At 43.4% G+C, this 288,358-nt stretch overlaps 3 protein-coding genes across 3 annotated transcripts; all 3 read left to right on the forward strand.

The window, feature by feature from the left end:
• Positions 1–14,148: 14,148 nt before the first annotated feature.
• On the forward strand, positions 14,149–41,186 carry MOGAT1 (monoacylglycerol O-acyltransferase 1). Its single transcript, XM_065410938.1, has 6 exons — positions 14,149–14,242; positions 29,434–29,612; positions 30,364–30,568; positions 35,353–35,527; positions 38,507–38,706; positions 41,032–41,186. Exons 1-6 carry the CDS (start codon positions 14,149–14,151, stop codon positions 41,184–41,186), a joined length of 1,008 nt encoding a protein of 335 aa, XP_065267010.1.
• Positions 41,187–97,232: 56,046 nt separating this feature from the next.
• On the forward strand, positions 97,233–206,874 carry ACSL3 (acyl-CoA synthetase long chain family member 3). Its single transcript, XM_065411367.1, has 16 exons — positions 97,233–97,317; positions 128,141–128,245; positions 141,952–142,377; positions 156,598–156,775; positions 165,162–165,271; positions 174,755–174,893; positions 180,281–180,431; positions 181,616–181,739; positions 182,039–182,110; positions 183,320–183,459; positions 187,036–187,208; positions 193,495–193,569; positions 195,067–195,258; positions 198,371–198,485; positions 203,168–203,325; positions 206,714–206,874. Exons 3-16 carry the CDS (start codon positions 142,027–142,029, stop codon positions 206,872–206,874), a joined length of 2,139 nt encoding a protein of 712 aa, XP_065267439.1. The 5' UTR covers positions 97,233–97,317; positions 128,141–128,245; positions 141,952–142,026.
• Positions 206,875–276,897: 70,023 nt separating this feature from the next.
• On the forward strand, positions 276,898–277,395 carry KCNE4 (potassium voltage-gated channel subfamily E regulatory subunit 4). The gene has a single exon (XM_065411318.1). It carries the CDS (start codon positions 276,898–276,900, stop codon positions 277,393–277,395), a length of 498 nt encoding a protein of 165 aa, XP_065267390.1.
• Positions 277,396–288,358: the final 10,963 nt, after the last annotated feature.

Consider the following 288,358-nt stretch of genomic DNA (forward strand, 5'->3'; position numbering starts at 1 on the left):
TTGAGGTAACAGCAAAGTGCAGTTTGCAGCATCTTTAGCTGGACATTTCAAGTGAGAAATAGTGGAAAACAGAAGATGCACGTGAGGAAGGTTGTTTCCTTGGAGCTCTGCAGGTTTTGTGTCAGGTTTGCATTTGGAGAGCTAAGGCTGCTTCTCCATATGTTTGGAGAACATAAGTCCAGGTATGTCTGGTGGGCATTGCTGAGTCACCAGGCAAGATAGAGCAATTCCCCTGGCAAGGTCATTGAATTGTATCTCCTTTGCTGGACAATGGCTGTTGATGGTTGTTCAACACCTCCACGGGCATTGATTAGCTCCCTTGTTGTAATCTCTGGGGAATCTAATAACTGGGCAATTCCCCACAGCATATTTTAGTGACAATCTATCTATCTCATAGAGCTGGAAGGGACCCTGAAAGATCATTGAGTCCAGCCCCCTGTCTTCACAAGCAGGACCAAGTACTGATTTTGCCCTAGATCCCTAAGTGGCCCCCTCAAGGGTTGAACTCACAACGCTGGGTTTAGCAAGCTAATGCTCAAACCACTGAGCTATCCACAATCTCATAACTTCATATGCACCAATAATATACATATCTAGATAGAACAATGGCTTTCAGCAGATCATAATCTTTCCCCTGATACCTCACATGGCATGCTTTATATGAAATATCTCAATTATATATAAATGATTAATATGGGGGTTACAGGGCACTCCCCCGAGGTACAGAGTGTCACAAAGGGGCAGTATGCACAATAAAACACTAATATTATTAATTAGTTTGCCACTTCATCAATGGAACGTGGACATGCACCAGCCTTTGGTAAATCTGCTCAGGCCACAAACACTTCAGGCAAACTCACTGGTAAAGATAAATAGTAAAACAAGTTTATTGATTACAATAGTTTTAAGAGATTATAAGTGGCAGGTAAAAAGTCAGAATTAGTTACAAAAGAAAACAAAATAAGCGCACTATCTAAATCCTAAACCTGTAAGGGTATGTCTACACTACGAGAGTAGTTCGATTTTACTTAAATCGAATATGTGGAATCGATATTACAAAGTCAAACGTGTGTGTCCACACTAAGGACAGTAATTTGACTTTGTGAGTCCACACTAACAGGGCAAGTGTCGACATTGGAAGCGGTGCACTGTGGGCAGCTATCCCACAGTTCCCGCAGTCCCCGCTGCCCATTGGAATTCTGGGTTGAGCCCCCAATGCCTTCTGGGGAAAAAAATGTGTCAAGGGTGGTTTTGGGTAACTGTAGTCATCCAACCGTCACTCCCGCCCTCCCTCCCTGAAAGCGCCGGCGGGAAATCAGTTCGGGCACTTTTCTGGTGAGTGACAGCGTGGACGCCACAGCACTGCGAGCATGGAGCCCGCTGCGACCATCGCTGCAGTTATGGCCGTTGTCAACACCTCGCACCTTATCATCCACCTTTCCCAGAGGCAGATGCTGAGAAATCGGGCAAGGAGGCTACGGCAGCGCGGTGAGGACCTGAAGTCTGAGAGTGGCACAGACCTGTCACAAAGCACGGGACCCCGCGCTGAGGACATCATGGTGGCAATGGGTCATGTTGATGTTGTGGAACGGTGATTCTGGGCCCGGGAAACAAGCACCGACTGGTGGGACCGCATAGTGCTGCAGGTCTGGGATGAATCACAGTGGCTGCGAAACTTTCGCATGCGGAAGGGGACTTTCCTGGAACTTTGTGAGTTGCTGTCCCCTGCCCTGAAGCGCAAGGACACCCGGATGCGAGCAGCCCTGAGTGTCCAGAAGCGAGTGGCCATAGCCCTCTGGAAGCTTGCAACGCCGGACAGCTACCGGTCAGTGGCGAACCACTTTGGCGTGGGCAAATCTACCGTGGGGGTTGTTGTGATGCAAGTAGCCAACGCAATCGTTGAGGTACTGCTGTCAAAGGTAGTGACCCTGGGAAACGTGGAGGTCATCATAGATGGCTTCGCCGCGCTGGGATTCCCAAACTGCGGTGGGGCTATAGATGGAACTCACATCCCTATCCTGGGACCGGACCACCAGGCCAGCCAGTACATTAACCGAAAGGGCTACTTTTCAATGGTGCTGCAAGCACTGGTGGACCATAGGGGACGTTTTACCAACATCAACGTCGGATGGCCGGGCAAGGTTCATGACGCTCGTGTTTTCAGGAACTCTGGTCTGTTTAGACGGCTGCAGGAAGGTATTTACTTCCCGGACCACAAAATAACTCTTGGGGATGTGGAGATGCCTATAGTCATCCTCGGGGACCCAGCCTACCCGCTAATGCCCTGGCTCATGAAGCCCTATACAGGCGCCCTGGACACTGAAAATGAACTCTTCAACTACCGGCTGAGCAAGTGCAGAATGGTGGTGGAGCGTGCTTGTGGACGTCTGAAGGGGAGATGGAGAAGCTTACTGACTCGCTCTGATCTCAGCGAAACCAATATCCCCATTGTTATTGCAGCTTGCTGTGTGCTCCACAATCTCTGTGAGAGCAAGGGGGAGACCTTTATGGCGGGGTGGGAGGTTGAGGCAAATAGCCTGGCTGCTGATTACGCCCAGCCAGACAGCCGGGCGATTAGAAGAGCCCAGCGGGACGCGCTGTGCATCCGGGAGGCTTTGAAAGCTAGGTTCCTGAGTGAGCAGGGTAATCTGTGACTATTAAGTTTGTTTACAGAGAAGCTGAACCTGCCCCCGTTTCTTTACCCAGTGAATGTTCACTATCCTCTCCAGTTACATACCCCGTTCACCCCCTTCCAACACACGTTTAAAAATAAAATCACTTGAAATTTGTTAATGAACACCGTTTTCTTTATTACTGTTTTCGCGATAAAGTGCTGAACCTGGGATGCAGACTGTGGTGGGGAGCGGGTGTAGTGTAGTGATGCAAAGGACGCTTCTAAACTCCAGGAATGACAGGCTCCGCACTGGTGGACTGGTTGTTTCAACGGAGCCTGCCACCCCTCCTGTTCGGGACTCTGTGTGTGGGGGCTATGTGACTTTGTGGCAGGGGGAGGACGGTTACAGATCCCCTGCTGCGTGGCTCTGTGATCCAGGATAAGGACCGCTGCATAAGATCTCTAACCGCCCTCTCCCGCCACAAAGTCACATAGCGCCCCCCCCCCCCCCCACACACACACACAGAACATGAAAACCACCTCCCAGACTGACCAGGGTAACTAGTGACTGCAATGTGTGTGTGACCTGCTGCTGAACCTGCCCCCGCATCTGTACCCTGGTAAAGGTGACTGTCCTGTCCAATTACCAACCCCCTTCCCCCCCTTCAAACAGACTCTCCTCTAAAAGAACATGATGGAAACAGTAATTAACAGAAACGTATTTTTTATTAGCAACTACACATGAAACTGGGGGATGAAACTGGGACGGGGGCTTGGGTGAGGCGGGAAGGAAAGGACTTATCAAATTTTGGGGAATGAGAGCCTTCTGGTACTTGAGCAGTCTGCAGGGGTGGAGTGAGAGTTTTCACGGACTCTGCCGCCCCTCCTTCTTGGGACTTTGGGTGAGGGGGGTATGGGACTTTGTGGCGGGGGAGGGCGGTTAGAGATAGACTGCAGCGGGGCTCTGTCCTCCTGCCTCCGGTCCTGCAGAACATCCACAAGGCGCCGGAGCGTGTCCGTTTGCTCCCTCATTAGTCCAAGCAGCGTTTGAGTCGCCTGCTGGTCTTCCTGCCGCCACCTCTCCTCCCGTTCCATGTGTGATCGGTGGATTTGGGACAAGTTCTCCCTCCACTGGGTCTGCTGGGCTGCCTGGGCTCGGGAGCAGCCCATAAGTTCCGAGAACATGTCCTCCCGTGTCCTCTTTTTCCTACGCCTAATCTGCGCTAGCCTCTGGGAGTGTGACGCCAGGGTAGGTCGGGAGACAGTCGCAGCTGTGGGATGGGAAAAAGGGAGTGAATTCCTCAGAAAGATAAATTTTTTTGTGAACAAAGAACATAGTCTTTCTCTGTGAACAAGATAATGCACAGCACCTATCACATGCGCACTCAGGACAAGGTCGAATTTTCGGCCTTCGCATTCAGTGCCTGGGGTCTTGCAGTGCAGATCAGACAAGCAGGACAGGACAGCGGAATTTGGGTAACAGGCTGACATGGTAAGCCGTAGACTTGTGGCTGCTTAAAACTTTAATAATAGCACTGGCCTCCTTTCACGTTCAAAGCAATGCCAGTCCCTGCTGCCAGCAATCCAGCAAGCATGAACTCTGCCCCTGTCCCACCCCCTCACGGCTGTCCCAGGGAAAGATCCCTGTATGCTGCTCCTCTCCCGCCTCCACCGCGTGGCTGTAAACCGCCAGTTACAGTTCTGTAAAGGAACAGGCAAGCAGTCCCAATACTAACATTCCCCTGCCTAATTCAAAGCAGGTCACCATGAGCGACATCACTCTGATGAGGATTTCAGAGACGGAGAAAGAAAGGATGCTTCGGGAAAGCCTGCAAAGACCAGGGCCGTATGCCTCCATGCTCTGCAAGGCAATGATCCCCGAGTACTTGATTGTCTCCTGGCGCGGAAACGTTTCCTACTACGGAGGACACAATAAGGCCGCTCTCCCAAGGAACCTCATGCAAAGGCTTTCCAATTACCTCCAGGAGAGCTTCGTGGAGATGTCCCAGGAGGATTTCTGCTCTATCCCCGGACATATAGACCGGATTTTACTGTAGCTGCACTGGCAGGGACTAAACAGTAGAGCGCCTAGGGCAAAACAATCATGCTAAACCGGACATTGTTAGATTTTTTTTCAGTAGTTGCACTGCCAAGGACTGAAATGTTAAGCGCCTAGGGCAAAGTAATCATGAAAAACCCATTGTTAATATTGTTAATATTCCTGTTCTGTTAAAAATAAATGTTTACATGTTTAAAACACTTACTGACTGATCCTTCCCCTGATTCTGTGTCCGGGTTAACGCCTGGGGACGGTTGGTAGGGGATCTCTGTAAGGGTGATGACGAGATCCTGGCTGTCGGGGAAATCAGCGTTGTAAGCGCTGTCGACTGCCTCGTCCTCCTCATCTCCTTCCTCATCTTCCCCGTCCGCTAACATGTCCGAGGAAGCGGCCGTCGACAATATCCCATCCTCAGAGTCCACGGTCAGTGGTGGGGTAGTGGTGGCGGCCGCACCTAGGATGGAATGCAGTGCCTCGTAGAAACGGGATGTCTGGGGCTGGGATCCGGAGCGTCCGTTTGCCTCTTTGGTCTTCTGGTAGCCTTGTCTCAGCTCCTTGATTTTCACGCGGCACTGCGTTGCATCCCGGCTGTATCCTCTCTCTGCCATGGCTTTAGAGATCTTCTCGTAGATCTTTGCATTCCGTCTTTTCGATCGCAGCTCGGAAAGCACGGACTCATCGCCCCACACAGCGATCAGATTGAAGACTTCCCGATCAGTCCATGCTGGGGCCCTCTTTCTATTCTGAGATTGCATGGCCATCTCTGCTGGAGAGCTCTGCATCGTTGCCAGTGCTGCTCAGCTCGCCACGATGTCGAAACAGGAAATGAGATTCAAACTGGCCAGACAGGAAAAGGAATTCAGATTTTCCCGGGGCTTTTCCTGTGTGGCTGGTCAGAGCATCCGAGCTCGGACTGCTGTCCAGAGCGTCAACAGAGTGGTGCACTGTGGGATAGCTCCCGGAGCTATTACCGTCGATTTCCATCCACACCTAGCCTAATTCGACATGGCCATGTCGAATTTAGCGCTACTCCCCTCGTTGGGGAGGAGTACAGAAGTCGAATTTAAGAGACCTCTATGTCGAACTAAATAGCTTCATGGTGTGGACGGGTGTAGAGTTAATTCGATGTAACGGTGCTAAATTCGACATAAACCCTTAGTGTAGACCAGGCCTAAGACACTAGGCAGTATTTAGATCAAGCAGTTTTCTCACTCCACTGGATGTTACATTTCATAATACACAGGTTGCTTTGTTTTTACTTCTCTTCCACTTTTCCTTAAACTTCATTTTAGTGCATATATCAATTAATTAATCTACTGTTTCATCCTATATTTATGTTCTGCTACATTTAGTGTGTATAAGAATATACAAAAATTGAATAAGAAGCCTAACATGTAACCACCTTTTTAAACACACTTCAATTAAATCAGATAAGTGACTAAAGCATTTCCATTCTGTCACGCTCAACTATTAGAAAAACTGTCTTCAGAATTGCCTTGTTATGAATGGATTATGCTATCATGGAGATATCTGTGACGCTCCTTATAATTGTTTTCTGAGAGGTGTTTTTTATTTTCGTATTTCAAGGTGTTTCACCCACATTTGTGTTCGTTCTTTTCTTTATCCTCCCACATCCTCAGATGCATAGGGTGTCCACCAGTTTCCACCATTTATTTTGGTCTTATGCTGGTCTTTTCAGGCTTCTGAGTGTCATGTTGATGGATTTGGCTTCCTTCTCTATTGTTCTACATAATGTTTTTCTAGATTGCCCTCTTTGTCCTCTTTCCAGGTGGTGCCCATATCATAGGTGCCGACTCTGTGGGTGCTCCAGGGCTGGAGCACCCACAGAAAAAAATTAATGTGTTCTTAGCACCCACTGGCAGCCAGCTTCCCCACTCTCCTCCAGCGTCTCCCGTCCACCAGTGGTTCCATCAATCAACTCCGCCCCCTCCCTCCAGCACCTCCAACCCGCCACAATCAGTTGTTCCGCAGTGTGCAGGAGGTGCTGGGGGGGGAGAGGGAGGAGCGGGAATGGGGTGCACTCAGGGGAGGGGGTGGAACGGGGTGGGAAGAGGCGGGGTGGGGGCTTAGGCTTGGGAGAAGGGGTCAGGTGGGGGCAGGGCCTGGGGCAGAGCAGGGAGTTGAACACCCCCGGGGCCTGGAGAAGCCGGTGTCTGTGGCCCATATTATAACTTGCTGTGGAAGTTATGTTGGGGCATCCTTAAAGCATGTCCTAAATATGTCCATTGTCGTCTGACCATATTTGATGCTGTAGATTGATTTGCTCTACTTAGAATTTCTGATGTTGCAAGAAACTCTTTCCAGTGGACTTTGAAGATCTTCCGCAGGCATTTATTTTGGAATTAATTGATCTTATCAATTTTTGTTGTAGATTTCCATGACCTTGCTCCATAGAGGAGGACAGACATCATACAGGTGTTAAAAATGTATATTTGGGTCAATGTCAATCATGCTACTTTTCCAAATCTTTTCATTTTGCTGCTTTTGATATTTGTTGTTTGACATCTAACATGGTCTCACCATCATTGCACATACCACTCCTTATATGGGTAAAATGAGTTCTAGTATTTCTTCATCTACTCTAATATTATAAGAATTTCTTCATCTACTCTAATGGTTAATAATAAGAATATAGCGGTAGGGATGTATTACTGACCAGGATGGTGATAGTGACTGTGAAATGCTCAGGGAGATTAGAGAGACTATTAAAATAAAAAACTCAATAATAATAATAATGGGGGATTACTGGGTACATGTCACCTCAGGACTGGATGCAGAGATAAAGTTTCTTGACACCTTAAATGACTGCTTCTTGGAGCAGCTGGTTCTGGAACCCACCAGAGGAGAGGCAATTCTTGATTTAGTCCTAAGTGGAGCACAGGATCTGGTCCAAGAGGTGAATATAGCTGGACCGCTTGGTAATAGTGACCATAATATAATTAAATTTAATATCCCTGTGGCAGGAAAAACACCGCAGCAGCCCAACACTGTAGCTTTTCATTTCAGAAAGGGGAACTACACAAAAATGAGGAGGTTAGTTAAACAGAAATTAAAGGGTACAGTGCCAAAAGTGAAATCTCTACAAGCTGCGTGGAAACTTTTTAAAGACACCATAACAGAGACTCAACTTAAATGTATACCCCAAATTAAAAAACATAGTAAGAACCAAAAAAGAGCCACCGTGGCTAAACAACAAAGTAAAAGAAACAGTGAGAGGCAAAAAGGCATTCTTTAAAAAGTGGAAGTTAAATCCTAGTGAGGAAAATAGAAAGGAGCATAAACACTGGCAAATGAAGTGTAAAGATACAATTAGGAAAGCCAAAAATAAATTTGAGGAACAGTTAGCCAAAGACTCAAAAAGTAATAGCAAATTTTTTTTTTAAGTACATCAGAAGCAGGAAGCCTGCTAAACAACCAGTGGGGCCACTGGACGATTGAGGTGCTAAAGGAGCACTCAAGGACGATAAGGCCATTGCGGAGAAACTAAATGAATTCTTTGCATTGGTCTTCATGGCTGAGAATGTGAGGGAGAATCCCAAACCTGAGCCATTCTTCTTAGGTGACAGATCTGAGGAACTGTCCCAGATTGAGGCATCGTTAGAGGAGGTTTTGGAACAAATTAAACAGCAATAAGTCACCAGGACCAGATGGTATTCACCCAAGAGTTCTGAAGGAACTCAAATGTGAAATTACAAAACTGCTAACTGTAGTCTGTAACCTATCATTTAAATCAGTTTCTGTACCAGATGACTGGAGGATAGCTAATGTGATGCCAATGTTTAAAAAGGACTCCAGAGGTGATCCCGGCAATTACATGCCTGTAAGCCTGACTTCAGTACCAGGCAAACTGGTTGAAACTATAATAAAGAACAATATTGTCAGACATATAGATGAACATAATTTGTTGAGGAAGAGTCAACATGGTTTTAGTAAAGGGAAATCATGCCTCACCAAACTACTAGAATTCTTTGAGGGGGTCAACAAGGGGATCCAGTGGATATAGTGTACTTAGATTTTCAGAAAGTCTTTGATAAGGTCCCTCACCAAAGGCTCTTAGGCAAAGTAAGCTGCCACGGGATAAGAGGGAAGGTGCTCTCATGGATTGGTAACTGGTTAAAAGATAGGAAACAAAGGGTAGGTATAAATGGTCAGTTTTCAGAATGGGGAAAGGTAAATAGTCGTGTCCCCCAGGGGTCTGTTCTGGGACCAGTCCTATTCAACATATTCATAAATGATCTGGAAAAAGGGGTAAACAGTGAGGTGGCAAAATTTGCAGATGATACAAAATTACTAAAGATAGTTAAGACCCAGGCAGACTGCGAAGAGCTACAAAAGGATCTCTCAAAACTGCGTGACTGGACAACAAAATGGCAGATGAAATTTAATGTTGATAAATGCAAAGTAATGCACATTGGAAAGCATAATTCCAACTATACATATAAAACAATGGGGTCTAAATTAGCTGTTACCACTCAAGAAAGAGATCTTGGAGTCATTGTGGATAGTTCTCTGAAAACATCCACTCAATGTGCAGCGGCAGTCAAAAAAGTGAACAGAAAGCTGGGGATAATTAAGAAAGAGATAGATAATAGGACAGAAAATATCATGTTGCCTCTCTATAAATCCATGGTATGCCCACATCTTGAATACTGTGTGCAGATGTGGTCGCCCCATCTCAAAAAAGATAAATTGGAAAAGGTTCAGAAAAGGGCAACAAAAATGATTAGGGGTATGGAATGGCTTCCGTATGAGGAGAGATTAATAAGACTGGGACTTTTCAGCTTGGAAAAGAGACGGCTAAAGGGAGATATGATTAAGGTCTATAAAATCATGACTGATGTAGAGAAAATAGATAAGGAAGTGTTGTTTACTACTTCTCATAACACAAGAACTAGGGGTCACCAAATGAAATTAATAGGCAGCAGGTTTGAAATAAATAAAAGGAAGTATTTCTTCACACAACGCACAGTCAACCTGTGGAACTCCTTGCCGAAGGATGTTGTGAAGGCCAAGACCATAACAGGATTCAAAAAAGAACTAGATAAATTCATGGAGGATAGGTCCATCAATGGCTATTAGCCAGGATGGGCAGGAATGGTGTCCCTAGCCTCTGCCAGAAGCTGGGAATGAGTGACAGGGGATGGATAACTTGATGATTATCTGTTCTGTTCATTCCCTCTGGGACACCTGGCACTGGCCACTCTCAGAAGACAGGATACTGGGCTAGATGGACCTTTGGTTTGACCCAGTAGGGCCATTCTTATGTTCTTATGTTACTTTCGCAACTCTGATAGCCTTATATTTTGTCTTCCCCTTGATGATGAACAGACCAATTTGTTTTATGTACCTGCCAAAAGCTGGGTCTCTTCTTCCTTTAAGTGACATGTTAAACTAAGAAGAACAATGTCATCAGCAAAAATTAGGTCCTCCAATTGTGGTTTATCATTTATCTATAAAAATGATATGCTGTTATCGATCCTTTATAAAAGCTATAGCTCTGTATAGAGGAGAACATAACAGCAATGTCTCTCCCACATAAGAAGTCACACAGAAATAATCCCCTCTCTTTCTTTGGGAATATATGGCAAGGTAAACTAGTTCTCTTCCTGTCTTGTAGCTAGCTGGAAGTCCAAATAATTATGCTGCTTCATTTAAAAATGCATTTTAGTGCAAAACATCTTGCACTATTTGTTTAAACAAGAATTATTTATAGCAGTTGACAACGCTAGTTTTAATAATATAACGTATGGAATTGACTTAACATTAAGATCGAAGTAGCCATTCACAAGGTTTGATTTCAAAAAGAAAAGAAAACAAAAAATGCTCTAATGAAAATAAAATCAGTGGATTCCCTTAGAAAAGGATAGGACAACTAATTTTTCTCTTCTTTATCAGTAGCAGCAGAACCTTGATAATTTATATTAATGACCCAGAGGCCCATTTCTGATGTAACTTTCCAAATTAGCAAACAAGCACAACTGTAAAAACAATCAAGGATATTGTATTTTTATTCAGTTATGCTGACAAGTGTAATTTAGTTTTAATTATTTATATTTCAGCATGTTACTAAATTTTCTGTCATTTATTTTTTTTAAATAATGAAATCTTAGTAACGTGAGGCCTCGCTGAATCTCTCTGTTGTTAAATCTGTTGAAAAGGGAGATGAGGTGCCAAATCCTTGCTGATATTAACTCTCAAGATTGGGCCCTTTTTTGTAAAAATTATCCAGAAGCCCTATGCCTGCTCCTATACGTCCTTCATGCACGGAACTATCATTGAAGTCATGATTTAAACCGGTTTGTGGAAATATAAATGTAATTGAGTAGGGAAACCCAAGAACAAGCAGGTAGTGTAACAGGTTTTCCTAAGGAGGTAACTTATTCACATGCACTCTAGAAGCATATTCCTGCATGGTGCCAAGCACCTCTTGAGAGGCCCTGAATGCCCCAATTCCCATTAACATCACTGTGAACCGAGGTCACTCTGAACCTTGTGGGATCAGGTGCATTCAAAGCAAGGGTAGGCTAGTATATGAAAATCTTAGCCCATACCCTTTGACTGTGCCAGGGGACTGGTGATGATGACTCAAAAGTCCCTTGCAACTCTATAATTTCTTACTCAAATTGGACTTTCACTGAGCTTTCCCACAGAAAATTCTTACAAAATCTGAGCTAAATAATGAGCTATGCAATGTTAGTCCTATGCAAATGTGACTCAGATTTTTGGTTTTTATTTCTGTTTTGGGTTGGGGAGATTTGACAGGGTTCTAGTGAGTCCTGTTACACTTAATACATAATCTTGGCAGAACTAAATTTTAAATTTTTATAATTTTGACAGTTAAGCATTTTGTAAATTTTTATTGCTTCAAATTTTCACAGTTGTGGGAAATTATGGGGTGGGTTCAGACAACAGGATGGGTTAGACAATAATTATTTACTGTCAGTGGACATTAATTTTAAAAAGTTAAACTTTATAACAATTAAAACACATTGTCAAAATATACAAAATAAATACCTTTAAATTAAACTCAAAGTTCTCAAGCAGCATTTTTCTTACTTTGCCCATCTGTAAATTTCTATTATTGTAAATAGAAATAGTTTTTTGTTGGCTTGTTCATATACGGTCAAATCAATTTGTACTGACATTTGCCGATTAAAAACCTAATCCTTCCAACCTTGCTCATGTAGTTCCAGCCAGCTGACCTTAGTGCACATTAGTTTATTGCTATAGCATTGTTCAGAACAGTAGACAGGTAGATGTGGGGTTGAGAGTACAAAGTTGATGAGGGAATGCATAATTAATAGCTGCACTGAGGAGCAGGCTGATGGGGAGTTGGTGGCATAACAAATTAATTAGAGTTTTGGTTTGGGGAACAAGCTTGAAGTTCTGCACCATCAGGCAGCCAGTGAAAGCTCTTGCAGTGGGGACCAAAATCACTTTATAAGGGCATGTCTACACAATGAGTTACTGTGTGGCAAGTCATAGTGTGAATCTACAGCACACCAGCTGAAAGTCCAAAAGCGCAGCAAGCAGCAGCACATAAAGGTCTTTCACTGCACTGTAACAGTGTCCACACTGCGAGTTAATGCACAGTCTATTTTGTCACCTAGGCAAGCTGGATTTACTGATAGTTGCTATACACCAAAAATAAAAAAATATTCAGGTTGTTTCCAGTCCTAAGAGACCAGTCACTTACCCAGTTCAATTTGTACTTTAGATCTCTCACCAAAGACAATACTTGTAGCCAGTCCTGTATTAAACTAACTAAAGATTTATTAACTAGGAAAAAGAAATGAGACAGTAACCACAAGGCTAAAGCAAGCAAATTTATATACACAAATGAGTTAGTCTATGGTTTTAAAAGGTGACAATGTTGTAGTAACTTGTCAGCTCTGAATGTATTTTAGGACTAACCCAGGTTGACCCTGGGGATCTCTGCTTCTGTTTTGTAGCTCTGGCCCGGTCAGAGACCAAACAGCAAAAGAGATGAAAAACTGAAAAAAAATTCCTGCCAGATATTTTTATTTCTTTCTTCCAGAATTCAAGCTGATGGGAGGAGCCCTTTTTCATTTAGCCTCTTCATGGGTGTTAAGAGGCAATTAAGAAAGTCGTTGTGTTGTGATGTCATGTCCCACAATGGCCCATTTAGTTGTGATAGCTTTCTTGATGAGCAGGAGACAATCTTTCCTGACATGTCCACAGTTCCAGAGCAAACATTTTTTTACAGTTATAAAGCAAAAACTTAAATATTACCTTATAGCAGGTGATAAAGATAGAAGTGAGATTAACACATGCAGCAATTTACAAGCATTTCATAAAGCCTAAAACACTAAACACAATGTTATGAGTTCAATACTCACCTTAGCCATATTAACACACAGGTGAAATAGACTGATTTCCAGCAATGAATTTGTCAGTGCTTGGCTAGGGCCTAAAGCCTTGGCAAGAGCTGGCCCCTCCTCTGCTGGCATTATATAGCCAAGCCGTAAATTAGGGAGAGTTGTTAATACTGTAAGGGACACACACACCCTGGGTTGGACATGCCTGCATCCACACACACCAGGGTGGGCAGAGGAAGTTCAAAAACTTAAAGACAGACCAAAATTACAGTGCAATTTTAAAACATCATATTTGGGCCAATCTCATGATTTTTTGGAGTTTGACTAGTGATTTTTGAACTTTTGGGGTTGGCAATACTGTTTAGTGACCATAGACATGTGGAGGCAGCTGCTTAACGCTATGGGGAAAGACTTACACCGTTTTGGGCTGTTTTTACTCTGCTCATATTTGTTGGCCCCAGGCCCCTAACGTGAGGCACCTTTTTCACAGTTAGGCGAATGGTGCGGGGTAGAGATTCACGTGGAAGGGATCACCTGATGGTTCCTATTGGTACTGACAAGCCAGGTCTTATTACAACCACCTCCTCTCCGATCTGCCCTAGTCACTGCCCCTCCCCGCCGGGCTCGCCTCTTGGCCTGAATTGCTCTCGTGTTGCACAGCAATCAGGTGTTCCCCCACCTCGCTGAGCTGCAGCCTAGCCCGTCCCAGCACAGTCGTTCCTGCTCTGCCGGCAGCCCTCTTGGCCCGGGACTGTCCGCTCTCCGCCTGCCTCTGCCGGGAGCGGGCAGCGAGTTCCCGTGAGGTAGGGTGCGTACGGGCTCTGGTCTGACTCTTGCGTCGCTTGGCTGAGTCACATGCAAGCCCCGAGGCTTTGGCTGCCCTCAGGGATCGCTTCCCCCTAAGGCAGCGGGCCGCCCCGGCGCCGGAGCTGAACCTTCACCCCCCGAACTTCAACTTGCGGGGAGCGATGGCCAGCCGGAGCACTGAGGACCTGTTTTAATCCTGGTGGGGGATCAGAGCTGGGAGTCGGTTGTTTGCTGTCCTCGTTCGGCTGCTATTCACCTCTCCGGGGAAGAGCGAAGGTTTTACCTCTGCAGGACAGGACAGACACAGCATGAAGGTCGAGTTTGCTCCCATCAACATTCCCCTGGCCAGGAGAATTCAGACAGCTGCAGTGATTCAGTGGCTCTTCTCCTTCCTCTTATTAGGTAACAGCCTTTTTCCTGCTTACGTCTTCGAGGAAAAATGATTAATCTCTATTTTTTGTAAAAAAGCAGCAACAGGCGGGATTCCTCCAGACTGAGTTGCCACGTGGTGAATTCCCACGGTGCTTTCTTATTATAGTAGGCTCTCTGTGAGCTGAGGGGTGAAAACATTTTTACTCTCAGTCAAATGGACAGGGCATTTCAGAGTAGAAGGATCACTTCTAGTTTTGTTGGCTCTGGGTTGTCTCAAAAGCTGTTGCTGTTTTTCTTCTGTCACTTGTGTTTTTGTTATGCATGGATATTTTTAAAAAAACAGCTGCAAATGAATTTCTCAATGACGGTATCTTCCCATTAAAACAAATTCCTCACTCCGAGCTAGATTTATGATGACTAATACCTACCCCCACAACAAAAAAAGAATTCGGAATGTCAGATGTAAAGATTTTTATGATTAATGTGGCTTTGGTTATTTTTGTAGGACAATTTTCTGTGGTGAATCTCAGTGCAAATCGAACTTAAATCATCAGTGATAAGGGACTACTCTATCATTAACCTCCTGCTTCAGGAGATGGGACTCTAAGTTTTTCATATGCTTGTTTATTTTTATCTAAAATTAACCTAGTTGTTGATGCTTAGTTATCTTACTAAATTAGTTCCACTGACTAACTTATCACTATATGGTGATTTCCCCCCTAATATTTCAGTTAGGAGTCCTGCCATTAAATGTTTAATCATAGGAGTAAATCTTACTCATGTGGGTAAACCTTGATTCTCAGATAGTATAAATTGGCATAGCTTTGTTGAAATCAATGGAGTACATTGATGCATCCACTGAGAAGGCTCACTATCAGGTGATTTCAGTATTCACATAGTTTGAGTTTTACAAAAACGTCTTCCTTACAAATCCTGCCAATATATTTTATTTCTTTAATTCCCAAAATTGTTTCTGGATCAGTATAGACATTTAGGTGTGGTCTAATTACTTACAAACAAAGGGATTGGGGAAAAGAATGTACATGTAACCCTTTTTCCAGGTGTGTGTAATTTTTTTTTAACCTTTACATATTTGCCTTTAGCCCCTTACATTTTTAATGTACTCTCCAGTTCACAAATAATTGTATTTGAGGTCTGAACAGTTTACACCTATAGTCGCATAATTGCCCATTGTCTGTGTATCTTTTTATAGTTTCAGAGTAGCAGCCGTGTTAGTCTGTATCCGCAAAAAGAACAGGAGTACTTGTGGCACCTTAGAGACTAACAAATTTATTAGAGCATAAGCTTTCATGGGCTACAACCCACTTCTTCGGATGCATATAGAGTGAAACATATATTGAGGAGATATATATACACACATACAGAGAGCATGAACAGGTGGGAGTTGTCTTACCAACTCTGAGAGGCCAATTAAGTAAGAGAAAAAAAACTTTTGAAGTGATAATCAAGATAGCTCAGTACAGACAGTTTGATAAGAAGCAAGTGTGAAAATACTTACAAGGGGAGATAGATTCAATGTTTGTAATGGCTCAGCCATTCCCAGTCTTTATTTAATCCTGAGTTGATTGTGTCTAGTTTGCATATCAATTCCAGCTCAGCAGTCTCTCGTTGGAGTCTGTTTTTGAAGTTTTTCTGTTTTAAGATAGCCACCCGCAGGTCTGTCATAGAATGGCCAGACAGGTTAAAGTGTTCTCCCACTGGTTTTTGAGTATTATGATTCCTGATGTCAGATTTGTGTCCATTAATTCTTTTGCGTAGAGACTGTCCGGTTTGGCCAATGTACATGGCAGAGGGGCATTGCTGGCACATGATGGCATATATCACATTGGTAGATGTGCAGGTGAACGAGCCCCTGATGGTATGGCTGATGTGATTAGGCCCTATGATGATGTCACTTGAATAGATATGTGGACAGAGTTGGCATCGGGCTTTGTTACAAGGATAGATTCCTGGGTCAGTGTTTTTGTTCAGTGATGTGTGGTTGCTGGTGAGTATTTGCTTTAGGTTGGGGGGTTGTCTGTAAGCGAGGACAGGTCTGTCTCCCAAGATCTGTGAGAGTAAAGGATCATCTTTCAGGATAGGTTGTAGATCTCTGATGATGTGCTGGAGAGGTTTTAGTTGGGGGCTGAAGGTGACAGCTAGTGGTGTTCTGTTATTTTCTTTGTTGGCTCTGTCTTGTAGGAGGTGACTTCTGGGTACTCGTCTGGCTCTGTCAATCTGTTTTTTCACTTCAGCAGGTGGGTATTGTAGTTTTAAGAATGCTTGATAGAGATCTTGTAGGTGCTTGTCTCTATCTGAGGGATTGGAGCAAATGCGGTTATATCTTAGAGCTTGGCTGTAGACAATGGATCGTGTGGTGTGTCCTGGATGGAAGCTGGAGGCATGTAGGTAAGTGTAGCGGTCAGTAGGTTTCCGGTATAGGGTAGGATTAAATAAAGACTGGGAATGGCTGAGCCATTACAAACATTGAATCTATCTCCCCTTGTAAGTATTTTCACACTTGCTTCTTATCAAACTGTCTGTACTGAGCTATCTTGATTATCACTTCAAAAGTTTTTTTTCTCTTACTTAATTGGCCTCTCAGAGTTGGTAAGACAACTCCCACCTGTTCATGCTCTCTGTATGTGTGTATATATATCTCCTCAATATATGTTTCACTGTATATGCATCCGAAGAAGTGGGTTGTAGCCCACGAAAGCTTATGCTCTAATAAATTTGTTAGTCTCTAAGGTGCCACAAGTACTCCTGTTCTTTTTATAGTGTTGGGCCAAATCCCTGAACCTTCATACAACCCAAATATAAATGTCATGTGCAGTGGAAATCTGCTGGAGTTGTAGGAGGAATCCACAATCCTTTCTTTGCCCAAGGCCATGGAATGAGGATCTGTCAGTCTCCAAGACAGATAAAGTAGATCACGTCCTTTTGGCATACTGGAAACATAGGCGCCGGCTCTGTGGGTGCTCTGGGACTGGAGCACCGATGGGGGGAAAAATTAGCAGGTGCTCCGCACCCACCTGCAGCCAAGCTCCCCCCTCCTCGCCTCCTTAACCCCCCCCCGAGCGCTCCGCGTCCCCACTCCTCCGCCTCCCAGTGCTTCCCACCCTCCACCCCCCAAAGTAACAGCTGTTTGGCAGCGCTTAAGACTTTCCTGGAGGGAGGGGGAGGAGCGGGGACGCAGCTCACGGGAGGAGGCGGAGAAGAGGCAGGGCAGGGGTGGGGACTTTGAGGAAGGAGTGGAATGGGGGTGGGGCGAGGGTGATGCAGGGGCAGGAAGACGCGGGGTTGGGGGGGGGGGGGGTCGAGCACCCACCAGGCAGAGGGGAAGCTGGCGCCTAAGACTGGAAACAAGTGTAGAGAGGCGTGAGCCAGAGTGACATCGTTCTCCCACTATGAGAAAGGGACCAAGTGACCTTCTCTGTTGGATCATATGAACTGGAACCATAAACTCCCTGAACATTAAATCTCACCAAATGAGGGTCAATCCATCCTCATCATCATATCCACTCACTATACTCCACACCCGAACATAGCCACTCTATGAACTTCATACCCTCCTATCTCAATGCCTGTACTTTGACCCATCAACCTTTTACCCCCAATCGGGGATATTGCAGATTATGTATTCCTTATGCCACCTGATCTTAAACCAAACTTTGCACCCTCGATAATCTGTACATTATTCCCTGATAACCAGAAACTTCTATGCTCAAACTCTGTTCACTTTTTTTTTTAACATCATCTTAATAAAATTTTTATGCAGAGGTACAACCAAATTCCTTGCTGCAATCCTACGAACAAGCAGGCAGCTGTGTTCTGCAACTGCTGCGCCCCATGGATCAATTTTAGGGGCAGTCCAGTTAGACGTCTATTTCAGTAGTCTAAATTGGATATAACAAATGCACACATCCCTGTGAAAAGGGCCATGCTAGCAAGAATCAGTCTGATATTCTGGATAAATTGGGGATGGCAATAATAGGAGTTCACCACTGGGTGCCATGCTGGGAGAGTGCTGAGGGAGCTGTCAAGGTAACCTCCACATTTTGTGTCCATACTCCCTGCATAATGGAAGCACAGGTTGTTAACTGTCCTCAAAATGTTTCATCTTACCCAGGAGCATCATATTGGTCTTATCTGAGTTGAATCTTAATCAAATGTCTCTAATCCATCTAAAAATGTTGGCGGGATAGTATGAGAGTGGAGAGACAGTTCATAATGGATTGGCCAACAATGAGGCATAAAGTTGAGTACTGTCCTCATTCTTTCCTGTCCTGAATGTCCAGTAGAGAATTTTTTTCTGAACAAATATAGATATCCCATGAGCTAATCATTCAAGAGCTCCTGAACTATATGTCTCAAAAATGCCTTCTTTAAATGAATCATCCTCCATGCTTAGAACAAGTGGGGTATTTCCCTTTATTGGTAGATTTAACTGGGTAACATGCTATTGGTCACATGATAGGTTTAGTCATCCCAGATATCCTGCAGTGACGGGACCTCTCCTGTGTAAAGCAGTTTGTCCATGCCCAACACTAGCTAATACCATATGGTTTAACCCAGGGTTTCTCAAATTGGGGCCTGTGGACCCCTGAGGATCTGTGAAGGTACTTCAGGGGGTCCGCAAGTCATGCCTGAGGCCGCCGGCCCCATTGATCAACTCCTCCCCCTCCCTCCCAGCGCCTCCTGCACACCACGGAACAGCTGTTCAGCAGTGTGCTGGAGATGCTGGGAGGGAGAGGGAGGAGAGAGGATGGGGCGTGCTCGGAGGAGGGTCAGAAAGAGGTGGGAAAGAGGAGGGGCAAGGGTGGAGTGGGGGTGGGAAGAGGTGGGGCAAGGTTGGGGCCAGGTTGGGGCCTCAGGCTGAGCAGAGGGTTTGGGGGATCTGCAAAAAAATTTAAATCAAAACGTGGGTCCTCAGGTTGCTGAAGTTTGAGAACCACTGGTTTAACCCATTTAATTAAGCCAGTGAAACCTCTTCAGAATTCTGGACCCAAGTTTCTTTGTCTCCCTTTTACTGTATTTTAAGCTGCCAAAATCTGTCCTAAAGCAGAAAAGACATTAAGAACATAAGAATGGCCATACTGGATCAGAACAATGGTCCATCTAGCCCAGTATCCTGTCTTCTGACAGTGGCCAATGCCAGATGCTTTAGAAGGAATGAGCAGAACAGGGCAATTTATCGAGTGATCTATATATACCCTGTCATCCAGACCCATCTTCTGGCTGTCAGAGGTTTAGGGACACCTAGAGCATGGGGTTGCATCCATGACGATCTTGGCTAATAGCCACAGATGGGCCTATCTTTCATGAATTTACCTAATTCCATGGGCGGCCGGTGATCCAGCTGTTAGGGGAGGCTAGCCCCCGGCCCCTCCCCTTGTGTCCAAGGCCCCACCCCTCCCCTTCTGCATCCCTTTTACCCTTCTGCCCCCCTTCCCCTCAGGAGCCGAGAGCACACTCACAGCGGCCCCCAGCGCAGGGCGGTGAGAGTCGGCTTCGGGCGGCCGGGTGGCATGGCCAGCCCCGGTTTGCCGGGTGGCAGCATCCCCAGCCCTAGTGCTCTGGGTGGCCAGGCAGTGCGGCTAGCCCCAGTGTGCCAGGCGGCAGCAATCCCGGCCCCGGGATTGCTGCCGCCTGGGCGTCGTGGCTGCAGCACCTCCAACCCCAGTGCTCTGGGCGGTATGGCCCCAGCACCAGCCACCCTGAGTCCCGGCGAGAGGCAGGCCAGCCAGCCCGAGCCAGCCAGGGCAGAGCACTGGGAACCACAGGAGGGGGCCTGGTCTGCGGGCGGAGCGTGGGTGGGGCCATACTAGGCTGTTTGGGGAGGAGGCACAGCTTCCCCCTGCCTATGATACCCGCTGCCCATGCCTAATTCTGTTGTAAACTTTTAGCCGTTGTTATCCTATTAATCATCCATAAAGGTCAGGGACATGGCATCAGTGATAAACGTGAACCTAAAAATATTGGGAGCGATGCCTAGAAATACATAGATCAGATAAGAGGAACCTCCTTCCAAATCTCTTCCTCTGAACCTGCTAAAACTACATCATATGTTTCACCTCAGTATGCATCATCATGAAAGCCAAGGTTTCTGTAAGTTTAAAAAAAAGTTTGGTAAAGTTCCTAATAGCTTACTTTTATTTTCAATTTTTCATTCTGTTTAAGTTGTGTTTTTAAAAAGATAATGTAAATTTGAAATCTAGTACTGTAATGTGATCATGTTTAAAATTTCTTTTGGATACTATGGTGATCCATGAGTGCTGTAGCCAATCTTTGTGGTTTTATAATCACATTTTACTATTTTAAAATATGGTTTTAAACCCATGTACCTGCATGAAAGACCTAAAGCAAATAACATGGGAATCTGACTGCACTGAAACAGTGAAACTAACCATACACCAAGTGCTGTCAAATCTACAACATTAAAACTGAAAAAAATACGCAAAATCCTTTTTCTCTTGGCTGTCTCTGTTGTAATATCCATCAATGCTACTTTTAACAACAGGTCAAAAAACTTCAGACAGAAATGTGACTTTTTTTTTAAATTGGTAGTGTTCCTGTGATAACTCATTACACGCAGTTTTGCAATATATTAACTATGTGAACTTTTGGGTATTAAAAAAAAAAAAAAAGTTTAAACAAACAATATTTTGATAAGAAACCTAACTTTATTTCCACAAACCACATACTAAAACAGCACCCATGTCTCAAAAGCAGCTGTTGAAAAGTGGAATCCGCAAACTTTCAAGAATCACACAGGTCGTGGGCGAGCAAGTAAGTGTTGGAGTCAGATTGTGTGTGTGTGTGTGTGTGTGTGTGTGTGTGTGTGTGTGATTTTTTTTCTCTTTAACCTTATAAAGAAATTAAATGACATTGTAATCCTTCCGAAAGCTGCTGGCCTGACAGCCCTGGAGACAAAAGCCCTGTCTTTGGACTTGGACACTTTGCCAAAACCTTTGTTGAAATGTGTTCAGCTATTGCTACGATCCCACATCCTCTTGATGGGAAACCCATTAGATGGTGACATACACAACTCCCCCTCCCCAATATATTGCTTATAGGTCCACTCCAGTACACATACAGTGCTTATCCCATGCACTTGAGGATCACAGATCTGCTGGGGTGAGTGATGTAATACTGCAGATCTATTAATGATAGCAAGTCAATTTGTATCAGTCTGCCAGGACACAGTCAATGTCTAGGAAGAAAGATTTAATTTCCCTTCTCCCTTGAAATGAAGATAATTTAATCACAGTGAATAACATATATCAGGTTTGGTTTTATGAGCTGTTCTGAAGATGCAATAGCTGTTATTTCCCTTCCTCTTTGATCCATATTTTGGAAGAATCAAGTTACAGAAGAACATTGAAAGAACTAAAGATCTTTTACAAGCTGGTGAGTTAGGTCAGCAATAACATTCTATATAATTGGTTGGGGTGTGTGTGTGTGTGCTGTAACATCAACCACTCAGTCAGTATTGCTTATAGAGGGAAGTACTGATAGTGTTAATAATATTACCTAGCTCTTACATAGTGCGGGTTTTTTTTTATCCATAGATCCCAAAGCACTTTATAAAGTTTTACAGATAGAGAAACTGAGGCACAGAGAGATTCAAGTGACTTGTCCAAGGCTACCTAGCAACTCATTGGTAGAGCAAGAAATAGAACTCAAGTGTCCTGAGTCCCAGTTGAGTACTGTCTCCACTAGGTAACACGTCCTCCCTTTTAACAAGCATTCCAATTCACCACATGAATAAAACCTTCCGAGTCCAAGGTCAAACAAACAGTTGCACCACTCTGTGAAGGCCAGCAAACTTGGACTCAAACATATCGAGATGGCAAGTCCTACAGCCAGCTGCCTTCCGCCAAGAATGTGCTTATGATATTGTCTAAGGTCATTGTCATTTGTTCACTGACTTCCTTCTAACTAATGCCCTTGGAGAAAAATGCCCTTTTTTTTGCTTAGAGACTTATTGGTTAGAATTCTTAGTCATTGTCGTTTACTCATTAACTTTGCTTTATAGACCATTAATGCATTTAAAGTAGCAGGTGTGATTTGATGGTATTGGTGTACTCTATCTCACTGTAAGTACAAGAGGCATTATAACAACACAGGGTGCAGCAAGAGAGGCGTTGACCAGGCACTCTCAACTCCCATTGGGCATGGCCCACTATTTAATGCTGTTGATAGGAGAAGAGGTGCTTAGTACCTTTAGAAGTGCTCGGCACCTTGCAGGATTGGACCCTGCTTTAGAAAATGCAAAGCAGTTAGCTTACTGATCTCTGTAGGGTGTGATCCTGTACATAGTGTTGAATAGTCTTACATGATATTATTCATAACTGCTCTGTCTAACTTTCATACAGTTGACATAGAGTACCTTGCCAAGGTGGTGAAAGGTTACCACGTCTATTAAACTTTAGGCTACTGCACTGAGTCATTACTGTGCCAAGAATCCTCTCAGGAACAACACTGGGAAATATTTCTGCTTATCACCCTTTGGATAAGACCTAAAGCTGGAATCCCATCCACTTGTGGTAATTAAAGACCCCATGACATTTTTGCAAAAGGAGCGATGTTGCTTGGCCAGATTCAAACTCTGATCACAGTACCTAGAAATTCCCCTGTCATTTCAGACGGCAAAGTTAAGAACATAAGAATGGCCCTACTGGGGTCAGACCAAAGGTCCATCTAGCCCAGTATCCTGTCTTCCGACAGTGGCCAGTGTCAGGTGCCGCAGAGGGAATGAACAGAACAGGTAATCATTAAGTGATCCATCCCCTGTCGCTCATTCCTAGCTTTTGGCAAACAGAGGCTAGGGACACCGTTCCTGCCCATCCTGGCTAATAGCCATTGATGGACCTATCCTCCATGAATTTATCTAGTTCTTTTTTTGAATCCTGTTATGGTCTTGGCCTTCACAACATCCTTCGGCAAGGAGTTCCACAGGTTGACTGTGCGTTGTGTGAAGAAATACTTCCTTTTATTTGTTTTAAACCTGCTGCCTATTAATTTTAATTTGGTGACCCCTCATTCTTGTGTTATGAGAAATAGTAAACAACACTTCCTTATCTATTTTCTTTACATCAGTCATGATTTTATAGACCTCAATCATATCTCTCCTTAGCCGTCTCTTTTCCAAGCTGAAAAGTCTCAGTCTTATTAATCTCTCCTCATATGGAAGCCATTCCGTACCCCTAATCATTTTTGTTGCCCTTTTCTGAATCTTTTCCAATTCCAATATATCTTTTTTGAGATGGAGCGACCACATCTGCACACAGTATTCAAGATGTGGGCATACCATGGATTTATAGAGAGGCAACATGATATTTTCTGTCCTATTATCTATCTCTTTCTTAATTATCCCCAGCTTTCTGTTCACTTTTTTGACTGCCGCTGCACATTGAGTGGATGTTTTCAGAGAACTATCCACAATGACTCCAAGATCTCTTTCTTGAGTGGTAACAGCTAATTTAGACCCCATCATTTTATATGTATAGTTGGGATTATGCTTTCCAATGTGCATTACTTTGCATTTATCAACATTAAATTTCATCTGCCATTTTGTTGCCCAGTCACGCAGTTTTGAGAGATCCTTTTGTAGCTCTTCGCAGTCTGCCTGGGTCTTAACTATCTTTAGTAATTTTGTATCATCTGCAAATTTTCCCACCTTACTGTTTACTCCTTTTTCCAAATCATTTATGAATATGTTGAATAGGACATGTTGTTCTTCACATCCTTTCCTAAAGCATCTAAATTCCTTGCTGCATAATGTTGCTGGTGCAGAATAGCCCCAGAATCCCACCTCAGAAGTTGCTGCCTTTCTTTCTAGATAGCAACTTTCATCCAGGACAATTCTAAAGCACTATCTGTGGGCTTGATTCAGAACCTACTAAAGTCAATGGGAGTGTGACATACTATACCTTGGGGGAGCGTCTTGTAACCCCCATATTCCTCATCTCTATATAATTGTGATATTGCATATAAAGCATGCCATGTGAGCTATCAGGGGAAAGGTTATGATTGGCTGAAAGTCACTGTTCTATCTAAATATGTACATCTTTAGTGCATATGAAGTTATGAGATTGTGTTGTATGGTTGTCACTAAAACATGCTGTACATTGGGGAATAAGCCAGATATTAGCCCCTCAGAGACAACAGCAAGGAAAGTAACCAACGCCTGGGTGGGGTGTCAAACAACCCATCAACAGCCATTGTCCAGCAAGGGAGCTACAATTCAATGACTCACCTGCATACGGCCACACCAGGGGAATTGCTCAACCTTGCCTGGGGAGTGGGGACTTAGCAATGCCCACCAGATGTGCCTGGACTTGTGTTCTCCAAGCACATGGACTAAGGGTATAAAACACAACACAGTAGCCAGATGCTGGGTCTTTTCTCCTTCTCCCACCTATGCTGCAAGCAATAAGGACACTCACAGAAGACTGAAGACTCCAGCAGAGGAGACTGGCCCAGGTTTAAGGGATAAACCTGTATATTAAGAACTGCAATATCCAGTGGGGTGAGAAAAACTGCTTAATCTAAGTGTTACCTAGTCTAATAGGGTTGAGAGTTTAGACTGCATGCTTATATTTTCTTTTGGTAACTAACTCTGACTTTTTGTCTATCGCTTATAATCACTTAAAATCTATCTTTGGAGTCAATACATTTGTTTTACTGTTTATCTTTACCAGTGAGTTTGCCTGAAGTGTGTGGTAAATCTGCTCCGGTTTGCAAAAGCTGATGTATATCCACTTTCCATTGATGAAGTGGTGAACCAATTAATAAATTTGCACTGCCCATCTTGAGCAGTGCAAGATGGTATATTCCTGAGCTGGGGGGATTCGGCTGGTGCTTTTCTCTGTGTGATTCATGAGTGGCTCTGGGAGCATTCATGCAATCTAGCTGGGTGCAGGGCTCCACATACTGGTTTGCTGAGTGATAACAGCACCTGGAGGGGTTTGCTGCTTGTCACTAGGAAACAGGGCCGCCCAGAGGATTCAGGGGGCCCTTGGGCAAAGCAATTTGGGGGGCCCCTTCCATTTAAAAAAAAGTTACAACACTATAGAATACTATATTCTCGTGGGGGCCTGGGGCAAATTGCCCCACTTGCCCCCCCCCTCCCGTCTGGGCGGCCCTGCTAGGAAAGCATTGTGAGAGACAGCCCGGACTGGGGAGTTTAGGGGGCACAGTGGTCCAACAGTCCCAGGCTGCACCCCAGGGATCCCGTCACAGGGAGTATTTCCATTGTCTTCAGTGTTGTTTTCCAGTGTTCTTACTGTAGCCATAGAGCTAGCTTAAAGGCATGTTACTTATAAGTAACACAAGAAACCTAGTATCAGAGGGGTAGCCGTGTTAGTCTGGATCTGTAAAAAGCAACAGAGTCCTGTGGCACCTTTAAGACTAACAGATGTATTGGAGCATAAGCTTTCGTGGGTATTCAATACATCTGTTAGTCTTAAAGGTGCCACAGGACTCTCTGTTGCTTTTTACAAGAAACCTAGAGATCTATATCATGTAAAGCATTAGCTTAAGCAGTTAGCATAAGGCTTTAAGGCTCAGAGCCTTAGCATAAGAAAGTGGCCCAACAGGAACGCTGAGTTTTGGGGAACAGGGAACGTTGTGCTTCGGGGGAGGGTTTGTACAAAACAATACCAGGTAACTGCAGGAGCACTGAACTGATACTAGGCTTGGATATTGTGATAAATGAAGTGGGGGGCGGGTAGTTCCCTTTTATGGACAGCCAGCCAGTTAGCTATAAAATCCCTTTTAGTAGTTGTTCTCTACTTGCTTTACCTGTAAAGGGTTAAAAAGTCTCCCTGCATAGGTAAAAGGAAGGGAGTGGGCCCCTGACCAAAGGAGCCAATGGGAGGGCTAGAACTTTTTAAAATTGGGGGGGAAAAAACTTTCCCTTTGTCCCTCTGTCGTTCTCCAGAGGGAGGGGACAGAGCAGAGACAGGGCTGGAACTATGCTATAAAAAGCTTTGGCCAGGTATGGAAAATCATCAGATCATACCTAGAAACTACTCATTTGAAACCCCAGATAAGTAAATAGATCAGGAAATGTCTAGGAAGATGCGATTAGGTTTATCTCTTATTTCTCTATGGCTTGTGGACTCCTCTGTGCTAACCCCAGGTGCTTTTGTTTTGCTTGTAACCTTTAAGCTGGACCTCAAGAAGCTATCTTGATGCTTAATCCTTGTAATTTTTTTTTTTTTTTGAAACCTAGCAAAAAGCCTAAGTTCCAGATGTATTTTCTTTTTTTGTTTTTAATAAAATTTACCCTTTTTAAGAACAGGATTGAATTTTTGTGTCCCTAAGAGGTTTGATTGCTGGTGGCAGCCAGGACTTTGGAGCGGAGCACGGAGCAGCTCCGGAGCAGTGGAGCTGCAGGTTTTTTGCTTGGAGCTGGAGCGGAGCCAGAACACCGCTCCAAAGCCCTGGTGGCAACAGCTGATTTCCTTTGTTTTTCTTTCTCGGCTCTTCCCCAGAGGGGGTGTGTGTGAAAGGGCTTGAGGGTACCCCACAGGAAGGAATTCCCAAGTGTGCCTTTCTGGGTTCTCCAAAGGGGGTTTTTGCACTTGGGTGGTGGCAGCATCTACCCGTCCAAGGTCCGAGAGAAGCTGTAACCTTGGGAGTTTAATACAAGCCTGGAGTGGCCAGTATTAATTTTTTTAGATCCTTGCGGGCCCCCACTTTCTTCACTCGAAGTGCCAGAGTGGGGAATCAGCCTTGAGAGATACTTTTAAGATAGAAATACTGGCAGATGCTTAACAACGAACTTGCCTTGGGGATGAATTAATGTATGTAAGTTAAAGTTAGTAACATACTAACCTGTAGGATAAAGACACCCCGACATTATTAGGGTGAGGAAGTTAGATATGGACAAAGGGGTGGCATTTGTATGAATAGTCATGATAACCACTAGGCCCTATAATAGGCCAGACCACCATGTAAGGGGGCGATCTGGGCTGTCAGACTTGTTTGGCATGCCAGGGTGTTGCCCAGTTCTTTAGTGGTTATTGATTATTACTTGTTTCCAGTTAATTACAAGTCTAAAGAAATGGGTATTGAGGGTTCTAGTCCCAGAATCAGGCACAACAGAATTCAGGTTAAATTCAGTATCTGGTTGGGAACCCCGAAGTGCACAATGATGATACTCACACTGAAGGCAAAGCCAAACTTTAAGCAATTTTTATTAGCACAATTAGTAAAGACGCAAATGCTCCAAACCACATAAAAAGGTTGCAGTAATATAATAAGCTAATATTTTGTACCATTCCTTACATATACTCACACCCTTTCTTGGGGATCAGGTGGTAAGAGACAGTCATCCATGGGGGGTCTTTCTCTGTCCATGGCATGCCAAACAAGTCTGCTGCTTAAGATAATGCCTTACAGGATAGAGGCCCATAGGTTTCTTGAACTTCTGCTAAATGAAATGCTAAGCTAGGTCTATGGGGTACAAGGGACAGGGTTGGAACCTCATGGATGACCACTTGTCTCTTACCACTAGATCTCCTTGAGAAGGTGTGAGTACATGTTTTGTATCATTCCTTACATTAGCTTAATTCTATATTACTGCACCCTTTTCATATTGTTTGGAGCATTTGTGACTTTACTAATTCTGCTTATAAAATTGTTAAAGCTTTGATTTGCTCGCAGTGTGAGTGTCATCATTGTGCACAGCGGGGTTCCCGACCAGACACTGAAATTGGTAACCTGAATTAGCTCAACGTGTCTCACTGTTATCTACTTTTCCCATTTACTCTAGAGTGATTCACCATCTGCCGTGAAATCCTCCCCTTCAAGGTGCCAGGCTGCAAACCAGGTTGATGTAGTTCCCACAAACTATTTTACTCTTGAAAGATGAAACATAAAAACTGGTTTGTAAAATATCCTTGTTCAGCCAAGGTAATGCTTATTTGCTTTTACACCACAGTAATGGTTAGAGGCTCCGGTCAGGATTGGGGCCTCGTTGTGCCAGGCACTATACAAACACATACAAAGACACAGTTCATGGCCAAGCAGTTTACAATCCAAGTTTAGCTTTCTACCCTCTGATATCTATAAGCAATGCCCTTTGTGCAAGTCTTGTTGGGTACTCTAAATTCCTCCCACAATTTGCTACTCTTTGTGCCATGTAGTAGAGGGTAGCGTGTGGCCCAGAATTTCCTTTTAACCAGCTTTGTACATCACAGCCAGAGTTATCCCAGAGCTTCTTAATACAGGGACAAATCCTGCAGGCCCTACACAGGAAATATTCCCATAGACATAACTGGGACTTTTTCCTGAGTAAAGATTGCAGGAGTTGGCCGAACGCTAACATATCCTGGCTAATACCGTATTATAAATCCACATGATTCAGAAAACTAAGGAAATGGTATCAATATGCTTCCTATCTACAGTAATTATATTAGGATATTACAATTGCTTTCTCATTAATTTGAGTGTCCGTTATTCTGAAAGAGGCTGGGTTTGGACAGCTGTCGTGATTCCATAGAAATGTTGGTTTGGTTTGTTTTTTTGCTTCTAGTGGCAAGACTGTAGACTCTTATTAAATTAGGTTCCCTTTCGGTAACAATACCTAGCTCTTTTCATCAGTAAATCTCAAAGCACTTTGCAAAGGTCACCCCACAGGTCCGTGGTAGAGACGGGAATAGAATTAAAGTCTCTAGAGTCCCAGCCCAGTGCTCTATCCACTCCCTCCTCATCATGCTGTCTCCCTCTGTCAGCCCTGTTCCGTCTCCTCACCAACCAGAATATATGAAGTCATTGCTCACTCTTGCTCCCTCCTTCCCCCTACCCTTAAGTGAATAAGATTCCTTTGACCTTAATTGCTGCTGTCTCCCTGCTGAGTGCTGGAATACTCAGACCTTTTCCCCAGCTCCTGTTTAGTCCTATTAGAGGTGAAGTGGTTCAGCACCTTACAAGATCCATCCCTCACACACACGTTGGGGTAAAAATAAACCCAAGTGAATACCTTCTTTGTCAGGCAGCATCTCTGCTCACTGATAGAAATTCAAATAATAGACAATAGGCCAACTTCAGTTTGAAGTTACACTGTTGGCTATCCAGAGTAACTTCTATGGAGTTCCTCTGGTTTTACACAGGTGTAAATGAAAACAAATCTGGGTCCAAGGACTCTTTCCTATAGTGAGATAGTAATGAATAATCTTCACTGTGGTTTTTTTTGTTTCTTGTAGCACAGTGTTGCTGGGGAGTCTTTATTATCTTGCTTTTGGGAAACTACTGGTTCCTACCTGTCCTCTATGCACTGTGGCTCTATCTTGATTGGGAGACCCCCCAAACTGGAGGGAGAAGATCAAAGTGGGTCAGAAACTGGACTGTTTGGAAGTACTTTACGGATTACTTTCCAATTCACGTGAGTAAAAAGTTTCACACTGAATTGTGAAAATGCAGATCAAGATGGCTTTTTATGACTAACGTTTTGGGCCACATTCATCCCAGCTCTGCTGAAGTCAGTGGAGTTATACCAGGAGTGAATTTGACCTCTCTTGTGTAAAACAAGCTTAGATGAAGAAAATCTGGAGTTAGTGACAGGAAAAATAATTGGGGACTGGTTCTTTTGATCTGAACCTTTCTAGCCACAAGATAGAAGATCAGATATTGTGGAGATTACAGAACTACTTAATCTGAGACAGAACTGAGCTCTTTATACTTACTTCGCTTGGGATCACCTAAGGGCAGGTCTACACTTACTTCCTGGTCCAGCCGTAAGCAATCTATCTTCTGGGATCGATTTATCGCGTCTAGACAAGACGCGATAAATCGATCCCGGAAGTGCTCGCCGTCGACACCGGTACTCCAGCTCGGTGAGAGGAGTACGCGGCATCGACGGGGGAGCCTGCCTGCCGCGTCTGGACCCGCGGTAAGTTCGAACTAAGGTACTTCGAATTCAGCTATGTTATTAACGTAGCTGAATTTGCGTACCTTAGTTCAAAGTGGGGGGTTAGTGTGGACCAGGCCTAAGATGCTCATAATAGGAAAATAAAGTATCCGTGATCTACACATTATTACGTGCAGCCTCCCTACTTTTAAAATTCTTCCTGTGTTTATGAACCACTGTGATGAAAATAGTGTTAAACTCAGACTCCATTTATATTATTTTTCAGCTCATAAAAACGTCAGATTTGGATCCAAGCCAAAACTATTTGTTTGGATTTCACCCTCATGGTATTCTTGTTGCTGGAGCCTTTGGAAACTTTTGCACAGAATATACAGGTTTTAAAGAATTATTCCCTGGTTTTACTCCATATCTTCACATCTTGCCCTTCTGGTTCGGATGCCCTTTCTTCAGAGATTATGCTTTGAGTACTGGTAGGTGGAGCCAAGATCTCTTAGCCACTGCTTCAGATATGGCATTTGTTTAAAATGAGTCGTATAAAGTGGGTTCAGATATAGGGCCTCATCCTGTATCTATTGAAGTCTATGAAAAGTTCTGCCATTTAACTTCAATAGGACCAGGACTGGCCCTGTAGAAAATCTGTTTACAGTGAATGATTGTTTCAAAAGCAATTCAGAAGGCTTTGTTGTACTTTTAATGAACTCTGATATAGTGAATCATCATTGAAAGTGACTTGTAATGACATTCCTGAATTATTTTAATACATAATAACGTGGAAATTGTAATTCCAGTTATGCAGCCCAATTCTGTACCAGTGAAGTCAATGAGAGCTTTGTCAAGGGAGCAGAATCAGGCCCACAGCAAGTCTATCATGCAGTGAGGTTGTTTGGTGAAAGGGTGACTATACTATATGAGGGAGCTAAGCTAGAAGACTTTTTGGTTGAGCAATGCATCTTTAATTTTTTAAAATATAATTTTAGTGAAAGCTGAGAAGTCATTACAGGTTGTGTAGGCACCGGTCATGATGGATAATATTAATATTTCTTTTCATATTATCATAGAATATCAGGGTTGGAAGGGACCTCAGGAGGTCATCTAGTCCAACCCCCACTCAAAGCAGGACCAATCCCCAGATCCCTAAATGGCCCCCTCAAGGATTGAATTTACAACCCTGGGTTTAGCTGGCCAATGCTCAAACCACTGAGCTATTTTTTAGTATTTTTGCATTGGCTGTAAGTAAAAAGACAAACTTAGATGCAAAATGTCATTCAAAATATAATGGCAGTAGATGCTGGTATTCAAAAATAAAATCATAATATATGAATACCATAATATTTCACATTATGTAGGAGCAGGACATTGACAATAAAAGAATTAACCGGTTGCCTACAGCTGCAAATTCAGATCAGTTGCAAGTGGGTGCAAGTCCATTTACTTTAATGAGTTGCACTGTCTTACACAAGGTTCAATTGGCTCATCCAGACCCTTACTAAATTGAGTATCTTTGCTCATGCAAAGTAATCCCCATTGTGGTCAATATGACTGCATGCATTAATAAGGTGTGTAGCAGGGTTGGGCACCTACCACACATATTGATAAGTTAGGCCTGTCTCACCTGCACAGGAAGAACTCACTGCCACACCTAGAGTCTTTTTCCAGGCCCAGTTTTATTCTCCAAACGTATGATTTAGGCAGTCATCAAACACAAGAGCTGTTCCTCAGCCCACTCTGGGCTACAGGTCCCAAGGGCTTTTCCCCTTTGCCTCTCTGTCCTTCCTGCTTCAGGGCCTACTGTAGCAGCCTGTCTCCCTCCTCCAGGCTATCTACCTGGGAGATACTCTTCCTCAGGGTCTACCAGAGGAGCCAGAAACCCTTCTGCAGCTTCTCCTATTATCTGAGCTCTCTCACTCTATAAAGGCATCCCTTGGCCCTCTTCCCCAGCTAGATCTAACTGAACAGCTATTTGATCCTTGGATGATCAGGATCAGCTGGGAGGGGAGGCGATCTGTTACAAGCGAGGCTGGGCCTGATTCCCCTTAAAGAGTCAGCCAGCCTGTTACAAGGCCACATTCTTGTAATCTGTTCTATGCAGGCAGACCTTTTTGCCAATTGAAATCAATGGAGCTCTGCCTGGGCACAGGAGTCCATCCACAAGGATCGGATTGCAGGATGGGAGTGTAAAGCTTTTATTTATGGTGGGATCAATTTTTGCATTGAAGGAGGAACTATCTATGTTAGGTACTTGTATGGCCTCCTTATTACTACAATATCTGAGTATCTCACAACTTTTGATGTATTTATCAGAGCTGTATTTATTAGGGAAAGATAACCTGCCTCACACAGAATTTTGCTATTTCTAAATTTGGGTTTGTTCCAATTCAGAATGGAAACCAAAAATTTCAAAACTTTCCTCAACAAGGGATGGAGCTCCAGGGCAGGCTGCCCCAGGGCCATAGACTCTGGAAATGTGGGTTTCCCAGCAGCCTGCCACATTGACTACTGAGGAGGTGGGTTGGCAGAATACAGACAGATTTCTGTCAGAACTCTGCCTGGTTTCCAGAGGAACTTCATCAAAATCAAACTGCCTCCACAGAATGTTTTCATCTCGATGAATTGACAAATTCTGACAAAAAAAACTTTTCATCAGAATTTTTCCAGTCAGCTCTAGTATTCTCCTCAAAGTCCTCCTGTGAGGTAGGGCAGTGTTGTTATCCCCATTTTACAGATGGGGAACTGAGGCACAAGAGGGGCTAAAGTGACTTGCCTGAGGTCAGACAGGATGTCTCTGATGGAGCAGGTACTTGAGCCCAAGTGCTAGGTTAGGTGCTAACTATTGGACCATCCTTCCTCTCTGACAATTACTGAGATTTCTCTATTATTTTCCCATGCCTACCCATGAGCTGTTTTACTCTAGTCCTTAGTTCCAGTTACATGGGAAGAATAGGGCAGGTGGAGTTAAGTACAGTATTGTTTATTAAGCAATGATACTATGTTCTGTGCTATTGAAGAACAAGGTTGGAGACGGTTCCTGTCCCAAGAACGTTATAGTCCTGCTCTGTACAAACATCATTCCAGTGAAGGACTTGATTACTTACCTGGGTCTGAAGGGCTTCACTTCCAGTTTTGTTTTATGTGTAATTACACCATAAACCCCAAGCTCTTTGGGGGAAGGAACTATCTTTTGTTCCATGTCTGCACAGCACCTAGCACAATGGGATCTTGGTCCATAACTAGAGCTCCTAGCTGTTACCACAATACAAATAGTAAATAATAGTAAAAGCGGGAGGAATGGAAGGAAGCATGAGCCTGCTTCTCCTCTCACCATGGTGTATATCAGGAGTTATTTTATTTAAGTTCATGAAGTTATAGCAGGAAGGCAAAATGGCCTAGTGGGCAGGGTGCTGTGCTAGTAGCCAGGAGACTTAGGTTCTATTCCTGGCTCTGATGTTAACTCACTGTGTGTGACTTAAGGCTGGTGGTTCAACCTTGCTATGCTTCCATTCACCCATTGCTAAAATGAGACTGTATGCTTTTTTGCTGAGATCTGCAGATGAAATGAACTAATTTATTTTATGTGAGAAGAGAAACGCCTAATATGTAGTACCACGTAATATGAATGTACTTCCAATTATAATCATATAACATCACAAAGGAATCGCCTTCCACCAAGATATAACTTTTCAGGGGATTTTTGTTACACTTGCACAGGTCAGGAATTGGTGGTAATGGAAACTGAGCATATCTGACCTGACAGAATGTTATCCACAATCTAAATATAGCTCAGTACAGAAGTGTTTCCACATGGCTTTGCCATTCTGACCCATAGGAACAATCCTTTTACTTTCTCGATGAGAAGTAATTTTGACATGCCCCAAAACTGCCAGTGTTGTAGACTAGTCTGAGTGATTTTATAGACACACAGGTTTTAGAGCCACAGGGGACCATTATGATCATCTCGTCTGATCCCCTGTATAATACAGGCCATAGAATTTCCCCCATTTCAAACAATGTAATGACTGCTGTGTACTCTGTACATTGAGCTCTCCTATCAGCGTTTGAAGCACATTTGTTTAGTTAACTTATTCCTGGTCATATCTGCAAGTCTCCCTAGAAAATTAGTTAAACTCAATTCGGTGTCTGTTAGCAAGATATTTCTCTTAGTATGTAGCTCCAAGAGTAGCAACAAAACTGCATTACTTTTCTCACATTAAAACTTCCCTAATAGCAGAAAAGATGGGAAACAGCAGCTCAAGTCTGGGCCATTTGTTTATTTGAATCCAAAAGAAAAGGCATTCAATGCCAGCTTTAAAGAAGCACAAGCTGGATTTGATCCCTAGACTGTTCTTTAAAAAATATTACTCTAAGATAGCGTGATTGCACAAAGCGCTAGTAAATATGCTGTGGGGAAGAATCCTGCAGGAGATGGGTTAGGCAAAGGTATGTTTTCCTTTTTAATGTCTATAATTCTCATGCTTCAAAGGGTCAGATTCAGTCCAAGTCTGTCACTGCTTCAGCTGATGTGAAGGGCCCATGCAACAGAAAGTCAGCCAGGGAAGAGGGGTTGGTTGTGTCAGCAGAGAAGAAGGCAAAGCCTCCTCTTTGCCCGGGAGGGGTTATATAGAGAGTTAGTGCAGCCCAAGTAGTGGGATGGGCAGCACAGGCTTGGGAGGTGGCATGGCCAGGGTGCCTCAAGGAAGAGCTAATGAAGTAGTTTAAGTGAGCTGATTCTGCTCCTTATTACACTGTCATTCCATTGACTTCAGTTCTGGCACTATGGGTCCTAGTTTAGATTGCAACATCCTATATCCCCCCTGCTCAAACTCCCAAACTCCCTTTTATTGTTTATATGTGCCTCCACCTGCCATGGCTTTAGCTTCAGCCTGTCGACTCTCTCCATTGTAAAGCTCTCCACATGATTCTGTAGTCTCGCATTTCTGAGAAGGAAATGTATTATTAGAATCATTGAGATGAGAAATGCCTGATTATTAACAATTTGTATTGACATTGTGTGGACTCCTCCCCTCTGAAGATCTCACAATGTTCCAGCATGGCAGGAAAATAGAATTTAGCACAAAGGGGAAAGAGGCACAGAGCACTTTGTCAAATACAAATCTGTTACAGAACCAGGATCAAATCCCGTGTCTCTTGACTCCATCCGGGCCTTAGCCATTCAAAATATTTTAAAACTATTTCTAGCTTCTCTTGGTATTCTACAAATGATTTACTGATCCCCTGTTACAAACGTTTGATCCTTAAGGAGTGGTGTCGGCCTCCAAGAAGAGTGTGTCTCATGTGCTGAACAATGACAGAGGTGGAAACGTTGCAGTGATTGTGATTGGAGGAGCAGAAGAGTCTTTGGATGCCCATCCTGGAAGTTTAACTCTGAGTATCCTCAAGAGGAGAGGTTTTATTAAAATGGCTTTGAAATATGGGTAGGTGTCCCATTAGCACTGTTGGCTGTGACTGCGACTGAACTTCTTGCAGTGTTCATACAGCATAGAAACTGTGAATCTGAGAAGGTTATTTCTGCATTGACATGGGATGCAGATGTCTAAAATAAGAGCCAGAACTGATGTATCTTGATTAAAACAGAATAAGAAATAATACAGGGGCAGTTGTGAAATCCCTTTTCTTATTATTTGCAGAAATAATCTAATGGTAGGTGGAGGTATTGGCACATCCTGATGATTTGACTGACTTGTTTTAAACCACAGCAGCAAACAAACTGTGAAATTCTATGTAGTAATATTTTCCAGTTTGTGTTGCTGAATCATTCAGACACTCTATTTACTGGCTGTCCCATAGCAGTTCTGCTGACCCTACCGTTCCTGTACTTCTGAACACTACTGATTTCAAAGAGTATTTTTTCTCTTTGACTTGATTTCCTCATGATTTTTAGGGGAAGAGACATGGTAACCCTTAGGCCCGGATTCAGCAAAGTGCAGAACTGTGTGCTTAAGTGTGTTGATGAATAGGGATGGATTTAAGCACTCGCTGAAGTGCTTTGGAGAAACAGAGCCATAATCCTGGGGAAAAAAGGGCATCTTTTTCCCTTAAAGATGACCCACAAAGTGGGGGAGGTAAAAGCCAAGCATACAGATGCATTTCAGGCCTCCTTCATAAGTCTGTATAGTAGTAATATTAATAACTTGTTTAACCAGAAGAAATCATCAAAAATAGAGTCCAAGGTCTATCCTCCTACTCCAGTGGTTTTCAAACTGTGGGTCGGGATCCCAAAGTGGGTCATGGGGTTGCCAGGGCTGGCTTAGATTTGCTGGGGCCCAGGGCTGAAACTGAAGCCCGAGCCCCAGGCTTCGGCCCTGGGTGTCGGGACTAAGGTTATGGGCCCCTGCCTGGGACTGAAGCCCTTGGGCTTTGTCTTTGGTCCCCCCTGCCTGCGGTCGTGGGGCTCGGGCTTTGCCCCACCCCCCATCACCCGAGGGTGGCAGGGCTTGGGCAGGCTCAGGCTTCGGTCCCCTCTCCTGGGGTCATGTAGTAATTTTTATTGTCAGAAAGGGGTCATGGTGCAATAAAGTTTGAGAACCCCTGTCCTACTCCTATATGAAGCTCCCATTTAAACCAACAGCAGCTCTGTGTGATACAGTGTGGCTCTGTGTTCTCATTCACAATGGTGAGTTGGCCAAAGCAGCTCACAAAATGTGCCACTATTTAACTGACACACAGGACTATAGATAAGGAGCCAAATCCTGCTCCCCTTGTCCAACTGCTATGGAGGTCAAAGGGAGTCTTTCCATTTATTTCAGTGGGAGATGGATCAAGTCCCTTAAGCACTTCAGTAGTTCCATTCCCTCCAATGGGTCTACTGGGAAGGACAGTTGATTCAAGATCATACAAACGTTGAATACAAAATAGAAAAATCATAGTGACAGCACAAGTAGAGAATAAACTAGTTTCTCCTGAGTTTCACAACCAAAACTCCATGTTACACTGAAATAAAGTATCAACCCCCTATAGGAAGTCTTTCAGATGAAAACGAAAGCTAGTATATTCACTGGGCATGTAGAGAAATGCCATTGCACCACAAGGTTTTCCTGTTCATCATCATTAATGGTCTAACAAAAACTTGGCAGCCTATAAATCCACTCTGTTTACAGAGTCTTCAGATGTTTCTTTCAGGGGCAGCTGTATGATGCAGAACTGTTATTGTTGAGAAACCTGCCTCACAATTTTAGGCCAGGCAGACACCATTCGAGGGGCAAGGGGAAGTGGGGTAGGGAATGGTATTTCTTATGAATCCCAGAGTCTAAGAAGCCACATAAATAGTTATCTTAGTTTCATGCAAGCAATTCATGACTATCCATTGTACATACCAGACAGCTGCATCCTTGCTTCAGGAGGATTAATTTCCATTACTCTTATTAGCATATCCAGCTGATGCATTCCAAGTACTCTTCACCTTGAGTAATCTTGCTGCAATACTACCATTTTAACAGCCATGCACCATAGAGAGAGATTGTCAAACATGGTGTAAGATGAAAATGCTTAGGAAATGTAGTGATTGCCTAGGATTTTAGTGCAAGAAAACTGGGAGCTGTTAAACTTCTGGAGAGAACACTTAAGAAAACTCTTTATTTAAATTTTCTACAATAGTATTGTATTGGTTCCCCATGCTTTCTAACAGCCACATAAGTTTACCAGACTGACACCTCAGCTGTAGTAGCCAGGGCTTTTAATAAAGGTTTCCCCTTTCACCCTGACAACAGCAGAACCATTGCAGTTCCGATGCTTAGAATGGGGTGGAATTTGGAGAGGTTTTACAGGTGCTATATAACCCCTTTCAAGCCACAGATCCCCACTGAGGAGAAGAACAAGAACTCCTTATGATGTGGAGAGGCTGAGTTCTAAACTGAAATAGACTACTAGAGCAACTCCTGCAAACAGGATTCAGCCGCTAATGTTAAAAGTTCAATACTGGGATTTTCACAGGCACTACATGGAGTTAGACACCCAACCCCCATTGAATGTCACCTATAAGATAGAAGGTACTATGGAACTACAGCAAACTCAGTGAAACTGTGATGGCCTAGACCCAACAGCTGTTTGTCATGAATAAGATTTTAGCAGTTACCATAAAATCAGAAAAAGGGGATTCCTCTGTCTTTACTGGAAACCTTCACTTAGGTTTGCTACTGTTTGAACACTGCGCAGAAGGCAGTAGATGGTTATGTTTTTTGTTTTTACTAAATATTGTGCCCCCTTCCAGCTGCACAAAGAAGCATTTCAGCTGCATTTCAGTGAAGAGTTGAATGCATAATGCAAATACTGATGAATTTTATAAGCATTGAGGAAATTACCTGCATTGATTAATGTGACTCATCATGCTGTAGACGTGAGTTGCAAGTCATGCTTCATTGAGTGCCCTGTGATTATTAATTCTGTTTACTTTGCAGGGCTCACTTGGTTCCAGTATTCTCTTTTGGCGAAAATGAACTGTTTAAGCAAGTTGCAAACCCCAAAGGATCGTGGCTCAGAACTTTACAGGAGAGCCTGAGGAAGATAGTGGGCTTTACTTTACCACTGTTTCATGCTAGAGGAATATTTCAGTACAGTTTTGGCTTGATGCCTTATAGGAAACCTATTCACACTGTTGGTAAGTCCCTTAGTGGTTTCTGTCATTCCTATGGGAATGTTTAAAATGTGTGATTTGTGGTTAAATTCAGTAACAGTGTTCCTTTACAAATCTGCTCTGCCAGACAGAACTGGCTGCTGTGCATCTAAACGCAAGCACATGAGGTTTGAAATAAATGTGTCTTTCCTAATGTCTTTATCCTGTTCTCTTCTGTTCTGTTGGCCGGGGGAGGAGCTAAAGGCAAAAGGCTTTATAAATAAGTTACGCCAACTGGGCCACAATATGTGATTACAGTAGATTGAAACAGGAGGGGGAACTTTGACTGCATCAACCACGGGGTGGGGTGGGGTGAAGGGGAGCACTGTTTACACAAGCCAAAATGGGGAAAGGGGGGCTTCCCTCTCCTGTTTGCGCTCCCCTTCACTTTAATCCCTGTCCAAATCCTTTCCTCAGCGCAGCCCACCTGAGACGGCTGAGTGCTCAGGAATTCCTATGGAAGTCAGGGAAATGTTCCAATCCCTTGAAGAGCAGTGGAGCATCTCCATAGCCATGCAGTTTCATCAGAAGATATTTAGCCCCTCATCCCTCTCCCTGGGCAAGTTTGGCAGCTAGATCCACAGGCCCCCATCCCATCCACAGTAAGACACAGAAACCAGCACACAACACAGCCCCAGGGCAGGGTACGTGCCTCCTCCAGCCCCTGTAATCTCTGTTCTGCACCCTTCAGGTTCTTCCACATTTGCAGGATGCATGTGGCATGCAGGATTTCTAGCTCCACAGAATCAATCTTTTTATTTTAAAAAGTTTTTTTTTAATGGACAGATCATTTAATGTTTAATTGAAACATATATAAGGTGCTGACAGATCAAATTTGGGGGGATTTTTTTCAAAATTGGCCCAACTCTTCTCTCATCAAAGACCGTGTTGAACTGCTATGAACTTCAATGGAGTTAAGCCAATGCTGAATGCTTTTGAAAAATCCCACCCTTAAATCATGGTCATGTTGCAAGCTACCCAAAGGCAATGGTTGGAAACCTAGATATTTATCAGGTAAAGCCATTTTCTAGGGTGTTGGAACAAAGACTGAATTCCATTGTACAAGTCAGTCTGTATTTCCTGGTGTCCTGTTCTGTCTGCCCATATAGTGTGGGGGGGGAATTGATTCATTAAAAAAACTGAACTTTTTTATTTAAATGAAACAGAGGTTTATGTCCTTAATTTTAAATAGGTTTATTTTTAATATGTAGTTTTGACTGTAGTTATGACTGTAATCTATTCATTTAAATGAAGGGGGGGGGGGAAGCAGTATGTTTGCTGCCAGGTTTTAAAGAAAATCAGACCACTGCGCTGGTGGAAGTCACTGGCTAAACACCTGGAACCAGAGTTTGTTGAAGTGCTAAACTATCTTAGGACAGCAATAAATATCCTCTTCTGCTGATATGAGAGAGAAAGAGAGAATAAACTGAAATGAAGACTATAATCTTGTTTAGTGCAATGACTAGTTCATTCAAAGTTTAAAAAAAAAAACAATTGAGAGTTGAAAAAACAGGAAACTTGTTTTTCTCTTCCAATGTATGAATAAAAACTAGGTGTGAGACGATGAAATCTACTAGTTCTAAAATCCTGAAGGATATAGTGACCCAAAACAATCAGTTAAATTTACTAACTACAGATAATACTTCCTGTGTTTAATTAGTTTTAAATGCAAAGTATGTTTAGATAAACTTTTTTCTTGTGTCCAGCACATTTGATGAGTTTTATTCAATTAATAAAAAACAACTTTAAAATGATGGTTTTGTGCCTTTTTAATTGAATTTGAATTTCCATCCAAATAGAGCTTAACTCAAATCTAAGTAAAAAATGATCCATGTAGTAAATGAGAAATGAATCATTCACCATTTTCTAACAATAAAAAATCAAAAGTTAAGAATCTGAACAATTGTAAGTTAAGCCATATAAATAAATGTGTATCTTCCTGGTTAGCAAAAAGAAGCACTAAATTTAGTGCAAAGGCTATATTTATTTGCAAGTGAGAATGTTTCAATGGTTCCCAACCATTGAAAATCAACTTTTCTTGGGAAAATTAACTAAAAAGTACAAATGCAAAACAAGATTAAGATCAATTTAAATCAAGACTTCCTGCTTGCTGATTTAATACTAAGTGAAATTCTGGCCCCATTGAAGTCAAAGAGAGTTTTGCTGGTGACTTCAGTAGAGCCAGGATTTCATCCACCATCTGTAAAACAACAAAACTAAGCATCTAGCCAATATGGAAGGGTACTTTTATCTGCAGCAAATAGATGTCAGTGTAGCTAATGTCATTGCTATTTTGTTTGTTGTTTGCAGTGGGGAAACCTATCACTGTAAAACAGAATTTGAATCCTACTCTTGAAGAGATTGAGCAGCTGCATCAAACATACCTGCGAGAACTAAGTAAATTATTTGAAGACCACAAAGAAAAATATGGGATACCAGACCATGAATCGCTCCTCTTTAAATAACTGCAAATTCAGGATGTCCAGATGTAAGACAGTGGCCTTGTGATGAAACAAAACATTTCTCAGTTTGCAACCACTCTTCTATATGAAAAATGTGTGCGTGTGATAGATTAAATTGATAGAATTCCTTCCCATCTTAGTCATGGAAAATCCTTCTTCATTTAGCGTCTGGTCCTGCAAACCTATCTGTGTGAGTGTCCCTTTGGCTTCATCAGCACTGAAAAATGTAAGTACTTTTCTCACTATTGGCTTAGCAGCTCTGCTGGTGAGAATGCTAGTGTAGACAGAACACAGGTGTCTTTACCATCATGTGGTCCAGCTCTAGTTTCAGAAGGTTGAGCTGCACTGGTGCTAGATCAACAGTGGGAAAAGTGTTAGGGTAGACAAGGCCATTGATTGTAGCAACTTTATTCCTATCTTTTACCCAAGGAGTGTGTAATTTAAGGTTAGGGGATATACTAAACTTGTATTCGGTGTGACATTGAGTTGTTCTCTAAATACCAAGAAAAACAAATGCTAATCTTCAGTAGAAATGAAGCTGTGTGTATAGAGCTCCTGGCCATCAAGAACAGAACCTGAATATGCAAAACCATGGATAGTTTGAGGTTGCTGTCCTAAATGGGTAGGATGACCTGACGTCCCATTTTTAACTGGACAATCCTGTATTTAAGCCGCCTTCCAGGTGTCCTGACTTTTTGTTAAATACGGGCAAATTGTCCCGTATTTTCTGGGATCCCAGCACAGAGTCGGCAGTGGGAGGCAGCAAGCGGCTGTACCCCCCCTTCCCCCTCCCCCCCCCCCCCGTTTACTTTCCCCAGCGCATGCCTGCACCGGAGTCTCCCTGCCTGCCTCCTCCAGCAGCAGTGCCGGGGATGGGCAGTGAGAGCATGCCCAAAAAGCAGCAGCCTGGGCTCCTGCCGCGCCCCGTGCCTCCTGGGAAGCAACCCCGCTGCGCTGCCATCAGCTCCCGCCTTGCACGGGTGAGTAGCCGGGGAAGGGCATGCTCCCTGTCCTCCGTGCACCTACTGTGCTCTCTGCCCTGCGCTTGGGGCAGCCTGCGGGGATGGGGGTCCCTGCTCAGCCCTGGCAGGAAGATCCCTAATCCACAGAGTAGAGGGGATCTACTGGCCCCCTAGCAGGGGGAGCAGGCTGCAAGCAGCATTTCACCTCACTGCTGACCCCCCTGCACATAGGACCCCTAGTGGCGTACGGGGAGGGAGGGGGGAGAGGGGGGAGTGGCAATGCCAGCCCTGCGCTGGAGGGAGGACTAAGGAGGACTGGCCAGCCCACCCCACCCAGTGTGCAGGGAGGCTTAGACCACCAGCCCTATAGGTGTGTGTGCAGCAGGGGAGGCTTGGACCACCAGACCTGTGGGTGGGCGGGCAGTGGTAGGATTGTGGGGGGGCAGCAGAGGGGCTCAGACTGGGGGGGGGGTTGCGGGTGGGCAGCAGGGTGGCCTTGGGCAGCCCTGCGCAAGGGGTGTGTGTGGCTCAGGCTGGCCCAGGGGTGTCCCTATTTCCTTTTTGGAAAATATGGTCACCCTATAATTGGGCCCTACCTAAAGTGGTTCACCCAGACTATAAGATGATATTTAACAGATTCACCCCTCAGTTTGAAGAGCTGATAGGGCTTTGTGGGGTTTTAGTATTGGGTGGGGGCGGGGGGGGTGTACATGCATATGTTGCATGATGGGAGAGAAATAACAGTAAGTTTTAGTAAAGGTTGAATTTTGGGTCATCGGTTTCTAAAATACAATAACTTTATAGGAAAAGGCGGCAGTCACCATACTGTAAATAGCTATTTTGTTTTGGAGCTACTTTACCAAGGAGACCTGTAGGAATCATAACAATTTTGGCATGACTAGGCTGTGACTGTTACAAATGAATACCAAACTCTTAGGTCAGGCATCTTTAAGAGAAGGAAAACTGCCCTCATTTTGCTCAGTACAGTTCTGAAACATCACTGAGAGAACATATATTAGTTTATACTTATTTCCAGTGATGAAAAAGATTGGAATCCAGCAGCTAGAGCAAGGGACCAGGAGTCAGATCCTGAAATGTTATTCCTGCTGCTGACTTGCTGTTTGACTGAGTAAGCCACTTAACTGCTCTGTGCCTCAGTTTCCCCATCTAAAGTGGCAGGCCCATTGCACAGGGAGGCAATAGGGGTTGCCACTTTCTCCTCCCCTGCAGTTGGTTCTGTGTGAGTGATTGATCGTGCTGAAAAGCTGCTCTTTCTCTCCACTGCTGCAGCTGCTCAATATGTGAGTCCACTGGTTGCCTGCCATTACCTGGATTCGGAGCAAGGAGGGAAGGGAGGGTCTGGCTGCTCTGCTCTAGTTACTACCTACCTGCTTTCTTGCTGGGCAGTGCTCAAGGAAAGTTGCTCCATTGACTCTGTTTGTACCCGACGAGGGAGGAGAATGCCCAGCACAGGATCTTTCTCCAACTTATAGAGCAATGGCGGCCAATTTAGGGGAGGCAGAAGGAAACTGATGAAAACTGCCTCTCCTTCTCTGTCTTGGGGAGAGCCAGGGATACACGATCAATTTGCTAGTGGTGGTGCAGCATTAAATTTGGGGATGGAGTGAGGATGAATTTTTAGAGAGTGGAGAAGGGGATCTGTTTGCTGTTGGGGAGGAAGGTAGAAGATGAATTTGCTGGGGGGAACCTGGGAGGGAGGGTCAATGTGGTGAGCAGATGATCAGCTGGATGGGGTTGGCTGTGGATCAAGGAATCCATTGATGGTGGTGAGGGATGGAGAGAAAGAGATCCCCCTCCTCCCATACGCGCACACATTCCCTGCACCAAACAGCGCTCAACCAGAACTGACAACTGTGCTCTGGAAGTTTAAGAAATGCTGGGTGGGTACCCCTGAAATGGAGTTATGAACAGTAAAACTCCTACATTAGTCATGCGTCTTACTATCCAAGCATAATGCCTTAACTGTAGGGACATAACTCTCACCAGAAGTGACCTTTTGGAACAGTGTGCTGAGCAAAATAGGGATGATTTGTACTAATTAAATTTTGAAAGAAAAAACCTGACCACACCAAAAGCCTGCACTGGAAGGAAAATGGGATAATCTAGTGGGCCTTTCCCAACTGGCATCAAAATTTTATGGAAATCTTTTTTTTATCGTGTCCAGATGGGAAAGTGTAGGCTGCTCCATTCCCACAATCTCAGAGCAGTGACATTCACTTCCATACTATATGTTGTATTCATCCTTCAGAAGAAAGGTTAGCACAGGGGTCGGCAACCTTTCAGAAGTGGTGTGCTGAGTCTTCATTTTTTCACTCCAATTTAAGGTTTCGCATGCCAGTAATACATTTTAATGTTTTTAGAAGGCCTCTTTCTATAAGTCTAAAATATATAACTAAACTATTGTTGTATGTAAAATAAATAAGGTTTTTAAAATGTTTAAGAAGCTTAATTTAAAATTAAAATTAAAATGCAGAGCCCCCCAGACCAGTGGCCAGGACCCGGGCAGTGTGAGTGCCACTGAAAATCAGCTCGCGTGCCGCCTTCGGCACGAGTGCCATAGGTTGCCTACCCCTGGGTTAGCACTTCATGGATGCATGAATTTCTCCCTAATAAAATGTAAGCCTGCAGGCTCCTATATACTTCAGAATTAGTCTGATTTAGGTCTCTGTGGTGGTGTTATAGGGAAAAAAGTACTAATGAGACAGCAAAAAAGTTGGGGTTGGGCATGATCTGAATGCTGCAATAGCTCGATGTCTTGTGGTTTTGTAAGTGTCTAATCATCGTGAGCACAATGTTGGAGTGTAAGCAGATTGAAGAGAGATTTTTTTCCCCCCCCACAAATCAGGCCACATATTTGATGTCTGTATACTTGGAGCCTTACTTTTGGCACCCATTATTGAAAATCTTGGCTTAACTCTCAGGTACCCTAATGCTTGGGTCCCAAAAATAATGATGTTTGGTGGAGAGAATTATATTAATATTTTTGATATTTAAGAAAGTAATATATATATATGTGTAAATGCTTTCTATATGCACATGGAGGAAAGCCTTTGTTTGCAGTTTCGTTGAAAAGAGTTTGCCTCACTGCAAATAGTTCTCAGACTTGTTGATGTCAACTGCAACATAAATTAGAGCGACCTCATTCGTGAGCTCTGACCAGCTATGCATGAGTTTGATTTCCAGTCCAAGGCTCCTGCTTCCGGGACTGTCTGCCATCGGATATGCTCTGGAGGCAATGCTGTTGGGGTGGGCAAAAGTAGGGAATGCATCGTATCACTGGACAATTAAGCAGCTGCTTGACAGGCTCAGGAGGGAGACTCAGCAAAAGGAATGTGTCTGTGATTCATGTGGGGGTTAAAACAGTAGGAGGAAAAGAGAGAAAATCTTTTCAAGACACATGTTGTCATGGGGGGGACTACAAATACAAAAACACCTAGCATCAAACCAACTGCAATCAGTTAACAACAGAATCCAGTATAATTCTGTGACACTAAGCACCCCTGTATTCACACCGTATACACTATTGTAATAATCTGTTTACAGAATATGCCTTGTGAAGTATCATTTGAAAACTCATAATTCACTGTTCATTAATATCTTTCTGTGATGTATGTACATGCTGGGTAGTCAGAGTTACGAATGTATGCTGGAATTATGACTGAAGTGTGTGTAAACCAAGTATGTCGGGGGAGTTGTTAGACATGTTTATCATAAACAAAGGATGTATGTTTACCTCAATTTACATATAAGCAGTTAGGGTGACCAGATGTCCCGATTTTATAGGGACAGTCCCAATATTTGGGTCTTTTTCTTATATAGGCTCTTATTACCCCCCATCTCTGTCCCGATTTTTCACACTTGCTGTCTGGTCACCCTATAAGCAGTAAACAGGACCATCAAGACAGCAGGGGGAGGAGATGGCAAGAAACAGAACAGTTTTCATTTCAGCAACCACAAGTAGGGGAAGGAAGAGCATAGAGCTTCCTTCACTACCAGATTCCATGTCCTCTTCCTCACAGCTTGAATAAGCTTTACTTTGAGGGGTAAACTTCAGAAGAATATATTGCAAAGGTTTACTGGACTATAAAGACGGGGGCTAAACCTCATGTGCTAGGCAATTGAATCAAATGATTATATGCCATATTACTGTATTACAAAAGTGTGTAGAGTGAGGTCTTTTCTGAAAGCTAATGACTGGTGATTAATATAATTCTGAAGTGTATGTATTCACACTATATGAGGAAATATGGATAATTAATGATATTGTGTTTTACTGCCTGTGGCCGAACAGGGAGAAACAGGTTCTCTCCCAGACAGGAGCAGCAAAGGCAGATATACCTGTCTCCTATGCAAAATAAGCATGGTGGACTCAGAACAATGGAAGCTCCATTTACATACCGGGGGATGGGAAGCCCACAGGAAGGGAAGAACAGCAGGAGGTCATCCTGCCTCTTGAAACAGTCACTGAACTTTGGAAGATATAAGCATGGACAGAAGCCGTCTTTTGGCATCCATCACTAGACAGACATAAGGGAAAAGAGCTCTTGTGAGCTGAGAAAGGTGGGTCCTTCAACCAAGGGAGGTTTGAAGTCTGGGACCTGAATGTAGGTGAGAAACCATCTTGAACAAAGCCTGTATCTTGCTAGATTAAGTTTTAGACTTTTAGGTGCATTTTCACTTTTATTTGCTTGTAACCCTTTCTAACATTATTCCTTTTACTTGGCATCACTTAACCTATGTCCTATTGTTAATAAACTTGTTTTATTTTTACTATAAACAAACTCAGTGCAGTGTTTAAACTGGGGCAAATACACCCTCAATTAAGTTAATAAGCTGTGATGTGCTTTCATGTCTTTAGAGGGACAAACAGACCTTAATATTATTCTGAGCTGTCCAGGAAAGGGCTGGACCTTCCAGAGCACACAGTTTTGAGAAAGTTCAGCATAGGAGTGTGTTGTGGTCACCCTGCAAGTAGTAACCAAGGCTGATGGAAGCCAGAGTGGGGGTGTAGACATGGTGCTGGGGTCAGAGCTGCTGAACCAGGGCTGTCTAGTGTACAGACACTTCAGGGTGTGACCTGCGTGCTTGTAGGCTGGTTGGGAGAATCCCAGGTTGGGCGCTACAGCAGCAAAGCATTGTGAGGCAGCCTGGGTTGCAAGGATTGGATGAATGGACTATAAGGTGGCTAGAAAGCTGGCTAGATCATCTGGCTCAACGAGTAGTGATCAATGGCTCGATGTCTAGTTGGCAGCCGGTATCAAGCAGGGTGCCCCAGGGGTCTGTCCTGGGGCCGGTTTTGTTCAACATCTTCATTAATGATCTGGATGATGGGATGGATTGCACCCTCAGCAAGTTCACGGATGACACTAAGCTGGGGGAAAAGGTAGATACACTGGAGGGTAGGGATAGGGTCCAGAGTGACCTAGACAAATTGGAGGATTGGGCCAAAAGAAATCTGAGGTTCAACAAAGACAAGTGCAGAGTCCTGCACTTAGGATGGAAGAATCCCATGCACTGCTACAGGCTGGGGGCCAAGTGGCTAAGCAGCAGTTCTGCAGAACAGGACGTGGGGATTACAGTGAACGAGAAGCTGGATATGAGTCAACAGTGTGCCCTTGTTGCCAAGAAGGCTAACGGCATTTTGGGCTGCATTAGTAAGAGTATTGCCAGCAGATTGAGGGAAGTGATTATTCCCATCTATTTGGCACTGGTGAGGCCACACCTGGAGTATTGTGTCCAGTTTTGGGCCCCCCACTACAGAAAGGATGTGGACAAATTGGAGAGAGTCCAGTGGAGGGCAATGAAAATGATTAGGGGGCTGGGGCACATGACTTATGAGGAGAGGCTGATGGAACTGGGCTTATTTAGTCTGCAGAAGAGAAGAATGAGGGGGGATTTGATAGCAGCCTTCAACTACCTGAAGGGGGGTTCCAAAGAGGATAGAGCTTGGCTGTTCTCAGTGGTGGCAGATGACAGAACAAGGAGCAATTGGGGAGGTCTAAGTTGGATATTAGGAAAAACTATTTCACTAGGAAGGCGTGAAGCACTGGAATGGGTTACCTAGGGAGGTGGTGGAATCTCCATCCTTTGAAGTTTTTAAGGCCCAGCTTGACAAAGCCCGGGTTAGGATGATTTAGTTGGGGTTGGTCCTGCTTTGAGCAAGGGGTTGGACTAGACCACCTGAGGTCTCTTCCAACCCTAATCTTCTATGATTCTATGACACATGAGTACTGGTTCCAATGGGTAGATCTGATCAGCATGGTGTAAGAGACATAGATCCACCTCCCACTTAAATCTGAAGGTTAATCTTGGACTCTGCACAACAGAGCTGGTGGGAGCTGCACAGTCAGACTAAGCAGGAATCAGGTTACTGCAGTTGGGCAGCAGGGTATTTCAATTAATTACAAAACAAGAAGGGGGGGGGGGAGTAAATAAAATCAGTCCCATCAAGTGCTGTTTAATGACAGCCATGTGAACTGTGCAGATCCTGTTCTATCTACAGTTGATTAACACACGTTCCACTTAACTTTGGGGAAATTTAGCACAGATTATTTGTAAACAGAATGTTAGTGTCTTAAAAATAATCTGCATGTTACCTTCTAGCATGTAAGCAATGCCTGTTGCCATTCTGAGTCAGTACAACAGCCCTGTAATCCTGGCATGGGCACCTCTGCTGTCAAGGTTGTAAAACAAATCCAGGCATCGATTCTACCATCATTGAAGTCAATGGGAGTTTTGATATTTCCTTGTTTAGTTTGCTGCAGGTTTGCCTTGGAGTAGGTTCTGAGCAGCATGTGGTACAAAAAAGGAAGACGAGGAGGCCAAATAAGAAAATTAGTGATCCGCAAATCGATAGGTGAGAAGAGTAGGGAGAAAGCATTGATTTGGTGTATGAAGGGAAAAAAACTTAGTGATACTATTCTTCAGAAGGGCTGGGGAAGGTTTTGTGCTGTCCTTCCCCAGCCCTTCTGAAGAATAGTATCACTTTTATCTGTTAGATGTTGGCAAGGATTCTGCTCCATTAATGGGTGTCTGCAGTTATGATTCCTCTCCCTTTCCCTCTCTGGTCCTTATTAGCTTATCCACAGTTCTTGTGCTAGCACTATTTCCTTTTACACCTTAGCAGGCTGGAGTTCTCAGATCTGCCTGACACTTCATTTTTTCTTATCTCCACACTTGTTCTTCTGCACCCAGCCAAATACAATACAGCACTATGGAAGGTTTTGAATCCCTAGGTCCTAAGCCATTTGCTTACCACTTCCAATGAACAAACTGGTCTTTCTTTCAAGAAGCAAGATGCCTCCATATTCCAAACAGGTGTGCATAGTGATCAGTGCTTATGCACCCCTGAACATGTCCAACCTGCTTCAGCATGCATGAGTGGACTGCAGACTGCCAGGACAGATATCCTGCGTACCATACTGGTCCAAACAGGTGGCATCAGTCCCACTCTCTCTGAGAATAGACTCCAGAGCTGGAGTAAAAGTGCCCTGCGGGGCTAGCAGCTGAAATGTATTCAAGGTGAATGCAATGGGGATTTGACTCTAGCAGACAAACCCTGCTTGCCTTATTTGCACAAGTAGTCTCACTGAAACTGAGAAGGCTATTTCCCTAGAAAGGGACAGCCTGGAAGTAAGTTCTGCAAAATCTGCGGTTTTCCTACTCGCTTGGGTTGCTAATGGCCATGTATTCCCTTGTGGATGGTGGTCATAACATCTTAGTTCACCCAACAGAAGTTGCAAAAACTTTTGAATGTAAGTTTTGATTCTCTTTCCACCTACTGGATTTTATTTCTTAACCTATCATGTATGTCGTGGAAATTGGGAGCTATGAATTTCAGTTGTCCCTATATTTTATAATTATGGCTCTGGTTGGGAGGTGTGGGGAAATGCATGTGTTTTTGTACCGAAGTAGGCTTGTGTTTAGCTGAATTTAAATGTTTTCTCACTGTAACCTGTGCCTGGTTTAGCCCACCTCCCCAGGGAAAGCGAGCGAGTGCAGTGGTCATGTGATGTGACTCAGAACCAGGCCTGCTGAGTTCTGGAAGAGACTCAAAGGAGCGCCTGAGGGGGTGTGAATTGCCCTACAGGCACATTAGGATCTAGACAGGTGGCCTGAGGAGTGAGAGAGACCTGAAGTGAGGCTTCTGCAGGGGATCCAGAGGTAGAAGAAGGAAGGAGTCCTAGTATAAGCTCCATGGCTGGAGCTATCGTAGCCAGACTCAGGAACAAAACCCTTTAGAGGAGTGCAATGGGCTGCAGAACCCAGGAAGCACCTAATGAACTATCGAGTCTGGAGAAGCAGGCTGGGAAATCGTTTGAACTGTTTATGTTAATAAACCAGTCCTTGAAAGGGTGAGTCATTACAAAGCATCAGGTGGGAAATTTTGTATGGCTGTGGAAGTGGGGGAGCAGCAGGTTTGACACTGGTTTGGATAAGACCTTTTGCAATCATGCTCTTGACTACTGCTGATAAGGGAGAAGAAAGAGACTGAAATTCATGTCTCTCTCGGACTGCTGCTTTACTATAATATCAATGACAAGCTCTTTTTATAGTGGCAACCGTTCTACCAGGTTCATGTGTAGACATTTCCCAAGCTCGGGGTCCACTTAAGATTTGGGCGTCTGTCTTTTTTAGTATTCTTTTTATTGGACTATACAGCAAGCTGAAATGCACATTAAGAAAGGAAAGATTTGATAAAACTAAAAAAAAAAACCAACAACAAAAAATGCCTTCAAATGTCAATTTGAAATACTGAGTCCTTCTATGTGGATGGATGAAAACAACAGCAGTATCACAGTACCCAATACCCAGCTTTAACAACAATGGATCAACATCGTGTCTTGGTTCTATATAAATACAACGTAAGCAGTATATATGAATGAGGGAAGTAGAGGAAAAATGGGGAAGTGAAGGTAACTGGTGTCTTATACTGTCAAAGTGCTGTAAAAACATTAATCCTGTGTGGTGGGTAAGTAAATAATATTACAACATTTTATTAAGTAGGCAGCCACTCATTGATGGCCTTAATTCATCTCTTGGTAGACACCTATTTGTATCACAACAGGCAATACCTGGGCCGTACCAGGCAGTGGTGTTGCCAGTCTCAGTAAATAAGCCAAAGGCTGAATGGAGACCAAACTACTCTCACACTCCTGGAGGGACTTGTTCTAGACAGGGGAAGCTTACACTGCCATTTCCCATGGCGTAGATAAATGGAGGACTTCAGGCTCGCTGGTTTACATCCGACATCTTTCACAAGCACAACATTATTTTGGGGAAGTTCAATAGTCAAAACCAGATAGGATGGATGTGTGACATCTGCGAGGCTTTGAAAAACATACAATGTTGATTTAAAAAAAAAAAGTTATTGTGGAAGTTAGTATCTGAGAATGTTAAGTGCCCAGCGCTTGTTGCTGTCTTTATACAAGCTTGAGACTGTTTTTTCTCCAGTTTCCTTGTTAGCACAGAACTGTTTCTCCAATGAATAAAAGGAACATGACAAAATAATGGGAAAACGCTATGTAGGGTGAATTCTCTCTTTCCATTTACATGTCCCTTCATTTATAACTGAAAATTTAAAATGGATATTTATTTGCTTGTGTTCTTTAGGTCACATTTTTTTTTTCTGCTTCACCATAGGAAACTGATTGTTTTAATGTTGACCTTTTTATTTGCAAAGTTTACCTTTCCACAGGAAGAAGAATATTCCCAGTTTGAGGGATTCTGTATCATGCAAAATCTCATATCAAAGCTGTTCAAATATATTGAACAGAAAGCAAATTTTCCACACTGTCACTTCACTATCTAGAGACTGACTAGTTAATTTTATACAGTGCTTTGAAAATGGACAGCTTGGTATAAGGTGTGAGTATTACTGAAGGGCCAAAACATGGCCCCTGGTTTAACGAAAGCAAGAGATGCAGTAACCCCTTGCACCAACAGAACCAAGCTCAGCCATGGTGCAATGAATCCTGAACCACTGGGGTCTACTGCCCAGGGAGTATTCAGGGCACTGCAGCAACTGTGCAGAAAGGAGAATATGGAACCCCTTGAGCAGACAGCACATGCAGATGAGTTTTCTCAGCACCCACCTGGTAGCCTTCTGAATATCTTGCCCTTCTCTTTAGACATCAGGGGTCTCTGCTGTTGTTTCAGGAGTGAGGGAAGGGTGGGAGCCATGTCCTCAAGTTTCCCAATTGGTCTCCTTTTTCCCTTTTTACCTTTGTGGCATGTATCTTTGCATGCCTGCCTGCCCCTCTGTAACCCAGCTGCTGGTGTGATGTGTTCTTTAGCTAAATGGGCTCTGTGCGTCTCCCAGTATTCCACACTTTAAGGGGTAAGGCAGCCACTTTATGGCCCTGCATGGTGGTCGTCAGACGGTCAGTTGCAGAGAGCTGCCTCGGTCTGCAGAGCCAGGTAGGTCCTGTCCATGCACACATCCTCCTCGACATACTTCCCAAAGATTCAGCAGGTGCAGTCAGGCACTTGGAAGCAGGGGGTGAAAAGTGCAGAGCCACTATGCTGTAACCCTGTGATGGGGGTATCTACATCCTTTACAAGATACATACAGCTCTCTATGGTCATGGAGCCCAACTCAGCCACACAGCTCCATGCAGGCCCCAGCACACACAAATCACAGGGCCAGGATTTAGCCCATTGTTATTGATTTGGTCAAGACTATGTAGCTGCTAGCTATGTACATGCTCCCTTAGCGAATGTATTACTACAGAGAACAGAATTATGTCTTTATTGGGTACTCACTACTAAGGACTCTCATATATGTGTGGCATTAAAATAACATCATTTATCTGCTGAAATTTTACATTGAAATTTGAGTATTTGCACGACTTCCTAAGTAGCATGAGTTAGACAACTTGAATATCAAGTTTCAAAATGAAATTAAGCCAAAAATATCCATAGTAAATAAGTCAAATGAATGGGGCTATTCAGCACTTGAGTAACACATCTCCTGTACAAGCGACTGATTTCAAAGCCTTTGAGAAGGTTCTCTAGGACAGATAACCACATGTTGGCTGAATCATTTGCTCTGCTGACTTTTCTCTTGTGCTCAGTCCGATGGCAATGGAAGGGAAAGTAGCTTCACTGCAGAAATGACTGTAGCTCCTACAGACCACTTCATTTTTTGTCTTCCGTAGTGTTCCCAGTGCAAGAAGCCTGTTTAAAAAATAACATGCATTCAATAACATGTCTAGAAGTGAATAATCTCAATGAAGATATTGTTTGTAGGGTGAAATTCACCTTTCTCTGTACAAAGCTGAAGTAGAATGCTGCATCAGTTTGACTATGGGTTGCAATAGCCACTATTCTTCACTTTCTGTCTAGGTTTGTTGCTGTCTGCTTTTTAATGGCTGACACCTTCCACCCGAGAAGGGGGGGCACTCTCCTCTTGGCAGGCTCCACTGTCCCTTTGCAGGTTAGCCATAGATACGCACCAAGTCCTCTGAGTGTCCCTCTGGTGTGTCTGGCTCCTGGTCCACTGGACACACTCAGAATTCACAGGTCCGCTGTTCCCAAAGGAACAGTACCTACCAGCTTATCAGTTTCACCTCAAGATCACAGCTCTGCTTAACACAAAGCACTTAGATATGTTTGTTGTGGAAACAAGAATAAGTTTATTTTAACAAAGACTAGAGATTTGAGAAGAAACAAGTAGGATAAATGGAAACAAATGGTTCTCTATAAAACAAAATCATAACACACATTCTAGAACTTAAAGTCAATTAACAAGATGCCCTCTTGTTAAATAAGGTACTGCTCAGCCTGCTGGCAGCTTGTGTTCCCAGACGAAGGATGCCCAAGTGTCACGCAGCAGCCCGAGATATATTAGACCAGTCTTTTGTTCTTCATCTGCAAACAGGGCTCCCTCCCTCCCTGGTCACTTCTTAGTCTTAATTTCTGCTCCTGAAGTTCCCGAAATTTCTTCATTAGCATTTGACTCAATATGCAAAATGTTTCCATTGGTCAGCCAGGAAGATAAGTGTCTCCCACCTCCTGCCTGATGGAACCTGTTTAAGGCAGGTTACCTCTGGGTGATCTGTCTTTTAGCTTCAAGTTAAAAACAATCTCCTATATATATATATATACACACACACACACACACACACACACACACACACCTCCTTACATATTATCCACACATACATTCCCCAAAGGTTTTGATGATCAGTGTGACAGACTTTCAATAGAAACCTTATGTGCCAATCTTTGGTGGACTAGTATGTAGATACCAGACCTAGGGGATCCCTGTAACTCTCATATACCCTCTGCCAGCCGGCATCAATAGATCCTTGGGTCACATATGAGAGTATCCTCCAACTATCTTTTTCAAAGGAAAATTTTATCTTCCATATGCTGCTAACACTCTCCCACTTATAGAGCATGTGATGAGTTTTCTGTTTAATTCACTAAGCTCCACGAGTGACTGTTCTCTGCTAGAGCTCTTTGGCAAAATTCTTTTGTAGAATAATTTTCATGTTTTCCAGTGGTTACTTGATCCAAATGGAATTTCCTGCATCTCCTGATGAAATCATAGAGCATATGTTCCAATCAAGGGTCCTTGGTGATTTTCAAAGAGTGGGAAAGACAGGCAGTGTTTAACTTTTACTGTTTCTAAACACCCTCTTTCAGTGTTCTGCATACCTTTCTCTTGACCCAGTTCCTTTGAGACCTTTGATGTTTGCTCAGCCTTCTTCCTCCTTGGTTGGATATGTAACACGGAAGATGCAATGCAGAGTCTTCATTCTTAGCCAGAGTTCAAAAATTATTTGTATGAATGTTGTAAAGCACAGTAGTACAACGAGAATGGCCCTGAACCAAACACTGGATCTGAACTTGGAAAATTTGGATTTGGATCTGATTCTAGCCTTAAGCATTACAAAATGGATCCCACTCTAGCACTAAACATGAAAATTCTCCACCCACCAGCAGAAGAATGTTAAGTGAAATGAAACTACTTTAAATCATAGGGACTGAAATATTGTGTGTGTTCCTTTAAGCTCCTTTAAATTTTTCATATTCTCCACTGAAATACAATCTGTTCCGAATGTCATATTCTAAAATGCAATAGTACCATCATATAATTTTATCCCTGCCATTTTTTCACTAGACTATTGAGAAATAATTTTAATGTGACATTCTCTTCTGAAAAGTAGCCATGTACAAGTTTACAGCATTTTACTCAATGGATCAGCTCCCTGCATGTATTCATAGTCATAACAGCTACTAAGATAGAGTTAAACTATTTTTTACTTCTATTAGCGCTTGAGATCCATCACAGTAAACACAGAGGGAGCTGGATTTAATTCCTCATTGCACATTAACAGAATGGCTAGCAAGTTTCAATTGCAGTGCTGTTACTCCATCGGTTATTATGACCCCATGAAAAACAATAGGTTGCACATGTATAACTGAGAGCACGATTTGAAGAGAGTGGGGGTAGGTTACACAGCTGCAACTGAAGGCCTAATTTGGCTTGCCAACTAGTGTTGATTCATGAAAGAGAAAGAATCTAGCTTGACTTTCTGTTTCCAGATTGAGTTAGCTGGCCTGACAGCTAAAAGAAACATCTTTTTAATAGTAAATTGAGCAAAACTGATCAGGAGTCATTAAATGACAATGAACACAGAACCTCGGTATGCCATTTTAGTGTCCTTTTTCAGTCTAGAGCAGTAGTCTAGATCCAGAAAAAGACAGATACCCCAGGTTACAAAAAAGCTTGTAAAACTATTAGAAAAGCTCTACAAGAAGTGGATTTGGTTTAAAAAATAAAAAAATCTTAGAAATGATACCCGTACCGGTTTTGCAATAGCTTGCATTTGTGTCACCTTTCTTCCTGAAAAAATCTCCAAAGTGCTTTATAAGCTAATGTAACACCGACACCCCAGTCATTGGCGGGCGGGCTCGAACCGGGGACCTCTGGAGCTTAGTGCATGCGCCTTGGTCAGTTGGTCACACTAATACACTGGGAATATTTCTTTTACCACTGAAATGCATCCATCTCTAGGGTAAAATTCAGCAAGTATTTAATAGTTACACTAAACAGTTTAGGTCAAGCACTGAAGAAGAAAACCTAATATTTTGATCAATCTGGTTAACTGAATTTAGTTACCCAAGTTGGAATTTGTTCATTTTGTTACAATCCAAGTTTTAATGAAGTTCCTGTATCTGTATTGTACACATCCATTGTTATGTTGCAGGAGATTGTCTGAGAGAGGCCCAGAGCAAATGGAGGAGCAGATGGAACATCCAACAGCAGTCAGGAATGCGAGAGTATGTAATTATTAGCATACTACATAGGACAGCATTTGTTTGGAGATTCCCACTGATGTCAAGATATGTTTGTGTAGTAAAAATATACTACATTGTGCACAACTGAGGGTATGTCTGTAACCAGGGGTGTGACTGCAGCATGCATAGACATATCTAAGCTAGTTTGAGTAACAGCAGCAGTGTGGCCACTCGAATACATACGCAGGGTCTGAGGCAGGCTTATACAGCCTGTGCTGCCACCTACCTACTGTAGCTTTACTGCTATTTTTACTTGAACTAACTAGACCAAAGGTAGCTCAGATATATCTGTACATGCCACCGTCACACCTCTGAGAGTCCCAAGACAATGACAAAGTGGGAAATGAAAGGACAGAATCAGCAAGGTAAGTAAAAAGTGGACTGAGGCACTAAGGGATCAACCTCAAGTATGTAGGCAGTTAGAAAAAGAACAGAGGTGTGTAAAGGAGGAGATTGGGGGTTGATTGGGAGAATGTTGGAGCTGCCTGGGGAAGCTATGAAGCATGGCTTGTTCTCCTACTATACTATCTTACTTGTTATATTGTATACATATGATTATGAACACCTCAGAGTGGACAAAGCTACTAAAACGGTTCTGCAGACTGACTGGGGAAGCTATGGTATGTGGCTTGTTGTAACTCACTATATTTAGTTCTCAAATTCCTGTTGATTTCAGCATGACCGTGAATACTGGGGGCTTGATTCTGATTCATTAACACTGGTGTAAACTAGCAGTAGCTTCACTGAAGCCAAGGGAGCTACATAGGAGTAAGTGAGGTCAGATTCAGGCCCTGTGAGACTGAGTCTTAAAAAGTTTTTAGGTTTTGGACAGCAGCCTCATTAAATGATTATTTTGTGCGTGCACCCTGAGCATGGCACGTTCTACATGAATGATTAGGAATAGCAGGTGTTTGCAGCTGAGAGGGAGGGAGGATTGGAGTGACATGTGGTGACTGAACACATTGTATAGTTGGCAAAGGATGTGAAAGAGAGAGAGAACTGGGTTAGCATGTACAATTGATTGTAAAGGAGCAAGGGGACCTTGGTTAGTATCACATAAGGGTATTATTCTATGCAAGTACTGGGACAAAATTTGCCTTCTTTCATTGTCCCTCCAATTCCACTAGATGGCATCTCTCATTCAACTTTCATTTCTTATCATTGCTGCTAACTGATTCAATAGACTTTGAGAGAAGAGAACTGGAAATTGTGGGGCTATGTCTGTATGATGATACCATTTATTTTCTCACCCTCTGGTACCATTTTCTTGAAGCCTCAGGGTAAGGCAGAGGTCCCAAAACTATGAGGCGTCTCCCACAGGAGGGGGCAGAGGAAAATTTGGGGGGGCCCAGCTGGGGCCTGGGCCAGCCCCCATGTGGAGCAAAGAGGGAGCACCACCCAGTTCTGCTGCTGGCCCCGCACCCAGGACCCCAACTGCCAGCCTCGGCCCCTGGCCAAGGCTCTGCTCCCCCTGCCCCAGCTGTGGCCCCAGGCTCGGCCCTCTTATCCATGTACACATCCCCCCCCTCCCAGAGGGGGCACAGACAGGGGCAAGGGAGAGCACGAGGTAAAAAGTTTGGGGATCACTGGGGTAAGGCAATGAAATCTTGTCTGCGGGTACATATAAGGTTGCCAATTTTGGTTGAACATATTCCTGGAGGTTTCATCACATGACAATCTTTAATTAAAGATTAATCTTTAATTCCTGGAGACTCCAGGACAATCCTGGAGGGTTGGTAACCCTAGGTACATGACATCCTGTGTAAACTTCAACTGTCAACTCTAATACTGTGTCAATAGGAGACTGTGGCCATTATGTTATGATATGCAACAGAAGAGCAGTTCCCATGGCAGGATATGCAATAACCCATGGTCACCAACACCACATCGTCAATCAAAAATGTCCTCTCTACCTTTAACAAATAGCATGGCCTTAACTTTGTGAGGGTTCATGAACCTTGTTTTTGTCCTAGACACTGCTGAGGCTAAGAGAACAGGGAGTCCTTTCTTTATTTCAGTGAGTTATGTCTCTGGCAGCTTCTGTTTGCTTTAGCGTTTCTATAACCTAGTGTACAAAATGTGCCTGGGTGTTCACTATTAAGCCTGTTCTCTTTTTCTCATTGCCACAGATAGTGATGTATAATCTTGTCTTTGTGATGTATGTAACACACCCTCTTGGGCATTTATCTGCTAGACAGACTTGGCAGTGCCAGCTGCCAATGTGAGTCGCATGCATGTGTGTATATATCTAAGGCAGAACGCACTGAGTGCAATTTACTTCAGGGCTGGGTTAAGGTAGTAAAAGGCCTTTGGATGCTATAGATTTAGGGGCCCCTAAATCTCCTATGAAGTCCAATTTGTGTTGCGACACTGCTACAGTACCTATTTAGTATCACATGAGGCTGGGATCTCCTATTGCCTTCTGGCCTTGATTCTGTTTACTTCATGAAGTACAAGCAGCTATGAAAAGAAGTATTACAAGTGTTACCTGCCAGACAGTGGATTGAGGGTGGGGATTGGGAGATTTAAATGGGAATTCTTTTGCCAGCCAAGTCAACATGAATATTTTGTAAGCATATTTCACTATCTAAAACCTAAAGATCTTGGGTTCGTCTGGAGTAACTAAACTTTGTATAACAGTTCACTTCAGGAAATATATATTTTTTTCAGCATGTAACCTTTAAAAGAATGTCACCGCTAGAACCCTTTAAAAATGTGGAGTATATTGGAGCTGTTGAACAGGGCAGAATGTTATGTTACACCACAGCCTCTATTAAGAATCTCTCATTGTTTACATTTAAACTTTCCTTTATGAAATATCATTGTTTTAATCTAACACTTATACAGTGCTTCTTATCCATAGATCCCAAAAGGTCCAGATCCCTCCAAGGTATTGAGGCTCCTAACTTCCAAGTTAGGAGCCTCAATACCTTGGGAGATCTGGGCCAAAGCACTTTCATGTTATGTAGCCTTCTTCTAGGCTGACCAGATGTCCCGATTTTATAGGGACAGTCCCAGTTTTTGGCTTTTTCTTAAATAGGCTCCTATTACATCCCACCCCCAATCCCAATTTTTCACACTTGCTGCCTGGTCACCCTACCTTCTTCAGAACTTCTTTTTACAGATGTGAATCCAAGGTACAGAAAAGTAAAGTGCATTGCCCATTGCCACAGCAAGTGAGTGGTAGAGATGGGACTAGAACCCAGGTCTCCTGACTTGGTCTGCTGCTCTCTCCACTAGACCATGCTACCATTTCACTTGTTAAGTTTGCATATGAAATCTGAACCTTGATCAGACTTGTATTTATTTTTACACAATTTAGTTTACGTTGAAAGAGGAAGGCAAGGAAAAAATATGTAATGTATTCATTTGTTTTGGGCAGCTACTTGCACCTCCTTTAAAGAGCATGAACTTAGCATTTACATAACACTTTTCACACCAACTCATCCTTAAATCCCCTGTGAGGTAATTTGACACATGATAAAGCAGAGGCAGAAAGATTAAGGTCCAAATGTTTTGAAAGTGAGCCCTCAAAAACTTCAACTAAACTCAATGGCTACTTTGGGTGCTCAGAATTTAGGAAAATTACAATGTATAGACCAGATTTTCCAAACTGCTCAGGACCAGGTTCTGGAGCCAGATTTTTCAAAAGAGCTCAACTCCCATTCCAAAATCAGATTTTCAAAAAAGCACTTGAGCACCAAGTTCTTTGGAACATCTGGTCAGAAGTGTCATCACCATGGGAGCTTCCAGGTGCTGAGAATATCTGAAAATCTGGCACCAATTGAGAGAGCAATGAGTACTTGAAAATCTGCTCCCGGAAATGGAGGCATCCAAACTCAGAGGCTACTTTTGCAGTTTCCACTGCCTCAGGAATAGGAAACAAACCTAGGTGGGACAGACTGGATGATGGGGAAGGACGGCCTGTGCTTCTGCTCCTGCTTAAAGGGGCCATGGGACAGATTCACTGCAGCTTGTAAAGCTCAATAAGTAAACTCTGTCTCCTTAACCCTCCTCATGTTTTGAACCTTGACTCCTCTATAGGGGAAGCTGCTCCTCCTCTAGTGAACTGCCCTCCCTGCTTCCAGTATATCTCCTTCTACCACCTTAACCACAGCCAAGCACTGAGGTACAACCGCCTTTGCTCCAACCCCTCAGACAGAGACCAACACCTACAAGATCTTCACCAAGCATTCTCAAAACTACGATACCCACACGAGGAAATAAGGAAACAAATCAACAGAGCCAGACGTGTACCCAAAAACCTCCTGCTGCAAGACAAGCCCAAGAAAGAAACCAACAGAACTTCATTGGCCATCACCTACAGTCCTCAGCTAAAAGCTCTCCAACGCATCATCAGTGAACTACAACCCATCCTGGACAACAATCCCTCACTTTCACAGGCCTTGGAAGGCAGGCCAGTCCTCGCCCACAGACAACCCGCCAACCTTAAGCATATTCTCACCAGCAACCACACACCTCACCATAGTAACTCTAACTCAGGAACCAATCCATGCAACAAACCTCAATGCCAGCTCTGCCCACATATTTACACCAGCGAAACCATCACAGGACCTAACCAGATCAGCCACAACATCACTGGTTCATTCACCTGCACGTCCACCAATGTAATATACACCATCATGTGCCAGCAATGCCCCTCTGCTATGTACATCAGCCAAACTGGACAATCCCTACATAAAAGATAAATGGACACAAGTCCAATATTAGGAATGGCAATATACAAAAACTTATAGGAGAACACTTCAACCTCCCTGGACACACAATAGCAGATTTAAAGGTAGCCATCCTGCAGCAAAAAAAATTCAGGACCAGACATCAAAGAGAAACTGCTGAACTTCAGTTCATTTGCAAATTTGACACTATCAGCTCAGGATTAAACAAAGACTGTGAATGGCTAGCTGTCATAACTATAAAGGGAAGGGTAACAGCCCTCCTGTGTACAATACTATAAAATCCCTCCTGGCCAGAGACTCCAAAATCCTTTTACCTGTAAAGGGTTAAGAAGCTCAGGTAACCTGGCTGATACCTGACCCAAAGGACCAATAAGGGGACAAGATACTTTCAAATCTTGGTGGGGGGAAGGCTTTTTTTTGTGCTCTTTGTTTTTGGGGAGAGTTCGCTCTTGGGACTAAGAGGGACCAGACATCAATCCATGCTCTCCAAATCTTTTCTGAACAAGTCTCTCGTATTACAAACTTGTAAGTACAGCCAGGCAAGGCGTGGTAGTTTATCTTTGTTTTCTCAACTTGTAAATGTACCTTTTACTAGGGTGTTTACCTCTGTTTGCTGTAACTTTGAACCTAAGGCTAGAGGGGGGTCCTCTGGGCTCTTTAAGTTTGATTACCCTGTAATGTTATTTTCCATCCTGATTTTACAGAGATGATTTTTACCTTTTTCTTTAATTAAAAGCCTTCTTTTTAAGAACCTGATTGATTTTCCCTGTTTTTTAGATCCAAGGGGGTTGGATCTTGATCCACCAGGAGTTGATGGGAGAGAGGAGGGGGGATGGTTAATTTCTCCTTGTTTTAAGATCCAAGGGTCTGTATTCACCAGGGAATTGGTGAAGAGTCTCTCAAGGCTACCCAGGGAAGGGAATTAGCACATTGGGAGTGGTGGCAGCGGACCAGATCTAAGCTGGTAGTTAAGCTTAGAAGTTTTCATGCAGGCCCCCACATCTGTACCCTAAAGTTCAGAGTGGGGAAGGAGCCGTGACACTAGCCAACTACAAAAGCAGTTTCTCCTCCCTTGGTGTTCACACCTCAACCGCTAGAAGAGGGCCTCATCCTCCCTGATTGAACTAACCTCGTTATCTCTAGACTGATTCTTGCCTGCATATTTATACCTGCCTCTGGAAATTTCTACTACATGCATCTGACGAAGTGAGTATTCACCCACAAAAGCTTATGCTCCAATACCAGTCTATAATCTGTTAGTCTATAAGGTGCCATAGGACTCTTTGTCGCTTTTTACAGATTCAGACTAACACGGCTACCCCTCTGATACTTGACACCTTAACTTAGTTGCTTTTTCTTTTGGTTGGAAACTTCCTCTCTTTATAATGCTTTATGGCCAACTTCCTTCTGGAAAGGGAGACCTTAACACTATCAGTCTGAAGAAACACATTTGCTGTTGTGGGATCTAATTGATAAGTAACACTAGAAGCCATTTGCAGTGTATAACAACTTTTTTGTAGATAACTTACAAACTATGTTGCATATTCATCAGCACCATCTACTAGAACCTTATTTGTTGACTGGGCAGGATTTAGTCTCCATTCTCTCTGTCCCTATTTTGACCTTTTAGGCCTCACCACTCCCCCTTTAATTCCTCTAAACCACCCTAATCCCCCTATTGTCTTTATAGATTAAAAACTTTCTAGGGTACGAGAGATGCTGCTCCATCTATTTAGTGAATCCCCTCAGAATGATCATGAAGTATCCCTCTTGGCCTTGCAAGCCCCTCTTTCTAGTGCTTTCTATAATGAAGGCAGATGGCAGGTGGTTGCCTGCCACATGTGTTCCTAACCAGCTGTTCTGGGCACCACTTCCAGCATCTTCTGAGCCACACCTATGAAGGCAGAGCCATGCCCCACCTTGCTCTGACTTTACACTTGCAAGCTGTAGATAGCATGACTGCTGCTTTTGCACAACTGCTGTGTTCTGGCAAGCTGATTTCTGAGTATCCACCACTTTCCACTAATCCCAGGTGGTATTAGCTCCACAGTTGTCCAGAGCAACATGCTGTAATAGGGCAAGATCATATCTGGCTGCTCTTTTCTTGTGCCCTCCACACCATTACACTCTTCCTTCCACTTTGGCAATGGGTTTGGGGAGGGGCTACCCCTGAGGGCTTCGGGTACCAGCCTGCCTGTGACAGGCTCTGCTAAAGAGTATGAGCCAATCCAGATCCACCTGTGGATAGTTAGATGGCTAAGTAGTTGGGCATCAGTTAATTAGGTAAGGAGCACTTGAGCCTAAATAGGCTTATGAGAGTTCAGAAAGTCTGTCCTTGGAGAAGAGGAAGCTTCTGAGCAGATAGACACAGACAACTAATTAATGTAAAGAAGATGGCTGGGAAGCTCCTCCCAACAGTGTCTCATAGAGAGAAGGAACAGGCCCAGGGAGATTGTGCTTCTAGGCAAGGTACTGGAGCTGCCCCGGAGAATGAACAGGGTGTGGGACTTCCTGGGGAGTTACTAGAGACTGACTCAGCAAAGAGTGATGTACTGTCAGGAGACAACTGGTGTCTGGCAGAATGCTCTACAGAAACCCAAGCTCCAGGCAGGGAATTCAGCCTGAGAGTGCTCTGGGCCTAGAGGTAGAAGAAATAGGTCTGATTAACCCAGGCTGGAGAATTTCCAGTGGAGTAGCTGACTGGAGCTTTTGTTTATGTTTTCCTTTTTACCCTGTTATCCATTAGATAAATGAGACCTTCCAAATAGGGTGCTCTTTAATACTAGAAAGATCAGCCTGGACTCATCTATACCCTGAGTGAGGGGAAACTGAGTCAGGGAGTTATCTGAAGTGCCCTGCTTGACCACAGGGGGTATGCTAGTGTGACCTCCACACTATTACACATCTCCTTCTACCTCTGATCTTTGAAGAGAATCTGTAGCCCTGAGGAAAGGGGATTAGGTAAGCAATAGCTGAGCACTCTTTGGATAATGCATTTATTTAGAGCAGTGTTAAATGTAAAAAAAAAAAAAAAAAAAAAAAAAGGACCAGGGCTTCTAATGGTGTAAATTAGCAGATTAAGGTAAATGCAGTTGTATTGCTATACATCATCTGAGCTGTAGTTCTCATTTTCTCTCAAACACCATGCATACTGATGGTGCAGATATTATACATTTGTTTAATGCTGACAAAGTACTCAGCACTATACAGTGCAAAACAAGAATGATACTCTCTGCTTCTAAGAATTTAGGGCTTGTTTACACTACTGGCATAGTTAAAACAGCAAAATCTCCTTAGTGTGGAAGCAGTTATATCTATAAAAGTAAATGTGCTTAGTAAGGCATGTTATTCTGGTTTGGAAAATGAAAAACTATCCTGCTATAAGGCACCTTTTATACAAGTATAGCTGCATCCATACTGGTGTTAATACTAGTATAACTATATCAGAAGAAAAAACACACTCTTAACCAGCCTAGTCATACTGGGGTAACTTTTCTAATACAGACTAGCCCCTAAAGCTAGACAGAAGAGAAAAGGATGTCCTAGTAAATTCCCAGATGACAATGGTAGTTTTGTTTGCAGGGGGAGTTGCAATAAAAATCAATTTTATTTTCAACCCTCAAAAGACATACTCACTTCCTTTTTTATTGAATACAACAAACCTAGTTTAAACTTCTCATATTGAGAAAAGTCAAGCAATTCAGTTAGTTAACACACTTTTAACAGGATCAATTTTCCCTCCTTCTATACTATAATAAGTTATCTCATTATAGGGTTGCACAACAGAAATATAGTATATTACATTGATGCCTGTAGCGTCATGGGAAATATTCAGCTTAAACATAATGAACAAGTATTTCAAGTTCTTTACACGCTCTTCATGGAGCAGCATTATTAAAATTCAGTTTGAACATATGCAGAAGAGCTGGGACAGACACCAGTGAAATGCAGCTCCTGCAATGAGTGCAACCAGGAAGGAACTGGCTGGAAAGTTCTCAGGAGGAAGGAAAGCCCTATTATAGTGGAAGGGTGGTGTGGCATGTCAATGAGAGGCTTGTGCTCTACCCCAGCTAGCTCCTCATGCCCCCCAAACAGCTGGGAAGTTCTGCCACTCTCACTAGGTCCAAAAGAGTGAGTACTGCACAAATGGAATCTTTAGAGCAGATGTTATATCAGAAGTGTCAAATCTGGTTTTCCTTGGCTTAGCTGGAGCTTTTCCTGGGAGTCTCTGGAGATGTATATTGGGAATTTTAAGGGGCAGACTGCTGAACCTTTGAGAGAGATTTTTCTTCATGTTGTCTGTTAGGCATTGGAGTTCAATAGGTGCAGGGCCGGCTCTAGGTTTTTTGCCGCCCCAAGCAAAAAAATTTTTGGCTGCCCCCCACCCCAGCCCTGGGCTCTCTCTTCCCCCCTCCCCACCTGCACCCCCTGCCGCCCCAGCCCTGGGCTCCCCCACACCAGTGATGACTCTGCCCGCTCCCCCTTCACCTCCAGCCGGTCCGGCGCTGGCAGGGTTGGGGTAAGCAGCGGGGCTCCCAGGCCACGCCTCAGCCCAGGGTCCCTCCATCCAGGGCTCCCGCCTCCAGGACTGGCCGGGACCCGGGAGGGCAGAGCCAAGGGACCACCCCGGCAGAGGGCTGAGGAGCCGGGGCAGGGCAGCCCCAGAGGCAGCGGAGAGCAGGATGCAGGCCCCGCATGACAGCGCCCCGCCCTCTATGGCCCCGCTGCTGCTGCTGCTTCTGGCTGCCCTGCCACAGTCTCTGGGCGGCTTGGGCCGCTTCGCCCAGCCCCGGCTGCAGCGCTGGGGGCGGCTGCCCTGCGGCACCTGCAGGCGGCTCCGTGTGCCCCGTGGGGTGTCCCCCAGCCTGAGTGTCCCCCACTCGAAGCCTGCCCAGCCACAAGGTGTGGGCGCTGCTCCCCCGCGGCGCGAACTGCAGCGGCCCCAGGGCGCCTCCTGCGCACGACGCGCTGCTGCTGCCAGGGCCGGCTCTAGGCTTTTTGCCACTGGAAGCACACAAAAAAAAAAAAATGGCCAGAATGCTGCCCTTGAAAACGTGCTGCCCCAAGCACATGCTTGGTTTGCTGGTGCCTAGAGCCGGCCCTGAAAAGGTGTTAACAATCTCCCCCCCGCCCCAAAATGCAAAGCATTCTGAACACTGAAACTAAAAATTCCCAGCTACTTGTTCTGCATTTATAGTCTTGGGATGTCATAATTGCCCTGGTTCTCCAGGGTAAAGAACACCTGAACTTCTAATGTAAAAACCAAGCAGAAAACCCCACCTCCTTCCAATTTGTAGAGAGGACCAAAAACACACCCCACAACACAGTCCAGCCCTTCTTTATACTTGTAAAGAACAACAACAAATACATTAAATAAATAAGGCAGAAGCCTTTTTTTCTTTACAGATCACCTTCAGCTGTGGAACAGGTGTGTTTAATATCTTGCCCAAATATGCTGGCATAGTCAGGAATAAAATTCAGGACACCTGACTTCCAGAGCAATGCTCCAGTTAGTAAACAAGGCATCCTAGGTTAGAGAATTCAAAACTGTAAGCAGCAACAACACTGGTCTTTATAACGTGCTAAAAAAGAATCTCTCTTAGCATCTTTGCATTAAGGCTTACATCCTCTGACGGCCGGACACTAGAGAGCAATATAACTACTAACACAGAGAGATTAGCTGGTGCACTGAACATGTTCAAGTACTTGGTATAGCTGTTTCCAAAACCAGACTCTCTCCACCCCAAATGTAGACGATACCATTACTTTTCTTATCCTTCTTTATATTTTTTTAAAAGAATGCAGCTCCACTAACTACAACTATAATATATATAGCCTGGGAAAGGTATTACACATTTAAATTAAAAACAATACATAAAGTGTATTATGCCATGTTTCAGTTCACACCTAATAAGGCCCCAAACTAGCATTATTTGCTAATAGTATTATTATATACTGTTACTATTACCTTTTTAAAACAAAGTTTTATCAACTTTTTGGCTATAGATTCTGAATTAGTAGTGGTTTATAACTTGACCATAAAAATTTGCTGATGAGGAAAATATCTGCTTAGTTATTGTTAAGTAATAGGAGATTAGGGGAGAAGAACTGGGAATTATTATTGAGTGATTTGTAAGATGTCCATCTCTATAGCAGGTGGGCTACAGCTATTACGAGGTGAAATATTGTTCCAGATGCCATTTATTTAAGAGCAACAAAATAGTAGAATTGTTTGCACTTCAAAACCAGAAAGTTACTTTTTAAAAGTCCTAAAATACTGCAGTCCATTGGTTTATAAAGTATAGTTGTGCATTTGGAACATTTTGTCTAGTAAAAGGTTACGAATAAATCGGTCCTATATATAGACAAATGTCAATGGGAGTTTTACCTGTGGGGGTGGTTCCATTATATTTAAATAGACTTATGCTAGTGACCCAAATTGCCAAAAGCTAAAGAATTCAGATTTAAAGCTGATATTGATTTCCCCCCCCCTCTGTTTTGTTTAGTGACTTGTTTTTGCCATTAGAAAGCATAAATAAATGCAACAATGTGTATTCATTCAGGTGAATACATATTTTAGGGTTCAATATGAAACTGATGACATGACTCTCATGTTGCCTTCTGTAGCTGTTCAATTCCTCGGATCAATGGGCAGCATCTGTATGACTGTTCTGTTTCTACCTGTGGAGTCTTGAAAACAAGTTTTCAACCAGTAAAATTTAATGATGGTTCATTATGTTTTCTAGTCCCAACATGAGTCCAAAGCCTGCCTGTACAATTTCCTGTTTGTCTATTTCTATTACAATCTTAATATTTTGACCTACCTTTTGTATTCGTGCACCACATACTGATTTGTAGCTGAATTTGACACATTTCCATTCGTGGTATCATTCAGCATCCTCTAGCTTCAAGCTAAGCAACTCTGCTGCTCTTTAACGCACAGGTTTCTCTAATTAAAAGGACTGAATGATAGCACATCTGCCTACTACATGAATTACTCTTGGAACAGTATGTGACAGCACTAATCTGCACTATGTGGGATTAAACAGGCACAGTAATTAACTTGCATAAGCACTTTAGCAACTTTTACACTTGGAACTACAGCATGTCCTTGACGGTGTGATGAAAGGAATGTATACAGAAAGGGGGAGGTGTGGTGGGAAGAGGAGTAGAAAAAAACGCAGTTGAAATTAAAACATCATACCCACATACCAAGAGAGAAATTGACCATCTGCACCCAATCAAAAATTAGTATCCTCTTTGTCAGGTTCAGACACTTATGGAACACTCAAAATATACTAAATGTTTTAAAGGTATATTGAAGGCACAAGGCCTGATCTATAATCCTAAACTAGAGTTTGTTTACTCCATATAGAGTCTTTACAATTGGAGATGCTGCCCCTGGGTAGCCTAGCAATCAAACATGCTGTTTAAATTGCAGTTTGCTCCCTGGTTGAGATGCTGAAGCAACTAGGAGTAGTAGGTGCTCAGCAGCTTTGAAAAACTGGCTACTTTAGGTGCCTAAATATGGATCTAGGTGCCCAACTGTGAAGATGTAGTCAGAGTACTGTACTGTAGTACTTCACGGGGGTGCTGTGAATGATGATTGTATAGCACTACATAAATACTAAGGGCTAGTCTACACTAGGAACTTACATTGGCATAGCTACATCTCTCAGGGTTGTGAAAACTCCACACACCTGGGAGACATAGCTATAGAGACCTAACCCCCAGAATAGATAGTACTAAGCCTGTTGGCTATAGCCTCTCGGGGAGGTGGAGTACCCACGCCCATGGGAGAACCCCTCCTGTTGCATGGGTAGCGTCTACACTGAAGTGCTACAGCGGCACAGCTGCAACTGCTATGTGTAGACAAACCCTAAGCATTATTATATTCTGTCAATGGCATCTATAACCTTTCTATTTCTTCATTAGAAGTAGAAGCATTATTGGTTGTGCTGTATACCTTAGTATCTTAACTGTGTAGAATTTTGCAGATCAAAATTGTGCTGTATAATTAGGGTCAGTGTCTGAAAACAGTGTGGACATTAGCTATCAATATTTTCCTTTAAATTTGCTGATAATGTTCTACTGAATTTTTTGCCACATAAATTGCGCAACTACATCAGATAACTATGTTTTGCAATGGTATTGACTCCAGCTGCAATGATGCTGTGGATCACAGGACCTTGCTAACACTTTCTGGAATGAGCCCAACCACTCTGCTTACAAACTGAACTTTCCAAGCATGCATTATTTCAGTTTGTGCTACTGCTAAGATAAAGAACCCACTCACAAAGAATTCCTGTTCTGCTGGCAGTGCAGCTGCTGATCCTCATCTAGAGAACAGGGAGAGAGTCCCGCTCTGGTCCCAACTCTGCTCTGGCTCCAGCTCCTGGCCCCGTCTCCACTCTTGGCCCCAGCTCCGCCTCTGGCCTTGGCTGATGGCACTGATTGTGGCTCTGCTCCCAGGCCCAGCCCTGCCCCCAGCCTTGGCCCCCAACCATGACCTGCTCACAGCTCTGCTCCTGGCCCCAACCCCACTCTTGGCCCCACACCCATCTCCAGCTGTGGCCCTGGCCTCGGCCCCTGGCTCCTGGCCTGCTGCGGATCTAACCCCAACCTTGGCCCCTGGCCTTAACCCTGTCCACGCTCCTCCCAGGAGCCGCGGCCTGGCTCCTGGCCCTGGGTCCCGACTGTGGCTCCTGGGGCACGACATGAAAAGTTTGGGGACCATGGGGCTACACTCCTTTGTTTCTCACCCTCAAAGTCCTTTGCAGAGCTTGCTGATTTTAAATTGAATCAAGATCCAATCATTAATGAATCTTCCCCACTCCACCAAGGGTGTTCCTCGGTGAAATAGATATCAAAGGGGTTCTTTTCCTTTCCTCTTATAGTCTGGTAAACCTTTTAAAATGTATCCTTTTGAAGTGCACACACAGATACAACTCTTCACCCCACCCCACTCATCGCCCCCTTGCTTGTTCTCCAGTGTATGGGTGCCATGTTGCCTTCACATGCTCCCATTAACTTGTTTTTCCTGTTTACTCCACTTGCAAATCTAACTCCCATGGCATTTGTCTCACAGTGCTTAATTTACATAGAGGCAGGGATATTGGCATAGACACACTTTTGTCTGGCAGGAGACCTGTGTTACAGACTTTATAGCAGGAAATCAGTAGGTATATATTATATAGCATGGGTACATTTCTCATATACTGTGAATACATGCATTTCACAATGATATTTAATGACCAGGGTGTCACCAGCTTGTATGTTACACAATATTGTTTATAGATAAATGCTATGACAGCAACATGTTAGATAAAGTGAGTTTGTCAGGTCTTCTAGGAATTGCTGACATAGAATAGTGAGCCTCCATCAAGTACTGGTATTTCCTGAACCTGGCTGTCTAGGAACTCTTCAGCTTCTCTGATTCTCAGTAGTGTCTTTACTTGCCCCTCCATTCCAAGAATCCTCTCCTCCAGCACAGCCACCAACTTACACTTCATGTACATGATGTCCCTTCTGTTTTCAGGCAATAAAGAATGTGGCACATGTGCTGCAGGTTACCCCACTGTTCCATTTCTGCAGGGGCGGCTCCAGGCACCAGCACAGCAAGTGCGTGCCTGGGGCGGCAAGCCGTGGGGGTGGACAGCCGGTCGCTGTGAGGGCGGCAGGCAGGCGGCTTTTGGCGGCATGCCTGCGGGAGGTCCGCCGGTCCCGCGGCTTCGGCGGCAATTCGGCGGCGGGAACGCCGAAAGCCACTTGCCTGCCGTGCTTGGGGCAGCAAAAAACATAGAGCCACCCCTGCATCTCTGGCCTTCTTGATATATCACACATAGTGCTGCACCTGAAAGAAAAGCCTCTTACATTCTCTCTCCAAACAACTTCTGAAACTCTCCTGTGTATGGCTGGTAACACTCTTCTCATTCCACTAGTATCTCTGGAGGATGTTAAACAGAAGCTACTAAAGGTAGACATTTTTAAATCAGCAGGTCCAGATAACTTGCATCCAAGAGTTTTAAAAGAACTAGCCGAGGAGCTTGGTGGATTGTTAATGTTGACTTTCAATAAGTCTTGGAGCACTGGATAAGTTCCAGAAGATTGGAAGAAAGCTATTGTTGTGCCAATTATTAAAAAGGGTAAATGGGATGACCTGGATAATTATAGGCCTGTCAGCTTGACATCAATCCCAGACAAGATAATGGAGCGGTTGACATGGGACTCGATTAATAAAGAATTATAGGAGGGTAATATAATTAATGCAAATCAACATGAGCTTAAGGACAATAGATCCTGTCAAACTAACTTAATATCTTTTCTGAAGGCGATTACAAATTTGGTTGATAAGGATGATAGTGGACATAATATACTTGCACTTCTGTAAGGTGTTTGACTTGATACCACACAACATTTTGATTAAAAAACTAGAATGATATAAAATGAACATGGTATACATTAAATGGATTAAAAACTGGCTAACTGAGAGGTCTCAACATATCATTGTAAATGGGGAACAGTCATCAAGCGGGTGTGTTTCCAGTGCAGTCCTGTAGGGACTGGTTCTTGGCCCTACACTTTTTAAATATTTTTATCAATGACCTGGAAGAAAACATAAAATTCATCACTGATAAACTTTGCAGAGGACACAAAAATTGGGGGAGTGGTAAATAATGAAGAAGACAGGTCACTGATTCAGTGCGATATGGTTCGCTTTCTGTACTGGGTGCAAGCCAACAATATGTATTTTAATATGGCTATACATAAATGTACTCATCTAGGAACAAAGAATGCAAGCCATACTTACAGACTGGAGGACCCTATCCTGGGAAGCAGTGACTGTGAAAAGATTTGGAGGTCAGAGTGGATAATCAGCTGAATATGAGCTCCCAGTGTCACTATGTGGCCAAAAGAGCTAACATGATCCTTGGATGCATAAACAGGGGAATCTCACGTAGGAGTAGAGAGATTATTTTACCTCTGTATTTGGCCTTGGTGCAACTGCTGTTGCAATACTGTGTCCAGTTCTGGTGTTCACAGTTCAAGAAGGATATTAATAAACTGGATGGTTCAGAGAGGAGCCACAAGAATGATTAAAGGGTTACAAAACATGACTTATAATGCTAGACTAAAAGAACTCAAGCTATTTATCTTAACAAAGAGAAGGTTAAAGAGTGACTTGATTAACATCTATAAGTGTCTACATGGGGAACACATTTAATAATGGACTCTTCAATCTAGCAGAGAAAAGTAATATGGTAACAGATAAAAGGTAATAACATGAGCCAATGGCTGGAAGTTGAAACTAGACAAATTCAGACTAGAAATAAGGCATACATTTTTGACAGTGAGGGTAATTAACCATTGGAGCAATTTACAAAAGGTCCTGGTGGATTCTTCATCAGTGACAATTTTTAAATCAAGATTGGATGTTTCTCTAAAAGATAAGCGCTAGGAATTATTTTGGGGAAGTTCTATGGCCTGTGTTATACAGGTGGTCGGATTAAATGATCACAATGGTCCCTGCTGGCCTTGGAATCTATGAATCTGAGCACCTACGGTCCCCAGTGTTATCTCCCCTTTAGAAATCATGCATCAGAATGAACATTTGGATGGAATGGCCAAGCCATTGAAATCAATGCCTGGTGTTGTGAGAGTGGAAAGCAGCTGGACAGCTGTGTTTTTAATCTATTACATTAAAAATGAAAATTGTTTGGAGTACAATGTTACCCTCCCCCTGATATAGTTAGTGTGCTCCAACCCATCGCCACCTGCTGCAAGACATTACATACTTATTTTCTCACTAGTTCAAACTGTATATATGATTTTTTCTGGCTCCTTTAAACTGCAGTGCTGAGTCCAAATAAAAACTGCATACTTGGCTATTATCCAGAGTTGTAACTCAGTTGCTAGAACCTGTGGAGAGCTCCATATAATTTAATCTTGCCTTCTATCATGAAAGCATAAAAGGTATAAAGGTGTGTTTTTAAAGCAGCATGGCTCAATCCCAGCAAAATTCCAACACTGTTATTTTCTCCTTGGTATTATGAGTTTAGAGGGCTTTTAATTAAATCTCAGGGAGGAAAATACTGCCATGTCTACATTTACCAGGGATTGACGCTGCTGTGATCGATGCAGTGGGAATTGATTTAGCAGGTCTAGTGAAATCGACTGCAGAGCACTCTCCGGTCGACTCCGGTACTCCACCGGAATGAGAGAAGTAAGGTAAATAAGATCCTCTCCCGTTGACTAAGTGCAGTGTAGACACTGCAGTAAGTCGACTTAAACTACATTGACTCTATCTACGTTATTCACATAGCTGGAGTAGCGTAACTTAGGTGACTTACCCCAGTAGTGTAGACAAGGCCTACGTGTCAGTTGTGTGTTCACTCTGGAATGGTAATGTTAAAATAGCATGCATAGGGTTGGATACAACATGATATTTTAGTCTATGGCATGATTTTTCAACTTTCCTCTTTTAACACATTTATAAAATTTAAAAAGCCACAAAAGTTGGAGCATATTTCTGGGCTCTCTTCATGCTTGAAATGAGGTTTGCAGCTGTCTCTTTACATTTTGGTAATGATCCACAGCTGAAAATGATCGTATACGGGTGATATAATTAAGCTCCTGAGCCTGCAAAGACTTTTGCAACTTTATATGCATGTGAATAGTCCTACTGATATATGATAAAGAATGGAATCTTGATCTAGTTTCTGTTCTCAAACCAATTTTAGAGCTTTTGAATTATGGGTTTTTATAAGATACATTGATTCCACCCAGTTTATTGCTTGAAAGTAATACCTTAAAATAATCTGAGTGCAGCAGGAAAATATTTATCTTCAAGTCTGTGTTAGTAATAAATTGAAGGTTTATTTCTATAATTAAAAATTAATCAGCCAAATGTGTGGAAACAGCTATCATTGATCTTGGCTTAGTTGCATCTTTTTAATATGAATGAATGTATCTAGTGCCCCAAGGGCACCTCTACTTGAATAATGAGTGGAGCTGGGTGAAACTTCACTATGAAACACAAAACTACTTGAAACTCCCCTGGTTTGGGGTTTCATTACAAACTTGAAATTCAGCCCAAGTTCCTCAAAAAGTTAATGAACCTGGCTCCACTTTCAAGCAAATTTGGACAAATGCAGAAAGAATTCGAGATGAGGCTGAATTGGAACTCCCCATCTAACCCTTTGAGCTTGTGAAAGTGCAGATCTGGATCTTAACTTCATGGCTAGTTGAATCTGTGAGTTGTTTTGCTGCAAACCAGGTGAATGGCAGCAGTTTCAGGTGGATGGGTCATTACACAAACTAAAAAATATTTCCCCATGCTAACTTTCCCCCTACTGTTACTCACACCTTCTTGTCAGCTGTTTGAAATGGGCCATCCTGATTATCACTACAAAAGTTTTTTTTCTCCTTGTCATAAATATAAAGGGAAGGGTAACAACCTTCCTGTATACAGTACAATAAAATCTCTCTTGGCCAGAGGCACAAAATCCTTTTACCTGTAAAGGGTTAAGACGCTCAGGTAACCTAGCTGGCACCTGACCAAAAGGACCAATAAGGGGACAAGGTACTTTCAAACTGGGAAGGGGAAGGCTTTGTTTTGTCTGTCTGTTCTGTATGCTTGCTGGAGACAGATCAAGAAAGAAAGCAATCCAACTCCATTAGGATTAGTAAGTACTAGCAAGGGAATGCCTTAGCTTACTTTTATTTTGGCTTGTGATTTTCTCTGTGCTGAGAGGGAGGTGTATTCCTGGTTTTCTTTTTGTAACTTTAAAGTTTTGCCCAGAGGGAAATCCTCTGTGTTTTGAATCCTGATTGCCCTGTGAGATTATCTTCCATTCTAATTTTACAGAGGTGCTTCTTTTAACTTTTTTCTTTCTAATAAAGTTCTGTTGTTTTTTTTTTTAATCTGATTGGTATTTTTTAGTGGTCTAAAAAAACCCAAGGTTGGTTTGTGCTCATCTTGTTTATTCTCAAGCCTCCCCAGGAAAGGGGGTGTAGGGCTTGAGGGTATATTAGGGGGGAGTAGGAACTCCAAGTGGTCCTTTCCCTGAGTTTTGTCTGATCACTTGGTGGTGGCAGCGTTACCTAATCCAAGGTACAAGGGAGAATTTGTGCCTTGGGGCGTTTTTAACCTAAGCTGGTAGAAATAATTTTAGGGGGTCTTTCATGTGGGTCCCCACGTCTGTACCCTAGAGTTCAGAGTGGGGAGGGAACCCTGACACTCCTGCTGATAATATCTTAATTGATTAGTCTCATTAGAATTGGTATGGCAACCCCCATTTTTTCACGTTCTTCATGTGTATATATATATATATATATATATATATATACTGTATTTCCCACTGCATGCATCTGATGAAGTGGGTTTTAGCCCATGAAAGCTTATGCCCAAATAGTCTCTAAGGTGCCACAAGTACTCCTCAATCTTTTTGATTTCTTGGGGATCATTCCACTCAAATCAAAGACTGAGAATAAAGTTTGCATGAATCTCTGTGATCCAAAACCACCAATTTATAGACAATCCTAATTCTACAAAATCTTATGAAACAGCAATTTTAGATTCTGGACCATAAAGCTACAATGAAGCTGAACAGTTCTATCCTGGATGTAAATGAGATAACTTACATTCAGAAAAGTGTGTCAGCCTGGATCTGAACTTCTGTCAAGTCTGGAGGTGTCTGGATCTGGGGTGAAATCCTGGCCTCATTGAAGTTAATAGCAAAACTCTTATTGATTTAAGTGGGGAGATGATTTCACCCATGGTGTTTTAATTTAGCTCTGTAAAAAGGAAAGCCCAGCTTTAAATTATGGTTCTAGATTTCAGCAGAGGTTGGAGATGTACAGCCCTACCTGTACTTACAATATAAACTTACATTGGTGTAGCTGAGTGTAGCATTTGGCCTGCTGACTTCAGTGGAAGTTTTCTTGAATTAGGGATGAGAAAAATGTAAGGACTTTGGGATTTGACCCCATAGTAAATGCAATGTGTAAACTTTTTGGTCTTATGTACAATAACATTTTTACAGACTATTTATGTACCTCAGGCCTTGTCTACACTGGGTTTGTAGTCACTGTTGTAGTTACGCTGTGTCGGTATAGACATGCTGCAATGATGGAAATGGTGACCAGTGCAACTTACTCTGATTTAAATTGTGTGTGTGTGTGTGTAGGCGAAGAAACAATATAGATGGGGCAGATTGTGGAGCTCTTACGCTGGTGAGTACTTACTTGGACAAGTAGTCCCATTGTGTTTTGTTTTTTAATTTATTACTTCAGGGATGGACTGGAGGAGAAGGAAAAAGAAAGAGTTAAGGCATTGTTAGGCAGATAATACAGAGAATGGGGTGAGTCATCCATCCTCGGTAAAAATGTTGATCATTATAATAAGCAGAACAATGTTTGAAAATGAACTTTTCACTCCCTCAGTATTTGATATTTAGGTTTGGAAACAGTCCTTTGAATAGACCAATATCTGGGGCATCTGTTCACATATCTAGGACCACATTCTGAATTTCTTAATTGTGCAAAACTACTGAAGATAATGGGAGTTTTGATTGATTAAGAACTACAGAATTTAGCCTGTAGTTAGTATGTGTCATTTATAGTGGAACCTGCAGGAGAAGGGAAATGTTGAGTATGACACCCCTTGGCCCAATCTAATAGTTCTCTGTTTAAATATGACTTTTAAATGGCTAGCTTTGGGGGCAGCAATACCTTCACTTTGTGAACAGCAAGACCCCCAAAGAAAAATATTCTCCTGCCAATGCTGGCTACAGGTCTCAAAGAGCCAGGAACTTATTGCTGTGAACAAATCAAAGGCCTATTATCCCATCCTCTCAACCATCCACTGAATGAATGAACAAAAACCAACAGCAAGAGCTGTTCTGAGCCAACAAGAACTAAAGAAGTAGCATCAGTTGGCAACCCTTCTTCCTTCTAATTTCAGCCCAAGCAATCTGTCGCCCAAGCAGGGGAGAATTCAATAACAGGGTTAAAGGGTAGAAGATATAGTCATTTAGACTTGATAATTAAGCCTGTTATGAAGGAGGGTTATTATTATAATTAGTGTTGATGAACATGAGTATGAAACAAATGGGGCACCAGGGTATTGTTTTTAAAATGCATCACACTTCCTGCACATGCAGGCTTGCTCTCCAGTTCAGCAGATGCATGGCCAGTTCTTATTGCCTTCTTGGGACATCTCAGCCCACAGTGTAAGTAAAAATAGAAGGAAGTGGTGTGTGTGACAGGGAAAGGGAATTATTAATTTGACACCATCATAAGTGTTTATGTTGCGATGCTTTGCTTCAACCCAGACCAGTGAGAGATTGTGTTGCTTTAAATGCCATGCTGATATGGCTCACAGCCCGGACACCAACAGCTTGCATACAAACATGCAGGTCACACCCTGGCTTTCACCACCCACTTACTGTTTGCAGCGTGACCCCAGCACCCACCCAGTCCTGAAATTATCTGCGAGCAGTGTCCAACCCTCTTCTGGAACCCACTCAGAAGTTAGTCAGTTTGTTGCTCCTTTAAAGAGACAACACATTACAGTTTGTTAGCTTAACTGGGGTTAATACACCCTTCCCTTCAATCAGTACACTGAATTGGTTTATATTAAAAGTGAAACAAGTTTATTTAACAAAAGGACATAGGATTAAGTGATACCAAGTATAAAGAATTAAGATAGAAAGCATTAGAAGCAAACAAAAGTAAAAATATGTTTCTAAGACTAAAACCTGATCTGACAAACTAAACTCTCTTGTGCAAAGTAGTGTTTTCAACCAAGTCTCTTTTCCAGCATGGCTCATCAGACTTTCTGGCCAGGACCCTTCGCAGATCTCAGTGCTTGGTTCCTTTGTCTCTTCAGGTGAAGGATGCCAAAATGGATTTTTCTCTCTGTTTACATCTTCCCAAAATTCCCTGACCCTGCTTCAAGAGGCAGGAAGGTTTCCCAGGGGTGCAGTCTGCAATCACCATCAAGATTGTTAGGTAATCTTCTTTCCCCACGTGCTCTCCTTATGGCTTTGTTTGCCTTGTATGTAAATGTGTTTTAATTTGCCTAATTTACACTGGAGACCCATTCAAGCAGGCGGAACTACATTCCCTTGTTTGGAACAGGTGTGGCTTAGGCACTGTTTGACAAATGCATTTTAAGAACATATTTGCAGCACATTTCAATAAAGTCCTTTGTGGACTGACCATACATACACCATGTCAGAATCTTAATGATCAGTGGGTCATTAGTTTTCCAATAATCTATTACATGCCACCTTTTGGGTATATGTCATGACAACAGTGTGTTGGGGTGCACTGAATATGCCAGGCCTGATAAGAGGTGCTGACACAGAGCGGGGAACCACCAATGGGCTTCTGTGTCATAGATGTATAAAGACACATGACATGACTGATGAAGACAATGAGTCGATATGTATTAGTGAAAGCTCATTTTAGTTGTACAGTACCACAAGTGTGCATGAGGCCTTACAGATGTATAAAGATATTTCCCCTGGCCAGAAAGAGTTTATAATCTAAGGCTACTCTCCTGCAAATAGATATATAGGCATGAACCTTTATTCCCATTTTAACTGCATTGGCACATCTATTTGCAGGATCAAGGTCCAGGTCACACATAAAACAAGTGATACAGATAAACAAAGGGAAGAAGGAGGGGAAAGAGAATAAGGGTTACACTAGTAAGGTCAGGTGGATGCTGTGGTTAAATTACAAAAGCATCTGGATCCTCCCACATTTCATAAAGTTGTTTATGATTGTCATAATGTTTTTTGCAAGGGTTGAAGTGTGCAGAGAAAATGCTGGTAGGAGAGAAGTAATAGAATTCATGTGAGTGAAAGAGGAGAGGGAGATGGAGGGGGAGAAACTGAATGGAAGGAGTACGGGACAGAAGGGATGTGATGCAAGGTGAGCAGAAAAGAGTATGGTAGGCAGCAAGAGTCATGCTGGTGGGTGAAATGGAGGTGCTGGCAGGAGTGGAAGAAGACAGGAATTGTGGATCTGGGCCTTGAGCTAGAAGAGGGGTCTGTGTACACACAAAGTATGGATCCAAGGGTGGGCCCACCATTTGAGAATGCTGGAGGAACAAGAGGCAGCTTTGATGGGCAGAAGTCAGGACCTCCATGAGTATGTTTGTGTGTGTGCAGGGGGTCCTATAGCTGAATTGGATCCAGGCCCCATTTAGTCTTGATTTGTCACTGGGTGCTGGGGCTGCCTGGTGCTCAGAAGTCACTGGAATCCAATGTCCCTGGGCAGCTTGTGCTGCTGGTGTGGGGAAGAAGGGGAATAGGGCAAGCGGGCTTGGCTCTCTTTTCTAGTTCCTTGCTGTTGTTGGAAAATAGTAGAGTGACATCCGTGATTGGCAAAACTAATAACTAACAGCCAGCCAAAAGACCACGTGAGAAAGGTGCCGCACTGGTCAAAGCCATGACATGGGCTAGGCCTCTGATCCTTAGAGGTTCTTCCTTGTGCCCCTTGTGGATGAGACTATGAGATTTTACATAACATTATCAAGACATATCAGCAGAACCACTGTCATTATAAGGAATTTGGGTCAACCCATGTCTAGGAAGAACAGAAGTGTATAGTGACAACATTCCAGTCAAAATGGTGTGCAACTATCAAAACAGACTGTAAAGAAAGCCAGAGTAAAGGTAGGGGCCCTGATTTTCAGTTCATTCACACTTGTGTAAGTTAAGAGTAAATCCAATGAGGTCAATGGAGTCACACTGATGTAAAACTGCTCTAAGTGAGACTAAAATCAAGCCCAATAGCTGTAAGATAAAAGAGTATTATTATTTGTATTGCAGGACTGCCTAAGAGCCCTAGTCATGGACCAGGTCCCCACAATGCTAAGTGCTGTACAAACGGAGAACAAAAAGATGATCTTCTCTGCCCCAACAAGCTTGCAAACTAAGTAGAAGCTTACAATCTAAATAGGCCCCTTCCTACTGATTGATACCCTTCAGGACAACTAGTGTCCTTGGCATTTGAATGTACTCTACATCAAGAGTTAAGTAACTAAATTATCACTCAACCATCCTCCATTCACTAGGCTATTACAGAGACTCATTGAGGAGGCTGAAGCATCTTACAGCCATGCTTTCGTCCAGCTGAAATGTGATGCAAGCCGATGACTTAAGGGAAAAAGATGTACTTTACCAGCTCCTGAATACTGAATTTCCAGGGTGTGTCCAGTTCTTGGAATATAATGACATATTATTCTCATGTGCCGTAATCACAGTTTCATCCTCATGCCTATTCATTCCTTGGCCTCTCTCTCCTGGCACATGTTTTGTGCATATGTTTTTAAAGGAAAGTTTGTATGAAATACAGTCCTTTCTTTTTCAAATTGCCAATTGAAGTGATACTATTCCTACGTTTTCATTGGGATATAGTATTCTTCACTTCCTCTCCTAGGGTGTTGTGTAATGTTGGTATGTGTTGTTCCACAGCTGTCATGACTGGAATGACTGAATTTGGGATGTGTTTGAACTTGGCCCTGGCCCTGGCCCTGTAAATAAAGATTGCCTCCTGAGAACAGCATAGCCAACCCCAAACATTCAAAAAATCATGAGTCAAGCCCAAGAAAATGAAATTTTGGATTTTTAAAATATGTTTTCTGGTTTCTGTAAGATTTGTTTTTGAGCTTTTCTCCACAACAACTTAATCTCTGTTTTCAGATTTAAAGAAAGTATCTCATATTCACCTGGCTCCAGACGCTGGTGCTTTAGGAAAAACACCTGTTCTCACAATACTCAAGATAAAATCATGCGAGTTGGCAACATTGTGAGAGGTGCCCTTCGGTGACACTTGAGGACACTCAGCACCTTGCAGGATCAGGCCTTTAGGATCCTTAAAGATGAAAGATGCTATATGTAAATGCCAGATATTATTTTTACTAACATGAAATGGTGACAGGAGTTAACCTGTACCGTGATGAACTATGCTTTACCCAAATGTTTGTAGAATAGCTTTCATCAAAGCCTGTCTTTGAAAAAACAAGATTGTAAGTTGGAGTTTCTATCATTCTAAAATAACTGCTATTTTCATGGTTTAAGTGCCATCTGTTTGATTAATTGTTACTTCCAGTGAAGTGGGCTGTGAAACAGCTGGGTGAAGAAATACATAAACCTAAAAGAATTTGTATATTAATGTCATTCTTGTCGTTCTTAAATATTTTGAGAAAAAGGGAACTTACTCATTACATGTGCTTGTAAACTCAGCCAGGAGTTGAATTTAGACCAGAGAGTAGTGGTACTCTTCTAACATACATACATAAACTGCATCCATTTGGGACAACAAAGTAAGATTCTGCTCTCTGTTGATTGTGCAGCTGTTCAAAATATGATTGTGTATTCTCCCTGTACTATACTGGTTCCTTCATCAGGGCCGGCTCCAGGCACCAGCTTAACAAGCAGGTGCTTGGGGTGGTCAAGGGAGAGGGGCGGCACCTGCGGCAATTCGGGGGCGGCAGGTCCCTCACTCCCTCTAGGAGCGAAGGACCTGCCGCTGAACTGCCGCCACCGATCGCGGCTTTTTTTTTTTTTTGCTTGGGGCAGCAGAAATGCTGGAGCCGGCCCTCTCCTTCATGACTAGGATTAAAAATAACTGGTGGTAAGCTATAGTTAGAATAGACTATGTAGATCTTCATAATATGATACTTTTTCACCTTTCTTCATATTTTGATGATCACTGAAATTGTTAACAATGTTGATACTTAAAGTTTCATCATTAGCATCTGAGATGGTATCCACTGAAATTAACAGGCATTTCATATCTCAGAACTATTGTTTCAGACTCTCTGTAAACTCAGGCAAATTGCTGTATTGGTTACACTTGGGTCACATTTTCAGAATTTTCTTTGCAGCCATAACAACTTTTTTGGTTTTTTGTTTTGTTTTTTAGATTCTGGAGAACTGAAGGCAGCCTCAGAGAGGGTGAGTAGTATGCTACACCAACATGACTCCCCAAAATTTGAGTCCTTGTCTCACCAGCTATTGGCAGTGTGGATGCTTAGTGAAGAAGTTTATGAAAACAGTAATGAAACTTTTAAAATTGTGAACATTAAGATATTTATACACAGAGTTGCAAGGGGGATGTTATACACATAAGAACAGCCATACTGGGTCAGACCAAACCATGCTGTATCTAAACACAGAAAGTTGCAACACCTTTATCATCATAGAAATCACAACTGCCTTCAATTTTAATGCCTTTTCTCAAATAATGGGTGATAATGTCAGCATATAATGATCATACAAAAGTGCTCTCTGCACATTTTACTGCAGGTTAAACTAAAAAGGCCTTTTATGAGTCTTCTGTTTGAATCTAGCTTTTCTATTTTGTCCATATATTTCTTATTTGTCTTGGTACCATAAGCATTCAGTTCTATATTTTGTAGTGTTCTCTGACATATATTATAATATAAAATAGAATGGTACAATTTTGAAGTCTATTTAAATGTGCTAATACTCGATTCAACCTTTTACTCTCTTCAGTCTTTAACTTAAGATCCTCGCTTTAATATTACAGTGAGATGCTCTGAGGATTTATTGGATTGAAGTTACTCATTTATCAGGCTGAGAAAAATCCCAGTTACTAGCAATGCAACATTCCATTGTCTATGATGTTTCTGATACAGGTTTTCAGCTTTCCAAGTGGATATATCCCCCTGTCAATACATAAATGTAAGTCCTATTAACATTAGCTAGGAGTAACATGGGAGTCATTCATGCTTGTCACAGTAGTAAGGCTTGTATTGTCTGTATTATATAACCACTACAGGGCAATATAATCTCACATTTGAGCAGGACTGAAATTCTATCAGTGCACAAAAGAGGTTGTTGGAAGACAGACTAACAGTATTAAATTTATCCTATTATGTGCATGCATCTAACATTAATCTGCAAACCAATAAAAGCAACGAAATAGTTAACTTATTAGTCATATCCACTGCCAGAATTCATGCACACAGTCTGCTTACTATTTTGCCACTGCTTACCCAGTATGTCCCTAAAATAATAGTGCTTTCAGTGGTTTGATGTACAAAAGTACTTAAAGGGAATAAATGCAACAAGCTCTTGCCCATCATAAAGTAGCTGCAGGCAATATAGTAGTGGTCAGCATGGTCTATGAAGGCGCAGTCAGGACTGGAGGCCTGGGTTCCATTCTCAGCTCTTCCACAGATTCACTGTGGGATCTTGGGGAAGAGAATATTAGCTTTCAGTTTTCCATCTAGAGAAAGGGGATAATGATAACTATCCTCCTTCATAAAGCACATTGACAGCCACAGAGAAAAGCATTATCTCAGAACATACAATTATTTGCATTTTTTACACAAGCTTTTCCATCACTTTAGTCTAAAGGACATCCAAATGTTCTTTTGTAACAAGCCAATGATGTAGGATGAGTGATTAAAATGATTTGTTTGCTGCTTCAAATGTGAAACTAGATTTAAGTTGTAGGATTCAGGAAGTGTCCCATTTTCAAAATCAATTTAGTGAATGTTTTCATAGTCCAATCTTGAATAAATGAATTATCAGGATGTATCTATCAACAGCGCCCGATTCTTGCTCTGAAACTGTAGAACATAGAACTGATGTGTGGGGGAAAAAAAGAGCTAGATAAGTTCATGGAGGATGGCTATTAACCAGTATGGGCAGGGGTGCACCACCATGCTCTGACTGTCCTAGCCTCTGTTTGCCAGAAGTTGGGGGACAGCAGATGGATCACTTGATTACCTGTTCTGTTCATTCCCTCTGAAGCACCTGGCATTGGCCACTGTCAGAAGACCGGATACTGGGCTAGATGGACCATTGATCTGACCCAGTATGGCTGTTCTTATGTTCAAAATGCCAGATTTAAAGTGGCAAAGGTAAAGGCAAAGGACTTTATCACAAATGCTTGCTTTATTCAAAATGTGTAGAGTATTTGGTGTCTGTGACCTTAGGCACACCGGTATTCTCTCCGTACACACTACTGCAATAATATTTGTACAAAATATGCCTTGTGAGATACCATATGAAAGCTTAATAACTCTCTGGTTATTAATATCATTGTAAAATGCACAAGTTAACATATGTGAAGTTATTAATTTCTTCTGTATGAAGTTACTAGAACATGTTTAAGACAAGACAGCCTAGCCCAGATAAAGGTGATGAACAGGTCTGTCCTAAACAAAGGAATGTGGGTTTACCTCAGTTTACATATTAGCTGTAAGCAAAGTTCTCAAACTAAACCAGCAGAGGTTGTTCTGAGCCAGAACTCGAGAGACTGAGGATTAACATAGCTCATGCACCTCAAAGAGACACAGGAGACTGAATCCTCAGGACGCCTTCCTGACTTGCAAAACAGACTCCCTTTGGGAATATAAGGAACAGAGAAAGACTCTATCTTGCTCCTTCACCTTAAGGTGATAAAGAAACCAAGCGATTTGATCTCTGTGTTGGGTCCTGGTCAGGCTGGCCAGTAAAAAGCTGGAAAGGGGACTGTAGGTGAGAGAAACCATCTTAAACAAAGACTATATCTTGCTAGATTAAGTTTTAGATTCTTATAGATATGTTTTCACTTACGCTTGTAACCATTTCTACCTTTATCTGTTTTACTTGGTGCCACTTAGTCCACGTTCTTTTGTTTTACTTTTACTGTAAACAAACTCAGCACTGTGTTTGAAGGGGAGGGTGTGTTTACCCCAGTTAAAATAATAAACTGTGATGTACTGACTCTTTAACAGAACAGCAAATTTAATATCTTCTGTGAATGCACAGTGGTAGGGGCTGTGCATTGCAGAGAAACATCTCTGAGGAGCTTTGGGGCTGGAGCTTACTGATTGTTACCTGCTGGGCAATGTCTGGGTCGGAAGAGCCTTGAGCAGTTTACTGGTGAGCAAGATAGAGTGGTGCGGCAGGGAGCTGACACACAGTCTAACCTCCAGCAAAGCTCTTCTCTGGAGAGCAGCATGTGTCTTATTTATTGTAGTTATAATAGTCTTGATCTTAGTCACTTCCTACTTCTTCTGGGAATGCTTTACAAGTATCCCAAGTACTGGAAATCTATAAAATAAGAAAGAAACTGATAAGGAGGTGAATTTTCCCCCTATATTAGACTCCCTTTATCGTGAATGGGCTTTAGATCATACCCTTCATGAGTCTTTCCCCTGGTATTTTCCATTACATACTTTTTGAGTGAGTGAGAGAGAGAGAGCCAGACAGACACCCTTGAGGATTTAAACTGTTATGAAATTTCAAGTTTTATAACCATAATAATTTGTGAGGCAGTCAAGAAGTTTCTATTAATACCTCTTATAATGGGAATCTTGCCCTTCAGCAACTTTACATAAGCCAAACTATGTAGAATAATCTGACACATCAGGTATGTTAAAAGACAACTGTTGTATACTTGCACTATGAGTTGCTCTGGCACTATGTGGTTTCCACCTCTCTGCGAAGGGTTATTTTAAAATCAGTTGCACTGGGTGCCTGCATATCTTGTGGTTGAGCTGTTGGGCTTGCTCACAGTAAGTCTCGATTAAATGAAATGCAGTACAAGATCTCATTGGAGGATGTTTCACACTCTTTGTACAGTTTGTCTAATAACATAACTGCCTCAGTGCCTAGCTGAAAGAGCTTTTAGAGTATGATCTAGCTCTCATTGAACTCCAGTGGGAATTTTTCTATTGACTTCAGTGGGAGCTGGATCAGGCCACCTATTAAATTTATTAAAATGTGTATCACATGTAAAGCTGTTTCCATAGAGAAGCCATAAATGAGCACGAAACTGAATTGCCCTCTAATTTATAGAGATAAACCCTCTACAAAGGCAGGTCCAGATCCTACTGAACTCTTTCAATTGACTTTAATGGGCTTTGGATCAGGTCCCAACAATGATGCAGATGGGGTGGAAGACAGCTTCAAGTGCCAGTGCCGGTGCTGTTGATAGAGGACTTCAGGCCCCATACAAAAGCAACACATTTATTTAAATATTAAAAAACTTGAAAATAGGAAGTTGCATGTAGTCCAATAAAAGCAAGGAAATGGTTAACTTTTTTCGTTTATCTGTTGCCAATAGTGGGTATCATGATTCAAAATCTGATATTTGCGAATGGATTAAGTCTGGTGCCTACGTGTCATTTCTGTGGCAGCCTCCTGCCTTGTAAAGTAGAGAGACAAGAAGGAATTGGTTATAAAATACTTTTACGGCTCTCTCCCTTTCCCATGTTTTTAGTTATTCAGTTCAAGTCTTATAAAAACCCAACCTGTGGAACAGGGTTTATGACATACTTCTTAAAGCATTTTCATGGCAGGCATTCCAGGCTTTTGGGTGTTACCAGTTGTGCTGTCCAGTGACGTGGGAAACTATTGTTGTTCAGCTTGATTTGGGAGTTAGGAAATTAGATGAGAAAGGTGGAAGAGTGAAATTTAGGAATAATAACTTGCTTGTACATACAGAGAAGGGAAGTGTATGCATGGGGAGGGGGGCGTCACTTTGTACTTCCTATACATGAACTACAGAGGATGTTCTAATATATTGGAAGTTTTGTTCCAAAATCATTAATCTCTCTCTGTCTGCACCTGGCACAGCCAAGAAAACAAGTATTACACCAATTTCTAGTTTTATGTTGATTCTTTTCCATACCAAATAATTAAAGCCAATATTTCAAATCAGAGTATATTTTTAGTGACCTGCTAATTCAGGACTTCTACCATTTCCCCCAACTTTATAGGAAAATCCATTCTAGCCTTCACAGAAAACTGGCAATTTTCAAGCCAAACCAATTTTTTTTCTAGTCAAAGTTATAAAGGGCTAAAAATCAGACTGGGACTCGAAAATTATCTCCATCACAAAACAGAGAACACAGCTGAATCATGACAGGGAAGTCATATTATTTTCCAGGAACATCTTCACCGTAATCAGAGGTTCATCAGAACTGCAATTTGCACATTCCGATGCTTTGAAAAATTTCAAGACTTTCATTCTACTTCACTATATACTCATTTTCACAATATCCTAATTCACTATAAATGGTTTCCACTCTTTTATATCTGATAATATAGCTTTATATCTGAGATTTGGGTTAGTGCTTGTCATTTCCAAAGTATCTATATTGTTAGCCACTTCTCCCTCTCTCTAGATAGAGGAAATGCATTCATTTATCCCCTTTACTGTGACTTAGCTTGTTGACTTGGCTTCAGGTCCTGAATTTTCTTTGCGCTCATGAGTATCATGCCTAGTATAATTTAAGTCTTAGGAGGAGTCTTAACTAAACTGATAGATGTAAATGTCTGGAGGAGTTTCCTAAACGTAGTGTTGACTCCTCACTTGAAAAAAAGTTTCCTGAGAACTGTGGTTTATTACAGGCTTACAATTGACTTATTGTTTCTATTATAAGTTGGAATGAAGCAGATATATCACAACTGTAGGTTGTCTGCATAAAGCTGTAAGATACAGAGGCCAAGATTTCCAAAAGAGTTAAATTCATATCTTGATACCTGATTAACTGGTCTGATTTTCAGAAGTGCTGAGGACCCAGCATGTCACGGTAATTTACACTGTTGAAAAACAACCTACTTATTTCGGAGATCAACTTTAGGCTTCTATTTTGGAAAGTCTTGGTAAGGATTGTTTGATTCCAGATTTAAGTCATATAAACTATTTTTATTTTAGGAAAACACCTCAGAGTTGTTAGGTAAATAAAAACCCACAGCAAAACATTGAAAGCTAAATCAGCTTTCACCCTACTGTGGCGGAAAGGTTTTCTTGGTTCGTTATAACCAACTTTTTTGTACATAACAAACACAATTATGTCCCCATCTCTGTATATAATACTATTACCATACTGTGCCATTTTTATTTGGTCAAAAGTCCAGCAAAGAACAAGGTTGCCCCAGGAACATCAGAACATAAAACTGCCATATTGGGTAAGACCAATGGTCCATCTAGTCTAATATCCTAGCTCCGCCAGTTGCCAGTACCAGAGCTTCAGGGGGAGTGTACAGAACAGGACAATTTTGGAGAGATCCACCTGTCTTCCCGTATCAGCTTCTGGCAGTCAGAGGTTTAGTGTCACTCCGAGCATGGGATTGCATCCCTGAACATCTTGGCTAATTACCATTGATGGACCTATCCTCCATGAACTTATCTACTTCTTTTTGAACCCAGTTATAATTCTGGCCATCACAACACCCCATGGCAATGAGTTCCAGAGGTTAATTGTGCATTGTGCGAAGAAGTACTTCTTGTTTGTATTAAATGTGCTGCCTATTAATTTCATCGGGTGACCCCTGTCTTTTTTGTATCATGGAAAGAGGTGCTTTGTACCTTTTCTCTAGGAATACGTGGGTTTAGGTGTGCTCTGGGGGAAGCTATGTCTCCAACTCTGCCTCATTCTCCAATATATAAATGGCAAATCAACAGCTATCTAATAGACCTAACTAGAATTCTCTGGCATGTGATGAACTCAGGACCAGTTACCCTCAATCCCATCAATGGGACACTTTCCTTCTCTAAAGCAGGCCAGTTGGCACTACGTCAGACAGACGGTAACACACACCATTCATTCAGGACTTCATCCCCAACCCCATCACACAAAGGCATCTTCTATCTGACAAATTTCAGTCAGATTTTCAGGGTTGGCATACAACAGAAATGTCTTTGTCTAGAGACTGTCACTATTGCCTTCTCTGTGCAGACACTGGTCAATGTTCATGTTTGATGCCTTTGAGTCTTCTTTTGCTTTTGATGGTATCAACCAAACTATAAAGTTGGATTGGTTTGGTAACTATTTGAGGCTTTCATGCAAAATGTTCAGAACAGTTTTATATCCTATTTTTAATGCTACCTCCTATTTCCTTTGGTGACAAAATTTCTGATATGGCAACATTCCATGTTTTGCTTTTCAGGTTTTTATTGTAGGCCTCAACCTATTTAGAATATACACCTCTACCTCGATATAACGGTGTCCTCGGGAGCCAAAAAATCTTATCGCGTTATAGATGAAACCGCGTTATATTGAACTTGCTTTGATCCACCTGAGTGCACAGCCCCGCTGCTTTACCACGTTATATCCGAATTCGTGTTATATCGGGTCACGTTATATCGAGGTAGCGGTGTATGTACTTCCTTTGGGTAGATATTTCAATCTCTTCAGGTTATCATACTATTGTTATACAGATGGCATTCTGATTTATTTGCATTAGTCTGGCAATATATCTGTGGTATTAGAGAATATGAGATGAATTTAAGGAACCTAAAGAACTTTTAAGTACTTAAACATTATCAAAACTGAACTGTTCCTTTTTGGTGCCAAGTGATTGTTAAATTCTGCACTTAGCCGTTGATCACCTTATCATAAATCTCATGATGTCTTCCTCTGTCAAAAGTCAAGGGGTGTGATTAGCCTGAGTCCTGACTATGTTAGAAAATGTGGAAAGTATTACTAAATATTATAGTAAATACTGAATTGGTTTGGGCATATTGCCAGAATGTTTCATTTTCTCTAAATCAGACTTGGAGATTCACTCATTCATTCCTTTATTTGCAGACAAAAAACTTCTTTCCCAAACAAACAAGCAAGCAAAGTAGTTGAATTTATATTTCACTGGTGACCAGCTAACAATCTGTATTGCTTCCTTTATAAAAATTCTATACTTAAACAAACAACCTCTCTCTCCCCTCAAATAATAACATTCCTGGAAATGAACAAGTTCAGGAATCCAGCTTGTCCCTGGTGCCATAATTCTTCATTCTCTTTCAGACTAATTGATTTATACCACACACTCAGTATTAGCTTTGCCCCCTAAAATTTGCAAAAGGACATGCAAAATTTAAAATGCCAAATTATTAGAACATTATTGGAAATGGACCCCTTGAATAAGAATGGGATTTTATAATAGGGTGATTGTTTAAATGAAAACCTCATAGGAGTCTGATTGTGTATGTATGTGTATACATTTGAGAAAGCTGTTACTTTTGAATCTCAAGAAATCTGACACCTCTGCTTTTAAAATGTTTACTTAGTATGTGGTTACATTTTTTTAAGCTTTTTTTTGTCGCAGTGCTATGAGACATTATATGAGCAATGCTCCAACATTTGTATTGTCCAGTTATCCAGTGAGTCATATAGTAAGTTTGCTAATAGCAGTCATTTCCCCTTCAGCAGTTTTAAGGGGTATTAAAAATCCTATCCAGGCTTGAAGCTTAGCCCTACCCAACCCATTCTTAGTTGTCTGTTATTTCAAATGATATCATCACCATGCTCTACATGCCTTCTGCCAATTGCAATTTTAGTTGTTATTGTTCACTTTCTTAAAGTACTTAATTTTGTTCAACTATGTCCCTCATTGGATTTTTAGTTAAGGGCTCATATATGAGCATCCATGATGTTTGGATTTCTATTTAGTTCTAATTGTAGAACTCTCTCTTTATCAAGATATAGCAGACTCTGTTCATAATGAATTAGTTGAGAGCTTCCCATGTGTATCTCCCATTCACAAAGTCTGTTTCATAATGTGGCTCCTGATTTTGCTTTTTGTGTGTACAGTGTATTAATGTAGAGCTGGCCAAATTATTTGTAACAAGTAATATTTGCTATGTAGTCCCTTTTTCTGGAGAGTGAGTTGTTTGCTTACTGATCCTGACTTTCTTTAAATGTATTTGTTGTTTGTAAGTACTCAGGATAATTTTCAATCTAAAAATATTCATGAGCTATTAGCTATTCATTATTCATTTTCTGTGGTTGGTCACCCAAGCCACAAGGCATTGTTTTTGCTCCTTGACTGGATGACTGAAACTTTTTATAACAGGAAATAAGAATAGTGAAAAATGCTTTTCTGATACAAATTTTCCAATAGATGAATATTTGTGCTAAAATTTGTGCAACTTTTGGAATTTATGAACATTTTCACAAATATCCCTTGATTGCCTGAATACTCAAGAATAATATAAGAGCTGCACTCACTTCCTTCATTTGCAAGATCATGTTCATCTTTGGTTTATAATAATATCGTGCTAATACTTAGTTTGTCATCCAGCTCTGATCATCTCTCATTGTTTTCTTGCTAAATTTGTGAAGAAAGGTAAACTAAACTCATAGTGTAGACCAGGCCTTGGTGCAGCAGAGAGAGGGGAAGCTGGTTACCGTCTCTGATTCTTTGGGCAGATCTGCACAGTCTGCAGGATGCTTTCCAAGTTAGGAACATTTCTGATGTTTTAGCAAAGGGAAGCCCAACTGCCTTTGTCCTGAGAAACATAAAAACTCCCCATTTACCTCACCAATCCTTAAACTCCGTGTAATCAAGCAGTGGACCGACAGGCTGACACGTGGGTTTCAACCCTTCATCCTAGATGAGGACCTGGCCATGCATTTCTCATCTCCAGGCTGCATTTGAAGGTGACTGTGAAGATGATGCACAGGCTCCAGCTGGTACAGAAAGTGGCTGTTCACCTTCTGCTTAACTCAAGCCCCTGTGAGCACATCAGGCCTGTGCTCAAGTCCTTCCACTAGCTTCCAATCAGTGTGTGATGCCCATGTAAGGCCTTGGTCCTAATTTGCAAAGCAATCAATATCTTCCAGAGGAGATCAGGTCAGCTCAGAGTCTGACCATCTTTAGGAAACATTGCAAAGCCTTTCTTCTTTAGAAGAAGTGGTGCCACCACAAGTGACACTCACATTTTGAACATGCTTTTTATTCCACCGTCCTCCCCACTAAAGAAAAGAGAAGCTACAATGAGAAGTGGCAGACTCCATGAAGTCCCCTAGGGATTTTGCTACATGGAAGGTGTTCAGACACTACAGTAATGGACAACAGTATAAAACTCTTACATAAAAAGTCATGTGGAGAGTGAAATCAGAGTTAACATTTTCCCTTTCTTGAGCTGATTACTTTGTATAACCCAAGGAACTGAACAAAGGTCTCTTCCAGATTTCACGTATCAACCTTTTAGGCTGCTCAGTCACGGGATTGTTAAAATAAGCAGGCAGTGCATTTTAGCCATAAGAATAATATTGCCTTAAAACAACACAAGGTATGTCGAGACAGAGATAAAAGACCTACAGCATGGCTGTAGCTAGAGCGGGTCAGCTCTCTCAGCCTCCCAGGGCTTGGGCTGTGGAGCTCAAAAATTGCTGTGTAGACGTTCGGGCTCAGGCCTGAATGTCTACACAGTGATTTTTAGCCCCGCAGCCTGAGCCCCAGAGGCTGAGTCAGCTGGTCCAGGCCAACCACTGTTTTTTTTTTTTTTTTTATCACTGTGAAGATGTACCCAAAGAGATCTAGTTCTTTTTTGGCTGCAGAACTTGGCCCATTCTCCATAAAAGTATCATGAACTTGCAAATCGGTTCCTGAGCTGCAGGGGGAGTTAATTTAAGTTCCTATAGAAATCCATTTCAAACACACTGCAGATTTTTTTTAGTACAGATGTCTGAAATTTTGTGTGCATGCACAGTTTGTACCAGGTAATCTTTCTGCTCAGATGTTGGACTGAGTTAGGAACATAGCAATTGCCAGAATGCATCAGACCTGTAGTCCATCTTGTTCAGTAATCTGTCTCCAGCAATGGCCAACATCAAATGCTTCACAGGACAGTGCAAGAAACCTCACATTAGGCAGATCTGAGATAATCTAAACCCTACATTAGGTGTCCTTTTAATCCCTGTTAGTTAGAGACTGGTTTAAACCCTGAAGTATGAGTATCCTAAAATTTAACATTAACTAACTCTAGGTATTATTGATGTGTAGTTCCTTTCTGAATCTTACTAAGTTTTCAGCCTCAATGTGCTGGACAGCCTTTGTGGGATGTAAAGACTGCTTCATAATGGATGCCTGCCAGGCATGAGGTCCTGCACACAAGAAGATTCTGTCTGGGTTGGATCCTCTGATCACTGTTCTGAAAGCAATCTATACCCAACTATAGTATCTATTCTAAGTCTCTGGACTCTGTGTTAGGGGTGCAAATTGATCAAAGTATTGCAGCTGTGTAGAGTGGAACATTGGCTAGTTTTGCTATCTCACTCCCTTCAATTCTACAGAAAGCAGAGATTGCTTAGTACAGGCTGTGCATGCACACAAAATTCTGTTGAATGGAGTCCAAATAAAGCCAATGAGAGCTTTGAGTACTCAGCATATCTGGAAATCGGGCCCTAAATTACTAAAGTTTCTCAGACTTGCTTTTCTGGAGAGGTAATCTTTAGAAATCCTGATACTGCCATATTGTGTGGGGAAAAATTAACAAATGCATTGTCCCGGGCAGTTTCCATTTAGAGTGGAGATGGGTCTATGACACAAAGTTTGCGTTTGGATTTCAAAGTTCAGGCAAGTTTAAATCCAGCATGTTAGTTCAGCCTTTTATAAAGATGGGGACAAGGTACAAACTTTAAAACGAGATCCCGATTTGGAGTAAAAAATTCACCCTCTCTTTCCTAAAGAAATGGTAGTTTTAAAATCCAGGGGGTTGGGTCAGGGTCATTTCTAATTCCAAGTTAGGAGTCCTATGAGTCTTTGGAACTGAGACTCTCACTCAGCGTAGTGCATCTTCACACAATGCCTACTCATCCTGTGGAACTCATCGCCAGGGGAAGTTGTGAAGGCCAAAACTATAACAGGGTTCAAAAAAGAATTTGATAAATTCATGGAGGATAGGACCATCAATGGCATCAATTAGCCAAGATGGTCAGGGATGCAACCCCATGCTCTTGGCGTCCTGAGTCTCTGACTGCCAGAAGCTGGGACTGAACGACAGAGGAGGGATCACACAATGAGTACTTGTTCTGTTCATTCCCTCTGAAGCACCTAGCAGAAGTAGGCTTGCCAACTGTCTAATCACACAAACCCAAACACCCTTGCCCTGCCCTTTGGTTCAGGGATGGGGCAAGAGGTTGAGGTGTGGGAGGGGGTGAGGACTCTGGCTGGTTGGCACTTACCTCGGTTGGCTCCTGGTTGGCGGCGCAGTGGGGCTAAGGCAGTCTTCCTCCCTGCCCTGGCCCCGTGCCACTCCCGGAAGCAGCCGGCACTTCCCTGCAGCACCTGGGATGGGGCACGGGGCTCTGCGCGCTGCCCTGCCTGCAGGCACTGCCCCCGCAGCTCCCATTGGCCGCAGTTCCCAGCCAATGGGAGCTGCAGAGTCATGCTTGGGTCAGGGGCAGGGGCAGTGCACTGAGACCCGCTGCCCCCCACCTCCCAAGGGGCTGCAGGGATGTGTTGGCCGCTTCCGGAAGCAGCGCTGGGCCAGGGCAGGCAGGGAGCCTGCCTTAGCACAGCTGTGCTGCCGGACTTTTAGCGGCCTAAAATCTCCCGGTTTGGCTTCAGTAGCCTCCGGGAAATAGAGCCCAATTCTGGGAGATTCCCGGCAAAACTGAGAGGGTTGGCAACACTAGTCGGAAGACAGGATCCTAGGCTAGGTGGACCATTGGTCTGACCCAGCGGAACCATTCTTATGTTATATCATTGCTTACAGAACACCCATAGGTAAGCACAAGAAAATGGGGATTCATTCTGTCATCCACGCACCAACTGTAATAATGCATGAGACACTCTCCCTTGCTGAGTGCAGTCTGAACCCTGTGAAGTCTTGTCTTGTTTACATAAGATAGCTATTGTTGATTCATCCTGGAACTGTCCTTTGCCTTATTGAAGTGAAATTTAAAAGACCAGAAGTTCAAACCAGAGAGTTCATCACAACTCTGAATTCTCCCCTTTGTATTCACATCCTATCTATTGTCTTTAATTTGGCATGTGTTTGTTGAAACAAGTGAATCCCTTAGCGGAATGTCACTTCAGCTCCCTCCTGCTGAAGTGATTAAAATTTTTTCCTTCCTTTGAACAAGTGGGTGACTGGTTCTTCCATTTCCAGGTACACAGTTTTTTATTGTTCCTTTTTCTTAGCCCCATGAATATAGAACTCTTGAATTTTTAATCTAATATTGTGATATTACCTATATTGCTGCTATCACCTGTATTGGCCTGTGATCCTTCATGCTGCTTATGGCTCAGAAATCTTCCGTATACTATTTCCATCTTGCAATATTTTCCTCCCTTTCTGAAGGAGATTCATGTAATTACAAGGACACCTCCACAAATCACATATGTCAGAAGAAGGAAACCATTGAAGCAGGCAGACCAGGCCAAGTTATGAGTCTTTCTGGTGCCTATAAGTCACAGGAGAGAACAGGAACATTCCCCTCAGATCATCTAAGATTAAAAAGAGTCCTTGTACTCTGAGAAGACAGGAGTACTAGATCAGGGTACCAGGATCATTTCAGCTGTTTGCTGTGGACTGTGCCCTGCTAAAAATTAATAGGAGCAACCGAAAAAAAATATGGAGAAAGAGTGTCCTAAGGTGAAGCGATTATCTCTCTACCACTTCACACTTACCGCTTTTAAATAAGTATTTTGAAATAAGATGTTCATATTATAGTGTATGTATGCCATAGAAGTTAAAAAAAACATTCTGCTTCATTTTGTGTTCTTCTGATTACAACCTTGTTGCATTGATATTTATTTTCAAATAGCACAGCATTTGTAAACACAAAATGAATCTCCCTAATTTAAAATGTTGCTGCTTCCTTAAATTAGCTAAAATGACACAGTTTAACTGCTTGTATATCTTGGAGGTTTTTACAGCAGTTAGCATATGGGTTTACAAACTGATTTGGGATTATACTCGTATGTAAACTCATAAACTGGAAAAGTACGCTCCCCTGGCCGATACCCTGAGAGCGAAGGGCTACGAGGTGCAGATGGACACTCTGATTGTAGGAGCCCTGGGCACCTGGGACCCCTGCAATGAGCGTGTGCTGAGGACCTGCGGGATCGGTTGACGCTAGGCACGGCTCATGCGGTGCCTCATGGTCTCAGACACCATCCGATGGTCCAGGGACATCTACACTGAACACATCACTGGCTGCCGACGATACCAGGAGGCGTGAGCTGGAGCAACATCGTGCATCGACTACAACAGGGGTCGGCAACGTTCGGCACGCGGCTCGCCAGGGTAAGCACCTTGGCGGGCCGGGCCAGTTTTATTTACCTGCTGACGCGGCAGGTTCGGCCGATGGGGGTGAGCACATCGCTCGCCCGCGCCGCTTCTCGCCGCCCCCATTGGCCCGGGACGGCGAACCGCGGCCAGTGGGGGCCGCGATCGGCCGAACCTGCCGCGTCAGCAGGTAAATAAAACTGGCCCGCCAGGGTGCTTACCCTGGCGAGCCGCGTGCCGAACGTTGCCGACCCCTGGACTACAGGAAAGGGACCAAGAGACTTTATCCGTGGGACCATATGAACTGGAAATATAAACTCACTGAATGTTAAATCTCACCAAATGAGGGTCAATCCATCCTCATCATCGTATCCACTCATTATACTCCACACCTGAACATAGCTATTATATGAACAACATACCCCCATATCTCAATGTCTGTACTTTGACCCGTTAACCTTTTACCCCCAATTGGGGATATTGCAGATTATGTATTCCTTACGCCATCTGATCTTAAACCAAACTTCAGACCTCCTGATTATCTGTACGTTATTCCCTGATAACCAGAAACTTCTAGGCTTAAACTTTGTACCGTTCACTTTTTTTTTAAAAACATCATCTTAATAAAATGTTTAAATCTGGAAATAAATAAATAATGTTTATATTGCAGCATTAAATGAGGGGGGGCTGACTGTAAGGCAATAGTTGTTTACATATTAATTATTTACACAATGTGCAGTAATATATTTGCCTAATTCATGACAAAATTAACAACATTTGCATAATAAATTACTCCATGGACATTAGTGCATTTGAATGGCGACTGTTACTTGTAGCACGTTGACAGTGAAAATCAGTTACTCGCACTCTCAGCCCCCCCACATCCTATTTCCCCGTCCCAGCCTCCTCGACTCTGGAGCGTCTCCGCTCCTGCTGCCCTGCGCGCTACAGCGCCTGACCCCGGTAGCGAATGCCCTACAGTAACCCCTGTGCAGCTCGCGCGCTCCCCTCCTTTGCGTGGCAGCCGTTTACAACGTTACAGAGCCGGCCCCTCGCGCGCCACCCCGCTCCGGCCAATCACTGAGCGCCGCTCATGCATATGGAATAAGGATGCACCGCAACTGCGTTGGCTTGTGCGAGGTGCGTGTGGTAAGGGGGGGTGTCTAAGGGGGGCCTGGTCTAGCTCTGCGGTGCCGGCACACGGGGCTGCGGGTGGGTGGGTACTGAAGGCAGCCGGCTGGCATTGTGGGCACAGAGCCCAGGCTGGGCCCCTGCGTCGCGGCCTGGACACCGGATCCGGCAAGGCGTGGTGAGAGCGGCCGGGAGCTGCTGTTTTTCTTGGGTGCATTTGCGAGGGGGGGAGAGAGACAGGGATGAGTTGGTGGAAGGGGACTTGGGGACGACGACGACGATGCTGGGTGTGGGTGCGTGGGGGCTCTAGGCGGTGTGGGGGGAGACACAGGGGTGAGTTGGTGGGAGGGGTCTTGTGGTGGCGACGATGCTGTGTGTGTGTGGGGGGGGGGATCTAGGAGCTGGAGAGTTAGGTTTTGGGGTGTGTGTGGTTGGGGGGTAGGGGGGCCGAGATTGGCGGGTATGGGAGAGCTCGAGGGAGAGGGGTGTGTGGAGGGGGCTGGAGGGGTGTGGTTGGCGGATGTGGGAGGTCAGTGGGGTGGGGAATTGAGTGAGGTTGGTGCAGGTGATGAGGGTGGATGGGGGGCTGGTTGAGGGTTTAGGTTAGCTGGGGCTCAAGGAAGTGGGGAATGAGGTTGGTGGGGGTAGGAGAGGGCTGGTGGGGCTGAGGGTGGGTGGGTGTGGGAGGGCTCGAGGGGGAGGGGAGTGAGGATGGGCCGGGAGGAGAAGCCTGTGTGACTAGAGTGACCAGACAGCAAGTGTGAAAAATCGGGACAAGGGATGGGGGGTAATAGGAGCCTATATAAGAAAAAGACCCAAAAATCAGGACTGTCCCTATAAAATCAGGACATCTGGTCACCCTATGTGTGGCCCATGTGGTGGGTAGGGTGTGGGGTTGATGGCAGGAAAGGGAAATGGCTGGATGGCGATGTTGAGGCTGGTTGAATGTGGGAAGCTGTTAAAATTGGGCTACAGCTTCAGTGAAGGGCAAGTAAATAGGAATTTGGGATTGAGTTAGGGAGCTGGGATCATGAATGGCTTCCTTTTGCCTTAGGACAGTGTTTCTCAAAGTGGGGTTGTTGCTTGTGTAGGGAAAGCCCCTGGCGGGCCGGGCCGGTTTGTTTTACCTGCCCCGTCCGCAGGTCCGGCCGATCGCGGCTCCCACTGGCCGTGGTTCGCTGCTGCAGGCCAATGGGAGCTGCTGGAAGCGGCGGCCAGTATGTCCCTCGGCCCGCACTGCTTTCAGCAGCCCCCATTGGCCTGCAGCGGTGAACTGTGGCCCGTGGGAGCCATGATCGGCCGGACCTGCGGTCGGGGCAGGTAAACAAACTGGCCTGGCCCACCAGGGGCTTTCCCTACACAAGTGGTTACCCCAGTTTGAGAAACACTGCCTTAGGAGCTGCTTGCTGTAAGTTCCAAGTTATCCCTTCAGTTTCCTTCCCTGATCCTCCAATGAAAAATAACAGTCCCAGGAAATGAAGCTACAGATACTTCTTCCCAGGTGCATGTGTGACTCTTTAAAGGGACAATAACTTAGGCCTTGTTTACACCTAAAAATTGGATTGACAGCTGCAGCACTCAGGGCTGTGAAAAACTTGGTCCCCTGTGCAACATAGTTAAATTGACCTAACCACGGCTGTAGATGCAGCTAGGTCAACAGGGGAATTCTTCTGTTGGCCTAGTTACTGCCTCTTAGAGAGGTGGATTATATACATGGACAAAAATACCCCTTCTGTTGGTGTAGGAAGTATCTGTGCTACAGCGGCACAGGTGCAGCACTGTAGCGTAGAAATACCCTTAGCCTCAGAGTAAGTCTCAGTCCCAGCTACATTAGGTCTCCCAATGTGGTCAACACCAGTGGCGCTGAAATGGTATTGCAAGAGTGAGACTTGGGCTATGTCTACTCTTTCAGAGTTTTTCCGGTGACAGGGAATCGGTAAAAGAAAAGCGCTAGTTTGTGTTCTCACTTTTTTTTTTGTCTGATTTTTTTTTAAGCAAGTGGTTTTTAAGTGAGGTGAAACTTGTGGGTACACAAGACAAATCAGACTCCTGAAATGGATACAATAGTCGGGAAAGGTTGAGAGCCACTGGTGAAGACTAAGGGCATGTCTACACTTGCAAAAACTGAGGGAGCGTCTACACTTGCCAATGACTTTTTGCAGTGAAACTCAAAAGTTTCACTGCAAACAGAAAACTACCTACACTGTTACTGAAAAATTGCTTACTTTCTCACTTTTACCATATAATAAAATAAATCAATTGGAATATAAATATTGTATTTATTATGATATATAGTATATAGAGCAATATAAACAAGCCCTTGTCTGTATGATATTTTAGTTTGTACTGATTTCGATAGTGCTTTTTATGTAGCCTGTTGTAAAACTAGGCAAATATCTAGATGAGTTGATGTACCCCCTGAAAGACCTCTGTGTACCCCCAGGGGTACATGTACCTGTGGTTGAGAACCACTGGTCTACACTACCAGTTTCTGTAGGTATATCTGCTTCACTCAGGGATGTGGAAATCCACACCCCCTGAGCAACGCAGTTATACTGACCTAACCCCCAGTGTAGACAGCACTGTGTTAGTGGGAGGGCTTCTCCTGTTGACATAGCTACTGCTTCTCAGGGCTAGTCTACACTTACCCGGTAGTTCGATGGCTGCGGATCGAAGTTCCGAGTTCGATTTATCATGTCTGGTGTGGACGCGATAAATCGAACCAGGAAGTGATCCCCGTCGACTGCGGTACTCCAGCTCGGCGAGAGGAGTACCGCGAAGTCGACGGGGGAGCCTGCCTGCCGCGTGTGGACCGCGGTAAATTCGAAGTAAGGTATGTCGAATTCAGCTACGTTATTCACGTAGCTGAATTTGCGTACCTTACTTCGACTTCGGGGGTAAGTGTAGACCAGGCCTCAGGGAGGTGGAGTACTTATGAGCTCTCCTGTCAGTGTAGGTAGTGTCTTCTCTAAGTGCTACAGCAGCGCAGCTGCACCGTAAGTGTAGACAATTCCTGAGAATTTTTTTTAAAACTTGTTATTACACACAGAAGCCTTGAAGTAGAAGTAGTGAGAAGGAATGGGGATGCTCAGTCATGTCTATTGTGGTGCTCTAGTTGTTCTTTTGAAACCTGTATTTGAGGTGAGTAGACTTCTTTTGTCTAGGCTGAGAGGATTTCAGGGGTGATTGTACTGGTGCTGTGTCTCCCTACACAGTGGGAGTGGTAAATATAATGTAGCTTATTTCAAGGAAAATGTTTGGCGTTAATGACACATAAAAAGACGAACATGAAGCAGAAGGTTTTGTTCTGTCCTGAATATGCTCTGTCTGATGGTATATCTTGTTTTTTTGTTTTTGTGGGGTAGGAGAAAGAGAGCAATTGACTGGAGAAGAACGATTCAGGGACTTGAAAGAGACAGGCCAAATTTGGTCCAGAATTTAGATTGTGTATTTAAAACAACAATGCTAAAAACAAAACAAACCCCAAACACCCAACTATATGATCTCGCATTCCAGTGTAACTTTTTAACAAATATTCCCAACCAGTGGCTAATGTAACCGTTGCAGCATTGTACTAGTGCATGAGAACCAGGAAGTGAAACTCACTTGACAGTGTCTAAAAAGAGAAACCAGATAGTCTATTTACATTGTCCAAATTGAAAAAATATAGAAAACAAAAAGTTTAAGTAAATTAGATGTGTAAAATTTTCAATTTTGCTAGTTCTTTAAATTTAGGTAAGGGAAAGGAAATTTGTAGATATTCTCCAGTCTTATTGTGCCTTTCTATGTACAAGTACAGCGATGTGACACCCATAAAATGTACTAAAAATGATTTTTTCATCAGCACTTTAAAATTACATATTACTGTATTTCTAGTGGTCATCTGTTACTTAATTCAACACTAATTAAATTCTGTGAGGTAGCTCTTTTATAAAGTTGAAAAATGTATAGATGATGGGGAATATACCAGATAGAAATAGCTAAAATACGATTTCAGATAATTCCATAAAGGTGGTGCTACACTTTCAGACTTAGAAAACAGGGAGCTTTTGGTTTGCTTTTAACTATTTGATTTATTGGTCTGAACTTTTTTCACTCTTCGATCATGCACTGAGAGACTTCAGTGAGAGTCAAAAGGGGCTTTGCATGAGCACAGGGTTCACTCACACAGTTATTAGTACAGGACTGGGGCCTTAAAATCAGTCTCTGCAGTTGTGGACAACACTACAAAAATCTGAAAGTTGTGACAAAGTTTGAGTTTCTGCATGCTCTGACATCTTCGTTAGCTTGATGGGCATGGTAGCTGCGGAAACTATAGATCTGTTTTAGTTTAATATAGGCTTTTCCCTCAATTAGTTTTTTTTAATTGGCAGTGTTACGTCCTCATTAAAGAGTGTTAGGTTCTAGAATGTGTGTTCTGGCCATGGTGCATAGACCCCTAAAACAGTATGGTAGCTGATAATCTAAACATCGGTTTAAAACTTTTTGGATGGTGGTTTCCACTGGAGCTGCATGCACACCCTGCATTTATCCTCACATCCAGTACCTGGGGGTTTATAAGGAGCCACAGCACCAACTGCCACATAATTCCTTCTTATTGCTGCTGGTGATGTAAGCAAGTACTCACTATTGTCTGTTGCTACTCCTGTAGGTCCCTTTTCTTGGGAGGGGGTGGGTGGGTAGTAAACTGCTCTTTTATTTTCCAGTTCATTTTAGGGCAATTAGTGCAGTTTAGATGCTTGGCCCAGATGGTTACTTTTTTTTTTTGGTAGCTCCACTGAGCCTTGATTGTTTCTGCTATGATTTTGTGCCTGTAGGAATGATTGAAGTTAAGCTCCAGGGCCTCAAGTCTTGCCCCTTACGTGAAGGTACTATATGCTTAATGGATCAGTGTATGAGTACTTGCTCTGACTAAGGCCTGGTCTACACTAACCCCCAAATTCGAACTAAGGTACGCAACTTCAGCTACGTGAATAACGTAGCTGAAGTCGACATACCTTAGTTCGAACTTACCGCGGTTCAGACGCGGTCCACACGCGGCAGGCAGGCTCCCCGTCGACTCCGCGGTACTCCTCTCGCCGAGCTGGAGTACCGCAGTCGACGGCAAGCGCTTCCGGGATCGATTTATCGCGTCCAGACCAGACGTGATAAATCGAACCCGGAAGTTCGATTGCCAGCTGTCGAACTACCGCGGTAGTGTAGACCTGGCCTTAGAGGGGTAATATTTAGGATCTGTGCTTTTGTGTGTGGATCTCTTCTAGCCTCACACAGAGCCATAGAATGCCAACTTGAGCTTAATCTTAATGACTCCATTACTAGACTGTACTATTCACCCTATTACTTTTGGCTGTCTTTGGCTCCATCACACATGCTGAAGCTCAAGAGCGCTGAAAAATGTCTAGAACCACAACCTGTGAAATGGATCTGCATCCTTCCTGATTGGTTAAAAGCAAGCAAAACCACAACTGTGCGAAATGGTCATTGCCTCCTTCAAAGATGCATACATACCAAATTCCTTGAAAAATACAAGGTCTCTTAGAGAGAGACTTGGCAGCTTTGAACCTGAAATTGTTGGGGCTTGAAAAATCTCACTGACTTTTCAACATCGTCCAGTTCAAGCAATTGAGAAAGGAAAAGCCACTCTCTCAACAAATATATTTTAAAACTAGCCTTCAGTCCACCTTCCAAAAGTGCTGACCATTTCTACCCAATGCTCTAAAAAAAGGATTAAAGTACTTTTATACAGATCCTGTTCCTGGTTTTTGTACTGAATCTGCAGCCCATAGTTGGTCAAGTTAGGCTGATTTCCCTTGCTTAGTCCCACAGAAGGAAGAGACAAAGTGCAAGATATGTAGAGGACGAAGTCATGCTCCTCAGCTATCCTCCATATGAGTATAGTTAATTACCAAGCTGTAATAGTTCAGTAAAATTTCTTGTTGTGGGACAAACTGACTCCTTTGCATGAAGAGGCACAGGAGGCCATCATAATGAATTGATGAATTCTGAATTTACAATTTATACAGCTTCAAACAGGGTCTAGCAAATGATTGTAGTTAATTGCTGCTTGTTTCACTTAAATTTGACCATGTTTTTGTGTAGTTGTATTGCAGTAGTGCCTAGAGACCACAACTGAGATCAGTGCATTGTTGGGCTAAGCGCTACCAAAAAAAAAAGGTAAGACAATCCCTGCCCCAAAGAGCTTACCATCTAAATAGACATGGTACACAACAAGTATGGAGGGGTAAAGGTGTGGGCAGTCCTTGGTGTGGTGCTCCAGGTGTCAGGGTGGATTTGATTTAAATCAAATGGATTTAAATAATGATTTAAGTCACTAGTCAAGAAGACTCAATTTAATCATGGATTTCTACATAAACGTGCATTCTTGTTGGTTGTTATAACCTTAATACATATTCTTCACAACTCAGAGATAGATGTAGGTTTCATTTTTAGAGGGTACACACTATGCATTTTTAAAGTGATTTATTTTGAAAACTTTTCAGATTAGTTTTTCAGCTATATCAGAAAATGAATGATTGATTATTTCATTTACCAAAGGTAATTGAAGCAGATATTTATGAAGTCATTGAGGTGAACTATCTCCAATTCAACAGGTTAATCAGTAATATTTGGAGGATTTTCTTGCCATGCTGTATTAGGAGGAGAACATCACTAGACAGACATTTAAATTGTTTTATTTAACTAAAACAACAATGTTATGTATTTGGATTTTTTTTCTTCAACAGCAAACATATAATATTTTAACAAAACAAGCATATGAATTTTTGAATTTAGTTAAACATTCAAGTTTTTTAAAATCAGGTTTGTTTTTGTTAAAATCGTTTTAAACTAAAATAGTTAAATGAAATATTTTAAAAAAAACAAAACAAAAATTAAATCGACTTATGTCAGCCAGGTCAATATGAGAAACTTAAAATATTGGCTTCTGCAGCTAACTCAGTCATCTTCACCTTCATTTTCCTGTTTGTTCATAATCTGGAAAAGAAAAACAAGCTTTCCTGCTTTTTCAGGTCCCAAACGATTTCTCAATTTGGAATGAATTAGTCCAAAGGAAGAAACTATTCTTTCTACACCGGCAGAAGAAGCTACTGCTGGTAAAAGTGAGATTATCACTTCAACAGTCTCTGAATCCAAATGCTTAAGTGACTACCACCAGTTCACTGGGGTGACTTTCTTTAAAACATCATTAGCAAACATATATTTCTTGAATGGTTCACTCTTAGCTCTGAAGTTTATTATAGTTGGCATTATGGAGGGATGATTGCTGGCTGTCCATGTCATAGCCAACTCCTCTTCTTCAGCAGTTAAGGTTTGACCCTGGTACTGAGTATTGAGAATATTTGCAAGAAAATGAGCTGGCGATAGTGCTTGTCCCATTCATTTTTTTAATGCTTGTAATTTAACTCTGTCATTGCATATTTCTCTTTTTAAGATCTCACTCAGTTCATTCCAAATTTCAACAGCGTCCGCGATAAAACAGCTATTTCCCTGCGTTTTGTTCAAGGCTACAGAAATAGGCTTCAGGGTACTCAGCATGTGTTCAACATTTCTCTTAAGCCCAATGTTGAGAACTTTGGCTGTGACTGTGCCATCTATTTTTTCACGATTTTGTTCACGAACTGTCATCAGATTAGGCTAGTTCTTGATATAGTGTTCAAAACAGTCCACTACTGAGTTCCATCGCGTGTCTTGTGGAAGAGTTAGCTTGGTTCCTCCCATTTTTTTGGGAGCAGCTGCTGCAAAGTGGTTGTTACAAAAGTATTTTGCAATTTCAACAACATTGGCTTTTATTTCTGGAATGAGCACTGCAACTGTATGTTATTAGCTTGGGACTCTCTTCTAAATAATATCTTCTCATCTTGGATACATTTGCAGCATTGTCTGTGACCAAGCTGCATACTAGACCAGGGGTCGGCAACCTTTCAGAAGTGGTGTGCCAAGTCTTCATTACTCTCTCTGATTTAAGGTTTCGCGTGCCAGTAATACATTTTAATGTTTTTAGAAGGTCTCTTTCTATAAGTCTATAATATATAACTAAACTATTGTTGTAAAATAAATAAGGTTTTTAAAATGTTTAAGAAGCTTCATTTAAAATTAAATTAAAATGCAGAGCCCCCCAGACCGGTGGCCAGGACCCGGGCAGTGTGAGTGCCACTGAAAATCAGCTCGTGTGCCGCCTTTGGCACGCGTGCCATAGGTTGCCTACCCCTGTACTAGACATTTGATTTTTTTTTTTCAGTTTGTTATAGCTTTTACTGCTACTTCTCGTAAGTATTCTGCTGTGTGTGCATTTCCTGATGTATCAATTGTTTCTGTAAGGAAGACATTCCCTTCTTCTGTTGTCACACAAGCATATACAACAGGATCATTGTGGACATTGCTCCACCCATCAAGACTCAGGTTAACAATTTCACCCTGTAGAGTCTAGGCCTTTTGCACACTGCTCAATTTCTCTTTCATACACTTTATCCAGCAATTTGCCTGCGACATCTGCTCTGTTGGGTGGACCGTATCCTGGTCTTAATGACTGAACAATGTTAATGAAGTGTGGGTTCTCAATCATACGGAAAGGAGAGTTTGTTGCATAAACAACCCGGGCAGGTTTTTCATCATTTACCTCTTTTTGTAATCTGCTGGTTCTTATCACAAACTTATCTATGGTTGTTTCTGGATGATGGATTTTTTTTTTTTCTTTTTGCTACAGGCGATATACTGTGGCTATGTGACATAGATGATGTGACAGAAACACTATTGTTGGCAGATAACTCTGAAACTATAGAAAGTGATGGTGATCTTGAAGGTGGATAGTCTTCAGAATTCTGTATGTTGAGGATGGATTCTCCTAAACAAAATAAGTCAATGCAGTTACCGTATATACTTGTTCATTATCCTGTTCTTTTTATAAGCCGACCCCCCAAGATGGTTAGGTAAAAATAGTGAAAACTGTATGACCCTTTCATAAGCTGACCCTATATTTCAGGGGTTGGCAAACTTTGGCTCCTGGCCCATTAGGGTAAATCGCTAGCGGGCCTGGATGTTTTGTTTACCTGGAGCATTTACAGGCACGGAGCCCCTCAGCTCCCAGTGTCCGCGGTTTGCCATTCCCAGCCAATGGGAGCCGCGGGAAGTGCCTGGTTGGGAGCTCCGTTCCCAGTGGGGAGCCAAAGTGTGTGTGTGGGGAGCAAGTAAGGCTCCTGGCGGGGAGCTGCGTGCGGAGCTGAAAGTCCCGGCTCTCAACACCCCACACTGCCCCTCTTAAATTGATGGAAGCGCTCCTGGTGAGGATGTGCAACACTGACAGAAAAAGGGCAGTGTGGACATGAACCACTGTAGTAAGTTGACCTAACATAGGTCCACTTAAGTTTATAGTGTAGACATACCTCGAGGGTATGTCTACACAGGGATAAAAAACCCACGACCGGTCCTCCGAGAATTGAGGGTCCCAGAGCTCCGGCTCCAACCTGAGCCCAAATGGTCTACACAGCAATTTTTAGCCCCACAGCCCGAGTCGCATGAGCCCAAGTCAGCTGACCTAGGCCAGCCGCAGCTGTGCCGTGGGTCGTTTATCACTGTGTAGATATACTCTGAGTCTGATTAGGCTTGTCTAGAGCCGGAGAGAATACACTGCAGCTTGCATGGCCTTTCCTTCTCTGTTCCTGTTTATGTAACCCAGCCCTAGGTTGGGGCAGGGCCTCCTTGATTACACCCCAGGCTCTACTTAGCTGTAGGCTCCACCTTGTCCCTTAAAGGAGTAGTGCATACCTTCAGTAGAGGAAATAGATGAGGAGCAGCCAAGTGACTTGCTCAAGATAACACAACAGGTTAGCATCAGAGCTGGATATAGAACCCATTTCTCTTGACTCCTGGATCAGTGCCCTATCCATTAGACCACACTGCCTTCTTGCTATTCTGAGGGAGAAAATATTTGGAAAATTGGGTTGGAGTATGTGTGTGTTGCAGAGAGAAGCTTTGTTTTGAAGGCAGTGATATCTTGTGGTCAGTCTGTGTTCTGGAAGTCTGTGTTCTGGAAGTGGGCCAGCTACCTTGAAAGTTCTGTCTTCAGCCCTTACTAGTTTCACTCTTGTGAGTTAATGTTTCATTGTTCTAGTACAGTGGTTCTCAAATTATTGTACTGGTGACCCCTTTCACATAGCAAGCCTCTGAGTGCGACCTCCCCTTATAAATTAAAAACACTTGTTTATATATTTAACACCATTATAAATGCTGGCGGCAAAGTGGGGTTTGGGGTGGAGGCTGACAGCTTGCGCCCCCCATGTAATAACCTCGCGACTCCCTGAGGGGTCCCGACCCCCAGTTTGAGAACCCCTGTTCTAGTAAGTGTAACTGCTGAAGGCAGTCATGTTCATGGAAATTGAGGTTGTCTGTTAAAGTTTGGGTCCTTATCGTGGAAGACTTTTAAGAGCAGAGCTGGAACACTGAATATGTGCTGTTCAACAAGGAACCATTAAATGACAGGGGGTGGAGTATTAGTCTGATATGATTTCAGATTCCTTGCTAAGTAGGTGGCTGCTTTCTCTGGTATCAGCTAGAGCCTTTTTAAGTTCAGTGATTTAAACACAACATACCTAGGGATGCAGTAGTCAAGTTGAGGTAACAAACAGAGCTGGGTGGGAAGTGGTTTTTCCATCATGCAAAAATGTTTGAAATTTCAAAATTTTCCTGTTCTGAATTGGGATGACATTTTTATTATGAAAAACCACAAAGAAGCTTCCTCACCCCCTTTCCCCTCCATGGAATAACAGCCTAATAGTGATTAGGGCAATCAAGTGGGATGTGGGAGACCCAGGTTCAAGTCCTTGCCCTGATTGATTCAGAGGGACTTGAATCTGGGCTTCCTATATCCAATGTAAGTGCTCTAACCACTGGGCTATTGGCTATTCTGGAGGCCACGGTGAACATAAGAAGGGCCGTACCGGGTCAGACCAAAGGTCCATCTAGCCCAGTATCCTGTCTACCGACAGTGGCCAATGCCAGGTGCCCCAGAGGGAGTGAACCTAACAGGCAATGATCAAGTGATCTCTCTCCTGCCATCCATCTCCACCCTCTGACAGACAGAGGCTAGGGACACCATTCCTTACCCATCCTGGCTAATAGCCATTAATGGACTTAACCACCATGAATTTATCCAGATCTCTTTTAAACTCTGTTATAGTCCTAGCCTTCACAACCTCCTCAGGTAAGGAGTTCCACAAGTTGACTGTGCGCTGCGTAAAGAAGAACTTCCTTTTATTTGTTTTAAACCTGCTGCCTATTAATTTCATTTGATGACTCCTAGTTCTTGTATTATGGGAATAAGTAAATAACTTTTCCTTATCCACTTTCTCCACATCACTCATGATTTTATATACCTCTATCATATCCCCCCTTAGTCTCCTCTTTTCCAAGCTGAAGAGTCCTAGCCTCTTTAATCTCGCCTCATATGGGACCCGTTCCAAACCCTTAATCATTTTAGTTGCCCGTTTCTGAACCTTTTCTAGTGCCAGTATATCTTTTTTGAGATGAGGAGACCACATCTGTATGCAGTATTCGAAATGAGGGCGTACCATCGATTTATATAAGGACAATAATATATTCTCAGTCTTATTCTCTATCCCCTTTTTAATGATTCCTAACATCCTGTTTGCTTTTTTGACCGCCTCTGCACACTGCGTGGACATTTTCAAAGAACTATCCACGATGATCTTTTTCCTGACTTGTTGTAGCTAAATTAGCCCCCATCATATTGTATGTATAGTTGGGGTTATTTTTTCCAATGTGCATTACTTTACATTTATCCACATTAAATTTCATTTGCCATTTTGTTGCCCAATCACTTAGTTTTGTGAGAGCTTTTTGAAGTTCTTCACAGTCTGCTTTGGACTTAACTATCTTTAGCAGTTTAGTATCATCTGCAAACTTTGCCACCTCACTGTTTACCCCTTTCTCCAGATCATTTATGAATAAGTTGAATAGGATCGGTCCGAGGACTGACCCTTGGGGAACACCACTAGTTACCCCTCTCCATTCTGAGGGTGGGGGTTTGCACGGCTTTTGTTTTGACCAGTAATTCTATCCTGGACCTAAGAAAACTTATTGACTGAAGTTTTTTCAAAACTGATCAGTTCCTGTGAAAAATTTTGGTTTTGGTGAATCTGCATTTTTGACAAAATGGTTTGTCAAAAAATTCAAAACCAGCTTTCATTATAGATCACCATGGTCAGATCAGACTGTGACAGGATGGAGCAGTATACTAGTGAGGAGCAGATGAGACCTTTTTTGTTGTTGTTTTGCATCCATAGCTATTTGTGTATCCAACAATACTGAGGACTCTAAGAGGGCTATGGACAGACTTGAAGTAGACATTTTATTTATAACCTTACATATTGGTCCTGAATGAAGTTAGATTGGGGTTTTCTTCCTTATGAAAGCCTTATAAAAATTAAACAATATTACATGTTGCACATTATATATATTTGAAATTCTAGCTTAATAGATTCATAGATTTTTTTTTTTTTTTTTTTTTAAAGTCCAGACAGGGCCATTATGATGATCTAATCTAATCTCCTGCTTATTGCAGGCCAAAGAACTATGACCAATAATGTTTGCATCTGGCCCATAACTTCTGTTTGAACAATAGCATATCTTTTAAAAAGATTTCCAGTCTTGATTTAAAGATGTCAAGGGACAGAGTATTCACAACATCAGTGGTTAATCATTCTCACTGTTAAAAATGTGTGCCATATTTCTAATCTGAATTTGTCTACTTCAGTTTCCAGACATTGGATCTCATTGTGCTTTTTTAAATGTTAACTATATCTCATAAAATAAATAGGAAGTGTTAACACAGCCAAAGTAATGCTTCTTTAAGAACCTTACATTTTGTTTCCTAACTTTAATGTTTTACTCTTAATGTTACATTAACAGACACTTTGTTCTAAGGTGAATATTTTTACTTTATAGAAAAACTGGGTTCCTTCATTCTGCTAGAAACCTCACCTTCCTGTTATCTTGTTAGTGAACAACATTGTATTCCATTTATATGATCTTTTAAAAATAGTTTGAGATTTCTCATCCTTTCTTTCTCCCACCACCAGCAGTTATAGACAATAAGCATTATCCTCTTTGATTGGTCCATTCCAGACCTGCATGTGTAGCCATTAGTCCTAAGGTGGTCTACAAAGGGATAGTGGGGACAAATTGTGGTGTGTGTGGTTTTTTTTTTATTTTTATTTATTTTTTTGCTTTTTCATGAAGTGTAAGAAGGTCTAAAACTATTTTAAAAGGTTTGTTCCTGTTTCCCCCCCCCCCCCCCCCTTTGGTCATCTGTAGAATTCCAGAGCAGACAAGAGGACGATTTTAACATTACCATGTAAACTGCCTTTCTGTGAAAGAGCCCACCAGACTAGAATCTGAGCTGCTGCTCCTTTTTGCACTGTTTCAGAATAAAGAATGAGCACAGTCGCTAGGGCTTAGCCCGGGCCAGTTTTATTTACCTGCTGACGCGGCAGGTTCGGCCGATCGCGGCCCCCACTGGCCGCGGTTTGCCATCCTTGGCCAATGGGGGCGGCGAGAAGCCGCGGCCAGCACATCGCTCGCCCGCGCCGCTTCTCGCCGCCCCCATTGGCCCACGACGGCGAACCGCGGCCAGTAGGGGCTGCAATCGGCCGAACCTGCCGCGTCAGCAGGTAAATAAAATTGGCCCGGCCCGCCAGGGTGCTTACCCTGGCGAGCCGCGTGCTGAACGTTGCCGACCCCTGGCTTAGTGTATTGGGGCAGCTGAAACTGGTTATTGTGACAGTCTTGAGGGGACCTTCCAGAGAGTCCAGCTTGGGAACTGGGGCCTTTTGGGCCAGCCTGATGGAAATGCTGACACTGCCAGTGTTGAGAACAGGGTTGAGAACATGGTTGTAGATCTACAATTATGCTAGAGAAGTTCCCAGCCTTGCCTTAGAGCTCTTGCGAAATTCCTAATTAATAGTTTAGTATCGCCCCATGTGCTGGAGATTGGCCCTGAGTGTAGGGGGTTGTAAGTAACAATTATGATTCCACAGTTAAGTCTGTTAGAAAATATTCTGGTCTAAACCCTACTTGTAACACTTTACTATGCACACGGTATATTAAGGTTATTATAAAAAATACATATTTTGGCATACAAATTCAAATGCTTTGCATCATTCCACAAATGCATGTTTTTAAGATTTAAGCAAATCAGCCCAGTAACTTCAGAGATATAATGGTATAAGGCTCTGAAAAATTACCAAATTTTCTATTTTCAGGGGGACAGGGAGGTCATTTTTGGAGCATTGTGATACAGCTAATTTATATGTTCTTGGTGCTAAATGAGAGCTAGTATAGAGGACAGATTTGAAAAATATTTTTCTAAAAATAAGTTACTCAGAAGTTAATTGTGGAGGACTGATATTGGTTACTGTAGAGGTTAGTCTTCATAAATGACTGCAGTGTAATACAGAGACTGATGTAAATTAGAGAAAACAGACTTTGTGAGCAGATTGTAATCTGTAGCACCAGATAACACAGATTATCACAAGTGCACAAGAATGTTGCATTTTCATATGTCTGGGTAAGACTCAGCTCCCCAGTCTTGCTAGGGTTATGACTCCACAAATTATTTCTGTTTACCTTCTAGGAGAAAAACTACCTAAATACTTCTTCTCTAGTTCTTGTGAAGGGGTGAAAAGTGTCCTCTTGGCTACCTGACTCAATGGGAAGGAAGAATTTTTTCATTCCACCCAGCTGGACCACTAGGTGGGTTGAGGAGTGCCTTGTGGCAATCTTCCATGTTTCTCATGAGAGAACTCCCAGCTCCCACCTTCGATTCCTTCAGATGAGATTCCCAACAAAATGGGGATGATAGTGCTATGGATGTCCTAATTCCTTTCAAAGCTGGTTGTGAAATTCCTCCTCAGTTGGTCATTCATCCTGTCATTGTTTTTCCTATATGCATCCTGGTGAGGCCGTTCTCTGCAAAATATGGAAAATATCCTTGATGTCTTATCTGAAGCACATTAAAGCACTTTATCCATCCAGCTTGGTTTCTTTGCAGTCGCTGCTGCTCATTCTTACAGGGTTCTTAGGTAAAGTATGATTAAGGCTACGTTTTAGTCACAGGTATTTTTAGTAAAAGTCATGGACAGGTCACGGGCTGTAAACAAAAATTCATGGGCCCGTGATCTGTCCATGACTTTTACTAAAAATACCTGCCCGGACTAAAACTTGGGCAGGGGGCCGCGGGTGCTCTGCAGGAGGGTGGGAGAGCAATCTGGAGGTGCTGGGGGAGGTGGCTTGGGACCACCGCTGGTATTGGGGGAGACAGGGGGGCTGGGCTGCGGCCCGGGACTCCCGCTGGCACTGGGGAAGAGGGGCCGCAGTGCGTGGCCTGGGACCCCCGCTGGTGCTGGAGGAGCAGAGGGCTGGGCTGCGGTGCGTGGCCCGGGACCCCTGCTGGTGCTGAGGGAGACGGGGTTGGTGGGGCTGGCAGGGGCTTCCTACCCGGCTCTGTGTCCCTGCAGCTCCTAGGTGGCGGAGGCAGGAGCCAGGGCAGGGGCTGCCGCAGCTCCCATTGGCCAGGAACCACAGCCAATGGGAGCTGTGGGGGTAGGCAGTGCGCAGGGCGGAGACCCCCTCCGCCGCCTAGGAGTTGCTCGGGGGCCATGCCAGTGGGAGCTGGGGAGTCCCCCACTCCGAGGTAAGTGCCCCCCCCCCCCGTGCTCCCCAACCCCCTGCCCCTAGCTCCCTCCCACACACCCAAACTGCTGCTGCTGGCGCAGGGGCTGCCCGAGCCAGCACCAGCCATTATGAAAGTCACAGAATCCGTGACCTCCGTGACAGACTTGCAGCCTTACGTCTGATTAAACCTGCCAGAGCAAATTTTGAAAATTAGTTGTTGTTTGTTTGTTTTTGTTTTTAAAATTTGCACAATGAAAATACCTGAAACTTCTACGTTTTGCTGTGTTAAAAAATGTTACAAAGTGAATGGCAAGATCTACAGATCTCCCAAACTCATTGGCACGCTTGGGAGTGCAAGATTTTTGAAGTGGGTAAGTGGGCTATTTTTAAAAATACATAATTTAAAGAAGACAGTAATTAAATAGTTTTTATTCTTAAAAATGAGTCATAATTTGTCTAAAATAAGTGGAAACTCTCTTTAAATGCATTTAAAGAAAGTTTGTAACCTTTAAATATGTGCACTGAAAAAAGAACAAACCCCTCAAAGCTGCACCCAAGATTTTAATAAAGCTGTGTACCCATGCTTTCAGATCTTTCAGGACTAATATATGTTGCTGAATTTGTTTCAATCTTCTAGTCTTTGCTTTTCAAGACTTAAAATATATCAGCAAAACATCTACTTAAATCAATTTCTGTATTGACCCATTCCTTTCACCCACATGTTTTTGTTCCCATCTCACTATCTTGACCATATGCTTTCAAATCTCCCTGAAGGACTGCTTCCTTTATCCTGGGGCTTCTAGAAAAAATGGGAGAGAAAGTTTGGAGAACTGATCAAATAATAAGTTGTATAACAGAAAAGTTCTTTAAACAATTGTAGTTTCCCCCACCTCCGTTCATGTGAAGGCAGAGTCTGCCACCCAGTGGAAGTACTTGGAAGGAGACTCTTAGAATATGATGATGATAATAAAATTTCCATAATTCTTATCTTCATAGTTTTCAGAGAGGATGTATTCATTCTTTAGCTGTCTTTCCCTCCTCAGTGTGGCTCAAAGCCTTGGGGTGGTTTTTTCTCAGAACTGTTTCCTATAATAGTTTATTTTTTTTTATTTTTGGGGGGAGGGAAGTGTCTTCTAGTTTTAATTTGCTTCCATATGTTTGTTTAATTACAATGATTCATAATCTCCTAATACTTTACACATCCATATTCTGATATTGTATCATAAAGTTCTTTCCTGCCACCTCACTTTATTTATGCAGTAGTAGAGACTTTGTGCGTTGTATTATTTGTGTTACTATTTCAGTACAACAATGTACCTTGACCTTCTGTATGTCAAGGACATTGGGAGTTAGAATTCTGAGATATTACCAGAAAAAAAGAAAAGAGAAATAACATACAATGTAACTAATAATTTCTCAAATAGCGAGGTTCCCTCTGACTCAAAATGGTGTTTCATGTTGATCACGAATCTGTTTTTCAGGAATTAAATTTGTATATCAATATTGAGATGCTAAATTTGATATGCAACTTTAGCTCAAGTAATAGAACATGTCCCCCATGCCTTCAAGGTATAGATCAGGGGTCAGCAACGTTTGGCACGCGGCTCGCCAGGGTAAGCACCCTGGCGGGCCGGGCCAGTTTATTTACCTGCTGATGCGGCAGGTTTGGCCGATCGCAGCCACCACTGGCCGCGGTTCACTGTCCTGGGCCAATGGGGGCGGTGGGAAGCCGCGGCCAGCACATCGCTCGCCCGCGCCGCTTCCTGCCGCCCCCATTGGCCGGGGACGGGAAACCGCAGCCAGTGGGGGCCGCGATCGGCCGAACCTGCCGCGTCAGCAGGTAAATAAACTGGCCCGGCCCGCCAGGGTGCTTACCCTGGCAAGACGTGTGCCAAACGTTGCCGACCCCTGGTATAGATCATTAAACATGCTAGAATTGTGTGACTTTCATGAGTCTGTTACCCTGTTGAATTTTGTTTTACTTTTTTGTACTTTTCAGAGTTACCTGTAAATACCATTTTCTATTTTGTTCAAAGTGTTTTAATAACTATGTTTAATAGGAAGTGTGGGGGGCATGAATTAGTAAGGCTTGATAAATCCACTTACCTAATAACAGTGAATAATATATTTTCCCTGTCTAGGAGGTAGAATGGCCTACTTTGGCATAGGACTTGGGAGACCTGGGTTCTGTTCCTGGCTTTGCCATTGCCCTGCTGGGTGACCTTGGGCAGGTCACATCCCCTGTCTGTAAAATGGGGGTAATGATACTTACCTCCTTAGTAAAACACTTTGAAATCTACTGTTGAAAATCACTATATAAGAGCTTGGTATTAGGGAGCTTGTTTACCAATTTCTGCAAAATTGAACTTTTTTTTTTTGTAATGATCAAAGGTTTCTAGCGTTTTTAGTTTGCAGGAAAACCTTCCAAATGTAGCATTGCAGTATGGTCTACACTGCAACCAGGGTATAATTTTCAGACTGTGTATGCTTATCTATGGTATCTTTAATCTAGTTAGCTCGGTAAAGAAAAGCACTGAGACTGTGGTGGCATGGGTTTCAATGTGATCTAGCAATGTAAGTATGCATCTACGGGGCTGCCTCCTATGCTGTCGTGTCCTTACTGCTATTTTGAGCAAGCTAGCTAGATTAAAGCTAGTGCGGATATGTCCACATGAGCTACATATTACATCCCAAGTTGCAGTGTAGATGTAGCCTTAGTTGACTGACAGAATCTTTGCCTACTTTAGGATATTTACCTATTGCAGTCAGTGGGTGTCAGTAACAGGTGCCGGTCTAACTATCATTTCTGAAATGTTGCTGAACACCGTTTGATCTGATCTACGTGTCCACTTGATGAGTGAGTGAGTGAGCACTGTTTAAGTGCACAGTCTAAGTAACTGGACTCTGCACTGGGGAGTTACTGTAGTGGGATGGGGACATTTTGTGCTGGTTGTTTCAGGCTTCCAGATAAAGTAACCTCCACCACTTTTGTTCCGTGTGTGTGTGTGTGTGTGTGTGTGTGAGAGAAAGAAATAAGACTTGTCTACATGGGAAAGCTTTTGCAAAAGAAACTAGGGTGTGAATTTAAAATGCAATAGTTATTCCACACTAACTTAAAGGCCATGCGTAAACTACAAAACTGCTGCAGTAAATTACTGCCGCTTGTGCGTGTCTACACTTTGCTCCTTGTGTTGGCGGTGCTCGTCCGCACCAGGAGCGCTTGTATGAATTGTACTGTCAGCGTGGGGCATTGTTGGATGGCTCCGGAAAGCCAGTAACAGTAGATGTAAGCAATGTAGTATCTATGCTGACTATACTATGTCAACCTAACTACGTGGACTTTGACTCTATGCTGCTTTTGGAGGTAGAGCATTAAGTCGGCATAGTGGGGCAGTTTTGTGGGCGGGAGCAAAATTTAAGTATAGACCAGGTGTCGGCAACCTTTCAGAAATGGTGTGCCGCGTCTTCATTTAATCACTCTGATTTAAGGTTTTGCGTGCCAGTAATACATTTTTATGTTTTTAGAAGGTCTCTTTCTATAAGACTATAATATATAACTAAACTATTGTTAAAAGGCGACAAAGAGCCCTATGGGACCTTATAGACTAACAGACATATTGGAGCATAAGCTTTCGAGGGTGAATACCCATAAACTATTCTTGTATGTAAAGTGAATAAGGTTTTTAAAATGTTTAAGAAGCTTCATTTAAAATAAAATGCAGAGCCCCCTGGACCGGTGGCCAGGATCTGGGCAGTGTGAGTGCCACTGAAAATCAGCTTGTGTGCCGCCTTCGGCACGCGTGCCATAGGTTGCCTACCCCTGGTATAGACACTTCCATAGATAGGTCGACGTAAGTTGCCTTGCTTCGACCTGTCTGTAGTGTAGACCAGACCTTACGCTGCACTAAGAGTGCCATTGTGTGGTTGAGTTTAATCCCACTTCCCAACAAGGTGGATTGATATAAATCAAAGTGATTTAAATCACCAAGCAGGAAACTTTACTTTAAATCATCAAATTGAATTATGTTTTGAATTTGTACTTTTAACATAACGGCCATACTGGATCAGACCAAAGGTCCATCTAGCCCAGTATACTGTCTTCCGACACTGGCCAATGCCAGGTGCCCCAGAAGGAATGAACAGAACAGATAATCAAGTGATCCATTCCCTGTCGCCCATTCCCAGCTTCTGGCAAACAGAGGCTAGGGACACTATCCCTGTCCATCCTGGCTAATAGCCATTGATGGACCTATCCTCCATGAATTTATCTAGTTCTTTTTTTGAATCCTGTTATAGTCTTGGCCTTCACAACATCCTCTGGCAAAGAGTTCCACAGGTTGACTGTGTGTTGTGCGAAGAAATACTTTTGTTTGTTTTAAACCTGCTGCCTATTAATTTCGTTTGGTGACCCCTAGTTCTTGTATTATGAGAAGGAGTAAATAGCAATTCCTTATTTACTTTCTCTACACCAGTCATGAGTTTATAGACCTCGGTCATATCCCCCCTTAGTTGTCTCTTTTCCATGCTGAAAAGTCCCAGTCTTATTAATCTCGCCTCATACGTAAGCCGTTCCATACCCCTAATAATTTTTGTTGCCCTTTTCTGAACCCTTTCCAATTTCAATATATCTTTTTTTGAGATTGGGCAACCACATCTGCACGCAATAGTCAAGATGTGGGTGTACCATGGATTTATTTAGAGGCAACATGATATTTTCTGTCCTACTATCTATCCCTTTCTTAATGATTCCCAACATTCTGTTCGCTTTTTTGACTGCCGCTGCATATTGAGTTGATGTTTTCAGAGAACTATCCACAATGACTCCAAGATCTCTTCTTGAGTGGTAACAGCTAATTTAGACCCCATCATTTTATATGTATAATTGGGATTATGTTTTCCAATGTACATTTAATGTTCCAATGTACATTTATCAACATTAAATTTCATCTGCCATTTTGTTGCCCAGTCACCCAGTTTTGAGCGATCCTTTTGTAGCTCTTTGCAGTGTGCCTGGGACTTAACTATGTTGAGTAGTTTTGTATCATTTGCAAAATTTGCCACCTAACTGTTTACCCCTTTTCGCAGATCATTTATGAATATGTTGACTAGGACTGGTCCCAGTACAGACCCTGGGGGATCCCACTATTTACCTCTCTCCATTCTGAAAACTGACCATTTATACCTGCCTTTTGTTTCCTATCTTTTAACCAGTTACCAATCCATGAGAGGACCTTCCCTCTTATACCATCACAGCTTACTTTGCTTAAGAGCCTTTGGTGAGGGACCTTGTCAACGGCTTTCTAAAAATCTAAGTACACTACATCCACTGGATCCTCCTTGTCCACATGCTTGTTGAGCCCCTCAAAGAATTCTAATAGATTGGTGAGGCATGATTTGCCTTTGCAAACACCATGTTGACTCTTCCCCAACAACTTATGTTCAACTATATGTCTGACAGTATTGTTCTTTATTATAGTTTCAACCAGTTTGTCTGGTACTGAAGTCAGGCTTACTGTCCTGTAATTGCCGGGATCACCTCTGGAGCCCTTTTTAAAAATTGGTGTCACGTTAACTATCTTCCAGTCATTTGGTACAGAAGCTGATTTAAATGATAGGTTACAGACTACAGTTAGTAGTTCAGTACAGTTTGAGTTCCTTCAGAATGCTTTGGTGAATACCATCTAGCCCTGTTAACTTATTACTGGTTAATTTATCAATTTGTTCCAAAACCACCTCTAATGAAACCCCAATCTGGCCCCACTGATTGTTTAGCAGGCTTCCTGCTTCTGATGTACTTACATTTTTTTTTTGCTATTACTTTTTGAGTCTTTGGCTAGTTCTTCAAATTCTTTTTTGGCCTTTCTAATTATATTTTTACACTTCATTTGCCAGAATTTATGCTCCTTTCTGTTTCCCTCACTAGGATTTAACTTCCACTTTTTAAATGATGCCTTTTTGCCTCTCACTGCTTCTTTTACTTTTGTTTAGCCATGGTGGCACTTTTTTGGTTCTCTTATTATGTTTTTTAATTTATACATTTAAGTTGAGCCTCTATTATGGTGTCTTTACAAAGTTTCCATGCATCTTGCATGAGATTTCACTTTTGGCACTTTTAATTTCTTTTTAACTACCCTCCTCATTTTTGCGTAGTTCCCCTTTCTGAAATTAAGTGCTACAGTGTTGGGCTGCTGTGGTGTTTTCCCTGCCACAGGGATGTTAAATTTAATTATATTATGGTCGCTATTACCAAGCGGTCCAGCTATATTCACTTCTTGGACCAGATCCTGTGCTCCACTTAGGACTAAATCAAGAATTGCCTCTCCTCTTGTTGGTTCCAGGACCAGCTGCTCCAAGAAGCAGTCATTTAAGGTGTCAAGAAACTTTATCTCTGCATCCCGTCCTGAGGTGATATGTACCCAGTCAATATGGGGATAGTTGAAATCCCCCATTATTATTGAGTTTTTTATTTTAGTAGCCTCTCTCATCTCCCTGCACATTTCACAGTCACTATCACCATCCTGGTCAGGTGGTCAGTAATATATCCCTACTTCTATATTCTTATTATTAGAGCATGGAATTACTATCCATAGAGATTCTGTGGTACAGTTTGGTTCATTTAAGATTTTTACTTCATTTGATTCTACGCTTTTCCTTCACATATAATGCCACTCCCCCACCAGCATGACCTGTTCTGTCCTGCCGATATATTTTGTTCCCTGGTATTACTGTGTCTCATTGATTATCCTCATTCCATCAAGTTTCTGTGATGCCTGTTATATCAATATCCTCATTTAATATGAGGCACTCTAGTTCACCCATCTTATTATTTAGACTTCTAGCATTGGTATATAAGCACTTTAAAAACGTGTCCATTTTTAGCGGTCTGCCATTACATGATGTAATCGAATGGGACTCTTTTTCATTTGACTGTTTCAGATCAGATTCTACCTGTATTTTATCATTTTCCATCCTCTCCTCCTTACTAGGACATAGAGAATCTCCATTAATAGATCCTCCCCTTAGAGGGATGCTTCTGTCCGAACCACGTTCTCTTCCGCACCTGTCAGCCTTCCCCCAGCCCTTAGTTTAAAAACTGCTCTACGACCTTTTTAATTTTAAGTGCCAGCAATCTGGTTTCCTTTTTAGCTATTTTCCTGAAGAAAGATTGATTCTTGTTGGTTGGTAACCATTAAAACATACTGTAAAGGCTACATTTACAACTAAATGTAGCCTTTACACTAAATTTGCTGTTTCTTTTTGGTAACCAGGAGGATACGCTATATCTCTCTCCATTTATTTAGATCCTTAACGTCTACAATTTTTATTATGTTAGAAAATGGTGAATGATGCATTTCTTGTTTACTAGATTAATTTTTTTGCTTATTGTTTTCATGAAACTCTATCTGGGTGGAAATTCAAATTCAATTAAGAATGCACAAAACCAGGCTTTTACTTTATTTTTTTAAATTAACTAAATGTGCTGGATGCATAAGAAAAAAAACATAAAAATTTTATCAAAACATGTTTTGCATTTAAAACTAACTGATCTATTAAACAAAAGAAGTATGATTTGTAGTTAGTGAATTGAGATGATTGCTTCTGGTCATTATATCCTTCAAGGATTTAGAACTAGTACTGTACATCATATTGTCTCTCACTAGTGGAAGAGGAAAACAAGCACTCCTGCTTTTTCTGCTCCCAATTGGTTTCTTAAATTTCAATGAACCAATCATTGAACTGAGCTAGTTGAATAAACTGAAATGAAGAAAATTATATTCTCTCTGTACCTGGAAAACACGTTACTATTGTCAAAAGCTGATTTAGTGTAATGCCGACAGACCCCAGTCGGTGGGCGGGATTGAACCTGGGACCTCTGGAGCTTAGTGCATGAGCCTCTACCATGAGCTAAAAGCCAACTGGCTGTTATCTAAGGCTGTAGAGCAGACTCATTAATTGCTCTCTCTCTAAATGGTCTCACTGCCACTAGATGGGACAGTACACCACACCCAGAACATGTGTGGGTTACATACTTCCCCTAGCCGAGGAACCACGTCCCCAGCTTCAGAGACTTCCCAGTTGAAATCCCAGACGAGCCCCCACTTGTAACGCCAACAGACCCTGGTCGTTGGCAGGCAGGATTGAACCAGGGACCTCTGGAGATTAGTGCATGAGCTTCTGCCGCATGAGCTAAAAGCCAACTGCTTGTAGAGCAGACTCATTTTATCTCTCTTTCTCTCTAAGTGATCTCCGTGCCATTAGATGGGACAGAACCCCACACCCAGGAGGTGTGTGGGTTACATTAGCACTTCAGCAAACTCTGGTTCAAGGTGCTTAGCCAGTGACACCCACCAGTTCAGTGGTTTGATTTTCTTTAAAACTTTGGCAGCAAACATGTACTGCTTTAACATATTAATTTAAATAATTTTAATAAGTTTAGACCTTAACATAGATTTTTTTTTTTTAAATCATCTATTTTTATCAACCTTGCTTCCAGAGTGGAGTAAGCAGTCAGTTTAATGAAATTTGAGCTGACCATGGATTTGTTCTTGTCTACACTTGGAGGTCAACACAGGTTCAGCTGAACAAATTGATCGAATGGTGTTGTTTGTACACATAGGAAATCTCTCACTTGTTTTGTATGGTGTAAGTTCAAGGAGACCAACCAAAGTGGAACATAATAAAAGTATATAAAATAATATAGAGAAAGTAGATCCAGGGCTTCTGTTCTCCCTGTCTCATAACACAACACCCAGGGGCCATTTAATTAAATTTATAGATAGCAAATTTAGATCTGGTAAAAGGAAATACTTTTTCATGAGTCATTAGCACATTGAACTCATTGCTACAGGAAGTTGAGGCCAAAAACTAAGGAATATTTAATAAGAGATTGGACACATATATTGATGATATAACTTTGGATACTTGGTAACATTTTGGAAGGAATATTACACCTTATGTTTCAGGGCTTAAGCCAGTCTCTAGTGATTAAAAATTAGGATAAGAGCCTATATAGAGACCATGTTATCCCACAATTACCTGCTGCATGGTTCTTATATCAGAGTCCAGTGGTTAGCCCACTAGCCTACCAGTTAGGTGACCTTAGTTCAGTTCCCTACTTTACCACAAACTTCCATTGTGACCTTGGTCAAATTACTTAGCTTCCCAGTGCGTCAGTTCCCCATCTGTAATATGGGATTAATAATACTTACATACCTTACTGGGTGTTATGAGGATTAAACCCATTAAAAATTGTGAAGCACTTGAGATCTATTGAACAAAAGTGCTATATAAGAGCTAGGTATTATTCACTGAATCATATGGAATAGATGACTGGATGGACTTGGGATCGGATCCAGTATGGGAGTTTGTATGTCCCTATGGGTGCATTTGTTTCTGTTATTGTGTCTAGTAGTTCTTCTGATAGTAAAAACTGTCTGTGCCCTTTCTACACAAGAGCGAGAAATTTTCTAGTGCAGCTGGCGTACATGAAGGTTCCAAAACCAGCTTAATCACTGGAGTGTGAGTAAAAGTCAAACTGCCAGGCTGGGTTTTCTGGTCACGTAAAACCACTTTATTTTCTTGTAATCAATACATTCATAAAAAAACAGAGAATGAAACCCTGAAGTTTAGAAATGTTGATTGAATGATTGTTTTGTTGCCGAACAAATTGTTCTATTTCCTTGGTTAGAGGATCTGCACTTTACTTTCACGCAGAAATATATTAAAAGCTCTGATAAACACTTAATACTCAGATTTATTTATATTTGTTTTCTTGACAATTGTTTGGTGCTAGCTTTTGGTATTCCCATGATGATTCTACCAGTCCCACTCTTTCATTGCCTCTTTCTGTATGAGATCTGCTGGAGTTAGAAATGGCTTCATTGGCACCTGCAGAAGTTGATTGGGCTGAATCATGAAAGTAGGGATCATGAGATAAGTGCTGTTTTTAGTGTGTGTGTGTGTGTGTGTTTTTTAATTTTAATATTAAGAAAATTATAGTTGATTGCTGAAATACACATGCAGGTACAGACATTAATCTTGCATCAAAATAAGTAAATATAATTGTTCTGTAAATGTCCTCAATTAGCAGAATATCTGTGCAAGACTTGTTTTAATGTCTTTAGGAAAAACAAGTTTGAAGTGCGTAGTAACTTTGTCATTTGTATGTACCTTTTCCAATGTAAACTAATAATTTCACACACATGCACACGGTGCTGGGGAGGGGTGGAAAGTCTTCTAACTATGTATTTAGTTCAGATCTTACAATGAGAAAGTAGGGGTGGAGGAGGGTGCAGAGAAATATTTCCATTGTGAGGACCAGGTTATCGAGTTGGCAGGGATTGTGAAAACCAGGTAGCTTCTTGACTTTCTCAATGGTAGCTACAACAGACTTTCCTGCCCTTCAGAGCGAACTCCCCTTACTGAAGGGGTTTTAATAAATCTTAATAACCTATGTATGGTCAGATAGAATTGTTTAAAGCATTTATTGTTGATTGGAAGTGACTGGCAGTCTTCCTACTTCCTAAGCTTGATGATAGCTTAGGGTATGTTGCAACACTGATAGAAGCATCAAGACTGTAAACAACAGAAGATTTGTCCTAAACTCACTCAATTTGGGGAATTAATTTTAAAGCGGTGTTTAATGTTTTATTGAGGTCGTGAAGAGTTTTTCTGTGTTTCAGTGAGGCATTTATTACCCTCATCGGCTTCTGAAATCACTGTCTCTATTTGTAATTTGTTAATGGAGGCACTGCGCAGAGCACAAGCCATGAGGATGAGAGAGAGAAATCGGGGTTTCTGTACATAAAGGACCTGGGAGCTAATGACAGCATTCTAGAAATTACAGGGAAATGATTGAGGGGATGGGGAGGAGGGCGCTAGGACTCCTCGGTAAAAAGTGAGGGGTCTGAAGAGAATTGGATAAACCTTAGCCCCAGCGCAACTTTCAGCAACGTGCAAGAAAGACCAACTGCCTTTGTCTGGGTCACAGGTTGGGTGGGGGCCAGGCACAGGAGGGAAGCGGGCGCATGTGAACGCGTCACAAAGCAGATTTTCCGTTGCTACGGCGACGCTGCCCGGCTTAGAGCCGCTTTTAACCCCGATCTCCGTTACATGAATGGCAGTTGTAGGAGCTGCCTGCCAGACTTCGCGGGGTGTGTGGGGGAACGCGAGTGGGCTCCTCGGGAGAGGGCCGCAGGTAAGGTCAGTGGCTGAGGCGCACAGACCGTTAAAGCGATTGCAGGGTAAAAGATCGTTGGGGAGCCGAGGAACGGTGGGAAAAGGGGGGCCGGGGTTCAGTTACCCCCTCTAGCGGTGGAGAGAAGCGTGGTTTGACGCCCGCTGCCGGTTTCTAGTTCCGAGGTCTGCTCTGCTCCTTGCCTTCAATTTCCTTTCACTTCTCTAAGGCTGTGCTTGCGGCAGAATTCAGGAAACCGGACCCTGTGCCCGGGCCATCATTTAAGGACAGTGACTAAATACTTTCTCCCATTTCCTGGGGAGAAGATTTTGCTGTGTGTCTCAGTGAAATGTTTTGACTTTTAGTTTTTTTTAAATAAGAAAACATTTTTTAAACAAGTTCTAGTTTTCAGGTCTTTTTAAAAAATACATGTTTTAGTTCATATTTCAAGACTGGGCATCAGTCCAGACCTGGTTATTTTGAAGAAAAGATTCTTTCCATAGGACATCCATCATACTAGAGGCCCTTTTTACCTCATTGTATTTAGAGCAATTACCCTGGTAAAATGTAGCCTGATAGTCACCTTTGTATCTGTTTCCTCCTTATATGTACTGACTGGAAAATAGAGAGCATATGAGAATTTTACCATAAAGACAATAAACTGTGAGCTAAGCAAGAATATATTTTAAGTCCAAAAAGAGGAATTTAAAACCAGGAATTAAACTAACAAATTTTGAAAAGTTCAGTAAAACAGTAAATTTCACTGCATGTTGGTTGAAATTGGTTGGTTGGTCTAAGAATCGCATTAGCAAATGTGATGGTGGTTATACCTTAAAACACTGGAAAAGTATACCCAATGCAGTTTGCTTTCCCGCTCTCTTCCCCCCCCCCCAAAAAAAACTTAAGCTGCTGACAGGTGACAACAATCATCTCAAAATGTCAAACTCAATTTTTTCAAGTGTCTGTCCACTTAGAATAATAGTTTCCAAGTATTAAAACATGGTGCTGAAACTTCGTAATGTGGTTACTCTTAATATGTGAATTTAATAATCAGGCTTAAGTAAAACAGGTTTGAGTGAAGTATCAAAGTAATTATGAATTAAAAATGGTGTTTCTAATATAAATCATGACTTAAATAGTATATTTTGTCTATCACCTCTTGGTAATAGTTGCTGGAAATCAATTAAGAGATGTTTTGGCTAGCAGCTAGAATGGGGGATTTCGGCTGAAAAATAGTAGAATGAAATGCTGCAATAGGTCACTACTTAAAGGGGGCAGTGAAAATGAAGGTGAAAACTAGTAGAGACAAACTTTTTTACATTTAAATTTGTGTATTACAAGTGTTATATTGACTTGGGTACCTTGGTTAATTATTTAAAAATAGATCTAGGTGAATAAATCAAAAATTTATTCAAATGCTCTTTCAAATAAAACCTATATTCTCAACCCCTTTTCTTTGTTTTCTGTGAACATTCATAAAAAGCAAATTAATTTTTGTTCGCAAGGTTCACTGAATTTGAAAATGTTATGAATATTCATGCAAATATATATTGGAACCAAAATTGTACTTGTGTGGCCATCTTGAAATCTTTCTGTGGGTTTGTGTTAGGTCATCTAATAAGGATAGAGAAACAAAACTATGAGTTAGGTAACCAGTGATACATCTAGAACATTGAGTACTTTCAGCAAACAGTAAGCCACCCATAAGCTGAAATTCTTTTGTACAAAATAATTATTTCCACAGATATGGATAATGAACTAATCTGTAACAGTGTTTACAGTTGATTCACAAACAGGGAAAATGTCTACATTTGCTGACTAAATTAATTACAAATTTAAAGTCTAAAGCAAGGATCAATATTTACCTCAAGGGATAATAAATAAAAACTTCATGTTTACTGAAACAGTAATTATGCATATATTATGTTACAAACTCTTCCTCTGCAGTAGCTGGAAATATTTCCTTAGTGTCCATGGACTGAAATGCAGCAATATAGATAATTCTAAAAGATGGGGTGAAATGAAAGATTTGAGGGGGAATATAAAAAAGCTAATTGATTGTCAAGGAGCCAGTGAGGCAGTAATGTGCATGCATATGGTTAATATTCCAATTCTCTTGACTCCCATGACTTTGTAGGTGACCATGAACTATGAGTATTTTTATTACATTACAATGGGTTTTATGAACTCAGATTTTGTGGGGCAGGTTTCTTGAAGAGTGAAGTAACATAGCATGGATGAACTGAGTACTTTACATTTGTATTCAAGTCATATTAGAAGTATACCTTTTTTACATGCACACCTGTGAAATGTACTTGATGTCCTGATTTTGAAAACATGGTCCTTCAAGTAATTTTCTTTTTCTTTTTTTTAAATGCATTTTAAAAGGTTTATTCTGCTTAAAAAGAAGAGGGGAGAACTCCTTTTGATTTTAGTCTGTCAATGTGAAATTGCATAATTTCTAACTGTTGATGTAGTGTGTAGGCAACGTCTTCAGTAATTACACCTACTTCATCATTGTTCTGTATCTCTGTATCCATTTTACCCCAGGGTAAAGGGGGTGTAAAATGCTTCCAAGTCAGCCTGGTAGTGTTTCTCTCTCACTCTGTCCTGTCTGAACAACTACATTAGATGCAGGACAATGGTGAAAAATCTCCATGTTTCTTGAGCCTGTTCTACACTTAAGTTTTGCCGGCAGAGCTATGTCAGTTATGGGTGAGATTCCCCTCTCTTCCCCAACGTAGCTATGCTCGCTTATACTGGCAAAACTCCTTTTGCTGGTATTGTTTATTTTGTTTGGGGAACTGGTGTAAATTGTACCAGCAAAAGGAGTCTGCTATAGGATTTTCTTTAAAAGTTCTCAGGATAAAGTACTGAAGAGGAGGGGATACAAATTTTACTGTCTAAGGCTCTCGCTACTTTTTGGTGACAAAAAAAAGATTCAAGTAACTGGGATTTCATTGTTCTAGTTCTTTAAAACAGTTGAATGAAACTTATTATCCCACAGAAGTGTAGCATTCACTCCGAATGAATTCAGAATTCCCTCACAATTTTCTTAGCCAGTGCTCAGCTTTTTTGTTACCATTCATCCTTGATTTCCCCCCCCCCTTCTCCCCCCCCAGGTTATGCTTAAAAACAACCAACCTTCATCATTATTTCTGTGGTGATTCCACCTAAGGACCTGCATGAAGCATCAGGACCTCATTGTAATAGGCACCATGCAAAGGAACACCAAGAGCCTTTGAGAGTTCATTGCCTGTAATTTGCAACTCAGCTGAATCATCTTGACCCTGTGGCATTGTCATGTCCCAATAGACTCACCAAAACTGATGCTAGAGTAGAGAAACATTAGAATTGAGAAGAATCTGAGTTATAGTAAAAATAGAATAAACTTTCAGCATAGTTGTCTTAAACTATTTTAAAAAATAAGTTCAATGACACTTGTAACTTGTTAAGCAGAGAAAAGTAGGCCTTGGTTTGGAGACTGCAGTCCATGTGACTTAATTTGAAATTAAAAAAAAAAAAAAAAAAGTACAGTCAGATTCTTGAGAAAAGCATCACTGTCTTCATGATTCTTCAAGTCTCTCTGTAGAATTGATTGTAATCTAGGATTTCCTTGGTCTCTTATTACACACACTGCAATTGTACATTTCATTTTGTATTGCCATTGTGTTATCACATCTGGCAATTAGCATATTGAGTCAAACAAGACAATGATATGGTATTTTTAATACTTTTGTTTTTACCCAGGTACAACTTCTACTAGTAAATCTTCTTGCTAAATTTTGAAAAAAATCTGATTACTCAATTCCTATTGTTATGTAACATATGTATCGTTGCTTGGAAAATTACAAATCTTAAGCTACAGAAGTGATTTGGGTGAAAGTACAACAGTTACAGTATATTATACTTTTATAATTGCCTTATTTAATTGGGATTTTTCTTCTGTAGATTTCACCACACTTGCCTGTGACCGCTCCTGTGGGATAAGCTGAGACTGAAGCATCCAGCAGTGGCTTTCACATCTTTACCTGCCACGATGAAAAGTTGCATAAGGTTTCTTTTTTTTTTTTTTTTGACACTCATTTATTCTACTGTAGTTGTTGTCACAAGATTCATAGACTTTAAGGTCAGAAGGGACCATTATGATCTTCTAGTCTGACCTCCTGCACAATGCAGGCCACAGAATCTTACCCACCCACTCCAGTAACAAACCCCTGATCTATGTCTCAGCTATTGAAGTCGTCAACTTGTGGTTTAAAGACTTCAAGGTGCAGAGAATCCTCCAGCAAGTGACCCGTGCCCCACTCTGCAGAGGAAGGCGAAAAACCCCCAGGGCCTCTGCCAATCTGCCCTGGAGGAAAATTCCTTCCCGACCCCAAATATGGCGATCAGCTAAACCCTGAGCATGTGGGCAGGACTCACCAGCCAGACACCCAGGAAAGAATTCTCTGTAGTAACTCAGATCCCACCCTATCTAGTGTCCCATCACAGGCCATTGGGCATATTTACCGCTAATAGTCAAAGATCAATTAATTGCCAAAATTAGGCTATCCCATCATACCACCCCCTCCATAAACTTATCAAGCTTAGTCGTGAAGCCAGATATGTCTTTTGCCCCCACTGCTTCCCTTGGAAGGCTGTTCCAGAACTTCACTCCTCTGATGGTTAGAAACCTTCATCTAATTTCAAGTCTAAACTTCCTGACTGCCAGTTTATATCCATTTGTTCTTGTGTCTACTTTGGTACTGAGCTTAAATAATTCCTCTCCCTCCCTGGTATTTATCCCTCTGATATATTTATAGAGAGTAATCATATCTCCCCTCAGCCTTCTTTTGGTTAGGCTAAACAAGCCAAGCACTTTGAGTCTCCTTTCATAAGACAGGTTTTCCATTCCTCGGATCATCCTAGTAGCTCTTCTTTGTATCTCTTCCAGTTTGAATTCATCCTTCTTAAACATGGGAGACCAGAACTGCACACAGTATTCCAGATGAGGTCTCACCAGTCAGTGTCTTGTATAACGGTACTAACACCTCCTTATCTCTACTGGAAATACCTCGCCTGATGCATCCCAAGACTGCATTAGCTTTTTTCACAGCCATATCACATTGGCGGCTCATAGTCATCCTGTGATCAACCAATACTCCGAGGTCCTCCTCCTCTGTTACTTCCAAGTGATGCGTCCCCAGTTTAAAACAAAAATTCTTGTTATTAATCCCTAAATGCATGACCTTGCACTTTTCACTATTAAATTTCATCCTATTACTCCAGTTTACAAGGTCATCCAGATCTTCCTGTAAGATATCCCAGTCTCTCTCTGTATTGGCAATACCTCCCAGCTTTGTGTCATCCGCAAACTTTATTAGCACATTCCCACTTTTTGTGCCAAGGTCAGTAATAAAACTATTAAATAAGATTGGTTTCAAAACCGATCCCCGAGGAACTCCACTAGTAACCTCCTTCCAGCCTGACAGTTCACCTTTCAGTATGACCCGTTGTAGTCTCCCCTTTAACCAGTTCCTTATCCACCTTTCAATTTTCATATTGATCCCCATCTTTTCCACTTTAGCTAATAATTCCCATTGTGGAACCGTATCAAATGCCTTACTGAAATCGAGGTAAATTAGATCCACTGCGTTTCCTTTGTCTAAAAAATCTGTTACCTTCTCAAAGAAGGAGATCAGGTTGGTTTGGCACGATCGACCTTTTGTAAAACCATGTTGTATTTTGTCCCAATTACCATTGACCTCAATGTCCTTAACTACTTTCTCCTTCAAAATTTTTTCCAAGACCTTGCATACTACAGATGTCAAATTAACAGGCCTGTAGTTACCTGGATCACTTTTTTTTCCTTTCTTAAAAATCGGAATTATGTTAGCAATTCTCCAGTCATACGGTACAGCCCCCGAGTTTATAGATTCATTAAAAATTCTTGCTAATGGGCTTGCAATTTCATGTGCCAGTTCCTTTAATATTCTTGGATGAAGATTATCTGGGGCCCCTGATTTAGTCCTATTAAGCTGTTCGAGTTTGGCATCTACCTCCATATCCTCATTCCCATTTGTCATCCTACCATTATCCCTAAGCTCCTCATTAAAGACTGAGGCAAAGTATTTGTTTAGATATTGGGTTATGCCTAAATTATCCTTAACCTCCACTCCATCCTCAGTGTTTAGCGGTCCCACTTTTCTTTGTTTTCTTATTTATATGGCTATAGAAACTTTTACTATTGGTTTTAATTCCCTTTGCAAGGTCCAACTCTACATGGCTTTTAGCCTTTCTCACTTTATCCCTGCATGTTCTAATTTCAATAAGGTAGCTTTCCTTGCTGATCCCTCCCATCTTCCACTCCTTGTAGGCTTTCTGCTTTTTCTTAATCACCTCTCTCAGATGCTTGCTCATCCAGCTTGGTCTACAACTCATAAGCAGGAGTTTTTTCCCCTTTCTTGGGATGCAGGCTTCTATTAGTTTCTGCAACATTGACCTGAAGTAAATCCAGGCCTCCTCCACCTTTAGATCCACAAGTTCTTCAGTCTAATCCACTTTCCTAACTAATTTCCTTAATTTTTTAAAGTTAGCCCTTTTGAAATCAAAAATCCTAGTCACAGATCTATTTTTATTTATCCTTCCATTTAGTTTGAACTGAATTAGCTCATGATCACTTGACCCAAGATAAGCAGATCAGTTAGTAAACACATTTTTGTAAGGATTCCTTTCTTTCCCACATCACAAAAGTTTACTTTTGAAAGTAAAGGGTAGAATAGTATTAGCATGGTAAGTACATCACCAGGTCAAATCACAGATTAGTCTAAGAAGGAAGGATCAGTGCTGGAAACTGCCAGTCCCATTTCCCCAAGATCCAGAATAAATATGCCTGACTTGGAGGACTGAAGGAGAGAACAAAGAGGATTTCTTGTTTTCTCCCTCTCACACTTCAGTACTACTCCAACAAAAAAGTATCATGTACAACTATATAGTGATTGTGTGCATGTGCACATAAACAGACTTATCTCTAACTTTTCTGCAGTGTTCTTGCATTGATTAGTAGCATATTTTCCTCAAAGATTTTAACTAATGCTGCTGAGCTATCTTGCATCTCGTACTTAATAAACAGGATCTGATTCCAGAAATAGTTCTACCACTCCAGGACCAATATGGCTTCTTGTTACTCCAAAGCCAAATGTTTGGAACCAGTCCTACAGAAAATGGGAGAGTCTGACTTGCATTTGACCTTCATATTCAGCAACTGCTGACTATTTATTTAGTTACATTTTCCTACTTTGAATTTCTGGAATATCTCATATTAAAGGGTCACTAACATGTAGTTCATATTCAAAAATTAATGTTATATAGAACAAATTAATCTACAAACATTTGTATCCATGAAAATATTTTATTCATTTTTTAAAATGTCTGAGTATTTTTTGTAGAGAGGATTTAAAAAAAAAAATCTACTGGGAGGGACAGTGATTTTTCTGTAAAAATAACAATTTATACCTCTGGTTGGCTGCATTGAGATAAGAATCATATTCATATAAGAAGTGCTGAGTCTACGCATAAAAAGATGTTTGTTTTTTTGTAATTGCTAGCCTTAGAAACTCAACTTGGCCTCTTCACAGTGAAGCTGGATTCTTTCCTTCTCCCACATCATTATCAGTAATAAAGAACCTACAAGCGTTTGGAGTCTCCTGAAAAAATGTCCTTACATGCTTGTTTGAAGATGGGGCAGTGCTCTGTGCACTGATCGTCTTTCAGAGTCTTGGTATCCCACAAACTGGTTTTGATTCAAATGAACAGTTAAGACCATCACACTATGAATAAATTATCAAGAAGGAATAGGCCCATATCTCCTCTAGCTGACAGTTTATCAGTTCTGAGATTTGATTGTGTTCTGTAAGGCTCTCTTAATTGCCATTAACCTGGCAAGAAGGGGAGCTGGCTCAATAACATACCCACATGAGTGGTCCCTGGGTTGGAGAAAACAGTTCAGATATGTTTCCAGTGGAAAAAAAACAAATATCTGTTTGCTTTACCTATAAATATGACTATCTGCTCAAGAATCACTGTCCATCAATGGCTATTAGCCCTAGCCTTTGTTTGCCAGAAGCTGGGAATGAGTGACAGGGGATGGATCACTTGATGATTACCTGTTCTGTTCATTTCCTCTGGGACACCTGGCACTGGCCACTGTCAGAAGACAGGATACTGGGCTAGATGGACCTTTGATCTGATCCAGTAGGGCCATTCTTGTGTTCTTATGGTTCATACATGCTTTCTTCAGTCACAAGGTGGATGTTGCAGGAGTAGTTGACAGGGGGCTTTCCCTTGTTCCCTCTGGTAGCTTCATTGACATTTTTTTCCTCAGGAGACAGAGGGCCCATGGTCTGTATGGCTAAGGCAAATGTACATCTGTTGGGGATGGTGTTAATCCCATTGTACTGAAAATGTTGCCATGTTTAATCATGCAGAACCAGTGCATCTACTTAATTCCCTGCCTATAATCCCTTTTCTTGTCAGTGTGGGAGACAAACTACTGATTAAAAACAAACAAGGAGTGAAAATGTGTTGAGGGGTTGTTTTTTTCCCCCCTCACCCACCTTTCAGCCATGCAAGGAAGGAGAGAGAATTTCTGTTGCCAACAAAAGTTCCTTCTGTCACAGTTTATCTTCTGCAAGAATTTCCATCCTACAAATGAGGTCATTTTATTATGACTACTAAAATATACTTCCCTCCTTCCTTCAGAAAGGAACTATGGCTTCTTTCATTCTCTCTTGGAAGTTATCAAATTGGAGTGGTAGTATCCCATTGTACACACACACTTTCTCTTTCTCTCTCTCTTTCTCTCAATGCTGACTGCCAAATTACCAAAAGTGGATGCAGTAGTAGTTGCCCTTGTTAAGCATTGTGTCATCCCCTAGAAGTTTGTAAGGGTAAAACAGTTGAAGCTCTATTGGCCTATGCAGCAACCATCTGCTTTGCAAAAGCTATTCTACTGTTTTTTCCTCTTTTGAATTATATCCGTGCTATAGCATTTTGTAAATGCAAAATTACTTTTACACATTTAATTTTCATAGCACCCTTTTGGCATAGGCAATTGAAAGTAGTGTTATCCTCATTTTACTGAAGGAGAAACTGAAGTAAAGAGATTAAGTAGGGCTGTCAAGCAATTAAAATAATTAATCGTGCTTAATTGTGCAAATAAAAAAATTAATTGCGATTAATCAGACTGTTAAACAATACTAGAATACTATTTATTTAAATATTTTTGGATATTTTTTACATTTTCAAATATATTGATGTCAATTATAACAGAATACAAAGTGTACAATGCTCACTTTATATTTTTGATTACAAGTATTTGCACTGTAAAAAAACCAAAGAAATAGTATTTCAGTTCCTCATAAAAGTACAATAGTGCAATCTCTATCGTGAAAGCACAACTTACAAATGTAGATTTTTTTTTTATGTAACTGCACTCAAAAACAAAACAATGTCAAACTTCAGAGCCTACAAATCCACTAAGTCTGACTTCTTGTTCAGCCAGTCGCTCAGACAAACAAGTTTGTTTACATTTGCAGGAGATAATGCTGCCCGCTTGTTTACAATGTCACCTGAACGTGAGAACATATGTTTGCATAGCATAGTTGTAGCTGGCGTTGCAAGATATTTACATGCCAGATGTGCAAAAGATTCATATGTCCCTTCATGATTCAACCACCATTCCAGAAGTCAGGCCTCAGCTCAAGTCGAGCGGTGCAGCCCATCCCATGCTTTGCCTGCAACCCCGGATAGCGGTGCAGGCCCTAGCCAGCTTCAGATGCCGTCGACACCCAAAGCTCTTAGAGCAGCTCAAGAGATCCTTACGCTCCCGGTGCTGCCAACACTGGCTCTTGCGGTATCCCAGTCTCTGGGTAAACCTGCGTTGGGACATAGGCGTGTGTCCCCGCCTAAGCGGTACTGATCCCCATCGAGAGGGATGTCCCGCCAGTGTTTGTCCACTGGAAGCCGTCACGCCTCAGGACTGGAGAGGCAGGCTCAGCGGAGCCCTCTTTGGTCCCCGCACTGGGGGCACCAATCGAGGGACTCAAGGCATACCTCGCCAGTAGATTGGCGCAGACGCTCTGAGGCACTGATTGGACACCAAGGACTGCCGATTACTGGGCTGTCATTGCCTGTCTCCTAGGACGAGGTCTCCCTACTCAGGACGATCCTTCTGGCAACCAGCCCGTAGTAGCTCCCGGTCCTGTTCGACATACCAGCTGAGTAGCGTGAGGTGTGGATCGCTAGGTATCCAACGCAGATCCGCCAAACGTCATTGCTCCCCGAGAGCCTGACCAAGACAGTCTCACTCGGACAGGTCGACTTCAGGACGCAGTGACCAGCATGAGTTGGACAAGAGCCACCACTCAGCCCAATCCTGCTTGCCAGGTACTGACTGCTCCACTGGTAGCTTTGGCTCAGAGCAAGGTACCCTGCCTGCAGGACAAGACCCGGTACCAGCAGTGCCGTCTACATTATTGGCACCGAAACCTGTCCTATGGCCCCAAGCGTAGTGGCCGATGCCATGGTATCTGTGGAACCCCTGGGGGTTCACCCAACCTTCCCAGGCTGCTCAATCGGTGTTGGGAGCCTCAGAGAGGCCAGCAGCCTCGGTATCCTGTCCCCCTCCGGTGCTTGAGGCTTTGGGGGGGTAAGACCCCACAAGTCCAGGAGGACCCAGGGGAGCAAGCTGCTGGACCACCAATGGACATGGAGATTCCTGTGGCACTGGCATCGTCCTCATCATTGTTGGACGAGGCTATCATGGGGCCCCCTCATCTAGTTCCTCAGGATGATGCCAAAGCACACCAGGAATTTTTGAAGAGGGTTGCTTTTAACCTGTGGCTTCAGGCAGAGGAATTGGAAGAGCCCTCGGACTCTGTTTGATGTCCTCTGCTCCTCAGCTCCTGCCAGGGTGGTTCTACCCCTTCATGAAGGGTTTCCAAAATCACTAATACCTTGTGGCAGACCCCCTCTTCCCTGGCCCATATCTCTAAAAGGACCGAACGCAAGTACTTTGTGCTGACCAAAGGGCACAAGTACTTGTACTCCCACCCAGCCCCTAATTCCCTACTGAAAGGTGGTGGTTAACCACAAGGAGAGGCAAGGACAACCCGGAGCCACCCCCAAAAATAAAGACTTGAGAAGGCTGGATCTCTTTGGACGTAACGTTTATTCATCTTCCAGCCTTCAGCTGCGAGTGGCCAACCCCCAAGCCCTCCTTGGACGATATGACTTTAATAAGTGGCAAGCCATGGCCAAGTTCGAAGAGTTGCTCCCCCGAGGCTTCCAAGAAGGAGTTCCGAGCGATCCTCGATGAGGGCACGATTGCGGCCAGGGCGGCCCTCCAGGAGGCATCGTATGCTGCTGCCTGCACCATGGCTTCTGCTATGTCCATACGGTGAGTCTCTTGGGTGCTCCTCTCTGGGTTGTCCACCGAGGCCCAGTAGTCATTGCAGGGCCTGCCTTTCGATGGCGGAGCCCTATTTGCGGAGCAAACAAGACAGCAAGTTGCATGGCCTCAAGGACTCCTGCACCACCTTGAAAACCTTGGGTCTCTATGTCCCAGCCCCGGCACGTAAGCAGTTCAAACTGCAGCAGCCTCAGGGCCAGGAGAGCCAGCTTCAGCAGGGCCAGCCCCATAAACGAGCCAAGGGTTACAAGCACCACCCAAGCCACCCGCCTCCATCCTCAGCCCAGTCGGGCTCAACCCGTAATAAGCAGGTTGCCACGCGGTCGTTTTGAGGGCGACCTACCAGACTATTCCCCGGATCCATCTTTCCCAGTGTTCTCCGACCACCTTTCCCCTTTCCTCCTGGCGTGGACCGCTATAACTTCGGACCGCTGGGTCCTCAGCACAGTGAAATAGGGTTATATCCTCCAGTTCCTTTCTACACCCCTTCCCACCTGCCTTTCCTGTCCCTCTTCAGTGACCCCTCACGAGTCGCCTAGTGCAGGAGGTAAAGGTTACTACAGCTGGGTGCGGTGGAAGAAGTTCCTCTCGAGTACAGAAACAAGGGGCTCTGTTCCTGGTCCTTTTTAATCCCAAAGGCCAAGGGCAGTCTACGGCCCATCCTAGACCTGTGAGACCTCAACAAGTACCTACAGAAGCTAAAGATCTGCACGGTCTCTCTGGCTTCTATTATCCCTCCCTGGATGTGGAAGACTGGTATGCTGCCCTCGACTTGAAGGACGCATACTTCCACATAGTGATCTTTCGAGGACACAGACGCTTCCTCCGGTTTACGGTGGGGCCCCACCGCTACCAGTTTACGGTCCTCCTATTTGGCCTGCCAACAGCACTGAGGGTGTTTACCAAGTGCATGTTGGTGGTGGCAGCTTACCTCAGGTGCCAGGGTATCCAGATCTACCTGTACCTCGATGACTGGCTCATCAAGGTCTCAAGTCCAAAGGAATGTCCCGGTGCTTCAAGCCATGTGCCACTCTCTGGGCCTATTGGTGAATGACAAAAAGTTGACGTTAGTGCCAGTGCAGAGGATAGACTTAATTGGAGCTGTACTTGACTCCATCTGCGCCAGAGCGTTCCTGCCACTGGGAAGGTTCCACATAATGGCAAACCTCATCGCGGAAGTCTCCGCGTTCCCTCTGCCTACAGGCAGGGTTTGCCTGTGCCTGCTGGTCCACATGGAAGTGTGCACTTGTGGTCCACCATGCCAGGCTCCGGATGCGGCCCCTGCAACAATGGCTGGCGACCGTCTATTCCTAGTCCCGAGATACCCCTGGAGAAGATAAGTATTGCTTGGGAATGGTAACTATCTCGCTGAGATGGTGGACCAACCGCAGGACAGTCCTGGAAGAGGTTCCGTTCGACAACCCTCCTCACTCCATCCAGTTGCTGTTGGATGCCTCAGACCTCGGCTGGGGGTCCCTGGAAGAGGCATGGTTACACACAAACGTCGAAGAGCTCTGAGCAGTCCGGCTGGCGTACGGAGTTGTCTTGCCTCACCTGTTGGGCAAGGTGGTATGAGTCCTGACAAACAACAGTTTCGATATTCTACATCAACAGGTAAGGGGGAGCGTGCTTGCCAGCTCTCTGTTAGGAGGTGCTCCGTCTGTGGGACTTCTGAATCAGCCACAAAATCCACCTAGGAGCTTGTCACTTTCCCGGTGTCAGGAATACGCTGGCAGACCAGCTCAGCAGGGACTTCTCCTTTCACCATGAGTGGTCACTCCATACAGAGGTAGCCTGCATGATCTTCCCAAAGGTGGGGAACTCCCCAAGTGGACTTGTTCGCTACCAGACAGAACAGGAAATGCCACCAGTTTTGTTCTCAACAGGGTCTGAGCAAGGACTCCCTCTCAGATGCCTTCCTCCTGTGGTGGTCAGGGAGCCGGATGTATGTGTTCCCTCTGATTCCACTCATCAGCAGGGCCCTAGCAAAGATCAAGAGAGATCAGGAGCAGGTTATCATGTGACATTGCCAGCATTGGTTCGGCATGTTCATGATCCTGTCAGCGGCCCCTCCTTGGACCCTGCCCAACCGACTGGACCTGCCGTCGCAGGACCACCATCAGCTCTTACACCTCAACCTCAGTTCCCTCCACCTCTTGGCATGGATGCTGCGTGGCTGAACCCGGAGGAGCGGACCTGTTCAGGAGGAGTCCAACAGGTCCTCCTGGAAAGTAGGGAGCCCTCAACTAGACTGACTTACCTGGCCAAGTGGATGAGGTATTCCTGCTGGGCGTCCGAATGGGGCAGCTCTCTCCCTCTTGTTCCTTCATATAGGCTGTCCTGAACTACCTGCTTCATTTGAGGAACCAGGGCCTGGCACATTCTTCCATTCGAGTGCATCTTGCGGCCATTTCTGCTTTTCACCCACCGATCCAAGGACAGACTGTTCTCCCATGACATGACGGTCAGATTCTTGAGAGGGCTGGAGAGACTCTTCCCACAGGTGTGGGCTCCCTTCCCCCAGTGGGATCTTAACTTGGTCCTCTCTAGGCTCACTGGCCCGCACTTTGAACTGCTGGGGTCCTGCTCCCTTTCCTATCTGTTATGGAAGGTCATGTTCCTGGTGGTAGTGATGTCAGCGAGACAGGTCTCGGAAATTAAAGCCTTGATCTCATAACCACCGTATACGGTCTTCTACAAAGGTAAGGTTCAGTTGTGGCCCCACCTGGCCTTCTTGCCGAAGGTGGTCTCCACCTTCCATATGAACCAGGACATCTTCCTCCCGGAGTTCTGTCCCAAACTGCACAAGACCACTGAAGAGAGGCATCTTCGCACCCTGGACATCCGGAAGGCCTTGGTGGGTTTTTTTTTTTTTTTTTTTTAAACTTAGAATGTACCAAGCCTTTCCGTAAATCGACTCAACTCTTCATCGCTACAGCTGATAGGATGAAGGGTCATCTGGTGCCCTTGCAGAGGATTTCCAATTGGATCACCTCATGCATAAGGATCTGTTACAGCCTGTTGGGGGTTCCGCATCTGCCAATTGTCAGAGCCCACTTGACGAGAGCCCAGGCATCTTCGGCGGCCTTCCTGGCACACATCCCTATCCAGGACATCTGTAGAGCTGCAACATGATCCTCTATCCGCATGTTTACTGCTCACTATGCCATCACTCAGCAGGTCAGGGACGACGCTGGGTTCGGCAGAGCTATGTTGCAATCTACACATCTGTGAACTCCTATGTTGGCCTCCTCTAGGGGTATTGCTTTGGTGTCATGTAATATAGAATGGACATGAGCAAGCACTCAAAGAAGAAAAGACAGTTACCATTTCCATAACGGTGTTTGAGATGTGTTGCTAATGTCCATTCCATGACACGCCCTCCTTCTCCACTGTCGGCGTTTTCGGCAAGAAGGAACTGAGGGTGTGGGGAGCCAGCGGCAGCCCTTATACTGCACCATGCGGGCACCACTTCAGATGGCGACAGAGCTAGTCCCCTACAGATACTGCCGAGGGAAAAACTTCTGGCACTGGTGCATGTGGCAAGCACACACACCTACTATGCAATGGACATGAGCAACACATCTTGAAGAACACCAGTTATGGAAAAGGTAACTGTCTTTTCTTGGCATCAACATACAAGTTCCTCCACTTTGCTAGTGAAGGAATCTACTCCTGCATAATTTAATCTTGTTAATGCCATAAAATAATGGATAACTTGTGCCAGAAGAATAAAGTTTTTCACTAGGTTTTCAAAACATAAATGAGCATCAGCAACTAGCAAAGAAAGCAGACATGTCCTAACTTGGACTACCTCTTCTGTGGCACCCTCACAACCTTTTGAGTTTGAGTTATAAACATTATTTAGAAAATTCTTATCTATGTAAAAAATATAAATATCTATATATGCACACTTATTTTTTTTTTGTTTCTGAATGATTAATCAGCCCTCCAAAACAATGCTGCAGAAATTTTAGTGCTAGCTCCACAAAGGGGATTTAAATTCAGTGTTGCAATGCCTAATGTTTAGGCACCCTGCCACCTAGTGGAATTCACAGTCCTATGTTAGGTGCCCAGGCTCTCTGTACAATACAGGGATAGAGTTAAGTGCTTAAGAAGGCGATGCACAAAAAACAGCAAGCTGAACAGTCAGCTGTCTAAACTATCAAATAGGAAATGCTAAGGAGAGGAGTGGGTTCTGAGCCCTGTCCCTCAAAGGGACTGAGTGCTTGTCTATACAGGACATTACTCTGCACCACAGGGGTGTAAATTTATTCCATGCTAGCATGTCACGCACTAACTGACTTGGCTGGACTCTACTGCTGAGCACTAAAAGTTATTTGGTGTGTTAACATAATAGTGTTTGAAATGGGACTATATTAACATGCACTAGTGAACTTTTAGTGCACATCAGCAGGTTGAATATGGGCTAGTTAGTGTGTGACATACTAGTGCAGACTAATATTTACATCCCTCTGGTGTGGACTAAAAAACCATGTGGACAAGCCCATAGGTGCCTATTTCCACTTGGGATTCACAGCACTGAACCTTCTCCTGGAGTTAGGTTCCTCAGTTTTTTGCAAGAAAAGGCTTAAGAGGTGTTGGCCTCCTTATGACCTTTATCCCAGAAGTTGGGGCACTCACTCAGGATGTGTTCAAATCTCCTTTCTGCCTGATGTGGGGCAGGAACTTTTATCTGGGTATCCTACATTGCAGGTGAGTGCCCTAACTACAGTGCTATGGGGTGTCTCTCTTTGGGTACGTCTACACTACCCCCCGGATTGGCGGGTAGCGATCGATCTATCAGGGATCGATTTATCGCGTGTAGTGTAGACGTGATAAATCGATCCCCGATCGCTCTCTCGTCAACTGCTGAAGTCCAGCTCGGCGAGAGGCGGCGGCTGTCAGTCCTGCGCCGCGAGGACGCGAAGTAAGTGATTCTAAGTCAGTCTAAGATATGTCTACTTCAGCTACGCTATTCTTGTAGTTGAAGTTGCTTATCTTAAATCGATTCCCCCCCCCCCCAAGTGTAGACCAGGCCTTAGTCTCCTGTTTGAAGCTGTTCCACTTCGTATGAATAATAAAATAGCCATTGGACCAGATAGTGAGAATGATCCAGGGGTAGGATGTTGACCACTCAAGCTGAAGCCCCTGCTCCACATCAGGGAGGAAGGGGGGATTTGAGCCCTGGTCTTCCACATCCTGGGTGAATGCTTTAACAACTGGGCTAAATGTAATAAAGACAACCATTTTTTGAAAGGCCTGATCCAGTAGGTGGCTTCCAAAAACTCCTAACGCGTCGGGCCTCAATGTAGAGATAGCCAGGGCAACGCCTACTTTGAAGATCATGCTGGAGTTCTGGCATGAGCTAGGTGTACAAGTGTCACACACTCTTGGAACTTGTATGTGTACCGTTTGCAAAGATTTAGGCACCCTGGGGATTTTATTGATTGAAATTTAGGCACCATTGACTTCAACAAGGGCAGTATTTAACTCTTTGTCCATAGTGATATGGTTAGAATCTTAATTCCTCTGTCATGCGTCCATGTCATTAAGTGTCATTATGGATGGTTATGTTTATAGTAAAAATGCACGCTTTGCATACAAGTACCAAGAGTCAAATCCTTTAGGCCATATAATGCCTTCATGTAGAGGAAGCAATATAGTTCCACTGCATGCACTGTGCTATACAGAAGAATTGCATAGCTTCCTGTGTACCCTGGAATAAAGCTCTGCAATGGCCCCATTCAAGGTAAGGTGTAGGGTTGTATAGGGACTTGGCCAACATACTAATTTGATGGCTTTACTGATGACTATGTGAGGAGCAATGGGTGTTTGCTATTTTTTCCACAGGCTCTTAAGTAGGTTGATAGTTCAAGGTGAAGGAGTTGAAGATTGCAGGTTAACATCTATGCACAGAATCTTATATTCTGATGTGATAGGGTAGCATGTCTTCAGTTTTTGTGGGTCCATCTATTTGAAAATTGGAACTGGAAATTTGATTAAATCAAGGTATTATATTGAAAAATAAGATTGTTTAGTAAATTATTATGGGGTGTTCCTAGATTTCTGCATAATTGACAGAGTAATCAAAATAAATACTGCAAGTCGTAGATTGGAAGAGAAAAATTGTTATCCCCACTACTTTGCTGGTCCCTTGTGTGATGCTTGATCTTTGTACAAAGGAACTAGGATTTTACCCTAAACTCTTAATTGCATAAATTGACCTACTACTTTTCTAATTAAGAGTTATCAAATGGGAAATACATATTTTTTAATAGCACTGAAAATTGACTTTTTTCTCTTTCAGATCTTCGCTGATCTACATGTAATCAACAAATTTGTCAAACTCCCGTGTGATCTACAACCTTCACAAGTAGACAAAATGAAGCTAAAGCATACTATCAATCCTGTTCTTCTGCAGTTAATAAACTTCATAATATTGGTATACTCATTTATAACATACATTCCATGGTACATACTATCTGGCTCAAGACAGACCCTAGCAAAATCAAAACAAATTAAGGCTAAACCTGTGAAAAACAAACCTGGTAGTCCATACAGGTCTGTTAACAGTTTGCATTGCTTAGCTTCGGTTTTATATCCTGGATGTGACACACTCGACAAAGTTTTCAAGTATGCTAAAACTAAATTTAAGGACAAAAAACTTTTAGGAACACGTGAAGTCTTAAAAGAGGAAGATGAAATCCAGCCCTCTGGAAAAGTTTTTAAAAAGGTAAGTAATTTTGTTCTGTCTAACTTATTTTTTCTTTTAAAACCAGTAAAGTCTACTCTCCATTGCAACAGTTCTAACTAGAGTGATACAGACTGAAAAACTAGGTTTCTTTGTGAGATTAAGTAGCGATGGCAAGGGTTATAATTCCCTCTTTCATTAATCCCTGTTTAAGACGAATCTAAAATCTCTTTTTGAATTCTTTAGATATCCTCATTTATGGTTCCAGGAAAAAGTGATGGTGAAATTATTGTGCAAGATTGTTCTGATTTTTTGGGGAATGTACTGCTTGTTAAAAATCTAGAGATGGAAGAGGAAATAGGTTTAAGTTTTGTATTGTGACATTTTTAGTCAGAGAAAAATCTTATTCATGTTTCTCTAAACTTTCATAGACCTATCATATGAAAAAAACTAGTATGTGCCTCTCTAATAAACTAAATTGTAAATGAAGGGTCCAGTTATGCACCAGACATGCAGGATTTTAATAGGAGTTTTGTTTGCACAAGGACTTCCAATCTGGCATCACAGATCATAATTGCAAAGTCTTGTTTGTTTGGTTTTTGGTTTAGTCACCTTAAAGGTGAACTACAGATTTTTGTAAAAAATGTAAATCATTCCAATAGTACATTTTGAACAGCTCAAATACTATAAAGGGATTATTTCAGTACAGTAGCCTTTTCTGTAGTTTTGTAAGTTCAGGCCTCCATTAATGATGATTGACTCTTGCTTTTTGTGAGCTCCTAGGAAGCATGCCACTGCTTTAGGGGATAAGTCAAGTAATATTTCCTCCATTATTTCACATTATTTAAACCCTATAATAGCATGATTTTGAGATGGTATTATCAGGACTTGCATATATGTACATGAAATCTGCATGCTTCAATGCAGTTCATGGCAGATGTGGTATCCTCAATCAAGTGTGTGCTGATCAGGAACCAGTAGACAACAGTATTGTGCTCTCTAGGACTTCCAGGAAGGGTAGAAAGGGCTGCCGTTGTCCCAATAAAAAGATTAATTTTGGTGACTATAATCCCTTTTGGTGGGGAACCTGCTTTACTTTGAATGTTAACAGGGATTTTTTTAAACCATGCACATGTGGTGTTTTATTTATAAAAACATAAAACATGGTTAAAATACCCTATAGTAATGTGTGTATACATATGTGTACATATAAACCAGGGGTAGGCAACCTATGGCATGCGTGCCAAAGGTGGCATGCAAGCTGATTTCCAGTGGCACTCACACTGCCCTGGTCCTGGCCACCGGTCCGGGGGACTCTGCATTTTAATTTAATTTTAAATGAAGCTTCTTAAACATTTTAAAAACCTGGTTTACTTTATATACAACAATAGTTATATATTATAGACTTATAGAAAGAGACCTTCTAAAAACATTAAAATGTATTACTGGCACGCGAAACCTTACATTAGAGTGAATAAATGAAGACTTGGCACACCACTTCTGAAAGGTTGCCGACCCCTGATATAAACAATTGTTAGCATATATTAGTTCTGTTTTAAATTGTCTTACAGAGGAGCTCTAACTGATGGGGAACCTTTCCCCAGCTCTGGATAATGTCCTGGTAAAAGGGAAATACTGTACAGAAACATTTGCTTTCATAAGGAGTGTGTACATATAATCTATCTTGATGCTCAGTTCCCAACTTTGTTGGGCTGTAAAGTAAGCACAAGAGCAAGTTAATGTTTTATACAAACTGGGCCTGTTTCTGACTAACTAACATTTTGGCCACAAGTAGTCTTTCTGGGTTTGTTTTCTAAGCATAATTAATGCCATAATGTTTAAGCATTAGGAAGTTTTAGACTATTCTGTTATGCAAGTGTCTTGGAAGTAGCAGAAAGCTGAAAAATGTGTAGAAATAGATAAATAAGTAGGTCATTCCCTCTAAATCTTCAATCAGAAAATTTTAACTAAACTTGAGACAACAGTTCTTTATGATAGATTGCCATACTTGATGCTGTGCTGTTTTGTTCCATGGGGTGGCACTGCTGCATAAGATTGTTTTTAGAATTGCTTAGCATTTTCATTTTATGTTAAGAAATGCTGACTTCTTTAAAATGTGATATAAAATGTTTAGCAAACAAATCAGACTGTAAAAGTTTTACAAGGTACTTTGCACATATTTCTAGTAAGACTCCTATTGAAATCAGTGAGTTTTGACAATGAGTTTCATCAGGAAGGACAGCAGGAATTGGCTCATACATTTTTTGAAATGGGACTTTGGCCTAATTGTCTCTGAAGTCAATAGTAAAGCTTTCCATAGCTTCTACTGTAATTCCCTGCAACTCTGCTGTAAAGAACAGATTCTGAAAATTGTTTGAAGACAAATATGCATTGGCCAGATATATTACAACAAATCTATATGTCTTTATAGAAGTCTTATTTTTCAACTAATTGATCTAAAGTCATAAAGCCTATCCCCTAGAACAGTGGCTCTCAAACTTTTGTACTGGTGATCCCTTTCACATACCAAGCCTCTGAGTGCAACTCCTCTTACAGATGAAAAACACTATTAAATATATTTAACACCATTATAAATGCTGGAGGCAAAGCAGAGTTTGGGGTGGAGGCTGACCGCTTGCGACCCCCTGAGGGGTCCTGACCCCCAGTTTGAGAACCCCTGCCCTAGAACATATTACTACTTTACTAACTCTCAGTGGTCTTTTTGCTAGTTTTCCTATTTAAAATCATTCTATATCATCTAGTTCTCTTTGTAAAGACAGCTTGTCACTGTTCAGAGTAAGCTTTTGAACATTTACATAATAATTTGTAACTTATTTATATGGTGTACTCAAATCTTAACTTACTTACAAAGGGTAGTAATTATTATTGCCAGCTGGGAAGCTGAGTAAACGGGTGAGAAATGACTTGCTTTGGGTCACTCAATAAGTCAGTGGCAGATCTAGGCATAGAATCCAGGTCTCCTAAAAGCCAGTCAAGACCCTCGTCTACTGGACCATGCTCTCTCCCTGAAGAGGCATTTCACTTGTGCGAATGTCAGTAAGTGGAGTTAGATCCTCTTTAAAAAGTAAAAAGTTATGCTTCTGATTTTCAGAAGTACTGAGTAGCCACGGTTCCATTTGAAGTCACTGGGAACTGCAAGTGCTCAACATCTCTGAAAATAGGCCTAACATTAATTTGCTGTTTATTGTGAAGTGGACTGATGTCACTGATAGCACATGCAGTTACTGATTATTAAACTAATACTGAGTTTAAAGGGATACTTATCAGAAAATCACATTTGTTTGAAAGATTTGTATATTCTGTAGCTGAGAATAATACCCAAGACTCCTATAAATGAATGCAGTTAGAAAAAATATAATTTCTCTTTTTTTGTTGTTGTTGCTGCATTTGACAGTACTGGATCTGTATTCAGTTTTCCAGTTCCCTTCTGTAGTGGAACAGGTGTTGCTTTTCTGATGAAAATGTGTTTTTTTTAAAAAACACTTTTTTCCCTTGTCCCCCAAAGGATTTTTTCAAAAAGCCAGGATGTGCTAATCTTGAAAATAGTTGAAAATTTAGCTGGAAGCCTAATTTAATTGGAAAGATTCAGTGAATATAGGTTGTGAGGAGGACATTTAGGATTGGTTTTCTTCATCTTGTATGTTTTTGTGTTTGAAAAAATAAATTGACAAATTTGAAGTAGAACAAAATGTGAAGGTTAGTTCTAAACTGTAAATTGGACCACATATTTGAGATTATAAACCATGCATAAAATTCTGGCCTCATTGAATTTAATCACAAAACTCATGTTGATTTTAATGGAGCAAGGATTTCACCCGATAAATTTATTTTCTATAGATTTTAAATGTTCCATTAGTGCAGGAAAGACATGGGGGAATATGTGATGGCATGTGTAAACGTGTGGGACTCACCCCTGCAGCACCTCCTGCTGGTCATCTCAGGGAATTAGCTCTTTTCCAGTCTGGGTGCCCTCTGCAGGCCAGTGTCCCGCTTGTAGCTGGCCCCATGTCCCTCCTGGACCCCAGTGCCCCTTTACCCTGGAGCTGCCCCCTGGCAATACCCCCACCAGTCTCTATGGGTCTCCCCTCTCTGGGAAACCCCCAACCCTCTAATCCCCACCTTGCCTCAGTCTGAGCTACTGCCAGTCATTACCAAGCCCCTGCTCCCTGGGGCAGACTGCAGTGTAAAAGCCACTCATCACAGGCAAGGGGGTTCAGACCTGCTGCCTTCCTCTGCCTCCCAGTACCAATTTGGGCCTTGCAGCCTGGGGAGTTGCCAGCCTGGAGCTCCCCTGTTCCTGCTCCTCCCCAGCCCTGCTTCACATCCAGTACCCTTTCTGCAGGCAGCCAGGCCCTGCTCTCTCCTAGCCTGGAGAGAGACTTCTCTTGGGCCACTGGCTCACAGCCTTTTTATACAGGCCAGCTGTGGCCTGATTGGGGCGGGGCCCAGCTGTGGCTGCTTCCCCAATCAGCCCATTTTAGCAGCTCTCAGCCTCAACCTTCTCCCAGGGCTGACTTTAACCCTTTTTCTGCTGGAGTGGGGGAGCCGCCCCACTACAGCATGTAAAAATATAAAGGTTTTATCAATATCGAATGGCCTTACTGCTCATCAGTGGTAAAGGGAACTATGCAGATCATCTAAAACAAGTGCTGACAAACTTTTATACCTCACAACACCCGTGTAATCTATTTATGCCACAGAAATACTGTCTTACAAATGTATCAGAGAATTTTAAAAAGTTATATTGGGATAAATTTGTTTCTATCCACCTCCAGACACAGGCTCCCTTAGTTACCAGGAGTCTGTCTTCAGAAAATAAAAAATATTAAGAAGATTAACATAGCTTTTGTAGAGGTAAAAATGTTGTGATTTTAAGGCCCATTATCTCAGGGACCTTCCAGGACTAGACATAGATACAGGATCATGTTCTAAGTTTGTGAGGCCACTCCATCTGGTTGATCTAATATTGAGTAATATGCTTCAAAAGCAATAGTAATAGACTAAATCCTCTATTATTTGCCTACTGTTTTAGTCTCTCCAAATTAAAGGAAAACATGCAGAAGAGAATTTATTGCAAGATTTGGAATAAAAATGTAATGGTAGGAATCTTCAAACCCACCCAGTGTTGGCCAGGCTCTGCTGCCATTAAAGTTGATGGTAAAAATCCCCTTGACTTCAGTGAGAATAGAGCTTGGCAAATTCTGAGCACTCTTTTTGAAAAATTCACTTCACACAAAAGAATAGGTAACTATGTATATACAGTTATGGGAAATACTACCTGTCAGTGGTCCTGGCTGGCAGACCTGCAATTTGTGCTCTAGGCACTCTCTAGGGGTGACTTGGGTTTGAAATGATCTCATAGTCTAGAAAGAGACTGTAGAAAAATCCTAGAGGTGCTCCATGTTTGTGGGTCACTGGCTTCCATATAAAATTTTCCCAGCTTACAAGACAACAGTGTTTTTCCAGTTTCTAGTCCTGCAAACAACTTGCATTCTGAAAGTCAAACTAAGTTCTTTCCTTTTCATGCATAATCAATAAAGCCATTGCAGCCCAGATTTTGCCATCAGTTACAGGTGTAACCATACTAGCCTTTAGAATGGGGTTTCACAGGTATAATTCCATAGGTTTTTATTTTAACAAGTAATTCAAGTTTTTTCATATGTTGGTAGTGTGTGTGTTTGTGTGTGCACGTGCTCTTTGAAGAAAGAACTGGCTTCAGATGAAATTGTTTTAACACTGGCAATAAATGCTTGTGAAGACAGAAGGAATTTTTTTTATAAACAATTTGAAAGCAGTGTCCAACCTTTTAAAATCAGAAAAATGTAAAATAACTTATTGTTCATAACAGGGTTCTTGCTTGCATCTTCCAACCTCTGTACATCTAGGTGCCAGCCCTGCAACTGACTTTTTACAGTCAGACCTGTTGGCCTTAGTGGAACTCTGCACAGAGGAAGGGACTCTTCTTGTGTAGAGCCATTTGCAAGATCAGGGCCATTTTTATTAAAAGGCTTACAGTCGCTTTTTGAGAATTGCCATGAAGTTGCAGTTTTGCTCTAGCTTTCAAAAGCCACACTCGAGTGTTTTGGCAGAATTTTTTCGTAACTTTATTGTACCACTGTCTGTCCATGTGGTTTTTCAGTAGAATTCAGTCCTCAAAACTGTGAGCCAGATACATAATGACACCATGACTGTTTACACCATCTGAGGATCTGGCCCTTGTGTATTTAAAATTGAGGAAATATGCATATGGGTTTTATATGTATACATTTGTGTTTTAATATTAGTATAAATATGATGTGGTCCTTTTTATAGTGGTTAGGTGATTTTTCAAGTTTGTGAAAATCTCTTAATTCACCTTTGTTCCTCAATTTCCCCATCTTTAAAATTGCTTTGAGTTCTGCAGATGAAAAGGGCTATACAATAGCTTAGTATTACTAATGAACAACTGAAAACAGCTGTTTTGTATTAATATATTTTCTAGTATCTCTGAACATGTCAGTTACGTAGTAGATTAAGGAGACCTGGTTGACATAATTTATTTAGATTTCCAAAAGGCCTTTGACAAAGTCCTGCACAAGAGGTTACTAAAGAAGCTAAGTTGTCATGAGTAAAAGGCAAAGTATTGTCATGGATCAAAAATTGGCTAGGAGATAGAAAGCCAAGAGTATAAGTAAATGGTCAGTTTTCATCATGGCAATAGGTTAGTGGAGTGCTTCAAAGTTCTGTACTAGGTCCAGAGTTTAATATGTTAATGATTTGGGAAGGGGGATGGGTAGTGGGATAGCAGTATTTAAAGATGACACAAAGTTATTTAGATGAGACAAGTTCAGAGAGGGCTTTGAGGAACTGCAGAGGAATCTAACCAGGCTAGATGACTGGGCAATACAATGGCAAATAAAGTTCAACATGCAAAGTAAGGCACACATTGGAGGGGGAAAAAACTTAAACAACACATCCATCTTACAAGGTGCTAAATTAACTGTATCAACTCAGGAAAGGAATCTGGGTGTTATTTTGGAGGGTTCAACTAAGACCTTAGCCAGTTGTGCAGCTGCAGTCATGAAAGCAATCTACATGTTACCATTCATAGATTCCAAGGCCAGAAGGAACCATTGTGATCATTTATTCTGACCACCTGTATAAAACAGGCCATCAAACTTCCCCAAAATAATTCCTAGAGCCTACCTTTTAGAAAAACATCCAATCTTGATTTAAAGATCGCCAGTGATGGAGAATCCACTATGACCCTTGGTAAATTGTTCCAATGGTTAATTATTCTGACAGTTATAAATTTATTCCTTATTTCCAGTCTGAATTTATCTAGCTTCAGATACCAGCCATTGGATCTTATTATACCTTTCTCTGCTAGATTAAAGAGCCCATTATTAAGTATTTCTTCCTCATGTAGATACTTATATACTGTAATCAAGTTACCCCTTAACCTTCTCTTTGTTAAGCTAAATAGATTGAGGTCTTTGAGTCTAGTCTATAAAGCATGTTTTCTAATACTTCTGTTCATTTTTGTGGCTTTTCTGTGAACCCCTCCAATTTATCAACATCCTTCTTGAATTGTGGGCACCAGAACTGGACACAATATTCTGGCAGCAGTTGTACCAGTGCCAAATTCAGAGATAAAATAACCTCTCTTCTCCTACTCGAGATTCCCCTGTTGGTGCATCCCAGGATCGCATTAGTTATTTTGGCCACATCGTCAGTCTGGGGGCTCATGTTCAACTGATTATCCATCAGAACCCCAAAAACTTTTTTAGAGTCACTGCCTCCCAGGATAGTCTCCCATCCTGTAAGTATGGCCTGCATTCTTTGTTCCTAATTGTATGCATTTACAGTTAGCCATATTAAAACTCGTATTGTTTAGTTGCTCCCAGTTTACCAAGCGATCCAGATTACTCTGAACCAGTAATGTGTCCTCTTCATTATTTACTACTACCCCAATTTTTGTGTCTTCTGCAAACGTTATCAGTGATGGATTTTATGTTTTCTCCCAGATAATTGTTAAAAATGTTAAATAGCATAAGACCAAGAACTGATCCCTGTGGGACCCCACTGGATACACACCCACTCAGTGACGATTTCCATTTACAGTTGCCTTTTGAGACCCATTGGTTAGCCAGTTTTTAATCCATTTAATATATGTTAATTTTATATCATTCTAGTTTTTTAATTTTAATTTTAACAATTTAAAATGTGTGTGGTATCAAGTAAAATGCCTTACAGAAGTCTTATTATATTATATCAACGCAATTACATTTATTAACCAGATTTGTAATCTCATTTTAAAAAAAGATAGTTTGACAGGATCTATTTTCCATAAACCCATATTGATTTGCATTAATTACACTACCCTCTTTTAATTCTTTAATAATCAAGTCTCATATCAGCCACACCATTATCTTGCCTAGGATCGATGTCAGGCTGACAGGCCTATAATTACATGGGTCATCCTGTTTTCCCTTTTTTAAAAATTGGCACAACATTAGCTTTTGTCCAGTCTTCTGGAACTTATCCAGTGCTCCAAGACTAATTGAAAATCATCATTAATGATCCAGCGAAATCCTCAGCCTGCCCTTCTAAAACTCTTGGATGCAAGTTGTCTGGACATACTGATTTAAAAATGTTTACCTAAGTAGTTGCTATTTAACATCCTCCTGAGATACCAGTCAAATGGAAAGAGTGTTATCACCATATAGTGAGACTGTCTCATCTGTTTTTTCCCCCAAACACAGAACAGAAATAATTATTGAATACTTCTGCCTTTTATGCATTATTATTGATAATTCTGCCATTTCAATGTAGTAATAGACCAATACCATTGTCAGGATTCTTTTTGTTCCTAATATATTTTTAAAACTCCTTATTGTCCTTAACTCTGCTGGTCCTAGATTTCTCCTTATGTCCCTTTGCTTCTCTTAACTATTTTCTGTAGTTCCTCATTTCTGATTTATATTCGTTACTATCATTTGTTATATATTATTTATTTTTATAGCTATTTTCACTTCCCTCTAAACCAGGTTGTTTTTTAACCTGGACTTTGTTCTTTCTCAATTGTGGCTTTTGGGGCATCTGTTGAGGCATTGTTAAATGGTTCCCAATTATCATTCACATTTTTCTCATTAAATTCTTCCTCTCAGCTGATTTTGCTCAAATTTGTTTTCAGCTTGGTGATATTGGTGCTATTAAAGCAACAAGTATATGTATTACTGATCTGAATGTTATTCTGCTTGCACATTGTAAATGTGATCATCATGATTCGGTGTACCTAAGCGACCATTAATTTTCAGTTCTGTGATCAGTTCCTCTTTATCAGTTAAGACAAGGTCTAAAAAAGAATTTCCCTGTGTTGGCTGCAAAACTTTTTGAGTTAGGAAATTTTCATCTATAATGATATTGTGCAGCTGTGTTCATGAAAGTAAACTAGATGTTAGGATGCATAAAGAATGAGATGGAGAATAATACAGAAAATATTTTAATTCCATTATAATCAGTGGTGGTTGCCTTATCTAAAATATTGCATGTGCTGTTGGTCACCGCGTCTTAAAAAGGATATTCTAGAATTAGAAACTGTTTGGCTGTTCATAAAAAGGCGACGACACTGATTAGGGTAATGGAAAAACTCTCATATGAAAAGAGAGTAAAAAGATTGGAATTGGAAGACTAATGAGAGGTGACATGGTAGAAGTATATAAGATAATGAATAATATAGAAAAGGTAGCTCAGAAGCTTCTGTTCTCCCCATCTCATAACCAAACAGGGGACATGCATTGAAATTAAAAAATGGGAAATTAAAAACTACTCGTAAAAGGAAATACAATTTTCACACAATATGGGACTGTAGAACTCACTGTCACATGATGTTATTGAGGCCAAAACCTTAAAGATTGGAGATTTATATGAATAACAAAAATTTCTGAAGTTGTAATAGTTAATGCTAACATAAATTTAGGAATAGAGATTAAACTTCATTCTTCAGGGTTTAAACTGATCTCTAACTATTAGGAAAAGACCTAACGTGGAGGGCAGATTAGCCTGCATGTGCCTATTGTGGGGTTTCTTGCACCTTTCCTCTGAAGCATCTGGTACTGACCACTGTCAGAAACAAGACATTGGATGAGAATGAGATGGACTATAGGTCTGATCCAGTATGGCAATTCCTATGTTTTGGCTATATGCGTGGTGCTTCTATCTGAGAGTGTATATATAAAAAACTGCATTTGGATGTATAACAATGAATGTGGGGAAGCAAGAGTTGGTTTTGTTTACTTGGTTTTTTATTATTTATTTTTATTTTTTAAAACAAAATAATCATGTTGGAAAAAAATAATATTCTAACGTTTGTAGGATGATATTTTCAAAAGTGCTCAGACTTGGCTTAGCCCAGTTGACTTTAGTGAGAGTGGAGTTGGTCCAAGGCTGAGCACTTTTAAAAAATCCCACTCCTAATATATTAAATGTCTGGACAAATATGTAGAGAGGCAAGGTGGGTGAGGTAATAACTTTTATTGGGCCAGCTTCTGTTGGTACCTTTTCCAGACCTGAATAATAGCTCTGTGTAGCTTGAAAGCTTGTCTCTCTCACCAAAAGAAGTTGGTCCAATAAAAGATACTACCTCACCCATCTCGTCTCTCTAATATCCTGGGACCAACCTGGCTACAACAACACCGAATGGACAAATATATGAAAGAGATTTGTTCAAGAACCACTAAATGATTATTCTCTAATGTCTTAAAACATTTCCAGATATTATTTGTGTATGACATTTTTTCTGTTTAACTAAAAGTATTAACATGTATATTAACTTTCATAATCAGTATAATTTTAGCAATTAATTTGCTGTTCAGAGAAATGAAAAGATCAGATGCACTAGAGGGCAGTATTTATTTTTTGTTTTTCACTCTTAAAGTTGACTGCTTCTTCAGGAGACCTTTAAGCACTGCCTCAGTACCTAGTATTTCTGACAATGTTTGGATATAAATATCTGATAAAAGAGAGATTCTTCTATTACTTTTGACCTCTTAGAGCCTAACAAAACCTGTGTGCATTCTTAACTTTACATATATGAGTAGTCCCCATAGGGACTGCTGAAGTGTGTAAAGTTAAGCATGTACGTAAGTGTTTGAAGGACTGGGATCTTTATATAGTAAACTGATTATTAAGTTTGGCACTAAGTGCTGTACACTGGAAAGTAGCTCTCTAAACATTCACACTTTGTTGTTCTTGTACTCTCTGTGGATTAAGAACCAAAGTTATTGTAAATTGTTTTAAAAATCAGAAAACCCTTTTCTTAGTAATGACTAAATTAAAATGCAAACTAACCCATCATCATTTTAAAAATCCATTCTAGGCATTACCTTACAAAGGTTCTGAAACATGGATTTTCAATGCGTCTTATTTTTTTTCTGAACCATCAAAGTGAATGATGAGGAAGAAAGTATCATTTTACCCTACCCCATTTAATAAAAATACTGAAGCAGTGCAAGGGAAATTCTAAAAATATTTTTTAAAATTCCAAAATACTCTTTTGATAGGTAAATATCTATAAAATATTTTTGTATCCCTTGAGGAGGAAAAATTGCCTTAGTAATCTGAGTAGTGTTAACTGGTGTGTGTGTGTGTGGGGGGGGGAGGGAAGGGATAGGAGCGTCATGGTGCTAAAAAGATATAAAGAGTTGTCTCCAAGTGTGTAAAGAACAACCTCTTATAATATAAATTGACCTTCTAACTCCAGCTGCTGAAGTGGAATTAGAAGTTTAGGTAGGAGTGTGAACATGAGGTCAGGCGATTGGAAAGGAAATGGATTTGGAAGTAGGGTACTTGGAGGCAGGGGTGGCAGAACCGAAAGAGCAATGGAAATATTTTGTGGGCTCTGTTCCTACATAAAGACGGGGAGATGAGAGTGGGATTTGGAGGGGCTGCTGCAGCACCCAGGATTGGGTCAAGGAGCAGGTAGGAACCACTGGGATCGCCCTTCCCATCCTGGAGCAAGCGGCCTCTGTGCTGCCGAGTCTCTAATTCTCCTTGCGCCCCCTTGATCCCCTTCCTGTCACCCTCCCCCCCCCACCCACAGCTGTCTTCTGCCATACTGTTTGGAAGCTGGAGGGGGGAGATGAAGCTTTGGTTCACATCCTCAAAAAATGTGTGCTTGGGAAGGCAGGAGGAAGCAGCATATAGATGGTGGCAGGACATTGGCATGTCAGGGAAAGAGTAACAAACAAGGATGCGGGGGACCGTGGGGTTTGGGATAAGGAAAATGAGCTCAACATATGTGTATGTGCAGGGAGATTAAGGATATATCTACATTGCAATCAGGTGGTGTGGTTTCAGTTCATGTATATGTACCCAAGCTAGCTTTGATCTAACTAGCTGAGGTAGGATTTGTAAAGCCACAACAGCATGTGCTGTTACCCAGTGTTCCAGGTAGGCTTGTACAACCCGTGCTGGGGTGTACGCTGCTGCATCTTCACTGCTTCCTGAGATAGCTAATAGAGGTAAAATTTCCTTTGTTAATAAAAGCTCGTCCCAACTCCCCAAACACACCTGTATCATTGCTAACCTCTGGTGAAGGAAAGCACTGATTTAGTCTGCATCATAAGATCTGCTGAAGCAGGACTCCCCTTGTTCAGATGTCGTACACCAAATTAGTTTAAACTTTAAATATAACATGTAAACAAACATCTGTGTTGAAGGGTTAAAATTGAAATTCCATTGCTTATTTAAGGGATCCCTTTCCAGTCATCTCCTATTAATTTGTTGTTTTGACCTTCGCATGTATTTCTGCAAGTTATATTGGCAGGTAATGTTAAGTTTGAGTGGATGGTGTAAATCACACAGGGAGATAGTGATAAGTATTACATGGCAGTAGGCCCCTGCTTGGAGCCCTTATGATAATAGGATGAGAGAAGAGTTTGGTGGTGGTGATCCTAAATGGGTCCTGCTGCTCATTGCTCCAGGTGACTATACCTAGAGCTGGCAATGAAACTGATTTCCAGGTCTGCAAAGAATGCTGAGTCTTTTTGAAATTTTTTCATCCCAAAACAGAATGAAAATCCAAAAATTTGAAATTTTTTACAGATCAGCTAAATGCACAATATTTTGTTTCAAAAACACAGAGCCAGCCGGAATAAGATCTATAGGCTCCTGGACTCCTTGGCTTTGTGGCAACAAGTCAGGTGATCTGCTTGGAGTTTGGGAGCCAGGGTGCCAGGTTCCTGACTCTTTGGCTGCCCATTTTTTGTTGAGGGAGTTCTTTCTTTATGAATAACCCCAGTACCTGCTTCTACTATTGCTCACAGCTTTGTCAAAAAGCAGCAGCTAAATGAAGTTAACTAGAGTTAGGTCAGTTTCACAGCTGCTATTTAATGGTGGATAGTCGTGAAACTGACAACCATCATGTCCATTTCAGTCATCTTTCTGAGCTCCTAGGCTCTGTGGCTCTGCAGTAACCCGGGTTTCCTAGGCCAAGGCTGGGGAGCCCAGGCTTCTCAGCCAAATGGCTGCTATGGAACTGGGGAGCCTAGATTTCCCAGAAGCCCTCAAGATAGGCTGCTGAGGTGCTGGGAAGGGTGGATTGGCAGGTGGATGAATTAGTAGAAAACCAGTAAAGCAAAAAGAATATTTGAGAAATTTTTTTACTACTAAGCTTTTATCCTTTTAACATGGAATAAACTTTTTAAAATCTTAAATACTTAAGGGTTAATTACTGTGGTGTTTAGCATGGCCTCAGAAGACCCCAAATGCGGTAGACATACCATACTTTCCAAGTGGGGGAGCAGAAACAAAAACTGTGATATCTATTAGGAGATGTCACAGTCCTTGTGAATTGTGGAACCGAACTGTGTGCCAGGTCTCTGGGGTGGTAGTGGGGAAATGTTTTGGGAGGGACAGTAGAGTAGGAGAGGATGTCCTAGCATTTTGAACTACATCTATGTTGTGTTTCTTGTACATGGGGTTGTGGTCCACAGTATGCCGTATCCACCCTACAGCCAATTTCTATTCCCTCAACAATCACATAGTTTCCTTGTACCGAGCCATTTAACTTGGACTTTGACGGACAAAACGTGGAACTTCCACAATGCTATAATTTGTTTTAATGCAAGAATGTTATCCTTTGGCAGACTTTGATAATTATATTTTTAGGCTTACATCGTTCATATTTTCACATGGGTTAAGGCATAATAAGGATCCTTTTCTAAATTACACTTATATAAATTTATATTACTTTATTAGGTCATCCTTGGAAAATACACTTGGCTCTCATATGATGACGTCTATGTTAAAGCTACTAATTTTGGAAATGGCTTAGCAGTATTGGGGCAGCAACCGAAGACTAACATTGCCATCTTCTGTGAGACTAGAGCAGAGTGGATGATCGTTGCACAGGCCTGCTTTATGTGCAGTTACCAACGTAAGTACTTTTCTTCATTGACCCTATATTTTAAATACCTTTTGGTCTCATGACATTGATTTTGAGGTCACTTCATGTATTAGAGGTTTATTATTTGTATATATTCTATAAAATAAAATATTTTAATCTCAAATGAAAAATATCTATGATGCTAAACTAAGTCTGTCCAATTCTGTTCTGGTGTGTTATGTTACAAACCTCTAGATGGAGAAACTTGTGTATGTTCTATCAAGCCTGGATCCACAATTGTAGTCGAGTCTCAATAAATATATAAAAGTTAAATAAGTATATCTTCCTCAGACCAGTTTGTGCCCTGCTTCTCCGTGAGAGATGAGCAATGAGGAGAAACAATCTTCAATTTTTTTTGCTGTCGAATCAATGCAGGTTGCTGTAGTTCCTTTATAATAAAATAAATAAATAAAAAACCCTGTAAGAATTAATTGAATTAAGTGAGTCAGATGTATACCTACACTTTATATGGTTTAGATTTCAGATTGGACACTTGCTATGTTTTGCATTATAAGATGACTTTTTCATTGTTATAAATTTGATTTGAATAAGGATTTATGTTCATTTTATTATATCAGACTAAAACTATATATCAGTGTATCTGAGATTACCCAATTTTCTTTCAACCTTATCTGTTATCCATCACTTCACTGTCAGGAATTGACCTGTCAAATTAAGTTTCCTGGTTTAAGTAAAGTTAACTAGATATAAATCACTTGCACTTTCATTAGCTACATTGTTCTGGTTAGGACTAATAATGTTTGTTCAGGAACCCATTTTGGTTGGCCATGTAGGTCTTCTAAACCTCATTTATCTGTCTTAATTCTCCCCTTTCTTCCTCTTTTCTTCTCCTGCTGCATTTATATTCCTGCTAGTCTCTTTCATTTCCATCCACCACTTTCCTTCAATCCGCCGAAGAAATGGCTGCTCTGCCTCAAGTGATCATATTGGTCCAGCCATTTCTTGAGATGAATTTTTCACACACTCCAGACTAATTAGTAAAAGCAGCATTTGAAAGATCTATCTAAGTGAAAACAAAGGAGAAACTAAATAAGAAGAAATAGTAAAAATGTTGATTCTGTTTGGAGATCTGTACACACTATACTATAGCATTTGCAGAAAGTCTGTATTTGCACCAAAACTCTACACCAGAGACCAGCCATTTCAGAGTCAAGGCAATGTCAGGAGCTGTCATGAGTCATTGCAGCCTCATTGTTTACATTTCACATTTAATATAGTGGTAATGTAGGCTTTATGGCACTGTATTTAAATTTTTGTTTTCTTAATTCTTTAAGGATCTCTGTTAGTCACTTATGATATCCAGCTAATAGTGGTTAGCTTCATTTGAAGGATTGTGGTAACATTTGTTAGGATGCATGCATTTTTTAAGGGCAATTGTAAGTACACTGTTTTATTTGTTGTGCAGGAGGAGACTTTCTAAGGCACTATGATGAACTGAGCACCTACATCTCCTTTTTGCCTTTTCACAATATTCCTCCATAATGTTCTTCTTACTGTTCTGTTGCCTATTTCATTGCAACAGTTGTTATAATGTGAGCCTGTTGAGTGAAGGTGTAATCCTGGACTCAGAATCTTTCATTCGGGAGACCTCATCCAGAAGAGATCAGATGTTGTAAGAGCTCAAGAACACACTTTTTTCATTGTGAAATCTGTGTTGGTGGTTATGTATGTTTTGCTGGCCCCAGCAGGATGGAATCCAGGCTCTATTGAACACACAGCAAGGTATTGTAGATTCCCTGTCATGATGGACTTTTCTGGACAGCTCTTGTCAGGGAGCACCATTTTCTCTTCCTACCTGAGCTGCACATGTAACAGATGCATCCAGCCTTGGCTGGTGGCTCACCTGAGTCCAACTGTTCGTTTAGCAGGAAGAGGCCAAACTCAATTTATTGGAATAAAGGGCAGTCAAGGACCATACACATCTCTCCATCTGCCAGGCAAAGAAAGCATCCTAGCAGATCACCTGAGCCACAAGTACTATGCTCATCAGAGACTATGGTCTCTGAAAGATGCTATAATCAAGTCCGTATTTCAGAAACAGGGGAACCCCCCAAATAGATTTATTTTGCCACTAGACACAACACTCCCTTCAGTTCTCTATATTCTTGTGTCAGAATTTTCTGTGTCATCCCTCTTATGCTTCTACTCCTCAGTGTTATCAGGAAGATAAAAGCAAGAAAGAATCCATGTGACTTTTTCACAGCTCCACAGTTGAAATAGCAAATATAGTTCACAGACTTGTTGTCTGTGAAAACAAAACCCTCCATATCATCTATAACCTTTCCAATATCTTGGTCTTGGAAATGGGGTCAGATCTTGCATCCAGAAGATTGGAACATGTTACCTCAGTAGAAATAGAAAGCAGTTGTTTATTGGAGATGCAGCAGCTATTAGTGGAGAGTCAAAAGGCCTCAACCAAGCCCAGTTCTTTTGAAATGGTAGAGAATTTTCAACCTGGGTGTACAGGAGGAGAAACAACATGGTCCAGTGGATAGGTCACTGCATTGGACTGTGACTTGGGAAACATGGTTTGTTGGTGCTACCATTGACCTGCTTTGTGACCCTGGATAAATTGCTTACCCCTCTTTGTGCCATTCCATCCCCAGTCTTTAATGTTTGGATTGTATCTCTTTGAGACACAGTCCCTTCATCCCTAAATATCTATACAGTGCCTAACACAATGGGGCCCTGATCTCAGTTGAGATCTCTAGGCACTATTATAATACAAATTATGACAATATTAGCCAAAATTGGGTAACTAAATTGACTTACCTGATATTTTTATGCAGTATTCTTTTGCTTTTAAGGTTTGAGTCTACACTGTCTAGGGAAGCAATCCTGTAATCTTTAAATATCCCTATTGTTAGATAACAATAAATATGCCTATTGTTAGATAATCCCCCAAGGATAGGGATCTGCACAGTACAGCAATTCTCAAATGAGCAGGGTTACTCACCTCTAATTGGAGACCTCAGATTGTTACCTGTGCAGATCCATCCTCCTCCACTTCTGTGGAATCCATTATTTTCTGAATGAACACCCAAGGGAATAAGATGCACTGTTCATTTATTTTATCCTTGGAAATGAAATAGATTTACAAATTTTAAAAAGTCTTAAAAAAATTCTAACATTGTGAAATGTCCCAATGGATGGTGTAGAGCAGGGATCGACAACCTTTGGCATGCGATTTGTTTACCTGCCGCGTCCGCGGGTTCGGCCGATCGCGGCTCCCACTGGCCACGGTTCACCGCTCCAGTCCAATGGGGGCTGCGGGAAGCGGCAGCCCGCACATCCCTCAGCTCATGCCGCTTCCTGCAGCCCCCATTGGCCTGGAGCAGCGAACCGCGGCCAGTGGGAGCCGCGATCGGCTGAACCCGCGGACGCAGCAGGTAAACAAACCAGCCCGGCCCACCAGAGTGCTTACCCTGGCGGGCTGCGTGCCAAAGGTTGCAGATCCCTGGTGTAGTGGTGTGTGGAATTATTTTATTTGGCTTAATGTTTTAAATTCTCTCATTGAGACGTGCTTCAGCTCACTGTCTGACATATTATTTAGTGTCTAAGCAGTATGTGATCTTGTGTGAACTTGGCTGACTTTTTTGTTGGCAGATGATATTATCATGCACTGTTCACGTAGTCACTTAGAACAGAATGAAATATATTTTAACTAACTTTAGCAATATGGTAAATGATTCACTTATTGTGCTGCTGCTAAATTATACATACGAGTATTAGTATTTTCCCAGTTTGCAGATATGGAAAGGAAAACTTATTCCTTCAGTACTGTGCCATGCACTTAGAATGTAAAATGTAATATCTTTTATGGTACAGTATGAACAATATATGCTAGTGAATGCTTTATATGTTTTATACTCACTGACAGTCTGGCAATGGATACAATGTTTTTATGGACATACTCCTATATTTTGGTGTATTTTATATATTTCATGAATTGCACAAAATTAAGATGATTTGATAATTAGAAAAATCCTACATATTCAATTTTTTATACTTACTTTTATTTCAAGACCTGTAAATTGTTTAAAGTTTCAAAGAAGTTGTGTGTGTGAGAGAGAGTAATTTACACGACTAGTTTAAACTGGTAATGTAGCAGTTGCATTGAACTTTCCCTCTTTCAAAATCTATTCATGCACAAAACCTCTTACCCAACCACTGGGAACAACTGAAAGACCTGAGTCAGTGTTAAGTAACATCACAAAAACATAAGGTCATGTATTGCGTTTTCCCTAATAGCCTCCTAATACATTGATAATCTGAGGTTGGGTGTCTCTGGGCTTTTCTTCTAGGATGGATTTGACTCCCTCACAGAAGTCTTTTTAGTGAAAAATATACTTTTTTTTTTTTTAATCTGTTTGACACATACACCTCTACCCCGATATAATGCTGTCCTCAGGAGCCAAAAAATCTTACCGTGTTATAGGTGAAACCGCGTTATATCGAACTTGCTTTGATCCACCAGAGCGTGCAGCCCTGCCCCCCTGGAGCACTGCTTTACCGCGTTATATCCGAATTTGTGTTATATCGGGTCGCGTTATATCGGGGTAGAGGTGTAGTAGGGAGTGAATGAGTCTAATTTTAATATGTGTGAAATCTTGGCCACATGGAAATCAATGAAAAAAATTCCCATTGACCTCAATGGGGTGAGGATTTCACCCTATATCATTAGCTGAGAAATTTAGTGCTTGGAAGTTTGTTTTTGTTTTCTGACTTGTTCTTGGATCAATACCAAAAGGAATATACAAATAGAAGTTAAATTTCAGACTTAATATTGTATATGTAATGCAGTCTCAGATGTGCCTCAGAAAGTGTTAGGTACCTTTGCTGAGAAGTGATGACTTTGCAGATCAACATTGGTGATAGTGGCTAGCAGCTGTCATAGCTCACTTTTAATTTTTCTCCATGACGTCAGTGCACCATCTTGTAAACTATATAAACCTCTCAGCCTAGTCAGCTCTCTCACATAACTAATTTGTTTTTCACTTGTTTGCTTTGTAGGTGAATAATTCTATAAATTATTATTCAAGAGATTATACTTTTCTCTCCAAGTACTGTGTAGTTTCAATACGCTAGCTGGCTTGGGGAAACTTAATTTTTGCTAAGTTGTTTGTATAACAGGGGTCACTGGACTAAGTGGAGAGAGCTCGTGGGAACTAGAGGCACTCTTCTGTACTTTTCTCCCACCAAATTAAAGAAAACAATGTGCATGTGCATTTGCCCTGCAACAGTTCTAAACTATGATAGACTTTTTTAACAAGAAAAAAATAAAGGTCAACGATTAACTTTTTTGATTCAAAGAAACTGGCTGCTTTTGCATTTTTCTTAGTATACCATAGTGAGTTAATAGTTCCAAGTATTACATAGCCACTGATAGGCTGAGACTTTTTCTTTGGTGGTATTGGGAACTAACTTTACTAAAATAAAGCTAGTGCAATAATATAATTAAATTGTAGTGGGTTTTTCCTCCGGTTAAAAATTTCAGGAAACTAAATCCAGATAAAAGCCCAAGTGAAATTTAAAAATATCTGATTCTGATAATGGTGCAAACCTTCTGTGCTTGAACTTGTCATTGTAAATAAGGGATTGTGCCAAAGGTGAAAAGAATTAGCGATCTTGCAACTTGTTCAAGAGGTGAACTGCACTAAACTCTCTTCACTCCTCAGTTAATATTCCATTTTGGAAAAGTAAAGTTAGCTTTGATTTTAGACTTATACAGTAGATTTTTTTTTCTCTTTCCCTCTGACTGGTTCTTTCTGCCCCTTTCTCCTCTTCTGTTCTCTTCCCACCCAAATTGTAAGTATGAAGTAATTACTGAGGTTTCCTAATCATGAGCTACTCAGGTTCCCGACCTAGGGACCCGCTAGCGGCAGCCACTTACTGCCCTCCTCCAACTCTCCTCTACTGCCTACTTCCCTGGGCCACTTCCCCGTAGCCCCAGCATCTTTTCTGCCCCTTTGTGTCAGGGCCCCAGTCTGGCAGTCATCAGCCTAGAGCTCTCCCAGTCTCTGCTGACCCTGCCCAGCACTGCTCTGTTCTGGGTGCTTCTTTAAGAGCCAGTTCTTCTCCCTTTGCCCTCCACGGAGAGACTGCGCTCCTCTCTGCCCTACAGCCTTCTTATAGGGCCCAGCCTGGCCCTGATTGGCTGCTTTCAAGCCTCTACTTGATTGGCTTCTAATAAGCCCTTCCAGTGTTGGTGGGGGCTCTGTGCAGCCTCTCTGGCTTGCTTGAACCCCATCCATGCCAGAGTGGGGTAGTTGCCCCACTACACAAGGACAAAAATTAGTATATTGTCTTGCTCATACACATTCAAAAATACCCATCTTCCCCTCCCTCCTTTCACCTCCAGGATTGGTGTTTCATGCATTCTTTTATTAGCGTTCTTCCTACCATATGAAAACACAATTCTTCTCTGATCGTGCTGTTGGATCTCCACAGATGAAACCAGAGAGTCCTTTTGACTTCATTGGGTCTACCACAGAGGCACAAGGATCTGCATATGCAGACCTGATTGCAGAATTGGAATCAATGTTTGAAAAGACCAGCAGTAGTCAGTTCAGATCTGGTGATTTTAATGTAATCTACTAAGCACAGCAAAAATAAAAAAGATAACTGATCCTATTTTTGTCATATAGAGGAAGGTTAGGAAATTTAAGGGAAAGTTGTAGTTGCGGTTTCGAAGAACAAACTTATCAAATAATTACTTTATAAAGTGTCACATACTATATATTCTACAGTATGCAAATCAGGAAATAAAAATATATTATTTTCACTTCATTAGCAGATAACTGAATTAGACTTTCAAGATTAAACATTTATTTACTTATGTAACTTATAAGTAAAACAATTTATACAAATTTTATGCAAATTTTATACTCTGTTCAGTGAGCCCTATTTGAAAGACACAAATCTGAGATGAGTTAATTTAAATAAAATACTACTTGAATTTGGCATTTGGTGAATGAGAAAACTTTTACCCTTAACTACTACATACCTCTGAAAACTACAGTTATGCATATTATAATTTAACTGAATGTTGCATATAATTGAAAATCAGTGTAGAGTCTTGTTTAATAGTAATAATATCAGTATATGAATTTACTATAGCATTTGTATAATTGCAACCAGTGCTGATCCTCCCGCTCAAACTCCTATTTCTTCATTACAGCTGGAACTGATTTGGGGCAAACTCACACAAAGTGTGGGTTTAAAGACTGTGAATCAGGATTGTTTCCATTTAATAGTTTTCAGATGTTTAGCTATAGATAATGTACATGGATAATAGTAATGGGAATCATTAGAAGTACATCATGTGATAGACCTTTATATATATATATAGAGAGAGAGAGACTGACTTGATGTATACCTGACTAGATAGGTAGGATTTGCCATTAAGAATCAGACTCCTTGTGTATCTAATATAACAGTGTTCTCTGGTAGGAGAGAATTCCTGTTGCTTCAGAGGAATGCAAAAAAATTCCCAGAATTCTTCTATCCATCTGTGTAAAATTGTATACAGGAGAATCAGGATTTTGAACCTCATAGACAATCAATATGCACCTTTAAAGTTAAAATGAAAAATGAGCGTTGGTGTCAGTGTCATAAAGTGGTCAAATATGCATAAGTTTTATTACCTGGTGCATGGGGTTCAAAACCTACATTCAGAGCCTCCCAGGTGCAATTTTTTTTCACCTATACCAGCCATGCACAGAGAAAATCTGTGTATTTGACAGAAATTATAAGTGCTGTTTGTCAAAATTGTTTGAAGGGAAATTCTGAACCCATTTTTAAACTAAGAAAAGTTCAACCTTGTATTAATAACAACTTACAAATAGCTTCTGATCAGTCACCAGTTCAAAAAGTCTAGTAATGGAATATATGATTTTTGGAACAAGAAATTGATCAATTAAAGTTAGTCCTCTTCTATGGAGGGAAGATGAAGTATAGTGTAAAATTTTGCAAATTAAGAACAGATGCCTGAATTTAGAATGATAAAAGCCAGGAAGATTGAGGAGCAAGTCTAGAGAGGATTACACAGGCTGGTGTGATTTTTGGAATATTCAGTTATTGCTTGCTTAACTACAAATACTCATGTAAGCAACATTTGTTCTCGATTTCTCTCATAAGCAAACTAAAACTTGCATTCACTTCTTTTAAATGCATATAACATACTTTGCCGTAAGACTACATACCTTCTTGGCCGTTACCTTAGCTGGCAACACAGGTTCTGATTCCCTTGCCAGAGTTGGTTAATCTGAGGCCCCTTTTTTTTCCTCTTTGAAGACCTTTGAAATATCTTGAATCCTTATTATAAATATTCATCAAGTTTATTTTTTCCCCACAGTTGTTACACTGTATGCTACTTTAGGAGGCCCAGCAATAGTACATGGACTAAATGAAAGTGAGGTGACAACCATCATTACTAGTAAAGAACTGATGCAAACAAAATTGAAGGTAAGGAATATGCCTTTTCTTTTTGAATAAATCTGTTGTAGTGTATGTGATCTGGTGTTTTTGGAGACTAAAGGCTGATGTATATGGCCCAATTTATTGATTTACTTGCCTTTCGTAATGCATGTATTTAACATGATACAGATTTGTTTCTTTTTTCACAATATAAGAAAACAGAAACATCAAACATTTTCTAAAGCAAAATGTAGGGCGTGATTTTACACTCCGTGAAGTTTTACACTCTGTGCAGTTATCTGTACCAGTACCAAGTAAGGCTTTAATCTTTTTAATATACAATGCATGGTTGGAATGATGAGCCCATACACAACCCCGTTGAAACTAGAAGGGCTGCTGCTTCTTCGAGAGATGTCCCTGTGGGTGCTCCACTCCAGGGGTTCGTGCGTCCCTGCGCCTTCACTCTGAGATTTTTACAGCAGTACTCGTACGAGTCTCACACTCGCAGAGCCTGCCCCCCAGCTCTGAGTGTACCTTAATAGTATGCGTGCGCGACCGGTCTCCTCAGTTCCTTCCCTACCGTCCCCAGCCTGAGACGGAGCTCAGCAGACTCATTAGAGAATTTCTTCTCTCCCTTGTTCAACTTTTTTCCCCTCTTAGTTTAGCTTACCAGTAATAGTTAGGTACCCTTTTCCCATCTCTTCTCTTCTCTTTAAAGCAAAAAAAAACAAAAACAAAAACTTTTTTTGTTCCTATCAGTGCAGCCGCTTCTGACATGCCTGGCTCTCCAGGTTTTAAGCGCTGCTCTAACTGTAATGATGCCATCCCTCTTTCAGATGGCCACTCTAAATGCATTAAATGTTTGGGGGAGTCCCACATCCCCCAAAAATGTGTCCACTGCAGCAAGTTGAAATCGGGTAACGCAAAGAAAGGGAGCTGCGGCTAAAACTGCTCCTGCTGCAAAAATCTCTTGGACCAGCCTCAGACCCGGGCTCTGACTCTACTGTACACCGCAGCCCCCTTGCTTCAAAGAGACAAAAGAAAACTTCAAAAAAAATCAGTCTCTCTCACCCGCAAAGGGTATTTACAGGGACAAGCCTTTTCTGGGTACTGGTTCCCTCCCCGCGCTCCCCTGGCCGAGTACCTTTGATGCGCTGGGCTCCTCTGGCGCCACGCGAAACCTGCCTGCGACTGCGGCGGACGCACTAACCTCTGGTGCCGAGGCTTTAGGCTTTCAGTTGCCTGCCTCTCACAAGGCACCGTTCGGCACCACAATGGAAGCGGTGCCGATGCATACTAGCCTGCCTGACCCCCCGCAGGCTCCTCTCACTCTCCCGGCACTGTCAGCCTTTGAGCTAGCTGGCAGTAACAGAACGCTCAGGACACCCGTGCAGAGGAATCCCTCCTCACAACAAATTCCTCTCGCTCAGCCCTCCCCTCACAGAGGCACTGCAGCACTGCAGTTCACACACTCAAGGTACCTCCTGGTGTCACCTATCTTGCAGTCACCCCTACTTAACACCTACTTCTCTCCAGACCCTCAGGCAAGGTCCGCACAGTTTTCCTCCAGTGATGAGGAACCGGGGTTGCAGGGAGAATTTTCACCTTATCGGATCTCCTGTCCACAGACCCCCGTCAAGAGAGGTCATAGAAAAGCTGCCTTGTCCTACTCCGAGGGTCCTGCCCCATGGTGCGTGAACCCCTGCATGGCACCACCCATGCCCTTCCCACCACAGTGGCAATATTGGGCTCCAAGGGCTCCTTATACTCGACACCACACTCGTTATACCAATGTAGCCAGCCGTGAGACCTGCTCAGTACCACCAGCTGACAACCCTGCCACTGACTCCAGACACCAGGCAGCCCTGTCACAACCGCAAGAGCAAGCACGGCCTGCCTCTAACCCGGTAGAACCAGTTGTTCCGCCTGATGAAGCATTGCTTCCTCCTCCTCCGACGTCTTTGGACAACTTCTCAAAATTTCAAGACCTGTTTAAAAGAGTTGCCAATGAGCTACGAATTAACCTGGAGGAAGTTCCTGAACAGCAGCATGAGCTAACTGACATCCTGCAGCCCTCTTCTTCTTCTAGAATTGCATTACTTATCAACACAGCCCTTTTAGAACCTGCCAAGGCCATTTGGTAAACCCCGGCTGCAAGCCTGCCTACCTGTAAGAGAGCAGACCGAAAGTATTTTATTCCTTCCAAGGGCTCGTAATTCCTTTTTACTCACCCAGCGCCAAACTCGCTGGTAGTAGACGCAGTTAACCAAAAGAACAAACACCAGTTTCCCTGCTCCACCCCTTCCGACAAGGACAGTACGCGATTAGATCTGCTCGGACGTAAGGTATACGCTTCTCCCATGTTGCAGTTTTGCATTTCTAATTATACAGCAGTTCTAGCAAAGTACGACCACAAAAATTACAATAAATTCATGGATTTTATTGATCACATTCCAGAAGAAAAGAAACAACAATTTACAGCCATAGTTTCCGAGGGACAAATCATCTCCTGCACTGCTCTTCAAGCTGCCCTTGATGTGGCCAATACTGCGGCATGGTCACTGCCACAGCAGTCGTGATGTGCCAAGGGTCATGGCTCTCGTCCTCTTCCTTTCCCCGAGAGGTCCAGAGTACCATTGAGGATCTCCCCTTCGACGGGAGACAAACTATTCGCCGCCTCCACAAATGACGTACTCCACTCCATGAAGGACTCCAGGGCAACTCTCCGTTCTCTAGGAATTCAAACCTCTATGACCAGAAGGTGACAATATAGATACCAGCCTTACCAGCGACAACGCTACCCCACATACACCCAGCAATTCCATAGGTCTCATGAGCAACAGCAACAACTGCAACGCCAGAGATCCAGATACCAGCGCCGCCGTCGCAACTCCTTGGCAGCGTCTCAAGCCCCTCCGACCAATAAGCAGATTTGAAGCCTTGGTCAAGGATATAGAAAACAATATTCCCACTTCAGCACTTACACCACCTGCCCCTATTTTTGGGCACTACGCCCATTCTCCCTGTGACAGGTTGGGTCACAGAAACCCCCTTGGGAACTGCCAACTTGCCAAGACTACTTCTTCCCCTGCTTTCCCTGCCAGCCTGGGACTCCAGCACCCTGTCTTGTTGAGCCAGATACGCCAGTCCGCTCCAACACAGACCCAGGGTCTGAACCACGTGCCCCAAAGCTGCAGACTTAACTGAAAGTAACTTACAGACGTGTTCCAACTCCCAATGGGGTCCAAACTCCAAATAAATCCGTTTTACCCTGTATAAAGCTTATACAGGGTAAACTCATAAATTGTTTGCCCTCTATATCACTGATAGAGAGATATGCACAGCTGTTTGCCCCCCCACCCCACCCCAAGTATTAATACATACTCTGGGTTAATTAATAAGTAAAAAGTGATTTTATTAAATACAGGAAGTAGGATTTAAGTGGTTCCAAGTAAGACAGACAGAACAGAGTGAATCACCAAGTAAAATAAAATAAAACACGCAAATCTAAGCCTAATACAGTAATAAAGCTGAATACAGATAAAATCTCATCCTCAGAGATGTTTCAATAAGTTTCTTTCACAGATTGGACACCTTCCTAGTCGGGATACAATCCTTTCCCCTGGTACAGCCCTTGTTTCAGCTCAGGTGGTAGCTAGGGGATTTCTCATGATGGCTACCCCCTTTTCTCTGTTCCACCCATTTATATATCTTTTGCATAAGGCGGGAATCCTTTGTCCCTCTGGGTTCCCACCGCCCCTTCTCAATGGAAAAGCACCAGGTTAAAGATGGATTCCAGTTCAGGTGACATGATCGCATGTGACTGTAAGACTTCATTACCCACTTGCCAGCACACACATATACAGGAAGACTCACAAGTAAAACAGAGCCATCTATAGTCAATTGTCTTGGTTGCTGGGAGCCATCAAGATTCCAAACCACCCTTAATGGCCCACACTTTGCATAATTACAATAGGCCCTCAGAGTTATATTTCCTATTCCCATTACTTCTTAACAGAAAAGAAAACCGGGGGGATGGCGACCGATCCTCGACCTCAGGCGGCTAAACAAATTTATCAAAAAGCAAAAGTTCAAAATGGTTACCCTCACCACCATAATCCCAGTGCTGGAGCAGGGCAATTGGTTTTCAGCCCTCGACCTACAGGACGCTTATTTTCATGTGACTTTTCACCCAGCCCACAGACGTTTTCTTCGTTTTACCCTTGGTTCAACACATTTTCAATACAGGGTGTTGCCCTTCGGCCTATCTACCGCCCCCCGAGTTTTCTCCAAACTCCTAGCTGTGGTTACTGCCCACCTCAGGAAACGGGGGGTTATAATATTTCCTTACCTCGATGATTGTCTCCACAAAGCTCAACGTTCAATGAAGCTCTTCAATCCACGCAGCTTACCATCGCTTGCTTCCTTTCCCTTGGCCTGCAAATAAAAACAAATCCACCTTATCTCCTACCCAACAACTGGAGTTCATAGGAACGCACCTCAATTCCCAAACGGGAATAGCGTCTCTCCCGCTTGATCGTTTCAACACCATAAAACTCCTGGTTACAAAACTTCACAGCAGTCCCCAGGTCACTGCATGAGACTGCCTGCAACTATTAGGCCACATGGCCTCGTGTACTTTCTCGGTCAAAAATGCACGCCTATAGATGAGGTGCTTCCAAGCTCGGTTGGCCACCGTTTACAGACCGAACATATGTGCTCTAAACAAGTCTCTATCTATACCCTTCAGAGTCAAAGACTTCCTCTGATGGTGAACAGTTCCCTCCAACCTCTGCTCAGGAGTCCCTTTTCTCCAGGAGTCCCTTTTCTCCAGGACTCCCCATTACTCATAATGACTACTGATGCATCCCTCACGGGATGCGGAGCACACATGTCCCACCACACACCCCAAGGGCTATGGTTTTCCACCGAAGCCTCCCTACACATAAATGTCCTAGAACTGCGAGCCATACGCAATGCCTGCCGTCACTTCCTCCCATTTATTCAGAACCAACATGTTCAGATAATGACAGACAACATCGCATGCATGTTCTATGTCAGCAGGCAGGGAGGGCCTCGATCTCACTCACTTTGCACAGAAGCCATGAAGCTCTGAAATTGATGCCTCGCGAACAACATCCAGATATCAGCCACCTATCTTCCTGGGGCCCTGAATACCACCGTGGACAAACTAAGCAGACGTTTTCCCTGCGATCACGAATGGGAGATAAACGACACGATCATATGCTATATATTCCACGTTTGGGGCTATCCAACCCTGGACCTCTTCGTGACTGCGAAGAACAAGAAATGTCCAGAATTTTGCTCCAGAGCGGGATTGGGCAAACATTCCCTAGGAGATGCGTTCCTGATCTCATGGGCTCAACACTTAATGTATGCTTTTCTCCCAATACTGGTTCTCCGCAGAGTTCTGACAAAGATACGAACAGATCGTGCGACGGTAATTCTGATTGCCCTGTCGTGGCCCAGACAACCATGGTTTCCGTTCCTCACCAGAATGTCAATTCTCCCACCGATTTCGTTGCCCCTTACTCCAAACCTCCTATCGCAGCAACACAGCTGATTTCTTCACCCCAACCTGTCCATGCTTCACCTCAAAGCTTGATTCCTACATGGTTCTCCCAAAACGAACTAGCATGCTCTGAGCAGGTTCAAAGAGTGCTCCTACATAGCAGAACACAATCTACTCGCATCACTTATCTCCAAAAGTGGAAGCGATTCACACAGTGGTGCTCAACTAAACAACTTCCTCCTACTTCTGCACCTCTTCCGACCATACTTGACTACCTATTAGACCTTAAGCAATCTGGCCTTTCTTTCAGCTCCATCAAAGTCCACTTAGCTGCTATTACAACTTTTCATGACAAGATCGACGATACCTCTGTTTTTGCTCATCCAATCACCAAGCGTTTTCTCAAAGGGCTCCAATCCCTATACCTGGATATTAAACCACCTACCCCTCCGTGGGATCTTCACTTAGTATTTTCTTGCTTAACTCAACAACCATTCGAGCCCCTAGCCACTTGCTCCCTCTTACACCTCTCCATGAAAACAGCATTCTTAGTGGCAATCACCTCCGCCAGATGTGCAGGAGAAATAGCAGCTCTGATGGCGGACCCACCATACGCACTATTTTTTAAGGACAAGGTTACCCTCCGACTACACCCCAAATTTCTTCCAAAGGTGCATTTGTCATTCCATATCAATGAGCCAATACAACTACCAACCTTCTTTCCTAAACCACATGCAAACTCTTTTGAATCCACCACAATGCATACATTAGATGTACGCAGGGCTTTGTCCTTCTATTTGGATAAAACCAAGCCCTTTAGAAACTCTTCTAGACTCTTTGTCTCCATTGTGAAGCGCTCCAAAGGGACACCTATTTCTGCCCAGAGACTTTCAAACTGGATTTCTGAGTGTATCCGACTGTGCTATCAGATAAAGAAAGTTACACCTCCAGCCGGCATCAGAACTCACTCCACTAGATCTGTGGCTACCTCCGTGGCTTTTCTGCGCAAAGTTCCTCTGGCTGACATCTGTAAAGCGGCTGCTTGGACTTCTGAACACACATTTGTTAAGCATTATGCCCTTACTCAAGACCCTCTCTCTGATACATGATTAAGCAGAGCTGTATTATCTACTGCATTCCTACCAAATCTGAAGTCCCTACCTCCTTGAGATACACTACTTTTAAGTCACCTGGAGTGGAGCACCCACAGGGATCTCTCTCTCTCTCAGAAGAAGAAGAGGAGGAAGAGGAAGTAGTAGTAGTAGTAGTAGTAACTCACCTGTGCAGTAACTGACGTTCTTCGAGATTGAGTGTCCCTGTGGGTGCTCCACTACCCACCCTCCTCCCCTCTACTTCGGAGTTGGGGTAGCATCCGTTGTAGAGAAGGAACTGAGGAGACCGGTTGCGCACACGTACTATTAAGGTACACTCAGAGCGGGGGGACAGGCTCTGCGTGTGCGCAACTGGTACAAGTATTGCTGTAAAAATCTCCGATTGAAGGCGCAGGGACGCACCAACACCTGGAGTGGAGCACCCACAGGGACACTCTCTCAAAGAACATCAGTTACTTCACAGGGTGAGTAACCTCCTCTTACAGATAGCAGGAATCTGCCCACCTGCTGGACGTTGCAGGGTTGAGGTGTAAAAAGCTACCAGTCTGATTTGTTAGGGGTTTACACATACTTTATAAGCCCATTACCCTTTTGCAAAGCAGTGCCGTGCAGAATCAGACTCTTTAAGTTATATAAGTAAGCAAGAAAGCATGTTAATTTATCCATCTACTAACATCTAAAGTAGCCGAACAAGACGTCAGAAAGTGTTACCCCAGTGATTTAACTCTCTTACTAGTGTTGAGTCATTCAGATACTAAGTTGATGGTTTCAGTAGAAGAGTTTGGGTGGGGTAGTGCCACTACACTGGGAAAATTAATAATAATTTTACTTGCACTGGTGCAACTATACTGGTCCTACAAATTGAGGATGCTATTATGTAGACAAGGTGCAGGCATTTTTAATATCTTATTTAACCTTACTGAGCTCGGTAGCTAAAATACCTCCATACAAAAGAGCTGGATTGGTGCAGAAAAATGCTCACATTTGGCTTGTGAAAACAATGCCAAAGAAAGTAAAAGAGTTAGTCTTGAATCTGTCACCTTTAGCAGAAAACAGGGCAGGTGAGGTTAGCCCTACTTGTGTTTTGTAGAGCATTCTAAGATCATGGTTATGTACTTTCAGTATCCTGAGTGATCAGAAATGAAGCAAATGGGCAGAGCAGAATAATGCATAAAGTACATATGCAATAATAAATGTGACAAAATTCAGCACTCCTAGTTTATTATTAATTGTTTTCCCAGCAGACAATGGATTGTGCAACGTGGCACCCTTGTGTTTATGAGTCAGTGTCATTTTTAGAAATGGGAGATCAGCTTAAGCATTTTTATTAAAGTAGCTTAAAGGTTAAACCTGTCAAGTCTAATAGCATCCTTTCTAATTACAAATAAGAATATGTTAAATTTAGCATGGTACACCTCTACCCTGATATAACGCAACCTGATATAACACGAATTTGGATATAACGCGGTAAAGCAGTGCTCCGGGGGGGGGCTGCGTACTCCGGCGGATCAAAGCAAGTTCTATATAACGCTGTTTCACCTATAACGCGGTAAGATTTTTTGGTAGAGGTGTAGTTGGAAAAATAAGTAAATTTGATGAGAAAATTTTCCCCAGCTTAAAAATGGCCACACTCAGCATGGAATCAATTTTACTTAAACAAAAGTCAGAGTGCTTTGTCATTAATTCATGGATTCAGTTTGAAATCTTAAATAATTTAAGATCCAAAAACTGGCTAATGCATATATGCAGAAATGTAAGTACCTTTTTATAAATTCTAAAGTATTATAACTAACTACTGTATTTTTGTAACTATTTCCATAAAGAGGTTTGGATAAGATTAAAAAGAAAGTTTTCACTAAGCCTCTGAAAAATGCTACTTGTGAAATAGTTAATTCCTCCCACTCAGAAATGAATCTAACCCTTGATTGTATTATTAAGACTGGTTCTTAATATATACCTAAGAGTTTGTTAGTCATTAGGACTATTGGATTGGTCTTTACATTACATTTTTCTCCAGAAGCTGAGTGCATAATATTCAGAGTGCTCCAAGACCTTACTGACTCAGAAGATATGAAGAAGGGACTTCTAATTTGCATTCCACACTTAGTAGCACATTGTGCAGCCATTAGACCCCTGAGCTGGTGCAACACATTTTTTTTTAAAGCCAAAAATTGTGGTGTTCCATTTAGAGTCAGGAATCCCTAAACTGTATTTTTAAATTTCCTTTTGGATAGTTACAAGAATTTGTACTAAGCAAATAAAAACTAGAATGAATCGAGTGTTTATGTACGCATGTGTGTTAGAATTTTCTCTGACCAGCATTTTACATTTTGTCTTGTATCCTTAGAATTGTGGTCAGTATTCTTAGTTGCACTAAAACTTAGATTTTGCTTTTAGTAATAAATACTATTTGACTATTCATTTTGCTAGACTTCTATTTGCTGCAGAGCATATTTTAAATACCATACTAAACATTGCATTACAAGAAATAGCAGAGAAGACAAACTGAGACATTCATTCTGAGCTTAGTGTTACCTATGAATTGACAGTGTGATCCTTTTCATCAGTATTCGGTGGGAGTGGCAGGTGGCCAGCACATCTTCTCAACAAGAGCACACAAAAATGGAGGCACCCAAAATTAGTGGACAGTTGTGAAAATGTTGGCCTTAATTTTATGTTTAAAGAAAAGCTTAGATTAACCCTCATGTCCCAGAAATCTGACAGTGGGAAGCTGCAGTTTTTACGCAAAGACTGACTTTATTACAATTTAGTCATTTACATCAATAATATTTTACATATGCAGTAAAAGTATTTTGTTTCTTTCCTGGCACAAACTTTTGCACCAGCTTTCTGTGCAAAATGAAACATATGTATCCATTTCCACAGGAAATTGTTTCTCAGGTTCCACTATTGCGGCATATTATTACTGTGGATGGCAAACCAACAACATGGTCAGAATTCCCCAAGGGTATCATTGTTCACACTATGGCTTCCGTGCAAGCAATGGGGGCCAAGGCAGAGAATGGTATGTACATTTAAAATATTGGGGTTGCAGAAACTGTACTCCAGCTAACCCTGACTGTGTCAGGGGAGGAAGATTATAGCCCTTTACTGCTGAAAATCTTGTTAAATCATTTATGTATAAATTATATATCTAACAAATTGCTTTTTGATGCAACTTGTTATTGAAAAGTTTTAATTGGAAAAACACAGAAAGAAACAAATTTTCACTTTTTTTTTTTTTTGGCAACACGGCTTTTTCTCTTGACATGTTGGGTTTTTCTAAAAAGCAGGGTGGAAAGACTTGCATTAAAGCTGTTTTTCCCTGTCCTTAAATTTCATATAAATTGAACAATACTTTGTAGTATGGTCATTTTTCCAACATTGATGAAGAAGCATTAATTTGTAGCATTCAAGGTATTTAGAGACCACAAAATATAGTATATTTTATTTACACTTTGGTATATTGCTAAATTTGGGCATAAATACACACTAGAAGTAACATGTAAAATCTATTTTAAATTTGGACTATTACAACTTTGTTTAAATTATTTTTACTGTATTTTAGAACAGGGGTGGGCAAACTTTTTGGCCTGAGGGCCACATTGGGGTTGCAAAACTGTATGGAGAGCTGGGTAAGGAAGGCTGTGCCTCCCCAAACAGCCTGGCCCCCACACCCTATCCATCCCCTCCCACTTCCCGCCCCCTGACTGCCCCCCTCAAAACCCCTGACCCATCCAACCCCCCCGCTCCTTGTCCCCTAACCGCCCCCTCCTGGGACCCCCATCCCTAACTGCCCCCGGGATCCCACCCCCCCTCCAAACTCCCTGTTCCCAGTCCCCTGACTGCCCCGACCCCTATCCACACCCCCGCTCCCTGACAGGCCCCCCGGGACTCCCACGCTTATCCAACTCCCCATCCCCTGGCCGTGCCTCCCCCCCGAACCTCCGCCCCATCCAACTGCTCCCTGTCCCGTGACTGCCCCCCGGGATCCTCCACCCCATATCCAACCCCCTGGTCCCGGTCCCCTTACCATGTTGCTCAGAGCAGCATGTCTGGCAGCCGCGCCGCCTGGCCGGAGCTAGACACGCTGCCGCGCTGCCCTGCAGGAGCACGCAGCTCCATTGCCCAGAGTGCTGCCCGCGCGGCAGCGTGGCTGCAGGGGAGGGGGGACAGCAGGGGAGGAGCCGGGGGCTAGCCTCCCAGGCCGGGAGCTCAAGGGCCAGGCAGGATGGTCCTGCGGGCCGGATGTGGCCCGCGGGCTGTAGTTTGCCCACCTCTGTTTTAGAAGGTATCAAAATATATTATGCCAATTTTTTGAATTGTAATTTTAATTTCTTTAACACCTTAGAACCAGAAATCTGAATTTCCCTGACGTTAAATGTTTTAATGCATCTCGCTAAGTAGCAGAAAATTCTCACTTTTATTGCTAAAAAGTTGGTTAATCTGATTTCTTCAAATGTCATGCACTGAGTTCCTCTGAATCCCTCCCCACCCCCTTCTGAGTGTTGTGTGGGGTTTTTTGTTTGGGTTACAGAATCCTTTTAATCATTAGGTCATGTGAATGTTAGATGGAACTATGTTTTTGGAGAAGGGGTGTGTGTGATTAGTACATCTGCTGTTGATTACGTGGGAATAATATTTTGTGCAGTTTTGTTCCCAATATTACAAGTGCTTAATTTCTCCATTTAAAGGAGAGATTGTGTTCCTTTTTGATGAGCTAGCTCTATGTGCTATTAAAATTTTAAGCCCTCTACCAGCAGAACTTAATATAGCTATGCTTCATATTGAATCAGTTGAATATTATTGTTCAAAGTACAGCAGAACCTCAGAGTTACAAACACCTCGGGAATACTCTGAAATGTTTGTAATGTTATGGTTGTTCTTTCAAAAATTTACAACTGAACATTGACTTAATACGGCTTTGAAACTTTACTCTGCAGAAGAAAAATGCTGCTTTTAACCATCTTAATTTATATGAAACAAATACAGAAACAGTGACCTTACCTTGTCAAATCTTTTTTTAACTTTCCCTTTATTGTTTTTTAGTGGTTTACAGTTAACACAGTATTGTACAGTATTTGCTTTTTTTATTTTGTCTCTGCTGCTGCCTGATTGTGTACTTCTGGTTCCAAATGAGGTGTGTGGTTGACTGGTCAGTTTGTAACTCTGGTGTTCATAATTCTAAGGTTCTACTTTACCAAATAAAAGGCCTTATGTTTTACCTTGCTTCAGTCTGTTTAATATTGCATACAAAAAACTCCATTAAAAGAATGATAACGTTGCAAAGTAAAGCTTTCAGAAGTTAGAAAATGCCATAATTAGGGTTCCTTGTGCAACCTTAATTCAACCCCCTTGGTCCTATGCATTATGATATGCTCTTTAATTACATGAACACCTTTTTTTTTTTTTTTTTTTTCCCCCATTGGACCCGGTTTCATTTATTGCCCATGATGGACAGTACTCACTGATTGGGTAGCTATGCAATACTTCTTTTTATACTCCTCAGTGCTCCATTCCATATTTACTGCACACCATGCAAACCCTTCTCTGAATACAGAATTATAATTTTCCTCATGGGCTTTTCTGTAGTACTCATCACTGTAATAATATTTCAGCATTTAAAAACATTAATGGCCTTTCCTTAACAACACTACCGTGTGGTATGTGGTAGTATTATCCCCATTTTACAAACCAGGTTTTGTAGAGATTAAGACCACGATTGTCAAAAGTACTTGCTAATTTTGGGTGTCTAATTGGAGATGCTTAAGGCCTGATTTTGGTTTTTTAGAGTGCTTAGCTTTTCTATAGCAATTCATATGTTTAGTGCACAGTTGCAGTTTTGAATGTTCAGTACTCTTGCAAATCTGAATCTATGTGTTCCAAGTGGAGCATCCATAAAATAAAGAACACACAATTAGTGGGCACTTGTGAAAAGTTTTGGTTTAAGGTCCGGATTTTTATGCTCCGCATTGCAACACTTAAACAGATTTAGGAATCTAAATCTCATTTTCAAACGGGATTTAGGCACTAAGAAACCAAAATCCCAGTATCAGAGGGGTAGCCGTGTTAGTCTGGATCTGTAAAAAGCGACAAAGAGTCCTGTGGCACCTTATAGCCATATGCTATGCTCCAATACGTCTGTTAGCCTATAAGGTGCCACAGGACTCTTTGTCGCTTTTTACAAAATCCCAGTGACAGTTTTAGTGAATAAATCCCTTTTGAAAATGACCTTTAGGCTCCTTAATCAGTTAGGCATTGCAATGGTGACACCTAAATATTTTTAAAAATCTGGCCTAAGTGACTTGCTAAATACATAGGAATTGTGTGACAGGGATAGAATTCAGTTCTCCAAGGTGCTGTTCAGCTGCCTGAATCACAAGAATATCCCTTTTCTCCCTGCAGTCCATTGCATTGTTCACTACGCACCTTGCAGCCTCTCCAGCAGATAAGTCAGGGTCCTGCAGAGGGCTGTCTCATTTACTACAGAACCCTGATTCATTCCCTGAGCAACATCCATCCTGGGCACTGAATAAGGCACAAGTCCTGTAGAAAAAATATTGTGTAATTATGTAATTAAAGAGTGTGTCATAATGTATACATGCAAGGGGACTGAGATATGGTTGCGGAGGCAACCTTAATTTTGCTATTTCCTAACTTTTGAGTGTTTGACTTTGCAACTTTAACATTATTTAAATGCAGGGTTTATTTTTTTAATGTAATTTCTTAGGTTTAAAAAAAAATCGGAAAAAAACACAGAAATTCTATCATGTGGGACAATATTGACCCTCCATATGGGTCATCAGCAGGGTTAGTGCCTTTTGATCTACAGCATGGACCTCTACCCATTGAGCTAATGGAATAATGGATAGTGTGGAGTAATCCCTAGAGGGTGATGAGAGACATGCTTTGCCAATGTGTTTTGTAGCCATTTGCTATGCAGCAGAAGAATATAGTGACTCTGAAATCCCGGGTTCTATTCCAGGTTCTGGAAGGGAGTGATATCTACTGATTACAGGCCTTCCTTTGCCTACCTGCTCAGCCTCTGTTTTCCCCTTTGCTCACCCAACAGATGTTTCTGTCACACCTGCTCCTGTATCCCTGCTTTGTCCCTATGCCTAACACCACAGTGGCCCTGGCTGCCAGGATGAGCAGTTACAGTAATAGTCCTGTTCTGCATAGATGGGATCTTCTGAGATGTTAGTTGCCAGATTCTAACCGTAGCTTAGAAATGGCACAAGTTTTTTCATGGTGGCAGAAAAAGATATGCCCCTGACACCAGGAAGACTGCTCACCCATATTTCAGATTCCTGCTCCAAGATATATAGGCACTAGAGCTGCTCTACGAAATGGTTGTAAGACTTTTTTTTTAACATGCGCAAAACAGTGTATTTTCCATCATCTCATTCTTAGAAACAGCTGAACCGTTTTTTCGTAAACATTAAAAATATAGACCGCCTCCAATAGACACCTGGCATGGAACATTTGATAAAGTTATAAGCAACTGAAAATAGGGTCTTATAATGGAAAGTGACTTACTGTTACCAGCTCTGCCTATAAAACAGAACTCTGTATGCAAGGGCAAAAAAATAAACAAAAGGTGAATCAGTCTGTCCAACACTAGTAAACTTACAAATATAGCAAATATAATTTTATATACAAATAAGGGCCCCAATTCTACAAACACTTATGCATTTGTTTAACTTAATGCATTGAAGTCAACAGACTACTCAAGCAAAAAGTTAATTACAGGAAATAAATTTCAGGATTAGGGCCTAAATTCCTACAGTTCAGTGTGGATTACTTATTTCAAATGAATTACACTATCTTCATAGAAGTTATAGTAGGTGAACAGAACATGGTTTTGAGAATTGACATTGTCTCAGTTGTGGCTTTCCTGAGCCCTATGTATGGGGCAGTGTGTTGCTATGCCCCAGGCGCACACAGAAGCAGATTGATTCAGTCACACTCCTGGTTCCTCACCCTGCTCTGGTGGGGTTATATCCTACCCTATATCTGATGCAGCAGACATCTCTTCCATGCCAGTGCAGCTGTGCTGTCCAGCACATTGAGGGTGGGAACAAAAGCTTTGTTCATTCCCCATTCTTCCCACCCACTTCCATCCAGGTGTGTGGTTGAGATGTAGTAAACTCTCAAAGTCTGATTTTTACTCTAGTGTAGCTACACAGTATTCATAGATGATGCAGAGAAGTTAGGGGGCACTTTAAATTTTCTTTCTCCCTGTGAAGGTGCCTGGGATTGGCCACAGTTTGTCCCAATGTAAATTGTCACAAAAGTAGTAATGTCTAGTTCCTTATCAGAATAATCACTATAATATGTTTTAGTATTTAAGATATTAAATTTTATATGCTTTCTATACATTGTGCATAATTTTTTTAATAAAAATTACAGTAAGCAAACAGCAGGCCAGGCCTATACCCTCAGATATTGCAGTAATCATGTACACAAGTGGATCTACGGGACTTCCAAAAGGAGTCATGATTTCTCATTGCAACCTTATTGCTGGTATAACTGGGATGGCTGAAAGAATTCCTCATTTGGGGTATGTACCAATAGAAATTTTCATTAAAGATGGCTTGTAATTACATGCAATCATAGATTAATTATTGTGTAACTAGTTATTCTATATAAAGTGTTATACTGCACTCATTACCACCATAGTATCTTGAGCATTTTCCAGTAGTGCATTATTATTCTGACTAACATCTGTCATGTTGGTTTTTTCCACGTACTTGTGTTAGGGATGGCAAGGTCAAAGAAATGGGCCTTGCGCTTGGAATAGAAAGTGGTGAGGTTTGTGGTGGTCCTTAGTTCCATTGGGAGTTCATTCCACAGTCTTGGACTGACCACCGAGTAAGTTCTATGTCCCGCATGGATGATCTTTCCCCTTATTGTGGAGAGTTTCATTGTATCAGAAGCGAAGTTGTTGACCACAAGCAGGCATACAACTATTTTCTCCAAGTTTTTCAAAGGAAGTGCTGTTGATTATTTGTCCATTTACTATGTGGTAGATCTTAGCTTTAAGTTAAGAGCATGACATCTCACTGAAATATAAATTAAAGCATTTACTGGGAATGTTCTGAATAGAGTGACTTATTTTTATTGATTTTTTTTTAAAGATTTTTTTTAAAAAATCCAAATGACTATCAAAAATCTAAATAGCAAGCCAGGGCAGGAGGGGCATAAGAGGGTCAGAGTTGCAGCATGGAGTGCTGCAGAGATTCTGGGCAGCACTATGGCTCAGAGGGCAGTCTGTGGAAGCTGATGTAAGTTAGCCCCTTTAGAGCTATCTAAATTATGTTTCGGGACCGCTGAAGCCCTGAGCACCCCGGAATCAGGAGAGCACAAAGGCAGAGTAAAGCCCCCTTCTCCTCTTTTCCCCTCTAGCTGTAAATTCTATGCTGCACCTCTAGTTGGTATAGCATAGACTCTTCCCTCTGGAGAAGTCTTTGTGGTCTTAATTATAAGTAATCACTTTTTGAATCTTTTGTTCCCTGATAAGTAAATAACATTCTTTCCTCAGTGCCCCTAAAATTAAAATGAACATTTCACAACTTTTGAAACCACACATATATGCTCAAGAATACTGAGATTGGTTCTCAGGCACACACACATTCTTTAACCTTTTCTGGTTCTTTGGAGGCTGTAAATACAGTTTGGCTTTAAATGATTGTCCTGAAGACACTAAATAGTACAATATGAATGTATCTTTTTAAAACTTTTCAGGGAAAAAGACATTTATATTGGATATTTGCCTCTTGCTCATGTTCTGGAATTAAGTGCTGAACTTGTTTGTCTGTCTCATGGATGCCGTGTTGGCTACTCATCACCCCAGACATTAGCTGATCAGGTACGTAACTTGTATGTCATACCATAACAATAGAAGATCAACTTTTGATGGATATCTTAATAGCTGTTTAAAAAATTTTAATAGGAAAGCAATAAGAAAATCTTTGTATACCAAAATATAAATGGGTATATTTTTTGTTATATATCAATACATCAGACTAGTTTCTAAGCAATTTTTAAGGTGAAGGATCTATAAACTGACATCACTGATTTTCTAATTAAGTAAACTGTCACCTTTCTGTTTACATATTAAAACCTTGTACAAATCCTCCATTTAACTTTATTTTCCTCCCTATTTAGTCCTCTAAAATAAAGAAAGGAAGCAAAGGAGATGTTACTATGCTTAGACCTACGCTAATGGCATCTGTACCAGTAAGTTTAATGCTATCTTTTAAAGATATTTCATCATTCAAATGTTACACGACAAAGAGGAATAATATCTTGATAGTTACTGTAAATTACAAGGATCAGAAGACCTTTAGCGTTGATAGTTTACATAATGTACTCTGTATTAAAAAAAATTATATAAATATTTACATGGTGGTGTGAACATTCTTACATACTAGATGACTAACACTATTTGAAAATGTGAAACCAGCTGCGGAAATTACACATCTTGGCATTTCAACTTTTATCACGCTATTGCTAATAGTAGGTAGTATAAATATGATGTAAGTAAAATTAGCTAAATATGATCTGTAGAAGACATTTTATTCTATTTGTCATCAATGTGCTATACTATTGTCTCATAATAAGAAATGTTCCTTATAGAGCAGTGAGTCTGCCAGCATCATGTAAAAAGAATGTGGAAAATTGGCTTTGGCATAACGTTCGTTCATTTTTTGGTTTAAAGGGAAAAAATATACAAGCTAGTTAGGCCTTTTGTGGGCAAAGAATGTAGTGGGTATGCTTTGCACCTTGAGGTATATTACTTATGAAACATTTGAAAGGTGGTAGTTAGCAGTAATTAGGTTACCGTTTTATATTTCTAAATTCAGATAGTGTTTAGCGCAAGCCATTAAAAATCTCAAAATATTTGAGTAATACTGTACTTTGTACATTAAGATTTTATAATTATTTTTGTTAGCTCACCCATGTTTTACCATTTAACTATAAATTGAGGACAGTGTCCTTCTGTAGGCTTTGCTAAAGCTGAAGGGGGGATAGGAAAGGGATCTAGGTGTCCACATTCTTGGATAAGCAGGAGAAGTAAACTCCATAGCATTTAAGAACACTGAGAGTAAACGAACATGCCAGCTTGCACACCATATCCAGTGCAGCATAAGATGCTGGTTAGGAGATGTCTAGACCCCCAGCTATGTAGTACTTATGCTGCAGGCAGCAGGTAAATTAGAATTGCACGTGCACCCGCTAAGACTGGGAGTTCATTTTACTGCTGCTCTTTCACCTTGGTCCGTCCTAGAGATCCTGTCCCAGTTACAGGTATCCTGTAGAAGTGGGAGCAATAGGCAAGGATTTGTGCCTTGAAATGTACATGTGTCTCATGTTTAACTTTTAGTGCACTAAATTTAGTATTGCTATTAACTTGCTTATCTGTATTTAATCCTTTAATGTAACTAGGAAATCATGGATCGGATCTACAAAAATGTCATGAATAAAGTAAACGAAATGACCAGTTTCCAAAGGAATCTGTTTATATTGGCCTACAATTACAAAATGGAACAGATTTCAAAAGGCTATACTACGCCACTTTGTGACAGGTAGATTTTCAATTCTGTTGTTATTGGGATCTTTTTAAATGCTCATCAAAATGTTGCTATACATGCAATATCTGATCTTCAGTGAAGTCATACTTTTGTTTAGTTTTAAAGCTTACTGTTTGATTGGGGCACAAGTAAGTCCATTGACTTGCCTAAAGTCACACAATGAGTCAGTAGTTCAGTTGGGATTACTTCAGCATTTATTAATATAAATATAATATAAGTGTTAAGTTAATTATTTTTCTTTCAGTAATTTGCAAGCTTAGATATATTTTCCTATTCAAGGTATTGTGTTACTCCTGTTAGCTTTTAATCAGGGGTTTTATACATACCTGGAGGGAAAAATCTATTTCTGTAAACTAGCAAGGTTTATCACATTTCGTTTTTAACATAATGTGAACCTTATCATCATAAAACTGGTCTGTAAGTGTAACCCACACACCTGGGTGTGGTGTTCTGTCCCATCTAGTGGCACCGAGGCTACTTAGAGAGAGAGAGAAAACGAGTCTGCTCTACAGCTTTAGCCAACAGCCAGTTGGCTTTTAGCTCATGCGGTAGAGACTCATGCATTAAGCTCCAGAGGTCCCCGGTTCGATCCCACCCACTGACAACCAGGGTCTGTCAGCATTACGTAAGGTCATGGGAAAAAGATCTAAGGGAAAAAGGAGTTGAGGGCGGCAGTTTCTCAACGAAACAATATTAAAAGCACAACTGCAAACTATCCCAAAAGATGGGAAATATAGGAAGAACAGTAAGAGGCCCATATGGCTCGATGAGGAGCTCTTTAATCACCTGAAAAGCAAAAAAGAAATCCTACAAAAAGGAGAAACATATACAAACTCCTAAGGAAGCACAAAAGAATAGCACAAGCATATAGGAACAAAATCAGAAAGGCTAAGGCATAAAATGAGTTACACCTTGCAAGGGACATAAAAGACAGTAAGAAGAGGTTCTTTAAAAACATTAGGAACAAGAGAAAGATGAAGGAAAGTATAGGTCCTCTATTTAGTGGGGAAAGAGAGCCAATAACTGATGACATCAAGAAAACTAAGGTGTACAATGCCTATTTTGCTTCAGTTTTCCACTAAAAACGTTAATGGTGACCAGATACTCAACATTATTAATATTAACAACAAGGGGGAAGGAATGCAAGTCAGAAAAAGGAAAGAACAGGTTAAAGAACATTTAGGTAAGTTAGATGTATTCAAGTTGGCAGGACTTGATGAAATTCATTCTAGGGTACCTAAGGAACTAGCTGAAGCAATCTTTGAACTGTTAGCAATTATTTTTGAGAACTCCTGAAGGATGGGGGAGGTCCCAGAAGGGTGGAGAAGAGCAAATGTAGTACCTGTCTTTAAAAAGAGGAACAGAAAGGACTCGAGGAATTATAGAGCAGGCAGACTTATTTCGATACCTAGAAAGATACTGGAACCAATTATTAAACAATCAGCTTGTAAGCACCTAATAGTCATTATGGATTTGTCAAGAACAAATCAGACCAGGCCTACCTAATTTCCTACTTTGACAGGGTTACTGGCCTAGTGGATATTGAGGAAGCAGTAGATGTGATATATTGTGATTTTTTTAATAAGGCTTCTGACACAATCCCACATGACATTCTCATAAGCACAGTAGGGAAATGTGGTCTAAATGACTATAAAGTAGGTGCAGAACTGGTTGAAAGACCATACTCAAAGAGTAGTTATAAATGGTTCATCGTCAAACTGGGGGGATATATTTAGTGGGGTCTTGCAGAGGTCAATCCTGGATTCAGTACTGTTCAATATTTTCATTAATGACTTAGATAATGGAGTGGAGAGTATGTTTATAAAATGTTCAGATGACACCAAGCTGGAAGGGGTTACTAGCACTTGGAGGACAGCATTAGAATTCAAAATAGCCTTGACAAATTGGAGAATTGGTCTGAATTCAAGATGAAATTCAGTAAAGACAAATGCAAAGTATTTCACTTAGGAAAGAAAAATCAAATGCGCAACTACAAAATGGGGAATAATTGGCTTAGGTCATAGTACTTCTGGAAAGGATCAGGGGATTATAATGGTTCACAAATTGAATGAGTCAACAATGTGATGCAGGTGCAAAAAAAGGCTATCATTCTGGGATGTAGTAACAGGAATGATGTAAGAAAGGCCTTAGCTGAAGTACTATGTCCAGTTCTGGGCGCCACTCTTTAGGAAAGAGGTGGTTAAATTGGAGAGTCCAGAGGAAATCAACAAAAACAGTAAAAGGTTTAGAAAACTTCACTTACTGGGAAAGGTTAAAAAAAATGGGCATGTTTAGTCTTGAGAAAAGAAGACTGAGGGGCAACCTGATAACAGTTTTCAGTTATGTTAAGAGCTGTTGTAAAGAGGACTGTGATCAATTGTTCTCTCTTTCCACTGAAGGTAGGGCAATGGGTTTAACCTGCAACAAGGGAGACATAGGTTAGATCAGTGTTTCCCAAACTTGGGACGCTGCTTGTGTAGGGAAAGCCCCTGGCGGGCCGGGCCGGTTTGTTTACCTGCCCCGTCTGCAGGTTCGGCCGAGGGACGTACTGGCCGCCACTTCCAGCAGCTCCCATTGGCCTGGAGCAGCGAACTGCGGCCAGTGGGAGCCGCGATTGGCTGGACCTGCGGACGCGGCAGGTAAACAAACTGGCCCGGCCCGCCAGGGGCTTTCCCTACACAAGCGGTGTCCCAAGCTGGGGAAACACTGGGTTAGATATTAGGAAAAACTTTCCAACTGTAAGGGTAGTTAAGCTCTGAAATAGGTTTCCAAGGGAGGTTGTGGAATGCTCATGATTGGATGTTTTAAAAAACATACTGAGAAACACCTGTCAGGCATGGTCTGGGTTTACTTGGTCCTGCCACAGTGCAGGGTGCTGGACTTAATGACTTGTTGAGGTTCCTTCCAGCCCTACATATCTGTGATAAGTTCTGATAGAATCAGGGCCATAAAGATGCGGGGGGGAAAGGTAGTCACTCACAAATGCAGACAAAAAGGTAGAGTCACATCAAGCTAATTCAAATCCTCTTGTAAACCTCAATTAAAACGAACAGCACATGAATATTTACAGACTACTGCTAATGTTTTCTGAGCCTTTTACATACACAAGATACATGGATAATTCACATTTAACTCTGCAAGAGTGCTTAAATCATACAACTTATCTCCAAGCTCAAGTCACTTGTAGGATTTAAATGATTTCAGACCTTGCTGAGACTAAAAGATACAGTATAGTTAAACAGTTTTCTGCAATTTGTTTTTCTTTTCAATAATGTAGGCAAATAGACATTAGAACTTTGCTGTCTCAGTAAAGAATATTCAAAAGACTTTGACTTATCCTGCAGAATAAAATGCAAAAGTAAAACCTGAAAATTTTCTATATAAACATTGTTTTGAAAAACTTTAAATTTCAAGTGTACTGTTTGTGGATCTAATCCTGCGTTTCCTGCACATCTAAAAATCTCTGAAGTTAGTGGAAGTTTTTGATGCCCATGCAAAACAAGATAATTCCCTTGGTCTTCTATTTTTAAGCAACAAAAACATCCTCTTTTCTTAACTTTGCATTTTTAGCCTTATTTTCCGGAAAGTACGAATGCTGCTAGGTGGTAAAATTCGCACCCTACTATGTGGAGGAGCCCCACTTTCTGCTGCAACTCAGAGATTTATGAACATCTGTTTCTGTTGCCCTGTGGGACAGGGATATGGACTAACTGAGTCAGCTGGGGCTGGAACAATCACTGAAGGTTAGTGTTGGCATGTCCAAATGCATGCGGTGATCTGTGTTTGTATAATCTTCAGCAGAGTATTCATTTGGGTTTATGTCCACAAACTGGCAAGTGAGAAAACACTGAGAGGTGACTCGGGCTTTTTGAAGAGTAATTTAATTTTAGAAGGCATAATCTGGGGATTTTGTGCTAAAACATAGGAATATATAAATTGATGTTCTCATTGTAGCAGATAAAGGTGAAATGGTCTGAACTGAATTTTGGAATTTTGTGTATACTAGCTGAACTGAATTTGTTCCAAGAAGCCTGCAGAGTAGGGAGGCCAGCATTATGGTGGGAATAATGCAGTCACCAATGACCTGCAGTTTTTCTTGGGTGTGCACAGGCTCCAGAATTTGATTTTCTACTTTTGGATCGAGAACATATAGTAATTAAGTTAAATATATAAGTCAAATATGTGAATGCACATTGCTGTGAATATGCAGTCACATTTTTTTCAAGATATGCAGTAACTCATCCATATACTGAGGCCCCTGCAGTAAATTGTTCTTGAGTGATGGTCCCTATGTGTACTCTACTTGATGTGTACATATGTGACACGCACCTGAGACTGGAAGATTCTTGCTAGCAGTATCCATTTGTCCACACATGTGCCTCTATCCTCCTTATACTCCAAACTGGAGGGAGAAGGGGTGGCATAGACTGACCGTCTTGCCAATTCCTTTCTACTGCCCGTGTTCTGAGACCGAACCTCTTCAGTATCTGCAGTGTTAGCTAGCATTCTTCAGAATTTTTAGTTAGTTGTACATAGTTTTAAAACATGTTTTTAGATAGTTTTGAGTTGGTGGCAGTAGTTTAGTAGTCTTTAGGGCTTTGCCTCCCTACCCCACTGGACACCCCCTCTATGGCTGCCCAGGATGCCAGGATTCAAGATCTGTATGTCTTGTCTGTGGGCTTTCCCAGCTAACGACACCCATGACTTATGCTGTTGCCTTGGAGAAGCTCATATCCCCTCTATGTGCAACATCTGCTGGTCCTTTCCCAGACGAACTTGTCAAGTCTGTGTGTACAGGCCTAAAAGATTACAAAGGGTTCATGTGATGAGGCCCCGGTCTGATTCTGGCCTGTCAAACCCCCCCCGTACATCCAGCAGCAGCACCAAGAAGTGTCCCTCTGAGCATGGTGGTCTCTGAATCCAAGGATAATCTGAGCAGGGCTAACTATCCTGCCAAGCAGAGACACGAGGAGGGTAAGAGAGAGAACTTTCTCACAAGAAATGTGAGAAATCTCACTCAAGCTCACCTTCCAAATAGATGACTTTCTCCACAAAATCTAAACAGTCCCTCCCTATAAATGCCACAGGATGTCTTTAAGAGCAACAAAAGCATTCCTTTCGGCCTTCATCCTCGCAAGAAATGAAGAGACAGCAGATTCTCCAGAGGAAAGCTGTGGAACTGTGGCTCGGGAGGAAAGCCCAGAGGGAACCCTGCTGCTCCCAAAGCCTCTGTCTGTGACGAAGACCATCTAGGTCTCTGCCTGGAACAGAAGCATGGGAGCAGGATTTCCCATTTCCTGGAGGAATGGGTTATTTAAACTAGGGATCAGTGGTCAGGGAGATAGTGAGTTAGAGATACTCCTTCGAGTTATGGGCTCCACCCCGCCCATTCTTCATCCAGTCTTCCATCTCAAATGATCCCATAAAGCATGATCTAATCCAGAATCCGTTTTCTTACCTCCTGGATATGGAAGTAATAGAAAGTGTTCCCTCATAAGAGAGATTCTTTATTGTTCAGAAGCCTACGGGGGAAGCTGCGCCCTTCTAGATCCCAAGAGGCTCAGCAAGTGGATGAAGAAAACAAAGTTTTGGATGGAGACCCTAACTTTTAAGGTGTCATCCCTGTCCGAAAGGAATTTTCTGACTTTGGTGGATCTGATGGATACATAAGTTCATCTAATGATCAGACTGTGCCATCTAAGGTTCCTAAGGCTTTCGTAGGGCAGGAAGCATTATCAATATCGGATGCTCCTATTTGGCTTGTCTGCAGCCCCCTTTGTCTTTACAATGATGGTGGTGGTAATCATATTCAGACTCAGGTCACAAGGAATCCACCTATATTCCTTCTTGGATGACATTAATCAGAGCTCTTATCCCCAACAATAGCCCATAGACATCCCTGACCTTGAATCTCCTTCGGTGCTTGGCTTTATTATCAATATCAAGAAAAGCTTGATTCCGTTCCCCCAAATAACTCACTTGGGAAGGGACATAGATATATTTTTGCTATCGAGGTGTCTATCTTTAAGAGGTTCCAGAAAATTCAGAACCTCCTTGTGTTGTTTTGGAACTTCAAAAGGCATGCTATTGCACTGAGCCTTCAGCTGCTAGGCCTCCTAGTATTGTGCATAGGGATCACTCCATGGATGCAGTCACACATCACATGCATTCTAGGCTTCATTTAAAAAGTATGGGTCCACTCCCTGGAACTTATGGATTCCAGCGCAGGTGATCAACTTCTTAAAATGGTGGCCAGCACAGAGCAGTGTCAACAGGTTGTTCATGGGAACACCATATAAGTTATGGATGACAACTCTGATCCTACTCAGATTCCTACACTCCTCAGGATTCTAAGTAAACATTAAAAAGTCCATTTTAGCTTCCACACAAACTATAGACTTTATTGGAGCAACCCTAGATTCAATCAGAGCCAAAGCATACCTACCCCAGGACAAATTCCAAGATATAAAGGACATCATCACTCAGCTTTGACTGAGCCCTCAGACAACAGTTTGAACCTGTCCCAACTGCCTTGTGTATGTATGTAACACCCTTCGTGAGACTTTGACTTCAATGTCTACAGGCTTGATTATGGACAGTGCCAAACAAACACAGTCCAGACAAACTGATCTTGCTCCCCCGCCCCCCCAAGAGTTCTGTGTTCTCTCTCTTGGTGTGAAAAAAGAGAAACTGTACATGGGGCTTCCCTTTGTCCCTCCCCACCCTCAGAAAGATTGACTACAGACCCCTCCCTTACAGACCCCTCCCATCTGTGCAAACATGTTGGACAGGGTACCTGGACCCAACAAAAATCCCAGCTGCACATAAACCTTCTGGAGCTGTGTGCCGTGCACAAAGCCTGCAAGTGATTCCTACTTTTTATTCAGACCTTGCATGTTCAAGTCCTGTTGGATAACATGACAAGAGTTTACTACACCTCTACCCTGATATAACGCAATCCGATATAACATGAATTCGGATATAACGCGGTAAAGCAGCGCTCCAGGGGAGCGGGGCTGAGCACTCTGGCGGATCAAAGCAGGTTCAATATAACGCGGTTTCACCTATAACGCAGTAAGATTTTTTGGCTCCCGAGGACAGCGTTATATCGGGGTAGAGGTGTACATCAACAAACAAGGGGGAGCAAGGTTCACTCCTCTTTGCATAGAAGCAGTCAATCTCTGGAACTCCTGCATTTGCAACCAGATCACCCTCTCAAGTAGTGCACCTTCCTGGAGTGCACAATGCTTTGGCAGACAGCCAGTGCAGACATTTTCTCCGGAGATCACAAGTGGGAACTACATGGTACAGAGCATTATTTGACAGTGGGGATTCCCATCTTGGGATCTTGTTGTGTCTGTTCAAAGGTAGTTCAGAAAAGAAATTCAATATTGATAAATTATTGTGAAATTTTACTATTTATTGTTGACTTAATCAGCAGGCACACAAGCATCCATTTACAGCTGTCCTGTAATGTGATTCATGAGGGTGGACTGTTACCAGATGTGCCCATTACTTTGGGGTATGCTCATTTATTCGGGTTACTCCTCTGGGGAAGGGGGTTCTGTAATCCTGTCAATGTACTGCTTGTGTCACTTGTGTTTTCATATGGAGCTCTACTTCTCCCTTCTGCAAGTCCCCTCCCAATGGAGCTATCCTGCAGGACCTAGGGTCCCTAGGGCTGGGTTACTCCCACCCCAGAACCGAATGAACACCCACACACCCACACGTACCTTAACAGAGCAAGTCTGAGCAGACCGGGTCAATCAGCACTGTCAAGCTGACCCCTTATATGTCTCTGGACTCACTGGGCTGGAGGAAGCAGCACTTTCAAGCTGACTCTCCTTATATGCCCCTGGGCTCCATGGACTGGGTCAAGCAGCACTTTCAAGCTGTTACCCTTATGCGTCCCAGTTTCAGCACGTCCCTATCCCCACTCCCCCAACACAATTGTACTGGCAGTAACCTACTCGATGAGCAAACCCCACAGTATTTTGGGCGCTGCAGGGATCTTTAGCTTAGGTAAAAGAAGCGTTGCTGTAGAGTGAATGGGGGAAGCTAAAAACACAAACGAGTAAAGTTCAGCAAGAGAGAGAGAAGCAACCAACTTAACCATAGAAGTTATTTATTGAATAATAGTGATAACTACACAAGGAGGACTAAACCAACCTAACATACATGATTAAAGGTTAATACCTAAGGTAGAAAGGAAAACAGAGAGAGAGAAAGAGGGGGGGATCTCACCCACTCCATGAGGCTTGAACTGGTCGGGGTTCCCAGGTGATGGTGGTAGCTGAGGGACCTGAATGCTGGAGACAGGCAGAGCCCCCAGCACGATCAGTCAGAAGATGGAGTTCCAGTGGAACTGATGCATAGTTTGGATCTAAGCATCAGAACCCTGACTAGAGGGTAAGTAGGGATTTTTGTAGAGAAATTACAATGGTTCAAGGGAGAACACTAGATTTGTTTATAGGTGAGCTGATGACTCAAGGGTTTTCTTTAGACTAGACAATAGGAGCTGATCACTCTTGGCTATGGGTGGTGTTTTCTTCCAGGGAGCTCACAATGCAACTAGGCTACTTCAGTATTTGGATATCAATTAAGGATTCATTACTAGAATTGGTCTGATAATTGCTGACCTGGGTGTGTGCAGACATAGGTTCATTAGCATCTGGAGCAGAGATTCCCATGATGCAGTGCTTCCCTGCTTTTTCTGGTCCCAGAATTCAGTGTGGTTCTCTGTTCTCCATTCTGTATGTAAATTGAAATGTCTTCCTGTCCCATCTTTCATGCAGATGAGGCTAGGGGAGTTGTCTCTGCTCTCCATTCTGTATGCTAATGGAGATGTCTTAATCTTGTCACCCTTGTCAGGAGGGGTCTAGGGGTACGTCTTCACTTACATCCGGGTCCGGATGTAAGCAATCGGTTTTCTGAGTTCGATTTATCGCGTCTGGTTAAGACGCGATAAATCGATCCCGGATCGATCCCGGAAGTGCCCCGGATCGATCCCGGAAGTGCTCGCCTTCGACGCTGGTACTCCAGCTCGGCGAGCGGAGTACGCAGCATCGACGGGGGAGCCTTCCTGCCGCGTCTGGACCGCGGTAACTTCGGACTAAGGTACTTCGAATTCAGCTACGTTATTAACGTAGCTGAATTTGCGTACCTTAGTCCGAAGTGGGGGGGTTAGTGTAGACCAGGCCTCTGTGTGTCTCCCAACGCCCTTCACTGGTCTCTGCAAGTTTTTTTTCTCTGATGGGTTTTGGTTTAAGCAGAGGCTGGGGGTGGGGGGTGTCTTTCATGAGTCAGGCTGGATACTGCACCCTGGTTCCCCAAGAACACAGAGGTGTCTGGTATCAGGACTGCTGTGACTACTCAGTAGGGTGACCAGATGACAGGAAGAAAATATCGGGACACGGGGGGGGGGGGGGGAGGGGGTCACTGGCGGAGCAAAAAAACCCAAAAACCGAGTGCTGCCGGTGTAACGACACAAACAGCTCCCTCTCCCAATTCACTACTGTGGTCCAGTGCTGTCGGCAGTCGGGGGCGGGAGCTGAGAACAGCCGAGTGCTGCGGGCAGTCAGAGGAGATTATGCATCCTCCCTTAGCTATGCATACCTTCAGCCTCTGGTTTTCAGGAGAGGGGGGAAAAAAACCAACGGAGAACAGCTGAGTGCTGCCGGCAGTCAGAGGAGAAGGGGAAAAAAAAAAAAAGCCGAGAACAGCTGAGTGCTGCCGGCGGAGAGAAAAAAAAAAAAGCGGAGTGCGGCATCCCGACCGAAGATCAATCGGGACGCGGGACAAATACCTAAATATCGGGACGTCTGGTCACCCTACTACTCAGAGCCATATTGACTTAATTTGAGCTCTTCACCTTGCTCCCCCATTGTAGGACCAAGGGACCAACATACATATGCTTGTATGTTAATTTCACATTTTGAAAGTTGTGTTGTTCAGTTTTGATAAATAGAAATAAATTTTAATGACTACTTGCACATTTTTAATTGAAAATTAATTTATTTTTAATTTTAGTTTGGGACTACACTACAGGGAGAGTAGGAGCACCTTTGGTTTGCTGTGAAATCAAATTAATGAACTGGGAAGAAGGTAAGAAACCTCTTATGTAATGAAACTCAAATGCATGTAAGAACCTTATGTCAGTATTTATTTATTTGGCTACACTATGCCCAATCCTCCACCGTGTAAGTTAAAGCTGTTCCCTGGGTGGCACAGGATCAGTGAGCTGCAACCAAGCTCCCTTACAGAGCTTACTCAAACAGGATTGAGAAAAATCTGCGTCAAGAAGTACAGTGCATGTGTTATTTACTGAAGAGGAAATAAATAGAATGTTTAAATAATTTAAATGTAGACAATAGAAAATTATTGATATTTGCCTAAATAGGTGATGGTTAGTATAATAAAGCCATGGAATTAGTCTATTTTTTGTTGCTTCAGGATGAAAGGAAACCTATTGTGTTTCAATAATAGTTTGGTAGATGAATGTTTGTTTGTTTGTTTGTTTTCTACCTTGTTGCACACAAGTTTGAGTTAAAAAAAATCAGCTCCTAAGCCGCTGTAAAGTTTTATGAATATTTATAGATTTGGTTATTAGCGCACACAATATTTTTAAACAGTTATGATTTACAGCTTGTGTTTGTACAGTGCCTAGCACAATGGGATGCTGGTCCATGACTGGAACTCCTAGGCACTAGGATGATATAAATAATCTACTATACTATTTCTTTCTTTTTGTTAGTCACATGATATATGAACATACATCTTGTGTGTTTGTGCGTGTGCATGCATGTACCCTCCTATCTCGAGAATTATTTAATGTCAACACACTGGAATGGGAGACAAAGCTCTCTATGTGCCAAACCAGGGGTATTGGATTCACTACAGTTCAAGCTAAACTACAAGTACACATTTTCTCTTCTCGTTAGATGTTAGAAAATTTCACAATAGGCATAGTGCAGTTTACTAGCATTAATGTAACAAGAAAGAAAGAGAAAAAAAGAAAGCAAGCAAGCAATGGCCAGTGAAATGGAAGCCTATTAAGTTAGATGCCCAATCTAATGGGTCTAATTAGATGTTTAAAGTACCTCTTTCAGTCCTTTGCCTCCCTTCACAGTCTCTTCTAATTTGGATGGTGGAGCTGCTTGAGCTTTTTTCTCACAACATTGAATGAAATTCACCCTTTGTTTTGGGCCAGTGTAAGGCTTATGTCTAACTTAAGTCCCCTGAATGGGACTGAGATGATACATATGCCTTGAGTTGGCCCTCTGCACACATAGGAATTCACCATTAATGAACAGTGCCTACCCACCTCTCTAACTAGATGCTAAAAGTGGTTTGGATACAGTTATACTCTAGTTAAATTATTCAGAAATGTATTGTAAAAAAGATACTTCCAAAAGTAATGATTCTAATCTAAACTAATGACCTGCTCTATAAAACCTAATTTGAATAAAAAACCAAACACATTAATCCATTGAAAACTGTATAGATTTGCTTGGAATAGTTTCTATTTTGTAGGTTTTTTTGTTTAACTTCAGTTTTTTTAAATCAACATCATGTTTAGAAAATAATTATCTCTGTTTTCAGGTGGATATTATAATACTGATAAACCATATCCTAGAGGTGAGATTCTTATTGGAGGCCAAAATGTGACCATGGGCTACTACAAAAACGAAGAACGAACCAAAAAAGATTTCACCGTGGATGAGAATGGACAGAGGTGGCTCCATACTGGAGACATTGGGGAGTTCCATGCAGATGGATGTCTAAAAATAATTGGTGAGTTACCTAAGGAATTTGATTAATTTACTTATATCAATTGACACAGTTCAGGTAAACAACATACCTGAACTGCTTTACAGTGTTGTTGTTACCCAGGGCCGGCTCTAGGATTTTTGCCGCCCAAAGCAAAAACAATTTTGGCCGCCCCCCGTTCTTTAATTACCCCACCCCCGGCCCCGCCTCAACTCCGCCCCTTCCCCAAATCCCCAGCCCTGCCTCCTCCCCCCAGGCTCTCAAGCCTAGGAGGGAGGGAGGGGAAGACTCCGAGTGGCAGCGGCGCGGGCGCCGCTTCTCCCCCTCCCTCCCAGGCTCTCAAGCCTGGGACGGAGGGGGAGCAACGGCGCGCGAAACGGCCGCTCGGGATCTCCCCCTCCCTCCCAGGTTTGAGAGCCTGGGAGGGAGGGGGAGACCCCGAGCCGCCGCGGTGCGCGAAACAGCTGATTCACGCGCCGCTGCTCCCCCTCCCTCCCAGGCTTGAGAGGGCGAGTAGAGGCGCGCGAATCAGCTGTTTCGCGCGCCATGGCAGCAGCAGCGGAGGTGAGCTAGGGCGGCCGGGGCACATTTTTAGGGGCGGCATTCTGGCGCCGGCCATGCCGCCCCTAAAAATGTGCCGCCCCAAGCACCAGCTTGTTTTGCTGGTGCCTAGAGCCGGCCCTGTTGTTACCCACAATTCTCAAGTGCTGGACTTCTTGGCATTTGGGCTCATGCTGTTCCAAGGAATATATTTATCCCTCAACCCTAAGCTCCAGTTCATATTTTAAACTACAACTGTTCTCCCTCTTTTAGAATATTAATGTAGATTTAGCTGTGATATTGGGTGCATCAACAGAGGACTCTACTTTCCTGAATATGAGATATCCAAGATATTTGAGCTATTTAAACTATTGTATTAAGTTTTAGAGATTTTTGTTTGTGTTTTGTTGTTTTTTGATGAGGGTTGTGGGTGGGGGAGGTTGTATTGGTATTATGCTGTCAGTAATTCTACAGTGTGTTTCTTTGTCTTGGTATTAATTGGAGTCCTCTACAGACAATGGAAGAGGAATACATGCAGGCAACACTTTTTTTAAACAAGTGCCTAAAGTTAGGCTCCTAAGGGCATATTTAGGCACCCAAATAGTGGCATGACTTTCATGATTGTGACGCACACCCAATGAAGTTAGTGGGAGCTTCTGGGTGCTCAGTAATCTTGAAAATCAGAGCACTGGTTTAAGAGTAAAATGAGGACTGTTGCTATTGACTTCATTTGTTTTGTGGTATGGGCCAAGTCCTAGGTCCCTTTGCAGTGGTCTTTCGGGACAGTATAGCTGCAAAACTAGCTTACTTGGCTGCCCCAGAGAGCATGTTATGGTATGACCAGGGAAAGGGGGTTTGGCCAAAGTGCCATTGCACTTGGCAATTCCTGTCTGCTCCAGCAGCCCCTTGGAAGCCATTACAGCTGGTGCAAGATAGAACAGCCTTCAAGTTGCTCTCACTTGTACTAATCACTTGTACTGAATCAACCCCTTACCACACCCAGGATTGGGGGGCACTTTACTGTCTTCCCCACTTGGATCCTGTATTAATGAGACCTCAGGCAGACCCGAGAAATGTATCTCTAATTATTGTGCCTTGAGCAATAGATGAACTGTTAAAATATAAATTACAAGAATAAATAATAAAATACCACAAAATGTTGTATTCCCTGCATATGTTTCTGGTCATATGTATAGAAGCCAAGCAGCTTGAAACATACAGTTCTTTGAAGAGTATCCCTGTGGGTGCTCCACTTTAGGTAAATCTACACCCCTGCGCTTGTAATCAGAGATTTTTAGTAGCAGTGCCTGGTTGGATCGCAAATGCATTGTCCCTGTCCTGTTCTGCTTCTGGCAGTTACATAGTGCTATGTGACCAACCCCCCCTCAGTTCCTTCTCTACCTCCCTCGCCTTGAGACGGAGCATTTGGCAGCACCTCTGAGATTTATCTTTAGCCTAGCTTAACTTTAGAATTCTAGTTAATTAGGGTAGTAAACTAAACTAACTACTATCTCTTCCCCGTTTATTCTTAAAAAAATTCTCTTAACTAAAACTTAAATTCCTAAGTTATTAGGATACCCCTTAGTATAGTATAGTTACCCTTCCTCACGGGAGAAACACTATTCTAAGGGACATGCCCGGCTCCCCAGGTTTTAAATGTTGCCTCACTTGCTGGTCCTCAATATCGGTGTCATGAGGAGAAGTCTCTGCATCCAATCAGGGATCATGGACCCCCCGGACACCGGTCCCCAACCCTGCTACCCTCTCAGAGAAAGGAGCACTTCGCCAAAAATGTGACAAAGAAACGGGCTCCGACCTCCCCTCCTCGGGAATTTGTCAAAAAGAGACGCTCCCCGACCCATCAGACCCCATCAGTACCGACCACACTGAGACCGTCCACCTCTGAGGTACCAGGACTCCACTACACTTCCTCTCTTCCCTCTACTTTGAAGTTTTCATGCTAGAGAATCTGTGGTAGAGAGGGAACCAAGGAGGGGGTTGGTCGCACAGCACTATGTAACTGCCAGAAGTGGTGCGGGATGGGGACAGCGCATGTGTGACCCAACCAGGCACTGCTACTAAAAATCTCCGATTACAAGCGCAGGGGCACAGATTCACCTAAAGTGGAGCACCCACAGGGACAATCATCTCAAAGACCTCAGTTACTGCACAGGTTAAGTAACCTTCTCTTTCAGCCAAACACTGTTTTTCACTTAATTCTAATTATGGTCTAGTTATATTCGCTTACACTGCTGATAGATATTGTTATATCTGATAAGTTTACCATATAACTAGAAGGTCTAATTGGAATAAAACATATAGTAAACATAAACATATTTCATTGGGGAAAGGTTTTTGTGCAGTTTAAAATATGGATCCCAGTTGGTAGAAGGAATCTGATAATCTGGGCAGATTGCTTTTTGTAAATCTGGGCAGTACCAAAAACTGGAACTTGGCCATAAATGTATCTAATTTAAAACACACAGAAATATGTCTGTTGCACTTATACACTTAGATATCAGCAATAGGTATAAGCAAGCCCTTAGTGTTTTCATTTTGCAAATAACATTTATTTAATTTTTCCCTTTATCCATAGATCGTAAGAAAGATCTTGTAAAACTCCAGGCTGGAGAATACGTCTCTCTTGGCAAAGTTGAGGCAGCTTTGAAGAATCTGCCACTGATAGATAATATTTGTGCATATGCAAGCAGGTAAGAGAGCTGATGTTTCCAAGACTTTGGGGTCAGTGTTTTCTAATATTTAAACTACAGTTGTTGCACATAAAACATTTTTGCTGACTTGCAAGTTTTTTGCCCATTTGAAAGAGATTTTATATGAAATATAAACCAGCACAAATTTTTAACAGTAGAAGTTTTTCAAGGGCACCCTCTTTTTTTGTTGGGTTGTTTTGTTTTGTTTTTTTGAAGTTTTGCACTCAGCTCCAGGTATAACCATATCTAAAACTTGAAAAGATTAAGCGTTAGCTATCTCTTATAAGTACTTGTGCATGACCAAATTAATACATTTGTAGCCAAATCTAGTTTCATATATCTGCTGCAAGTAACTGAATATATTGAGGATCTCTGCAAGAGTGAAGGGAGAACCCACCTGACCCATCCACCATTAGACATTGGGGCAGCAGTGGAAAACCGCTCTTCAACTACTAATGTTGTTGCAACTCACTGAGGGCTCGTCTACATTGGGTTTTTAAACTGGATCAAATCCAGTTAATCTGGTTTGAAAATTCCTGTGTATGCATGATGCAACTCATCACTGCATTCTTAACTCCACATTTCCTGGGAACTCTGGACTCCTCCTGCAAGTAGATTAGGTTTGCTCCTAATTGAATTAGTTTGGTCTTTTATTTGTGCGCTTACAGTTGCTGTCCACCTTTTTGCGTGTTTCCAATGGCTATCCCACAGTGCTTTTCAGGTCAGCCGTTACTGACCTGTTCATTTACTCGTGTGCCCTCCCTGCCCTGGTGTTGAGTTTCCAGGATGATCCTTCCCCTCTTTAAAGTGTGGAGCAGAGCCAGATTTTGGCCATTTGCTCCTATATTCCAGAGTATCGTTATTCTGGTGATACAAACGTGCTAGCACATGAGAAGCCCCACAACATGCCTCGTACAGCTGTTTGGAGCTATGTTGAGACCCTGGATCTCATCACCACTGGGGGAGAAGTGTCAGTTCAGAAAACTCTTGTGGCCAGCCACAGGCATAAGGACCTTTTTGTGGACATTGCAAAGCAGATGTCTGTGGGGGGTTGTGACCAGGACGCCGCTAAGTGCCAGATAAGAAGCCAAAAGCTCAGGAGAAACATTGAAATGAGAGATAAAAGGAGACAGGCTGTCAGGGGGCATATGACCTCTCCATTTTTGATGAACTAGACAGGATTCTACCCAATTTATAGTACAACCCATCCCAGGCACTATTCTGAGAATGTTGCCTGCACTCCCCCCTGCACTGAGGACGACTGACTAGACCCATCAGCGGATGAGCAAGAGAATGCCGAAGGGGAGCTACCCCCTGAGAGCCTGTGACTCAGGAGCCTGACTATGGCCAGCTGGAAAGCCAGCCCCAGTCATGCCTTGCTACAACAGACCCTTGCTCGTGCCCTGCATTGGCTGAGCCAGAATCCCAGACAGAAACCCAGGCCAGGCTTGAAGAGTCATATCCCGTACAGGGAACTTCAGCATGTAAGTATCTATGTTTATAATTTATTATTTATTATTATTGTTGGCAGATATGAGCTAGAAACCCCCATCCCCCTTCCCCCATCCTGTTTGTTACAGCTTCAAAATCCAGCCAGCATAGTGCAATTGCAATCAGTCCCTCTTTCTCCTCTGGTGCACCCCCTTCCATAGCAGATTTCAATAACGAAAGGAGTCATGTGTGCAAAATTAACAGTTGATTGAGACCATACTTTCAGAAAAAGAAATTTGGTTAGTTTTCATAGTTTATATGAAGTATAAGTGCACATTGCCTGCCCAGTCAAGGCATAAACAATACTGCACCCTTCTAAGGTACAAATGCCCTGTAAAACACATTGTAGCTGATGATCATTGAAGGACCCTGTTCTTCTCTGCACTTTCTTCATGTCTGCAGGGGAGATATAGCAAACCTTAAGACTGAGAAATAGCTCGATTTTTGTTTTGCATATTACAGGGAATAGCCACATGTCCATACACATGCCCAGTATAACTTGTCAGCTCCTTCCACTCCTGCAGTGCTTTTGGGGAGACCATCCAGGTGAATAACTGACCAGCAAGATACTGCCCTTTGCCTTTTTGAATAAGACCATTCTCTGCCTCCTAGTCAGCCACATCAGCATAATGTAATGGAGAGTGAAGACAGCTTAAAGGGGATGTAGAGGGAATTACTATCCAGTTTGCCCTCCATAGTCCCTCCTTTACACCTCCAATACCATAGAAGCACCTCCAGGGCACAAACAAAACTGCAAAACCAAACCTGGATCATAGCTCCAACCACATCACCCCTAGCAGCATGAAAGCAGATACAGTAGATTGAAGTCCACATGCACCAGATTCCTCTGTACATGCAGACCACTTACCATCTCTGAGGTTCCCCCGAATGGCAAGAGTCTCAGGGAGGTAAAGTCACATATACATACCAAAAAACCCTGCCATGATTTGTCTGAGATATGAACAATAAGCAACTGTTCTCCCCCCCCCCCCTTACTCCCACAGCCCCTGCAATAGCCAGATCATCAAGGACCAGCTATGTACTGCTGACAGATTGGTCAACCTGAAGGGGAGAAGAAAGAAGACTCAAGACAAGGTGTTTACAGAACTCATGGCAGAGACACAGAGGAAAACCAGGCTGGCTGAGAGGTGGAGACTGTATATGAGGGAGGGAGAAAGAAGTGAAGCTGCCCCAGAGATTGTGGCAGTGAGCAAGGACAGCGTCGCAGTGACCAGTGAAAGTATGGCTGTGGCCAAGGACGGCATCACCATGGCGAAGGAGAGCGGGGAAAAAGGCAGAGAGATTCAGAGGCAACTCATGGATGGTATCCTGAGACAGAACGTCCTCTTGGAAAAACACACTTCTGCTAGGCCAGCAGGCCCTGCAGTCCCATAATTTGGGACCCAGCCATGTTCTTCAGACCCTGGACAGCACTAACTCCTAACCTCTGCATCCCCACAGCAATGCTTCCAGCAGTTCTCATTCACCTCTCAAATCCAACCTCTAGGCACTGAGACACTTGCACTTGGGAGTCCAGAAGAGCCAGGGGCAAGGTGTATACTTGCCTTTAACTTTCTGCATCCCTCCTCCAAATTGTTGCATTTGAAATGTTCTTAACTGTTGCACTTGTTAAAGGTTTGTATGCAGTTGGTTAGTTAAATGGGGTTCCAAATACAATTTTGTCCCATTTGTTCCATTAAAAGGTTTGTATTTGGTGTTTTTATTGTTTTTTCATAATAAAACTACTTATACATAATACATCCATTATGAGTCATCAATGCATTTAACACAGAAAATCCTTTAAATAAACCTGAAATAATTCATCGGCTTTTACAGAAGCATATAGGAACCATTCAACATCAACCACCCACCAGCGCTCATAATGTTTGCATCCGAACACGCACTCCACTGGCTAACGCGTTCAGGCATGTGACTCATAATACAAACAGTAGGCATCCCTGACAGCACTCCCCTGGTGTTTGTGTTCTATGTAGGATGCCTTGCTGGTTGCTCGAACCTCTTGAGCAAATCTCCTCAGCTCAGTCTCCCACCCACCTATAAGGCTTTCCCCCTTGCTCTTACAAATATTGTGTAAAACACAACAAGCAATTATAATGGGCCTTTTTCCCCCCTGCTGCTTCCAATCTGTTACATAAACTGTGCCATCTGCCTGTCAAATGACCAAATGCACAATCAACTACCATAGTACAACTACTCGGGCAATAATTAAAATGTTCCTTCCTTCTGTCCAAGCAGCCTGTATATGGCTTCATTAGCCAGGGCACCTAGAGATAAGTTTGGTCTCCCAGAATAACTAGACAAAACTCCACACCATTAATGTCCATAGTGCTCCTGTGGGCAAACAGTCATTTCCCCATTAATTTTAAATAATACTGAGTTCCAAAAGATCTTGGTGTCAAGGACACTCGTAGACCAGCCTGCATTTATGTCTGTAAACCTGCTACAATGGTCCACCAATCCTTGGAGCATCAAGGAGAAATACCCCTGTCAATTACCTCTTTGCTCTTATACTCTTCCTCCCCATGGGACAGTGGGTAGCGGATCTATCCAGGGAGGGATTCAGCCCCCACATACTCCAGTGTGACAGGTGCAGGCGAGACTACCAGAATTGGTATTCTCCTTATGCATGAGGTGTGCACATCCTGCAAATGCTGAGCCCTGCCTCCCCTCACCTTAGTATAGCAGAACTGCGCTGATTCCTTTGCAGGAGGACTTTCCATATCTGTAAAGGACAGGTTAAGATTTGCCCCTCAATGAATTATTTGAACCCGACATGCCTTATTTTTATTCATTATGTAAATAGGCAATCCAAATTATCTCATAATAAGGAAATTACAGTTAAAAATGGCTAATCTGACATTATAGTTAGGTATTAAATACATAGTTAGTAAACTCTAAGTTGTGTATTTTCTGCCAGTATCATATTTCTCCTTAATACTTACATGGGTCTGTTATGGCATAAGTAACCATATTCAGTAATACAAACTTCTGCTTATTTAGAAAAGGGCAGAGGTACAATTCCATGTACTTATTCTGTGAGATTCTAGATGAACAAAAGTTAAAAATCAATATATATTAAATAGAAAAAAATTGAACTTTATAATTGTTTTTAAATGAAGTAATTGTTAACTCTACAAAATTCATACTAACGTACATTTTATACTTCTCAGTTTCCAGTCTTATGTCATTGCATTTGTTGTGCCAAATCAAAAGGAGCTTACAGAACTAGCTCGGAAGAAAGGATTTAAAGGAACCTGGGAAGAGATCTGTACCAGTGCTGAAATGGAAAAAGAGGTACTGAAGGTAGTAGCTGAAGCTGCTAGCTCAGGTGAGCAGTCGGGTAATTTGTATTTGCTTTGTGGAGCTTAATGTATTGTAAAAGTGTAAAATATAAAACAGTAGAAACAAAATATGCATATCAATATATAAAAGATGTTTTATTATGTGTAATTTGTGTCCAAAATAGAATCTGCCTGTAATGAAGTGTTTGTGTTTTCTGCAAAACTTGACTTTAACTGGAGGATGCTTTTTGTGTGTGGGATGGGTGGGGGACATAGTCTACATAAAACAGAGTGCTGGTCTCTGTGTGATTTCCACACATGGGTACATATGTGCTTCATGTGTCTGAGACTGGATATTTCTAGTAAGTAATGTCTCTTGGTCTGCACCTGCACAGTTGCTCCCCTTATACCCCATAACGACTGTATAAAGAGTGGTGAGGACAGATGCTTTTCCAGTTCCCTCTTACTACCATGTGGCCTCAGTCAGAATCTTCTGTGTCTGAAGCTATCTTTATCTTTCATAACCTGTATATATAACTGTATATAGTTGTAACGTTTTTAGTATTTTATAGTCTAGTTAGTGTAGTTTAGTTTGTCCCCACCTCAGGAACCATGACTATTCCCAGAGTTCCAGGATTTAAGAATTGTATCTCCTGCCCCCTTCCCGCATCTTGGTTAGCAATGACCACCAGTACTGCCTTTACTGTCTTGTGGCGTCTGATATCTCCACTAAGTGCAGCATCTGCTGCTCCTTCCCTCTCGGACCTGTGAGAGACAAGAGCTCCAACTGAGGAAGGACCTCATGGAGAAGGCCATGAGACACAAGTCTGATCCAGATCAGAGGGAACCCTATGTACCTTGGCCTCAGTCTGTGAGTAGCACCCCTCTAACAGCCATGATCAGAGGCCATTCAGACTATTCTCAATCACAGCAGAAAAGACTCCACCAGAAAATGGTATTTAGCAAAAATTGAGGTGTTTCGCTATGTGGATGCAACAGGGCCAGTTATCCTCAGAAAAAGCAGGTATTCCTGCTATTTTAGACTACCTTCTTACCCTCAAGATGTCAGGACTTTTCATTAGCTCACTGGAGGTCCACCTAGCTGCAATCAATGTCTTCTATTCTCCAGTAGAGAGCTAATCCATTTTTAGTCACCTGACAATAGTCAGATTTCTGAAGGGTCTCACTAGGACCTTCCCTCCAGTAGCAATGCCAACATTGCAGTGGGACCTCAGGTTTGTATCCCTAGGCACCGATTTTATGGGTGCTGCGAGGCTGGAGGACCCATGGAAAAACCAATAGCCGGTGCTCAGCACCAATCAGCTATTTGGCGACGCTCCCAATGAGCTAGTTGGGAGTGCCGCCAAACAGCTGTTCAGTGACCCTGCCAAACAGCTGTTTGGCAGCTCACGGAGGGGTTTGGGGGAGCGCAGTGAGCGGCAGGCAGGCACAGGCCTTGGAGAGGGGTGGAGTGGGGGTGGGAAGATGTGGAATGAAGGCGGTGCCTTGGGAGAGGGGGCGGAGTGGGGGCAGGAAGAGGTGGAGCGAGGCATTGGGGAAAGGAGCAGAGTGCAGGCGGGGCCTCAGAGCGGGGCGGTGGTGAAGCACCCCTGGAGAAAACTAGAATTCTGTGCCTATGCTTGTACTGTCAATACTTACTGGGCCACCCTTTGAACCATTGCCATATGCCTGATGTCCCATCTTTCTGTGAAGGTCATCTTTCTTGCCACCATCACAGCAGCCAGCAGGGTGAGTGAACTGGGAGCACTCATGGGCGACCCACCATACACCTCGTTTCCCTTCACCTTCACCCAAAAATCACTCCCAAGCTAATTTCTGAGTTTTTCATTCCCTTGATGTCAGATGGGCTTTAGTGTTCTGTGTGCAAAGAATGAAACCAATTAGGAAAATTCCTAGACTATTTGTCACTATAGCAAAGCATTCACGGGGACCAGCATTTCTGCTCAGGGACTCTCTAAACTGATATCTGTATTGCTCTTTGTAATCAGTTGGCGCATCTCCCTTCCACAGACAGGGTGAGGACACGCTCTACTAGAGCACAGGCAACATCCATAGCATGTCTTCGAGAAGTACCTATACTGGACATTTGTAAGGCAGCAATCTGGAGTTCCATCCATATCTCTCAAAGATTACATCTTAGTCCAGGCATCTTCTGCAGATGCATCAGATGGGACAGCAGTATTACAGACATCTCTATTGACTGCATCCTTGCACCACCCTCCTCTTCTAATACAGCTTACCAGTCACCCACATGTGGGGTACACATAGGGACCAGCACTCGGTTACTCTACCCGTAACTGGAAGTTCTTCAAGATGTGTGGTCCCTATTTGTATTCCACTTCCTGCCCTCCTTCTCCTCTGCTTTTGATCCTCTCGGATTCGCAGTAAGAGGATTATTTGGAGAGGCGTCCGTCTGCACTACCATGTATGCCCTTGATATGAAGCATGAGACAAGAAACTGCCCACGTGTGGAGCGACAGACTCTACTTGCTAGAAGTCTCTGGTCTCAGACACATGGAGTGTGTGTACCCATGTATGGAATATAGATAGGACTACAAATCTTGAAGAACTTCCAGTTACAGGTAAGTAACCCCCATTTTTCTCCTTGCCCGTCTCAAAAACGTTAATACACAATATTTAACTTGCTATATTTTCTAAGCTAATGAGCATACAGTATGCAATACACTGATATTTGTTTTCATTCGCACAGTGTTCCATTGACTACTTTTACATTACTTCATAACCTTAGCCTCCATGCTAAAGAGTAATAGTTAAACACTCCTCTCCATTGTGTTCCATAGAGAACAAAAAGGGTGAGAAAACAATGAAAGGAGGAAAGTAAAATGTAAATTACATTCTTCCTCCCTCTCTCTTCTTCAGTTTCCCTCGCTGGTGAGTTCACTGAAGATCAACCTCACAAGCTGCATATAATTGGGGCTGTGCAGCTTTGGGGAATATATTGTAGCAAGGGAATTAGCTACTGTACTCAACATGTTCTCCCAGCAACTTTCTAGAAATATCATCAGAAATAAACAGCAGAAAGTAGCACTATTTTGAGCCTAAATAAATTCAATTCCATGCCTCCTTCTACGTTCAGAGGGTCAGGGTCAGGAAACAGGCCTGGCAGCATAGATCTCGAGTGAGCCATTCTGCTATGTGTATGTGCATGCATTTGCAAAGCCAGTAAGCAGCACAAAAGCCCAAGCACATTGGGCATATTCCATGGTAATGGAATATAATTGTCCAGAGATCCTGTGACTCCACATGTTTTAAAATCTCTCTGTGTGGCTGTAAACTAATGTTTGAGGAGTACTTTTATCCCCTTTGCATTGCCTTTTCTGTGTGAGAGCATGATTTAGCCCCTCAATCTATGTTTGAAATCTTTCTCTTACTTATATTTTTTTATTATTGCAGCTCATCTGGAGAAATTTGAAATACCAATAAAAATTCATTTGAGCCCTGATCCTTGGACTCCTGAGACTGGTCTGGTGACAGATGCCTTCAAATTAAAACGCAGAGAGCTTACATCACACTACCAGGTGGACATTGATCGAATGTATGGAAAAACAAAATAATTCTTTTCCTGCGCTTCTTTGCTACAGTGAGCTCGGATCAAATAGGAAATACTTGAATCTCATGTCTCAGTACTTGAGACCAACACACAAAAACACCATTCCTCATTTTCAGCTTAAACTGTTACTTCTGATAACATCAGCATCTTTACCTGTCAGGATTAGTAAAATGTTAAGGCAGCAAACTTGTGTCTGTCTCCTTCTTTCCAGTATTCTCTGCTACCCTGTCAATATGTGGATTTTCCTGAGTTCTTTTGGGAAACTGTGATTTTGAAGCCTCAAGTTTTTAAATATGATTTATAAATCCTGTATAATGTTCTGTTTGCAACTTTTTAAAGTTTGGATGTATAGGCGGATAACTTGGCTATGTAAGAAATGGTTATTCTGGGGGCCTTTTTTATATAAGTATTTAAATATAAAAAGTGATTGATGTGAAATTATGTAATCTGAAAATGCTTATAACTCAAATCACTGTTGGACGGAAGACCAGATTATTTGTTGCTGTGCAATTATTCTTTGTAAATTTAAGAAAGAAAAAGTCTGACATTCTGACTTGTGAAATACACCTGAAATATGTGCCTGATGGTTGATCCTTAAATATTTTATTTTTTACCTAAAAAAGAAAGATAGGCATGGCACAGCACTGTATATAAGCAGACAGCCCTGGAGAATGTGTTGTTTGAGGCTTTATTAATGCAAAAGATGCTATTTAACGCACCAAAAGCTACATCTGTGAATAATCTGTCTAATATTGAAATTCACTTTTAAAATATCTTCATGCCATTTTGTACAGAAGTTATATTGTTTAAAACTTGTGAGAACTTTTAAGTGTTAAGTAAAATGAATTCAGAAAGTTTGCTGGGACTTCAACAAAATCATCTCTTTTCTCATCAGCCTTACATACACAATTCAGGTTTTTTCTTTGTTGCTTGTAAATCATTGATAATAGTCAAGTTCAAACCTATCTGCAGCCCAAATCTCTTGGAGGGAAATTTCTTAAAGGCCTAAATGTCCAGTTAGGTACCAGTTGGATTTGGGTATCTAACTGCCATTTGTGCCTTTGAAAATCTCCCCCTAAATTAATAATTTCACGTTCTTTTGTTTATAATCTTCTTTTCTTTGAAGTCAAATGTCTGAAGTATTGTCAGTTAAGAGTCATATTTATTTTACCTGCTTGGTTGTTTAATTGTTGCAACCAAATTCTTGAGTTAGTTGATTATAAATAGTCCTGTGAAGCTTTCATTTTGAGAGTTCTGGGTGCTAGCTAGATCTAAAGTGGGAGCCTCTAGATTGGTTTCAGATATGTATTTTATTATTAGTTTTTTAATATATTAATTTAGAGAAAATATTCTGATCAGGGTCACATGAGAACATGGAAAGGCATACATCAGTACATTTTGTGATGGACCAGATATTAAAGGGGCTTTAATTTGCTGAAATGTCTTTCCTCATATGGTATATGTAATTACAATGTAAAAAGTCAGGTCTTTATGCTCGCTTGATGCAATAGTTTGATAACAGAGCATTGGCTGTACAAAAGACGTGCAGTACCTAAAACTACCCTTTTCTGCTGTTAGCATTGGTAAAACTTTAACTTGGGAGTTTTAGGAGAAGGTTTCACACAAACTCTGATGAAAAAAATTAATTCTGAAGTATATGAAAATTGACACTCTGTGCAGTTGTATAGGAGACCAAAGTCAAGTAGGTTCCCTGTGCTGGTGAAAGCTGAATGTATCATACCTAGTTTCAGTCACTTAAATAATGGAAGCGTGAGCTGTATTTTTAATAGCTCTTACTGGATTGCAATGGATTTGCACTATTGTTGGTGCTGGAGAACTCTGCACCTTTTGGTGAGGTTTGGTGTATTTAGTCAAATGGAATTGTCAGAATTAAAAGGGGTTTAGAATCACATTTGTATCAGAAATGAGGTAATGAGGCTGTTGTAATCCAGGCTATACATCATCTGAATCTTAAGGAAGTTATAAACACATGATAGTTATATACAGATAAGACTAAACGTAGGGAAGTGATTGATTGAAGAATGGGAGCACATGAACTGCCAAGTTCAAAGGAAAAGTATCATCCTGTTTTAGGTATAGAAAAATGTTTAATAAAATATGGATTTGCACTCTGTCAAATGGCATCAAGAAGCAATAAGGTTCATAAATAGAGCCTGCATTTGAAGCAAACGATATACTTTGCTCAAGGTTGCAAATGGTTTTTTTGTGATCCTAGAAAAACAAAAGTAATCCAAAATATGGCTAACAAAATATATCCAGCATCTCAAGACCACTGGTTGTACTCTGTAGTATATTCATTAAATTCTAAATTTGATTAATCCACAAGAAGAATTCTGAAAGAAATAGTATTTTAAAGTATACTGTTAAGTTCTTAAATGCACTTTGGATAAATCACAGAAATGAACAGATGTTTTAACATTAGTTTGGAAATAAGTCTTCACTTTCCTTCCAGCTCTGCCAGAAGGTTGGGCTGTAATCTAACTCTGCATCTGTTTTTCAATCCAATTTTCTTTTCTGATGTACTTTTAAGTTGATGTAGACAAATAGTTCCAGTTTTTGTTGAGATCAGATTGGTTTTGTAAAAGATAAAGCTTTTGTTTCCTTTAAGTGAAAATAAACCATTAGAACAATTTTAAAGAGAAAAAGGCCTTTGAATTTTTGGGTGGGCCTAAAAAACATTTTTTGGTAAATATTATTATCCTGTCTCAAAGATGGGGGAACAAATGGCCTGATCCTATGAGGTTCTGAATATTTGCAACTCCTGTTGAAGTCACTTGTGGGTACTCAGATCTTCTCAGGAGCAGACTCTAAGGCAGAAAAGTTATGTTAAATGACCAGGGCCACAAAAGGTGCCCGTGTCATAACTGAAATTAAAATGCACGTGTCCAGACTCCAATTATGAACTGGTCTTGGGGCCTTTTTTCTCGGCCCCCAAAAGTGAAAAAAATCTAGCAACTTGATGGAATGGATTTAGTCTCCACATTTTCAAGGTTCTCATAATAAGAATATGGGATGGGAACTGCAGCTGAGAATCTATTCTGGCCCTAAAAGTTGGCTCTTGAAAAGAAGCATCTTGACAAGAGGCAATTTAAAATTCCTAAAATTCTGAATCAGTGGGATAGTAGTGATCATTAGCTACTTATCCCCATGTGAAAATGTACATAGCAATGAATTTTGAATTGCATTATAAAAGAGGGCTAAGGACTGGAAGATGAATAGTTGGCACACATCTTCTGGTATTATTTTTTGAAATGCTTCAAGACTTTAGATTGACACTTCAATCCAGATGTCACAAGTGTTCTTTACAGGGAATAAACTAAGCTTTTCTGGATGTGGTTAGGAAATTAAAAATTAGAGGTCAGAAAAGACCTGGCAAGTTTACTGATGCTGTTACTATTGCAGTTTACAGAAAAATTTGACTGTACCTCAGGGGGAAGCAGTGTCTTCTCAGCAGTAAAACATTTTGCTGAAGTTGAAGTTAAAAGCTGTGTGCAATTGAAACTAAAAATATAGCACATAGATACGTGCTATCAATTTTATAAATAGGATGAAGATAAATGTATGGAATTGAAACCCTACATAAAAACATCCTACAAAGCTTGTAAATTTAGGCAGAAACTGCCACAGGGGATAAGCATCCATGGCAGTAAACTTTTATATCTATGCTGCTGAAATTCGCAAGCTTTTATTCTGTATTAGAACTCCACTTAGACCTTGTGTTGCAGCATTTTTTTTTTTAATAAATGTGGTGTATTCATTCGTTTGAGCTTCTAAGAAAATTGTATACATCTGTGTCTTCCATACTAGTAAGAGGAGAGGACTCTTTAAGTTTGTACACATTAGACCAGTCTGAAAATGTAATTGAATCACCAGTTGTATATTACTATGATTGGTTATTTAATGCAAACTCATTTTCAATGTCATCTTGGTTTGGTGGTTAATATGAACTGCCTGAAAAAGTGTATATCATAACTGATTTATATTGTATGAATTATTTATTTGTAATTGGACATTAAGTTTCAAAAATAAAGAGAGGTAAAATTGAGTTTCACAAATTAAGCCTTGCACTTCCTGTTCTTCACCTTTTCAGGGTGTTGGGTTTTTCCCCCCACAAAAAATCACTCTGACCACAACCATAGCTGGTGTAAATTAGGGTCACTCCGTTGACTTGGTGGAACAGTATACTTGTCCATCAGCTGAGAACCTATCTAGCCCTTCACATTTAAACTATGTTCTTGCCACTTTTAAAAATTGGTAATGAATTAAAACCATTCAGAATGTTGCTATTTTCAAAGGGGACATACTCTGAATTTTTCTCCTTTGTTGGAAACCTTTTTGCGCAAGTGTGTGACAGACTATAACATTCCTGTCTTCCTCTAATAATTCTTCCCTTTCCCTCTTACCATTTTTAATGTCTATTACATTCAGACCATGCAAGCTTATTTCTGTAACTGCTTGTGGTGTTGTGTGATGCTGATATTTAGTATTATAACACTGTGCTCGGCAATTTTTAAATGAGACGTAAATATCATTTTTTATTTCCTGTATTCCAACCTTGGTTGCAATGATTAGTTTTACCTCTTTTAGACCATGTTATGGTACCCATTGTGTTGGAGGGCTGGGGTGTTGTAAATGAATGCTAGTAATCTGGAAATCACAGTTTCAAAGATTTGAGTCAATCTCAGATACTGTCCCATTTATATTGATTACATGGCAAAGGTTCAGGCTGAGAGCCAGAGTGTCAACCATGTGATCTGTCTACTTTTAAACTTAGGGATGAGTCTACTAGCCCTATATTTCTGCATTAATCACAGTAGTATCTTCTTGCTGTAAAGCAGTAGTTCTATTATTCTTCATATTGAAATGCACCCACTCTCACAGTAGGTTTTTAGTCTCCATGGACTTGGTGGGACAGAATTATCGCTGGCTGAATGCTAAGTCCTTCCTGCTGAACAGACAGCCCATTTATTTTGCCTCCATCCATGTGTGAGAGGACACCAGACTCCTCCTGATACATACTTGTATTCAAAACCTTCAAAGATATTATTTCTAAAGCTGGAAACTTTTTTAGTTTAAACTAATTCTAGATAATTTGACTTTAATTGTTTTTCCTAAGGCCCTGCAGCAGCTAAACTCTCTGCAGGATGTTATTTGTATGATAAATTCAATAAATGAAGTGAAGGACTGTAAAATATTATAGAAGCTAATCTAACTCTGGGTACTAAAAAAGGATAAAATATTAAGTAACCTTATGGAAAGCTTAATTTTCATATGGGTGTTATATTAAGGAAACTGCCAGGAGGCAGTGACAAATGTGTTTAGTCTTGTATCCATTTTTCTAATGGATGAGTCATCAAGCACATAAAACTGGAAGTCCACATTCCAGTGATCTACACTAACAAAAGGTAAGGGGCAAAACCCAAATGGCTTAAAATAATGAACCAGAAATGAAAAAAATGGGGGAAATGTTGCAGATTTATTAGGATAAATAAAGGAATTCTGACAACCTGTGGTAGGGGGATATCTATGTGTGTGTATATATAGAGAGAAAATGCAATTACTATAACTATATAGGTTGCTTTTTATAGAAATACATAGTAATAGACTGCGAACAATACCAGGGTACAGTTATGCAACTGTGAAGCATCTCAGGCTATGTCTACACTGCATTTAAAAACCCGCAGCAGTGAGTCTCAGGGTATGTCTACACTACGAGGGTATTTCGATTTCACTTAAATCGAATATGTGGAATCGATATTGCAAATTCGAACGTGTGTGTCCACACTAAGGACAGTAATTCGACTTTGTGAGTCCACACTAACGGGGAAAGCGTCGACATTGGAAGCGGTGCACTGTGGGCAGCTATCCCACAGTTCCCGCAGTCCCCGCTGCCCATTGGAATTCTGGGTCGAGCCGCCAATGCCTTCTGGGTAAAAAAAAAGGGTCGAGGGTGCTTTTGGGTAATTGTCGTCATCCGTCTGTCACTACCGCCCTCCCTCCCTCCCTCCCTGAAAGCGCCGGCGGGAAATCAGTTCGCGCACTTTTCTGGTCAGTGACAGCGCGGACGCCACAGCACTGCGAGCATGGATCCCGCTGCGACCATCGCTGCAGTTGTGGCCGTTGTCAACGCCTCGCAGCTTATCATCCACCTTTCCCAGAGGCAGATGCAGAAAAACCAGGCGAGGAGGCTACGGCACCGCGGTGAGGGCCTGAAGTCTGAGAGTAGCACAGGCCTGTCAGAAAGCACGGGACCCAGCTCCGAGGACATCACGGTGACAATGGGTCATGTGGATGTTGTGGAACGGCGATTCTGGGCACGGGAAACAAGCACGGACTGGTGGGACCGCATAGTGCTGCAGGTCTGGGACGAATCCCAGTGGCTGCGAAACTTTCGCATGCGGAAGGGGACTTTCCTTGAACTTTGTGAGTTGCTGTCCCCTGCCCTGAAGCGCAATGACACCCGGATGCGAGCAGCCCTGACTGTCCAGAAGCGAGTGGCCATAGCCCTCTGGAAGCTTGCAACGCCGGACAGCTACCGGTCTGTCGCGAATCAGTTTGGCGTGGGCAAATCTACCGTGGGGGTTGTTGTGATGCAAGTAGCCAACGCAATCGTTGAGGTACTGCTGTCAAAGGTAGTGACCCTGGGAAACGTGGATGTCATCAGAGATGGCTTCGCCGCGATGGGATTCCCAAACTGCGGTGGGGCTATAGATGGAACTTACATCCCTATCCTGGGACCGGACCACCAGGCCAGCCAGTACATTAACAGAAAGGGCTACTTTTCAATGGTGCTGCAAGCACTGGTGGACCATCGGGGACGTTTTACAAACATCAACGTCGGATGGCCGGGCAAGGTTCATGATGCTCGTGTCTTCAGGAACTCTGGTCTGTTTAGACGGCTGCAGGAAGATATTTACTTCCCGGACCACAAAATAACTCTTGGGGATGTGGAGATGCCTACAGTGATCCTTGGGGACCCAGCCTACCCGCTAATGCCCTGGCTCATGAAGCCCTACACTGGCGCCCTGGACACTGAAAAAGAACTGTTCAACTACTGGCTGAGCAAGTGCAGAATGGTGGTGGAGTGTGCTTTTGGACGTCTCAAGGGGAGATGGAGAAGCTTACTGACTCGCTGTGATCTCAGCGAAACCAATATCCCCATTGTTATAGCTGCTTGCTGTGTGCTCCACAATCTGTGTGAGAGCAAGGGGGAGACCTTTATGGCGGGGTGGGAGGTTGAGGCAAATAGCCTGGCATCTGATTACGCCCAGCCAGACAGCCGGGCGATTAGAAGAGCCCAGCGGGACGCGCTGTGCATCCAGGAGGCTTTGAAAGCTAGGTTCCACAGTGAGCAGGGTAACCAGTGACTTTTAAGTTTCTGTACAGAGAAGCTGAACCTGCCCCCGTTTCTTTACCCAGTTAAGGATGACTATCCTCTCCAGTTACAGACCCCCTCCACCCCCTTCCAAAAAAATAAAATCAGTTTTATTTTGTTATTGAACACCGTTGTCTTTAGTACTGTTTTCGCGGGAATGTTTGAAACCTGGGACGCAGACTGTGGTGGGGAGCGGGTGTAGTGTACTGATGCAAATGATCCTTCTAAACTCCAGGAATGACAGGATTCGCAGGGGTGGACTGGTTGTTTCAACGGAGCCTGCCAGCCCTCCTGAGCGGGACTGCGTGTATGTGGGGGCTATGTGACTTTATGGCAGGGGGAGGAGGGTTACAGATCCCCTGCTGCGTGGCTCTGTGATCCAGGACAAGGACCGCTGCATAAGATCTGTAACTGCCCTCCCCCGCCACAAAGTCACAGAGCAACCAACCCCCCCCCCCCCGCCCCCCACAGAACATGAAAACCACCTCCCAGACTGACCAGGGTAACTAGTCACTGCACTGTGTATGTGCCCTGCTGCTGGACCTGCCCCCGCCTCTGTACCCTGCTAAAGGTGACTGTCCTGTCCAATTACCAAGCCCCTTCCCCCCCTTCAGACAGACTCTCCCTCAAAAGAACCTGACTGAAACAGTAATGAACAGAAACGTACTTTTTATTAACAACCAGACAGGAAACTGGGGGGTGAAAGTTGGACGGGGGCTTGGGTGAGGCGGGCAGGAAAGGACTTTTCAAATTTTGGGGAATGACAGCCTTCTGGTGCTTGAGCAGTATGCAGGGGTGGAGTGAGAGTTTTCACGGACTCTGCCGCCCCTCCTTCTTTGGACTTTGGGCGAGGGGGGTATGGGACTTGGTGGCGGGGGAGTGCGGTTACTGATAGACTGCAGCGGGGCTCTGTCCTCCTGCCTCCGTTCCTGCAGAACATCAAGGCGCCGGAGCGTGTCCGTTTGCTCCCTCAGAAGTCCAAGCAGCGTTTGAGTCGCCTGCTGGTCTTCCTGCCGCCACCTCTCCTCACGTTCCATGTGTGTCCGGTGCATTTGGGACAAATTCTCCCTCCACTGGTTCTGCTGTGCTGCCTGGGCTCGGGAGCAACCCATTAGTTCTGAGAACATGTCCTCTCGCGTCTTCTTCTTCCTCCGCCTAATGTGCGCTAGCCTCTGGGAGTGTGATGCCAGGCTGGGTTGGGAGACAGTTGCAGATGTGGCTGTGGGAATGAGGAAAAGGCAGTGAATTCCTCCGAAAGATAAATGTAGTTGTGAACCAAGAACATAGTCTTTCACTGTGAACAAGACCATAAACCACACCTATCACATGCGCACTCAGGACAAGGTCGAATTTTCGGACCTCGCCTTCAGTGCCTGGGCTTTTGCACTGCCGATCTGGGAAGCGGGGCAGGACACGGTAATCTCTGTAGCAGGCAAACATGGTAAGCCGTAGACTTGTGGCTGCTTAAAACTTTAGGAGTACCACTGGCCTCCTTTCACATTGAAAGCACTGCCAGTCTCTGCTGCCAGCAATCGGCCAAGCAGGAACTCTGGCCCTGTCCCACCCCCTCGCGGATGTCCCAGGGAAAGATCTCTGTATGCTGCCCCTCTCCCGCTCCCACCGAGTGGCTGTAAACCAGCGGTCACAGTTCTGTAAAGGAACTTGTTGCAAGCAGTCCCAATACTAACAGTCCCCTACCTAATTCAAAGCAGGTCATCATGAGCAACATAACTCTCATGAGGATCCCGGACACCGAGAAGCAACGGATGCTTCGAGAAAGCCTGCAGAGACCGGGGCCCTATGCCGCCATGCTATGCAAGGCGATGATACCGGAGTACTTGCTTGTCTCCTGGCGCGGGAACGTCTCGTACTTCGGAGGACCCAGTAAGGCAGCTCTCCCCAGGAACCTGATGAACAGGCTTTCCCATTATCTGCAGGAGAGCTTTGTGGAGATGTCCGTGGAGGATTACTGCTCTATCCCCGGACATATAGACAGTATTCTAATATAGCTGCAGTAGCAGGGACTAAAGAGTGGAGCAGCTTGGGCAGCAGAATCATGCACAACCGGACACTGTTTGATTTTTTTTAAATAGTTGTTACTGATTACTTAAGCGCCCAGGGGGAAGAAATCATGAATCACACATTGTTCTTAGTCTTAATATTCCAGTTTTGTAAAAAATAAAGGTTTATATGTTTAAAGCACTTACCGCTTGATCCTTCCCCTGAATCTGTGTCCGGGTTACATGCTGGGGAGGGTTGGTAGGGGATCTCTGTAAGGGTGATGAAGAGCTCCTGGCTGTCGGGGAAATCAGCTTGGAAAGCGCTATCGACTGCCTCGTCCTCCTCATCTCCTTCCTCATCTTCCCCGTCCGCTAACATGTCCGAGGAAGCGGCCGTGGACAATATCCCATCCTCAGAGTCCACGGTCAGTGGTGGGGTAGTGGTGGCGGCCACACCTAGGATGGAATGCAGTGCCTCGTAGAAACGGGATGTGTGGGGCTGGGATCCGGATCGTCCGTTTGCCTCTTTGGTCTTCTGGTAGCCTTGTCTCAGCTCCTTGATTTTCACGCGGCACTGCGTTGCATCCCGGCTGTATCCTCTCTCTGCCATGGCTTTAGAGATCTTCTCATAGATCTTTGCGTTCCGTCTTTTGGAGCACAGCTTGGAAAGCACGGACTCATCGCCCCACACAGCGATGAGATCCAAGACTTCCCGATCAGTCCATGCTGGGGCCCTCTTTCTATTCTGGGATTGCACGGCCATCTCTGCTGGAGAGCTCTGCATCGTTGCCAGTGCTGCTCAGCTCGCCACGATGTCCAAACAGGAAATGAGATTCAAACTGCCCAGACAGGAAAAGGAATTCAAATTTTCCCGGGGCTTTTCCTGTGTGGCTGGTCAGAGCATCCGAGCTCAGACTGCTGTCCAGAGCGTCAACAGAGTGGTGCACTGTGGGATAGCTCCCGGAGCTATTAGCGTCCATTTCCATCCACACCAAGCCTAATTCGATATGGCCATGTCGAATTTAGCGCTACTCCCTTCGTTGGGGAGGAGTACAGAAGTCGAATTTAAGAGCCCTCTATGTCAAACTAAATAGCCTCGTGGTGTGGACGGGTGCAGGGTTAATTCGATTTAACGGCGCTAAATTCGACAAACGCCTAGTGTAGACCAGGGCTCAGAGACCAGCTCTACAGTCTTGGGCTTGTGCAGCAGTGCTAAATATAGCTATGTAGCCGTTTGGTCTCAAGCTGGCTCTGGGATTCTGAAGCCCAGGGATGGGGATGGGCTTCAGAGCCTGAGCTCCAGCCCAAACTGCAATGTCTACACAGCTGTTTTTAGCACTGTAGCACAAGCCCAAATCTGTAGACCTGGGCTCAGAGACTTGCTGCTGCAAGCTTTAAAACTCTGTAAACATATCCTTAGGGTACATCTACTTAGCAGCTGGAGTCGTGTTTTCCAGCATGGGCAGGGAGCTGTGCTGGCTCTGCTCAATTACATGGTAAAAATCACTGTGTAGCTGGAGGTAGTACTGGTGGCAGCTTGGGCTAGCCGTGTGAGTACAAACCCACCAAGACCCCTTAAGTACGTACTGAGGTGGCTAAGGCCAAGCCGCCACCTGTGCTCCCCCTGGCTTCACTGCTGTTTTAGTGTCTGTCTACCGGAGCTGGCAAGCACATTCCCAGATGCAGTGTGAACATAGCTTTCCTATGCTTACGTGAATCCAGACTTAACACAGTTCATTAGCTGTTTTGAAAGCATTGGACATGTTCAGTGTATAACTGGTTGAAATGCAATGTACTGGCCCTTTCAGGCCAGAGAATCTTAGGGTATGTCTACATTGCAATTAAAAACCCGTGGCTGGCCTGTGTCAGCTGGCTTGGGCTAAGGGACTATTTAATTGCAGTGCAGATGTTTGGGCTTGGGCTGGAGCCAGGGCTCTAGGACTCTGCATGGTTGGAAAAGGAAGTGGTCTCAGCCACCGTGGCAAGTTCTGGGAAGGGGAGGACAGTGAACCCAAGAAGGTGATGGGACTGAGTGGGAAGGAGCTCAGGGAATGCAGCAGCAGCAACTATAAAGTGAAGCAATACATATCTGCTTTTTATAGGGTCCCTGGGTTGGGACCTGGAGTAGTGGGTGGGCCTGGATTTCCCCAATGGCCACTGGGGAAGTGGCCAAAGCCCAAAGAAGGGGATAAAACTCAGTACGAAGAACCCAAGAAAGGGGCTAGAATTTAAACAGGCCCACAGATGGCGCTGAAGATCCTGGAGAGCACCAACCATTTGTTGGACTTTGTTATCCATGGTTCCTTCATACATTTGTCTGCGTGTGACTTGGCTGGAGGGCTGGGCCACCAAAGATCCACCTGATGAGGGCAACAGTCAACAGGGGGCACCAGAAGCAGAGAAAGGAAAGAGTGCAGGCTCACACCCAGCTGACAGGAGGCGCTCACAAGAAGTGAGAGCACTAAATCACAAAGGGGAAGAAGGAACTGCCCAGGAGACAATGGGATTTTGGATAGGGAAAGGGAGGGGAAAAGATGAGCAGAGCTGACATTGAGCTGCTGGTCTCTTTTTGCTGGGTCTGGGGGAAGTGCTTCCCCTCACATCCAGCAGACACAATCTCCCTGACCTCCTTTGGCTTTTCAGACTGGGACTTCCCAGCAGAAGAGCTAAAAATAAGCTACCAGAAGGGAGGAACTTTTGGAGCAGTAGGGCTGGTAGCTTGGTTTATAAAACAGCTTCATGTACAAGTCCACCCATTTGTGCTTCTTCCAACTATGACAAAAGAAAGAGACTTGCTCTTGAAATAAATATGATAAGCAATCCCAGTGCTGGATACTGGAAGGAATCTCAGATCCCTCTCTGCGGAGCGATATATAGTTCATCAGCTGGGATAATCCTGTCTGACAAACCAAAGGCTATTTGGCAGAACAAGAGTGGTAGTGAGGGGAAGCATGTTCCCCAGAGCTAAGGAGCAGGATTGTACATCGCCCTCCCCACAACCAGACCTACCTTATATCTGTTCTTATCTGTTCCCACAATTTTGGCATTCCAACTCTATGGTCCTGTTACTGCTGATTTACCCTCTGCCCTCAAGACAGCCATTGCCCCTTTCTGCTAAGTCCTCCTCCTGGGCTCACTGGGGTTCTGCACTGAATCTTGCTGGTGAGTTGGGGAGAGCGGGTCAGAAACAAGAAGTGGATGACTGAGTTGAACTCCAGTGGTAGCTCTTGGCAGGGAGCTACTTAATGTTGTGATGAATGAGGGGAATAGCATTGACGATGTTTCATTTAGATAATTCACACCAGCATTTCATTGCATAAGTGTACTGTGTGCGCATGCAGCCAGTGGTTTCTAGGTGCTATGGTTCTTTAACTAGAAGGATCTGAAAAAATGGTGAGACGCCATGACCCAGACTTCCAAAAGAGCATTTTCAAATGCTTCCTCTAGCAAAACTGCAAATTTTTATCTATCTACAAACAGAGAATATATAAAAATTCAACAAGGCTGGGAGCAGCTTCTGTGTAAAATATGAAGTTTAAATTCACTCATCTGTTGATTTTTAAAAGCGCTTTTATTCCTGCTTTAAGGGGGATGCTCAGCTCAGCTTTAACTATAGAAGCTCTAGTATGTAATATAAAGTTAGTTTTAAAATGACCACATGTTATGGAAATAACATGGGATCAGTCTTCACTGGGAAGCAACATGGTCAAGGGAAATGAGCTTAGGGATGTGAGTCAGGAAGGTCCTGAGTGATCATCCTTGTTCTTTCAGGGACTTGCTTTATGACCTTGGGCAAGTCACTTCACTTCAATGCCTTGGTTTCCTCTGCTATAAAATGAGGATGCTACCTACATACTTCGCAGGGCATCATGAGGGTTTGTCAGTTTCATTAGTTTCTTCAGCATTTTGAAGATGCAAAATGTGCTATAAATGCTATTTAGGCAGGACGATTTTATACTTAAGACATTGCACTGGGATTCAGGAGATCTGAGTTCAGTTCCAGCTCTGCTCAGGCTCCCTGTGGGACATTGGACAAGTCACCTGATCACGCTGTAAAATGCAGATAATCCTTCCTTTGTCTGTCTAGTCTATTTAGATGGTCAGCTCTTTGGGGCAGGGGCACACCTTGCACAACAGGGTTCTGATCTCATTTGGGGTGTCTAAGCACTACTGTGATACAAAGTAATAATGGTACAGTAGAACCTCCGAGTTATGAACACCTCGGGAATGGAGGTTGTCCATAACTCTGCAATGTTCGTAACTCTGAACAAAACATTTTGGTTGTTCTTTCAAAAGTTTACAACTGAACATTGACTTAATGCAGCTTTGAAACTTTACTGTGCTGAAGAAACATGCTGCTTTTAACCATCTTAATTTAAATGAAATGAGCACGGACACAGTTTCCTTACCTTGTCACATCTTTTTTAAAACATTCCCTTTATTTTTTAGTAGTTGATGTTTAACACAGTACTGAATTGTATTTGCATTGTGGGTTGGTATTTTTTTTTATTTTTTTGTCTCTGCTGCTGCCCGATTATGTACTTCTGGCTCCAAAGGAGGTGTGTGGTTGACTGGTCAGTTCATAACTCTGGTGTTCGTAACGCTGAGGTTCTACTGTAATAATTTGTGCATGACCTTGCACTTATCAGCCTATTATAGTCAAGTTCAGAAGGTGGGTATGATGATGTAGAGCAGAAAAGAAAGCATCACAGTTTCCTCAGAAAAACTGATAAAGTGCGTTCATCATGAACATACACCCACCACCAGCAACGCAACTACAGCCAGTGGAAGAACTCTGGCTGAGCGGGGGAAAATAGTCTATTCCAGCCTGCTAGGCCATGAAGTGCTGCCAAGAACAACAGCAAGAAAAAAGCCACATGCCCCGACTTTACTCTCTAGTCCCTAAAAATAATCCTCAAATATAAGTTGTTCAAGCCAAGTGAATGAATCAAGATAAGATGATTAATAATGTATCCTGCTATGAGAAATGCAGAAGGTAAAAAGCAGATATCAAAAAGAGTGGGTAGCAATTAGGGGGAGAGTGAGGACAGCAGCAGTGAATAGAAATTATTAAACTGACCAAACATTATTTTTTTCCTATGGGAAAATGTTGGATTAAATTTTTTTATTTATGTCCAAATTTTTCTTTGGAACCCTTTTCACCATAATTCTTAAATTTTTGATGAAAACAGATCGTTTTTTGGCTGAAATTTTCATTTAATCAAAAGGCCATTTTCCATCTTTAAGCATTTTGATGAAAAAATTTTGAGCAGCTCCAATTCCATATAATAGCTACTATGATTTTATAAATATAGCTTATCTTTGGAAGAGGCCTATTAGATAGTCATGTCCATCCCTCTGAAAGTAAAGGGTCTGTAAAAACTTCTCTTAGATTTCTTTAGGCTTTCACACAGTTTCTGTCATTTGACTCCTGAAGATACATAGGTTGAGGAGAAAGTAACATAATTTTGAAATATAAAAATTGGGTATAATATTAAGTGTCTGCAAAGGAGAATATCTCTGCCTATTACAATAATTGCACATAAAATCCAGCTATATCCCAAAGGCACCCAAGAGTCTTAGATAAAAGCACTTCAAAGAATATACTGTATGTTAATTAATATGGATTTTGTTGCAAAACTGGACCTGAACTACAAAGTTCAGATGCAAACTTTTACTCCTGGGGGAATTCTGCACCACTGCACGTGCACATATAATTAATGAGCCACACATATTTTTTTTTTGTGCAGAAAAAAACTTTTCCCAGAAAGTTGCTGCAGTTCCACCTTTTGCCCACCAGAGGGGGCTGTGGTGATAGAACAGAGCAGCAGCTCCCAGCCAGCTAGGCAAGAGAAAGAGCCTGCCTTCTTTACAGTGCCTGTCGGGATAGGTCAGGAGACAGGGGCGACAGACAAGGTGGGGCTGCTGGGGGGTCAGACAGGGACACATAAAGGCTAGTGTGGGAGGACAGACTGGGGCAGGGGTTGAATGGGAATGTAGGCACAGGACCACTGGGGGAGGGAGGTGCAGGGCCACAGAGATGGGGGGTGGCTGAGTGGGGGCACAGAGACACATGGAGATGGGGACGGGGTGCAGGGCCATATGGGCACGGGGGAGTGGGTGTGTGAGTGGGGGTGGAGGAACACATGTGGACGGGGCAGATGTGCCTGACTGAATGGGTCAGGTTAGGGGTCAGCCGGGGTCAGCCAGGGTCTGCATGGGGGAAGCTCCCTAACAATCCCTCCCCGCCCCACCAAAAAACTTGCTCCATACTTTTCCCACCCATACCCAACAACCCTCCAAATTCACACCCAGGCTCCTTCTGAGCAATTACTTCCCTCTTCCTCAGCTCCTTCGTTACCCCTGACTCCCCTAAGCCTTTGCACTGGTTCTGAGGTGTGAGGAAAATATGGTTCTATTTTGTAGTTTGAATAAATTATTACTCAGAGTTCTGTATTAATATGCCTAGTAAGGAATCTATTTCTCAAAAAATATTTCCTGAATTTTTGTTGTCTGTGTTGTTACAGACATACTTGCTGCTAGGTATTTTGAAATAAATGACCAAAAATAATTTAAACTGGGGTGATTATATTGTGTTGTTTTGACAAATAAAAGATGCAGAATTTTAAAATATTGTGCACATCATTTTTAATTTTTTGGCACAGAATTCCCCCAGGAGTAAAACTTTCCCAAAGATCAGGGAAGTTGAGATCAATAGCATTGGTTCAGGCTCATCTTATTTTTGACAGATACTATGTACAGTATAATTCCAGTTATCCAAATTCCCTTTATTTGAAAATTCTAGTTACCTGACTCTGTGTAGCCCGGTTAGTTAAATGCTGCTTTTTATCCAAACACCTGGTTATCCAAAGCTTTTTGGATAGACCCCTAGTCATTCGGGTCAATGGAGGCGTACTCTGTTCGCAAATGTTCAGCTCTATCTAGCTGCATAAGTGTATAAAGTATAAGACTTCAGTATAACTAGTAGAAAGTTATGGAGGGAGCACAGTTTTTATTAGCTGATGTAGGTGGAATACACGCTGTATATTGTGGGATTTTCAAAGGGGCCTAAGTGCCCAGCACCTATTGAAAGTCAATGGGAATTAGATGCCTAACTCCTTTGGGCCCTTCTGAAATCCCACCCATGTTATATGGAGATATACCTATCTCATAGAACTGGAAGGGATCCCGAAAAGTCATCAAGTCCAGCCCCCTGCCTTTGCTAGCAGGACTAAGTACTGATTTTTGCACCAGATCCCTAAGTAGCCCCCTCAAGGATTAAACTCATAACCCTGGGTTTAGCAGGCCAATGCTCAAACCACTGAGCTATCCCTCCCCCCAAATGTTCACCACTATTAGAGTGAATAAAACTTGGTGCTTCATGCTGTTGCCATTCACTTCCCTTTTCAGTTCTGTAGTGGTCAGATGAGTGAGAGTTCATGTACAACAAAAGCATCAGGAAGGTCAGTGTGCCTAAATAGACGTGAGTGTATTCACATCCACAGGGCTCTTTTGGCCAATTGGGAAAGCCACCGCCTCAATTTTCATACAAGGTTCATCTAGCAATTACAGTTATTGAACAAATTATTACAAATCCCAACCTGTTCTTGGATCATTCATGAACTGAAAAAAAAGGGCCAAAACAGGCCAATAAATTATTTGCAACTAATAATTAAACCAGCTGAGCACATGCACACATACACTCTCTCTCACTCATGTTCACATGCCTCTCTTCCATCCCCCCACTCCCACCCCCCAGGTCCTGCACCGCCAGAACTTAGGAAGTGAGGATTGGGGCAGCACATTATTTCAAGAGATTTGGGTAAAGTCCTCAGCTGCTGTAAACCAATGTGGGTCTATTCACTTTGATGTAAAGATGCCAATTTACACCCGCTGAGGATCTGGCCTTTGGTTGGTACATTTTAATAAATGTATTTTCTGGTCTTCGGCCCAATGTCTCATGCAGATTATTCCTGCCCATGGCAGACATAATTTGTGTGTGAGACAGGCATGTGGCTATAGCTAGTCTGAATGTTGGCGGCACTGATTTCAGAGAGACGTAGGTGCAAAGAGACAGACACATCTGGAGGTGAGTGCATGGCTGCATGGTTGGTGTCACAAGGTGGGCCTAGTTTTCTTGACCATAAGATGCTGTTCAAGAAGAAGGACTGCTGAGCAGAGATGGGGTCCACCTATCCAGGAAGGGGAAGAGTTTCTTTGAATACAGACTGGCTAACCTCATGGACTTTAAACTAGGTTTGACGGGGGCAGGAGACAGAAATCTGCAGGTAAGTTCAAACATAGAGAAGGGTGAAGAGTTGGAATCTGGGTGCAACATGGGCAATCAAAGCAGGGACAAAGGAGAGATAAGAGGGAATATACAGGGGAAATCTAATGAACATTTTATATGTATACTAATGCAAGAAGTATGGGGAATCAACATGAAGAGGAAGATATATTTACTAGTGAATAATCACAATTATGACATAATTGGCATTGCCGAAACTTGGTGGGATAAGTCACATGGCTGGAATATTGGTATAGAAGGGTACAGCTTGTTCAGGGAATACAGGCAAGGAAACGGGGAGGAGGTGTTGCCTTGTATATCAAAAATATATATAGTTGAACTGAGATGGAGCTAGAAGGGGGAGGCAGACCTGTTGAAAGTCTCTGGGTAAGGATAAAAGGGGTAAAAAACAAGTGTGATGTCACGGTAGGGATTTACTATAGACCACCTAATCAGGAAGAAAAGGTGAATGAGGTTTTTTTAAAACAACTAACAAAATCATCCAAAGCACAGGACTTGGTGGTGACTGGGGATTTCAATTACCCAGATATCTGTTGAGGGAAAATAATATAGCAGGGCACAGATTACCCAACAAGTTCTTTGAATGGATTGGAGACAATTTTTTTAATGCAGAGATGGAGACAGCAACTAGGGGAGAGGCTATTCTAGACTTAATACTGACAAGCAAGCAGAACTGGTTGAGTATTTGAAGGTGGAAAGCAGGTTGGGTGATAATTATCATAAAATGATAAGGCTCATGATTCGAAGGTATGATCGGAGGGAAAACAGCAGAATAAAAACGTACTTCAAGAAGACAGACTTTAGCAAGCTCTAAGAATCGATAGGTAAGATCCTGTGGGAAGTAAGTCTAAGTGAAAAAAGAATTCAGGAGAGTTGGCTTTTTTTAAAAGAAATGTTATTAAGGGAACAAGAGCAAACTATCCCACTGCGTAGGGAAGATAGGAAGTATAGTAAGACAGCACCTTGGCTTACCTAGGAGATTTTCAATGACCTGAAATTCAAGAAAGAGTCCTACAAAAAGTGGAAACTAGGTCAAATTACGAAGGATGAATCTAAACAACCAACACAAGCAGGTAGAGACAAAATTAGAAAGGCCAAGGTACAAAATGAGATTAAACTAGCTAGGGACATAAAGGGTAACAAGAAAACTATTTACAAATACATTAGAAGCAAGAGGAAGACCAATGACAGGGTAGGCCCATTACTCAATGAGGGGGGAAAGACAATAACAGAAAATGTGAAGATGGCAGAAGGATTAAATGCCTTTTTTGTTTCAGTTTTCACCAGAAAAGTTAGCAATTGGACAACTAACATAGTGAACATCAGTGTAACTGCGGTAGGGTCTGAGGCTAAAATAGGAAAGGAACAAGTTAAGAATTACTTAGACAAGCTGGATGTCTTCAGGTCAGCCGGGCCTGATGAAATACATCCTAAGTTCCTTAAGGAACTGACTGAAGTATCTTGGATCCATTAGTGATTATCTTTGAGAATTTGTGGAGGACGGGAGAAATCCCAGAGGACTGGAAAAGGGCAAATGTAGTAACTATCTATAAAAAGGGGAATAAAGACAACCCAGGGAATTATAGACCAGTCAGTTTAACTTCGGTACTCAGAGAGATAATGGAGCAAATAATCAATCAATCAGTTTGTAAGCACCTAGAAGAAAATAAGGTGATAAGCAACAGTCAACATGGATTTGTGAAGAACAAATCATGACAAACCAACCTAATATCCTTCTTTGACAGGGTAACAAGCCTTGTGGATGGGGGAGGAAGTAGATGTGATATATCTCAACTTTAGTAAGACTTTTGATAGTCTCACATGACCGTCTCATAAACAAACTAGGGAAATACAGCCTAGATGAATTTATTATAAGGTGAGTGCACAACTGGTTGGAAAAGCGTATTCAGAGAGTAGTTATCCATGGTTTACAATCAAGCTGCAAGGCATATCGAGTGGGGTCCCGCAGAGATCTGTCTTGGGTCCAATATTTTCATAAATTATTTGGATAATGGCATAGAGAATATACTTATAAAGTTTGTGGATAATACCAAGCTGGGAGGGGTTGCAAGTGCTGTGGGGAACAGGATTAGAATTTAAAATGATCTAGAGAAATGGTCTGAAATAAATAGGATGAAACTTAGTAGGGACAAATGCACTGAACTCTGGCTATGGGACTGAAGCAGCCAAATCCCATAGACTACACTTAAGACGGTATAATCAATTGCACAAATACAAAATGGGAAATGACTGCTTAGGAAGGAGTATTTCAGAAAAGGATCTGGGGGTAATAGTGGACCACAAATGAAATATGAGTTAACAATATAATACTGTAGCAAAACAAAAAGCACACATCATTCTGGGATATATTAGCAGGAATGTTGTAAGCTAGACACTAGAGAAGTAATTCTTCCACTCTACTGAGTGCTGATAAGACCTCAACTGGAGTACTGCATCCAGTTCTGGGCACCACACTTCTGGAAAGATGTGGACAGATTGGATATAGCCCAGAGGATAGGAAGAAATATCATTGATGTTCTAGGAAACATGACCTGCAAGGAAAGATTGAAAAAATTGGGTTTGTTTAGTCTGGAGAAGAAAAGACTAAGGGAGGACATAACAGTTTTCAAATACGTAAAAGGTTGTTATAAAGAGAAGGGTGATAAATTGTTCTCCTTACTCACTGAGAACAGAACAAGAAGTAATGGACTTAAATTACAGCAAGGGAGATTTAGGTTAGACATTAGGAAAAACTTCCTAACTGTAAGGGTATTTAAGCACAGGAAAAAACTACCTAGGGAGGTTGTGGAATCTCCATCACTGGAGGTTTTTAAGAACAGGTACCATTAGACAATCACCTGTCAGGGATGGTTTAGATCAGGGGTCGGCAACATTTGGCATGCGGCTCGCCAGGGTAAGCACCCTGGCGGGCCAGTCCAGTTTATTTACCTGCTGACGCAGCAGGTTCGGCTGATCGCGGCCCCCACTGGCCGCGGTTCGCTGTCCCGGGCCAATGGGGACGGCGAGAAGCCGCGGCCAGCACATCGCTTGCCCGCAACTTTTTCCACGACACATTTGATATGGTATTTTGCAATAAGTCAGACAGCTAAATGTCCAGCAACTAGAGGGCAGTCTACCTGTATCACTCTAACTTGATCTATTGAACTCTGGCATTCAGCAGTTATTCTAGTAGTATTCGTTGTACTGAGTCTAAGAAAGAAAAGCACCGTTTTGAATATATTAAAGATCTGTGCAGTGCATCTCCTTCATAAACCAGTTTTATAATTTGCAATATCAATTTAATGATCTTCATTAGCTGGCTTCCCATTATGCATTGCTGCCCTAATGAAGATAGCATTGATTGCAATGTAAAAAACCTCAGAACGCAAGAACAATACTAGTCAAGAATCTAGTTGCAGACTAACCTTCAAATGTACTACAGGAGAACTCTAATGATGATCTATAGTAAGCAAATACCTCAGTGCCCAGTCTATCTTTGTCTGTCTTCTGTGTATTCTTTATCTACATACATACGTAGGTTCATCTTTCTATGATGTACAATGTGTACGTAGGATCATTTTACTTCCAGTCAAATTCCCACGCAAACCTTCCTCTTTCTCTTATATAATTTTTTGTTCCTTTATCCATCAGTTGCACTTTCAGTAAGTAGCGTAAGTAGGTCAGAGAAAATGCAATTATCTGATGTGAGACAAACAACCGCACAGACTCTTACATGAATCATGTGTCTTGAGAAGCTTGCAGAAACAGACCCTGATGTATACCAGATGATTTAGCAGCATGGTCCCTTCATAGTGCTTTTTTCCAAAAATGGAACAGGCTGCAAACTCCTCTGCCCTGATTATGCCATTCTGATGGAGCTGAGTGTATTCCATAGATGTAAACTCCTGATTAGGGTGGAGTTTTATAGCTAGACAGGCTTCTACTGAGGAATCCAGTCAACAGATATTGTATGAACTACACTGCACTAACTAATCAGCTGTAGATGTCACAAGGACTCGTATTCAGGAGGTCCAGCCCTCTCTTTCAAGAGTTCTCAACTTTTTCCCATCCAGGACCCCAAACCCAGCCATGGTTTCTTATTTTTAACCTCAGTTCTGTGTAATAGAAAGAAACAACAGCTGGCTTTGGGTGCTAGGTGGGAGTTACTATGTGCTGAATGGGAGGCGGGAAGAAGGACAGGAGAGATGCCAAATAGGGGGGCTTCCTCCCTCCTGCCCCACCTGCACAGTGTTCATCTGTGGGGTAAGTGGTGCTTGAAGATGCTATGGAGCGTGGGCCTTCTGCTGTGTAAGTGGGGATGGGGAGAGGAAGGGAGGAATGAAGAGCTGTGTAGGGCCAGATTGCAGATTGAGTAGAGGTAGTGCATTGGCAGCAGGAGAAGAAAAGGAGAAAGAGGAGCATCTTCACTCATTCTCATCTGGGTCTTAGTGCCCATGTGATTTTGCTGCCATTTTGTGGAAGGGGTGGTGTGACAGGTTCCCCCCAGGGTGCCACCTGGAACTGGGGTGCCACTGAGCCCTCTGACCTACCAGCATGGGCTCCCTCTCACACTGTGCTGCTGTGACGAGTTACAAAGCCCTCCAAGTTTGCACTTTCACCAGCATTCACACAGGTAGGGACACACCCAGCTTCCCAGCCTAGGACCCCAGAGCAGTACCATCCTGCCCTGGTCAAATCTGGCCAGTATATACGTTTAAAACCCAGTCCACCTCTCCTTCAATGTGAAGAGGACCATGCACACTTGTGGTAACCAGCTGAGATTTTCCCCAGACATCTTAGTCAAATGCACACTGGTTTGGATTAAAACATAAAATAAGTTTATTAACTACAAAAGGATAGATTTTAAGTGATTATAAGTGACTGCAAACAGATCAAAGCAGATTACTTTAGTAAATAAACAAAACTTCAAACTGAGCTTAACACCAGATAGGTAGGATATAAATTAGCAAATTCTCACCCTGAGTGATAAACAGGCTGGCAGAGTCTTAAGGCACAAGCTGCCTTGGTTTTGCAGCTTGGGTTTCCCAGTTTTCATACACAGGCTAGCAATCCCTTAGCCTGGGATCATCACTTCCCACCTGTTCAGTCTTTATTTCTCAGGTGTTTCCAGGTGTGTTGTTGTAGGGAGAATGAGGTACCATCATGATGTCATTGTCCCGCTTTTTTATATCTTCTTCCCACTTGTTGGAAAGCTCTTTTGCTGTGACCTAGGTCAAACAGTTCCCATTGTGCAGTGCTATGTCTGAGAGGTTTCTATTGTACACAGTTCCTGGGGTAATCCTTTTCCTTGTGTGCATTTCCTCAATAAGCCATTAATGTTGTTTGACCTTTTTACTGTTGTACCTGAAAGGCTGCTTGTGGGTGTTTTCAACCTCACAATATGTTTCAGTAACACATACATAGCCAAACTTCATAACTTCACATATGATGATAGCACATACAATCCAATGAGTTATTAAAGTCTAGCAGATCAAGACTTTTAGAATGATACCTCACAAGGCATACTTTGTACAAAACATATCCTAATTACATGACAGTGGTGAATATTGGGGTGCCAGGGTGTCACAGGGGGGTCAACTTGTGGATTGTGGCCCCTTGAGCCCCTGGTGGATCATGCTCTAAAAAATGAGAAACACAGCTCTCTCTGATGTTAAATAAAATGAATTTTATCAGGATAGTAGATTGCTTTGATATTCCTGTTTCTTGCTCTTCATCTAAGATGTACTTTGGGCCTGTGACCATGAGGTACTGGGCATCTCCCCCTTCCTCTCAAGTCAAAAAGAGCAGCGCATGGTCAGCACGTTACAGGGTCGGGCCCATATATTGTAGCAGTTTTCATTTGTAGTCAGTCTGAAAGGACAATACATACTGCTCACTCCCATTTTCCCCCACTGTGCCTAGGAACTGTGGGACTTAATCAGAAACATGCTGAGGACCTGCAACTCTTAGTTGGTGGTGTTCAGGACCTTAGAGGTTCCTTACAGCCTTGCATCATGTATACATCAAAGCATGTTTCACAGGTATTAATTTACAAAGAGAAGCTGTTCATTGCAAAACAAATGACTGTGGGTCTGATCCAAAGCCCACGGAAGGTAACAGAAATCTTTTTAGTGTCTCCAGTGGCCTTTGGATCAGGCCCTATCGTCCATATGACAAATACGGGTGACATACACCATGGAAATAATTGCTTCGAGATTTTTTTAACACAGAGGTTCTTCTTGTCTGCTTACTTTGCAGAGGATGAAGAAAGGAAAAACCCTTTGCAATGCCAAGGAGAATGAAATGAAATAGGGAAAGCCCTATACTCATTTCCAGTGGAATGCCTTTTTGATATAATTTGAAGAAATGTTGGATAGAAACTATCACACAGTTCTTTGGTCCTATGCTGCAGGTCAACAGCTGCAGAGAGAGAGAACAACTTCCTTGGATACTGCTGCTAGTTTCTATGTTTGCCTGAGTTCATAGCACAGTATCTGGCACAGCTCAGATGACTGGCTTATGTCTGTGCTGTGTAATTCTCGAGAGGGATGACCTGATCTGCCATGCTCACTCAGGCTCACAGACTTTGGGGATGTTGTGGGTGCTCTATAGTCATATACCCGTCATGCAAATCTATGTAATTATACGTTTCTCTCCAGCTGTGTGTGTGAGTGTGCTCCAGCCTCAAAGCTCTCACAAAAGCCACACCTCAAGTCATGACAGATGTTGGAGCCAATCATATGCCTTGGACTGAATTCACAGCTGACGTAAATGTGACGTCAAGGCAGCTGCCTTCCTACGCCAGCAGTGTATTTTTTTCTCTTTTATATGGAGCTTGGATCACGTTTAAAGTCCCAAACCAATTTGGGATACTGAGAGCTGCCACTCCCATGTTTTCGTAATTCTGATTTTAATTATTTTCATTTTGTTTAACCTCTATGCACTTTTCCAAAAAACCTCCAGGACTTCTTAGCATAGCCTTATTATGCAGGAAATTTCCTGTACTTGTAATATTCCAGCCAGCTGTGGCTTTCAGGTTCCTCTGGTGATTAAATACATCCAGGACATGAAAAATATGTTGTAGACCACAAAGTGAGAGATTCTAAAGTTTCCCGTTACAGTTTTAAATAGGAAAACCGAGAATTTATATCCTTTTTGAATGGCTACATAATCATAAGAATAGGCAACAGCCTCAATCTCCTCAACTCACCAGATCTGAAGAAAATCTTTTTAAGGTTCAAAAAAGTTTGATAATTTCCTCTTCCTCCATTACTTTTTTCATTTTTGCACCTACTGCAGTTCCAAATTTTACTAGAGACTGGAATTGTGAATGCCTAAGCAATAAAATACCATAAGAAAGTATTTCTAGTCTTAAAGTATTTCTAGTCGAACCTGAAACAGGTTGAAAATCTCACAAGATTGTCTGTTGGTGTGAGATTTTTCAGATCAATATCACCTGTTCAAGAGATTTGGAGAAGCATCTCAACTTTGGAGTGCTTAACTGAACTGAGCATCCAAACTTGTTCAGGCTGATCCAACATTAATGAGAATATATGTTTATCATGACATAATTTCCTTGACAAAAACCATAACTTTTAGAATTTTTTTCCCATAAGAAGTGACATGTTCTTTGTCATCACACATTTGCCTCTATAGTGGTCCAGTGTAGCTGAGTATGGGCTTTTAAAAGGCTTGACATTATTATTTACATGTTAGTCTATGGTTTAAACAATATTCTTTGTAAAATGAAGGATATTTATTTGGGTTGGGACTCTTTCAAAGGAGACTAGGCCCCCAGCTGCCATTCAGCCTAACCCCCTTTGAAAATCTATGCCTTGATTTTTGTCATAATTCCTCACAAAAAACAACTTAATGTTCATCACTGTCTTGGTTACCATGCCATTATCCTTTCTATTCTTCAGCTAAAATTTTGATTTTTTGCATTTTTGGCCATTGTTTGCAGTGACAAACAACCAGCCTTAATCATTAATAATCTGACCAAATGCCTTCAGACCATCTGATATTTCTCAGCATCTGAATGATTTATAAACTGTGTCTAGTTAATCTCTCTAACTTTGGAAGAATAGCACTCAGAGGCACATAGTACAGTAAGTTCTATCTATAAATACTTTGTAATCTTTTTAATAATTTTCCATTACAATTACTACTATGTTTATTTAGTATCAGATTCTGCCACACATACGCATGCTGATTAGTGAGCTACTATGTGAATAGTCCAATTGACTTCAGTAACACTAGCTGCATAGGAAGGTCCTCCTCAGCCGATTTTTTTTAATGCATTAAGGGAGACTTAAGTGGGGCACAGATTTTGTGAGGCTTTCTGCACTGGGGTGAATTTCATCCACAGTTCTATCTGACACTCTATGTGCTATATAAAGATTAAAAACTAACAATAGTTAATACAAAATTAATTACTCATGCTTATGATTTCAATTTATTAAAAAACCAAAACAAAATCCAGATTAAATCAGTCTAATACTGGTGGATACCAAGTACATGTCATTCTCAGAAGCATAATTAATAGTTCAAAATCTTCAAGGGGATGTCCATTAACAATGTTCCTTAAAATTGATAAAAGGCAATAGACTTTAATGTCCATAAGATATCAAATTAGTATAATTTTCCCTGTTGTCATGTGGGTATCATTCACTGTGCAGGCAAATCCATGGGCTGGAAGCCGTGCATGAAGTCCATGATATCTACCATTGGCTGCATGGGCACGATCATAAGAATATAGGAGTGGAAGGGAGCTCCTGGGTCATGGAGTCTAGTCCCCGACTATCACAGGTAACCCCCTCACATAATTCTTTTAATGAATTTATCAAACTCTGTTTTAAAGCCTCCTTTGCATTACTCAAGCTGTTCCCTTGCTTTTCCATTATCAATGGGATTCCTTCCTCTTCTTCTCACTCTGCAGCATTATAATCTGTTCTCTCTCTCTCATCCCAACTGGCCTCATCCCAAGTTAGCTTTACACTCGGTCCCTAGTCACACACATACAAGTCAACATTAGTTGTGCACACCTCACCTAGTGTGTAATTTGGCCATTTGTTTGTGCACCTTGTAGCTAGTGACAAGTTATCTAAGCCAGCCACAGCCTATTTACTTCTCTCTGTTCTCTTCTGCATCAATTTATTTTACAGCCAATCAGGCAAGCTTATTGCTGATGAAAGTGGGTGCGACTTTTATTGTAGTCAATGGGTTTTCACCATTTGGAGCCAATGGTGAATTTGGCTTCAATGTCTAGCAGTTACCTCTTTTCTTTTAAATAGATATCTAAACCTACTAGTAAAATAAAAATTAATGTTTACTTACGTCATTATTTGCTAAATAAAAACACAACACTCCACAATGACTTTACACACAAATGAAAAATATGATCCACACACAAACATAGTTTTGTCCTCAGTTTTCCTAGAAATGGGGTGAGGGAGGGAGGGAGGAGAGTAAATTTATCTTCAGGAAACATAGGGGAAAATAGTATTGAAGACAGTAAATCAAGGAAAAGTAAGGTCCAGTACCACACAGCCATCCCTTACATATCTGCTTTCCAGCTGAATTCTCTTCAAGTCCCTCTTTATATCTGCTGGCCCCTCCCATTCCTTAATCTGTACTCATTGCTCTGGTCTACACTACAAGTTTAGGTCGAATTTAGCAGCGTTAGATCGATTTAACCCTGCACCCGTCCACATGACGAAGCCATTTTTGTCGACTTAAAGGGCTCTTAAAATCGATTTCTGTACTCCTCCCCGACGAGGGGATTAGCACTGACATCGACCTTGCTGGGTCGAATTTGGGGTAGTGTGGATGCAATTCAACGGTATTGGCCTCCAGGAGCTATCCCAGAGTGCTCCACTGTGATCGCTCTGGACAGCACTCTCAACTCCGATACACTGGCCAGGTAGACAGGAAAAGCCCTGCGAAATTTTGAATTTCATTTCCTGTTTGGCCAGTGTGGCGAGCTGATCAGCACAGGTGACCATGCAGTCCCAGAATCACAAAAGAGCTCCAGCATGGACCGAACGGGCGGTACTGGATCTGATTGCTGTTTGGGGAGATGAATCTGTGCGATCAGAACTCCGTTCCAAAAGACGAAATGCCCAAATATTTGAAAAAATCTCCAAGGGCATGAAGGACAGAGGCTATAACAGGGATCCGCTGCAGTGCCGCGTGAAACTTAAGGAGCTCAGGCAAGCCTACCAAAGAACCAGAGAGGCAAACGGCCGCTCCGGGTCAGAGCCCCAGACATGCCGCTTCTATGATGAGCTGCATGCCATTCTAGGGGGTGCCCCTACAACTATCCCACCACTGTGCGTGGACTCCATCAATGGATTCTCACGCAACAGGGATGCGGATTTTGGGGACGAGGAAGATGATGATGAGGAGGATGTTGAAGATAGCACACAGCATGCAAGCGGAGAAAATGTTTTCCCCAACAGCCAGGAACTGTTTATCACCCTGGACCCAGTACCCTCCCAACCCACCCAAGGCGGGCTCACGGACCTTGAAAGCGGAGAAGGGACCTCTGGTGAGTGTACCTTTGTAAATATTGTACGTGGTTTAAAAGCAAGCGTGTTTAATGATTAATTTGCCCTGAAGACTTGGGATGCATTTGCAGCCAGTACAGCTACTGGAAAAGTCTGTTAACATGTATGGGGATGGAGCGTAAATCCTCCAGGGACATCTCAATGAAGCTCCCCTGGATGTACTCCCAAAGCCTTTGCAAAAGGTTTCTGGGAAGGGCAGCCTTATTCCGTAATCCATGGTAGGACACTTTACCACGCCAGGCCAGTAGCACGTAGTTTGGAATCATTGCATAACAAAGCATGGCAGCGTGTGGTCCCGGTGTTTGCTGGCATTCAAGCAACATCCGTTCTTTATCTCTCTGTGTTATCCTCAGGAGAGTGATATCATTCATGGTAACCTGGTTGAAATAGGGGAATTTTATTAAGGGGACATTCAGAGGTGGCCGTTCCTGCTGGGCTGTTTGCCTGTGGCTGAGCAGAAATCATCCCCGCTGTGCACCACACGGTGGGGGGAGGGGTGAAGCGATCATACCAGAGAATAGGGTGTGGGGGGTTAGTTGGGTTTGTGCTGCACGTTAACCCCAAAACCGCAGCCCCTCCTTTTAAATGGCTAACCCATTTTAAATGGCCAACCCAACAGGTGCTTGGTATGGGAAATGAGGGCGCTGCTGTTTGAAACCATGTAATGTTAACAGCTTGGTTCACCGTGAAAGAGTCTACCCATTGTTCTCTAAAATGTGTCTTTTTAAATACTACCCTCCCTTTTTTTCCTCCCACAGCTGCAAATGTTTCAACGCTCCCCGTATCATCTGCGTCCCAGAGGCTAGTGAAGATTAGAAGGCGAAAAAAAACGCACTTGTGATGAAATGTTCTCTGAGCTCATGCAGTCCTCCCACACTAAAAGAGCCCAGCAGAATGCATGGAGGCAGACACTGTCAGAGTGCAGGAAAGCACTAAATGAACACGAGGACATGTGGCAGGATCAAGATGATAGGTGGCGTCAGCGTGATGAGAGGAGGCAGGATGCAATGCTGAGGCTACTAGAAGATCAAACTGATATTCTCCGGCGTATTGTTGAGGTGCAGAAAAGGCAGCAGGAGCACAGACCGCCACTGCAGCCCCTCTGTAACAAACCACCCTCCTCCCCAAGTTCCATAGCCTCCTCACCCAGATGCCCAAGAACGCGGTGGGGGGCCTCCAGGAACCGAACCACTCCACCCCAAAGGACTGCCCAAGCAACAAAAGGCTGGCATTCAATAAGTTTTGAAGTGCAGTGTGGCCTTATCCTTCCCTCCTCCACCACCCCACCCGGTGCTTCCCTCCTCCCCCACCCCTCCTGGGCTACCTTGGCAGTTATCCCCCCATTTGTGTGATGAAGTAATAAAGAATGCATGAATTTGAAACAACAATGACTTTATTGCCTCCGCAAGCAGTGATCAAAGGTGGGAGGGGAGGGCGGTTGGCTTATAGGGAAGTAGAGTGAACCAAGGGGGCGGGTTTTCATCAAGGATAAACAAACATAACTTTCACACCGTAGCCTGGCCAGTCATGAAACTGGTTTTCAAAGCTTCTCTGATGCGCAGCATGCCCTGTTGTGCTCTTCTAACCGCCCTGGTGTCTGGCTGCGCATAATCAGTGGCCAGGCGATTTGCCTCGACCTCCCACCCTGCCATAAACATCTCCCCCTTACTCTCACAGCTATTGTGGAGCACACAGCAAGCAGTAATAACAATGGGAACATTGGTTTCCCTGAGGTCTAACCGAGTCAGTAAACTGCGCCAGCACGCTTTTAAACGTCCAAAGGCACATTCTACCACCATTCTGCACTTGCTCAGCCTATAATTGAACAGCTCCTGACTACTGTCCAGGCTGTCTGTATATGGCTTCATGAGCCATGGCATTAAGGGGTAGGCTGGGTCCCCAAGGATAACTATAGGCATTTCAACCTCCCCAACGGTTATTTTCTGGTCTGGAAAGTAAGTCCCTTTCTCCAGCCATTCACACAGACCAGAGTTCCTAAAGATGCGAGCGTCATGTACCTTTACCGGCCATCCCACGTTGATGTTGGTGAAACATCCCTTGTGATCCACGAGTGCTTGCAGCACCATTGAAAAGAACCCCTTGCGGTTTATGTACTGGCTGCCTTGGTGCTCTGGTCCCAAGATAGGGATATGCGTTCCGTCTATCGCCCCACCACAGTTAGGGAATCCCATTGCAGCAAAGGCATCCACTATGACCTGCACATTTCCCAGAGTCACTACCCTTGATAGCAGCAGCTCAGTGATCATGTTGGCTACTTGGATCACAGCAGCCCCCACAGTAGATTTGCCCACTCCAAATTGATTCCTGACTGACCGGTAGCTGTCTGGCATTGCAAGCTTCCAGAGGGCTATCGCCACGCACTTGTGAACTGTGAGAGCTGTCCTCATTCTTGCGCTTCAAATAAAGCAAGTCACAAAGTTCCATGAAAGTGCCCTTACACATGCGAAAGTTTCGCAGCCACTGGGAATCATCCCAGACCTGCAACACTATGAGGTCCCACCAGTCTGTGCTTGTTTCCCGGGCCCAGAATTGGCATTCCACAGCATGAGCCTGCCCCACTAGCACCATGATGTCTAATTGCCAGGGCCCGTGCTTTGAGAGAAGCCTGTGTCCATGTCCTCGTCACTCTCGTCACTGCGCTGCTGTCGCCTCCTCGCTTGCTTTTGAAGGTTCTGGTGCTGTATACACTGCAGGATAATGCGCGCGGTGTTTACAGTGCTCATAACTGCCGTGGCGATCTGAGTGGGCTCCATGCTTGCCGTGGTATGGTGTCTGCGCGGAAAAAAGGCGCGAAATGATTCTCAGCCGTTGTTCTCACTGAGGGAGGGGGGCCTGATGACATGTACCCAGAACCACCCGCGACAATGTTTTTGCCCCATCAGACATTGGGAGCTCAATGGGCGGCGGAGACTGCAGGAACTGTGGGATCGTTACTACAGTGCAATGCTCGGAAAGTTGACGCTAGCCTCGGTACTGTGGATGCACTCCACCGACTTAATGCGCTTAGTGGGGACACACACAATCAACTGTATCAAATTGATTTCTAAAAAACCGACTTCTATTAAATTGACCTAATTTCATACTGTAGCCATACCCATTGTCCTAACAAGCCTCACAAAAGAGTTTTCCATGATGACTCTAAACGTCACTTCTGGAACCTTGAGATGGTTGTAGTTCTGAGCTGTAACAGGCCAGCTCCTTCACAATAATAAATACCAGCTGCCTGAGTAAATAACATTCCCAGTAAATACTTGATGTCAGGAAGATCAGAAAATTAGCATCATGAAGACTATCGTAAAGTTAATTCCCCAGGGAGGTAAACAATGTTTTATTAGAGGAAAGAAAATCAATAACTAAATCTTTCTGAGGTTAAAATGATTAACTTGATTTATATTTCCCAGGGTAATGATCTCAAGCCTTGTTGGTTTAGAAGCATGTCACCTCTATTGATTTCCTGTAGTGGTGCATGTGACCATCTCAAATGGAAGTTGTTTGAAAAGCTTAGGTCACAATCTGAGCATCTTTGTGCCCTGTAGCTAGAGTATTTTTTTTAAGGGAGATTATTTTCCACAGTAAATTTCCAGTCCCAGGAGGCGGATATGAGTAGGTACTCTTCATTTGTGTTTAGTTTAAAGATCTCCTATTATTTTTTTCTTATCAGAAGCATTCTTAAGGATGATCACTTGGGACTACAGTTGCAAATACCCTCAATTTAGCCCGTTGTGTGCATGTATTTTAGTCACACTTAAAATGTTATTTGAAGGGGTCATGCTCCTTCCTCTTTTTTGTTTTGGTCTTGATTTTAGTCTCAGTTGGTTGAGTACATACCAGTGTGTCCAGTAAAAATCAGCAACCCAACATGGGCTTACAGTCTCTAAGGAGTAATTCATTGTGATGCATGGGATTTGGTTACTTGATTCAATCCACTTCCATGCATCATGGCTAAATATTTATCTTTAACCTGTTCTGATTTGTTTTACTTTCAAGAACACCAGCAATGTATAGTGTTTGTATACACAGCCTGTCCTGCTTTCACCTTCTATTCGTTACTAAACTGATCTCTGGCTAGTTGCACATGCACATCCAAACAGTCGTGTTTAGAACTAGATCACAAAGCCATGAGATTTTTCCCCTTCTGATTTTCACCATTTACTGTAGCAGCTTTATCATCTATCCTAGGTGCTTCTATGTCCCCCCACCCGCATTACCACCATAGTTACTAAGCACCTCACAATCTTTAATGTATTTATCCTCATGACACCCCTGAGAAAGTAAGGAAGTACTAGTATCCCTAGTCTTACAGATGGGGCAGATCCTCAGCTGGGGCAAATTAGCATAGCTCCATTGAAGCCAAGCCTTAAGTGATATCACCAAAGTGACATGGTGGAAGTCTGTGATGAAGACAGTGATTTGAACCCAGATCCCTGGCTACTTTCCTAACCACTGGATCATCCTTCTCTTTGCTGGTTCCTTCACTTGAGAAAAGTTTGAAGTTTCTCTTAGCTGGTGGATGGATAATTATTTTTGTTTCTGAAATTTATTATTTGTAAGCTTCATCTTCTGGCTGAATGGGGGTAATTGAGCTGGGTGATCGCTGGAAATTTTATTCATGAACATGTCACTGAATTTTTCAACAAGTTTGCTTTGTTGTGTCTGAACCTTTTTTGTGTTGGTTTTCCATGAATATGGCAGTGAACAAGTTTACTGGCAGGAATGTTTGCCAAAACAGCAAATTGTATATGGATATTGCTGAATATTTGTGGAAATCAAATTTAAAATTCATAATCACAAGTATTCATACCAGAAATTTCATGCAAAAAGTTATGCTCATTAGAGCCTGGCAAATAATCTACATTTTCAGTTTGGTGGCAGTTCCAAAAAAATAAAAGTGACATTTTAAGAAATTCTTATGAATTGGAAAAAGTCCATTTCAGGTCTGTTCCAGACACTTCTTTGTTCTTTTGGAGAGTCTCTAGGTCTAGATACTGTGGTGTCATTCGGGGGCAGGTATTTTTTATAATTAACTGCTTATTCATTAGTGTCTGTGCATGTATGTACACATGCACACACACACAATTTTGGATCCTAAACAACTTAGTGTACATATTTTATATTTATAGGAAAGCTTTGTATTCATCTTTCTTTTAAAATTCTGTACACCAAATATTGTCATGATTCCAAGTAGTCCATTAAATAAGGCCTTTAAAAATCCCACGGTTTTAGTAAATCATGCCCCGAGGAGCTCTAAGAACACTTCAGCATAGAATAGAGTATGTGTTTTTTAAATATGGCTGTATAGCCTCTTTTGTGCCAAAGTTGTTAAACATTTTTGTCTGCTACACTAAATATTCAGTAAGCAGCTAGCTGGCCCATATAAATTAGTATGATGCTGTCATTCTTAACTGCTGGTGCCTCCACATAGGAAATATATAGGACTCCAAGGATGAATGATAATGATCGTGATGGTGAATGGAAAGGTTAAGGGCACTGGGAGTCTAGCAAATTGCTTGTTCACTCTGTATATTTAACACACCCCTCTCTAACCCCCCCTCCCAAACAAAAATATCATTCTTGAGAATTTAATTTGTTACAATGAAGTGAATGCTAAAAAAGGGAGACCAGGTCCTGGAGGATTGCGGGTTATAAGCCTTACAGAGACTTAGGCAGTAAAGGCTACTACACGCAGAGATGTCACCTAATTATTTTTAAATATATTTTTTCTATTTTTTTAACATCTATATTGAATAATGGCAAGTGATGCAATCAGAACATATAAGGAGAAAAAGGAGATTGTACACACAATCTTTTTTCTGATTCTTTTTCTCTTTGTACAGGAGACTAGAAATTCTAGAGTAAATGTGTTGAAGTGGATAGAGTGACACTGCTGTAAACAGAAGCAACGCTTGGGAGGTCCTGCACCCTCCCCCCAAGATTTCTGTGAGCACCAAGCTGTCCTTGCAGGGTTCACAGTGAACTGACCCTGCGGCCCTACAAAGAGCCCACGGCTGGGCTTTGTGTGACATGCCGCGTGAGCCTGATGCGCCCAGAGCTGCTCCCCCTCCAGCTCCCGGCCCTTCACCACAGCCCTGTGGGCTGCTCCTGGGCTTGATTTGCTCGGCTTGCCGGGGCACAGGGGGACTCTGTCCTCACACTGCGCCACTACCACCCCAATATATTTCCGGCTCGCTTGGCCCTTCTCCCCAGCATCCAGGCCTGGGTGGGGAGCGGAGGGGGTGGCAGAGGCGATGCATGGGGGGGAATGTGGGGTCACATGTCCCCCCAGATTTGCTGCTTGGCTTGTACTGAGCATGCTCAATAACACTGCTGAAGCCGAGTGCCCTCACTCTGAACCCCCCACACTATTGGCAGGCACGGGTTGTCTCTGGGGGGAGGGGGATGGAGCCACTTCTCCTGCTGGGCGAGGGTGGCCGCTCCAGGTCGCTTCTCTGTGCAGCGCAGTGGCTGCCTGTGAGAGGCTGGCTGGGGAGGCAGCAACAGCCCACACAGCAGGTAACCCTGGCGGGACGGGGAGAGTGCGGCTGCGGCCCTGGCTGGGTGCAGGGCAGGGAGTCAGTAGGGGAGGTGCCAGGAGCAGGTTCCCTGTGCTTAGCCCTCGTTAGGGGCATTGCCTGCACCCCTACCCCCGCTGAGGTGTCGGCACGGGGGCTCTGGGGAGAAACTTTGTTCTTCTTCGAGTGCTTGTTCACGTCCATTCCACATTAGGTGTACGCGCGCCGCGTGCACGAACGTCGGAAACTTTTTCCCTCAGCGGCTCCCGTCGGGCCCGCAGGGTCTCCCTTCCCGCCAGAGCGGCGCCCCGCCCCAGCGTATATATACCCCTGCTGGCCCGACCCTCCCTCAGTTCCTTCTTACCGCCCGTGGCGACGTTGGAACAACTCTTCTCTCGCTTGAGAGTGTCCCTTAGCATAGCCATTAGCAATAGTTATCAGTTCATTGTTTAGTAAGTGTTAGAGTTAAGTAGTTATTTAGTTGTCACAAAGACCAAACAAACTCTTGGTGATAGGGGTTTGGTCAACCCCGGCACCGGCCCTGGGCGGCGGGGCATGCCGCACGCCCAAGGCTTCAAGGCTTGTGCCGCGTGCCGCAGGCCCATGCCAGTGAGCGACTCGCACGAGTCGTGTCTCCGTTGCCTGGGGGAAGCACACCAGAAGGAGCACTGTAAAATTTGTAAGGCTTTCAAGCCCAGAACTCAAAAGGAGAGAGACTTTCGCCTAAAACAGCTCCTCATGGAGATGGCGTTACAGCCCTCCGCTTCCACGGCACCGTCGGCTTCGGTGCGGAGTGCCCCGGCATCGGTCCGTGACCCGACGCAGGCGGTGCAGACTAAGCCTACGGTGCCGCCTCGGCGAGATCACGCCCGGCACCAGTCTGCTTCGCCGGCCAAGCCCAAGAGCCAGCCCAAGGCCCGGGGTCGCTCCCCGCACAAGAAGGTGGCACCAGCGAAGACCGCTAGTGCGTCCAAGGCCGTGCCGGCCCCGGCACAGGTCCCGGTACCAGTGGCTCCGGCGCCGAAAGGCCCGTCGAGCCCCGGGACAAGCGCGTCGAGTGAGGAGGAGGGGCTGGAGGAACTGTTGGAACAGCCCTCCACCCCGGACACATTTGAGGCGGCGAAGGACCTCATTGAATTGTCCTCCGTCAGCACACTCCGCGCCAAAGACATTCCGCCGAGACTGCCTTCCAAGGGCAAGCCGGTGATGATGCGCCCATCGCGGTCGCCATCTCGGCACCGCTCACGGCGCCGGTCCCGGTCGAGCTCCGTCTCGGTGGACTCCCGGCTTCCCGCCGCGCAACGGGCCTCCAAACAGGCCCCGGCGCGAGCGAGGCACCGTCCCAGCAACCCGGCCCGAGCAGGCACCGGGACGCTTCGACGGCGAGGACCCCAAGACCGTCCTCCCGCAGCCGTTCCCGGTCCCGCGGTCAACGGTACCGTTCTCGATCCAGATCGGTACGGCGCTACTCACGGTCCCGGTCCTGACGGCACCGCTCCCCGACACCGGACCGGCACCGCTCCACGGCACAGCCGTGGCCCTCCAGGTCACCGTCGCTTGCGTCGGAAGAGAGCTCGGGGCTGTCGAGATACGGCCGCAGAGGGCATGCCGCTACACGGCACGAGGCCTCTTGGCAACCGCATTGGAGCCATCCGGGACAGTGGCCGTTCTGGACCCCGTGGGCCTATCATCAGCAAGGCCCGCCATCCAGAACTTCGATATCGGGCCCTTCAGGGGACCGGTCCCGCTCTCCACGGTGCCGCCCCACCTCCCGTGTGGAGGCCACGGTCTCCAGACCACCTGAGGCCGAAAGGGCGGACTCGGCACCGAGCCCGGCACCGTCCGTGACCCAGGGCAGGGGACGCACCCCGGAGGGCCAGCCCGCTGAGGAGGAGTTACAGGAGGATGAGGACGCTCAAAAGGCCATGACCTCCTCCTCCTCACCAGATGAAGCTGTGGCGGGCACAACAGTGTCCGGCCCTCCCCCGATTGACCACCGGGCACACCAGGACTTGCTCCGCCGGGTGGCCCTCAATTTGGGGTTACAGGCGGAGGAGACGGTCGAGCAGGAGGACCCCATGGTAGACATTCTCAGCCCGGAGGGTCCCTCCAGGATTGCTCTTCCGTTAATAAAGACTGTACAGTCGAATTATAAGACTGTGTGGCAGACGCCAGCCTCCTCTGCGCCGACCGCACGGGGCGTCGAGAGGAAGTACTTTGCCCCATCCAAAGGGTTTGACTTCCTCTTCTCCCATCCAGCCCCATGTTCGCTGGTCGTTTCGGCGGTCAACGAGAAGGAGCGGCATGGCCAGCAGGCCCCAGCCCCCAAGGCCAAGGAGGCGAAACGATTAGACTTGTTCAGCAGAAAGATCTTCTCGTCGGGAGGCCTCCAGTTGCGGATCGCGAACCAGCAGGCGATCCTCAACAGGCATAACTTCAACTCCTGGGCGTCGGTGTCTAAATTTAAGGATGCCTTGCCTCAGGGATCGCAGCCTGAGTTTGCGGCCATTGTGGACGAGGGAAAGGCGGTGGCCAAGACCTCGTTACAGGCCTCGCTCGACTCGGCTGATGCGGCCGCTAGGACTATCGCGTCCGGCGTGGTGATGAGACGCTCAGCGTGGTTGCAAGCGTCTGGTCTTCCTCCAGAGGTGCAAAACACCCTCCAAGACCTTCCGTTTGAAGGGCGGGATTGTTTTCGGAGCAGACAGATGCCAGGCTCCATGGCCTCAAGGATTCGCGGGCTACCCTCAAGTCCTTGGGGATGCATACCCCTGTGACACAGAGGAAGCCCTTTAAACCACAGCCTCCACAGAGGCAGTACCAGCCTCGCCCTCGACACGAACCTTACCGTAGGCGGGGCAGAGACAATAGGCGTAGGCGCAACAATACGCCTAACCAGGGTCAAAGCCAGGGCAACAACAAGCCGCAGCCGGGCAATAAGCAAGGATTTTGAAGACGCGATCGAGGACAGCGTACCTATCTCTTCCCCGGATCCTCCCTTGTGTTTCAGGGACCGCCTATCCCGTTTTTTCCGTGCCTGGTCCCATATAACATCAGACCATTGGGTCCGGCGCACGGTAGAGTCAGGATATGCCCTCCAGTTTTCCTCGCCCCCCCCCTCCCACCCCCTCCCGTCCCTCTTCAGGGACCCCTCTCACGAGCAACTTCTTATGCAGGAGGTACGGACCCTCCTCGCGGTAGGGGCGGTGGAGGAGGTTCCTCCGGACCTCAGAGGAAAAGGGTTCTATTCCAGATACTTCCTCATTCCCAAGGCGAAAGGGGGCCTCCGTCCTATCCTGGACCTTCGCAAGCTGAACAAGTACTTGCAAAAACCACGTTTCCATATGGTCTCCCTCGGTACCATCATTCCTTCCCTGGATCAGGGGGATTGGTACGCTGCCCTCGATATGAAAGACGCTTACTTTCACATCGCTATCCGCCCGGCTCACCGGCGGTTCCTGCGCTTCACTATCCAGCAGCGCCATTTTCAGTTTGCGGTCTTGCCCTTCGGCCTCGCAACGGCCCCACGTGTCTTCACGAAATGCATGTCCGTGGTGGCGGCCTTCCTTCAGAAACGACGGATGCGCGTCTACCCATACCTAGACGACTGGCTCCTAGCGGGCCGGTCAGAGGCAGAGGTTCACGCCCACGTGACATTGGCGCTACAAGTGTTCCGCGATCTTGGCCTGTTGGTCAATGTGCCCAAGTCCTCATTAGTCCCCACACAGAGACTGGAGTTCATAGGGGCAGTCCTGGACTTGGTGGCGGCGCGGGCGAGTCTTCCCGTATCGCGTTTCCTGGCAATCCAGGAGGCCGTGACCTCCATTCAGAGATTCCCCACGACCACGGCCAGACGTTGCTTACAGCTCTTGGGGCACATGGCGGCATGCACCCACGTGGTTGGACACGCCCGCCTCAGGCTCCGGCCTCTGCAGCTGTGGTTGGCCCAAGTATATCGCCCCAACAGCGACCCATTAGACATGGTTGTCACGATCCCGGCTCGGGTATCGAGCGCCCTCTGTTGGTGGCTCGACCAACAGCAGGTCTGTGCGGGGGTCCCGTTCGCCGCCCCACAACCAGTTCTGACGTTGGTGACAGACGCGTCGGACCTGGGTTGGGGGGCGCACCTAGGGGACCTACGCACTCATGGCTTGTGGTCCAGGGAGGAACAGTCGCTTCACATCAACCTGAAGGAGCTGAGGGCGGTTCGCCTCGCCTGCCAGACCTTTCACGCCACCATAAGAGGGCACGGCGTGTCAGTTCTGACGGACAACACTACCGCTATGTTTTACATAAACAAGCAGGGCGGGTCCCGATCCTCTCCTCTCTGTCACGAGGCTCTCCTCCTCTGGGACTTCTGCATAGCCCATTCAGTGCACCTTCGGGCGGCGTATCTCCCCGGGGTCCAGAACGGATTGGCGGACCGTCTCAGCCGGTCCTATCTCACACACGAGTGGAGGCTGAGGCGGGACATCCTCCGTTCAATCTTCCTGAGGTGGGGGTTTCCCCAGGTGGATCTGTTTGCCACCATGGACAACAGCCAGTGCCCACAGTTTTGCTCATTCCAGAACCGCAGTCCGGGCTCTCTGGCGGACGCCTTTGCTATCCCGTGGGGCGGGAGCCTGCGGTATGCCTTCCCCCTGTTCCCACTCATCCACAGGGTCCTTCTAAAGACCCGCAGGGACAGGGCGACGGTCATTCTCATCGCCCCGGCGTGGCCACGTCAACACTGGTTTACAACTCTCTTAGAGCTGTCCGTGGCCTCTCCGATAACCCTCCCCCTCCATCACGACCTCATAACACAAGACCGAGGTCGCCTACTCCACCCGAACCTGCCATCGCTGCATCTCACGGCATGGCTGCTCTCTGGCTAAGTGAGGCGGAGCACAGGTGCTCTCAGGAGGTCCAGCAAATCCTCCTGGGTAGTAGGAAACCCTCCACAAGGGCAACCTACCTGGCCAAGTGGAAGCGCTTCTCCCTCTGGTGTGAGTCTCAGCGCGTCCAGCCCTTGCGGGCCTCGGTACCGCTGATTCTGGATTACTTGATGAGCCTTAGGCGCCAGGGCCTTGCCCCCGCTTCTATTAAGGTGCATCTGGCCGCCATATCGGCGTTTCACCTGGGGGAATTGGGGCTGTCCGTGTTTTCCAACCCCACTGTGGTCCGATTCCTCAAGGGGCTGGATAGGATGTTCCCCTACACTCGCCCACCTATACCCCCGTGGGACCTCAATCTGGTCCTCACTAAGCTCATGGGGCCCCCCTTTGAACCCCTGGCCTCTTGCTCCCTCATGCACCTTTCATGGAAGGTCGCGTTCCTCGTGGCTGTCACCTCGGCTAGGAGGGTGTCGGAGCTGAGGGCCCTCGCCTCGGAGCCTCCTTATACTGTTTTTCATAAAGATAAGGTGCAGCTTAGGCCTCACCCTAAGTTCCTCCCTAAGATGGTCACGAGTTTTCACATGGGGCAGGACATCTGTTTGCCGGTGTTCTTCCCCAAGCCCCATACGGACCCACGCCATCGTAGCCTGCATACCCTCGATGTGCGGCGGGCGTTGGCTTTCTATCTGGACCGTACCAGGCCTTTCTGCAAGTCGACTCAACTATTCGTGGCCATTGCGGAACGGATGAAGGGCCAGCCTATTTCGACGCAACGCCTGTCGGCGTGGATCGTGCTTTGCATACACACGTGCTACGAGCTCGCCAACGTGCCTGCACCTCCGATCCGGGCTCACTCTACTAGGGCCCAAGCGTCCTTGACGGCCTTCTTGGCGCAGGTCCCGCTTCAGGAGATCTGCAAGGCAGCCACCTGGTCATCGGTTCATACCTTCACAGCCCACTACGCGATCCACCATCAGACCAGAGATGACGCGATGGTCGGCAGGGCGGTGCTTCAATCTGTTATTCCTTGACTCCTACCCTCCTCCAATGGTAAGCTTGTGAGTCACCTAATGTGGAATGGACGTGAACAAGCACTCGAAGAAGAAAAGACGGTTACTTACCTTCTGTAACTGTTGTTCTTCGAGATGTGTTGTTCACGTCCATTACACTTCCCACCCTCCTTCCCCTCTGTCGGAGTCACCGGCAAGAAGGAACTGAGGGAGGGTCGGGCCGGCAGGGATATATATACGCTGGGGCGGGGCGCCGCTCTGGCGGGAAGGGAGACCCTGCGGGCCCGACGGGAGCCGCTGAGGGAAAAAGTTTCCGACGTTCATGCACGCAGCGCGCGTACACCTAATGTGTAATGGACGTGAACAACACATCTCGAAGAACAACAGTTACAGAAGGTAAGTAACCGTCTTTTGCTGTTTGTTCCCCAGCCAGGGCAGGGGCTGGCCCGGTGGTGTGTGCTTCCCGCACCTGCGGCCCCAGCCTCCCAGGAGCTACCAGGATTGGCTGCCCTGACTCAGGGAGGGGGGGGGGTGGAAGGTTCCTGCACCCAGAGGTGCTGCGTGGGGTGGTCAGGTGCCCTCCGAACCTTTAAATTGTGCCCCCCAACTATCAACAGTTACGTGTTGCCTCTGGCTGTAAACCTGGAGTAAGAAGGCAGAGGGTCAGGCTCAGTCTAAATGAACCTGTTCATATGTTCTTGCTAAATTCCACTTGCTTGGGGTAACTTTTTTTTAGCCAGGTGAGCACAAACTGAAGACTTGATTCTCATTTATACTATGGCCACCTCACAATGCGAAGGGGCCTAACAGAAAAATATGAAGCAGCCTTAGTGGAAATGACATTTGGGCACTCTTCTTCCTCCCCTCCCCATTTGATTATCAGGGTTGGAGGGTAAATTTTTGTGCCTGAGCCGGTAAATTGTTGATGACTGGTATTGAGACACTGTTAATACATCACATACGCTTACCATCCAAACCACATGCTCTATTGAAAAGAGAGCTAGTCAAATTATTTGTTTCAAATAAATCAGCCAGTGATTTTAATCTTCTTTTCATGGATTATATGGTGAATGATCCTAATTACTAGAGGTGAATTTGGCTTTCACAAATGTTTGCTGACCGATATGAACAAATTTTAGCCAATAAGTTGTTTGCAAGTGATTCACTGCCAACATATCTACCACAATTTGCCATTTGCCATCCATGGGGTTTGATTTGCCCTCTCAGTTGTGTTATAGTGTTTTTGCTCCTAATTTGTACGAGGCCATCTTTTTAAACAGAAGAATAACACATTTCTGACTAGAATTGTCAGAGGAATAACCAGCTGTGCTAAGTGTCTGTGATTTGTGACCATTTTCATGAATCATTCAACAGTCATACAAATACTCATGAGCAACAGATGTGGTTCTATGTGTAAATTCTCAGGTTTTTGTATTGTTTAACCAGCTCAGACTAAGAGCAAAGAAGCTGTACGTTCTGATGATATGAACAACAGTTCTCACCTCCTTCCTTTTCCATTTGGACCCAGAGAAGAAGAATCTTCCAGATAAAAAAACTAGGTCAAATTCTTAATAAAAATGATCCAGATGTCTAACCTTAATGCATCCTTAGTTCAGAGGGAGGACAGACAGCCCCACTCTTCAGTTACAGAGTTCAATTTGAGCATTGCCTTAAATGTTCCAAGAGTTGTTTAAGCTTTTTTTCATTTATTTTCTCATGTTTGTTCCCAAGCTGCCCCCTGTGATGAAGAACTGACGCAGAGTCCCTACAGTAATACTTCTAAATATTTTCATCCCAATCCTGTTTTAGTTACTTTAAAATGTTTTCAGTGTCTTTATATTGGCCAAAAAACAATTCTGTATAGAATGATATTAATAATACTTGCATCATATGGGTGTAGGGGCTAATTCATTAATGTTCATGGAGCACCTCAAGGGCCTTTGAATAGAAGTTCTATATAAATGTAAATTATCTGAATGCTAATGGCCCTTGTTCTTGACTCAGACTTTCGGATCAGTGCTGCTGATCTCTACCAAAGTGGGTTAACAGTAGGGTAAGCAGCAGCAGAACAAACACTTTCAGTGCACCCTTTATGAAAAATAGAGAGAACATAAAAGTTTGACAGTTCCAGTCAGGGCAAAGTAATGAAGTAGTATCGGGCTGGACTTTCCAACTTTCTCTGGTCTGTTCAATGTACATCACATGCTGCTTTGTGTCACAGCACAGCCAGCTGCACTGTACTTCAGGCCATGCCGTCATTCGCGTTGGCCTCAGCTCTGGTAAACTTTTCCCAGTCAGCTAAAGAAAAGTCTCTGCCCCCAACTTTTCCTAGAATGACTGATTCCCCTGCCCTTGTCTGAAGCCTTTGGTCATTTCCTGAAACACAAGGGAAATGTGTCTGACAAATGTAAAGGCTCTGTTACAGTCTTCAGGGAATAAGGAGGGATTCAAATGAAAAATAAAGCTTACTGAATACTCAGCAGGGAGGAAAGGGAGCCCAAGCGGGATTGTTTGGTGTTATTGCCAACCACAAACATTCAGAAATTGTGAGTCAGGGCTCTAAAAGTTGAGATTTAAAAATGAATATTGTTGGGGGTCTTTTTATTTGACATCTCATGTTGGAGCACTTTTGGGTCATGTTTTCAAATTTTCCCCACACTCATGAGGACTAGAAACGAAGTGGTTTTTGTTTTAAATGAAAGCTGAGGTTCTCATGGCATAACCAGATGCCAGCAGCTGGGGCTTTAAGGAAAACAAAACAAAACAACAAGGGGATGAGGCTCTGCTGGTGTAGATTGTCAGAGCTCTATGTCAATTTACACCAGCTAAAGAGCAGCTCCGCAGTATCATACGGCTCCCAATTAAATCACAAGAGTTGGCAGTTCTGGGGTTTATTAGGCGTATTTGTGAATTGCTTTGGTTCTAATCCAGTATTCCATAGGCAGACAAAAATCCCACTAATTTCAATGGCCATATGCTTCTCTGCCAATACAGACTCAGGCACATTGTTGCTTTCAGGAATAGATGACTGAGCATTAGTCCGCTGACCACAGCATCTCATTTCCCACTGCATCATCTGACGTTTGCAGAAAGCACTGGGAATTTCAAGACAAAATTTCACTGCTTCATCTGTGTGGCTCCCCTTGCATTGTAACTTCCTTCTGTGAAGCTTCTCGTCTTCCTCTTTGGGAAGGCAATACTGTGTATTCTAGACACATGGGGCCTGATTCTCTTTTCATTTACACTAATGCAAAGCAGGAAATTACTATGTTATTTATATATAAATCCTACATAAACTTCTTTTTTATATAATTTGAAAGAATTATTCTCTGTAATTCATATTTATTTAAGAAGAACCTCTGTCTTTTTTTTTTTTTTGGCACAGCCCATGCAAAACACATCTTTAATCTTAATTTCATGGCAATTCTTTCAAAGCCATGCATTAGCTAGATGAGGGGGATTGCAGTTGATTTTTTATTAATTAGAATGTCATCCAGCACCCTGAATGTGATATCTTTATGCAGTAACATCCAGATGTCCTCTGTTCCATGACAATTTATTTTACATAGAAGCATTTGTTTCCATGCATTGCAGGTAACTATGACAACAGGCAGTCAGCAAGGTCCAAGTTGGCCATTGTTAAGGATATGACAGCTTAGTCCAATACAATTATTACTGTTTTCTAAGGACTATGGTACAGTCTGCATCTAAACTCTTCAAAGAGAGTGATGTTTTAAAATCTTTTGCTTCTTAAATGCAGGGGAGAGGCAGGTGAAAAGACAATTAGTGACCAAACTCTGCTTGCCTTACTCAGAAGACTTTAGTGGACTGTTCTTGTGAGTAAGTTGAGCAGGATTTGACCTTAGGTTATCTGCACAGTGTTAAGAGAAATTGGACATATTGCTAAGGGCGCATGATGGCAGGATACAGTCCTCAGTACACCTTCAGGTAAATTATTTTCCTAACTTTGATGAACCAAAGAAACCATTCATGGGCAAATCTAAAAGGGTGAATCACTATTATGACTGTTATCTAGATTGCACCTCTTTTTTAGGTTGCTTGCTGTCATATTTCCTTTGGGATGCCAGGGAAGTGCAGTGTGATCTTTTCAACTTTGAAACTGCACCTACAACACCTTTCTATTGTGTGAAATCTTTAAATCTGTTTGGGCTTGGGAAGAGAAATGGACCTGAGTGCTTATTTACACAGGGAAATTTGACCAGTTATACCAACACAGTTATACCAATATAGTTAAATCAGTATAGTTATACTGGTATTATAACTCTCCATATGGAAACTCCAAGGCAACCTGGGAATCACACCCCTAGTTGGTAGTGTAGATGTAGCCTTATTCCACTATAAAAGAGCCTTTTTTCAGTTAGCTTTATGTCAGTTAGCAATGAAGTTTAAGCTATACCAAAAAAGCACAGGTATACTGGAATAAGAGTGTCTATACGGGTTAGTGTGGGGCGGGGGGAGGGGGGAGAGGGTGGCTATACTGGTGTAATGATATCAGTTTACATTTCCATTTTATCTTATACCAGTATAACTTGTCCATGTCTATAACTCTCTGAAGTGCAGTTCTACATTAAAAAAAAAAAAAGACTAGGTAAAATGGCACCTTCTTAATCAAAAGATCTGCTTCCTCGGTAAATTCAGTATCTCATCTGCTTACTTTACTTTATTTTTTTCCTGCACTGCAGAGCCAACATGTGTCCTCCACTGTGTGCACACATTAGTTACACAGAAGAAAAATGGGTAGCTAGCTGACTAAAGGCCTGATCCTTGCTCAACTCAAGGGACATCTTACCATTGACATCAGTGGACGTTGGATCAACCATAGTCTGTTGTTTGCAGGGACAAATCTGATAATGTTACAAATGGGTAGCTTGCATACACTCATCCTCTGTTTGCTCACAGTTACCTTATGTGAATACATATAACCATAAGTATCTGTATGAATTGCATATTTTGCTAAGTATCCAAAATGTGATTTATGTGCTTGACTTCTAAGAAGGGTGACCAGACGTCCCGTTTTTAAAGGGACAGTCCCGTATTTAAGCCCTCCTGCAGATGTCCCAACTCTTTTTAAAAATGGGCAAATTGTCCTATATTTTCTGTCCCTCCCCCATCAGTACTAGCGGGTTCTGCTGCTGGCCGAATACCTGCTCACCAACTGCCCGCCCACCAGCGGTGAGTGGGGGTGTCCAGTGGCTGATGATGGGGGTGGATGTGCAAGGTTCTTCTTCGAGCGATTGCTCATGTGTATTCCACAATAGGTGTGCGTGCTCGCCACGTGCACCAGTGCCGGAAGTTTTCCACCAGCAGTACCCGTAGGGGAGCACCCCTAGCGACCCCTGGAGTGATGCCTCTATGGTGCAGTATAAGGGGCGCTACATGCTCCCCCACCCTCAGTTCCTTCTTGCTGCCAGTGAAGATGCTTCAGAACTGCTCTGCTCCAGCTTGTCTGCAGCTTTCCTCTAGAACTCTTGTTCGTTTTTCTTAGTAGTAGTACCTGTAGTTGAAGTTGTTAGATTAGTTTAATTTAGTTTAGTGCGCCTGGGTCAGGGCATGCCCCGTGTCCCGAGCTTTAAGTCGTGCAACACTTGAAGGCAGCCAATGCCAGTGAGTGATCCGTACGTGGACTGTTTACACTGTCTGGGGGAAACCCATCTCAGCAATCGCTGCAGGATTTGCAGGTCTTTCAAGCCTCGGACCAAGAGAGAAAGGACATTCAGGTCCGAGCTATCCTGATGGAGTTGGCATTGACCCTGACTCTGGTGCGCCGCTCCAAGTTGGCACCAGATACCACAGTGTCGGTGCACAGCGACCCCTCGGTGCCATCTACCAGTCGGCACCGCTCCCCGTCCATGGGGCATGCCAAGAAGGTTAAGAAGAGGCCTTCTCCGCCGCTGCACCAGAGCAAGATGGTGGGAGAGGCTAAACCAGGGGTAGGCAACCTATGGCACGTGTGCCAAAGGTGGCACATGAGCTGATTTTCAGTGGCACTCACACTGCCTGGGTCCTGGCCACCGGTCTGGTGGGCTCTGGATTTTAATTTAATTTTAAATGAAGCTTCTTAAGCATTTTAAAAACCTTATTTACTTTACATACAACAATAGTTTAGTTATATATTATAGACTTATAGAAAGAGACTTTCTAAAAATGTTAAAATGTATTACTGGCACGCAAAATCTTAAATTAGAGTGAATAAATGAAGACTCGGCACACCACTTCTGAAAGGTTGCCGACCCCTGGGCTAGACCCATGTTGGGTAGTCTTCGGTCCCCATTGGCCTCCAGGCCTCCAACTCAGGTCGAGCAGAGTAGCCTGGCCTATTTGGAGCAGGCTTCCCCGGATGTCCGGATGCCCTACACGCCGGAGGCCCTGCAAGCGGCCCAGGATGTTATGTCCCTGCTGGTACCAGGGGCACCGCCAATGCTGGCTCCCTGGTCCAGAGGCAAGCCACTGCTGGGATCTCCACAGTCACCCCCTGCTCAGTACCATTCATGGTCGAGGGAATGTTCCCAATGCCGTTCACCGCTCAGCAACCGCCCCATGTGTAGTTCACGCCGGGCACTGTCGACCCCTACCAGGTTGTCTGGCTGGGTTCCAACTAACAGGGGCTCCACGCACCGCTCGACCTCGAGGAGCGGGCCCCGTCGAGACCGAGACAGATGGCACTGGAGGTCTTCATCTCTGAGGGGCTACCGTAGCCAGTCGCGACATGAACGTCGACGCCGTTACCGTTCATTGTCTCGCTCCAGATCCCCGCCACAGCACCGCTCCTGCCGTCCTGGCCATCGATCGCTGGCACCTCGCCGTCGCAGATCTGCCCACTGGAGCCAATTGCGAAGCAGCTGCTACCAGCAGTACTGTTTCTCCATGTTGGGATCACGGTCTCATGGTCGGCACTGTTCCCGCCGCCGCCGCTGCCCCAGGTCCAGGGACAGTGACAGGTCTTCGGCCAGCCCGGCCTCCCATCGTAGCTGTCGATCGATGGGACAGGCCAATCAGGCTGAACCGCCTGTTCCACTGGTGCCACAGCAAGTGCAGTGGCACCGGGCTCCTAGGCTGGCACCGTGGTACCAATGGGCCCCGTGGTCCCCGAAGGGGGCTTGCTCAGTGGCCGGAGCCTCGGAATGGACATCGGCCTCTCTTTCCCAGCCTCCTAGGAAGGAGTCGGTGGGACGTGCATCTTCGGTTCAGTGCCCAGAGGGCAACCAAGTGGTGGGACCCCTGGTACTGGTGGGTGTGCAGAGTACTGCGCCCACCGCCTCACCCTCCCCTGATGAGGCGATTATGGCCCCTCCTCCCTCTGTCCCGCAGGAGGACTCTAAAGCCCACCAGGAACTATTGAAAAGGGTGGCATCAAGCCTCAACCTTCAGGCTGAGCAGGTGGAGGAACTCTCGGACTCCCTCTTCAATGTCCTATCCACCTCAGTACTGGGCAGGGTGGCTCTCCCACGCCACAAAGGGGTGGCAAAAATTTCAAACGCCTTATGGCAAACCCCGGCTTCCTTGCCCCCCATCTCTAAGAGGGCTGAACAGAAGTACTTTGTGCCCGCCAAGGGGCATGAATACCTGTACATCCACCTTGCCCCCAATTCCCTGGTGGTCGAGTTGATCAACCACAGGTAGCAGCAGGGCAAACCAGCCCATACTCCGAAAAATAGACTCAAGGAGGCTGGATTTATTTGGGGGAGAGGTTTATTCATCCTCGAGTTTCCAGTTAAGGGTGGTGAACTATCAGGCTCTCCTGGGTCGGTATGAGTTCAATTTGTGGGGCTCTCTACCCAAATTCGAGGACTCCCTCCAGGAATGTGACAGGAAGGAGTTCAAAGCTCTGGTGGAGGAGGGTACAGCAGCTGCCAGGGCAACCCTGCAGGCAGCGTCGGATGCCACGGATACAGCTGCATGGTCCATGGCCTCCGTGGTGTCTATGAGAAGGGCGTCGTGGCTCCTGCTGTCTGGGCGGTCCAGCGAGGCGCAGAACTCCTTGCAGAACCTCCCATTTGATGGCAAGGCCCTGTTTGCTGAACAGACGGATGTGAAGCTGCATGGCCTGAAAGATTCCCACACTACGCTTAAGACTCTTGGCCTCTATGTTCCGGCTCTGGCTAGACCTAAGTTTAAGCCACAGCAGGCTTCCACCCAGGTTACTCACTCTAAATATGAGCCCCCTTATAAAAAGTCACGGGACTATAAGAAATGCCCACAGAGGCAGTCACGGTCTGCCCCCCAGCCTGGGTTCTCCAAGGGTAAACAAGCGGGGAAACGTCAGCTTTGACGGGACGCCCAGGGGCGACCTACCAGTTCTCACCAGGGATCCACCCGCAATAAAGCTTCCCTTCTCCAACCGGTTGTGTGCTTTTCTCCTGGAGTGGTTGCGGCTGACCTCGAACCGATGGGTCCTCAACACCATCTCCTGGGGCTACACCCTCCAGTTTACCTCTACCCCACCCAACCACCCTCCGCCCCCGTCACTCCTGGGGGACCCCTCTCACGAGGCCCTGCTCGAGCAGGAGGCGGGGTGGCTCCTTGGCCTAGGAGCGGTGGAAGTGGTGCCAGTGGAGTTCAAACACAAGGGGTACTACTCCCGCTATTTCCTTATCCCAAAGGCCAAAGGGGGGCTCAGGCCCATCCTGGACCTGCGAGGCCTGAACCAGTACATGGTAAAGCTCAAGTTCCGCATTGTCTCTCTGGCCTCCATCATCCCCTCCCTGGATCCCGGGGACTGGTACGCCACCCTCAATCTGCAGGACACGGACTTCCACATTCATATATTTGAGGGGCACAGACGTTTCCTCCGTTTCATGGTTGGGCAGGAGAACTACCAATTTACTGTCCTCCCATTTGGCCTGTGCACTGCTCCCAGGGTATTTACAAAGTGCATGTCTATAGTGGCGGCCTACCTCAGACATCGTGGGGTCCAGATCTTCCCCTATCTGGATGATTGGCTGGCCTGTTGGTGAACAACACCAAGTCCACGTTAGTCCCGGTACAGCACATAGCATTTATCAGGGCAGTCCTGGACGCGATGTCGGCCAGGGCCTCCCTCCCACCAGACAGATTAGAGACCCTGAAAGGGCTCATCGACACAGTCACAAAGTTTCCCGTGACGACAGCCATAGCGTGTCTCCAGCTCCTGGGTCACATGTCGGCATGCACATATGTGGTTCGCCATGCCAGACTCAGGATGAGGCCCCGCCAGCTCTGGTTGGCTTCGGTGTTCTCCCAGGCCAGAGACAGGATGGACAAGGTCCTCACCGTGCCCTCCCTACAATGGTGGTCCTCCTTGGGGAACATGCTCCGCGGGGTCCCGTTCAGGGGCAGGCTCCCATCGGTGGAGCTGTTGTCTGACGCATCGGCCTGGGGTGAGGAGCCCATGTGGGGGACATTCAGACCCAAAGTCTGTGGTCTGCGCAGGACCTTGCCCTGTATATAAACGTCAAGGAACTCAGGGTGGTCCGGCTGGCGTGCGTGGCCTTCCGCTCGCACCTGGAGGGCAGAGTGGTCAGGGTTCTCATGGACAACACGGCCTCGATGTTTTACATCAACAGACAAGGTGGGGCCCGCTCCTCTGCCCTCTGCCAGGAAGCCCTCAGGCTGTGGGACTTCTGTATAGCCCACATTTGCCTACAGGCCTACCACCTACCAGGCGCCCGGAACTCGCGGGTGGATTGCCTGAGCCGAGACTTCTCCTCTCAGCAGGAGTGGTCTCTACACCCAGAGGTGGTGCACAGACTTTTCCAAGAGTGGGGAACTTCCCAGGTGGACCTGTTCATGACTCAGCAGAATGGCTGGTGTCCCTGGTTCTGCTCCGGGGGAGGACTGGGAATGGGCGCCATCTCCAATGCCTTCCTCCTATCCTGGTCAGGCCAGCTTCTCTATGCCTTCCCCCCGATCCCGCTGATTGGCAAGATCCTGGAAAAGATAAAGACAGACAGGGCCCGGGTCCTCCTGATTGCCCCAGCGTGGCCCAGACAACATTGGTTATGGGACCCTCACGAGCCTGGCAGTTGCCCCGCTGTGGCCATTACCGTTCCACCCGGACCTGCTCTCCCAGGACCAGGGCCGCCTCCTCCACCCCAACCTAGCGGAACTCCACCTCATGGCGTGGCTGCTCAATGGTTAGGCTGAGGAAAGGACATGCTTGGAAGGGGTTCAGCGCGTCCTCTTGGAAAGCATGTGATCCTCCATGCGTCGAGCCTATTTGGCTAAGTGGTCTCAGTTTTCCTGATGGGCGACTGAGCGGGGCGTTGCCCTGATCCAGCTGCCCCAATCCAGCTCATTTTAGACGATCTCCTTCACCTTAGAGCCCAAAGCCTGGCGCCCTCATCCATCAAGGTGCACTTGGCGGCCATATCGGCCTTCCACCCGCCGGTGCAGGGGCACACGGTATTCTCCCATACTATGACTGGCCGATTCCTTAAGCGATTAGATCATCTCTTCCCGTACGTTAGGCCCCCAGTCCTGCAGTGGGACCTGAACTTGGTGCTGGTCCAGTTGACGGGTCCCCCCTTTGAGCCATTAGCTACATGTTTCTGGTCGCACCTCTCGTGGAAGATAGCTTTCCTGGTGGCCATCACGTCGGCTAGGCGGGTCTCGGAACTCAGGGCCTTGACCTCCGAGCCCCTATACACGGTGTTCCATAAGGATAAGGTCCAGCTCCGCCCACATCCTTCGTTCCTCCTGAAGGTGGTCTCTGCCTACCACATGGGTCAGGACACTTTCCTGCCAGTCCTCTGCCCCAAGACCCATGCGTCCAGTGAGGAGCACCCCCGCCACACGCTGGATGTGAAACAGGCTCTGGCCTTTTACCTGGAGTGGACTAAGCCATTCAGGAAGTCTTCGCAGCTGTTCATCGCTTCGGCCGAACACATGAGGGGGTCGGCTGATCTCCACTCAGCGGCTTCCAACTGGATCACCTCGTGCATCCGTACCTGTTATGACCTGGCAGGAATCCCTCCGCCGTCAATTGTGAGGGCACACTCAACTAGGGCACAAGCCTTATCAAATGCCTTTTTAGCCCTGTCCCCATTCAGGACTTTTTCAGGACTGCCACATGGTCTTCAGTTCACACGTTCACCTCACATTATGCGATCGTCTCCCAGACCAGGGAAGATGCGAGATTCGGCAGGGCTGTGCTCCATCCTGAGAGTTTGTGAACTCCTACCCACCTCCAACAGATATAGCTTGGAATCACCTATTGTGGAATGCACATGAGCAATCACTCGAAGAAGAAAAGACAGTTACCTTTTCTGTAACTGGCGTTCTTTGAGATGTGTTGCTCATGTCTATTCCACATCCCGCCCTCCTTCCCCTCTGTTGGAATTGTCTGGCAAGAAGGAACTGAGGGTGGGGGGAGCGCGCAGTGCCCCTTATACTGCGCCATAGAGGCGCCACTCCGGGGTTGCTAGGGGTGCTCCCCTACGGTTACTGCTAGGGAGAAAACTTCCGGCACTGGTGCATGTGGCGAGCACGCACACCTATTGTGGAATACACATGAGCAATCGCTCGAAGAAGAACCTTGCACATCCACCCCCATCGTCAGCCACTGGACACCCCCACTCACTGCTGGTTATGGAAAAGGTAACTGTCTTTTGGTGGTGGGGCAAAGCTGCAGCGCACAGGGCCAGCCGCTCCTCCTGCTGGTCCATCAGTGCAGGCTCTGCTGCGTGCCAGCTCTCAACCAGCAGGACCCCATCCTGTTTCCGGCAGGCGCCAGCCAGTTATGTGTCACCTCTGCTGCCCAGCCATCGGCCGTTTACGTGCTCCCCCTCTTGCTGTCCTCTCCCTGCTTTGCCCCTTCACCCCCCACTCTCCTCCCAGCCCCGCTGCTCCTCCATATCCCACCCGGCAGGAGCACGTCACACTTCCAGCCTTGTGTGGAGAACCAGCCCCTGGTCGGAGCACTCAGCTCACCAACAGCCTGGCCAGCAGGCTCCTTCCTTCCCCCATTGCCTCTGGCTGGGCTGGCACCTCAGGAAAGCCCAAGACCCTCCAGCCCGAAGCGCTGGCCAGGAGGAGCCAAGCCCTGTATTTACCAAAGCCCCACACAGCGCTGGCATGGAGAAGCCTCTCCGCCCCTCAGCTAAGCTCTGGAGTGGCAGGTGGGAAGTGATTTCCAGCCTGTTCACGCCCCAAACCTGCAAGCTCCACAGCAGTCCCCCAGGCAGGGGCTTAGCACCCTCTTCATCTGCCCCCCCACCCTCCTGCCCTGGGTCCTGCTCCCAGGGGGCATGGTGCTGCTCCATCCCCTAGGCACCCTCACCTGCTGAGCCACCTCTCTGGCCGGATTCTTTCATAGGCCCACATGGATGCTCAGGCCAACGGGGAGAAATTAGTTAGAGGCACCATGAGACTTCACACCTGAGCACTTGGGAACAAAGAAATTGATTGAGCCATATAGTAATGGATTCCCTCTGGAATGGGTGGGCCTTTCTTCTACTTAATGCAAATTCCCTCCTACAAGGAGGAGTGGATCTAGGAGAAAATCTGGTTCTTGATTTAGCAAAGTTATTTTTAGCCAGAATTCTATAGGTTCTAGTAACAAAAGATTTGTTTATCACAGAATTTCTGGCAGCTATTATTCAAAATATACTGTGTATTCTAAGTAACTTCAGATATGTTCTGTTGTTGAATAACTTCACATCTAATAATAGTTGTGCTGTATTTTATTTTTATTCTGTTTATTCAGACTCTAACACAGTCAGCTGATAGTCTGTTGTCCAATTTTTCAGTGGCTGCCTGTATAATGTCTGCTTTTTAATTAATTTTCATATTTAAAAGACTACTTTATATCAATGCTGACTCAAAACACTGATGGGAATTTGCCTAGTTCTAACTTGTCGGTTCTTGGGTTGGAGAAAAATTCTGTGTGGTCAATTTAATTTTAGGCATATTGTTCTGTTCAGTGGCTTCCTAAGGTTTAATTGCAAAGACTTTTTAATCAAAGTGAACCACTCTTTCTTGCACATGCACGTAGCAAATGCTAAAGCTAAGATTATTATGTCTAGAGCAATAATGACTGTTAAATAGTAATTAGGTTTGCATAAAGGTTTCCATTCTAAGCTGCTGTTTTCAGATGGTCACAATTTTCTCAAATGGTGATTATTTTGGGTGGAAATTTTCCAGGCTGAGGATCTGGTCCTGAAAGATGTACCAGTCAATGGTATGCTGTGAGGATGCACAGATTTACCTGCAATGAGAACCTTTTTAAATAGATGCCTTGGTCTCTGTTTGAGAGTGAATGTTTGTGAAAAGTCTGATAAAAAATAACTCAGCCATTTGGGAGTATGAGGAGAGTTAAAAACAAGAGCACTCTATTCCTGTTAAACATTCTTGGAATGTTTTATTTCACCAGCTCAAGTGCCAAAAGTGCCGAGGGTAAAAAGCTAAAATCTATTAGGTTGATAACCCTCAGGGAAAAGTGGTAGGGAAATTCCATATTTTGGGGAAAGGAGGACGTGTTTTTTGGCAGCATTCTCTTTTAAAAGTCAGCTGTTTGCAATCTTAGAAAGAATCACAACAAGATGGCTTAGGGATGGAGAGTGAGTGAGACAGTCACAAGTGCATGATACCGTATTACTGAGTGCCCAGAAACATGGTAACTATCTCACCAAACAAAGACATGGTCCCTGCCCAGAAAAACACATCACCTTGATTTGATATGACACAATGAATGAGGATCAGAACCAGAAATGTGAGAAAGGAGCAAGGGAAGAGAAGGACAAGGAATAAGATCATGTGGTTGCTCAGTGAGATATATACATTGTGACCTCTATTTTTGTCTTTTTTAATAATTTAGCCCTGTCCTTTTCATAGGCAAGAGTGAGGTTACTTTTTTTTAAGAGGAGACTTGAAGGGGGTAAAGAAGGCACTTTAGAAACCAAGTTTGTGATGGGCATTCCAAACATAAGAGGTAACATGGAAAAAAAACCAGAGATATTTCTGAGAGGGGGAGATGGGCAGGGTATTAAGATACTGAGGGGGGTAATGGGCACATGGAAGGTGACAAGGTCAGAGATGGAAGCTAGGACTGCATGATGTAAAGTCTTGAAAGCACAGCCATGGGATTTTTTTGTTTAAACAAGAAGTTGTAGGCTTAGTACAATTATTAGTGGATGAGGTAGGTTCTATGGCCTGTGTTGTGTAGGAGGTCAGACAAGATGATGCTAATGGTCTCTTGTGCCCTTAAAATCTATTAACATGATAGCCCAACAGAGAGTCACTGAAATGACTCAGAGGGAGGGTGAAATGATTAATGTGACAGATGAGACATGGTTCCAGCAGCAGCATTTTGGGTAGCGTGAGGTTAATTATCAAAAAGATATTAGAAGAGAAGGACATGGATGAGTAATTTGGACAGAATGAAAAGAGTGGGTAGCTTGAAAGGAATGGCAAGTAAATTCATTTATTATGTGAGTGCACTTTCTCATGGTTTTCATCCCTGCAAGCGTGAGTAGTATGTATGGGAGCTGAATGAATAACTTGCAATTAATAAAAAATATCCAAATGTGACCTTTTCGTCTGTTCATCAACTGTCTGAAAACAGATAGAATACTTTCAAGCATGGGGCTTTCTTTAGAACGGCTGCTGAAGAAATCAGCAAATTGATTCCTGATCAGTAGCATGCTAGCAAAGAGTTTGTCATGCCATGTTGGACAATTACATAACATTACTATTGTTTGTTCCCTGATTGGATGATTTATGTAAGTAACCAACACACCTGAACTGTTGATTTTACAATTAAATATACAGTTCAAAATTTTGTCAGAAAGTATTAACACTTACATTTAATGTTTTCTATTCACTAGCAGTTGATTGAAGCTTGAGCATTCAAATATTCATGAAATGGGTCACAGGAATATTCATGGACATTGGGGGCACATCAAAATTCTCTTTATAATACAAGTGAATATGAATTGAGCATGTTACTAGTCTTTGTTCACCTCTAACATGTATCTCTGCGGATATTATTCTCTAATATTTCCAGTCAAGAATAAAAATATCTTTCCCCAGATGTGCTTCACTTCAAGAGACTCTTGTGAAACTGCAGAATCCCCTGTTCTTGCGCCACTTCCTTTCATTGCATTTTTTTTGATGGTTGTGAAATAATAACCCACTTCTAGCATGTATAGCAAAAAGCCCACACACATTTCTGTGTATCAGCTGTGCCTTGTTTACATTGGGTGGCTAATTGCATGTCATTAGCCAACAAATACAATTTAAGACTAAAATAGGGAAAATAATGATTCCATTGGATTAACAATATTATTATTAAAATATACAAGGAGTGATTATTTCTCACCAAATGCTTCAGTGTGAATATCTGTGCCTGAGAAAAAGGAACCAGGGAAGGCTATGTGTCACCCAGAGAAACCTTCCCGCTGCTAGCAGAGATTCAGACTTTGTATTACCTTTCAGACTGAGTTTTACTTTCTCTTACAGCATTATGAAATACTAATTTTTACAAATCTTAGTTAATTTTCTATCCACCTACTTGCATAGACCCGGTCTACATTTTTTTAATGTAATCAGCATAACTCACATTTTTGGAGGAGGAGGGGAGACAATACTTGGTGACAGTTTTCCATAATGGAGGGTGTTTGAAGACAGTGCAGAGGACAGTGGGATGCCTACCCACCATGCAACGTGTTTTTGCCCATACGAATTGACTCTGTGCAAACTGTAGTGTGCCAGGGGAAGCAAACAAGCTTGAACTCACTGTCAAAATAGTTGTGTCAGTTGCACTTTGCTAGTACAACTTTCTAGAGTAGTCAAGGCCTTTATTTTGAAATTCTGCTACCGGTTGTCAGCTCCTCAGAGGGGGAAACTCACGCACTTTACTGGAAAGAAATGTTTGCACTGCCACCCCTGCCTAGCAGTTCTGATGGAGATGAGACTTAACTTGATCCTGGGACTCCAATGGACTTCCAACAATGGAGGCTACCTGGGGTTGTGGTGATTCAGGGTATGGGTAAAAGAGCCTGTCTGTCACTCGGGGTGGTGGTGTCTTCTGACCTGTATTTTGCATGTAGTGACAAATTCTCTGCTAATTTACACTCTTGCAACCTGTCACGACTCCAGGCTGATCCAGCATGCGGTCATAGTGTTGCAGATGAGCCTTTACTTGATTTTTCCCCCCCTTGCACAGGGTACCAATAAGTTCAAACAGCCAACACAGAACATATGACTTACAATCCCAGTGGGGGCGATTAGGTCATTCTCAGTCCATGTCCTCCGCCTGAGTCCAGTGTTCACCACTACCCAGGCTCTTCCTCCAAGGTTCTTTTGGTACCAGTCTCTGCCTCTGGTGTTAGGCCTCTTGCCCCTACTGGAATAATATCCTTTCTCTGGAAGGCCATCCACTTCAACTCTTTTCCATGGACAGTGGGTGACCCTTGCCAGGCCAGGCTTCTGGCCAATGTCTGGTGGACACCTGGCTGAGACCAGGCCCTCTTGGATGTCTGCTGGCTGCAGCCCTCTATCTAGGAGGCTCTTATTTTCTCCTCTTACAAGTTCCCTGTCCTGGTAGGTTCCCCAGGGAGCTTACCTTCTAGGCTTCCTGCTCAGCTCTCTGGCTCAGGTTTCTCTTAGGAACATCCCTCCTCAGAAATCTCCTGTCTCCCTTGGGAGATCCTTCTAACTGAACTTGGTGAAGCTTTTTAGGTCCAGGTGCTTGTTTATTAATCAGCCACTTGGGGCAGTCAATTACCCCCAGGTGGGGCCTTCATAAGGCAGTCACAGCCAGACTGGGCCCTAATTCCCCATAAAGAGCAGCTGCCCTGTGTCACAGCCACATTGACTAGAAGTGAATGTACTCATGGGACTGTTTCATTAGAGCTTTGTGAGGTCAAACTCATGAGTTGATCAGAGCCCATTTTTAGGACCCATTGTGCATTCTAGTTACTAATCTCCTCTTGCTGTCCATGGACCTGGTGGGAAATCCTGGGCCCATGGCAAAACTCCCATTAAGTTCAATGTGGCCAAAATTTCAGCCTTGGAATCAGGAATTTACTATTTAAGTCCCTTTTCATTGGCATGCAGAATTAAAAAAAAAAGACTACATCACCTTGCAAATGGGCCTAATTCATACGCTTATATATGTCCTCTCTCCTACACACCTGAATTTACTCACACACATCCTCCTTTCTGTGGTCTTCAGTCCTCCTGCTATTGGTGTTAATGCAGACTTTTGGAATAATGGTACAAAGAGCAATTCTGAGGATATTTTTATGCCAAAAATTAATACAGTCCTTAGACTCAATCACCTGAGCTACAAAACTGGAAAATAATAAATGCCACCATTTTAACACCTGGGCTTTAAAGTGTAAGCAAAGTCAGGATGAGCTCTACCCTGACATCTGGTGGTGAATTATGGCAAGGGTGGAAAAGAACTTCAGGGGCTGATCTTGTTTGCATAGGTACACCCACCCGCCTAGCCTGGGACAACAGCAACTGAAAGTGGTTACTTTGGCTGGTGTGGGATCCCCAGTTTCTCTGTTATTGGGGCAGGAAGAATAAAGTGTTGTTACCCTGATTCTGTGAATCAAGGCCAGTGGAACTGTTGTATGACAGAGGGACTCACCATTAACTAAGTAGCACTCGCTAGACAAGGGGCATGGGTTACAAAACCCAGTGAATAGAGAGAGGCCAGGGACAGGTGTTTGTACCTGATGGTATGGGCCCCTTGTGAGGGCCTGAAACACCAATTGCACCATCTCCTCTCTCCACTGTTGAATAGCAGAGCTAATTTTTATTCCATTAAGAGGCTAATTACAGGCGGCTATACTGGGGCTCCCCTACTATAAGCTGAAATCACTATGAGCTGAGATCACTGAGTGCTGTGTTAACTAGTGGGGGAGCCTGAAGATTTATTGCTAAGTGGTGAGCTGAGCAGTTTGCGGGACAGTTGGTGCGGCCCATGGGACGGCGAGCGGAGCAGTTTGTGGGACGGCTGGAGCGGCTCACGGGACGGCTGGAGGAGCAGAGCGGCTGGTGGAGTGGAGTGGCTCGTGGTGAAGGCTGCAGCAGAACCCCATGGAGAGGCGGGGCAGTTGGCCTTGGACCATGTAAGGTGTCCCTTAATACCTCGTGTGCCCCTTTCTTCCCCCCATTTCCACCCAGGCTGGGGAAGGGGTTAAGACTCTGCAGATAAACTTTTGAACTCTGGGGCTGCATTGATCAGGGACAGAGACTTTTGGGGTGTTGAACTTTTGGGACTTTGGGGGTGGGTCTTTTGCTCATGGTTTGTGCTATGAATCCTGTTTGTGGTGTTTTCCCAATTTAATGCTGATGTTGTTTACCTCATGTTATTAAACATTTTCTGCCACACTCAGACTCCGTGCTTGCAAGAGGGGAAGTATTGCCTCTTAGAGGCGCCCACGGGGGTGGTATGTAATTGTCCCAGGTCACTGGGTGGGGGCTTGAGCCGGTTTTGCATTGCGTTATTGAAACGGAACCCCTAGATACTGAACCCGGCCCTTGTTGCTGCCAACTCAGATGGGCAGAAGGGTTACAAAAGGGAACATAATACAAAAAGGACTGCAGAATGCTGGTCTGCATTTATAATCATGCAAAGATAGAGGCTATCAAAGTGTAGTTCAAACATTCATGAAGTATGGCATTTTCCTTGCAACAGCTGCAATAGTGTGACTATCTAAAGAAAAAATCTTGGAGGAAATGTTACAAATGCATGTGATGTGTCCGCCTTATGTTGAAGGAAAGCCTGAGTGCCTTGTATGTTGGAGATATAGTTCAACATCTGTTATCTGTGTGAAAATGACATCTGTTATGCTATTAAGGTCATAGCGACCTGGGATGCTACGTTGAGATGGCTGTGAAACAACATGAACAGCTTTTTACTTTGTAAACCATTTTATCCAGGATTGGAAAAAAAAGATAGTGCAGCTTGTTCATCTATAGCTATGCACCCTCAATGAACCAATGGGATTTTATGAGTGGAAGTGAGAAAGCACAATTTATCCTATCCATCCCTTACTGAGCACCATTTTCTGGGAGAGAGGACTGAAGATTCCTCTCACGGCTTGGTTTGGTGTGGGGGAGGAGAAGGTCAGGATGATGTTTCTGTTGAGCTGTTAGCTAGGCACAGTTGCTTGTTGGTGCCCTGGAGAGAGACTAAGTGGTTCGACCTTGGTGAAGGCACCACGATGCCCTTATTGGAGTGGTTTATTTTAATTTTTGTCCAACCTGTCCAATATTGCTTCCACCAATATTATTATTATTAATCAGTATTAGTAACAGGAAATATTTCCTATATGTTGTTAGGTATTTTAGATTCCAGAAAGGCAGAAAACTAGGCAGAACGCATACTCACTCTATGAAGAAAACATACAGTGGGCCTTATGCTCATGGGTGCCAGGTTTGTATAATTTTTGGTGGTGTCCAGAATGGGTCCAAGCAGAGTCCTCCTGTCCATTGGACGGACCAGGGCAACCGCCCCGGGCCCCATGCTTTGGGGGGCCCTGCGCTTCAGGGGGACGTGGGGTCCCGAGCGGCCTGAGGAGCTAGCGGAGGGGCTGGTGCCGGCAGCAGCGAGCAACCCGGCCCCAGCCTGCCCCGCCAGCTCCCAGTGTCACTCGGGGGAGGGGGTGGAAGCTGGAAAGAAGTGGGCAGGGACTTGGGGGAAGGGGTGGAATGGGGGCGGGGAGAGGGCAGAACAGGGGATGGAAGAGGTGGGACGGGGAGTTGGGAGAAGGGGTGGAGTGGGGGCGAGTTCGCTTGCTGCTGCAGGCGCCAGGTCCCCCACTAATTCTCCAGGCCACCCTGAAGCACGGGGCCCCCCCAAGCATGGGGCCCAGGGCAGTTGTCCTGGTCCATCCTATAGACGGGGCGACTCTGATTAAATATAAGCCCAAACATTGGTAGAGCCGGGCCCATGTTCCTGAATATTGGTGGAGCCCGGGCACCACGGGCCCATATGATTCACCGCCTATGCTTATGCTGTATTCTTTACAGACCCCAAATTCCCATTTAATTCAATAGGAGTAAGGCAGCACTGCACTAATTGATCTAAAACATTGGCCTATTTACAGTTTTCATGTTACAAGAAACAGTAACTGAGTTGGCTGGCTTTGGTTAAAACTAAGCAACAACTGTCTCTTTGACTTCAGGGTATTTGATTTCCCCAGTGATTAATTTCCTGTCTATTTTTTAAAATCTTTTTTGAAGTATTATAGGCCATGAGAATTCCCATTGTATCTTTGCCAATAAAGGGCAGTTCTAAAGCCACTGGATCCCCAGTCCTTACCATATCATTTCATGGCTTGTGTGTAATATAGCCTTATAAAGTGCATCAATCCACTTTTCTTCTGTCTTTGTTATAAATGTTATTTCTAAAAAAAACACCAAATAACCATGCTTGGCTTCCACTGAGCTAGCAGAAGTGAAAAGCAGAAGGGATAAGTGCAATCAGATTTGTAAATGAACGATGACTGCAGAACAAGAAATGAGCCAACAGGAACTTGTTTTGTTTGAAGAAGACAAAGTTGAGTTGTAATCTAAACTCAGCGTGAGGGCTTGTTGTCTTCTCTACGGGTTAAATTGGCGCTATTGCGATCGATGCAGTGGCATCGATTTAGTGGGTCTGGTGAAGACGCGATAAGTCGATAGGAGAGCACTCTCCCATCAACTTCAGTACTCCACCTCAATGAGAGGCAGAAGCTATATCAATGGGAGACCATCTCCCATCAACATAGCATGGTGTAGACACCGCTGCAACTTGATCTAAGCTACGTCGAATTAAGTTACATAATTTACGTAACTTAACTAGCGTAACTTAGATTGACTTACCTCATTAATGTAGACAAGGTCTTAGTTTCAGTTATCTATTTGGACAGCAATGTACTCATTCATTTCTGAGGTCATTTTTCCCTTTCTGCTGTGAAAACCTTAACTTTCCCAGCAGAGTATTCTCAAAGTTCTTGTCTCTGTCACTCAAGGATTTAAGTAAAGGACTCAAATGTTTTGAATACTCTTTAGCCCCATTATTTCTTTCACTTGCTAAAATGCTGGCATAAGCTGTATTTCTGAGATCATTGAGGATCTTCAGAACAAAAATGTAGAGAGCTGGAGCAGATGCTCATCTTTTATGCTTAAGAGGATTCTTGAAAACTCAATCTCTTTATCCACAACCTGTTGGGAAAGAAGCCTTCCCCAGTGTCACATTACGATGCTGATTCTGAGTATGTTAGAATCAGGAAAGCTTCACAGGACACGTGCACGTCCCATCATAAGACATCTTTACACTGATGGAAGTGAATATTTGTACCAGATTCCTGTTACTAAAAGAACAGAAACTTATATTTTGTTTTTCTGCATGAGTTTGAGACAGAAAAAGTCCATCTCTAAAACTAGGGGAGGATAGCAGCCATCTTAAATTCTTTATGTACAGAAAAATAACAATAAACAGTAGGTGCTATGCTATTAAATCAACTTTCTATTGCATATATATACACCGCTACCTCGATATAACGCAATCCGATATAACATGAATTCGGATATAATGTGGTAAAGCAGCGCTCCGGGGGGGCGGGGCTGCGCATTCCGGTGGATCAAAGCAAGTTCAATATAATGCGGTTTCACCTATAACGTGGTAAGATTTTTTGGCTCCCGAGGACAGCGTTATATCGAGGTAGAGGTGTATGTGTGTATATATATAGAGATATATATAAGAGCCAGTGATTTTTTTTTTAAATCACATTTTTTTCCAGAAAAAAAACCAGATTTTTTCATTACTTTTGTTCTTTCTAAAATACTGCTCTTAAGTCAAACACCTAAGTGCAGGAACCTAATCTACCCCAAAAGGCTCTGCTTCCTGCTGGGAAGTTAATGTAGTATCATTAACATGGCGTACTGGCCATGTCTACACCAGACTCATTTGGGCAATTTTTCACCACTACCCTACCACGTGTAGGAAAGATAGTGTAGAAAGCCACTGCTTTTTTAACCGCCAGGTTGACTAGAACTACCCTGAGCAGTGTTAGAGGACACAGTGGTAAAAATTGTACTGACTCCATATTAGCTACCACCAGTTAAGAATGATGGGTCCTAATTTTCCTTGTAAAGACAAAGCCAAAGAAACTAGAGTTCCACTCACCCCATGGTGATTCTGGAACAGTGACAGGTAGTTCTAAACACTGTTTTGAAAATTAACTGTAATTTTATTTTAATTAAATAACAAACCAAAAAATAAACCCAACGTGGAAACACAGGACATGTGTCACACTCTACTCTTCTGTCAAACTGGATTGTGTTGCCTCCCTTCCTATCTTGACGTCTGAATATTCTGCACATAGATTGGAAGGTATTCAGGGCAGTGGCTGTGTCTTTTATATCTATTTGTCAAGTGCCTAGCACACTGTTCCAGGGCCGCCCAGAGGGGAGGGGCAATGGGGCAATTTGCCCCAGGCCTCGGGCTCCACAGGGGCCCCCACGAGAGTTTTTCGGGGCCCCTGGAGTGGGGTCCTTCACTCGCTCCGGGGGCCCCGGAAAACTCTCGTGGGGCCCGGGCCCCCGGAGCTTCTTCCGCTCCGGGTCTTTGGCAGCAATTTGGCGGCGGGGGGTCCTTCCGCTCCGGGACCCGCTGCCGAAGTGCCCCGAAGACCCGCGGCGGGGGGTTCTTCCGCCCCGGGACCCGCTGCCGAAGTGCCGGGTCTTCGGCAGCAATTTGACGGCAGGGGCCGCCGAAGACCCCAGGCCCCCTGAATCCTCTGGGCGGCCCTGCACTGTGCATACTATAATATAGAGACATTCTTAATGTAGTTATTTTTTGTTTTTTTAAAGACAGAACACTGGAAGGCTCTGCTGATTTTTAAAAATATATTTTGACTTAGAGAACAGAAAGTTCACTGTATATTGTATGAACATTTCAGTTGTTTTATCAGATCAGTATTAATGCTGCATTTTACCAGTTGGTGCTATGAACACTGGGCTTGTAATGTTTGCCTTTAGCAGCTATTAACTGGAAAGGAAGTCACTTCTTGTCAATGGGTATGTGTGCAGCATTGTGGATTTTGCTGTAGGAGCAGGTGATTATTTTGCTCCAGAAAAGGAGGCGGGAAAGGTGTGTGTGTGTAAGGAAAAAAAGTTATACATTTATATGGTATGATGAGAGACAACTGAGAGAGAGGGAAAGTTACATCGAAACACAGAGCAATGTGAGAGGTGCTCTGATGTTAGATGTGGCAGGTTCATAATGGTTTTGCACTTTTATGCAGCAGTTCAGTGTCTTTTCAGGAAAGGATCTCCAAATGTTTTATTGCATCATGTCCTCATGGCAACTTTGAGAGTTTGGCAGCTATTATTATAATATCCATTTTACAAATGGGTAAACCAAGGGAAAGACAAGGGAAGTGAATTACAATTAAGTTAATACATTTCTGAAAAATTCACTTTATCGCTCTAGGCAAGACAGGGCAAATGGGGATAACACTCAGGTGTCTGCCTGACTATTACACCCTGTTCCAACCATTAGACCAAAAGCAGACTATTTTAAGATTAAGATCTAAGGTTAAGATGGCTTTTTTTCTCCTACGCACTCACAAGTTTCAAGAGAGATTGATGAGAATAGCTTGGTCACTTCTGCTCTGACATTTGCTTTGGATCAGATCCAAAGCCCATTGAAGTTAATGGAAATTGACTTCAGTGATCTGGATCATACCTTTAGACAAGCTTATGCTTTCATGATGGGCCCAAATGTCAGCACACATGTTAAAGTGACAGGTCTTTTTTAAAAGGAACAATCAATCAAACATCAGTGCTCCTTTTGCTTTCCTCTTCCAGGTGTCAGATACCTCATGATCACCAATTTTAGCTTAAATGAAATCATATATGTAAACTCAAGATACTAATTATCCTTTACTCTCCCTTCTCAGTTGTAGTATCCAAATGTTCTGAGCCACAATTTAGTAAATATTTGTACAATGAAAGGTCTCCCATTTCCTCTTTCAGCTGTAGATATCTGACCTACCATCCCCATTAAAGTTCCACTGCTTCTCACAATACTCCCCTGACTCTCTTCCCTTTCTTTCACATCAAATTTAAAATGATTGCTTCAGAGAAGAAAACCATTAGAGAAATTTGTACATACGCCATATGGACTAATGGGAGTTTAGGGTGCTTTAGCAGCTCATGTAATCAAGCCCGGGTAATTATGTAACAGCAGTCTTTCTGACTTACTAGATAGAAACCGGCACATAAATTCAGCACTGGGAGCACAGTGATCCCCAAAGGGTTAAGTCTGTATTTTCCACTTCAGCCTGCAGCAACTTGTCTGGTTCTCTGGGGGAAACTGCTTGCTGCAGCTCACGTTGTACTGATAATGGATTCTGTCTGTGCCATTTCCCTTTCTCCTCTCTCCTAACCTTTATTTTGAGTGTGGATTCATATTCTACTATCTCCTGGGCCTTGCTGTCTTTGTCATCAGATAGATACCCACCCATGGGGATGCTGTGAGCCTTAATGAATATTTGAGTCCCTGGATGAAGGGTGTTTAAAGAAGAGCAAAGTCTTGTTGTTATTCTTAAAGATATGCCACTTCCATTCAGGGACGGCTCCAGCTTTTTTGCCGCCCCAAGCGGCGAAGAAAAAAAAAGAAAAGGAAAACCCGATTAAGCGGCTGCCGAAGTGCCGCCGGAGAGGAAGAGGGAGTGAAGGACCCACTGCCGAAGTGCCGCTGCGGACCCGAGCGTGTCGCCCCAACAACAGATGGACTGCCGCCCCTTTCTATTGGCCGCCCCAGGCACCTGCTTTCTTCGCTGGTGCCTGGAGCCGGCCCTGCTTCCATTCATGTTACTTATTGTCACAAAAGACTCATTAGGATGTGAGTGCCTTTCCTGGACTAGCTGCTCAAGGCAATCCGGGAGAGGGGTGGTGACCTTTTCAATGTGTTATAATTTTTCTTGATTGGCTGGCCATTCCTCTCTTCTCCTTTGGTAGCCCTGGAAAACTCTGGGGGATGGAAATAGGAGGGGCAACAGCAGACTGTTCATAAACTAAGTTTTATAGCTCATGCTGGGAGTAAGATTCTCCTCATGACAAAGATGAGTGAAGATGGATAATAACTAAAGCTGTGCAGGAGCCAGAGCTGTTGTTTCCACAGGAAATTCTGTAATTTGTGCAATTTTTTTCTGTTTTGAAATGGAACAAATTTTTTTTGAAATTTCCCTCAAAATGAAATTCTGGAAAAAAATGTTTTGGGTTGATCAAAAAGTTTCATTCTGATTTAAATTTTATAGAATAAAAATATTGAAATGAAGTCATTTTGAAACAAAAACTAAATGTCCCCTGTCAACCTTATGAAAATGATCCATTCCAGTTTTTTTCCAAACAAAACTTCATCAAAACTGACATGACACTGTATACTGAGCACCCTCAATTCCCACTGGTCAGTGGGTGTACACTGCTGATTTGATGGGAAAGATAAATTCAGGCAGAAATTGTTCAACCAGCTCTAGCAACAGTTGCTAATTAAACAGTACGATGTGATACCTCTTTAGGACAAGCCCCATACTCAGACCCAACTCCCACTAATGTTAGTGCAATTTTGGATTCTATATAAGCTTTGTATTCAACAAATAACTTGGAGGTACTTCCTGTTTCTGAGCTGATAACAATATCCTGGGTTTGATCTTGTAGGACAAAGACAAGGATTTAATTATTACTGTGTAAAGACTGAGGAAAGCCCCCTAAACTCACTATTACTCAACTGGAAGGTGTTCTCCATCCTCTTACCCCTGCACGCTGATTGCTATAAAATCCACTGCTGTAGTGCTGTGAACTCTCATCCACAAGCCCAGAAACAACCTGGCCATCTAACATCTGACATCATCTCCACCATGTCACCCTGTTACCCAGCCTCACCTCAGTGTCCCTCTACCCCTCTTCTTTACCATTTTGAAAGGGGTTAGTGTCTCCTCCCCTAGCAAAAATGGTTCTTTTGAAATTTAAGTGTATTTAATGTGGGGTCACATGGTGTGACAGATGGGGGAATTCTGTGGGCAGCAGCCAGTCTGAGTAACCATGGTTACAATGGTTTTTCAGAAATACCCATTCACTCATTATGCACATCCATTCCCCTCTCAGTCAAAATTCAAAGAATTGCATAACTGTTTGGGCTGTGGTACCTGCACAGCTTTCTTGTGCTCTGACTGGCTGCAGCAATTTAATTCAGTATTATTTTACATACCATTTCACCACATGGGGAATGGGAGGCTACGGAGCAGGTGCAAAAGGGAGTTCTACCTTCTGCATATGATGGAGCTGGGCTCCATGCCATGTCTGCTAGCGCAGGGAGTGGAAGCTTGTTGTGATGGGGGAAGATTGGGGACTGGACAGTGTGGGACCATGATAGTTTAGGTGGAATAAGAGGCTACAAGTATGTAGGTAGACACAGTTCTCTGCACTGGGGGTTCTCACATGTCCCTGTTTCAGTTCAGGAGCTGGAGCAGTGACTGCAGAGGATCTGAAGAGCTGCCCTTCTCCCTGTCTCTGTGCCCCCCTGCCCGCAACTACCAGTTGGTTCCCTGCACAAAGCCCATTTACTTGGGCATGGGGAGGAGATTTCACCCTGCTAGGATGTATTGCACTGGGCCAAATGTTAACCTTGGATGCATCTTTGTGTCTTCTGTCCAAGTCCATGGAAGTCTTGCATGCTCATCTGAGGGAAAAATATAACCCACAGGCTTTAATGTGTTGAATTCTAAATTCCCACAGCCAGGTGGGAGGCCTATTGGGGCAGGATATCATCTAGCCCTCTTGGCTGGGAGGGAGGTGGCTGTGATATGAAGCTGACAGGAATATCAAAGAAAATCCTCAAAGGTAACCAGACAACTGGGAGTCCTGCACTGATAGGCATTTAAGCCCACTGTTATGTTAGTGCTTTCTACTCAGTAATCTGTAGGGAACAGGGAGGAAAAATGCAGACTTGGCAAGAGGGTGCTGCAGACAGATTTTGTCACATGAAATCCCAATAGACATTAGTCCAACATCAACATCTCCTGAGCTATCATATGGGAATGTGTGAGGAGAGAATAAAATCAACATCCTAGAGAGCAGATCCTCAGTTTCAAGGGATGAGGAAGGGAATCCTTCCTGCTGGTTTAGTCTTTCTAGCTATGGGCCTTATAGAAAAAGGAAACACATCAAAGTAGAAAATGGATAGAGCTTGTGTTCCGTGTCACCTGGACTTAAGAATTTCATTAAAAATCACTTTCCTTCTCTGTACTTTGGCTTACCCACTTATAAAATGGGTATAATAATATAAACCAATATAGCGTAGGGATGCTGAGCGGACATGATGCTGTAAAGCATTTGGAGCCTATTGAAGGAAGCCACAATTTACTGTGGAAAAGTTCAGAACCTACAATGGGGAAATTCCACAACATTGGTAAAATATTGTCTGGAACGGAAGTGTCCTGTTACATAAACATACTTGAAATGATCCACTATGGGAGACATTCACATAATATGCCTGGGGCCTGTCTAATCAGGCTTTGTATGGGAGTGGGGGTCATGGGGAGGTGAAATTCCAAGATGCAGCATGGGCCTCCTACCTCCTACAGCATGTACTGGAGCCTATGGTGGCATAATAGTCACAGGCCCCTTGTGCCACTTATAGGAGATAGTGGTTAGGTTCAATTGATCAGTGCAATTGTAGGTTCTGTGGACTCACTCACTAGTCTGCCCCCTGTGCTATCCTCCATGTTGGGCTATCAGGGGCTGGCACAGAGACCTCTATGCAGGGCCGGCTCCAGGCACCAGCTTAACAAGCAGGTGCTTGGGGCGGCCAAGGGAGAGGGGCGGCACCTGCGGCAATTCGGGGGCGGCAGGTCCCTCACTTCCTCTAGGAGCAAAGGACCTGCCGCCGAACTGTCGCCGCCGATCACGGCTTTTTTTTTTTTCCCAATTGCCGATCGCGATCGCGGCTTTTTTTTTTTTTTGCTTGGGGTGGCAGAAATGCTGAATCCGGCCCTGCCTCTATGCACCCTGATTTCCATGCAGAGTTACAGAAGCACCCTGTAATGGCAGCCTAGCCATCGGTTTCAATGGTGCAGAGGGCCTATCACTAAATCTCTGCTTCAGGGTGAACATGACCCTGTAATACTGAGCATTATTAGCTTACTGATCCTACTGAAAACTACCATTTATACACAAGGGTGTTTTACCGAGAAAGGTTCATTCAGGATCCAAGACCTGATTCTCCATTGCCCTGCTCCTTGTACAAAGTGAGAGCAAAGTAGGTGGATGCCACCACCATTCCAATGTGGAAGCATTTTGCTCTCCATTTGTCATGGTTTAAATGACTGCACCAGGTTCAGGGCACCAGAGAATTTGGCCCCCCACAGACTTCAGGGAAAGCAGTAACATTGCACCTGGCTGCAGCAGGCCTTCTCCACAGTGTACTATAAAACCGTGAATGTATTTTTCTGTATTTTATGACAAAGGGGTTTATGATTAGCAGACTTTTTGTTACGTACAACAGCTTTCGGTGTTCAAATTTAGTTCAATTTTTGGGGGGGGAGGGAACAGATTTGCAACATGAAAGATCTGGCGCTGTGCTGGTTAAGAAAAAGTAACTCTGAATTCCCAACCCTTTTTCTTTTCACAGCTGTCAAGAGTTCAGTGGGTTGAACTGCAATCCTTTGAGTTCATCTGTTGACTCCAACCCAAAACTATTATAAACTTTGCCTCCAGGACACGTGATGACACATTTCTTGAGAGACTATATATTCTGACTGCAGCAGAGCAAAGTTTTCAGAATACCCAGCATTTGGCAGAGGAAAGATCTCTTGAGCTTTGTGAAGTAAGGAATTATTTGCACAGTCACGTAAGTGGCTCACGTCTCTTTTCTTTCTCCCACACCATTCAATGCAATAACACTTCTAACTTTGTTTTTCCTATTGAAACACTGGCAACCAGCAGAATTGCCAGTTTCAGTTACATAAATGTGACTCGTAGAGTATTTTCCACTTTTACTCATAATGCTAAATGTCCATATTTGGGTTTTGTTATATTTTAAAGTTGTATTTATTATAATTTAATATTGTGTGCTCGCTGTATAATACTCTCTGTATTTAAATGATCTTTCATTAGATTAAAAGATTATTTATTGCCCAAATACTGTAGACTATGCAAACTTCAGTCTGTTGGGTTCTGCCAGCTTTTAAAAGATCACACTGTGAGTGACAAAGAACAGCCTGGGTTTTTAATTCATGCATGTCTATAGGGGCTTATTTTCAAATATCTGATCTGGAGTTTTGATACCTAACACACATGTTCTCTTCTAGGCTTAAATTCTGGCAAAAGTGCTTTGATGTTGAAGATGGATCATACAAACATGACCCAAACCATGTTGACTGCTGAACCTCAGACTCCAGAGAAGAACAACAGCAGTGGCAATGAGTACTTTTACATTCTGATTGTCATGTCTTTCTATGGGATCTTCTTAATGGGAATAATGCTGGGCTACATGAAATCCAAGAGGAAAGAAAAGAAATCCAATTTGCTTCTGCTCTACAAAGATGAGGAAAGGCGTTGGGGAGAAGCCATGAAACCTCGGCCAACCGTGTCAGGACTGAGGTCCGTCCAGATCCCCATGATGCTAAATGTGCTGCAAGAGAGTATGGTACCATCTTTATCATGTGCTGTCTGCTCCATGGAGGGAAGCAGTGTGAGTTCGGAGTCTTCCTCACCTGATATTCACTTCACCATTCAAGAGGAAGTGCTGGATGCTGAGCTGGGGGAAGCGTCAGAAGCCCTTCTCAATGAGAGCAGTGAAGGGTCTTCAGAAAACATCCACCAAAATTCCTAGCACTTGCAGGCCTTTGAAAAGCAGCCCCATCAGCTAGCAAAAGAGTGAGTGGAACTAATGTTAAGATCTTGCAGTTTTACTTTCCTGCTCAATGAACTCTCAACAGGTAGCTGTGCTCCAGAGCCTAATATGTTCTTGAAAGCTGGCAAGATGAGGAATCAAAAACACAAACATCAAAGTGAAACTTAAAAATTAGTTTTTTAAAAAACTAATTAGAAAATTGAATGCTGTTTTTTTACTGTAAGTGCTAAGAACATGGAGAATATTTTTCTCAGTAGGTAACTATTACTGATATATCCTCTGCATATTTCAAAATTCTGCAAATGTCTGGGAAATGTTGAGAGTAGTTATCCAAGTGTAAGTGACTAGTTTTGAATCATCATTGTTAATATCCATTCTCAGAGATATGTGATCTACTAGAAGTATTTTTACTGTGTTTCCTTCTGTCAAGCCACAGATCACTGCAGTTTTACTTGAAGATGCCTGAGATTTCACATGACCAATTAGAAATGTGCATTTAGCAATATAAATGTGATTGCAAAAGTCAGAGATCTTTCAGTGCAAAACACGTTAAAAGATCTTTGCTACAAACTGTAAGAGCTAGACATGCTAGCTCTGCTCTATTGCACTGAATTGAAATAAATGGTCTTTCATGGGTATAACTCAGAGCAGAATTTTAACTATTAAGGGTGAAACCTTGGCCCAACTGAAGTCAATGGCTATACTCCCATTTGACTTCAAGGGGACCAGGATTTGACCCTAAGCATTCAGGGCGAAATTCTCCATTGAAGTCTATGAAGTTGTGCCCATTTACACCATCAGAGAATTTGACCCTTCTACTGAAGTCAATGTAGATAAACATCAGGTTGCATTTTTTGTCTGTTCCTTTTTCTTTCACTATTGGCTTGCATGTGGCACATGCATTTCTATATTGTGATCAGTAATTTTTTTAAACCACTGTTGTAACACTTTTCCTCATCAAATGGCACTGTGGTTTTACAAATGCATTAGCTACTAAATTACTTCATTTTTTTAAATAAGCAAAGGTTAATATTGTATCAAAGTATGATTTTTTCAATCATGCATGAAATTTTATTATAACATTATGCGTAGATTAGTTCTTACACAGGACAGCAAAGAACTGAAATCTTAAAGCATTGCATAGGAATATGCTTATAAAATGTTCCTGCATACTTCCTGAGTTAAAATAGCTCTGTGATTTATCCATTAGCATTAGAGCTTGAGAGACACTTTGAAAAACATGAACACAACAGCAGAAATTAACTGAGGCAAAAGCCCTCTGTACTTCTGCCGTTTAGCAGTGGGAGCTCTGTTTTCACTTTGAAGGGTTAATATAATGTGAGACATATCACTTCAGCCTTCTTATACAGCAGGGGATATTTGTGGTTGGAAAAAGCTCTATTGGGCACTAGGGGCCTGATCCAAAACCTCTTGAAGTCAGTGATTTTCTTTCCATTGACTTCAGTGAGCTTTAGATCAGACCATATAAAGCTTTTGATAGATTTACTCCAAAGGGGGCTGTTTAAGTTTGTAAGAAACCAGATTAAATTTTGGCACTTTGCCTGGAATCACTTGAATCCTGAAACTTTCCAACTGAGACTGACATGTGAGTTGTCACATTTTCCATTGCTTTCTCCTCCATCCTTTTATTTTAGTATAAATGTATTTGTATCTGTAAAAATGGTGTATATACTGAGTTGTATATAATTGTCTTATATATTTATAGTTTATTGTTTTTATTGGCACTAATTTTTATTTAAATAAAGAAACACCTTTCCTGGGAATAATGTTTGTTCACTACTCCAAACAGATGTCCAGTAATGGGTCTTTTTCTTAGCTTCTTGTTTAATTGATTTCCCATATCTCTATGTGTGGAAGGAGATAGTGGACTGAACACAGAACTGGGAATCAGGCATTCTAGGTTCTTTTTCTGACTCTGATATTATCTTGAACAACACATTCTGTCTGCACCTCTGGAACCCCCCCCCCAAATGGGATAGGAATTCTGTACCTACCTTTTGCAAAGAGCTTTCAGATCCACAGATACTACGACTCTAAGTGGAAATTTGTATTATTTATTACTATTACTCTTGAAGGAGGGGAGCTGGTCAGAACTCTGGAGTTAAGTCAGGGTCCTTTGGTAGGCTTGAGGGAGTAGATCAGACCTGGCCATCACACTCACCCTCAGGCTAATAGTGCATCAGGGGCCATTGGTATCTGCTGAAAGTTGCACTGGAACTGGGGAGTTTGGAGAGGTTTCCCCTGTTAGGTACGAGTTAAGTAAAGTTCCAGCTTCCATATTGAACCATATTGCAGTGTCTGGGTCTCATTGCTTCTGTGGCCACATCAGTGAATCTGATGAATGACTTCTGACAGCACTGGAGATAAGAAAGAAAGGAAAAAAATACAGCTCAACTTTGGCAACAAAAGTTTAGCTTGTTTCTGGGCTTAAATTGCGGTACAATGAATTGAGAAGTAAAAGAAAATATACAGTGAGTAATATATATATATATATATATATATATATATATATATATATATATATATATATATATATATATATATGGGATCTCTTTACACTGAAGCCAGCTAAAAAATGTGAAGCATAATATGACCACTTTGACAAAGACCTGATAGACATCTAGCCTATCCTGGTACTGTGCATAACTAGGGGGGAAATATACTCTCTAGTTTTACATTTATCTATTTCCTTTGCTTTTGTTCTTTGTTTAAATTAATACTTAGATTTGCCGAGGAAAAAGCTAACAAACAAGCATCTAGCTTAAAAAGTTAATTGGCAATGACACAGGAAGAAAAGATGTTTCACAGACTGCTTGGTGACCTTAAGGCTACCATTCGTTATTGTTTCAAAATAAAGGAGGCTGTGTTACTCTTTACAAACTGTGAACTAAAGAGAGAATATTTTCTCAGTTTAGTTAGTTTTTAAAGCCCACAGGCAGCTAGAGGAAAAAAATACTGATTTAGTTATACTCCTCAATGGTGTGGATATTTCCCACAAGTGAATTAGGTCAGATTCATGGCTAATATGCCTGGGCTGGAAGATAATGATAATGGCTTGTAATCTGACCAAATGTAGAAGGTTCTAGCCCAACACACCGGTTATTTACATACTCCTCTCTGAAATGAACATATTAATTAGGCACACATTTCATGGCAGCAGTGTATGTCATCTATTTGCTGGATTAGCTAACAGGAGTCTCTTTGATGGAGCCATACATAGGGAACAATGTGCGGTTTTTATTCATAAGCTAGCTCAGCGATCACCTGTTGAATAAAATACAGCAGCAAGTTCAGCATGTGGATTTGTAATGCTCCTTGATGGATGTTGGGACCTAAGGCCAAAGAATGGGTTATACTCACCCATATAAGTAATTCTCTCATCTGCAACAGATACAATCTAGGTAATAATTAAGGAGGAAATCCTGCCCATGTCTCTGCCAACATAGAGAGCCCTGCCTGGAGCAGTGCTGCTGTAGGTCTACTGCACAGGGACACAGGATGTTTGCAATCTGCACAGGCACCATACGCTCCCTGCACATCAGGAGTCCAGCTCTGCGGATACTTCCTGCTTCCAATTGCCTGGGGGGATATGAGGATAAAGCTATAAATTAATCAAGTCCATTCTCCTACAGGCTGGGAAGGATGGAAACAGAGATTAAGAGAGACTCTGAATGTTATTTCTATTGTTAAACACATGGTGCTCAGATGCGACTGTGATGGTGACCACATAAGTACCTGCATAAATATATTATTCCAGAATATTTGATACACAGGCCTCAAATATATTGTTCTCTTAAGAGTGTAATAGAGGCATCCTCACCAGGGCCGGCTCTAGGCACCAGCAAAACAAGCTGGTGCTTGGGGCGGCACATTTTTAGGGGCGGCATGGCCGGCGCCAGAATGCCGCCCCTAAAAATGTGCCCCGGCCGCCCTAGCTCACCTCCGCTGCTGCTGCCACGGCGCGCGAAACAGCTGATTCACGCGCCGCTGCTCCCCCTCCGTCCCAGGCTTGAGAGCCTGGGAGGGAGGGGGAGAAGCGGCGCCCGCGCCGCAGCCACTCGGAGTCTCCCCCTCCCTCCCAGGTTTGAGAGCCTGGGAGGGAGGGGGAGACTCTGAGTGGCCGCGGCGCGGGCGCCGCTTCTCCCCCTCCCTCCTAGGCTTGAGAGCCTGGGGGGAGGAGGCAGGGAAGGGGATTTGGGGAAGGGGCAGAGTTGAGGCGGGGCCGGGGGTGGGGTAATTAAAGAACGGGGGGCGGCCAAAATTGTTTTTGCTTTGGGAGGCAAAAATCCTAGAGCCGGCCCTGATCCTCACCGATGTTTTCAGTCAAGATAAGGTATAATAATACTTTGCCTTTATATAGAATATTTCACCCAAGAATCTCAGAGCATTTATAAATATGAAGGAAGCCCTGCTCTGAGGTAAGTAAGTGTTATTATAGCTAGGCAAAATGAGGCACAGAACAGCTCAGCAATTTGCCCAGTATCATAGAATGAAATGATAGCACAGCTGGGCCATACAGTGGCCCTATGTTATTTCTTGCTCAGACATGTATTGGCTAAACTATTTAGATGCTGTGGTTTCATCTGAAAGCTCTTTTCTTTCTCAGAGAAGCGGTGTTATTAGTCTAGATCCACATTATGCCGAGTAAGAAATGCAAATTCTTGGACTGGAGACCCAGAAGAATGACTAAAGCTGACCAAACCATTGGTTGTTTAATCACTGAGTGTATTTTACCTATGGACACATTTGATTAATTATTGTTGCTATTTTTTTCCATCTTCACATGCCTCTGCACTCCCCTATAGACCTGGTCCAGAAATAATAGCCAGATCAGTGCTTAATTTGTGCCAGGGCTGAGCCCCAGCACTTCTGGACTTGCCATGTCAGTTATCACAGTAAAAAAATTGCTTGAGCCCCGGCACCTCTTTCATTACAAATTAAGCACTGAGCAAGCTCACCCTTTTTCTCGGTGTTTTAGCCAATTAGGGTGCTCTAAGGGTTGCAAATGCCTCCCAAAGGTTTTTGCATTTGCTCAAAGTCCCATAGGCTGCCGTATTGGAGTGGGAAGGGGACATGATGTGACCACTTTTAAACAGTGGTCCCTCACTATCAGTATAGCTGCTACCAGAGCGGTCTGGAGTATTGCCTCAGCTGTGTGGTTGCAATGCCATTGAGGGGCAGCTGGGTCAAATTTTAATGAGTGGTGCTGCAACTTGGCACCTGGGGTTGCAATGCCACAGAAATGCCCGGATATCTGGACCGAAGGGCTGTCGAGCCAAAGAGTGTTGCGACCTGGTGCACGGGGAGTCTGTTCCTGTATAGTGGAGTGCAGAGGGGTCCGCTGAGAACTTGACTCCTGGTGGCATCAGCTCATACACTGTGTGGGTAAGAGAGAGGAGGAACTCCCCAGCCAAGGGAGACCTGGGGCCTCTGCTGGAGGAAGTGGGAACGAGCAGGGACTAGAACTTAGCAGACCCAGGTTCAATTCTATGCTCTGCTACAGACTTCCTGTGGGACCTTGGGAAAGTCACTTACCCTCCGTGCTTCCCTTCCCCATGTGTAGAATAGGATAATGGCACTTCCCTATTTCAGAGAGGTGTTATGAGAATAAAAACATTTAAGATTGTGAGGTGCTCAGATAATACAGTAATTCTGCCAGAGGAGTATCTAAGATAAATAGAGTGACACTCTCTATATCTAGCAAAGAAATCACACATTCTGAAAAACCTCCAACTGGTTCAAACTCAACTGCTTAACAACACTACTCCACATGAACACATCACTTCAGCTCACCATTGATCACAGGGCTCTGTTTAAGATGGGTTGTGACATTCAAAGTCTCCCATGGGATTGGTCCTAGAATGTTCCCTTCCCATGGCAGCTGTATTCCACTGAAGCAATGAAAGTGCCAATCAATAGAAGGAGGTGTGAGTGTGGGAGACAGAACTTTCACAAGAAGCTCTTGAATTCACTCCTGCGTAATGAAAGAATGACCACGGAGTTCACTCTGCTCAGAACTAAATGCAAATCTCATTGCTTCACATTGCTTTCCCACAAAGAGGTGCTCTGTCCCGTGCCTACTCAACACACAAAACTGTAAACCAATCAAGCCAGGCTTCCTCCAGTCTGGGAAGGAAGAAGCAGAAAGCAACTGTTATTATTATTCTATTTTTAAATCCATTGGAGGTGCTCAGACACTATGGTGAATGAAGCCCTATAAATATTTAGACAAATATTATTCTAAAATATTAGCCACACAGCCCCTCAAAATGCCCTGTAATACTTGTTATGGTAGAGGTGCTGGCTGCACTGATTATTACAGTCTTTCTCTTAAGACCTTAACAGGGCATCATTGTAGGCATTTTCCATATAGATACATAACACTATAAAGTGACCCTTTGCCATTTTTCTATCACAGCGGCAGCTATAGTCTAACGATGCTGATAAATTACAATCCAGCCTGTTAGCAGGGTTAGACCATTGCTGCTCCTGTAACAATCAGCAGAGAAGTCTTTGGCAGCAGCGGTAGGTGCGGGTGAGTGAGCATCCTTGCTTGCTGCAATGCTCCCTGTGTGATTCTACCCATACACCATTACATGATGTTCCCGTGCAAGGTTTGTGAATCGCCCTGCTTTGTCTTCCTATACGTTACTGTCTGAGCCATTGCTACATACATAGGATTCTAAATTGAGCAATACCAAGGAATCTGTCATGCAGCTGTTAGGTTTGATCAGCAGGAGTAAAGTTTTCTCTGCAGCTCCAGTGTGGCACATGGGTGATACATAATAATGGCACATAAGTTATAGTCACTGAAGTGCTATTTTCTTAAGGAACATTAATCATGTTTTTCCACTGAAGAAACAGCAACAATATTGCTCTGAGGCTCTTGTTCCGCATTTTATTATTAACTGTTCTTAGCCCAGTAGAATTACTGCAGATTGAGTCTCTCTATGAAATGTTACCTGGATTTTGCAAGTTGTGGGTGGAATGAATGTAACTCAGGTCGAAGAGGTGGGCTCTGTATTTGCTGTGAGTCTTTACAAGAGGAAAACATGGTTGGTGGCAGTTAACTGTTATTGAGGGCCACTGTACTGTATTAGCAAGTAATAGTGATGCTTTAGGCCTTGGCCCAGTTTCCTGGTTTGTGGGCATATTGCTTGTGCACACAAAGATGGTGCTCAAATTTTTGCATCTGCCAATGAATTATAGGTGCATATGTAACACCGACACACCCCGGTCGGGATCGCACCTGGGGCCTCCGGAGCTTAGTGCATGAGCCTCTACAGCATAAGCTAAAAGCCAACTGGCTGTTAGCTAAGGCTGTAGAGCAGATTCATTTTATCTCTCTTTAAGTGGTCTTGGTGCCACTAGATGGGACAGAACACCACACCCAGAAAGTGTGTGGGTTACACATATGCGGCACCTAGATGGATAACGGCCTGATTTGTGCCCTGACCTACCCTATTCTTTGTCTTACTCTTTTGATTGTGTGTATGCACCCATACCCCTGGTCTTGTGAAGGCCCAAAGGTGGGACACGATGTTTGACAAAGACCCAAAATGAGAGGGACACAAATTATTAATGGAGGAAACTGAAAATGCTGAGGGATTCCTTCCATTATTGCAAAGGACTCTTTCTATAGCCTCATCTGCATGATTCTGTATTTCTCCTGTAAATAATTTTTATCAATAAAAGTGAAGGGGCAGATCATAGGGTGGCTGGCCTCTTTAAGGGCAGTTAGGGCCCAGTCTATTCATGACAGGCTTCTTGAAGGAGATTGACTCCATCTTGGCCCACCTAGAAGTATTTAACTGCCTCTGTGGCTGGTTAGCAGCTAACGAGCACCTGGACCTGACAGAAAGCTACCAGAGCTCAGGTGTTGCTAAACTGAGGTGCTCCTAAGAAGAGGAGCTGCTAGGGAAAGGCATTTAGGAAAGATCCTTCTGGGTATCTGTTGAGGACATAGCCTGTGGGGAGCTGTGTGCTACGAGGGAACCTTAAAAGCCTCTGTGTAAGCAGGGGTATGGGTCTGCTATTGTGGGGAAACTTTCCTGGCTTCTGCACCACCCTGGTGAAATGGGCTAGTGGAAGGATCTGAATCCTTGCTCCCACTTCCTTTACCCGGAGGCCTCCCTGCCCTCAAGGACTCCCCTTCCACTCTCCTGTCTGGCAGAGTCCTTGTAACCCCAACAATGCTGGGCCCAGGATTCCTGGGGGGCTCAACCCCCAACCTTGCTGCGGTCACCTAGGACAGGGGCTAGGGTGTCCCCACTCCGGGGTACTCTCTCTGCACTGGACACTTCCCTGACCCACTGATCATTACATACAATTTAAAGCAAATACAATTTATTTAATCAGCAATTAATTTTAAAAAGAATAAGGAAAAATGGGAAAGGTTAAAGGAAAACACATCACCCTGCTCTGTGGCATGGAACATTACAAACAGTGTCTCTGGAATGTCAGGCAGTTCACAGTCTGTTCCTTGTAGGTCCCAGGCCTCCTTCTCAGGCCCTGGCTGTGCTGCAGGGATGCTGTGGATTGGACACTTGCTCTGGTGGTGGCCACACACCTCCGGGCTTTGAGTGCTGGGACCCTTCTTCCCAGCATCAGCCCCCCATCGGGTTAAGATCCCCCTCCCAGTCTGGCCTGCAAGGACCCTTGTCTGGGGGGGTCTTTCTGCGCTGGGCCCTTTGCCCAGGGCCCCCCTTTCGCTGGCCCCAGTTGCTCACTGCACCCGGCTCCAGACTTCTCCAGCCCCAGCTCCTGTTCTAGCCCCGGCTCCACCCTGCCTCGGCACTGATGCTGCTGCTCTGCCTCCAGCCCCCTGGGCTGCTTCTCTGGCCCCTCTGGCTCTGTGGCTGCAGCCCTGCTCCCAGCACAGGATCTGCTCCCTGGGCTGCTTTTCTGGCCCCTCTGGATCTGGCACAGCTCTGTTCCCCAGCTCAGCCTGGGCCCCTGCTTTCTCCTTAGCTTGGCCCCACTCTGTCTGACCCTGGCAATTCCAGCTCACAGGTTGTCAATCAGGCTGATCTGGGGCATTGGCCTCTCCCCATTGTTCCTGGGGATGGTCAGTCTCAGGGTCCTGATTTCCCATCAACTAGGGTTACCATACGTCCGGTTTTTCCCGGACATGTCCGGCTTTTTGGTAATCAAACCCCCGTCCGGGGGGGAATTGCCAAAAAGCCGAACATGTCCGGGAAAATACCGGCTGGGCACTTCCCCTCCCGGGCTCCAGCTGCTGTGCTCCTCCCGACTCTTCGGCTCTGTTTAAGAGCCGAGCTGCCCGAGTGCTCTGGCTTCGGGCAGCCCCCTTGCCTCCGGACCCCGAGCCGCCGGCCGGGCACTTCCCCTCCCGGGCTCCAGCTGCTCTGCTCCGGCGGCACAGGGTCCGGAGGCAAGGGGGCTGCCTGAAGCCGGTAGCGCTCGGGCAGCTTGGCTCTTAAACAGAGCCGAAGAGTCAGGGGAGGAACAGAGCAGCTGGAGCCCGGGAGGGGAAGTGCCCGGCCGGGGGCGCAGGGTCCGGAGGCATGGGGGCTGCCCGAAGTCCGAGCGCTACCGGCTTCATGGTTTGCCGGGCAGCCTCCAGACCCTGCGTCCCCGGCTGGGCGCTTCCCCTCCCGGGCTCCAGCTGCGCTAGGGAAGCGCCGGCCAGGGGCGCAGGGTCTGGAGGCTGCCCGGCAAACCGTGAAGCCGGTAGCGCTCGGGCAGCCCTTTTCGCGTGGCTGGGAGGGAGGAGGGGGAGTTAGGGCGGGGACTTTGGGGAAGGGGTGGAGTTGGGGCGGGGCCGGGGGTGGGAAAGGGGCGGGGCCAAGGCCCGTAGAGTGTCCTCTTTTTTTATTTTTTAAATATGGTAATCCTACCATCGACCCTTCCCCTTTCTTTTGGCACTGGGAGTTAGCCCACCAAAAAAAACCACCTCACTGAGTTTTAGTAAGGGGACAATAGTCCCTTACATCTGTATCAGCCACAAACTGATAGGAAGTGGCCAAGGAGCTGGAACCTCCTGAGAGAAAGCACCGGAAGGAGTTGCTCTGTGGAAGGGTCTGGAGGCAGATGAAGGTAGGAAGTGGCTCAGGGAAACAGCAGTGTGTTTGAAGAAGCAGAACTTGGCTGCTTAATACAGTACCCCTGGGCTTGAACCCCGAGTAGAGGGAGTGCTTGTGTTCACCTACTGTCTCTCAAGAAAGAAGATGTAAAAGTGCACCTGATGTGAGGACATGGGGGGAGAAGAGCTTTTGAATCCAGGGTGGGGTTGTAGGCCTCAGATAAGGTCACTGGGCTTCTGTTTTGTGGGACTCTTTTTATTATCCCAGAATGTGTTGGGACTATAAGCAACCTGGCCAGAGGGATGAATCGTGAGAAGGGGCAAACCACCACATGGGACTGCGGATAAGGGGCGCCAAAGTCAAAGAGGCTGTTGTACTGTGCCTGGCCAGGAGGGAGTGCCTAGGCTGGGGAGTGACCCCTACCCAGTGCATTACATAGATGTGGAACTTTGGGATTACAAGTGTCCCATTATAAGGGATGCTTGTGAGGTGTGTGTGTGTGGGGGTAGAGCATAGGTGAAAATGCTGGAGGCTTCCCCTCCATATATTCTTGATTTCCCTCAGGTATTTCTATTGAGAACTTTGCTAATTTCAACTGGTAAAGGTACAGGGAGGGAGTATCTCTCCTTTTGTGTGTTCTTGAGGTGTCTAACTTCTCCTGAGCGGTAGGGCTAGGAATTCAATATGTCAGGCCTCTCCTTATCTCTTTACCAATATGGAGGGTATAGTTTTAGGGCATTTCAATCTGCTGTGACCATAAATGCTTCCCATTCCTTTGGCATTTCAAATACTTACTGCTATTCCCTCTTTTGAATAATTATGAAGGTGCTTACATACCTACTGGGTAAAGGTCACGCTGAAATATGGCTAACATC

This window comes from Emys orbicularis, chromosome 9 (genome assembly GCF_028017835.1).
Source record: "Emys orbicularis isolate rEmyOrb1 chromosome 9, rEmyOrb1.hap1, whole genome shotgun sequence".
Lineage (NCBI taxonomy): Eukaryota > Metazoa > Chordata > Testudines > Emydidae > Emys > Emys orbicularis.

Coding starts and splice junctions, on each gene's coding strand:
- ACSL3 (XM_065411367.1), top strand. CDS start 142,027: ATGAAGCTAAAGCATACTATCAATCCTGTTCTTCTGCAGTTAATAAAC. Junction 193,570..195,066: donor ATTAATGAACTGGGAAGAAG/GTAAGAAACCTC, acceptor CTCTGTTTTCAG/GTGGATATTATAATACTGAT. Junction 203,326..206,713: donor AGCTGAAGCTGCTAGCTCAG/GTGAGCAGTCGG, acceptor TTATTATTGCAG/CTCATCTGGAGAAATTTGAA.
- KCNE4 (XM_065411318.1), top strand. CDS start 276,898: ATGTTGAAGATGGATCATACAAACATGACCCAAACCATGTTGACTGCT.
- MOGAT1 (XM_065410938.1), top strand. CDS start 14,149: ATGAAGGTCGAGTTTGCTCCCATCAACATTCCCCTGGCCAGGAGAATT. Junction 30,569..35,352: donor AGATTATGCTTTGAGTACTG/GTAGGTGGAGCC, acceptor TTGATCCTTAAG/GAGTGGTGTCGGCCTCCAAG. Junction 35,528..38,506: donor AAAATGGCTTTGAAATATGG/GTAGGTGTCCCA, acceptor TTTACTTTGCAG/GGCTCACTTGGTTCCAGTAT.